This window comes from Mesoplodon bidens (genome assembly GCF_964165515.1).
Source record: "Mesoplodon bidens genome assembly, contig: HAP1_SCAFFOLD_34, whole genome shotgun sequence".
NCBI lineage: Eukaryota > Metazoa > Chordata > Mammalia > Artiodactyla > Ziphiidae > Mesoplodon > Mesoplodon bidens.
Window position 1 is genome coordinate 1,559,795 of NW_027672207.1, and position 288,358 is coordinate 1,848,152.

The 288,358-nt window shown below is 43.3% G+C and overlaps 1 long non-coding RNA gene across 1 annotated transcript; it reads right to left on the reverse strand.

Moving 5' to 3' along the window:
* Positions 1 to 40,119: 40,119 nt before the first annotated feature.
* LOC308610477 lies at positions 40,120 to 179,837 on the reverse strand. Its single transcript, XR_014014558.1, has 3 exons — positions 179,790 to 179,837; positions 170,524 to 170,548; positions 40,120 to 40,296 (listed from the first exon to the last, which is right to left on the reverse strand). It is a non-coding gene; the product is annotated as an uncharacterized lncRNA (long non-coding RNA).
* Positions 179,838 to 288,358: the final 108,521 nt, after the last annotated feature.

Below are 288,358 nucleotides of genomic sequence, written 5' to 3' on the forward strand. Positions count from 1 at the left end.
GCTACTCTCTCATTGGTTCTCCCCCTTCCCTTCAATCCTCTGCCAAATTGGCAAACTGTACGAACCAGGAGGTTAAAGGGGTTGTCTCTCCAAGTTGGGAGATTGATAGTAAAGCAGTTGGAAAGTCAAAGCGGAGCACCAGGAGAGGGACTACTCGTTGAGTTTTAGAAACCTTTTGTATTCAGTGTGTCCATTCTCTAGGTTTCCCGTACATGTTATTGCTGTAGTAATATTCCCTACAACATAGAGAGTTGGGACACATGGAATGGGGGCCATGCATTTTTGCTTTAAAGGGTCTGCATTTGCTCACCCTATCTCACCAATCCTCTCAGTCCCAAGTGTCCAGCCTTATGCCACATCCAGCTGTCATTGTAGATAGGGTCATTCCAGGTTTCATCAGAGACCCTGAAGGAAATATAAAGAATTTCCCTGTTTTTTGGTTTTGTTTTTGAAATTACTTTTTATAGTGGGTTTGAGCTGATTCTCGCTGCCATGTTTATGCCAGTCTAGACACACTTGATTCCCTTACAGAGACATATCAATACATAGGTTTTAAGATTCTTACTAGTCAGATCTATTCCTCTGCGGGAAATATGGGGTTTTGAGTCCCTTTCACTGAGGAAGGTGTAGGTCTTGTCTATTCCACAGTTGGTTTTAGAAATGGTACCTGTACTTATATCAAACTCTGGTTTTATCCATCACCCCACCTCTCCTTTCCCCTTAAGCAGGCACAAGAGTCTTTTCTAAATGTGAGACTCTGTTCTCTTTCCTAACTCAGTTCATGTGTAGCCATGTTTACAGGATCTTCATAAGTGATATCTTATGATAAGTCTCTTTTTCTGTGTGACTTATTTCACTTAGAATCATCGTACCTGAATCCACTCACTTTGCTGCTCCTGGTCTTATGACATTGATTTCATGGCTGAGGGATATTCCACCGTACATAAATACCACAATTTTTTGAACCATTTTTATATTTCCTGGGATATTTAAGGTGTACTCAAGTTGAGGTTCTTGTAAGCAGTGCAGCCCTAAATTTGGGGGTGGCTCTGTCTTATTGATTTTCAGTTTTCCCAAGGTATATTGCCTAGACTGGAAGTGCCCTTGGCTCTGTAGCTCTGTTGTTTACTAGTTTTAGAGAACGCAATGCACTCCTCCAGTGAGGCAGTTGGCAATTTACATCCCGCCCATCAGCATAACAAGTCTCCCTGTTCCACAGGGCCTGTCTTGCCTTTCTAGTTTTTACACATTTTCTGGATGTCCCTTTTCACCGGAGGGAAGTGATACTTCTTTGTAGTGCAGATTTGCATTGACCGCTTGCTTGCTTGGCCAAAAAGGGCGTATGCATTTTCTCCTGAATATATTCAGGAGAAAACGCATACGCCATTTTTGCCAAGTGCATCATTGTCGAAGTTGTGCCCCTCTTCCTGTGCTTTAAAGGCGATTCCAATGTACCTCTTGAAATCTGTTTCCTGCTATTCTGCCTCGCTTTCAAGTCCGACTCGTTGCCTTCCCTCAACAGATTTTTGGACGATAGTTGTCCTTTATTACTCTGCCAGTTTGTGAATTGCTGTGCCTCTGAGCTCCATTTTTCAACTCGCTTTTTGTGAGCTGTACGCAAGTCCAAAATTTTGGTTCAGGACCTATACTGGTTCCCGGTGGGTGGCTGAGACTCTGGTTAATTCTTCTTCCTGCCGGGAAATTAGAGTGACATGTGCCCGTCCAAATGCCTAACAGCTACTCTCTCATTGGTTCTCCCTCTTCCCTTCCATCCTCTGCCAAATTGGCAAACTGTGCGAACCAGGAGGTTAAAGGGGTTGTGTCTGCAAGTTGGGAGATTGATAGTAAAGCTGTTGGAAAGTCAAACCGTAGCACCGGGAGAGGGACTAATGGTTGAGTTTTAGAAACCTTTTGTATTCACAGTGTGTCCATTCTCTAGGTTTCCTGTACATGTTATAGCTGTAGTAATATTCCCTTCAACCTGGAGAGTTGGGACCAATGGAATGGGGACCATGCATTTTTGCTTTAAAGGGTCTGCATTTGCTCACCCAATCTCACCAATCCTCTCAGTCCCAAGTGTCCAGCCTTATGCCACATCCAGCTGTCATTGTAGATAGGGTCATTCCAGGTTTCATCAGAGACCCTGAAGGAAATGTAAAGATTTTCCCTGTTTTTTGGTTTTGTTTTTGAAATTCCTTTTTATAGTGGGTTTGAGCTGATTCTCGCTGCCATGTTTATGTCAGTCTAGACACACTTGATTCCCTTACAGAGACATATCAATACATAGGTTTTAAGATTCTTACTAGTAAATCAATTCCTCTGCGGGAAATATGGGGTTTTGAGTCCCTTACACTGAGGAAGGTGTAGGTCTTGTCTATTCCACAGTTGGTTATAGAAACGGTACCTGTGCTTATATCAAACTCTGGTTTTATGCATAACCCCACCTCTCCTTTCCCCTTAAGCAGGCATAAGAGTGTTTTCTAAATGTGAGACTCTGTTCTGTTTCCTAACTCAGTTCATGTGTAGCCATGTTTACAGGATCTTCATAAGTGATATCTTATGATAATTTTCTTTTTCTGTGTGACTTATTTCACTTAGAATCATCGTACCTGAATCCACTCACTTTGCTTCTCCTGGACTTATGACATTGATTTCATGGCTGAGGGATATTCCATCGTACATAAATACCACAGATTTTTGATCAATTTTAATATTTCCTGTTATATTTAAGGTGTACCCAAGTTGAGGCTCTTGTAAGCAGTGCAGCCCTAAATTTGGGGGTGGCTCTGTCTTACTGATTTTCAGTTTTCCCAAGGTATATTCCCTAGACTGGAAGTGCCCTTGGCTCTGTAGCTCTGTTGTTTACTTGTTTTAGGGAACGCAATGCACTCCTCCAGTGAGGCAATTGGCAATTTACATTCCGCCCATCAGCATAACAAGGCTCCCTGTTCTCCAGGGCCTGTCTTGCCTTTCTGGTTTTTACACATTTTGTGGATGTCCCTTTTGACCAGTGGGAAGTGATACTTCTTTGTAGTGCAGATTTGCATTGCCCGCTTGCTTGCTTGGCCAAAAAGGGCGTATGCGTTTTCTCCTGAATATATTCAGGTGTAAACGCATACGCCCTTTTTGGCCAAGTGCGTCATTGTCGAAGTGGTGCCAATCTTCCTGTGCTTTAAAGGCAATTCCAACGTACCTCTTGAAATCTGTTTCCTGCTATTCTGTCTCGCTTTCAAGTCCACCTCGCTGCCTTCCCTCAACAGATTTTTGGACGATAGTTGTCCTTTATTACTCTGCCAGTTTGTGCATTGCTGTGCCCCTGAGCTCCATTTTTCAACTAGTTTTTTGTGAGCTGTACGCAAGTCCAAAATTTTGGTTCAGTATCTATACTGGTTCCCGATAAGTGGCTGAGACTCTGGTTAATTCTTCTTCCTGACAGGAAATTAGAGTGACATGTTCCCGTCCAAATGCCTAACAGCTACTCTCTCATTGGTTCTCCCCCTTCCCTTCCATCCTCTGCCAAATTGGAAACCTGTGCGAACCAGGAGGTTAAAGGGGTTGTCTCTCCAAGTTGGGAGATTGATAGTAAAGCAGTTGGAAAGTCAAACCGGAGCACCAGGAGAGGGACTACTCGTTGAGTTTTAGAAACATTTTGTATTAACAGTGTGTCCATTCTCTAGGTTTCCCGTACATGTTATAGCTGTAGTAATATTCCCTTCAACATAGAGAGTTGGGACCCATGGAATGGGGGCCATTCATTTTTGCTTTAAAGGGTCTGCATTTGCTCACCCAATCTCACCAATCCTCTCATTCCCAAGTGTCCAGCCTTATGCCACATCCAGCTGTGATTGTATATAGGGTCTTTCCAGGTTTCATCAGAGACCCTGAAGGAAATATAAAAGAATTTCCCTGTTTTTTGGATTTGTTTTTGAAATTCCTTTTTATAGTGGGTTTGAGCTGATTCTCGCTGCCATGTTTATGCCAGTCTAGACACACTTGATTCCCTTACAGAGACATATCAATACATAGGTTTCAAGATTCTTACTAGTCAGATCTATTCCTCTGTGGGAAATATGGGGTTTTGAGTCCCTTTCACTGAGGAAGGTGTAGGTCTTGTCTATTCCAGAGTTGGTTTTAGAAATGGTACCTGTACTTATATCAAACTCTGGTTTTATGCATCACCCCACCTCTCCTTTCCCCTTAAGCAGGCATAAGAGTGTTTTCTAAATGTGAGACTCTGTTCTCTTTCCTAACTCAGTTCATGTGTAGCCATGTTTACAGGATCTTCATACATGATATCTTATGATAAGTTTCTTTTTCTGTGTGACTTATTTCACTTAGAATCATCGTACCTGAATCCACTCAATTTGCTGCTCCTGGTGTTATGACATTGATTTCATGGCTGAGGGATATTCCATCGTACATAAATACCACAGTTTTTTGAACCATTTTTATATTCCCTGGGATATTTAAAGTGTACCCAAGTTGAGGTCCTTGAAAGCAGTGCAGCCCTAAATTAGAGGGTGGCTCTGTCTTATTGATTTTCAGTTTTCCCAAGGTATATTCCCTAGACTGGAAGTGCCCTTGGCTCTGTAGCTCTGTTGTTTACTTGTTTTAGCGAACGCAATGCACTCCTCCAGTGAGGCAGTTGGCAATTTACATCCCGCCCATCAGCATAACAAGGCTCCCTTTTCTCCAGGGCCTGTCTTGCCTTTCTGGTTTTTACACATTTTGTGGATGTCCCTTTTGACTGGTGGGAAGAGATACTTCTTTGTAGTGCTGATTTGCATTGCCCGCTTGCTTGCTTGTCCAAAAAGGGCGTATGCGTTTTCTCCTGAATATATTCAGGAGAAAATGCATTCGCCCTTTTTGGACAAGTGCGTCATTGTCGAAGTTGTGCCCCTCTTCCTGTGCTTTAAAGGCGATTCCTTCGTACCTCTTGAAATCTGTTTCCTGCTATTCTGCCTCGCTTTCAAGTCCGCCTCGTTGCCTTCCCTCAACAGATTTTTCGACGATAGTTGTCCTTTATTACTCTGCCAGTTTGTGAATTGCTGCTCCTGTGGTCCATTTTTCAACTCATTTTTTGTGAGCTGTACGCAAGTCCAAATTTTTGGTTCAGGATCTATACTGGTTCCCGGTGGGTGGCTGAGACTCTGGTTAATTCTTCTTCCTACCAGGAAATTAGAGTGACATGTGCCCGTCCAAATGCCTAACAGCTACTCTCTCATTGGTTCTCCCTCTTCCCTTCCATCCTCTGCCAAATTGGCAACCTGTGCGAACCAGGAAGTTAAAGGGATTGTCTCTCCATTTTGGAAGATTGATAGTAAAACAGTTGGAAAGTCAAACCGGAGCACCAGGAGAGGGAATACTCGTTGAGTTTTAGAAACATTTTGTATTCACAGTGTGTCCATTCTCTTGGTTTCCCGTACATGTTATAGCTGTAGTAATATTCCCTTCAACATGGAGATTTGCGACCCATGGAATGGGGGCCATGCATTTTTGCTTTAAAGGGTCTGCATTTGCTCACCCAATCTCACCAATCCTCTCAGTCCCAAGTGTCCAGCCTTATGCCACTTCCAGCTGTCATTGTAGATAGGGTCATTCCAGGTTTCATCAGAGACCCTGAAGGAAATGTAAAGAATTTCCCTGTTTTTAGGTTTTGTTTTTGAAATTAATTTTTATAGTGGGTTTGAGCTGATTCTCGCTGCCATGTTTATGCCAGACTAGACACACTTGATTCACTTACAGAGACATATCAATACATAGGTTTTAAGATTCTTACTAGTCAGATCTATTCCTCTGCGGGAAATATGGGATTTTGAGTCCCTTTCACTGAGGAAGGTGTAGGTCTTGTCTATTCCACAGTTGGTTATACAAATGGTACCTGTGCTTATATCAAACTCTGGTTTTATGCATCACCCCACCTCTCCTTTCCCCTTAAGCAGGCATAAGAGTGTTTTCTAAATGTTAGACTCTGTTCTCTTTCCTAACTCAGTTCATGTGTAGCCATGTTTACAGGATCTTCATACGTGATATCTTATGATAAGTTTCTTTTTCTGTGTGACTTATTTCACTTAGAATCATCGTACCTGAATCCACTCAATTTGCTGCTCCTGGTGTTATGACATTGATTTCATGCCTGAGGGATATTCCATTGTACATAAATACCACAGTTTTTTGAACCATTTTTATATTTCCTGGGATATTTAAAGTGTAACCAAGTTGAGGTCCTTGAAAGCAGTGCAGCCCTAAATTAGAGGGTGGATCTGTCTTATTGATTTTCAGTTTTCCCAAGGTATATTCCCTAGACTGGAAGTGCCCTTGGCTCTGTAGCTCTGTTGTTTACTTGTTTTAGCGAACGCAATGCACTCCTCCAGTGAGGCAGTTGGCAATGTACATCCCGCCCATCAGCATAAAAAGGCTCCCTATTCTCCAAAGCCTGTCTTGCCTTTCTGTTTTTTACACATTTTGTGGATGTCCCTTTTGACTGGTGGGAAGAGATACTTCTTTGTAGTGCAGATTTGCATTGCCCGCTTGCTTGCTTGGCCAAAAAGCGCATATGCGTTTTCTCCTGAATATATTCAGGAGAAAACACATACGCACTTTTTGCCAAGTGCATCATTGTCGAAGTTGTGCCCCTCTTCCTGTGCTTTAAAGGCGATTCCAACGTACCTCTTGAAATCTGTTTCCTGCTATTCTGCCTCGCTTTCACGTCCGCCTCGTTGCCTTCCCTCAACAGATTTTTGGACGATAGTTGTCCTTTATTACTCTGCCAGTTTGTGAATTGCTGTGCCCCTGAGCTCCATTTTTCAACTCGTTTTTTGTGAGCTGCACGCAAGTCCAAAATTTTGGTTCAGGAACTATACTGGTTCCAGGTGGGTGGCTGAAACTCTGGTTAATTATTCTTCCTTCCGGGAAATTAGAGTGACATGTTCCCGTCCAAATGCCTAACAGCTACTCTCTCATTGGTTCTCCCCCTTTCCTTCCATCCTCTGCCAAATTGGAAACCTGTGCGAACCAGGAGGTTAAAGGGGTTGTCTCTGCAAGTTGGGAGATTGATAGTAAAGCAGTTGGAAAGTCAAACCGGAGCACCAGGAGAGGGACTACTCGTTGAGTTTTAGAAACATTTTGTAATAACAGTGTGTCCATTCTCTAGGTTTCCCGTACATGTTATAGCTGTAGTAATAATCCCTTCAACATAGAGAGTTGGGACCCATGGAATGGGGGCCATTCATTTTTGCTTTAAAGGGTCTGCATTTGCTCACCCTATCTCACCAATCCTCTCATTCCCAAGTGTCCAGCCTTATGCCACATCCAGCTGTGATTGTAGATAGGGTCTTTCCAGGATTCATCAGAGACCCTGAAGGAAATATAAAGAATTTCCCTGTTTTTTGGTTTTGTTTTTGAAATTCCTTTTTATAGTGGGTTTGAGCTGATTCTCGCTGCCATGTTTATGCCAGTCTAGACACACTTGATTCCCTTACAGAGACATATCAATACATAGGTTTTAAGAGTCTTACTAGTCATATCTATTCCTCTGTGGGAAATATGGGGTTTTGAGTCCCTTTCACTGAGGAAGGTGTAGGTCTTGTCTATTCCAGAGTTGGTTTTAGAAATGGTACCTGTACTTATATGAAACACTGGTTTTATCCATCACCCCACCTCTCCTTTCCCCTTAAGCAGGCACAAGAGTGTTTTCTAAATGTGAGACTCTGTTCTCTTTCCTAACTCAGTTCATGTGTAGCCATGTTTACAGGATCCTCATAAGTGATATCTTATGATAAGTTTCTTTTTCTGTGTGACTTATTTCACTTAGAATCATCGTACCTGAATCCACTCACTTTGCTGCTCCTTGTCTTATGACATTGATTTCATGGCTGAGGGATATTCCATCGTACATAAATACCACAGTATTTTTTTTTTTTTTCTTTTTGCGGTATGCGGGCCTCTCACTGTTGTGGCCTCTCCCGTTGCGGAGCACAGGCTCCGGACGCGCAGGCCCAGCGGCCATGGCTCACGGGCCCAGCCGCTCCGCGGCATATGGGATCCTCCCAGACCGGGGCACGAACCCGTATCCCCTGCATCGGCAGGCGGACTCTCAACCACTGCGCCACCAGGGAGGCCCTACCACAGTATTTTGAACCATTTTTATATTTCCTGGGATATTTAAGGTGTACCCAAGTTGAGGTTCTTGTAAGCAGTGCAGCCCTAAATTTGGGGGTGGCTCCGTCTTATTGATTTTCAGTTTTCCCAAGGTATATTCCCTAGACTGGAAGGGCCATTGGCTCTGTAGCTCTGTTGTTTACTTGATTTAGGGAACGCAATGCACTCCTCCAGTGAGGCAGGTGGCAATTTACATTCCGCCCATCAGCATAACAAGGCTCCCTGTTCTCCAGGGCCTGTCTTGCCTTTCTGGTTTTTACACATTTTGTGGATGTCCCTTTTGACCAGTGGGAAGTGATACTTCTTTGTAGTGCAGATTTGCATTGCCCTTTTGCTTGCTTGTCCAAAAAGGGTGTATGCGTTTTCTCCTGAATATATTCAGGAGAAAACGCATTCGCCCTTTTTGGACAAGTGAGTCATTGTCGAAGTTGTGGCCCTCTTCCTGTGCTTTAAAGGCGATTCCTTCGTACCTCTTGAAATCTGTTTCCTGCTATTCTGCCTCGCTTTCAAGTCCGCCTCGTTGCCTTCCCTCAACAGATTTTTCGACGATAGTTGTCCTTTATTACTCTGCCAGTTTGTGTATTGCTGTGCCCCTGAGGTCCATTTTTCAACTCGTTTTTTGTGAGCTGTACGCAAGTCCAAATTTTTGGTTCAAGACCTATACTGGTTCCCGGTGGGTGGCTGAGACTCTGGTTAATTCTTCTTCCTACCAGGAAATTAGAGTGACATGTGCCCGTCCAAATGCCTAACAGCTACTCTCTCATTGGTTCTCCCTCTTCCCTTCCATCCTCTGCCAAATTGGCAACCTGTGCGAACCAGGAAGTTAAAGGGATTGTCTCTCCATTTTGGAAGATTGATAGTAAAGTTGTTGGAAAGTCAAACCGGAGCACCAGGAGAGGGAATACTCGTTGAGTTTTAGAAACATTTTGTATTCACAGTGTGTCCATTCTCTTGGTTTCCCGTACATGTTATAGCTGTAGTAATATTCCCTTCAGCATGGAGATTTGCGACCCATGGAATGGGGGCCATGCATTTTTGCTTTAAAGGGTCTGCATTTGCTCACCCAATCTCACCAATCCTCTCAGTCCCAAGTGTCCAGCCTTATGCCACTTCCAGCTGTCATTGTAGATAGGGTCATTCCAGGTTTCATCAGAGACCCTGAAGGAAATGTAAAGAATTTCCCTGTTTTTAGGTTTTGTTTTTGAAATTACTTTTTATAGTGGGATTGAGCTGATTCTCGCTGCCATGTTTATGCCAGACTAGACACACTTGATTCACTTACAGAGACATATCAATACATAGGTTTTAAGATTCTTACTAGTCAGATCTATTCCTCTGCGGGAAATATGGGGTTTTGAGTCCCTTTCACTGAGGAAGGTGTAGGTCTTGTCTATTCCACAGTTGGTTATAGAAATGGTACCTGTGCTTATATCAAACTCTGGTTTTATGCATCACCCCACCTCTCCTTTCCCCTTAAGCAGGCATAAGAGTGTTTTCTAAATGTGAGACTCTCTTCTCTTTCCTAACTCAGTTCATGTGTAGCCATGTTTACAGGATCTTCATACGTGATATCTTATGATAAGTTTCTTTTTCTGTGTGACTTATTTCACTTAGAATCATCGTACCTGGATCCACTCAATTTGCTGCTCCTGGTGTTATGACATTGATTTCATGGCTGAGGGATATTCCATCGTACATAAATACCACAGTTTTTTGAACCATTTTTATATTACCTGGGATATTTAAAGTGTACCCAAGTTGAGGTCCTTGAAAGCAGTGCAGCCCTAAATTAGAGGGTGGCTCTGTCTTATTGATTTTCAGTTTTCCCAAGGTATATTCCCTAGACTGGAAGTGCCCTTGGCTCTGTAGCTCTGTTGTTTACTTGTTTTAGCGAACGCAATGTACTCCTCCAGTGAGGCAGTTGGCAATGTACATCCCGCCCATCAGCATAAAAAGGCTCCCTGTTCTCCAGGGCCTGTCTTGCCTTTCTGGTTTTTACACATTTTGTGGATGTACCTTTTGACCGGTGGGAAGTGATACTTCTTTGTAGTGCAGATTTGCATTGCCCGCTTGCTTGCTTGGCCAAAAAGGGCGTATGCGTTTTCTCCTGAATATATTCAGGAGAAAAGGCATACGCCCTTTTTGGCCAAGTGCGTCATTGTCGAAGTGGTGCCCCTCTTCCTGTGCTTTAAAGGCAATTCCAGCGTACCTCTTGAAATCTGTTTCCTGATATTCTGTCTCGCTTTCAAGTCCACCTCGCTGCCTTCCCTCAACATATTTTTGGACGATAGTTGTCCTTTATTACTCTGCCAGTTTGTGAATTGCTGTGCCCCTGAGCTCCATTTTTCAACTAGTTTTTTGTGAGCTGTACGCAAGTCCAAAATTTTGATTCAGTATCTATACTGGTTCCCGGTGGGTGGCTGAGACTCTGGGTAATTCTTCTTCCTGCCGGGAAATTAGAGTGACATATGCCGGTCCAAATGCCTAACAGCTACTCTCTCATTGGATTTCCCTCTTCCCTTCCATCCTCTGCGAAATTGGCAAACTGTGCGAACCAGGTGGTTAAAGGGGTTGTCTCTCCAAGTTGGGAGATTGATAGTAAAGCAGTTGGAAAGTCAAACCGGAGCACCAGGAGAGGGACTACTCGTTGAGTTTTAGAAACCATTTGTATTCACAGTGTGTCCATTCTCCAGGTTTCCTGTACATGTTATAGCTGTAGTAATATTCCCTTCAACTTGGAGAGTTGGGACCCATGGAATGGGGGCCATGCATTTTTGCTTTAAAGGGTCTGCATTTGCTCACCCAATCTCACCAATCCTCTCAGTCCCAAGTGTCCAGCCTTATGCCACATCCAGCTGTCATTGTAGATAGGGTCATTCCAGGGTTCATCAGAGACCCTGAACGAAATGTAAAGAATTACCCTGTTTTTTGGATTTGTTTTTGAAATTCCTTTTTATAGTGCGTTTGAGCTGATTCTCGCTGCCATGTTTATGCCAGTCTAGACACACTTGATTCCCTTACAGAGACATATCAACACATAGGTTTAAAGATTCTTACTAGTCAGATCTTTTCCTCTGCGGGAAATATGGGGTTTTGAGTGCCTTTCACTGAGAAAGGTGTAGGACTTGTCTATTCCACAGTTGGTTTTAGAAATGGTACCTGTGCTTATATCAAACTCTGGTTTTATGCATCACCCCACCTCTCCTTTCCCCTTAAGCAGGCATAAGAGTGTTTTCTAAATGTGAGACTCTGTTCCCTTTCCTAACTCAGTTCATGTGTAGCCATGTTTACAGGATCTTCATAAGTGATATCTTATGATAAGTTTCTTTTTCTGTGTGACTTATTTCACTTAGAATCATCGTACCTGAATCCACTCACTTTGCTGCTCCTGGTCTTATGACATTGATTTCATGGCTGAGGGATATTCCATCGTACATAAATACCACAGTTTTTTGAACCATTTTTATATTTCCTGGGATATTTAAGGTGTACCCAATTTGAGGTTCTTGTAAGCAGTGCAGCCCTAAATTTGGGGGTGGCAGTGTCTTATTGATTTTCAGTTTTCCCAAGGTATATTCCCTAGACTGGAAGTGCCCTTGGCTCTGTAGCTCTGTTGTTTACTTGTTTTAGCGAACGCAATGCAGTCCTCCAGTGAGGCAGTTGGCAATTTACATCCCGCCCATCAGCATAACAAGGCTCCCTGTTCTCCAGGGCCTGTCTGGCCTTTCTGGTTTTTACACATTTTGTGGATGTCCCTTTTGACCGGTGGGAAGTGATACTTCTTTGTAGTGCAGATTTGTAACTGCTCGCTTGCTTGCTTGGCCAAAAAGGGCGTATGCATTTTCTCTTGAATATATTCAGGAGAGAACGCATACGCCCTTTTTGGCCAAGTGCGTCATTGTCGAAATTGTGCCCCTCTTCCTGTCCTTTAAAGGCGATTCCAACGTACCTCTTGAAATCTGTTTCCTGCCATTCTGCCTGGCTTTCAAGTCCACCTCGTTGCCTTCCCTCAACAGATTTTTGGACGATAGTTGTCCTTTATTACTCTGCCAGTTTGTGAATTGCTTTGCCTCTGAGCTCCATTTTTCAACTCGTATTTTGTGAGCTGTACGCAAGTCCAAAATTTTGGTTCAGGAACTATACTGGTTCCCGGTGGGTGGCTGAGACTCTGGTTAATCTTCTTCCTGCCGGGAAATTAGAGTGACATGTGCCCATCCAAATGCCTAACAGCTACTCTCTCATTGGTTCTCGCTCTTCCCTTCCATCCTCTGCCAAATTGGCAACCTGTGCGAACCAGGAGGTTAAAGGGGTTGTCTCTCCAAGTTGGGAGATTGATAGTAAAGCAGTTAGAAAGTCAAACCGTAGCACCAGGAGAGGGACTACTCGTTGAGTTTTAGAAACTTTTTGTATTCACAGTGTGTCCATTCTCTAGGTTTCCCGTACATGTTATAGCTGTAGTAATATTCCCTTCAACCTGGAGAGTTGGGACCCATGGAATGGGGACCATGCATTTTTGCTTTAAAGGGTCTGCATTTGCTCACCCAATCTCACCAATCCTCTCAGTACCAAGTGTCCAGCCTTATGCCACATCCAGCTGTCATTGTAGATAGGGTCATTCCAGGTTTCATCAGAGACCCTGAAGGAAATGTAAAAAATTTCCCTGTTTTTCGGTTTTGTTTTTGAAATTCCTTTTTATAGTGGGTTTGAGCTGATTCTCGCTGCCATGTTTATGCCAGTCTAGACACACTTGATTCCCTTACAGAGACATATCAATAAATAGGTTTTAAGATTCTTACTAGTAAGATCTATTCCTCTGCGGGAAATATGGGGTTTTGAGTCCCTTTCACTGAGGAAGGTGTAGGTCTTGTCTATTCCACAGTTGGTTATACAAATGGTAACTGTGCTTATATCAAACTCTGGTTTTATGCATCACCCCACCTATCATTTCCCCTTAAGCAGGAATAAGAGTGTTTTCTAAATGTGAGACTCTGTTCTCTTTCCTAACTCAGTTCATGTGTAGCCATGTTTACAGGATCTTCATACGTGATATCTTATGATAAGATTCTTTTTCTGTGTGACTTATTTCACTTAGAATCATCGTACCTGAATCCACTCACTTTGCTGCTACTGGTCTTATGACATTGATTTCATGGCTGAGGGATATTCCATCGTACATAAATACCACAGTTTTTTGAACCATTTTTATATTTCCTTGGATATTTAAGGTGCACCCATGTTGAGGTTCTTGTAAGCAGTGCAGCCCTAAATTTGGGGGAGGCTCTGTCTTATTGATTTTCAGTTTTCCCAAGGTATATTCCCTAGACTGGATGTGCCCTTGGCTCTGTAGCTCTGTTATTTACTTGTTTTAGGGAACGCAATGCACTCCTCCAGTGAGGCAGTTGGCATTTACATCCCGCCCATCAGCATAACAAGGCTCCCTGTTCTACAGGGCCTGTCTTGCCTTTCTGGTCTTTACACATTTTGTGGATGTCCCTTTTGACTGGTGGGAAGTGATACTTCTTTGTAGTGCAGATTTGCATTGACCGCTTGCTTGCTTGGCCATAAGGGGCGTATGTGTTTTCTCCTGAATATATTCAGGGGAAAACGCATATGCCCCTTTTGGCCAAGTGCATCATTTTCGAAGTTGTGCCCCTCTTCCTGTGCTTTAAAGGCGATTTCAACGTACCTCTTGAAATCTGTTTCCTGCTATTCTGTCTCGCTTTCAAGTCCGCCTCGCTGCCTTCCCTCAAAAGATTTTTGGACGATAGTTGTCCTTTATTACTCTGCCAGTTTGTGAATTGCTGTGCCCCTGAGCTCCATTTTTCAACTCGTTTTTTGTGTGCTGTACCCAAGTCCAAAATTTTGGATCAGGAACTATACTGGTTCCCGGTGGGTGGCTGAGACTCTGGTTAATTCTTCTTCCTGCCGGGAAATTAGAGTGACATGTGCCCATCCAAATGCCTAACAGCTACTCTCTCATTGGTTCTCCCTCTTCCCTTCCATCCTCTGCCAAATTGGCAACCTGTGCGAACCAGGAGGTTAAAGGGGTTGTCTCTCCAAGTTGGGAGATTGATAGTAAAGCAGTTGGAAAGTCAAACCGTAGCACCAGGAGAGGGACTACTCGTTGAGTTTTAGAAACTTTTTGTATTCACAGTGTGTCCATTCTCTAGGTTTCCCGTACATGTTATAGCTGTAGTAATATTCCCTTCAACCTGGAGAGTTGGGACCCACGGAATGGGGACCATGCATTTTTGCTTTAAAGGGTCTGCATTTGCTCACCCAATCTCACCAATCCTCTCAGTCCCAAGTGTCCAGCCTTATGCCACATCCAGCTGTCATTGTAGATAGGGTCATTCCAGGTTTCATCAGAGACCCTGAAGGAAATGTAAAGAATTTCCCTGTTTTTTCGTTTTGTTTTTGAAATTCCTTTTTATAGTGGGTTTGAGCTGATTCTCACTGCCATGTTTATGCCAGTCTAGACACACTTGATTCCCTTACAGAGACATATCAATAAATAGGTTTTAAGATTCTTACTAGTAAGATCTATTCCTCTGCGGGAAATATGGCGTTTTGAGTCCCTTTCACTGAGGAAGGTGTAGGTCTTGTCTATTCCACAGTTGGTTATACAAATGGTACCTGTGCTTATATCAAACTCTGGTTTTATGCATCACCCCACCTATCCTTTCCCCTTAAGCAGGCATAAGAGTGTTTTCTAAATGTGAGACTCTGTTCTCTTTCCTAACTCAGTTCATGTGTAGCCATGTCTACAGGATCTTCATAAGTGATATCTTATGATAAGTTTCTTTTTCTGTGTGACTTATTTCACTTAGAATCATCGTACCTGAATCCACTCACTTTGCTGCTCCTGGTCTTATGACATTGATTTCATGGCTGAGGGATATTCCATTGTACATAAATACCACAGTTTTTTGAACCATTTTTATATTTCCTGGGATATTTAAGGTGTACCCAAGTTGAGGTTCTTGTAAGCAGTGCAGCCCTAAATTTGGGGGTGGCTCTGTCTTATTGATTTTCAGTTTTCCCAAGGTATATTCACTAGACTGGCAGTGCCCTTGGCTCTGTAGCTCTGTTGTTTACTTGTTTTAGGGAACGCAATGCAGTCCTCCAGTGAGGCAGTTGGCAATTAACATCCCGCCCATCAGCATAACAAGGCTCCCTGTTCTCCAGGGCCTGTCTTGCCTTTCTGGTTTTTACACATTGTGTGGATGTCCCTTTTGACTGGTGGGAAGTGATACTCCTTTGTAGTGCAGATTTGCATTGACCGCTTGCTTGCATGTCCAAAAGGGGCGTATGTGTTTTCTCCTGAGTATATTCAGGGGAAAACGCATACGCCATTTTTGGCCAAGTGCATCATTGTCGAAGTTGTGCCCCTCTTCCTGTGCTTTAAAGGCGATTCCAACGTACCACTTAAAATCTGTTTCCTGCTATTCTGCCTCGCTTTCAAGTCCGACTCGTTGCCTTCCCTCAACAGATTTCTGGACGATAGTTGTCCTTTATTACTCTGCCAGTTTGTGAATTGCTGTGCCCCTGAGCTCCATTTTTCAACTCGTTTTTTGTGAGCTGTACGCAAGTCCAAAATTTTGGATCAGGACCTATACTGGTTCCCGGTGGGTGGCTGAGACTCTGTTTAATTCTTCTTCCTGCCTGGAAATTAGAGTGACATGTGCCCGTCCAAATGCCTAACAGCTACTCTCTCATTGGTTCTCCCTCTTCCCTTCCATCCTCTGCAAAATTGGCAACCTGTGCGAACCAGGAGGTTAAAGGGGCTGTCTCTCCAAGTTGGGAGATTGTTAGTAAAGAAGTTGGAAAGTCAAACCGGAGCACCAGGAGAGGGACTACTCGTTGAGTTTTAGAAACCATTTGTATTCACAGTGTGTCCATTCTCTAGGTTTCCCGTACATGTTATAGCTGTAGTAATATTCCCTTCAACCTGGAGAGTTGGGACCTATGGAATGGGGGCCATGCATTTTTGCTTTAAAGGGTCTGCATTTGCTCACCCAATCTCACCAATCCTCTCTTTCCCACGTGTCCAGCCTTATGCCACATGCAGCTGTCATTGTAGATAGGATCATTCCAGGTGTCATCAGAGACCCTGAACGAAATGTAAATAATTTCCCTGATATTTGGTTTTATTTTTAAAATTCCTTTTTTTAGTGGGTTTGAGCTGATTCTCACTGCCATGTTTATGCCAGACTAGGCACACTTGATTAGCTTACAGAGACATATCAATACATAGGTTTTAAGATCCTTATTAGTCAGATCTATTCCTCTGCGGGAAATATGGGGTTTTGAGTCCCTTTCAATGAGGAAGGTGTAGGTCTTGTCTATTCCACAGTTGGTTTTAGAATTGGTACCTGTACTTATATCAAACTCTGGTTTTATGCATCACCCCACCTCTCCTTTCCCCTTAAGCAGGCATAAGAGTGTTTTCTAAATGTGAGACTCTGTTCTCTTTCCTAACTCAGTTCATGTGTAGCCATGTTTACAGGATCTTCATAAGTGATATCTTATGATAAGTTTCTTTTTCTGTGTGACTTATTTCACTTAGAATCATCGTACCTGAATCCACTCACTTTGCTGCTCCTGGTCTTATGACATTGATTTCATGGCTGAGGGATATTCCATGGTACATAAATACCACAGTTTTTTGAACCATTTTTATATTTCCTGGGATATTTAAGGTGTTCCCAAGTTGAGGTTCTTGTAAGCTGTGCAGCCCTAAATTTGGTGGTGGCTCTGTCTTATTGATTTTCAGTTTTCCCAAGGTATATTCCCTAGACTGGAAGTGCCCTTGGCTCTGTAGCTCTGTTGTTTACTTGTTTTAGGGAACGCAATGCACTCCTCCAGTGAGGCAGTTGGCAATTTACATCCCGCCCTTCAGCATAACAAGGCTCCCTGTCCTCCAGGGCCTGTCTTGCCTTTCTGGTTTTTACATATTTTGTGGATGTCCCTTTTGACCGGTGGGAAGTGATACTTCTTTGTAGTGCAGATTTGCATTGCCCGCTTGCTTGCTTGGCCAAATACGCGTATGCGTTTTCTCCTGAATATATTCAGGAGAAAACGCATACGCCCTTTTTGGCCAAGTGCATCATTGTCGAAGTTGTGCCCCTCTTCCTGTGCATTAAAGGCGATTCCAATATACCTCTTGAAATCTGTTTCCTGCTATTCTGCCTCGCTTTCAAGTCCACCTCATTGCCTTCCCTCAACAGATTTTTGGACGATAGTTGTCCTTTATTACTCTGCCAGTTTGTGAATTGCTGTGCCCCTTAGCACCATTTTTCAACTCGTTTTTTGTGAGCTGTACGCAAGTCCAAAATTTTGGTTCAGTATCTATACTGGTTCCAGATGGGTGGCTGAGACTCTTGTTAATTCTTCTTCCTGACAGGAAATTAGAGTGACATGTGCCCGTCCAAATGCCTAACAGCTACTCTCTCATTGGTTCTCCCCCTTCCCTTCCATCCTCTGTCAAATTGGCAACCTGTGCGAACCAGGAGGTTAAAGGGGTTGTCTCTCCAAGTTGGGAGATTGATAGTAAAGCAGTTGGAAAGTCAAACCGGAGCACCAGGAGAGGGACTATTCGTTGAGTTTTAGACACCTTTTGTATTCACAGTGTGTCCATTCTCTAAGTTTCCCGTACATGTTATAGCTGTAGTAATATTCCCTTCAACCTTGAGATTTGGGACCCATGGAATGGGGGCCATGCATTATTGCTTTAAACGGTCTGCCTTTGCTCACCCAATCTCACCAATCGTTTCAGTCCCAAGTGTCCAGCCTTATGCCTCATCCAGTTGTCATTGTAGACAGGGTCATTCCAGGTTTCATCAGAGACCCTCAAGGAATTGTAAAGAATTTCCCTGGTTTTTTCTTTTGTTTTTGAAATTCCTTTTTTATAGTGGGTTTTAGCTGATTCTCGCTGCCATTTTCATGCCAGTCTAGAGACACTTGTTTCCCTTACGGAGACATATCAATACATAGGTTTTAAGATAATTAATAGTCAGATCTATTCCTTTGCGGGAAATATGGGGTTTTGAGTCCCTTTCACTGAGTAAGGTGTAGGTCTTGTCTATTCCAAAGTTGGTTTTAGAAACGGTACACGTGCTTATATCAATCTCTGGTTTTATGCATCACCCCACCTCTCCTTCACCCTTAAGCAGGCATAAGAGTTTTTTCTAAATGTTAGACACTGTTCTCTTTCCTAACTCAGTTAATGTGTAGCCATGTTTACAGGACATTCATAAGTGATATCTTTTGATAAGTTTCTTTTTCTGCGTGACTTATTTCACTTAGAATCATCGTACCAGAATCCACTCATTTTGCGGCTACTGGTCTTATGACATTGATTTCATGGCTGAGGGATATTCCATCATACATAAGTACCACAATGTTTTGTACCATTTTTATATTTCCTGGGATATTTAAGGTATACCCAAGTTGAGGTTCTTGTAAGCACTGCAGTCCTAAATTTGGGAGTGGCTCTGTCTTATTGATTCTCAGGTTTCCCAAGGTATATTCCCTAGACTGGAAGTGCCCTTGGCTCTGTAGCTCTGTTGTTTATTGTTTTAGGGAACACGTTGCACTCCTCCTCTGAGGCAGTTGGCAATTTACTTTCCGCCCATCAGCATAACAAGGCTCCCTGTTCTCCAGGGCCTGTCTTGCCTTTCTGGTTTTTACACATTTTGTGGATGTCCATTTTGACCATTGTGAAGAGATACTTCTTTGTAGTGCAGATTTGCATTGCCCGCTTGCTTTCTTGGCCAAAAAGGGCGTATGCGTTTTCTCCTGAATATATTCAGGAGAAAATGCATACGCCCTTTTTGGCCAAGTGCATCATTGTCGAAGTTGTGCCCTTCTTCCTGTGCTTTACAGGCGATGTCAGCGTACCTATTGAAATCTGTTTCCCGTTAATCTGCTCGCTTTCAATCCACCTCGTTGCCTTCCCTCAACAGATTTTTGGACGATATTGGTCCATTATTACTCTGCCAGTTTGTGAATTGTTGTGCCCCTGAGCTCCATGTTTCCACTCGTTTTATGTGAACTGAACGCAAGTCCAAAATTTTGGTTCAGGACCTATACGGGTTCGCGGGGATGGCTGAGACTTTGGTTAATTCTTCTTCCTTCCGGGAAATTAGATTGACATGTGCCCATCCAAATTCCTAAAAACTACTCTCTCTTTGGTTCTCCCTCTTCCCTTCTTTCCTCTGCCAAATTGGCAACCTGTGTGAACCAGGAGCTTAAAGGGGCTGTCTCTCCACGGTGGGAGATTGATAGTAAAGCAGTTGGAAAGTCAAACCGGAGCAGCAGGAGAGGGATTATTCGTTGAGATTTAGAAACATTTTGTATTCACAGTTTGTCCATTCTCTAGGTTTCCCGTACATGTTATATCTGTAGTAATATTCCCTTCAACCTGGAGAGTTGGGACCCATGGAATGGGTGCCATGCATTATTGCTTTAAAGGGTCTGCATTTGCTCACCCAGTCTCACCAATCCTCTCAGTCCCAAGTGTCCAGCCTTATGCCACATCCAGCTGTCATTGTAGATAGGGTCATTCAATGTTTGTCAGAAACCCTGAAGGAATTGTAAAGAATTTTCCTGTTTTTTTTTTTTATTTTGTTTTTGAAATTCCTTTTTATAGTGGGTTTGAGCTGATTCTCGCTGCCGTGTTTATGCCAGTCTAGACACACTTGATTCCCTTACGGAGACCCATCAATACATAGGTTTTAAGATTCTTACTAGTCAGATATATTTATCTGTGGGAAATATGGGGTTTTGAGTCCCTTTCACTTAGGAAGGTGTAGGACTTGTCTATTCCATAGTTGGTTTTTGGAACGGTAGCTGTGCTTGTATCAAACTCTGGTTTTATGCATCACCCCATCTCTCCTTCCCCTTTAAGCAGGCATAAGAGTGTTTTCTAAATGTGAGACTCTGTTCTGTTTCCTAACTCAGTTCATGTGTAGCCGTGTTTACAGGATCTTCATATGTGACATCTTATGATAAGTTTCTTTTTCTGTGTGACTTATTTCACTTAGAGTCATTGTGCCTGAATCCACTCATTTTGCTGCTACTTGTCTTATGACATTGATTTCATGGCTGAGGGATATTCCATCGTACGTTAGTACCGCAATTTTTTGAACCATTTTTATATTTCCTGGGACATTTAACGTGTACCCAAGTTGAGGTTCTTGTAAGCAGTGCAGCTCAGACTTTGGGGATGGCTTTGTCTTATTGATTATCAGAATTCCCAAGGTATATTCCCTAGACTGGAAGTGCTTTTGGCTCTGTAGCTGTGTTATTTACTTGTTTTAGGGAACACAATGCACTCCTCCAGAGAGGCAGTTGGCAATTTACATCCCGCCCATCAGCATAACAATGCTCCCTGTTCTCCAGGGCATGTCTTGCGTTTCTGGTTTTTACACATTTGTGGATATCCGTTTGAATGGTGGGAAGTGATACTTCTTTGTAGTGCAGATTTACATTGCCTACTTGCTTGCTTGGCCAAAAAGTGCATATGCATCTTCTCCTGAATATATTCACGTGACAACCCATATGCTCATTATGGCCCTTTCCATAAATTTCGAAGTTGGTGTCCTTTTCCTGTGTATAAAGGTGATTCCAATGTACCTCTTGAAATCTGTTTCATGCCATTCTGCCTCATTTTCAGTTCTGCCTCGTGGCTTTCCCTCAACAGATTTTTGGAAGAGAGTAGTCCTTTTTAACTCTGCAGGTTTGTTAATTGCTGTGGCCCTGAGCTCCATTTTTCAACTCGCGTGTTTGTGAGCCGACCGCAAATCCACCATTTTGCTTCACGACCTATACTTGTTCTGGGGGGGCAGGATGAGACTTTTGTTAATTCCTCTTCATGACGGGAAATTAGAGTGACATGTGGCTGTCCAAATGCCTACAGCTACTATCTCATTGGTTCTCTCTCTTCCCTTATATCCTTTGCACAATTTGCCCACTGTGCGCATCAGGAGGTTATAGGGGCTGTCTCTCCAAGTTGGGAGATTGATAGTAAAGCAGTTGGAATGTCAAACTGGAGCACAAGGAGAGAAAAAAGTAGTGGAGTTTTAGAAACCTTTCACCATCAGAGTGTTTCCATTCTCTACGTTCCCATACATGTTATAACTCTAGTGATATTCCCCTCTACCTGGAGAGTTGGGAACCATGGAATGGGTTGCAGGCATTATTTCTTTAAACGGTCTGCATTTTTTCACCCAGTCTCACCAGTCCTCTCAGTCCCAAGTGACCAGCCTTATGCCACATCCAGCTGTCATTGTAGATAGGATCATTCCAGGTTTCATCAGTACCCCTAAAGGAATTGTGTAATAATTTTATTGTTTTTATGTTTTGTTTTGAAATTCATTTTTATAGTGGGTTTGAGCTGATTCTCACTGCCATGTTTATGTCGTTCTAGACACACTTGTTTCCCTTATGGAGACATATCAATACATAGGTTTTAAAATTCTTACTAGTCAAATATATTTCTCTCCGGGCAATAGCGGTGTTGAGTTCCGTTCACTGAGGAAGGAGTAGGGCTTCTCTCTTCAGTTTTAGGATTATTGAACGGTTCCTGTGCTAATATCAAACTTTTGTTTTGTGCATCTCCCCACCTCTCTTTCCCCTTAAGCAAGCATAAGTGAGTTTTCTAAATCTGAGAATCTGTTATCTTCCCTAATTCAGTTCATATGTAGCCATGTTTACATTCTCTTCATAAGTGATATCTTTTGTCAGAATGCACCATGGCCCTTGTCATAATAATGCTCCATGACCCCTGTCATCACAATGCTCCATCCCCTGGTTATGTCAATGCTCCATGTCCCTTGTCATCACAATTCTCCACGTCCTTGTCATCACAATGCTACATGACACTTCTCATCACAATGTTACATGCTCTTGTCATCACAGTTCTCCATGCACTTGTCATTGCAATGTTCCATGCATTTGTCATCACAATGCTCCATGCACTTGTCATCACAATGCTTCATGCACTTGTCATCACAATGTTCTATGACCCCTCTCATCACAATGCTCCCTGACACCTGTCATCACAGTGCTTCATGCCACTTGTCCTTACAGTGCTCCATGATGCTCGACATCACAATTCCCCAAGGTCTTCTCATCACAATGCTCCACGGTTTTGCCGTCACCATGCTCCATGCCTTGTCATCTCAAAGGTCAATGTCCCTTGTCCTCACAATTCTCCACGTCCTTGTCATTACAATGCTCCATGGCACTTCACATCACAATGTTATATGCTCTTGTCATCACAATACACCTTGCACTTGTCATCGCGATGCTCCATGACCCATATCATAGGAAGCTCCATGCGCTTGTCATCACAATGTTTCACAACCTGGACATTAAAATTATCAATGGCCCTTGATATCACAATGCACCATGCCCTTGTCATCACAATTCTCCTTTACTTTGTCACAACAATCCTCCAGGACACTTGGCATCACAATGCTCAAAGATATTGTCATCAAACTGGAACATGACATATTTCATCACAATGCTCCCTGACACCTTTCTTCACAATAATCCATGACATTGTCATCACAGTGCTCCATGCCCTTGTCATCACAATGTGCCATGCCCACTCTTATCACAATAATCCATGAAACTTGTCAGAACAATGCTCCATGCCACTTTTCATCACAATGCTCCATGAACGCTGTCATCACAATGCACCATGCCCATCATCGTAATGCTTCATGCTATTGTCATCACAATGAAATCAAAATGCTCCATGACCTCTGTCATCACAATGCTCCAAACCCTTGTGATCACAATGTTCCATAACACTTGTCATCACAATGCCCCATGATGCTGCTCATCACAAATATCCATGGTCTTCTCATCACAATGCACGATGATTTTTGTCATCACAATGCTCAATACACTTGTCAGCACAATGCTCCCTGACTATTGCCATCAGTATGCACCTTGAACTCTTTCATGACAAGGCTCCATGCCTTTTTCATCACAATGATCCATGCCCTTTTCATCACAATGCTCCAAGACCACTGTGATCACAATGCTCCTTGCACTTGTCATCACAAAGCTCCATGACGCATGTCATCAGAATGCTCCATGGCCTTCTCATCATAATGTTCCATGCCCTTGTCATCACAATACTCCAAGACACCTGTAATCACAATTTTCCCTGTGCCTTTTCATCAGAATGGTCCATGAGACTAGTCATTACAAGGTTCCATGGTCTTCACATCACAGTGCTCCATGCCCTTGTCATCACAGTGCTCCATTCCCTTGTCATCACAATGCTCCATGACCCCTGTCATCAAAATGCTCCATGAACATTTTCAGCCCAATGCTCCATGACCCTTCTCATCACAATGATGCCTGCCCATGTCATCCCAATGCTCCATGACACCTGTATTCACATTGCTCCGAGACGCTTGTCCTCACATTGCTCCATGATACCTGTCATCAAAATACTCCATGCCTTTCTCAGCAAAATGCCACATGACTTTATCATTACAATGCAATATGCGCTTGTCATCACCATACTCCATTACCATTGCCACCACAATCCTCCATGAAACTTGGGATCACATTGCTTCCTGCCCCTCTCATCAAAATTCTCCATGATCCTTGAAATCAAAATGAGCCAAGACCTCTGTCATCACAATGCTCCAATCCCTTGTGATCACAATGTTCCATATCACTTGTCATCACAACGCTCCATGATGCCTGTCATCACAATACTCCATGCCCTTTTCATCACAGTGCTCCATGACTTTGTCATCACAATTCTCAATACACTTGTCATCACAGTGCTCCCAGACACTTGTCGTCAGAATGCTCCTTGAACCCTGTCACGAAAAGGCTCCATGCCTTTTTCATCACAATTCCCCATACAGTTTTCATCACAATGCTCCATGACATTGTCAACAACATACTCAATAAGCTTGTCATCAGAATGCTCTATGACCCTTGTCATCACCATACCCCATGCACTTGTCAACACAATGCTCCTTGACCCTTGTCATCACAATGCTCCAAGCCATTGTCATCACAATGCTCCATTCCCTTTGTCATCAGAATCGTCCATGACACTTGGCATAACAAGGCTCCATGCCATTGTCATCACAATGGGCCATTACATATGTCATCACAATGCTCCCTGACACTTGTGTTCACAATAATGCATGAACTGGTAATCACAATGCTCCATGCACTAGTCATCACAATGCGCCATTCCAACTGTCATCGCAATAATCCATGAAACTTATTAGACTAATGTTCCATGCCCTTGTCATCACAATGCTCCATGCCCATGTTATCAAAATGCTCCATGACCCCTGTCATCACCATGCTCCGTGACTCCACTCATCACAGTGCTTCATGATCTTTGTCAACAAAATTGTCCATGCCCTCATCATCAACAGTCTTTGTGACCTTTTTAACCATAATGCTCCTTGAACTTTTCATCACAATGCTCTTTGACACTTGTCATCAAAATGCTCTATGCCTTTCTCAGCACAATGCTCCATGACCCTTGTCATCACAATGCTCCATGCGCTTGTCAGCACAGTGCTCCATGACACATGCCATCACAATGTGCCATGCGCTTGTCATCACAGTGCTCCACAATCTTGTCATCAAAATCCTCCATAAACCTTGTCATCACAATGCTCCATGCACTTCTCATCAAAATGCTCTCTCGCCACTGATATCCCAATGTTACATCACTATTCCTCACAATACTCCCTCACCTCTGTCATCACAATGTTCTATGACACCTGTCATCACAGTGCTACATGCACTTATCATCACAATGTTCGATGACCCCAGACATCACAGTGTTCCATAACACCTGTCATCAAAATGCTCCATGACCCTTTTCATCAAATTGCTCCATGACCCCTGTCATTACAATTTTCCATAACCCCTGTCATCAAGATGTTCCATGATCCATTTCATCAAATTTCTCCATGACCCTGTCATCACAATGCTCCCTGCCCTTCTCATCACAATGCTCCATGCCCATGTTATCAAAATGCTCCATGACCCCTGTCATCACCATGCTCCGTGACTCCATTCATCACAGTGCTTCATGATCTTTGTCAACAAAATTGTCCATGCCCTCATCATCAACAGTCTTTGTGACCTTTTTAACCATAATGCTCCTTGAACTTTTCATCACAATGCTCTTTGACACTTGTCATCAAAATGCTCTATGCCTTTCTCAGCACAATGCTCCATGACCCTTGTCATCACAATGCTCCATGCGCTTGTCAGCACAGTGCTCCATGACACATGCCATCACAATGTGCCATGCGCTTGTCATCACAGTGCTCCACAATCTTGTCATCAAAATCCTCCATAAACCTTGTCATCACAATGCTCCATGCACTTCTCATCAAAATGCTCTCTCGCCACTGATATCCCAATGTTACATCACTATTCCTCACAATACTCCCTCACCTCTGTCATCACAATGTTCTATGACACCTGTCATCACAGTGCTACATGCACTTATCATCACAATGTTCGATGACCCCAGACATCACAGTGTTCCATAACACCTGTCATCAAAATGCTCCATGACCCTTTTCATCAAATTGCTCCATGACCCCTGTCATTACAATTTTCCATAACCCCTGTCATCAAGATGTTCCATGATCCATTTCATCAAATTTCTCCATGACCCTGTCATCACAATGCTCCCTGCCCTTCTCATCACAATGCACAATGCCCTTGACTTCAAAATGCTCCATGAACTTTGTCATCAAAAATATACATGACCCTTGGCACCACAATGCTCCATGTCATTGTCATCACAAGGCTCCATGAACGCTCTCATCACATTGCTCCATTATCTTGTCATCACAAAGCTCCATGACACATGTCATCAGAATGCTCCATGGCCTTCTCATCACAATGTTCCATGCCCTTGCCATCACAATGTTCCATTACTCCTGTCATAACAATGCTCCATGACCCCTGCCATCACGATGTTCCATGGACTTGTCAACACATGGCTCCATGACCCTTCATATTACAATGCTCCAAGACTCCTGTAATCACAGTGCTCCATGCCCATTTTAACCTCAAAGATCCATGAACCCTGTCATCATAATGCACCATGCCCATCATCATAATTCTTCATGCTATTGTCATCACAATGAAATCATAATGCTCCATGACCTTTGTCATAACAATACTCCCAACACTTGTGATCGCAATATTCCATGACACTTGTCATCACAATGCCCCATGACGCTTGTGATTACAGTTTTCCATGGTCTTCTCATCACAATGCTCCATGACCTTTGTCATCACAATGCTCAATACACTTGTCATCAAAATGTTCCCTGACTCTTGTTGTCTGTATGCTACTTGAACCCTGTCATGACAAGGCTCCATGCCATTTTCATCACAATGATCCATGCCCATTTCATCACAATGCTCCAAGAACCCTGTACTCACAATGCCCCATGCCCTTCTCGTCACAGAGCTCAACGACGCATGTCATCAGAATTCTCCTTGGTCTTCTCCTCACAATGCTCCATGCCCTTGTCATCACAATGTTCCAAGACCCCTGTAATCACAATGCTCCATGCCACTTTTCATCAGTATGCTCCATGAGACTTGTCATCAGAAGGCTCCATGGTTTTCTCATCACAATGCTCCGTGACTCCAATCATCACAATGATTCATAACGTTTATCATCACAATGGTCCATGCCTGCATCATCACAAGGCTCTGTGACATTTGTAACCAAAATGCTCCATGAACATTTCATCACAATTCTCTGTGATCCTTGTCATCACAATGCTCCATGTCTTTGTCAGAACAGTGCTCCATGACCATTGTCATCACAATGTGCCAAACGCATTTCATCACAACGGCCCACAACCTTGTTATTGAAATGCTCCATAAACCTTGTAATCACAATGCTCCATGCACTTCTCATCAAAATGCTCTCTCACCAGAGATATCACAGTGTTCCATCACTAGTCATCACAATACCCCATCACGCCTCTAATCACAATATCCCATGACACTTGTCATCACAATGCTACATCCCCTTATCATCACAATGTTCCATGACCCCTGACATCCCAAAGTTCCATAAACCCTGTCATCAAAATGCTCCATGACCCTTATCATCCCAAAGCTCCATGACCCCTGACATCACAATGTTCTCTATCCCCTGCCATCAAAATATTCCATAACACTTTTTATCAAATTGCTGCATGACCCGGTCATCAAAATGCTCCCTGCCTTTCTCATCACATTGCAACATTCCCTGGGCATCAAAAAGCTCCAAGACTTGTCATCACAAAGCTCCATGACCCTTGGCATCACAATGCTCCATGTCATTGTCATCACAATGCTCCCAGACCCTTCTAATCACAATGCTCCATGACCCTTTTCCTCTCAATGCTCCATGAAACCTGGCATCACAATGCACCATGACCATCATCATAATGCTTCATTCGATTGTCATCACAATGAAATCAAAATGCTCCATAACCTCTGTCATAACAATGCTCCAAACCGTTGTGATTATAATATTCCATAACACTTGTCATCACAATGCCCCATGACGCTCCTCATCACAGTTATCCATGGTCTTCTCATCGCAGTGCTCCGTGAACTTTGTCATCATAATGCTCAATACAGTTGTCATCAAAATGTACCCTGACACTTGTTCTCTGTATGCTCCTTGAACCCTGTCATGACAAGGCTCAATGCCTTTTTCATCACAATGATCCATGCCCTTTTCATCACAATGCTCCAAGACCACTGTAATCACAATGCTCCATGCCCTTGTCATCACAAAATTTCTATGACGCATATCATAAGAATGCTCCTTGGCCTTCTCCTCACAATGCTCCATGACCTTGTCATCACAATGTTCCAAGACCCCTGTAATCACAGTGGTCCCTGCCCCATTTCATCAGTATGCTCCATGAGATTTGTCAGCACAAGGCTCCATGGTTTTCTTATCACAATGCTCCAGGACATTGTCATCACAATGCTTCATGACCTTGTCATGAAAATTTTCAATGGCCCTTCTCATCATAATGCTCCAAGCCCTAGTTATCACACTGCTCCATTATATTTGTCATCAAAATCCTCCATTAAAATTTTCATCACAATGCTCCCTGCCATTGTCATCGCAATGGACCATGACATATGTCATCACAATGCTCAATGACACCTTTCTTCAAAATACTCCATGAAGTTCTCATCACAATGTTCCATGCTCCTGTCATCAAAATGCTCCATGCCCTTGTCATCACAATGCTCCATGACACCAGGCATCACATTGCTCCATGACTCCAGTCATCACAATGTTTCATAGCATTAGTCATAACAATGATCCATTCTCCAGTCATCACAAGGCTCTGTGACCTTTGTAACCACAGTGCTCCATGAACTTTTCATCACAATGCTCCGTGACCCATGTCATCACAATGCTCCAAGCCTTTGTCAGAAAAATACTCCATGACCCTTGTCACCACAATGTGCATCGCACATTTCATCACAACGGTCCACAAATTTGTCATCGCAATGCTCCATAAGCCTTGTAATCACAATGCTCCTTGCCCTTCTAATCACAATGCTCCATTACCCCTCTCATAACAATGCTTGATGAGCCATGCAATCACAATGTTCCACGGTCTTTTCATTACAAGACTCCCTGACACTTGTAATCACAATGCTCCAAGACCCCTGTAATCACAATGCTCCATGCCCTTCTCATCACAAAGCTCCATGACACATGTCATCAGAATGTTCCATGGTCTTGTCATCAAAATGCTCCATGCCCTTGTCATCACAGTGCTCCAAGACCCCCGTAATCACAATGCTCCAAGACCCTTTTCATCAGTATGCTCCATGAGATTTGTCATCACAAGGCTCCATGGTTTTCTCATCACAATGCTCTAGGACCTTGTCATCACAATGCTTCACGACCTTGTCATGAAAATTCTGAATGGCCCTTGTCACCATAATGCTCCAAGCCCTATTCATCACAATGGTCCATTATATTTGTCATCACAATCCTGCATTTCATTTGGCATCACAATGCTCCCTGCCATTGTCATCGCAATGGACCATGACATATGTCATCACAATGCTCCCTGACACCTGTCTTCACAATAATCCATGACATTCTCATCACAATGATACATGCACTTGTTATCACAATGCACCAGGTCCACTGTCATCACAACAATCTATGAAAATTGTCAGACCAATGCTCCATGCCCCTGACACCACAATGCTCCATGCCCTTGTCATCACAATGCTCCATTACCCATGTCATCACAGTGCTCCGTGACTCCAGCCATCACAATGCTTCATAACATTGGTCATCACAATGGTCCATGCCTGCGTCATCACAAGGCTCTGTGACCTTTGTAACCACAATGCTCCATGAAATTTTCATCACAATGCTCCGTGACCCTTGTCATCACAATGCTCCAAGCCTTTGTCAGAAAAATGCTCTATGACCCTTGTCATCACAATGTGCCACGCGCTTTTCATCACAACGGTCCACAAATTTGTCATCGCAATGCTCCATAAACTTTGTAATCACAATGCTCCATGCCCTTCTCATCACAATGCTCCATTACCCCTGTCATAACAATGCTCCATGACCCCTGCCATCACAAAGTTCCAAGGCCTTGTCATCACAAGGTTCCATGACACATGTCATCACAATGCTCCAAGACCCCTCCAATCACAATGTTCCATGCCCTTGTCTTCACAAAGCTCCATGACACATGCCATGATAATATTCCATGGCCTTCTCACCAAAAGGCTCCATGACCTATTCATCACAATTCTCCCAGAACCCTATAATCACAATGCTCCATGCCCCTTGTCATCTCAATGCTCCATGAACACTGTCATCACAATGCACCATGCCCACCATCATAATGCTTCATGCAATTGTCATCACAATGGAATCATAATGCTCCATGACCTCTGTCATCACAATGCTCTTGTCCCCTGTCATCACAATACTCCATGAACATTTTCAGCCCAATGCTCCATGACCCTTGTCATCACAATGATCCATGCCCTTGTCATCCCAAAGCTCCATGACCCCTGTATTCAAATGCTCCGTGACGATTTTCATCACAGTGCTCCATGACACCTGTCATCACCATGCTCCATGCCTTTGTCAGCAAAATGCTACATGACATTGTCATTACAATGCTCTATGCGCTTGTCATCACAATACTTCATTACCATTGTCATCACAATTCTCCATGAACCTTGGGATCACATTGCTTCATGCCCTTGTCATCACAATGCTCCAAGCTCCTTGATATCAAAATGATCCATGACCTCTGTCATCACAATGCTCCAAACCCTTGTGATCACAATGTCCCATAGCACTTGTCATCACAATGCTCCATGATGCCTGTCATAACAATACTCCATGTCCTTTTCATCACAATGCTCCATGAACATTGTCATCACAATTCTCAATACACTTGTCATAACAATGCTCCCTGACACTTGTCGTCAGAATGCTCCTTGAACACTGTCAGGAAAAGGCTCCATACCTTTTTCATCACAATGCCCCATTCCTTTTTCATCACAATGCTTCATGCCATTGTCATCAAAATACACCACAAGCTTGTCATCAGAATGCTCCATGACCCTTGTCATCACAATTCTCCATGCACTTTTCAGCACAATGCTCCCTGACCCTTGTCATCACAATGGCCCAAGACATTGTAATCAAAATGATCCATTACATTTGTCTTCAGAATCCTTCATGACACTTGGCATCACAATGCTCCATGTCCTTGTCATCACAATGCGCCATTCCACCTGTCATCACAATAATCCATGAAACTTATTAGACCAATGCTCCATGCCCTTTTCATCAAAATGTGCCATTCCAATTGTCATCGCAATAATCCATGAAACTTATTAGACGAATGCTCCATGCCCTTGTCATCACAATGCTCCATGCACTTGTTATCACAATGGTCCATGAGCCCTGTCATCACAATGCTCCATGACTCCAGTCACCACAATTCTTCATGACCTTTGTCATCACAATGGTCCATGCCCTCGTCATCAACAGTCTCTGTGACCTTTTTAACCTCAATGCTCCATGAACTTTTCATCACAATGCTCTTTGACCCTTCTCATCACACTGCTCTATGCCTTTCTCAGCACAATGCTCCATGACCCTTGTCATCACAATGCTCCATGCGCTTGTCAGCACAATGCTCTATGACACATGTCATCACAATGCACCATGCGCTTGTCTTCACAGTGCTCCAAAATCTTGTCATCACAATGCTCCATAAAGGTTGTCATCACAATGCTCCATTCACGTCTCATCAAAATGCTCTCTCACCACTGATATCACAATGTTACATCACTATTCGTCACAATACTCCCTCTCCCCTGTCATCATAATGTTCCATGATTCCTGTCATTACAATGGTATATGCACTTATCATCACAATGTTCGATGACCCCTGACATCACAATGTTCCATAACCGCTGTCATCAAAATGCTCCATGACTCTTTTCATCAACATGCTCCATGACCACTGACATCACAATGTTCCATATCCCCTGTCATCAAAATGTTCCCTGATCCTTTTCATCAAATTGCTCCATGACCCTGTCATCACAATGCTCTCTGCCCTTCTCATCACAACGCACAACCCCCTTGTCATCAAAATGCTCCATGACCATTGTCATCACAAAGATCCATGACCCTTGGCATCACAATGCTCCATGTCATTGTCATCACAGTGCTCCATGAACGCTCTCATCACCTTGCTCCATGCCCTTGTCATCACAAAGCTAAATGACACATGTCATCAGAATGCTCCATGGCCTTCTCATCACAATGCTCCATGCCCTTGCCATCACATTGCTCCATTACACCTCTCATAACAATGCTCCATGAACCCTGCCATCACGATGTTCCTTGGCCTTGTCATCACAATGCTCCATGACCCTTCTTATCACAAGGCTCTAAGACCCCTGTAATCACAATGCTCCATGCCTCTTTTCATCTCAATGATCCATGAACCTTGTCATCACAATGCACCATGCCCATCATCATAATGTTTCATGGTATTGCCATCACAAAGAAATTAAAATGCTCCATGAATCCTGTCATAACAATGCTCCAAACCCTTTTGATCACAATATTCCATAACACTTGTCATCACAATGCCCCATGACACTCGTCATCACAATTATCCATGGTCTTCTCATCACAATGCTCCATGACTTTTGTCATCACAATGCTCAATACACTTGTCATCAAAATGCTCCCTGACACTTATTGTCTGTATGCTCCTTGAAACCTGTCATGACAAGGCTCCATGCCATTTTCATAACAATGATCCATGCCCATTTCATCACAATGCTCCAAGACCCCAGTAATCACAATGCTCCATGCCCTTGTCATCACAAAGCTCTATGTTGCATATCATTAGAATGCTCCTTGGACTTCTCCTCACAATGCTCCATTCCCTTGTTATCACAATGTTCCAAGACCGGTGTACTCACAGTGGTCCATGCCCCTTTTCATCAGTATGCTCCATGAGATTTGTCATCCCAAGGCTCCGTGGTTTTCTTATCACAATGATCCAGGACCTTGTCATCACAATGCTTCATGACGTTGTCATGAAAATTCTCAATGGCTCTTCTCATCATAATGCTCCAAGCCCTAGTCATCACAATGCTTCATTATATTTTTCATCACAATCCTCCATTACATTTGGCATCACAATGCTCCCTGCCATTGTCATCACAATGGACCATGACATATGTCATCACAATGCTCCCTGACACCTTTCTTCAAAATACTCCATGAACTTCTCATCACAATGCTCCATGCCCCTGTCATCACAATGCTCCGTGACTCCAGTCATCACAATGGTCCATGCACGCGTCATCACAAGGCTCTGTGACCTTTGTAACCACAATGATCCATGAACATTTCATCACAATGCTCCGTGACACTAGTCATCACAAAGCTCCATGCCTTTGTCAGAAAAATGCTCCATGACCCTTGTCATCACAATGTGCCACACGCTTTTCATCACAACGGTCCACAAATTTGTCATCGCAATGCTCCATAAAACTTGTAATCACAATGCTCCTTGCCCTTCTCATCACAATGCTCCATTACCCCTCTCATAACAATGCTCCATGACCCCTGCCATCACAGTGATCCACGGCCTTTTCATCACAAGACTCCATGACCCTTGTCATGACAATGCTCCAAAACCCCTGTAATCACAATTCTCCATGCCCTTGTCATCACTAATATCCATGACACATGTCATCAGAATGTTCCATGGCATTTTCATCATAATGCTCCATGCCCTTCTCATCACAGTGCTCCAAGACCCCTGTAATCACAATGCTCCATGCCCCTTTTCATCAGTATGCTTCATGAGATTTGTCATCACAATGCTCCATGGTTTTCTCATCAGAATGCTCCAGGAGCTTGTCATCACAATTCTTCACGACCTTGTCATGAAAATTCTCAATGGTCCTTCTCATCATAATGCTCCAAGCGCTAGTCATCACAATGCTCCATTATATTTGTCATCACAATCCTCCATTTCATTTGGCATTACAATGCTCCCTGCCATTGTCATTGCAGTGGACCATGACATATGTCATCACAATGCTCCCTGACACCAGTCTTCACAATACTCCATGACTTTTTCATCACAGTGATCCATGCCCTTGTCAGCACAATGCACCATGTCCACTGTCATCACAATAATCTATGAAACTTGTCAGACCAATACTCCATGCGCCTGATATCACAATGCTCAATGCCATTGTCATCAAAATGCTCCATGACCGCTGTCATCACAATGCTTCGTGACTCCAGGCATCTCAATGCTTCATAACATTTATCATCACAATGGTCCATGCCTGTATCATCACAAGGCTCTGTGACCTTTGTAACGACAATGCTCCATGAAATTTCCATCACAATGCTCCATGACCCTTGTCATCACAATGCTCCATGCATTTGTCAGAAAAACGTTCCATGACTCTTGTCATCACAATACACCACGCTCCTTTCATCACAACGCTCCACAATTTTGTCATGGCAATGCTCCATAAACTTTGTAATCAAAATGCTCCATGCCCTTTTCATCACAATGCTCCATTACCCCTGTCATAAAAATGATCCATGACCCTTGCAATCACAATGTTCCACGGCCTTGTCATCACAAGGCTCCAAGACACCTGTAATCACAATGCTCCATGCCCCTTTTCATGTCAATGTTCCATGAAACCTGTCATCACAATGCATCATGCGCATCATCATAATGCTTCTGGCTATTGTCAGCGCAATGACATCAAAATTCTATATGACCTCTGTCATCACAATACTCCATGACCACTGTCATCAAAATACTATATGAACATTTTCATCCCAATGCTCCATGACCTTTGTCATCACAAAGATCCATGCACTTGTCATCCCAATGCCCCATGACCCCTGTATTCACTATGCTCCGTGAGGCTTGTCATCACAGTGCTCCATGACACCTGTCATCAAAATGCTCCATGCTTTGTCAGCAAATTGCTACATGACCTTTTCATTATAATGCTCTATGTGCTTGTCCTCACAATACTCCATTACCATTGTCATCACAATCCTCCATGAACCTTGGGATGACATTGCTTCATGTCCTTTTCATCACAATGCTCCATGGTCCTTGAAATCAAAATGATCCATGACCTCTGTCATCACAATTCTCCAAACCCTTGTGAACACAAAGTTCCATAACACTTCTCATCACAACGCTCCATGATGCCTGTCGTCACAATACTCCATGACCTTTTCATCTCAATGCTCCATGACCTTTGTCATCACAATTCTCAATACACTTGTCATCACAATGCTCCCTGACTCTTGTCGTCAGAATGCTCCTTAAACTCTGTCAGGAAAAGGCTCCATGCCTTTTTCATCACAATGCCCCATGCCGTTTTCATCACAATGCTCCTTGCCATTGTCATCAAAATACTCCACAGGCTTGTCATCAGAATGCTCCATGACCCTTGTCATCACAATTCTCCATGTACTTGTCAGCACAATCCTCCCTGACCATTGTCATCTCAATGCCCCAATCCATTGTCATCACAATGCTCCGTTACTTTTGTCATCAGCATCCTCCATGACACTTGGCATCACAATGCTCCATGCCATTGTCATCACAATGGGCCATTACATATGTCATCACAATGCTCCCTGACACATGTCTTCACAATAATGCATGATCTGGTTATCACAATGCTCCATGCCCTTGTCATCACAATGTGCCATTCCAACTGTCATCACAATAATCCATGAAACCTATTAGACCAATGCTCCATGCACTTGTCATCATAATGCTCCATGCCCTTGTTATCACACTGCTCCATGACCCCTGTCATCACAATGCTCCGTGACTCCAGTCATCACAATGCTTCATGACCTTTGTCATCACAATGGTCCATGCCCTCGTCAGCAACAGTCTTTGTGACCTTTTTAACCACAATGCTCCATGAACTTTTCATCACAATGCTCTTTGACCCTTGTCACCAAAATGTTCTATTCCTTTCTCAACACAATGCTCCATGAGCCCTGTCATCACAATGATCCATGCGCATGTCCGCACAATGCTCCATGACACATGTCATCACAATGCACGATGCACTTGTCATCACAGTGCTCCACAATCTTGTCATCACAGTGCTCCATAAACCTTGTCATCACAATGCTCCATGCACTTCTCATCAATATGCTCTCTCACCACTGATATCACAATGTTACATCTCTATTCATGGCAATACTCCCTCACCCCTGTCATCATAATGTTCCATGACTCCGGTCATCACAATGGTACATGCAATTATCATCACAATGTTTGATGACTCCGGACATCACAATGTTCCATAACCCCTGTCATCAAAATGCTCCATGACCCTTTTCATCAAAATGCTCCATGACCCATGACATCACAATGTTCCATATCCCCTGTCATCAAAATGTTACATGACCTTTTTCATCAAATTGCTCCATGACCCTGTCATCACATTGTTCCCTGCCCTTCTCTTCACAATGCACAACGCCCTTGTCATCAAAATGCTCCATGACCTTTGTTATCACAAAGATCCATGACCCTTGTCATCACAATGCTCCATGTCATTGTCATCACAATGCTCCATGAATGATCTCATCACATTGCTCCATGCCCTTGTCATCACAAAGCTCCATGACACATGTCATCAGAATGCTCCATGGCCTTCTCATCACAATGCTCCATGCCCTTGCCATCACAATGCTCCATTACCCCTGTCATAACAATGCTCCAGGACCCATGCCATCACGATGATCCTTGGCCTTGTCATCACAAGGCTCCATGACTCTTCTCATCACAATGCTCCAAGACCCCTGTAATCACAATGCTCCATGCCCCTTTTCATCTCAGTGATCCATGAACACTGTCATCACATTGTACCATGCCAATCATCATAATGCTTCATGCTATTGTCATCATAAAAAAATCAAAATGCTCCATGAACTCTGTCATAACAATGCTCCAAACCCTTGTGATCACAATATTCCATAACACTTGTCATCACAATGCCCCATGACACACGTCAGCACAATTATCCATTTTCTTCTCATCACAATGCTCCATGACTGTTATCATCACAATGCACAATACACATGTCATCAAAATGCTCCCTGACACTTGTTGTCTGTATGCTCCTTGAACCCTGTAATGACAAGGCTCCATGCCTTTTTCATCACAATGATCCATGCCGTTTCCATCACAATGCTCTAAGACCACTGTTATCAAAATGCTCCATGCCCTTGTCATCACAAAGCTCTATGACGGATATCATTAGAATGCTCCTTAAACTTCCTCTTACAGTGCTCCATGCCCTTGTTATCACAATGTTCCAAGACCCCTGTAATCACAGTGGTCCATGCCCCTTTTCATCAGTATGCTCCATGAGATTTGTCAACACAAGTCTCCATGGTTTTCTTATCACAATGCTCCAGGACCTAGTCATCAGAATGTTTCATGATGTTGTCCTGAACATTCTCAATGGCCCTTCTCATCATAATGCTCCAAGCCCTAGTCATCACAATGCTCCATTATATTTTTCATCACAATCCTCCATTACATTTGGCATCACAATGCTCCCTGCCATTGTCATCGCAATGGACCATGACATATGTCATCACAATGCTCCCTGACACCTGTCTTTACAATACTCCATGACCTTCTCATCACTGTGATCCATGCCCTTGTCAGCACAATGCACCATGTCCACTGTCATCACAATAATCTATGAAACTGGTCAGACCAATGCTCCATGCCCTTGACATCACAATGCTCCATGCCGTTGTCATCAAAATGCTCCATGACCCCTGTCATCACAATGCTCAGTGACTCCAGGCATCACAATGCTTCATAACATTTGTCATCACAATGGTCCATGCCCGCGTCATCACAAGGCTCTGTGACCTTTGTAACCACAATGCTCCATGAAATTTCCATCACAATGCTCCGTCACCATTGTCATCACAATGCTCCATGCCTTTGTCAGAAAAATGCTCCATGACCTTTGTCATCACAATATGCCACACTCTTTTCATCACAAAGGTCCACAATTTTGTCATAGGAATGCTCCATAAACCTAGTAATCAAAATGCTCCATGCCCTTCTCATCACAATGCTCCATTACCCCTGTCATAACAATGATCCATGACCCTTGCAATCACAATGTTCCACGGCCTTGTCATCACAAGGCTCCATGACACTTGTCATCACAATGCTCCAAGACCCCTGTAATCACTATGATCCATGCCCTTGTCATCACAATGTCCATGACACATGTCATCACAAAGTTCCATGGCCTTCTCATGAAAATGCTCCATGCCCTTGTCATCACAATGCTCCAAGACACCTGTAATCACAATGCTCCATGCCCCTTTTCATGTCAACGCTACACGAACCCTGTCATCACAATGCATCATGCGTATCATCATAATGCTTCTGGCTATTGTCAGCGCAATGAAATTAAAATTCTCTATGACCTCTGTCATCACAATGCTCCATGACGACTGTCATCAAAATACTACATGAACATTTTCAGCCCAGTTCTGCATGACACTTGTCATCACAATGATCCATGCCATTGTCATCCCAATGCTCCATGACCCCTGTATTCACAGTGCTCCGTGAGGCTTGTGATCACAGTGCTCCATGACACCTGTCATCACAATGCTCCATGCCTTTGTCAGCAAATTGCTACATGAACTTTTCATTATAATGCTCTATGCGCTTGTCCTCACAATACTCCATTACCATTGCATCACAATTCTCCATGAACCTTGGGATCACATTGCTTCATGCCCTTGTCATCACAATGCTCCAAGCTCCTTGAAATCAAAATGATCCATGACCTCTGTCATCACAATGCTCCAAACCCTTGTGATCACAAAGTTCCATAACACTTGTCATCACAACGTTCCATGATGCCTGTCATCACAATACTCCATGCCCTTTTCATCTCAATGCTCCATGACCTTTGTCATCACAATTCTCAATACACTTGTCATCACAATGCTCCCTGACACTTGTCGTCAGAATGCTCCTTAAACTCTGTCAGGAAAAGGCTCCATGCCTTTTTCATCACAATGCCCCATGCCGTTTTCATCACAATGCTCCTTGCCATTGTCATCAAAATACTCCACAAGCTTGTCATCAGAATGCTCCATGACCCTTGTCATCAAAATTCTCCATGCACTTGCCAGCACAATGCTCCCTGACCCTTGTCATCACAATGCTCCAAGCCATTATCATCAAAATGCTCCATTACCTTTGTCATCAGAATCCTCCATGACACTTGGCATCACAATGCTCCATGCCATTGTCATCACAGTGCGCCATTACATATGTCATGACAATGATCCCTGACACCTGTCTTCACAATACTGCATGACCTGGTCATCACAATGCTCCATGCCATTGTCATTACAATGCGCAATTCCAACTGTCATTGCAATAATCCATGAAACTTATTAGACCAATGTTCCATGCCCTTGTCATCACAATGTTCCATGACCTTTTTATCACATTGCTCCATTGACCCTGTCATCACAATGCTCCGTGACTCCAGTCTTTACAATGCTTCATGACCTTTGACATCACAATGGTCCATTCCCTCGTCATCAACAGACTCTGTGACCTTTTTAACCACAATGCTCCAGGAACTTTTCATCACAATGCTCTTTGACCCTTGTCATCACAGTGCTCTATGCTTTTCTCAGCACAGTGCTCCATGACTCATGTCATCAGAATGCTCCATGGCCTTCTCATCAAAATGCTCCATGCCCTAGTCATCACAATGCTCCAAGACCCCTGTAATCACAATGCTCCATGCCCCTTTTCATCAGAATGCTCCATGAGACTTGTCATCACAAGTCTCCATGGTCTTCACATCACAATGTTCCAGGACCTTTTCATATACATGCACCATTCCCTTGTAATCACAATGCTCCATGATCCCTGTCATCACAATAATCCATGAATATTTTCAGCCCAATGCTCCACGACCTACTCATCACAATGCTCCATGGCCAATATCATCACAATGCTCCAAGACCACACTCATCACAACACTCCATGACACCTGAAAACACAATGATCCGGGACTCTTGTCATCACAATGCTCCATTCCCTAGTCATCACAATGCTCCATGAACGCTGTCATCACAAAACTCCATGAACATTTTCAGCCCAGTGCTCCAGGAAACTTGTCATCAAAATGATCCATGCCCTTGTCATCCCAATCCTCCATGACCCCTGTATTCACAATGCTCTGTGACGCTTGTCATCACCGTGCTCCATGACACATGTCATCACAATGCTCCATGCCTTTGTCAACAAAATGCTACATGACCTTGTCATTACAATGCTCTATACGCTTGTCATCAAAAAACTCCATTTCCATTGTCATCACAATCCTCCGTGAGCCTTGGGATCACATTGCTTCATGCCCTTGTCTTCACAATGCTCCATGCTCCTTGAAATCCAAATGATCCATAACCTGTATCATCACAATTCTCCAAACCCTTGTAATCAGAATATTCCATAACAGTTGTCATCACAACACTATATGACGCCTGCCATCACAATACTCCATGCCCTTTTCATCACAATGCTCCATGCCCTTGTCATCACAAAGCTCAATGACACATGTAATTACAGTGCTCCTTGGGCTACTCCTCACAATGCTCCATGCCCTTGTCATCACAATGCTCCAAGACCCATGTAATCACAATGCTCTATGCGACTTTTCATCTCAATGCTCCATGAACCCTGTCATCACAATGCACCATGTCCATCATCATAATGCTTCAGGCTATTGTCATCACAATGAAATCAATATTCTCCATGACCTCTGTTATCATAAGGCTCCAAATCCTTGTTATCACAATGTTCCATAACACTTATCATCACAACACCCCATGATGCTCCTCATCACAATAATCCATGGTCTTCTCATCACAATGTCCATGATCTTTGTCATCACAATGCTCAATACACTTGTCATCACAATGCCCCCTGACACTTGTCATCAGTATGCTCCTTGAACCCTGTCATGAAAAGGCTCCATGCCTTTTTCATCACAATGATCCGTGCCCTTTTCATCACAGTGCTCCAAGATCCCTGTAATCACAATGCTCCATGCACTTGTCATCACAAAGCTCCATGACGCATGTCATCAGAATGCTCCATGGCCTTCTCATCACAATGCTCCATGTCCTAGTCATCACAATGTTCCAAGACCCCTGTAATCACAATGCTCCATGCCCCTTTTCATCAGAATGCTCCATGAGACTTGCCATCACATGTCTCCATGGTCTTCACATCACAATGCTCCAGGAACTTGTCATCACCATGCTCCATTCCCTTGTCATCACAATGCTCCATGATACCTGTCATTACAATAATCCATGAATATTTTCAGCCCAGTGCTCCATGACCTACTCATCACAATGCTCCATGGCCAATATCATCACAATGCTCCATGACCACTGTCATCACAACACTCCATGACACCTGAAAACACAATGATCTGGGACTCTTGTCATCACAATGATCCATTGCCTACTCATCACAATGCTCCATAACCCCTGTCATCAAAACACTCCATGAACATTTTCAGAGCAGTGCTCCAGGAAACTTGTCAGCACACTGTTCCATGCCCTTGTCACCCAATGGTCCATGACCCCTGTATTCGCAATGCTCCGTGACGCTTGTCATCACAGTGCTCCATGACACATGCCATTACAATGCTCCATGCCTTTGTCAGTAAAATGCTACATGACTTTGTCATTACAATGCTCTATGCGCTTGTTATTACAATACTTCATTTCCATTGTCATCACAATCCTCCATGAACCTTGGGATCACATTGCTTCATGCCCTTGTCATCACAATGCTCCAGGCTCCTTGAAATCAAAATGATCCATGACCTCTGTCATCACAATGCTCCAAAACCTTGTGATCACAGTGTGCCATAACACTTGTCATCACAACGCTCCATGATGCCTGTCATCAAAGTACTCCATGCCCTTTTCATCACAATGCTCCATGACCATTGTCATCACAATTCTCAATACACTTGTCATCACAATGCTCCCTGACACTTCTCATCAGAATGCTCCTTGAACCCTGTCACGAAAAGGCCCCATGCCTTTTTCATCACAATGCCCCATGCCATTTTCATCACAATGCTCCATGCCACTGTCATCAAAATACTCCACAAGGTTGTCATCAGAATGCTCCATGACCCTTGTCATCACAATTCTCCATGCACTTGTCGGCACAATGCTCCCTGAAACTTGTCAGCACAATGCTCCAAGCTATTGTCATCACAATGCTCCATTAACTTGTCATCAGAATCCTCCATGACACTTGGCATCACAATGTTCCATGCCATTGTCATCACAATGGGCCATTACATATGTCATCATAATACTCCCTGACACCTGTCTTCACAATACTGCATGACCTGGCCATCACAATGCTCCATGACCTTGTCATCACAATGCGCCATTCCAACTCTCATTGCAATAATCCATGAAACGTATTAGACCAATGTTCCATGCCCTTGTCATCACAATGCTCCATGCCCATGTTATCACAATGCTCCATGACCCCAGTCATCACAATGCTCTGTGACTCCAGTCATCACAATGCTTCATGACGTTTGCATCACAATGGTCCATGCCCTCGTCATCAATAGTCTCTGTGATGTTTTTAACCACAATTCTCCATGAACATTTCATCACAATGCTCTTTGACCCTTGTTATCACAATGCACTATGCCTTTCTCAGCATAAAGCTCCAAAACCCTTGTCATCACAATGCTCCGTGCGCTTGTCAGCACAATGCTCCATGACACATGTCATCACAATGCACCATGCGCTTGTCATCACAGTGCTCCACAATCTTGTCTTCACAATGCTCCATATAATTTGACATCACAATGCTCCATGCACTTCTCATCAAAATGCTCTCTCACCACTGATATCACAATGCTACATGCATTTATCATCACAATGTTCGATGACCCCTGACATCACAATGTTCCATAACAGCTGTCATCAAAATGTTCCCTGACACTTTTCATCAAATTGTGCCGTGACCCTGTAATCACAATGCTCCCTGCCCTTCTCATCAAAATGCACATCACCCTTGCCTTCAGAATGCTCCATGACTTTTGTCATCAGAAAGTTCCATGACCCTGGCATCACAAAGCTCCATGTCATTGTCATCACAATGCTCCATGAACATTCTCATCACATTGTTCCATGCCCTTGTCTTCACAAAGCTCCATGACACATGTCATCAGAATGCTCCATGAACTTCTCATCACAAGGCTCCATGACCCTTCTCATCACAATGCTCCATGCCTCTTTTAATCTCAATGATCCATGAACCGTGTCATCACAATGCACCATGCCCATCATCATAATGCTTCATGCTGTTGTCATCACAATGAAATCAAAATGCTCCATGACCTCTGTCATAACAATGCTCCAAACCCTTTTGATCACAATATAGTATAACACTTGTCATCACAATGTCCCATGACGCTCGTCATCACAGTTTTCCATGGTCTTCTCATGACAGTGCTGCATGACCTTTGTCATCACAATGCTCAATACATTTGTCATCAAAAAGCTCCCTGACACTTTTTGTCTCTATGCTCCTTGAACCATGTCTTGACAAGGCTCCATGCCTTTTTCATCACAATGATCCATGCCCTTTTCATCACAATGCTCCAAGACACATGTAATCACAATGCTCCATGCCCCTGTCATCACAAAGCTCAATGACGCATGCCATTAGTATGCTCCTTGGTATTCTCCTCACAATGCTCCATGCCCTTGTCATCACAATGTTGCAAGACACCTGTAATCACAGTGTTCCATGCCCCTTTTCATCAGTATGCTCCATGAGACTTGTCATCACAAGGCTCCATGGTTTTCTCATCACAATGCTCCAGGATCTTGTCATCACAATCCTTCACGACCTTGTCATGAATATTTTCAATGGCCCTTGTCATCATAATGCTCCAAGCCCTAGTCATCACAATGTTCCTTTATATTTGTCATCACAATCCTCCATTACATTTGGCATCACAATTCTCCATGCCATTGTCGTCACAATGGACCATGACACATGTCATCACAATGCTCCCTTACACCTGTCTTCACAGTATTCAATGACCTTCTCATCACAATGCTCCATGCCCTTGTCATCACAATGCACCATGCCCAATGTCATCACAATAATCTATGAAACTTCTCAGACCAATGCTCCATCCCCATGTCATCACAATGCTCCATGAACCCTGTCATCACATTGCTCCTTTACTCCAGTCATCACAGTGCTTTATAATGTTTGTCATAACAATGGTCCATGCCCGCATCATCACAAGGCTCTGTGACCTTTGTAACCACAATGCTCCATGACCTTTTCATCACAATGCTCTGTGACCCTTGTCATCACAATGCTCCATGTCTTTGTCAGAACAATGCTCCATGACCATTGTCATCACAACGTGTCACGCGCATTTCATCACAAAGGTCCACAACCTTGTCATTGCAATGCTCCATAAACTTTGTAATCACAATGCTCTATGCACTTCTCATCAAAATGCTCTCTCACGAGAGATATCACAGTGTCCATCATTAGTCATCACAATACTCCCTCAACCCTTTAATCACAATTTCCATGACCCTGTCAGCACACTGCTACATCCCCTTATCATCACAATGTTCCATGACCCCTGACACCACAATGATCCATAACCCCGGTCATCAAAATGCTCCATGACACATTTCATCCCAAAGCTCCAAGACCACTGACATCACAGTGTTCCATTACACTTTTCATCAAATTGCTGCATGACCCGGTCATCAAAATGCTCCCTCCCCTTCTCATCACAATGCACCATGCCCTTGTCATCAAAATGCTCCATGACTTTACATCACAAAGCTCCTTGACCCTTGACATCACAATGCTCCATGTCATTGTCATCAAAATGCTCCATGAACCCTCTCGTAACATTGCTCAATGCCCTTGTCATCAAAAAGCTCCATGACACTTGCCATCACAATGCTCGATGCCCTTCTCATCACAATGCTCCATGCCCTTGTCATTACAATCCTGCATGACCCATGTATCATAGTGTTCCGTACCCTTTTCATCACAAAGCTCCATGCCCACTCTCATTACAATAATCCATGAAACATTTCAGACCACTGTTCCATGCCCTTCTCATCACAATGCTCCATTACCTCTGTCATAACAATGCACCATGTCCCCTGCCATCACAATGTTCCACGCCCTAGTCATCACAAAGTTCCATGACACATGTCATCAGAATATTCAATGACTTTCTCATCACAATGATCCATACACATGTCATCACAATGCTCTAAGACCCTTGTAATCACAATGCTCCATGATTCTTTTCATCTCAGTGCTCTATGATCACTACCATCACAATGCACCATGCCCATCATCATAATGCCTCCGGCTATTGTCATCACAGTGAAATCAAAATGCTCCATGAACTCTGTCATCACAATTCTCCAAACCCTTGTGATCACTCTGTTCCATAACACTTATCATCACAACCCCCCCTGACGCTCATCATCACAATTATCCATGGATTTCTCATCTCAATGCTCCATAAACTTTGACATTGCAATGATCAATACACTTGTCATCCCAATGCTCCCTGACACTTGTCATCAGTATGCTCCTTGAACACTGTCATGACAAGTTTCCATGCCTTTTTCATCACAATGATCCATGCCCTTTTCATCACAAAGCTCCATGACCCCTGTAATCAAAATGCTCCATGCCCTTGTCATCGCACAGCTCCATAACGCATGTCATCAGAATGCTCCATGGCCTTCTCATCACAATGCTCCATGCCCTTGTCATCACAATGCTCCAAGACCCCTGTAATCACAATGATCCATGCCCCTTTTCATCAGAATGCTCCATGAGACTTGCCATCACAAGTCTCCATGGTCTTCTCAACATAATGCTCCAGGACCTTGTCATCACCATGCTCCATTTCCTTGTCATCAAAGTGCTCCATGACCCCTGTCATCAGAATACTCCATTAACATTTTCAGCCCAATGCTCCATGACCTTCTCATCACAATGCTCCATGACCAATATGATCACAATGCTCCATGACCACTGTCATCACAACACTCCATGACACCTGACAATACAATAATCCGGGACTCTTCTCATCACAATGCCCAATTACCTAGTCATCACTATGCTCCATGAACCCTGTCATCACAATATTCCATGGACATTTTCAGCCCAAAGCTCCATGACCCTTATCATCACAATGATCCATGCCCTAGTCATCCCAATGCTCCATGACGCCTGTATTCACAATGCTCTGTGACGCTTGTCATCACAGTGCTCCATGACACCTGTCATTACAATGCTCCATGTCTTTGTCAGCAAAATGCTACATGACCTTGTCATTACAGTGCTCTATGTGCTTGTCATCACAATACTCCATTACCATTGTCATCACAATCCTCCATGAACCTTGGGATCACATTGCTTCATGCCCTTGTCATCACAATGCTCCATGCTCCTTGAAATCAAAATGATCCATGACCTCTGTCATCACAATGCTCCAAAAACTTGTGATCACAATGTTCCATAACACTTGTCATCACAACGCTCCATGATGCCTGTCATCACAATACTGCATGTCCTTTTCATCACAATGCTCCATAATCTTTGTCATCACAATTCTAAATACACTTGACATCACAATGCTCCCTGACACTTGTCATCAGAATGCTCCTTGAACCCTGTCACGAAAAGGCTCGATGCCTTTTTCATCACAATGCCCCATGCCATTTTCATCACAATGCTCCATTCCATTTTCATCAAAATACTCCACAAGCTTGTCATCAGAATGCTCCATCACCCTTGTCATCACAATTCTCCATGCACTTGTCAACACAATGCTCCTTGACCCTTGTCATCACAATGCTCCAAGCCATTGTCATCACAATGCTCCATTACATTTGTCATCAGAATCCTCCATGACACTTGGCATCACAATACTCCATGCCATTGTCATCACAATGGGCCATTACATATGTCATAACAATGCTCCCTGACACATGTCTTCACAGTACTTCATGACCTGGTCATCACAATGCTCCATGCCCTTGTTATTACAATGCAGCATTACAACTGTCATTGCAATAATACATTACACTGGTTAGAACAATGCTCCATGCCTTTGTCTTCACAATGCTCCATGCCCTTGTTATCACAATGCTCCATGACCCCTGTCATCACAATGCTACGTGGCTCCAGTCATCACAATGCTTCATAACCTTTGTCATAACAATGGTCCATGCCCTCCTCATCAACAGTCTCTGTGACCATTTTAAGCACAATGCTCCATGAACTTTTCATCACAATGCTCTTTGACCCTTGTCATCACAATGCTCTATGCCTTTCTCAGCACAATGCTCCATGACCGTTGTCATCACAATGCTCCATGCTCCTTGAAATCAAAATGATCCATGACCTCTCTCATCACAGTGCTCCAAAACCTTGTGATCACAATGTTCCATAACACTTGTCATCACAACGCTCCATGAGGCCTGTCATCACATTACTCCATGCCCTTTTCATCACAATGCTACATGACCATTGTCATCACAATTCTCAACACACTTGTCATCACAATGCTCCATGCACTTCTCATCAAAATGCTCTCTCACAACTGATATCACAATGTTACATCACTATTCATCACAATATTCCCTCACCCCTCTCATCACAATGTTCCATGACTCCTGTCATCAAAATGCTACATGCACTTATCATCACAATGTTCGATGACCCATGACATCACAATGTTCATTAACATCTGTCATCAAAATGCTCTATGACCCTTTTCATCAAAAGGCTCCATGATCCCTGATATCACAGTGCTCCATGACCCCTGTCATCACAATGCTCCATGCTCCTTGAATTCAAAATGTTCCATGACCTCTCTCATCACAGTGCTCCAAACACTTGTGATCACAATGTTCCATAACACTTGTCATCACAACGCTCCATGATGACTGTTATCACAATAATCTATGCACTTTTCATCACAATGCTCCATGACCTTTGTCATCACAATTCTCAATACACTTGTCATCACAATGCTCCCTGACACTTGTTGTCAGAATGCTCCTTGAACCCTGTCACAAAAATGCTCCATGCCTTTTCCATCACAATGCCACATGCCTTTTTCATCACAATGCTCCATGCCATTGTCATCAAAATACTCCACAAGCTTGTCATCAGAATGCTCCATGTTATTTGTCATCACAATTCTCCATGCACTTGTCGGCATAATGCTCCCTAACCATTGTCATCACAACGCTCGAAGCCATTGTCATCACAATGCTCCATTACCTTTGTTATCAGAATCCCCCATGACACTTTGCATCACAATGCTCCATGCCATTGTCATCACAATGGGCCTTTTCATATGTCATCACAATGCTCCCTGACACCTGTCTTCACAATACTGCATGACCTGGTCATCACAATGCTCCATGCCCTTGTCATCACAATGCACCATTCCATCAGTCATCGCAATAATCCATGAAATTTATTAGACAATGTACCATGCCCTTGTTATCACAATGCTCCATGACCCCTGTCATAAGAATGCTCCGTGACTCCAGTCATCTCAATGCTTCATGACCATTGTTATCACAATTGTCCATGCCCTCGTCAACAACAGTCTCTGTGACCATTTTAACCACAATGCTCCATGAACTTTTCATCACAATGCTTTTTGACCCTTGTCATCCCAATGTTCTATGCCTTTCTCTGCACAATGCTCCATGACCCTTGTCATCACAATGGTCCATGAGGTTGTCAGCACAATGCTCCGTGACACATGTCATCACAATGTGCCATGCGCTTTTCATCACAGTGCTCCACAACCTTGTCATCACAATGCTCCATAACCATTGTCTTCACAATGCTCCATGCATTTCTCATCAAAATGCTCTCTCACCACTGATATCACAATGTTACATCACTATTCACCACAATACTCCCTCCCCCCGTCATCACAATGCTCCATGACTCCTGTCATCACAATGCTACATGCACTTATTATCACAATGTTCGATGACCCCTGACATCACAATGTTCCTTAACACCTCTCGTAAAAATGCTCCATGACCCTTTTCATCAAAATGCTCCATGACTCCTGACATCACAGTGTTCCATAACCCTTGTCATCAAAATATTCCATAACCCTTTTCATCAAATTGCTCCATGACGCTGTCATCACAATGCTCACAGCCCTTCTCATCACATTGCCAACGAACTTGTCATCAAAATGCTCCATGACCTTTGTCATCACAAAGATCCATGACGCTTGGCATCACAATGCTCCATGTCAGTGTTATCACAATGCTCCATGAACGCTCTCATCACACTGCTCCATGCACTTGTCATCACAAAGCTCCATGATGCATGTCATCAGAATACTCCATGGCATTCTCATCACAGTGCTCCATGCAGTTGCCATTACAATGCTCCATTATCCCTGTCATAAAAATTCTCCATGAACACTGCCGTCACGATGTTCCATGTCCTTGTCATGACAATGCTCCATGACCCCTGTAATCACAATGCTCCATGACCCTTTTCATCTCAATGATCCATGAACCCTCTCATCAGAATGCACCATGCCCATCATCATAATGCTTCATGCTATTGTCATCACAATGAAATCAAAATGCTCCATGACCTCTGTCATAACAATGCTCCAAAACCTTGTGATCACAATATTCCATAACACTTGTCATCACAATGCCCCATGACGCTCGTCATCACAATTATCCATGGTCTTCTCATCACAATGCTCCATGACCATTGTCATCACAATGCTCAATACACTTGTCATCAAAATGCTCCCTGACTCTTGTTGTCTGTATGATCCTTGTACCCTGTCATGAAAAGGCTCCATGCATTTTTCATCACAATGATCCATGCCCTTTTCATCACAATGCTCCAAGCTCCAAGACCCCTGTAATCACAATGTTTCATGCCTTTGTCATCAGAAAGCTCAATGACACACGTCATCAGAATGCTCTTTGCCTTCTCCTCACAATGCTCCATGCCCTTGTCATCACAATGTTCCAAGACCCCTGTAATCACAATGTTCCATGCCCCTTGTCATCAGTATGCTCCATGAGACTTGTCATCACAAGGCTCCATGGTTTTCTCATCGCAATGCTCCAGGACCTTGTCATCACAAAGCTTCACGACCTTGTCATGAAAATTCTCAATGGCCCTTGTCTTCATAATTCTCCAAGCCCTAGTCATTACAATGCTCCATTATATTTGTCATCACAATCCTCCATTATATTTGGCATCACAATGCTCCATGCCATTGTCATCGCAATGGACCATGTCATATATCATCACAATGCTCCCTGACACCTGTCTTTACAATACTCCATGACCTTCTCATCACAGTGCTCCATGCGCTTGTCATCACAATGCACCATGCCCACTGTCATCACAATAATCTATGAAACTTGTCAGAACAATGCTCCATGCCCCTGTCATCACAATGCTCTATGCCCTTGTCATCACAAAGCTCCATGACGCATGTCATCCGAATGTTCCATGGCCTTCTCATCACAATGCTCCATGCCCTTGTCATCACAATGCTCCAAGACCCCTGTAATCACAATGCTCCATGCCCCTTTTCATCTCAATGCTCCATGAACCCTGTCATCACAATGCACCATGCCCATCATCATAATGCTTCAGGCTGTTGTCCTCACAATGAAATCAAAATGCTCAATGACCTCTCTCATCATAATGCTCCAAACCGTTGTGATAACAATGTTCCATAACACTTATCATCACAACACCCCTGACGCTCATCATCACGTTTATCCATGGACTTCTCATCACAATGCTCCATGAAATTTGTCATCACAGTGCTCAATACACTTGTCATCACAATGTTCCCTGACACTTGTTGTCTGTATGCTCCTTGAACCCTGTCATGGAAAGGATCCATGCCTTTTTCATCACAATGATCCATGCGCTTTTCATCACAATGCTCCAAGACCCCGTTAATCACAATGCTCCATGCCCTTGTCATCACAAAGCTCCATGACGCCTGTCAGCAGAGTGCTCCATGGCCTTTTCCTCACAATGCTCCAAGCCCTTGTTTTCACAATGCTCCAAGACCCCTGTAATCACAATGCTCCATGCCCCTTTTCATCAGAATGCTCCATGAGACTTTTCATCACAAGTCTCCATGACCTTCTCATCACAATGCTCCATGACCAATATCATCACAATGCTCCATGACCACTCTCGTCACAAAACTCCATGACACCTGACAACACAATGGTCCGAGACTCTTGTCATCACAATGTTCCTTTCCCTAGACATCAGAACGCTCCATGACCCCTCTCATCACAATACACCATAAACATTTTCAACCCTATGCTCCATGACCCTTGTCATCACAATGATCCATGCCCTTGTCATCCCAATGATCCATGAACCCTGTATTCACAATGCTCCTTGACGCTTGTCATCACAGTGGTCCATGACACCTGTCATCACAATGCTCCATGCCTTTGTCCGCAAAATGCTACATGACCTTGTCATTACAATGCTCTATGCGCTTGTCATCACAATATTCCATTACCATTGTCATCACAATCCTCAATGAACCGTGGGATCACATTGTTTCATGTCCTAGACATCACAATGCTCCATGCTCCTTGAAATCAAAATAATCCATGACCTCTGTCATCACAATTCTCCAAACCCTTGTGATTACAATGTTCCCTAACACTTGTCATCACAACGCTCCATGATGCCTGTCATCACAATACTCCATTCCCTTTTCATCACAATGCTCCATGACCTTTGTCATCACAGTACTCAATACACTTGTCACCACAATGCTCCCTGACACTTGTCGTCAGAATGCTCCTTGAACCCTGTCAGGAAAAGGCTCCATGCCTTTTTCATCACAATGTCCCATGCCATTTTCTTCACAATGCTCCATGCCATTGTCTTCAAAATACTCCAAGAGCTTGTCATCAGAATGCTCCATTACCCTTGTCATCACAATTCTCCTTGCACTTGTCAGCACAATGCTCCCTGACACTTGTCATCACAATGATCCAAGCCATTGCCATCACAATGCTCCATTACCTTTGTCATCAGAATCCTCCATGACACTAAGCATCACAATGCTCCATGCCATTATCATCACAATGGGCCATTTCATATGTCATCACAATGCTCCCTGACTCCTGTCTTCACAATACTGCATGACCTGGTCATCACAATGCTCCATGACCACTGCCATCACAATGTTTCACGGCCTTCTCATCACAAGACTCCATGACACTTGTCATTACAATGCCCAAAGACCCCTGTAATCACAATGCTCCATGACCTTGTCATCACAAAGCTCCATGACACATGTCATCAGAATGTTCCATGGCCTTCTCATCAAAATGCTCCATGCCCTTCTCATCACCGTGCTCCAACACGGCTGTAATGACAATGCTCCATGCCCCTTTTCATCAGTATGCTCCATGAGATTTGTCATCACAAGGCTCCATGGTTTTCTCATCACAATGATCCAGGATTTTGTCATCACAGTGCTTCACGACCTTGTCATGAAAATTCTCAATGGCCCTTGTCATCATAATGCTCCAAGCCCTAGTCATCACTATGCTCCATTATATTTGTCATTACAATCCTCCATTACATTTGGCATCACCGTGCTCCCTGCCATTGTCATCACAATGGACCATGACATATGTCATCACAATGCTCCCTGACACCTGTCTTCACAATACTCCATGAACTCCTCATCACAATGATCCATTCCCTTGTCATCACAATGCTCCATGACCCCTGTCATCACAATGCTCCGTGACTCCAGGCATCAAATTGCTTCATAACATTTGTCATCGCAATGGTCCGTGCCCAAGTCATCACAAGGCTCTGTGACCTTTGTAACCACAATGCACCATGAAATTTCCATCACAATGCTCCGTGACCCTTGTCATCACAGTGCTCCATGCCTTTTTCTGAAAAATGCTCCATGACCATTGTCATCACAATGTGCCTCGCGATTTCATCACAACTGTCCACAAATTTGTCAAGGCAATGCTACATAAACCTTTTAATCACAATGCTCCATGCCCTTCTCATCACAATGCTCCATTACCCCTGTCATAACAATGCTCCATGAACCCTGCCATCACAATGTTACACGGTCTTGTCATCACAAGGCTCCATGACACTGGTCATCACTATGCTCCAAGACCACTGTAATCATATTGCTCGCTGCCCTTGTCATCACAAAGCTCCATGACACATGTCTTCAGAATGTTCCATGGCTTTCTCATCAAAATGTTCCATGCCCTTGTCATCACAATGCTCCAAGACACCTGTAATCACAATGCTCCATGACACTTTTCATCTCAAGGCTCCATGAATCCTGTTATCACAATGCATCATGCCCATCATAATAATGCTTCAGACTATTGTCAGCACAATGAAATCAAAATTCTCCATGACCTCTCTCATCACAATGCTCCATGACCCCTATCATCACAATACTTCATGAACATATTCAGCCCAATGCTCCATAACACTTGTCATCACCATGATCTTCGCCCTTGTCATCCCAATGCTCCATGACCCCTGTATTCACAATGCTGCGTGATGCTTGCCATAACAGTGCTCCATGACACCTGTCATCACAATTCTCCATGCCTTTGTCAGCAAAATGCTACATGACCTTGTCATTACAATGCTCTATGCCCTTGTTATCACAATACTCCATTATCATTGTCATCGCAATCCTCCATGAACCGTGGGATCACATTGCTTCATGGCCTTGTCATCACAATGCTCCATGAACCTTGAAAACAAAATGATCCATTACCTCTGTCATCACAATGCTCCAAACCCTTGTGATCACAATGTTCCATAACACTTGTCATCACAACGCTCCATGATGCCTGTCATCACAATACTCCATGCCCTTTTCATCAAAATGCTCCATGACCTTTGTCATCACAATTCTCAATACAATTATCATCACAATGCTCCCTGACACATGTCGTCAGGATGCTCCTTGAACCCTGTCACGAAAAGGCTCCATGCCTTTTTCATCACAATGTCCCATGCCATTTTCTTCACAATGCTCCATGCCATTGTCTTCAAAATACTCCAAGAGCTTGTCATCAGAATGCTCCATGACCCTTGTCATCACAATTCTCCTTGCACTTGTCAGCACAATGCACCCTGACACTTGTCATCACAATGATCCAAGCCGTTGTCATCACAATGCTCCATTACCTTTGTCATCAGAATCCTCCATGACACTAGGCATCACAATGCTCCATGCCATTATCATCACAATGGGCGATTTCATATGTCATCACAATGCTCCAGGACTCCTGTGTTCAAAATACTGCATAACCTGGTCATCACAATGCTCCATCACCTTTATATCACTAATGCGCCATTCCAACTGTCATCGCAATCATCCATGAAACTTATTAGAACAATGCTCCATGCCCTTGTCATAACAATGCTCCATGCACTCATTATCACAATGCTCCATGACCCCTGTCATCACAATGCTCCGTGACTCCAGTCATCACAATGTTTCATGAGCTTTGTCATCACAATGGTCCATGCCTTTTTCAGCACAATGCTCCATGACCATTGTCATCACAATGCTCAATACACTTGTCATCAAAATGCTCCCTGACTCTTGTTGTCTGTTTGCTCCTTGAACCCTGTCATGAAAAGGCTCCATTCCTTTTTCATCACAATGATCCATGGCCTTTTCATCACAATGCTCCAAGACCCCTGTAATCACAATGCTTCATGCCTTTGTCATCAGAAAGCTAAATGACGCACGCCATCACAATGCTCCTTTGCCTTCTCCTCACAATGCTCCATGCCCTTGTCATCACAATGTTCCAAGACCCCTGTAATCACAATGTTCCATGCCCATTGTCATCAGTATGCTCCATGAGACTTGTCATCACAAGGCTCCATGGTTTTCTCATTGCAATGCTCCAGGACTTTGTCATCACAATGCTCCACGACCTTGTCATGAAAATTCTCAATGGCCCTTTTCTTCATAATGCTCCGAGCCCTAGTCATTACAATGCTCCATTATATTTCTCATCACAATCCTTCATTATATTTGGCATCACAATGCTCCATGCCATTGTCATCGCAATGGACCATGACATATATCATCACAATGCTCCCTGACACCTGTCTTTACAATACTCCATGACCTTCTCATCACAATGCTCCATGCGCTTGTCATCACAATGCACCATGCCCACTGTCATCACAATTATCTATGAAACTTGTCAGAACAATGCTCCATTCCCCTGTCATCACAATGCTCCATGCCCTTGTCATCACAAAGCTCCATGACGCATGTCATCCGAATGTTCCATGGCCTTCTCATCACAATGCTCCATGCCCTTGTCATCACAATGCTCCAAGACCCCTGTAATCACAATGCTCCATGCCCCTTTTCATCTCAATGCTCCATGAACCCTGTCATCAAAATGCACCATGCCCATCATCATAATGCTTCAGGCTGTTGTCCTCACAATGAAATCAAAATGCTCAATGACCTCTCTCATCATAATGCTCCAAACCGTTGTGATAACAATGTTCCATAACACTTATCATCACAACACCCCTGACGCTCATCATCACGATTATCCATGGTCTTCTCATCACAATGCTCCATGAAATTTGTCATCACAGTGCTCAATACACTTGTCATCACAATGATCCCTGACACCTGTCTTCACAATACTCCATCACCTCCTCATCACAATGATCCATGCCCTTGTCATCCCAATGATCCATGAACCCTGTATTCACAATGCTCCATGACACCTGTCATCACAATGCTCCATGCCTTTGTCCGCAAAATGCTACATGACCTTGTCATTACAATGCTCTATGCGCTTGTCATCACAATATTCCATTACCATTGTCATCACAATCCTCAATGAACCGTGGGATCACATTGTTTCATGTCCTAGACATCACAATGCTCCATGCTCCTTGGAATCAAAATGATCCATGACCTCTGTCATCACAATGCTCCAAACACTTGTGATCACAATGTTCCCTAACACTTGTCATCACAACGCTCCATGATGCCTGCCATCACAATACTCCATTCCCTTTTCATCACAATGCTCCATGACCTTTGTCATCACAATACTCAATACACTTGTCACCACAATGCTCCCTGACACTTGTCGTCAGAATGCTCCTTGAACACTGTCACGATAAGGCTCCATGCCTTTTTCATCAAAATGCCCCATGCCGTTTCCATCACAATGTGCCATGCCTTTGTCATCAAAATACACCACAAGCTTGTCATCATAATGCTCCATGACGCTTGTCATCACAATTCTCCATGTAATTGTAAGCAGAATGCTCCCTGACCCTTGTCATCACAATGTCCCAAGCCATTGTCATCAAATTGCTCCATTATATTTATCTTCAGAATCCTCAATGACATTTAGATTCACAATGCTCCATGCTATTCTTATCACAATGGGCCATTACATATGTCATCACAATGCTCCCTGACACCTGTCTTCACAATACTGCATGACCTGGTCATCACAATGCTCCATGACCCCGGCCATCACAATGTTTCACGGCCTTCTCATCACAAGACTCCATGACACTTGTCATCACAATGCTCCAAGAAACCTGTAATCACAATGCTCCATGACCTTGTCATCACAAAGCTCCATGACACATGTCATCAGAATGTTCCATGGCCTTCTCATCAAAATACTCCATGCCCTTCTCATCACCGTGCTCTAACCGCTGTAATGACAATGCTCCATGCCCCTTTCCATCAGTATACTCCATGTGATTTGTCATCACAAGGCTCCATGGTTTCTCATCACAATGATCCAGGATTGTGTCATCACAGTGCTTCACGACCTTGTCATGAAATTTCTCAATGGCCCTTGTCATCATAATGCTCTAAGCCCTAGTCATCACTATACTCCATTATATTTGTCATCACAATCCTCCATTACATTTGGCATCACCATGCTCCCTGCCATTGTCATCGCAATGGACCATGACATATGTCATCACAATGCTCCCTGACACCTGTCTTCACAATACTCCATGACCTCCTCATCACAGTGATCCATGCCCTTGTCATCACAATGCTCCAGGACCCCTGTCCTCACAATGCTCCGTGACACCAGGCATCAAATTGCTTCATAACATTTGTCATCACAATGGTCCATGCCAACGTCATCACAAGGCTTTGTGACCTTTGTAACCACAATGCACCATGAAATTTCCATCACAATGGTCCGTGACCCTTGTCATCACAGTGCTCCATGCCTTTTTCAGAAAAATGCTCCATGACCATTGTCATCACAATGTGCCACGCGATTTTGTCACAACTGTCCACAAATTTGTCATGGCAATGCTCCATAAACCTTTTAATCACAATGCTCCATGCCCTTCTCATCACAATGCCCCATTACTCCTGTCATAACAATGCTCCATGAACCCTGCCATCACTATGTTACACGGTCTTGTCATCACAAGGCTCCATGACACTTGTCATCACTATGCTCCAAGACCACTGTAATCATATTGCTCGCTGCCCTTGTCATCACAAAGCTCCATGACACATGTCTTCAGAATGTTCCATGGCTTTCTCATCAAAATGTTCCATGCCCTTGTCATAACAATGCTCCAAGACCCCTGTAATCACAATGTTCCATGACACTTTTCATCTCAAGGCTCCATGAATCCTGTTATCACAATGCATCATGCCCATCATCATAATGCTTCAGACTATTGTCAGCACAATGAAATCATAATTCTCCATGACCTCTCTCATCACAATGCTCCATGACCCCTATCATCACAATACTTCATGAACATATTCAGCCCAATGCTCCATAACACTTGTCATCACCATGATCCTTGCCCTTGTCATCCCAATGTTCCATGACCCCTGTATTCACAATGCTGCATGACGCTTGTCATTACAGTGCTCCATGACACCTGTCATCACAATGCTCCATGCTTCTGTCAGCAAAATGCTACATGACCTTGTCATTACAATGCTCTATGCCCCTGTCATCACAGTACTCCATTACCATTGTCATCGCAATCCTCCATGAACCGTGGGATCACATTGCTTCATGGCCTTGTCATCACAATGCTCCATGTACCTTGAAAACAAAATGATCCATTACCTCTGTCATCACAATGCTCCAAACCCTTGTGATCACAATGTTCCATAACACTTGTCATCACAACGCTCCATGATGCCTGTCATCACAATACTCCATGCCCTTTTCATCAAAATGCTCCATGACCTTTGTCATCACAATTCTCAATACACTTCTCATCACAATGCTCCCTGACACTTGTCGTCAGAATGGTCCTTGAAACCTGTCAGGAAAAGGCTCCATGCCTTTTTCATCACAATGTCCCATGCCATTTTCTTCACAATGCTCCATGCCATTGTCTTCAAAATACTACAAGAGCTTGTCATCAGAATGCTCCATGACCCTTGTCATCACAATTCTCCTTGCACTTGTCAGCACAATGCTCCCTGACACTTGTCATCACAATGATCCAAGCCATTGCCATCACAATGCTCCATTACCTTTGTCATCAGAATCCTCCATGACACTAGGCATCACAATGCTCCATGCCATTATCATCACAATGGGCCATTTCATATGTCATCTCAATGCTCCAGGAAACCTGTGTTCACAATACTGCATGACCTGGTCATCACAATGCTCCATGCCCTTGTTATCACTAATGCACCATTCCAACTGTCATCGCAATAATCCATGAAACTTATTAGACCAATGCTCCATGCCCTTGTCATAACAATGCTCCATGCACTCGTTATCACAATGCTCCATGACCCCTGTTATCACAATGCTCCGTGACTCCAGTCATCACAATGCTTCATGAGCTTTTTCATCACAATGGTCCATGCCCTCTTCATCAACAGTCTCTGTGACATTTTTAACCACAATGCTCCATGAAGTTTTCATCACAATGCTCTTTGACCCTTGTCATCACAATGCTCTATGACTTTTTCAGCACAATGCTCCATTACGCTTGTCATCACAATGTTCCATATGCTTGTCAGCAGAATGCTCCACGACACATGTCATCACAATGCACCATGCGCTTGTCATCACAGTGCTCCAAAATCTTATCATCACAATGCTCCATGCACTTCTCATCAAAATGCTCTCTCACCACTGATATCACAATGTTACATCACTATTCGTCACAATGGTCCCTCACCCCTGTCATCACAATGTTCCATGACTCCAGTCATCACAATGCTACATGCATTATCATCACAATGTTCGATGACCACTGACATCACAATGTTCCATAACCACTGTCATCAAAATATTCCATGACTCTTTTCATCAAAAAAAAGCTCCATGACCCCTGACATCACAATGTTCCACAACCCCTGTCATCAAAATGTTCCATGACACTTTTCATCAAATTGCTCCATGACCCTGTCATCACAATGCTGCCTGCCCTTCTCATCAGAATGCACAACGCACTTGTCATCAAAATGCTCCATGACCTTTGCCATCACAAAGATCCATGACGCTTGGCATCACAAAGCTCCATGTCATTGTCATCATGATGCTCCTTGAACACTCTCATCACATTGCTCCATGCCATTGTCATCACAGAACTCCATGACACATGTCATCAGAATGCACCATGGCCTTCTCATCACAATGCTCCATGCGCTTCTTATCAATATGCTCTCTCACCACTGATATCAAAATGTTCCCTCACTAGTCATCACAATACACCCACTCCCCTGTCATCCCAGTGGTCCATAACCCCATTCATGAAAATGTTCCATGACCCCTGATATCACAATGTTCCATAACCCCTGTCATCAAAATGTTCCATGACATTTTTCATCAAATTGCACCATGACCCTGTCATCACAATGCTCCCTGCCCTTCACAACAGAATGCACCACAGCCTTGTCATCAAAATGCTCCCTGACATTTGTCATCACAAAGCTCCATGACCCTTGGCATCACAATGCTCCATGCCCTTGTCATCATATTGCTCCATGAACCCTCTCATCACATTGTTACATGCCCTTGTCATTACATGCTCCATGATGCTTTTCATCACTATGCTCGATGCCATTCTTCTCACAATGCTCCATGCGCTTGTCATTACAATCCTCCACGACCCATGCATCACAGTGTTCTGTGCCCTTGTCATCACAATGATCCTTGCCCCCTCTCATCACAATAATCCATGAAATATTTCAGACCAATGCTCCATGCCCTTGTCATCACAATGCTCCTATACACCTGTCATAACAATGCTCCATGACCCCTGCCATCACAATATTCCACAGCCATGTCATCACAAGGCTCCATGACCCTTGTTATCACAATGCTCCAAGACCCCTGTAATCACAATGCTCCATGCACTTGTCATCACAAAGCTTCATGACGCATGTCATCAGAATGCTCCATGGCCTTCTCATTCACGATGCTCCATGCCCTTGTCATCACAATGCTCCAAGACTCTTGTAATCACAGTGCTCCATGCCCCTTTTCATCTCAATGCTCCATGAACCCTGTCATCATGATGCACCATGCCCATCATCATAATGCTTCATGCTACTGTCATCAGAATGAAATCAAAATGCTCCATGACCTCTGTCATCACAATGCTCCGAATCCCTGTGATCAAAATGTTCCATAACACTTATCTTCACAACGCCCCATGACGCTCATCATCACAATTATCCATGGTCTTCTCATCACAATGATCCATGATCTTTGTCATCACAATGCTCAATACCCCTGTCAACACAATGCTCCCTGACACATGTCGTCAGTATCCTCCATGAACCCTGTCATGACAAGGCTCCATGCCATTTTTATCACCATGTTCCATGCCCTTTTCCTCACAGTGCTCCAAACCCCCTGTAATCACAATGCTCCATGCCCTTGTCATCACAGAACTCCGTGATGCATGTCATCAGAACGCTCCCTGGCCTTCTCATCCCGTGCGCCATGCCCTTGTCATCACAATGCTCCACGACCCCTGTAATCACAATGTTCCATGCCCCTTTTCATCAGAATGCTCCATGAGACTTGTCATCACAACGCTCCATGGTCTTCTCATCACAATGCTCCAGTAACTTGTCATCACAATGATAAATGACAGCTGTCATCACAATACTCCATGAACATTTTCAGCCCAATGCTCCATGACCTTCTCATCACAATGCTCCATGACCACTGTCATCACAACGCTCCATGAACCCTGACAACACAATGATCCGGGACTCTTGTCATCAAAATGCTCCATGCGCTTGTCATCCCACTGCTCCATGACAGCTTTAATCACAATGTTCGTGACGCTTGTCATCAGAGTGTTCCATGAGAGTTGTCATCACAATGCTCCATGCCTTTGTCAGCAAAATGCTACATAATCTTGTCATCACAATGCTCCATGAGCTGGTCATCACAATCCTCCTTGACCATTGGGATCACATTGCTTCATGTCCTTGTCATATCTCTCTTGCCTTTCTGGTTTCTACAGATTTTCGGATGTCCCATTTGACCGCTGGGTAGTGACAATACTTTGTAGTGTGGATTTGCATTGCATGCTTGCTTGATTGGCCAAAAAGCGTGTATGCGTTTACTCCTGAATATATTCAGGAGAAAAGCCATACGCCGTTTTTGGCCAAGTGCATCACTGTCGAAGTTGTGATGCTTTTCCTGTGCTTTAAAAGTGATTCCAATTTACCTCATGAAATATGTTTTGTGCAATTCTGCCTCATTTTAAAGTCCGCTTCGTTCCCTTCTCCCAACAGATTTTTGGAAGAGAGTAGTCCTTTATAACTCTGCAGGTTTGTGAATTGCTGTGCCCCTGAGCTCCAATTTTCAAATCCCATTTTTGGGAGCTGACCGCAAATCCACAATTTTGCTTCAGGACCTATACTGGTTCCAGGGGTGGCTATACTGTTCCCTATGGGTGGCTGAGGCTTTGGTTAATTCTTCTTCCTGACGGGAATTTAGAGTGACATGTGCCTGTACAAATGCCTACATCTACTCTCTGATTGGTTCTCCTTCTTCCCTTTCATCCTCTGCACAATTAGCAAACTGTGCGAACCAGGAGGTTATAGGGATTAACTCTCCTAAGTTGGGCGACTGATAGTAAGGCAGTTGGAATGCCAACCTGGAGCACAAGGAGAGGAAAAATTAGGAGACTTTTAGAAACCTTTCGCCATCACAGTGTGTCCATTCTCTAGGTTTCCCATACGTGTTATAATTGTATTGATATTCCCTTCTACCTGGAGATTTGGGACTCATGGAATGGTGTCATGCATTACTACTTTAAAGGATCTGCATTTTCTCTCCCAATCTCACCACTCCTCTCAGTCCCAAGTATCCAGCCTTATGTCTCATCCAGTTGTCTTTGCAGATAGGGTCATTCCAGGTTTCATCAGAACCCCTGAAGTAATTGAGTAAGAATTTCGCTGTTTTTTGTTTGGTTTTTGAAATTCATTTTTATAATGGGGTTGAGCTGATTTTCACTGACGTGTTTATGCCGGTCTAGACACACTTGATTCCCTTACGGAGACATATCAATACATAGGTTTTAAGATTCTTACTAGTCAGATATATTCCTCTGCGGGGAATAGGGGTTTTGAGTCCCGTTCACTGAGGAAAGTGTAGGTCTTGTCTCTTCTGTATTAGGTTTATGGAATGTTACCTGTGCTAACATCAAACTCTGGTTTTATGCATCACCCCACCTCTCCTTTCCCTTTAAGCAGGCATAAGAGTGTTTTCTAAATGTGAGACTCTGTTCTCTTTCTTAATTCAGTTCATGTGTTGTGATGTTGACATTCCCCCTGTAAGTGCTATCTTATGATAAGTTTCTTTTTTTCTGTGTGACTAATTTCACTTAGAATCATCATATCTAAATCCACTCATTATGCTGCTACTGGCCTTATGACATTGATTTCACGTTTGAGTGATATTCTGTTGTACAAAATTACCACAAGTTCTTTATGCATTTCTCTTTTTCCTGGGATAATTTAGGTGTACCGAAGTAGAGGTTCTTGTATGCAGAGCAGCCCTAAACTTTGGGGTGCCTGTGTCTTGTCGATATTTAGTCTTCCCAAGTTATATGCCCATGAGTTGAAGTCTCCTTTGCTCAGGGGCTTTGTATTTTAAATGCTTTAGGAAACAGCATACACTTCTTCAGAGTGGCTCCTGGATATTTATACCCCACCCATCAGCGTGACTAGGCTCCCTGTTCTCCCTGGCCTCTCCTGCATTTCTGGTTTGTACACATTTTTTGGATGGCCTTTCTAAGCAGTGCATATTGAGACTTCTTTGTTGTGCGGATTTGCATTTCCCGCTTGCTTGGTTGGCCAAAAACTCTGTATGTGTTTTATTTTCCTGAAGATTTCACAAAAAAAAAAACACATACACCCTTTTGCCCAACTGCATCATTTTAGAAATTCTGCTGCTTTTCATATGTTTTAAATGTGAGTACATTCTACCTTTTGAAATCTGTTTCCTGCAATTCTGCCTCTCATTCAGATCCTCTTCGTTGCCTTACCTGAATATATTTTTGGACGTTGGTTATCATTTATATCTTTGCAGGTCTTTGAATTGTCTGCTCCTGAGCTCCATTTTGCAACTCGCTTTTTTTGTGAGCTGGCCGCCAAACCATTGGATTGCTTCAGGCCCTATTCTGGTTCTGAGGAGGCAGGCTGAGCCTTTGGTTAATTCTTGTTCCTAATGGGAAATTAGAGTGGCATGTTCCTGTCCGAACACCTAAGACTTGTCTCTAAATTTTTCTCATCCTTCCGCTTCTTCCTCTGGACAAATTCCAAACTGTGTACAAGAGGTTGTTGACGGTGCTGATATCCCCAAGTGAGGAGATTGTTAGGAAAGATGCTGGAGGTTTGAACCTGAGCACCAGGCGATGAGGAGATGAGGTGCCTTTTCCAAACTCTTTCCGATCAAACGGTGTACCATCCTCTAGGTGTGAGAGGCATGTTTTAGCTGTAGGAAGGGTCCCGTGCATGTAAGGAGAACACCAGGGATTTTTCCAAATCAGTGCCTCCCTGAACCCCAAACGGGAATTTTTAAGCTACGGCTACACATATGTCCATTAAGGGCCTTGGGAAATAGGCAGAGCCCAAACTTTAGATGATTGAAATCTTCAGGGTCAGAAGCGCTCACCATCGGCCTTGCTTAGGTTACATTTTATCTGTCATTGATAGATGATGTCAATAAAAATATCGATTCTTTTTCAGATTATTTCCCCTTACATAACCCTTTGACCGGTTATGTAAAGGTCAATGGGTTTAGCTAAATTAGGAAGTTCAGGGGAAAGGGTCTGAATTGACTGCTCTTTCCATTCTTGAGAGGCTTCTTCTGGATTCTATTCAATAGGTTATTGCAAAATATTCAGTGTAGTTCCCTGTGCTATACAGTAGTTCCTTGTTGATGATCTATTTTATACATAGCAGTGTTTATGTGTTAATCCCAAACTGTTAATTTATCCCTTCTCCTACCTTTCCTCTTTGGTAATAATAAATTGTAAGATTTTATACTTCTCAGAAATGGGGGAACTGAAAGAGAGGTATCATTTTCAATGGAAAAGCATTCAAAACAAGATTGAAGCTTCAGCCAAGAGTATTCAAGGTACATCCATGGAAATAAATCACTTCATTTCTCTAATGTTGACCTGATAATTAAGACAGACATGTTCACTGAACTTGCTGATAGTAAAGTGATGGAAATATCAAATGTAAGTCTTAGAAACATCTTATTTTACCCGAGCATTATACACTGCTCTATGTTAACTACAGTTTGGCTCACACATCTGTTCATTGAAGTTACGATGTTCTCAATTTCTGTTACTGATCCTCCAGAGTGGACCCCAACAGGAGTCCCCGTGCCCAGTGTCATTGGAGCCAACAGATCAAGACTGAGTTTGGTTCAGAAGCAAAGGAAACATTATTTTGAAAACAGAATGGAGAGGTGAGAGCGTGCACTCCCCCACCGGCTGTGGGCTGGGCTGCTGTGTAGGTATCCCGGTAGCGTCAGTGGTAGGGAGCGGATGGAGCTCTCGAGGGCTGGGTTGGCTGCAGCTCAGGCTCTATGCCACGGAGTCTGCATGGGACCCCGCTAGCAGAGGTGTTGACCCAGCCATTCTGTTCTAGGAAATCGGGTCTGAAGTTCCAGCTGTGGGACCTCTGCATGCGGAACCCTAGGAGCACGTGAAATTAGACAAAGCACAAAGGAAAAACAGGTTAGACTTTATTTTATTGCCCAGATTCTCTTTTTATATCCCAGGAATTTTTAATGAACGTTGCCAGAGACAAACACCTCCTCTGCTTTTTGTTCTGTTCCACATTCTTGGGGTGTTGAGGGTGCAGACCCCTCTTTTGTAACTGCTTCATGCTATGGTGGGAGCCCTGATACCTGGGGTGAGGGGCAAAACGTCTCCCTACCAGCCTCCAGGTGAGGTTGATTGTCCCAAGGCCTCCTGCCTCACTTCTCGTCCGCCTGAGCACCAGCATTGGAAGTGTTATAGATTCTAATGACCTTTAAGGGTCCAGGAAAGAGATGTGCAGAGATGCTGAGGTGGCAGGTTTCACCGCACACCACATTTGTTCGGCGACCGTAGGATGATGGTTTTTGCCAGCCTAGATGCTCTGACCAGTAGTCTGTGCTTTCTTTAATTAGGTACCTGAATTAATGTACAAACAGCACCATGTGTCAGAGCCTTGCCCGCGCAACTCCCAGACAGTCCAGGGTCAGTGGTGATCCAGGACCATGATGTCCACTGAGTCAACGGCCTTTAGAAGTAGCCAGCAGTCCAGCCGGTCATATTGGCCACCATCACCGTGTTGTCTGTAGGGTTTTCTATGGTGAAAGCGTGATATACATTTCCCCCTCCAAGCTTATTAGCTCCCCTGTGGGTGCAGTAAGTCCTGCAAGCAGTAGTCTGCTCTTTCGGGGCACAGTCTTGTTGTTTTCTGAGAGAAACTCCAGGTCAAGTGATGGTCACACAAGTCATCTTGGGGGCCCGTTGCCCCCGTTTGTCTCTCTGGAGGTTGGAGTTGGAGGACCTCCTCACTCGAGGTCAGTGTGCCCACAGAGAGAACCCTGCAACTTCAGGGCATGATGGCTGGTTAGGATCACCAAGTGGGGTCCTTTTCCCTTAGGAGGGAGCTGGCCTTGTGGGCTGTTGATTTACAGCTTTTTAGATACCCCAGTATCCTGGCCTGATGAGTCGGTGGCAAAGCCCTTGGTGACTATAGTTTTTCATACCTGAAGGGAATTCTTGTGTTGCTCCATTTCAAGTGGTCCCAGTTTTTGCACTAAGGCTCCAAGGGCTATTAACCTTTGACCGGTTATGTAAAGGTCAATGGGTTTAGCTAAATTAGGAAGTTCAGGGGAAAGGGTCTGAATTGACTGCTCTTTCCATTCTTGAGAGGCTTCTTCTGGATTCTATTCAAAAGGATCATCATCTTTTCGTGTCAGTGTTTCATGTAGAGGCCCAGCTATTAGACTGTAGTTAGGGATCCAGATGCAGAAAACCTTGGCCTCCCATGAAACCCCTAAGCTGTCTTCTAATTTTAGAAGAGGTAAGGCTGCAAATGGCTTCTTCCCTATCCTGGGATGCGTTTCTCTGAATATCTGTGAGAATGAAGCCCAGGCATGTCACCTGAGCCTGGGATATTTGAGCCTTTTTCTTGGACACCTTCTATCCTTTCTTGGCTAGGTAGTTCAGAGGTGTCTTTAGTAGGCCTGGCGATCAGAATGTCATCTTCATATTGAAGGAGGGTTCCCTTTTACAGAGGTAGAACTTTTAGGTCTTTAGAGGACATTTCCCCAATGATGGTGTGGGGATTTTTGAACCATTGGTGCAGGACGGCCCAGCATTATTGCTTTTGTTGCATGTTGTGTCCTGCCACTCACAAGCCAAAAATTCTTGTGACTCTGAGATGAATGGAATACAGAAGAAGGCATCATTGAAGTCTAATACAGAATGCCATGGCCTGGTGGATGGTAGAATGACCAGCAGGGTGTAGGTAAAAGGAGCTACTGGATATATATCCTCGGTGGCTTAACTGACTGTCCTGATATCCTTTACCAGGTCTCCAGCAGCCAATGGGGCTCTCGTGGTCAGGCCAATCCCACGAAATGGAGCTCACCTGGGCTGAACCCCCCACCCCACAGCCCACGGGGCTCTCGTGGTCAAGTCCCTCCCAGGGTATGGAGCTCACCTGTGCAGTTACCCATCAGCCCATGGGGCTCTCATAGGCAGGCCCTTCCCAGGATACGGAACTCCCCTGGGCAGGTACCCCAGCAGGGCTGGACACATAGGAACTGTGCACATAGCCCACCTTGCAGAGAACCCCCAGCTCACCTGTCACTCACAGCTGACACAGAACACCTCAGAGCAGGACTTGAACTAACAAACAGCAGCTATGACAGGTCTGTGACCCTGGCTATCACTCTGTGCAGCCTCTCTCTTCCTGGTCTTCCAGACACTTCCACTGCAGCCAGGGCACCAGGCCTCTGTCTCCACCCACCATCACTCCTCTCCCTGACTCCTGGGTTCTTCTCATTAGGATAGGGTCTTCTTGAAGTTGTTTTCCACTCATGGAACAGATAAAATTGTAAGAAAACCAGCCTCAGCTGCAGCCCCTTGTCTATCCTAACTCTCAAGAGCCCCCACCTGTTCCTTGGGCCTGGCCCGTTTAGCAAGGTTCATTTTCTGCAACTGTGAGCCCCTGAGGGATGAGGATTGGCTGATTTGGGCAGCCTGACACTTCCTGCCAGCCCTCCCCAGGTGTGCCTGGGTTGAGGTCAATATAAACACCTCTCCAGTCAGCAAGAGCCCCTGTAGCTGTGTCTGACGCCATATTCTCTGCCCCGTCAGCAGTGTCGGGGCTGGGGTGGTGGGAGGGAGTGAGGGGCCGTGGCTTTGTGTGTGGCCCAGTGTGAGTGGGGCTCTGCTGGACTTTCTGCAGGAGTTGCCAGGCTGCCACCTGCTAAAGAAGAGGATGTGTCACCCATACCTGCCGCTGGAATTTCTCCCCAGGCAGAGGTGAGGAAGTAAAAAAGCAGTGGGGGCCGTGGCAGGAGGGGTATCTCAGGCAGGGAAATGGAAAGCTTCCAAAAGAGCATCTGGGGCCAGGACCATCCTGGCTGGCCTGCAGGCACCAAGTCAGCCTGTGTGCTGTCGCTTGTGTGGCTCCACAGCCCTTCTTCTAGGCTTGCAATTGCTTGTACATATTCAGGTGTTTTACCTGGAAAGGGTGGGAAGAGTTCAGCTGCAGCAGGACTGGGGCTCAGCTCACATTTACTCACAGATGCCTCGACCCAGTCCCCCAGCTTTGCAATGAGGATGTTCCTTGTGGGGGGGAGCGCTGCTGACTGCATGGGAGACGATTTCCCACCTCTCACGAACTTAAGAATTTTTTACCACTGGAGCAAGTGCCCTAATACGATTTTCCTCTGTATAAATGGTGGTTTCTGTTTTTTTTTTTTCTTTTTGGTTCAAGATAGATTTTATTTATTCCTCTTTTGTTTTAATTTGGTGATATAAACATGGAAATAATGCATTAATATAAAGACGTCTATGTGAAGGGAAATACTTTTTTTCTGTTTTATTTTATTAAATGTTATTTATTTATTTTTAATTTTTTTAAAATTTATGTATTTCTTTTATACAGCAGGTTCTTATTGGATATCTATTTTATACATATAAGTGTGCACATGTGAAACCCATTCTCCCAATTCATCCCACCACCACCCTCACATGGCGATCCCCCCTTGGTGTCCATATGTTTGTTCTCTACATCTGAGTCTCTATCTCTGCCCTGCAAACTGGTTCATCTGTACCATTTTTCTAGGTTCCACATATATGCATTAACATACAATATTGGTTTTTCTCTTTCTGACTTACTTCACTCTGTATGACAGTCTCTCGATCCTTCAAGGTCTCTACAAATGACCCAATTTCATTCCTTTGTATGGCTGAGTAATATTCCATTGTATATATGTACCACATCTTTATCCATGCGTCTGTCTGTGGGCACTTAGGTTGCATTAATTACCTGGCTATTGTAAATAGTGCTGCAATGAACATTGTGGTGAATGTGCCTTTTTTTTTTTTTTTTTTTTTTTTTTTTCTTTTTGCGGTATGTGGGCCTCTCACTGTCGTGGCCTCTCCCGTTGCGGAGCACAGGCTCCGGACGCACAGGCCCAGTGGCCATGGCTCACGGGCCCAGCCGCTCCGCGGCATATGGGATCCTCCCAGACCGGGGCACGAACCCGTATCCCCTGCATCCGCAGGCGGACTCTCAACCACTGCGCCACCAGGGAGGCCCTAAATGTGTCTTTTTGATTTATGGTTTTCTCTGTGTATATGCCCAGTAGTGGGATTGCTGGATTATATGGTAATTGTATTTTTAGTTTTTTAAGGAACCTCCATACTGTTCCCCATAGAGACTGTATCAATTTACATTCCCAACAATAGTGGAAGAAAGTTCCTTTTCTTCACACCCGCTCCAGCATTTGTTGTTTGTAGATTTTCTGATGATGCCCATTCTAACAGGTGTGACGTGATACCTCATTGTAGATTCCATTTCCATTTCTCTAATAATGAGAAATGTTGAGCAGATTTTCATGTGCGTACTGGCCATCTCTATGTCTTCTTCGAAGAAATGTCTATTTAGATCTTCTTCCATTTTTGTATTGGGTTGTTTGTTTTATTAATATTGAGCTGCATGAGCTGTTTATATATACTGGAGATTAATCATTTGTCCATCGATTCGTTTGCAAATATTTTCTGCCATTCTGAGGGTTGTCTTTTTATCCTGTTTGTAGGAGAAAACGCATACGCCCCTTTTGGCCAAGTGCATCATTGTCGAAGTTGTGCCCCTTTTCCTGTGCTTTAAAGGCGATTCCAACGTACCCCTTGAAATCTGTTTCCTGCTATTCGGCCTCGCTTCCAAGTCCGCCTCGTTGCCTTCCCTCAAAAGATATTTGGACGATAGTTGTTCTTTATTACTCTGCCAGTTTGTGAATTGCTGTGCCCCTGAGCTCCATTTTTCAACTCGTTTTGTGTGAGCTGAAAGCAAGTCCAAAATTTTGATTCAGGACGTATACTGGTTCCAGGTGGGTGGCTGAGATTTTGGTTAATTCTTTTCCTGCCGGGAATTTAGAGTAACATGTGCAAGTCCAAATGCCTAATAGCTAGTCTCTCATTGGTTCTCCCTCTTCCCTTCCATCCTCTGCCAAATTGGCAACCTGTGCGAACCAGGAGGTTAAATGGGCTGTCTCTCCAAGTTGGGGGATTGATAGTAAAGCAATTGGAAAGTCAAACCGGAGCAACAGGAGAGGGAATATTCGTTGAGTTTTAGAAACCTTTCATATTCACAGTGTGTCGATTTTCTAGGTTTCCCGTACATGATATAGCTGTAGTAATATTCCCTTCAACCTGGAGAGCTGGGACCCATGGAATGGGGGCCATGCATTATTGCTTTAAAAGGTGTGCATTCGCTCACCCAATCTCACCAATCCTCTCAGGCCCAAGTGTCCAGCCTTATGCCACATCCAGCTGTCATTGTAGATAGGGTCATTCCAGGTTTCATCAGAGACCCTGAAGGAATTGCAAAGAATTTCCCTGTTTTTTTGTTTTGTTTTTGAAATTCCTTTTTATATTTGGTTTCAGCTGATTCTCGCTAACATGTTTATGCCAGTCTAGACACACTTGATTCCCTTATGGAGACATATCAATACATAGGTTTTAAGATTCTTACTAGTCAGATCTATTCCTCTGTGGGAAATATGGGGTTTTGAGTCCCTTTCACTGGGGAAGGGTTAGGTTTTGTCTATTCCAAAGTTTGTTTTAGAAACGGTACATGTGCTTATATCAAACTCTGGTTTTATGCATCACCCCACCTCTCCTTCCCCCTTAATCAGGCATAAGAGTGTTTTCTAAATGTGAGACTCTGTTCTCTTTCCTAGCTCAGTTCATGTGTAGCCATGTTTACAGGATCTTCATAAGTGATATCTTATGATAAATTTCTTTTTCTGTGTGACTTATTTCACTAAGAATCATCGTACCTGAATCCACTCACTTTGCTGCTACTGGTCTTATGACATTGATTTCATGGTTGAGGGATATTCCATCATACGTAAGTACCACAATTTTTTGAACCATTTTTATATTTCCTGGGATATTTAAGGTGTACCCAAGTTGAGGTTCTTCTAAGCAGTGCAGCCCTAAATTTTGGGGTGGCTCTGACTTATTGATTTTCAGTTATCCCAAGGTATATTCCGTACACTGGAAGTGCCCTTGGCTCTGTAGCTCTGTTGTTTACTTGTTTTACGGAACACAATGCACTCCTCCAGTGAAGCAGTTGGCAATTTACATCCCGCCCATCAGCATAACAAGGCTCCCTGTTCTCCAGGGCCTGTCTTGCCTTTCTGGTTTTTACACATTTTGTGGATGTCCCTTTTGACCGGTGGGAAGTGATACTTCTTTGTAGTGCAGATTTGCATTGCCCGCTTGCTTGCTTGGCCAAAAAGGGCGTATGTGTTTTCTCCTGAAAATATTCAGGAGAAAACGCATACGCCCTTTTTGGCCAAGTGCATCACTCTCGAAGTTGTGCCCCTCTTCCTTTGCTTTAAAGGCGATTCCAACGTACCTCTTGAAATCTGTTTCCTGCTACTCTGCCTCGTTTTCAAGTCCGCCTCGTTGCCATCCCTCAACAGATTTTTGGACGAAAGTTGTCCTTTATTACTCTGCTAGTTTGGGAAGTGCTGTGCCCCTGAGCTCCATTTTTTAACATGTTTTTTGTGAGCTGAAAACAAGTCCAAAATTTTGGTTCAGGACCTATACTGGTTCCCAGTGGGGGCCTGAGACTTTGATTAATTGTTCTTCCTGCCGGAAAATTAGAGTGACATGTGCCCGTCCAAATGCCTAACAACTACTCTCTCATTGGTTCTCCCTATTCCCTACAATCCTCTGCCAAATTGGCAACCTGTGCGAACCAGGAGGTTAAAGGGGCTGTCTCTACACGTTCGGAGATTGATGGTAATGCTGTTGGAAAGTCAAACCGGAGCACCAGGAGAAGGATTATTCATTGAGTTTTAGAAACCTTTCGTATTCACAGTGTGTCCATTCTCTAGGTTTCCCATACATGTTATAGCTGTAGTAATTTTCCCTTCAACCTGGAGAGTTGGGACCCATGGAATGGGTGCCATGCATTATTGCCTTAAAGTGTCTGCATTTGCTCAACCAATCTCACCAATCTTCTCAGTCCCAAGTGTCCAGCCTTATGCCACATCCAGTTGCATTGTAGATAGGGTCATTCCAGGTTTCATTAGAGACCCTGTAGGAATTGTAAAGAATTTCCCTGTTTTATTTGTTTGTTTTTGAAATTCCTTTTTATAGTGGGTTTGAGCTGATTCTCGCTGCCATGTTTATGCCAGTCTAGACACACTTGATTCCCTTACAGAGACATATCAATACATAGGTTTTAAGTTTTTTACTAGTCAGATCTATTCCTCTGTGGGAAATATGGGGTTTTGAGTCCCTTTCACTGGGGAAGGGGTAGGTCTTGTCTATTCCAAAGTTGGTTTTAGAAACGGTACCTGTGCTTATTTCAAACTGTGGTTTTATGCATCACCCCACCTCTCCTTCCCCCTTAAGCAGGCATTAGAGTGTTTTCTATATGTGAGACTCTGTTCTCTTTCCTAACTCAGTTCATGTGTAGCCATGTTTACAGGATCTTCATAAGTGATATCTAATGATAAGTTTCTTTTTCTGTGTGACTTATTTCACTTAGAATCATCGTACATGAATCCACTCACTTTGCTGCTCCTGGTCTTATGACACTGATTTCATGGCTGAGGGATATTCCATCATACATAAGTACCACAATTTTTTGAACCATTTTTATATTTCCTGGGATATTTAAGGTGTACCCAAGTTGAGGTTCTTGTAAGCAGTGCAGCCCTAAATTTGGGTGTGGCTCTGTGTTATTGATTTTCAGTTTCCCATGGTATATTCCCTAGACTACAAGTGACCATGGCTCTGTAGCTCTGTTGTTTACTTGTTTTAGGCAACACAGTGCACTCCTCCAGAGAGGCAGTTGGCAATTTACATCTCGCCCATCAGCATAACAAGCCTCCCTGTACTCCAGAGCCTGTCTTGCCTTTCTGGTTTTTACACATTTTGTGGATGTCCCTTTTGACAGGTGGTAAGAGATACTTCAATGTAATGCAGATTAGCATTGACCGCTTGCTTCTTGGCCAAAAAGGGCCTATGCGTTTTCAAGTGAATATATTCAGGAGAAAACGCTTACGCACTTTTGGCCTACTGCCTCATTGTCGAGGTTTTGCCCCTCTTCCTGTGCTTTAAAGGTGATTCCAACGTACCTCTTGAAATCTGTTTCGTGCTATTCTGCCTCTCTTTCAAGTCTGCCTTGATGCCTTCCGTCAACAGATTTTTGGATGATAGTTGTCCTTTATTACTCTGCCAGTTTGTGAATAGCAGTGCCCCTGAGCTCCATTTGTCAACACGTTTTTGTGAGCTGACCGCAAGTCCAAAATTTTGCTTCGGGACCTCTACTGGCTCCCGGCAGGTGGCTGAGACTTTGGTTAATTCTGCTTACTGCCAGGCAATTAGAGTGACATATTCCCGTCCAAATGCCTAACAGCAACTGTCTCATTGGTTCTCGCTCTTCCCTTTCATAGTCTGCCAAATTGGCAACCTGTGCGAACCAGGAGTTTAAAGGGCCTGTCTCTCCAAGTTGGCAGATTGATAGTAAAGCAGTTGGAAAGACAAAACGGAGCACCAGGAGAGGGACTATTACTTGAGTTTTAGAAAACTTTCGTATTCACAGTGTGTCCATTCTCTAGGTTTCCCATACATGTTATAGCTGAGTAATATTCACTTCAACATGGAGAGTTGGGACCCATGGAATGGATGCCACACATTATTGCTTTCAAGGGTCTGCATTTGCTTACCCAATCTCACCAATCCTCTCAGTCCCAAGTGTACAGCCTTATGCCACATCCAGCTGTCGTTGTAGATAGGGTCATTCCAGGTTTCATCAGAAACCCTGAAGGAATTGTAAAGAATTTCCCTTGTTTTTTTGTTTAGTTTTGTTGTTGTAATTCCTTTTTATAGTGGGTTTGAGCTGATTCTCACTGCCATGTATATGGCAGTCTAGACACACTTGATTCCCTTATCGAGACATATCAAGACATAGGTTTTAAGATTCTTACAAGTCAGTTTTATTCCTCTGCGGGAAATACGGGGTTTTGAGTCCCTTTCACGGAGGAAGGTGTAGGTCTTATCTGTTCCATAGTTGGTTTTTGGAACGGTACCTGTGCTTATATCAAACTCTGGTTTTATGCATCAACCCACCTCTCCTTCCCCCTTAAGGAGGCAAAAGAGTGTTTTCTAAATGTGAGACTCTCTTCTCTTTCCTAACTCAGTTCATGTGTAGCCATGTTTACAGGATCTTCATAAGTGCTATTTTATGAAAAGTTTCTTTTTCTGTGTGACTTATTTCACTTAGAATCATTGTACCTGAATCCACTCATTTTGCTGCTACTGGTCTTATGACGTTGAGTTCATGGCTGAGGGATATTCCATCGTACGTAAGTACCACAATTTTTTGAACCATTTTTATATTTCCTGGGATATTTAAGGTGTACCCAAGATGAGGTTCTTTTAAGCAGTGAAGTCCTAAATTGTGGGGTGGCTGAGTTTTATTAATTTTCAGTTTTCCCAAGGTATATTCCCTAGACTGGAAGTGCCCTTGGCTCTGTAGCTCTGTTGTTTACTTGTCTTAGGGAACACAATGCACTCCTACAGATAGGCAGTTGGCAATGTACATCCCGCCGTTCAGCATAACAAGGCTCCCTCTTCTCCTAGGCCTGTCTTGCCATTCTGCTTTTTACACATATTATGGTTGTCCCATTTGACCAGTGGAATGTGATACTTCTTTGTAGTGCAGATTTGCATTGCCCGCTTGCTTGCTTGGCCAAAATGGGCGTATGCGTTTTCTCCTGAATATATTCACGATAAAACGCATACCCCCTTTTTGGAAAAGTGCATCAATGTTGAAGTTGTGCCCCTCTACCTGTGCTTTAAAGGCGATTCCAACATACCTTTTGAAATCTGTTTCCTGCTATTCTGACTCGCTTTCAACTCTGACTCGTTGCCTTCCCTCATCAGATTTTTGGACGATAGTAGTCCTTTTTTACTCTGCCAGTCTGTGAACTGATGAGTCCCTGAGCTCCATTTTTCAACTCGTTTTTTTTGTGAGATTAACGCAAGTCCAAAATTTTGGTGCAGGATTTATACTGGGTCCCGGTGAGAGGCTGAGACTCTGGTTAATTTTTCTTCCTGCCTGGAAATTAGAGCGACATGTGCCCATCTAAATGCCTAACAGCTACTCTCTCATTGGTTCTCCCTCATCCCTTTCATCCTCTGCCAAATTGGCAACTTGTACGAACCAGGAGGTTAAAGGGGCTGTCTCTCCAAGTTGGGAGATTGATAGTAAAGCACTTGGAAAGTCAAACCAGAGGAACCAGGAGACGGAGTATTCCTTGAGTTTTAGAAACCTTTCTTATTCAGAGTGTGTCCATTCTCTAGGTTTCCCGTACATGTTATAGCTGTAGTAATATTCCATTCAACCTGGAGAGTTGGGACACATGGAATGGGTGCCATGCATTATTGCTTTAAAGGGTATGCATTTGCTCACCCTTTCTCACCAATCCTCTCAGTCCCAACAGTCCAGCCTTACGCCACATCCAGCTTTCATTTTAGATACGGTCATTCCAGGTTTCATCAGAGACCCTGAATGAATTGTAAACAATTTCCCTGCTTTTTTGTTTTCTTTTTGAAATTCCTTTTTATAGTGGGTTTGAGCTGATTCTCGCTGCCATGTTTATGCCAGTATAGAAACACTTGATTCCCTTACAGAGACATGTCAATACATAGGTTTTCAGATTGTTACTAGTCAGATATATTCCTCTGCGGGAAATATGGGGTTTTGAGTCCCTTTCACTGAGGAAGGTGTAGGTCTTGTCTATTCCATAGTTGATCTTTGGAACGGTACCTCTGCTTCTATCAAACTCTGGTTTTATGCATCACCCCACCTCTCCTTCCCCCTTAAGCAGGCATAAGAGTGTGTTCTAAATGTTAGACTCTGTTCTCTTTCCTAACTCAGTTCATGTGTAGCCATGTTTACAGGATCTTCATAAGTGGTATCTTATGATAAGTTTATTTTTCTGTGTGACTTATTTCCCTTAGAATCATCGTACCTAAATCCACTCATTTTGCTGCTACTGGTCTTATGACATTGATTTCATGGCTGAAGGATATTCCATCGTATGTAAGTACCACAATTTTTTGAACCATTTTTATATTTCCTGTGATAATTAAGGTGTACCCAAGTTGAAGTTCTTGTAAGCAGTACAGCCCTAAATTTGCGGGTGACTCAGTCTTATTAATTTTCAGTTTTCCCAAGTATATTCCCTAGACTGGAAGTTCCTTTGGCTCTGTAGCCCTGTTGTTTACTTCTTTTAGGGAACACAGTGCACTCCTCCAGAGAGGTAGTTGTCAATACACATCCTGCCCATCAGCATAACAAGGCTCCCTGTTCTCCAAGGCCTCTCTTGCCATTCTTCTGTTTACACATTTTGTGGATGTCCATTTGACCGGTGGGAAGTGATACTTCTTTGTAGTGCAGATTTGCATTGCCCTCTTGCTTGCTTGGCCAAAATGGGCGTATGCGTTTTCTCCTGAATAAATTCAGGAGAAAACACATACGCCCTTTTTGGAAAAGTGCATCAATGTTGAAGTTGTGCCCCTCCTCCTGTGCGTTAAAGGCGATTCCAACATACCTGTTGAAACCTGTTTCCTGCTATTCTGCCTCGCTTTCAAGTCTGCCTCGATGCCTTCCCTCAACAGATTTTTGGAGGATAGTTGTCCTTTATTACTCTGACAGTGTGTGAATTGCTGAGTCCCTGAGCTCTATTTTTCAACTCGTTTTTTTCTGGGATGAACGCAAGTCCAAAATTTTCGTTCAGGACATATACTGGTCCATGGTGGGTGGCTGAAACTGTGGTTAATTCTTATTCCTGCCGGGAAACTAGAGTGACATGTGCCCATCCAAATGCCTAACAGCTACTCTCTCATTGGTTCTCCCTCTTCCCTTTCATCCTCTGCCAAATTGGCAACCAGTGGGTACCCAGATCTTTTAAGATTCTTACTGGTCAGATATATTCCTCTGCAGGAAATATTGGGTTTCAGTCCCTTTCACTGAGGAAGGTGTAGGTCTTGTCTATTCTATAGTTGGTTTTTGGAATAGTACCTGTGCTTATATCAAACTGTGTTTTTATGCGTCACCCCACCTCTCCTTCCACCTTAAGCAGGCATAAGGGTGTTTTCTAAATGTGAGACTCTGTTCTCTTTCCTAACTCAGTTCATGTGTAGCCATATTTACAGGATCTTCATAAGTGATATCTTATGATAAGTTTCTTTTGCTATGTGACTTATTTCACTTAGAATCATCGTGCCTGAATCCACTCAATTTGCTGCTTCTGGTCTTATGACATTGATTTCATGGCTGAGGGATATTCCATCATACGTAAGTACCACAGTTTTTTGAACCATTTTTATATTTCCTGGGATATTTAAGGTGTACCCAAGTTTAGGTTCTTGGAAGCAGTGCAGCCCTAAATTACGGTGTGGCTCTGTCTTATTGATATTCAGTTTTCCCAAGGTATATTCCCTAGACTGGAAGTGCCCTTGGCTCTGTAGCTCTGTTGTTTACTTGTTTTAGGGAACACAATGCACTCCTACAGAGAGGCAGTTGGCAATTTACATCCCGCCGATCAGCATAACAAAGCTCCCTCTTCTCCAGAGCCTGTCTTGCCATTTGGCTTTTTACACATTTTGTGCACATCCCTTTTGACTGGTGGGAAGTGATACTACTTTGTAGTGCAGATTTACATTGCCCGCTTGCTTGCTTGGCCTAAAAGGGCGTATGCGTTTTCTCCTGAATATATTCAGGAGAAAACGCATACACCTTTTTTGGAAAAGTGCATCAATGTTGAAGTTGTGCCCCTCTTCCTGTGCTTTAAAGGTGATTCGAACATACGTTTTGAAATCTGTTTTCTGCTATTCTGCCTCGCTTTCAAGTCCGCCTGGTTGCCTTCCCTCAACAGATATTTGGACAATAGTTGTCCTTTATTACTCTGGCAGTCTGTGAATTGCTGAACCCCTGAGCTACATTTTTCAACTCATTTTTTTGTGAGGTGATCGCAAATGCAAAATTTTGGTTCAGGACCTATACTTGTTCCAGGTGCCTGTCTTAGTCTGTGGTTAATTCTTCTTCCTGCCTGGAAATTAGAGTGACATATGCCCGTCCAAATGCGTAACAGCTACTCTCTCCTTGGTTCTCCATCTTTCATTTCATCCTGTGCCAAATTTGCAACTTGAGCGAACCAGGAGGTTAAAGGGGCTGTCTCTCCAAGTTCGGAGATGGATAGTAAAGCAGGTGGAAAGTCAAACCGGAGCAACCAGGAGAGAGAGTATTCGTTGAGTTTTAGAAACCTTTCGTATTCACAGTGTGTCCATTCTCTAGGTTACCCGTACATTTTATAGCTGTAGTAATATTCCCTTCAACCTGGAGAGTTGGGACCCATGGAATGGTTGCCATGCATAATTGATTTTAAGGGAATGCATTTGCTCAACCTATCTCACCAATCCTCTCAGTCACAAGAGTCCAGCCATATGCCATATCCAGCTGTCATTGTAGATAGGGTCATTACAGGTTTCATCAGAGACTCTGAAGGAATTGTAAAGAAGTTCCCTGTATTTTTGTTTTTTTTTTTCTTTTTGCGGTATGTGGGCCTCTCACTGTTGTGGCCTCTCCTGTTGTGGAACACAGGCTCCGGATGCGCAGGCCAAGTGGCCATGGCTCACGGGCCCAGCTGCTCCGCCGCATATGGGATCCTCCCAGACCGGGGCACAAACCTGTATCCCCTGCATCGGCAGGCGGACTCTCAACCACTGTGCCACCGGGGAGGCCCTTTTCTTTTATTTTTGAAATACCTCTTTATACTGGGTTTAAGCTGATTCACGCTGCCATGTTTATGCCAGTCTAGAAACACTTGATTCCCTTACAGAGACATATCAGTACATAGGTTTTAAGATTCTTACTAGTCAGATATATTCCTCTGCGGGAAATATGGGTTTTTTGAATCCCTTTCACTGAGGAAGGTGTAGGTCTTGTCTATTACATAGGTGGTTTTTGGAATGGTACCTGTTCTTATATCAAACTCTGGTTTTATGTGTCACACCACCTCTCCTTCTCCCTTAAGCAGGCATAGGAGTGTTTTCTAAATGTGAGTCTCTGTTCTTTTTCCTAACTCAGTTCATGTGTAGCCATGTTTACAGGTTCTCCATAAGTGCTATCTTATGATAAGTTTCTTTTCCTGTGTGACTTATTTCACTTAGAATCATCGTACCTGGATCCACTCATTTTGCTGCTACTGGTCTTATGACATTCAGTTCATGGCTGAGGGATATTCCATCGTTCATAAGTACCACAATTTTTTGAACCATTTTTATATTTCCTGGGATATTTAAGGTGTACCCAAGTTGAGGTTCTTGTAAGCAGTGCAGCCATAAATTTGGGGGTGGCTCTGTCTTATTGATTTTCAGTTTTCCCAAGGTATATTCCCCAGGCTGCAAGTGCCCTTTGCTCTGTAGCTCTGTTGTTTCTTTCTTTTAGGGAACACAATGCACTCCTCCAGAGATGCAGTTGGCAATATACATCCCACCCAACAGCATAACAAGGCTCCCTGTTCTCCAGGGCCTGTCTTGCCATTCTGCTTTTAAACATTTTTTGGATGTCCCTTTTGAACAGTGGGAAGTGATACTTCTTTGTAGTGCAGATTTCAATTGCCTGCCTGCTGGCTTGGCCAAAAAGTGCGTATGTGTTTTCTCCTGAATATATTCAGGAGAAAAAAACATACACCCAATTTGCCAAGTGAATCATTGTCGATGTTGGGCACCTCTTCCTGTGCTTCAAAGGTGATTCCAGCGTACCTCTTGAAATCTGTTTCCTGTTATTCTGCCTCGCTTTCAGGTCTGCATCGTTGCCTTCCCTCAATAGATTTTTGGATGATAGTTGTCCATTATTACTCTGACAGTTTGTGAATTGGTGTGCCCCTGAGCTCAATATTTCAACTCGTTTTTTGTGAGCTGAACGCAAGTCCAAAATTTTGGTTCAGGACCGATACTGTTCCCGGTGTGTGGCTGAGACTTTGGTTAATTCTTCTTCTTGCCGGGAAATTTGAGTGACATGTGCCCGTCCAAATGGCTAACAGCTATTCTCTCATTAGTTCTCCCTCTTCCCTTTCATCCTCTGCCAAATTGGCAACCTGTGCAAACCAGGAGGTTAAAGGGGCTTTCTCTCCAACTTGGCAGATTGACAGTAAAGCAGTTGCAATGCCAAACCGGAGCACCAGGAGAGGGCCTATTGGTTGAGTTTTAGAAACCTTTTGTATTCACAGTGTGTCCATTCTCTAGGGTTTCTGTACATGTTATAACTGTAGTTATATTCCCTTCAACCTGGAGAGTTGAGAACCATGGAATGGGTGCCATGCATTATTGCTTTAAAGCGTCTGCATTTGCTCACCAAATCTCACCAATCCTCTCAGTCCCAAGTGTCCAGCATTTTTCCACATCCAGCTGTCGTTGTAGACACGGTCATTCCAGGTTTCATCAGAGACCCTGAAGGAATTCTAAAGAATTTCCCTGTTTTTTTGTTTTGTTTTTGAAATTCCTTTCTATAGTGGGTTTCTGCTGATTCTCGCTGCCATGTTTATGCCAGTCTGGACACACTTGATTCCCTTATGGAGACATATCAATACAGAGGTTTTAAGATCCTTACTAGTCAGATCTATTCCTCTGTGGGAAATATGGGGTTTTGAGTCCCTTTCACTGAGGAAAGTGTAGATCTTGTCTATTCCATAGTTGGTTTTTGGAACGGTACCTGTGCTTATATCAAACTGTGGTTTTATGCGTCACCCCAACTCTCTATCCCCCTTAAGCAGGCAAAAGAGTGTTTTCTAAATGCGAGAATCTCTTCTCTTTCCTAACTCAGTTCATGTGTAGCCAAGTTCACAGGACCTTCATAAGTGATATCTTATGATAAGTTTATTTTTCTGTGTGACTTATTTCACTTAGAATCATCGTACCTGAATCCACTCATTTTGCTGCTGCTGGTCTTATGTCATTGAGTTCATGGCTGAGTGATATTCCATCGCATGTAAGTACCACAATTTTTTGAACCTTTTTTATATTTCCTGGGATATTTAAGGTGTACCCAAGTTGAGGTTCTTGTAAGCAGTGCAGCCCTAAATTTTGGTGTGGCTTTGTCTTATTGATTTTCAGTTTTCCCAAGGTATATTCCCTAGACTGGAAGTGGCCTTGGTTCTGTAGCTCTGTTGTTTACTTGTTTTAGGTAATACAATGCACTCCTCCAGAGAAGTGGTTGGCTATTTACATCCCGCCCATCAGCATAAAAATGCACCCTGTTCTCCAGGGCCTGTCTTGCCATTCTGCTCTTTATACATTTTGTGGATGTCCCTTTTGACCGGTGGGAAGTGATACTTCCTTGTAGTGCAGATTTGCGTTGCCCGCTTGCTTGCTTGGCCAAAATGGCGTATGGGTTTTCTCCTGAAAATATTCAGGAGAAAATGCATACGCCCTTTTTGGCCAAGTGCATCATCGTCTAAGTTGTGCCCCTCTTCCTGTGTTTTACAGGCGATTCCAAAGTACCTCTTGAAATCTGTTTCCTGCTATTCTGCCTTGCTTTCAAGTCCGCCTCGTTTCCTTTCCTCAACAGATTTTTGGATGATAGTTGTCCTTTATTATTCTGCCAGTTTGTGAATTGCTTTGCCCCTGAGCTCCATTATTCAACTCGTTTCTTGTGAGCTACACGCAAGTTCAAAATTTTGGTTCAGGAGTTATACTGGTTCCCGGTGGGTGGCTGAGACTTTGGTTAATTCTTCTTCTTGCCGGGAAATTAGTGTGACATGTGCCCGTCCAAATGCCTAACAGCTACTCTCTCATTGGTTCTCCCTCTTCCCTTTCATTCTCTGCCAAATTGGCAACCAGTGGGAAACAGGATGTTAAAGGGGCTGTCTCTCTAAGTTGGTAGATTGACAGTAAAGCAGTTGGAATGTCAAACTGGAGCACCTGGAGAGGGAATTTTCGTAGAGTTTTAGAAAACTTTCCTATTCACAGTGTGTCCATTCTCTAGGTTTCCCATACATGTTAAAGCTGTATTAATATTCCCTTTAACCTGCAGAGTTGTGACCCATGGAATGGGTGCCATGCATTATTGCTTTAAAGGGTCTGCATTTGCTCACCCAATCTCACCTATTCTCTCAGTCCCTAGTGTCCAGCCTTATGACACATCCACCTGTCGTTGTAGATAGGGTCATTGCAGGTTTCATCAGAGACCCTGAAGTAATTGTATAGGATTTCCTTGTTTTTTTTTGTTTTGTTTTTTTAATTCCTTTTTATAGTGTATTTGAGCTGATTCTCTCTGCCATGTATATGGCAGTCTATCTTCACTTGATTCCCTTATGCAGACATATCAATACATAGGTTTTAAGATCCTTAGTTGTCAGATATATTCCTCTGCGGGATATATGGGGTTTTGAGTCCCTTTCACTTAGGAAGGGGTAGGTCTTGTCTATTCCATAGTTGGTTTTCAGAACGGTACCTGTGCTTATAACAAACTCTGGTTTTATGCGTCACCCCACCTCTCCTTCCCCCTTAAGCAGGCATAAGAGTGTTTTCTAAATGTGAGACTCTGTTCTCTTTCCTAACTCAGTTCATGTGTAGGCATGTTTACAGGATCTTAAAAAGTTATATCTTACGATAAGTTTCTTTTTCTGCATGTCTTATTTCACTTAGAATCATCGTACCTGAATCCACTCATTTTGCTGCTACTGGTCTTATGACATTTTGTTCATGGCTGAGGGATACTCCATCTTATGTAAGGGCCACAATTTTTTGAACCATTTTTATAGTTCCTGGGATATTTAAGTTGTACAGAAGTTGAGGTTCTTGTAAGCAGTGCAGCCCTAAATTTTGGGGTGGCTCTGTCTTATTGGTTTTCAGTTTCCCAAACTATATTCCGTAGACTGCAAGTGCCCTTCGCTCTGTAGCTCTGTTGTTTACTTCTTTTAGAGAACACAATGCACTCCTCCTGTGTGGCAGTTGGCAATATACATCCCGCCCGTCAGCATAACAAGGCTCCCTGTTCTCCAGGGCCTGTCTTGCCTTTCTGATCTTTACACATTTTGTGGATGTCCCTTTTGACGGGTGGGAAGTGACACTTCCTTGTAGTGCAGATTTGCGTTGCCCACTTGTTTGCTTGGCCAAAATGGGCGTATGCGTTTTCTCCTGAAAATATTCAGGAGAAAACGCATACGCCATTTTTGGCCAAGTGCATCATCGTCGAAGTTTTGCCCCTCTTCCTGTGCTTTACAGGCGATTCCAAAGTACCTCTTGAAATCTGTTTCCTGCTATTCTGCCTCGCATTCAAGTCCACCTCGTTTCCTTCCCTCAACAGTATTTTGGACGATAGTCGTCCTTTATTACTCTGCCAGTTTGTGAATTGCTTTGCCCCTTAGCTCCATGTTTCAACTCGTTATTTTTGAGCTGAACGGAAGTCCAAAATTTTGGTTCAGGATCTATTCTGATTTCCGGTTGGTGGCTGAGACTTTGGTTAATTCTTCTTCCTGCCGGAACATTAGAGTGACATGTGCCCTTCCAAATGCTTAACTGCTAATCTCTCATTGGTTCTCCATCTTCCCTTTAATCCTGTGACAAATTGGCAACCTGTGCTAACCAGGAGGTTAAAGGGGCTGTCTCTGCAAGTTGGGAGATTGACAGTAAAGCAGTTGGATTATCAAACCGGAGCAGGCGGAGAGGGACTATTCGTTGAGTTTTAGAAGCGTTTTGTATTCATATTGTGACCATTCTCTAGGTTCCCCGTACATGTTATATCTATAGTAATATTCCCTTCAACCTGTAGAGTTGAGGCCCATGGAATGGGTGCCATGCATTATTGCTTTAAAGCGTGTACATTTGCTCACCTAATCTCACCAATCCTCTCAGTCCCAAAGGTCCAGCCTTATGCCACATCCAGCTGTCATTGTGGACAATGTCATTCCAGCTTTCATCAGAGACCCTGAAGGATTTGTAAAGAATTTCCCTCCTCTTTTGTTTGCTTTTTGAAATTCCTTTTTATAGTGTGTTTGAGCTGATTCTCACTGCCATGTTTATGCCAGTCTGGACACACTTGATTCCCTTAGGGAGACATATCAATAAATAGGTTTTAACATTCTTACTAGTCAGATATAATCCTCGGCGGGAAATATGGGGTTTTGAGTCCCTTTCACTGAGGAAGGTGTATGTCTTGTCTATTCCAGAGTTGGTTTTCGGAACGGTACCTGTGCTTATATCAAACTCTGGTTTTATGCATCACCCCACCTCTCCTTCCCCCTTAAGCAGGCATAACAGTGTTTTCTAAATGTGAGACTCTGTTCTCTTTCCTAACACAGTTCATGTGTAGCCATGTTTACAGGATCTTCATAAGTGATATCTTATGATAAGTTTCTTTTTCTGCGTGTCTTATTGCACTTAGAATCATCGTACCTGAATCCACTCATTTTGCTGCTACTGGTCTTATGACATTGAGATCATGGCTGAGGGATATTCCATCGTATGTAAGTACCAAAATTTTTTGAACCATTTTTCTATTTCCTGGGATATTTACGGTGTACCCACGTTGAGTTTCTTGTAAGCATTGCAGCCCTAAATTTTGGGGTGGCTCTGTCTTATTGATATTCAGTTTTCCCAAGGTATATTCCCTAGGCTGGAAGTGCCCTTGGCTCTGTAGCTTTGTTGTTTACTTCTTTTAGGGAACACAATGCACTCCTCCAGAGAGGCAGTTGGCAATTTACATCCCACCCATCAGCATAACAACGGTCCCTGTTCTCCAGGGCCTGTCTTTCCTTTCTGATTTTTACACATTTTGGGAATGTCCCTTCTGAGGGTGGGAAGTGACACTTCCTTGTAGTGCCGATTCGCGTTGCTCGCTTGCTTGCTTGGCCAAAAAGGGAATAAGCATTTTCTCCTGAAATATTCAGGAAAAAATGCATACGCCCTTTTTGGCCAAGTGCATTATTTTTGAAGTTGTGCCCCTCTTCCTGTTCTTTACAGGCGATTCCAAAATACCTCTTGAAATTTGTTTCCTGCTATTCTGCCTTGCTTTCAAGTCCGCCTCATTTTCTTTCCTCAACATATTTTTGGACGATAGTTGTCCTTTATTAGTCTGCCAATTTGTGAATTGCTGTGCCCCAGAGCTCCATTATTCAACTCGTTTCTTGTGAGCTGAGTGCAAGTCCAAAATTTGGTTCAGGACCTATACTGGTTCCCAGTGGGTGGCTGAGACTTTGGTTAATTCTTCTTCTTGCCGGGAAATTAGAGTGACATGTGCCCTTCCAAATGCCTAACAGCTACTCTCTCATTGGTTCTCCCTCTTCCCTTTCATCCTCTGCCAAATTGGCAACCAGTGGGAACTAGGAGGTTAAAGGGGCTGTCTGTCCAAGTTGGTAGATTGACAGTAAAGCAGTTGGAACGTCAAACCGGAGCACCAGGAGAGGGAATATTCGTTGAGTTTTAGAAACAATTCCTATTCACAGTGTGTCCATTCTCTAGGTTTCCCGTACATGTTATAGCTGTATTAATATTCCATTTAACCAGGAGAGTTGGGACGCATGGAATGGGTTCCATGCATTATTGCTTTAAAGGGTATGCATTTGCTCACCCAATCTCACAAATTTTCTCAGTCCCTAGTGTCCAGCCTTATGACACATCCACCTGTCGTTGTAGATAGGGTCATTCCAGGTTTCATAAGAGACCCTGAAGTAATTGTAAATGATTTCTTTGTTTTTTGTTTTGTTTTTGAAATTCCTTTTTATAGTGTGTTTGTGCTGATTCTCGCTGCCATGTTTATGCCAGTCTATACACACTTGATTCCCTTATGCAGACATATCAATACATAAGTTTTAAGATCCTTACTACTCAGATATATTCCTCTGCGGGAAATACGGGGTTTTGAGTCCGTTTCACTGAGGAAGGTGTAGGTCTTGTCTATTCCATAGTTGGTTTTTGGAACGGTAGCTGTGCTTGTATCAAACTCTGGTTTTATGCATCACCCCACCTCTCCTTCCACCTTAGGCAGGCGTAAGAGTGTTTTCTAAATGTGAGACTGTGTTCTCTTTCCTAATTCAGTTCATGTGTTGTGATATTGACATTCCCTCTATAAGTGATATCTTATGATAAGATTCTTTTTCTGTGTGACTAATTTTCCTTAGAATCATCATACTTAAATCCACTCATTATGCTGCTACTGGCCTTATATACATTGATTTCATGTCTGAGTGATAATCCGTTGTAAAAAATTACCACAAGTTCTTTATGCATTTCTCTTTTTCCTGGGATATTTTAGGTGTACCAAAGTTGAGGTTTTTGTATGCAGAGCAGCCCTAAACATTGGGGTGCCTGTGTCTTATTGATATTTACTCTTCCCAAGTTATATGCCCATGAGTTGAAGTCCCCTTTGCTCGGGGTTTTTGTATTTTAGATGTTTTAGGAAACAACATACACTTCTTTAGAGTGGCTCTTGGATATTTATACCCCACCCATCAGTGTGACTAGGCTCCCTGTTCTCCATGGCCTCTCCTGCATTTCTGGTTTGTACACATTTTTTGGATGGCCTTTCTGAGCAGTGGAAATTGAGACTTCTTTGTTGTGCGGATATGCATTTCCCTCTTGCTTGGTTGGCCAAAAACACTGTATGTGTTTTTTTACTGAAGATATTCATGAAAAAAACGCATACACCCTTTTGCCCAACTGCATCATTTTAGAAATTCTGCTGTTTTCATATGCTTTAAATGTGAGTACAACCTACCTTTTGAAATCTGTTTCCTGCAATTCTGCCTCTCATTCAGATCCTCTTCGTTGCCTTACCTGAATATATTTTTGGACGTTGGTTATCATTTATATCTTTGCAGGTCTTTGAATTGTCTGCTCCTGAGCTGCATTTTGCAACTCGCTTTTTTTGTGTCCTGTATGCCAAACCATTGGATTGCTTCCGGCACTATTCTGGTTCTGGGGAGGCAGGCTGAGCCTTTGGTTAATTCTTCTTCTACTGGGAAATTAGAGTGGCATGTGCCTGTCAAAACTCCTACAGCTAATCTCTCATTGGTTCCCTCTCTTCCCATTTATCATCTGCACAAATTGAAAACTGTGTAAAACAGGAGGTTAAAGGTGCTGATTCTCCAAGTGGGGAGATTGTTAGTAATGTGGCTGGAATGGCGAAGCCCAGCACCAGGAGATCAAAAATGAGTTGCATTTTAGACACCTTTCCTGAGCACACGGTGTACATTCGTCTCGGTTTCCCAGGCATGTTTTCGCTGTCAGAAGATTCCCTTGAACCTGCAGATTTGGGACCCATGGAATGGGGACCAGGCAGTAATACTTTAAAAGGTCTGCATTTTCTCAACCAGCCTCTCTAACATTTCTTAGCGTGCATAGCTTCCAGCCTTATATATCATCCTGCTGTGGGTCTACATGTGTTCAATCCATGTTACATCGTAGCCCTTCAACAAAAGTTGTAAGAAATTGTGTCTGTCTCACTGTTTTTATAAATATTTTAAAATTTATTTTTATATTGGTTACAGCTGATTTTCAAAGCTCTGTTTTTTGCTGCTGTATATCCACTTGATTCATGTACTGTGAGACAACAATAAATTATTTTTCAGATGCTTACCAGTCATATGTATTATTTTCCAGTGACTTGAGTGGGCTGAATGCAGTTCTTTGAGGTACCGTGTAGGCCTTGTCAGTTATTCAACTTGGTACTTGGAATGGTATCTTTGCTAATTTCAACCTCATGGATAATACCTCACCATTCCCCATCTTTCCCATTTAGCAGCCTTATGTCTATTTTCTACATATTTGACTATGTTTCTGTTTTGTAGTTTATTTCATGTGTAGCCATTTTTGATTCCAACTTTAAGTGACATCTTATGATATGTGTCTTTTTCTTTCTGACATATGTCACTTAGAATGATCGTATGTAACTCCTCCAGAGTTGTTCCAACTGGCCTTATTTCATTGATTTCTGGATGAGTAATATTCCACTCTACATAAGTACCCCATCTCTTTTATCCATTTTATCCTTCCAGGGACATTTAGGTTATATCCAAGTTGAGGCCCTTTTTAACAGAGAGGTGGTAAACGTTGGGGTGCCTATTTTCTGCCGATTTTTGTTTTTCCCAAGGTATACGCCCATGAGTTCAAGTGCCCTATGCTCTGAAGCTCATTTTTTAGATGTTTTAGCAAACACAATACACTTCTCCAGAGTGGGCATTGGCAAATTACATTTCCACTATCAGCCTCACAGGGCTCCCTTTTCTCCTCGCCCTGTCCTGCATTTCTGGTGTTTACACTTAATGTGGATGGCCCTTCTGACTGATGTGAAGTGTTACATTTTGTAGTATTGATTTCCAGTGCCCACATGTTTGGTTGGATCAAAAGTGTGTATGGCCTTTACTTGAATATATTCAGAAAAAAATGCATACGCCCTTTTGGGCCAACTGCATCATTGGCGATGTTCAGCGCCTTTTCTTGTGCTTTAATGGGGAGTCCTTTCTACCTCTTCAAATCTGTTTCCTGCCATTCTCCCTTGCTTACAAGTCCGTTTCTGTGACTTACCTCAAGACATTTTTCGATGACAGATATTTTCAACTCTGCAGTTTCATGAATTTTAGTGCCCCTGAGTTTCAGTTTTCAACTTGTGTTTTTGGAAACTGGACACAAAACAGCGGGATTTCCTCTAGCCCTATTCTGTTTCTGTGGGCAATTCTAGTCTTTGATGAATTTGTCTTCCGGATTGGAAATGAGAGTGGCATGTGCCTGTCCGAACACCTAAGACTTCTCTCTAAATTTTTCTCATCCTTCCGCTTCATCCTCTGGACAAATTCCAAACTGTGTGTAAGAGGATGTTCACGGTGCTGATATCCCCAAGTGAGGAGATTGTTAGGAAAGATGCTGGGGGTTGTACCAGAGCACCAGGTGATGAGGAGATGAGGTGCCTTTTCCAAACTCTTTCCGATCAAACGGTGTATCATCCTCTAGGTGTGGCAGGCATGTTTTAGCTGTAGGAAGGGTCCCGTGCATGTAAGGAGAACACCAGGGATTTTTCCAAATCAGTGCCTCCCCGAACCCCAAACTGGGGAATTTTTAAGCTACGGCTACACGTATGTCCATTATGGGCCTTGGGAAATAGGCAGAGCCCAAACTTTAGATGACTGAAATCTTCAGGGTCAGAAGCGCTCACCATCGGCCTTGCTTAGGTTCGATTTTATCTTTCATTGATAGATGATGTCAATAAAAATATCGATTCTTTTCAGATTATTTCCCCTTATATGTTATTGCAAAATATTCAGTGTAGTTCCCTGTGCTATACAGTAGTTCCTTGTTGATGATCTATTTTATACATAACAGTGTGTATGTGTTAATCCCAAACTGTTAATTTATCCCTTCTCCTACCTTTCGCCTTTGGTAATAATAAATTATAAGATTTTATAATTCTCATAAATCGGGGAGCTGAAGGAGAGGTATCATTTTCAATGGAAAAGCATTCAAAACACGATTGAAGCTTCAGCCAAGAGTATTCGATGTACATACATGGAAATAAATCACTTCATTTCTCTAATGTTGACCTGATAAATGAGACAAACGTCTTCAATGAACTTGCTTATAGGAAAGTGATGCAAATATCAAATGTAAGTCTTAGAAACATCTTATTTTACCCGAGCGTTATACACTGCTCTATGTTAACTACACTTTGGCTCACACATCTGTTCATTGAAGTTACGATGTTCTCAATTTCTGTTACTGATCCTCCAGAGTGGACCCCAACAGGAGTCCCCGTGCCCAGTGTCATTGGATCCAACAGATCAAGACTGAGTTTGGTTCAGAAGCAATGGAAACATTATTTTGAAAACAGAAAGGAGAGGTGAGAGCATGCACTCCCCCACGGGCTTTGGGCTGCGCTGCTGTGTAGGGATCCCAGCAGCGTCAGTGGGAGGGAGGGGATGGAGCTCTCGAGGGCTGAGTTGGCTGTAGCTCAGGCTCTATGCCACGGAGTCTGCATGGGACCCCGCTAGCTGAGGTGTCGACCCAGCCGTTCTGCACTAGGAAATCGGATCTGAAGTGCCGAGTGTGGGACCTCTGCATGCGGAACCCTAGGAGCACGTGAAATTAGACAAAGCACAAAGGAAAAACAGGTTAGACTTTATTTTATTGCCCAGATTATCTTTTTATCTCCCAGGATTTTTTAATGAACGTTGCCAGAGACGAACACCTCCTCTGCTTTTTGTTCCTTTCTTCATTCTTGTGGTGTTGAGGGTGCAGACCCCTCTTTTGTAACTGCTTCATGCTGTGGTGGGAGGCCTGATACATGGGGGGTGCGTCAAAACGTCTCCCCACCAGCCTCCATGTGAGGTTGATTGTCCCAAGGCTTCCTGCCTCACTTCTCGTCCACCTGAGCACCAGCATTGGAAGTGTTATAGATTCTAATGACCTTTAAGGGTACAGGAAAGAGAGGCACAGAGATGCTGCGGTGGCAGGTTTCACCCCACCCCACATTTGTTCGGCGACCTTAGGCTGACGGTTTTTGCCAGCCTAGATGCTCTGACCAGTAGTCTGTGCTTTCTTTAATTAGGTTCCTGAATTAATGTACAAACAGCACCATGTGTCAGAGCCCTGCCCGCGCAAGTCCCAGACAGTCCAGGGTCAGTGGTGATCCAGGACCATGACGTCCACTGAGTCAACGGCCTTTAGAAGTAGCCAGCAGTCCAGCCGGTCATATTGGCCACCATCACCAGGGTGTTTGTAGTGCTTTCTATGGTGAAAGCGTGATATACGTTTCCACCGCCAAGCTTATTAGCTCCCCTGTGGGTGCAGTAAGTCCTGAAAGCAGTAGTCTGCTCTTTCGGGGCACAGTCTTATTGTTTTCTGAGAGAAACTCCAGGTCAAGTGATGGTCACACGAGACATCTTGGGGGCCCGTTGCCCCCGTTTGTCTCTCTGGAGGTTGGAGTTGGAGGGCCTCCTCACTCGAGGTGAGTATGTCCACAGAGCTACCCCTGCAACTTCAGGGCATGATGGGTGGTTAGGATCACCACGTGGGGTCCTTTTCACTTAGGAGGGAGCTGGGCTTGTGGGCTGCTGATTTCCAGCTTTTTAGATACCCCAGTATCCTGGCCTGATGAGTCGGTGGGCAAAGCCCTTGGTGACCATAGTTTATCATACCTGAAGGGCATTCTTGTGTTGCTCCATTTCAAGTGGTCCCAGTTTTTGCACTAAGGCTCCAAGGGTGATTACCCTTTGACCGGGTATGTAAAGGTCAAAGGGTTTAGCTAAATTAGGAAGTTCCTGGGCAAGAGTCTGAATTAACTGCTCTTTCCATTCTTTAAAGTCTGCTTCTGGATTCTACTCAAAAGTATCATCAAATTTTCGTGTCAGTGTTTCATGTAGAGGCCCAGCTATTAGACTGTAGTTAGGGATCCAGATGAAGAAAACCTTGTCCTCCCCAGGAACCCCTAAGCTGTCTTCTAGTTTTAGAAGAGGTAAGGCTGCAAATGGCTTCTTTCCTATCCTGGGATGCGTTTCTCCGAATATCTGTGAGAATGAAGCCCAGGCATGACACCTTAGCCTGGGATATTTGAGCCTTTTTCTTGGACACCTTCTATCCTTTCTTGGCTAGGTAGTTCAGAGGCGTCTTTAGTAGGCCTGGCGATCAGAATGTCATCTTCATATTGAATGAGGGTTCCCTTTTACAGAGGTAGAACTTTTAGGTCTTTAGAGGACATTTCCCCAATGATGGTGTGGGGATTTTTGAACCATTGGGGCAGGACGGCCCAGCATTATTGCTTTTGTTGCATGTTGTGTTCTGCCACTCACAAGCCAAAAATTCTTGTGACTCTGAGATGAATGGAATACAGAAGAAGGCATCATTGAAGTCTAATACAGAATGCCATGGTCTGGTGGATGGTAGAATGACCAGCAGGGTGTAGGAAATAGGAGCTACTGGATGTATATCCTCGGTGGCTTCACTGACTGTCCTGATATCCTTTACCAGGTCTCCAGGAGCCCATGGGACTCTCGTGGTCAGGCCAATCCCAGGATATGGAGCTCACCTGGGCTGCACACCCCACCCCACAGCCCACGGGGCTCTCGTGATCAAGTCTCTCCCAGGGTATGGAGATCACCTGTGCAGCTACCCAGCAGCCCATGGGGCTCTCATAGTCAGGCCCTTCCCAGGATACAGAGCTCCCCTGGGCAGGTACCCCAGCAGGGCTGGACACACAGGAACTGTGCACATAGCCCACCTTGCAGAGAACCCCAATCTCACGTGTCACTCACAGCTGACACAGATCACCTCAGAGCAGGACTTGAGCTAACAAACAGCAGCCCTGACAGGTCTGTGACCCTGGCTATCACTCTGTGCAGCCTCTCTCTGCCTTGTCTTCCAGACACTTCCACTGCAGCCAGTGCACCAGGCCTCTGTCTCCACCCGACATCACTCCTCTCCCTGACTCCTGGGTTCCTCTCATTAGGATAGGGTCTTCTAGAAGTTGTTTTCCACTCATGGACCAGATAAAATGATGAGAAAACAAGCTGCAGCTGCAGTCCCTTGTCTATCCTGACTCTCAAGAGCCCACACCTGATCCTTGGGCCTGGCCCGTTTAGCAAGGTTCATTTTCTCCAACTGTGAGCCCCTGAGGGGTGAGGATTGGCTGATTTGGTCAGCCTGACACTGCCTGCCAGCCCTCCCCAGGTGTGCCTGGGTTGAGGTCAATATAAACACCTCTCCAGTCAGCAAGAACCCCTGTAGCTGTGCCTGACACCATATTCTCTGCCCCGTAAGCAGTGTCGGGGCTGGGGTGGTGTGAGGGAGTGAGGGGCCGTGGCATTGTGGGTGGCCCAGTGTGGGTGGGGCTCTGCTTGACTTTCCGCAAGAGTTGCCAGGCTGCCACCTGCTAAAAAGAGGATGTGTCACCCATACCTGCTGCTGGAATTTCTCCCCTGGCAGAGGTGAGGAAGTAAAAAAGCAGTGGGTGCCGTGGCAGGATGGGTATCTCAGGTAGGGAAATGAAAGCTTCCAGAAGAGCATCTGGGGAGAGGACCATCCTGGCTGGCCTGCAGGCACCAAGTCGGCCTGCGTGCTATCGCTGATGTGGCTCCACAGCCCTTCCTGTATGCTTGCAAGTTCTTGTACATATTCAGGTGTTTTACCTGGAAAGGGTGGGAAGAGTTCAGCTGCAGCAGGACTGGGGCTCAGCTCACATTACTCACAGACGCCTCGACACAGTCCCCCAGCTTTGCAATGAGGATGCTCCTTGGGGGGTGGAGCGCTGCTCACTTCATGGGAGACGATTTCCCACCTCTGACCAACTTAAGAATTTTTTACCACTGGAGCAAGTGCCCTGATACGATTTTCCTCTGTATAACTGGTGGGTTCTGTTTTTTTTTTTTTTTTTTTTTTTCTTTTTTTCTTTTTTTCTTTTTGGTTCAATGTTGATTTTATTTATTCCTCTTTTTTAAATTTGGAGATATAAACATGGAAATAATTCATTAATATAAAGAGGTCTATGTGAAGGGAAAATACTTTTTTGGTTTATTTTATTAAATGTTATTTATTTATTTTTATTTTTTTTAAAAAAATATTTATTTCTTTTATACAGCAGGTTCTTACTGGATATCTATTTTATACATATAAGTGTGCACATGTGAATCCCAGTCTCCCAATTCATCCCACCACCACCCTCACATGGCATTCACCCCGTGGTGTCCATATGTTTGTTCTCTACATCTTTGTCTCTATCTCTGCCCTGCAAACCGGTTCATCTGTACCATTTTTCTAGGTTCCACATATATGCATTAACATACAATATTTGTTTTTCTCTTTCTGACTTACTTCACTCACTATGACAGTCTCTAGATCCATCAAGGTCTCTACCAATGACCCAATTTCAGTCCTATGTATGGCTGAGTAATATTCCATTGTATATATGTAACACATCTTTATCCATTCATCTGTCTGTGGGCACTTAGGTTGCTTTCATTACCAGGCTCTTGTAAATAGTGCTGCAATGAACATTGTGGTGAATGTGTCTTTTTGATTTATGGTTTTCTCTGGGTATATGCCCGGTAGTGGGATTGCTGGATTATATGGTAATTCTATTTTTAGTTTTTTAAGAACCTCCATACTGTTCTCCATAGAGACTATATCGATTTACATTCCCAACAATAGTGGAAGAAGGTTCCTTTTCTCCAGCCCTCTCCAGCATTTGTTGTTTGTAGATTTTCTGATGATGCCCATTCTAACAGGTGTGACGTGATACCTCATTGTAGTTTCCATTTCCATTTCTCTAATAATTAGTGATGTTGAGCAGATTTTCATGTGCGTACTGGCCATCTCTATGTCTTCTTGGAAGAAATATCTATTTAGATCTTCTTCCATTTTTGTATTGGGTTGTTTGTTTTATTAATATTGAGCTGCATGAGCTGTTTATATATATTGGAGATTAATCATTTGTCCATTGATTCATTTGCAAATATTTTCTGCCATTCTGAGGGTTGTCTTTTCATCTTGTTTGTACTTTCCATTGCTTTGCAAAAGCTTTTACATTTCATTAGATCCCATCTGTATAGATTTCTTTTTTATTTCATTACTATAGGAGGTGGATCAAAAAAGATCTTACTGTGACTTACGTCAGAGAATCCTTCGTAAGTTTTCCTCTCAGAGTTTTATACTGTCCCATCTTACATTATGGTCTCTAATCCATTTTGAATATATTTTTATGTATGGTGTTGGGGAGTGTTCTAATTTCATTCTTTTACATGTAGCTGTCCATATTTCCCAGCACCAATGATTGAAGAGACTGTCTTATCTCCATTGTATAGTCTTGCCTCCTTTGTCATAGATTAGTTGACCATAGGTGTGTAGGTTTATCCCTGGGCTTTCTTTTTTTTTTTGCTTTTACACGTTTATTGGAGTATAATTGTTTTACAATGGTTTGTTAGTTTCTGCTGTATAACAAAGTGAATCAGCTATACATATACAAATATCACCGGATCCCCTCCCTCTTGCATCTACCTCCCACACTCCATATCCCACCCCTTTATGTGGTCACAAATCACCGAGCTGATCTCCCTGTTCTATGTGGCTGATTCTCAGTAGCTATCGGTGTTACATTTGGTAATGTATTTATGTCCATGCCACTGTCTCACTTCGTCTCAGCTTATGCATCCGCCTTCCGGTGTCCTCAAGTCCTTTCTCTACGACTGTGTCCTTAATCCTGTCCTGCCACTAGGTTATTCAAAATCTTTTTTTTTTTTCTTCATTAGGTTCTGTATATCTCTGTTAACATACAGTATTTGTTTTTCCCTTTCTGACTTACTTCACTGTGTAGGACAGATTCTAACTCCATCCACCTCAGTACAAATAACTCAGTTTTGCTTCTTTTATGGCTGAGTAATATTCCATTGTATATATGTGCCAGATCGTCTTTATCCATTCATCTGTCGATGGACACTTAGATTGCTTCCATGTCCTGGTTATTGTAAATAGAGCTGCAATGAACATTTTTGTACATAACTTTTTTGAATTATGGTTTTCGCAAGGCAAATGCTCAGTAGTTGGATTGTTGTGTCGTATGGTACCTCTATTGTTAGTTATTTAGAGGAACCTCCGTACTGTTCTCCCTAGTGCCCATATCAATTTTCATTCACACCCACAGTACAAGTGTGTTTTTTTCTCCAATAAAGGCCTCTCCAGCATTTATTGTTTTGCAGATTTTTTTGATGATTGCCACTCTGACTGCTGTGTGGTGATACCTCACGGTAGTTTTGATTTGCATTTCTCTAATGATTAGTGATGTTCAGCATCCTTTCATGTGTTTCTTGGTTATCTGTATATCTTCCTTGGAGAAATGTCTATTTAGGTCTTCTGCCCGTTTTTGGATTGGGTTGTTTGTTTTTGTGATATTGAGCTACATGAGGTGCTTGTAAAGTTTGGAGATTAATCCTTTGTCAATTGCTTCATTTGAAAATATTTTCTCCCATTCTGAGGGTTGTTTTTGCATCTTGTTTATGTTTTCCTGTACTGTGTAAAAGCTTTTAAGTTTCATTAGGTCCCATTTGTTGATTTCTGTTTTATTTCCATGTCTCTAGGAGGTGAGTCAAAAAGGATCTTGCTGGGCTTCCCTGGTGGCGCAGTGGTTGAGAGTCCACCTGCCGATGCAGGGGACACGGGTTCGTGCCCCTATCCCGGAAGATCCCACATGCCGCGCAGCGGCTGGGCCCGCGAGCCATGGCCACGGAGCCTGTGTGTCCGGAGCCTGTGCTCCGCAACGGGAGAGGCCACAGCAGTGAGAGGCCCGCGTACAGCAAAAAAAAAAAAAAAAAAAAAAAAAAAAAAAAAAAAAAGGATCTTGCTGTGATTTATGTCATAGAGTGTTCTGCCTATGGTTTCCTCTAACTGTTTTATAGTGTCTGGTCTTATATTTAGATCTCTAATCCATTTAGAGTTTATTTTTGTGTATGGTGTTATGGAGTGTTCTAATTTCATTCTTTTATGTGTAGGGGTCCAGTTTTCCCAGCACCAATTACTGAAGAGACTGTCTTTTATCCATTGTATATCCTTAGCTCCTTTGTCATAGATGAGATAGCCATAGGTATGTACGTTTATCTCTGGGCTTTCTGTCCTGTTCCATTGATCTGTGTTTATGCCAATCTACATACACTTGAATCCAATATGGATACACATAAATACATAGGATTCAAGATTATTACCAGTCAGATATATTCCTCTTCAGTGAATAGGGTGTTTTGTGTCCAGTTCATTGAGAAAGGAGTAGGTCTTGTCTCTTACATATTTGGTATATGGAATGGTATCTGTGCTAATTTCAAACTCTACTTTTACACATCACCCCACGTCACCTTTCCCCTTAAGGAGGAATAAGTGTGTTTTCTAAACGTGTAACTCTGTTCTCTTTTGAAATTCAGTTCATGGGTAGCCATGTTTACATTCTCTCTATAAGTGATATATTACAATATGTTTCTTTTTCTTTGTGGCTCATTTCACTTAGCATCATCGTACCTAAAGCCACTCATTATGCTGCTATTGGCCTTATGACATTGATTTTATGTCTGAGTGACATTCCATTGTATATAAGTACCACAACATCTATATCCATTTTTTTCCTTTCCTGGGATATTTAAAGTGTACCGAAGTCGAGGTTCTTGTAAACAGAGCAGCCCTAAACTTTGGGCTGGCTGTGTGTTGTGGATTTTTAGTTTTCCCAAAATACACGCCCATGAGTGGAAGTGTGCTATGCTCTGTAGCTGTTTTAGAAAACAACATACTGTTCTCCAGAGAGGCTGTTGGCAATTTACATCCTGTCCATCGGTGTAACCAGGCTCCCTTTTCTCCATGGCCTGTCCTGCATTTGTGGTTTTTACACTATTTGTGGATGGCCCTTTTGACTGGAGGTAAGGGACACTTCTATGTAGTGTGGATTTGCAATGCCTGATGGTTTGCTTGGCCAAAAAGGGCGTATTCATTTCTTTCCCGAATATAATCAAGAAAATACACATAGTCCCTTTTCGGCCAAGGGCAACATTGTCGAAGTTTTGTCACTTTTCATGTGCTTTAAATATGACTCCAATCTACCTCTTGAAATCTGTTTCCTTCAATTCTGCCTTACATTCAAATCCTCTTCACTGCCTTACCTCAATATATTTCTGGATGATAGTTGTCCTTTATAACTCTGCAAGTTTGTGAATTGCTGTGCCCCTGATTTCCATTTTTCAACTCGCCTATTTGCGAGCTGGCTGCAATACCGCAGGATGGCTTTAGGCCTTATTCTGGTTCCGGGGCTTCAGGCTGAGCCTTTGGTTAATTCTTCTTCCTGATTGGAAACTAGAGTGATATGTGCCCATCCAAACACGTACAGCTAATCTCTCATTTGTTTACCCTCTTCCTGTTCATCCTCTGCACAATTTGAAAACTGTGCATAACAGGAGGGTAAAGGCGCTGACACTCCAAGTGGGGAGATTTTTAGTAATGCAGATGGAAAGGTGAAGCTGAGCATGATGAAAGGAAAAATGAGGTACCTTTTAGAAAACTTTCCCAATTACACAGTGTACCATCCACTGGGTTTCCCATGCATGTTTTAACTATAGGAAGATTCCCTTAAACCTGGAGAGTTGGGACCACTAGAATGGGTAGCACACAGTATTGCTCTAAGTGGTGTTCTTCTGCTCACACAACCTCTGCAATCTTTTCAGCCCCAAGTATCCAGTCTTATGTTTCATCCATCTGTGGGTGTAAAGGTAGTCAATCCTGGTTGGACCACAGGCCCTGAACGTATTTTTTAAGATTTCTCTCTGTTTCGCTGTTTTTGCATTTTGCTTTTGAAACTTATTTTTATAAGGTGGTTTAGCTGAATTTCAGTGCTGTGTTCATGCCATTATACACACATATGATTCCTTTATGGAGACATGAGAATACATATGATTTAAAATGATTAGAGTCAGATATATTCCTCTGCAATGAATAGGGGGTGTTGGTCCAGTTGATTGTGCTGGGTGTAGGTGTTGTCTATTACATACTTAGTTTATGTAATGGTATCTGTGCTAATTTAAAACTGTGGTTTTATGCATCACCCCACCTCGCCTTTCCCCTTAAGCAGGCAGAAGATTGTTTTCTAAATGTGTGACTCTGTTGTGTTTGTAATTCAGTTCCCGTGTAGCCATGTGTACATTCACCCTATGAGTGATATCTTATGATAAGATTCCTTACTCTGTTATCTTTCCTAACTCAGTTCATGTGTAGCCATGGTAACAGGAACTTCAAAAGTGATATCTTATGATAAGCTTCTTTTTCAGTGTGACTTATTTCACTTAGAATCATCGTACCTGAAGCCACTCCTTTTGCTGCTACTGGCCTTATGACATTGATTTCATGGCTAAGGGATATTCCATCGTACGTAAGTACCACAGTTTCTTGAACCATTTTTTCTTTCCTGGGACATTTAAGGTGTACCCAAGTTGAGGTCCTTGTAAGCAGTGCAGCCGTAAATATTGGTATGGGTCTGTCTTACTGATTTTCAGTTTTCCCAAGGTATATTCCCTAGACTGGAAGTGCTCTTGGCTCTGTAGCTCTGTTGTTTACTTGTTTTAGGGTACACAAGGCCCTCCTCCAGTGAGGCAGTTGGCAATTTACATTCTGTCCATGAGAATAAAAAGGCTCCCTGTTCTCCAGGGCCTGTCTTGTCTTTCTGGTTTTTACACATTTTTCGGATTTCCCTTTTGACCAGTGGGAAGTGATTGTTCTTGTAGTACAGATTTGCATTGCCTGTTAGCTTGCTTGGCCAAAAAGGGTGTATGCATTTTTTCTTGAATATATTCAGGAGAAAACACATACACCGTTTTGGCCAAGTGCATCATTGTTGAATAAGTGACCCTCTTCCTGTGCTTTAAAGGCGATTCCAATGTACCTCTTCAAATCTGTTTCTTGCTATTCTGCCTCGCTTTCAATTCCGCTACGTTGCGTTCCCTTAAAAGATTTTTGGACGATAGTTGTCCTTTATTACTCTGCCAGGTTGTGAATTGCTGTGCCCATGAGCTCCATTTTTCAACTCGTTTTGTGTGAGCAGAACGCAAGTCCAAAATTTTGGTTCAGGACCTATACTGGATCCTGGTGGGTGGCTGAGACTTTGGTTAATTCTTCTTCCCACCGGGAAATTAGAGTCACATGTGCCCGTCGAAATGCCTAACAGCTACTCTCTCATTGGTTCTCCCTCTTCCCTTCCATCGTCTGCCAGATTGGCAACATGTGCGATCCAAGAGTTTAAAGGGGCTGTCTCTCCAAGTTGGGAGATTGATAGTAAAGCAGTTGGAAAGTCAAACTGGAGCACCAAGAGAGGGACTATTCGTTGAGTTTTACAAACCATTTGTATTCACAGTGTTTCCATTCTCTAGGTTTCCCATAAATGTTATAGCTGTAGTAATATTCCCTTCAACCTGGAGAGTTGGGACCCATGGAATGGGGGCCATGCATTATTGCTTTAAAGGGTCTGCATTTGCTCACCCAATCTCACCAATCGTCTCAGTCCCAAGTGTCCAGCCTTATGCGAGATCCAGCTGTCATTGTAGATAGTGTTATTCCAGGGTTCATCAGAGACCCTGAAGGAATTGTAAAGAATTTCCCTGTTTTTTGTCTTGTTTTTATAATTCCTTTTTATAGTGAGTTTGAGCTGATTCTCGCTGCCATGTTTATGCAAGTCTAGACACACTTGATTTCCTTACCCAGACATATCAGTACATAGGTTTTAAGATCCTTACTAGTCAGATATATTCCTCTGCGGGAAATATTGCGTTTTGAGTCCCTTTCACTGAGGATGGAGTAGGTCTTGTCTATTCCATAGATGGTTTTTGTAAAGGTACCTGCACTTATATCAAACTCCGGTTTTATGCATCACCCCATCTCTCCTTCCTCCTTAAGTAGGCATAAGAGTCTTTTCTAAATGTGAGAATCTGTTTTTTTTCCTAACTCAGTTCATGTGTAGCCATGTTGACAGGATCTTCATAAGTGACATCTTATGATAAGTTTCTTTTTCAGTGTGTCTCATTTCACTTAGAATCATCGTACCTGAATCCACTCATTTTGCTGCAACTGGTCTTACGACATTGATTTCATGGCTGAGGGATATTCTTTCGTACATAAGTACCACAAATCTTTGAACCATTTTTATATTTCCTGGGATATTTAAGGTGTACCCAAGTTGAGTTTCTTGTAAGCAGTGCAGACCTAAATTTGGGGGTGGCTCTGACATTGATTTTCAGTTTTCCCAAGGTATATTCCTTAGACAGGAAGTGCCCTTGGCTCTGTAGCTCTGTTGTTTACTTGTTTTAGGGAACAGAGTGCACTCCTCCAGTGAGGCAGTTGGCAATTTACATCCCGCCCATCAGCATAACAAGGCTCGCTGTTCTCCAGCTCTTGTCTTGACTTACTGGTTTTTACACATTTTGTGGATGTCCCTTTTGACCGGTGGGAAGAGATACTTCTTTGTAGTGCAGAAGTGCATTGCCCGTTTGCTTGCTTGGCCAAAAAGGGTGCATGCGTTTTCTCCTGAATATATTCAGGAGAAAATGCATACACCCTTTTGGTCCAAGTGCATCATTTTGGAAGTTGTGCCCCCCTTTCTGTGCTTTACAGGCGACTCCTACGTAACTCTTGAAATATGTATCCTGCTATTCTGCCTCACATTCAAGTCCGCCTCGGTGCCTTCCCTCAACAGATTTTTGGAAGAGAGTTGTCCTTTATTACTCTGCTAGTTTGTGAATTGCTGTGCCCCTGAGCTCCATGTTTCAACTCGTTTTTTTGTGAGCTGAACGCATGTCCAAAATTTTGGTTCAGCACCTATACTGGTTCCTGGTGGGTGGCTGTGACTTTGGTTAATTCTTCTTCCTGCCGGGAAATTAGAGTGACATGTGCCCGTCCAAATGCCTAACTACTACTCTCTCATTAGTTCTCCCTATTCCCTACCATCCTCTGCCAAATTGGTAAACTGTGCGAACCAGGAGGTTAAAGGGGCTGTCTCTCCAACTTGGGAGATTGATAGTAACGCAGTTGGAAAGTCAAACCGGATCACCAGGAGAGCGAATATTCGTTGAGATTTACAAACCTTTCGTATTCACAGTGTGTCCATTCTCTAGGTATCCCGTACATGTTATAGCTGTAGTAATATTCCCATCAACCTGGAGAGTTGGGACCCATGGAATGGTTGTCATGCATTATTGCTTTAAAAGGTCTACATTTGCTCACCCAATCTCACCAATCCTCTCAGTGCCAAGTGTCCCGCCTTATGCAACATCCAGCTGTCATTGTAGATAGGGTCATTCCAGGTTTCCTCAGAGACCCTGAAGGAATTGCAAAGAATTTCCCTGTGTTTGGTTTTGTTTTTAAAATTCCTTTTTATGTGGGATTGTGCTGATTCTCGCTGCCATGTTTATGCCAGTCTAGACACACTTAATTACCTTACCCAGTCATATCAGAACATAGGTTTTAAGATTCTTACTAGTCAGATATATTCCTCTGCGGGAAATACGGGGTTTTGAGTCCCTTTCACTGAGGAAGGTGTACGTCTGGTCTATTCCATAGTTGGTTTTTGGAACGGTACCTGTGCTTATATCAAACTCTGGTTTTATGCATCACCCCACCTCTCCTTCCCCCTTAAGGAGGCATAAGACTGTTTTCTAAATGTGAGCCTCTGTTCTCTTTCCTAGCTCAGTTCATGTGTAGCCATGTTTACAGGATCTTCATAAGTGATATCTTATGATAAGTTTCTTTTTCTGTTTGACTTATTCCACTTAGAATCATCGTACCTGAATCCACTCATTTTGCTGCTACTGGTCTTATCACATTGATTTCATGGCTGAGGGATATTCCATCGTACAGAAGTACCACAATTTTTTGAACCATGTTTTATATTTCCTGGGATATTTAAGGTGTACCCAAGTTGAGTTTCTTATAAGCAGTGCAGCCATAAATTTGGGGGTGGCTCTGTCTTATTGATTTTCAGTTTTCTAAAGGTATATTCCCTAGACTGGAAATGTCCTTGGCTCTGTAGCTCTGTTTTTTACTTGTTTTAGGGAACACAGTGCACTTCTCCAGTGAGGCAGTTGGCAATTTACATCCCGCCCATTACCATAACAATGCTCCCAGTTCTCCAGGGCCTGTCTTGCCTTTCTGGTTTTTACACATTTTGTGGATGTCCCTTTTGAACGGTGGGAAGTGATACTTCTTTGTAGTGCAAATTTGCATTGCCCGCTTGCTTGCTTGGATAAAAAGGTCGTATGCGTTTTCACCTGAATATATTCAGGCGAAAACACATACGCCCTTTCTGGCCAAGTGCATCATTGTCGAAGTTGTGCCCCTCTTTCTGTGCTTTACAGGCGATTCCAAGGTACCTCGTGAAATCTGTTTCCTGTTATTCTGCCTCGCTTTCAATTCTCCCTCGTTGCCTTCCCTCAACAGATTTTTGGATGATAGTGGTCCTTTATTACTCTGCCAGTTTGTGAATTGCTGTGCCCCTGAGCTCCGTTTTTCAACTCGTTATTTGTGACCTGAACGCAAGTCCAAAATTTTGGTTGAGGAACTATACTGGTTCCCGGTGGATGGCTGAGACTTTGGGTAATTCTTCTTCCTGCCGGGAAATTACAGTGACATGTGCTTGTCGAAATACCTAACAACTACTCTCTCTTTGGTTCTCGCTCTTCCCTTCCATCCTCCGCCAAATTGGCAACCTGTGCGAACTAGGAGGTTAAAGGGGCTGTCTCTCCAAGTTGGGAGATTGCTGGTAAAGCCATTGGAAAGTCAAACCGGCGCACCAGGAGAGGGACTATTCGTTCAGATTTAGAAACCTTACGTATTCACAGTGTGTCCATTCTCTATGTTTCCCGTACATGTTATAGCTGTAGTAATATTCCCTTCAACCTGGAGAGTTGGGACCCATGGAATGGGTGCCATGCATTATTGCTTTAAAGGGTCTGCATTTGCTCACCCAATCTCACCAATCCTCTCAGTCCCAAGTTTCCAGCCTTATGCCTCATCCAGCTGTCATGGTAGATAGGGTCATTCCATGTTTCGTCAGAGACCCTTAAATAATTGTACAGAATTTCTATGTATTTTTGTTTTGTTTTTGAAATTCCTTTTTATAGTGGGTTTGAGCTGATTTTCGCTGCCATGTTTAAGCCAATCTAGACACACTTGATTTCCTTATGGAGGCATATCAACACATAGGATTTAAGATTCTTACTAGTCAGATATATTCCTCTGCGGGAAATATGGGGTTTTGAGTCCCTTTCAGTGAGGAAGGTGTAGGTCTTGTCTATTCCATAGTTGGTTTTTGGAACGGTACCAGTGCTTATATCAAACTCTGGTTTTATGCATCACCCCACCTCTCCTTTCCCCTTAAGCAGGCATAAGAGTGTTTTCTAAATGTGAGACTCTGTTCTCTTTCCTAACTCAGTTCATGTGTAGCCATGTTTACAGGATCTTCATAAGTGATATGATAAGTTTCTTTTTCTGTGTGACTTCTTTCACTTAGTATCATCGTACCTGAATCCACTCATTTTGCTGCTCCTGGTCTTATGACATTGATTTCATGGCTGAGGGATATTCCAGAGTACAAATGTACCACAATTTTTGAAACATTTTTATATTTCCTGGGATATTTAAGTTGTACCCAAGTTGAGGTCCTTGTAAGCAGTGCAGCCATAAATTTGGGGGTAGCTCTGTCTTATTGATTTTCAGTTTTCAAAGGTATATTCCCTAGACTGGAAGTGCCCTTGGCTCGGTAGCTCTGTTGTTTATTAGTTTTAGGGAACACAATGCACTCCTCCAGTGAGGAAGTTGGCAATTTACATCCCGCCCATCAGCATAAAAAGACTCCCTGATCTCCAGGGCCTGTCTTGCCTTTCTGGTTTTTACACATTTTCTGGATGTCCCTTTTGACCAGTGGGAAGTGATACTTCTTTGTAGTGCAGATATGCATTGCCCACTTGCATGCTTGGCCAAATAGGGCATATGCGTTTTCTCCTGAATATATTCAGGAGAAAATGCATACGACCTTTTAGGCCAAGTGCATCATTGTAGATGTTGTGCCCATCTTCCTGTGCTTTACAGGCAACTCCTGCGTACCTCTTGAAATCTGTTTCCTGCTATTCTGCCTCGCTTTCAATTCTGCCTCATTGTCTTCCCTCAACAGATTTTTGGACGATAGTTGTCCTTTATTACTCTGCTAGTTTGTGAATTATTGTGCACCTGACCTCCATTTTTCAACTCGTATTTTGTGAGCTGAACGCAAGTCCAATATTTTGTTTCAGGACCTATACTGGTTCCCGGTGGGTGGCTGACACATTGATTAATACTTCTTCCTGCCAGGTAATTACAGTGACATGTGCCCGTCGAAATGCCTAAAAGCTACTCTCTCATTGGTTCTCCCTCTTCCCTTCCATCATCTGCCAGATTGGCAACCTGTGCGATCCAAGAGTTTAAAGGGGCTGTCTCTCCAAGTTGGGAGATTGATAGTAAAGCAGTTGGAAAGTCAAACTGGAGCACCAAGAGAGGGACTATTCGTTGAGTTTTACAAACCATTCGTATTCACAGTGTGTCCATTCTCTAGGTATCCCGTACATGTTATAGCTGTAGTAATATTCCCTTCAACCTGGAGAGTTGGGAGCCATGGAATGGGGGCAATGCATTATTGCTTTAAAGGGTCTGCATTTGCTCACCCAATCTCACCAATCGTCTCAGTCCCAAGTGTCCAGCCTTATGCCACATCCAGCTGTCATTGTAGATAGGGTCATTCCAGGTTTCATCAGAGACCCTGAAGGAATTACAAAGAATTTCCCTGTTTTTTTGTTTCGTATTTGAAATTCCTTTTTATAGTGGGTTTGAGCTGATTCTCTCTGCCATGTTTATGCCAGTCTAGACACACTTAATTCCCTTACCCTGACATATGAGTACATACGATTTAAGATCCTTACTATTCAGATATATTCCTCTGCGGGAAATATGGGGTTTTGAGTCCCTTTCACAGAGGAAGGTGTACGTCTTGTCTATTCCATAGTTGGTTTTTGGAACGTAACCTGTGCTTATATCAAACTCTGGTTTTATGCATCACCCCACCTCTCCTTCCCCATTAAGGAGGCATAAGAATGTTTTCTAAATGTGAGCCTCTGTTCTCTTTCCTAACTCAGTTCATGTGTAGCCATGTTTACAGGATCTTCATAAGTGATATCTTATGATAAGTTTCTTTTACTGTGTGACTTATTTCACTTAGAATCATCATACCTGAATCCACTCCCTTTGCTGCTACTGGTCTTATGACATCATTTCATGGCTGAGGGATATTCCATCGTATGGAAGTACCACAATTTTTTGAACCATGTTTTATATTTCCTGGGATAATTAAGGTGTACCCAAGTTGAGGTTCTTGTAAACAGTGCAGCCCTAAATTTGGGGGTGGCTCTGTCTTATTGATTTTCAGTTTTCCACAGGTATATTCCCTGGACTGGAAATGCCCTTGGCTCTGTAGCTCTGTTTTTTACTTGTTTTAGGGAACACAGTGCACTCCTCCAGTGAGGCAGTTCGCAATTTACATCCCGCCCATCAGCATAACAATGCTCCCTGTTCTCCAGGGCCTGTCTTGCCTTTCTGGTTTTTACACATTTTGTGGAGGTCCCTTTTGAACGGTGGGAAGTGATACTTCTTTGTAGTGCAAATTTGCATTGCCCGCTTGCTTGCTTGGATAAAAAGGTCGTATGCGTTTTCACCTGAATATATTCATGTGAAAACGCATACGCCCATTTTTTGCCAAGTTTATCATTGTCGAAGTTGTGCCCCTCTTCCTGTGCTTTACAGGCGATTCCAAGGTACCTCTTGAAATCTGTTTCCTGTTATGCTGCCTCGCTTTCAATTCTCCCTCGTTTCTTCCCTCAACAGATTTTTCGACGATAGTGGTCCTTTATTACTCTGCCAGTTTGTGAATTGCTGTGCCTCTGAGCTCCATTATTCAACTCGTTATTTGTGAGCTGAACGCAAGTCCAAAATTTTGGTTGAGGAACTATACTGGTTCCCGGTGGATGGCTGAGACTTTGGGTAATTCTTCTTCCTGCCGGGAAATTACAGTGACGTGTGCCCGTTGAAATACCTAACAACTACTCTCTCATTGGTTCTCGCTCTTCCCTTCCATCCTCTGCCAAATTGGCAACCTGTGCGAACTAGGAGGTTAAAGGGGCTGTCTCTCCAAGTTGGGACATTGATAGTAAAGCCGTTGGAAATTCAAACCGGCGCACCAGGAGAGAGACTATTCGTTCAGATTTAGAAACCTTACGTATTCACAGTGTGTCCATTCTCTAGGTTTCCCGTACATGTTATAGCTGTAGTAATATTCCCTTCAACCTGTAGAGTTGGGACCCATGGAATGTGTGCCATGCATTATTGCTTTAAAGGGTCTGCATTTGCTCACCCAATCTCACCAATCCTCTCAGTCCCAAGTTTCCAGCCTTATGCCACATCCAGCTGTCATGGTAGATAGGGTCATTCCATGTTTCGTCAGAGACCCTGAAGGAATTGTACAGAATTTCTATGTATTTCTGTTTTGTTTTTGAAATTCCTTTTTATAGTGGGTTTGAGCTGATTCTCGCTGCCATGTTTATGCCAATCTAGACACACTTGATTTCCTTATGGAGACATATCAATACATAGGATTTAAGATTCTTACTAGTCAGATATATTCCTCTGCGGGAAATATGGTGTTTTGAGTCCCTTTCACTGTGGAAGGTGTAGGTCTTGACTATTCCATAGTTGGTTTTTGGAAGGGTACCAGTGCTTATTTCAAACTGTGGTTTTATGCATCACCCCACCTCTCCTTCCCCCTTAAGCAGGCATAAGATTGTTTTCTAAATGTGAGGCTCTGTTCTCTTTCCTAACTCAGTTCATGTGTAGCCATGTTTACGGCATCATCATAAGTGATATCTTATGATAAGTTTCTTTTTCTGTGTGACTTATTTCACTTCGAATCATCGTACCTGAAACCACTCACTTTGCTGCTACTGGTCTTATGACATTCATTTCATGGCTGAGGGATATTCCATCATATGGAAGTACCACAATTTTTTGAACCATTTTTATATTTCCTGGGATACTTAAGGTGTACCCAAATTGAGGTTCTTGTAAGCAGTGCAGCCATAAATTTGGGGGTGGCTCTGTCTTATTGATTTTCTTTTTTCCCAAGGTATATTCCCTAGACTGGAAGTGCCCTTGGCTCTGTAGCTCTGTTGTTTACTTGTTTATGGGACACAATGCACTCCTCCAGTGAGGCAGTTGGCAATTTACATCCCACCCATCAGCATATCAGTGCTCCCTGTACTCCAGGGCCTGTCTTGCCTTTCTGGTTTTTACACAGTTTGTGGATGTCCCGTTTGAGAAGTGGTAAGAGATACAACTGTGTAGTGCAGATTTGCATTGCCCGCTTGCTTGCTTGGCCAAAAAGGGCGTATGCGTTTTCTCCTGAATATATTCAGGAGAAAACGCATACGCCCTTTTTGGCCAAGTGCATCATTGTCGAATTTGTGGCCCTCTTCTTTTGATTTACAGGCGATTCCAACGTACCTCTTGAAATCTGTTTCCTGCTATTCTTCCTCGATTTCAAGTCCGCCTCGTTGCCTTCCCTCAACAGATTTTTGGACGATAGTTATCCTTTATTTCTCTGACAGTTTCAGAATTGCTGTGCCCCAGAGCTGCGTGTTTCAACTCCGTTTTGTGAGCTGAACGCAAGTGCAAAGTTTTGGTTCAGGACCTATACTGGTTCCCGGTGGGTGGCTGTGACTTTGGTTAATTCTTCTTCCTGCCGGGAAATTAGAGTGACATGTGCCCTTCCAAAAGCCTAACAGCTACTCTCTCATTGGTTCTCCATTTTCCCTTCCATCCTCTGCCAAATTGGCAACCTGTGTGAACCAGGAGGTTAAAGGGGCTGTCTCTCCAAGTTGGGAGGTTGATAGGAAAGCAGATGGAAAGTCAAACCGGAGCACCAGGAGAGGGACTATTCGTTGAGTTTTAGAAACATTTCGTATTCACAGTGTGTCCATTCTCTAGGTTTCCCATACATGTTATAGCTGTAGTAATATCCCCATCAACCTGGAGAGTTGGGACCCATGGAATGGGGGCCATGCATTATTGCTTTAAAGGATCTGCATGTGCTCACCCAATCTCACCAATCCTCTCAGTCCCAAGGGTCCAGCCTTATGCCACATCCAGCTGTCATTGTAGATAGTGTCATTCCAGGTTTCGTCAGAGACCCTGAAGGAATTGTAAAGAAGTTCCCTGGTTTTTTTGTTTTGTTTTTAAAATTACTTTTATAGTGGGTTTGAGCTGATTCTCGCTGCTATGTTTATGCCAGTCTAGACACACTTGATTCCCTTACGGAGACATATCAATACATAGGTTTTAAGATTCTAACTAGTCAGATATAATCCTCTGCGGGAAATATGGGGTTTTGAGTCCCTTTCACTGAGGAAGGTGTAGGTCTTGTCTATTCCATAGTTGGTTTTTGAAGCGGTACCTGTGCTTATATCAAACTCTGGTTTTATACATCACCCCACCTCTCCTTCCCCCTTAAGCAGGCATAAGTGTGTTTTCTAAATGTGAGACTCTGTTCTCTTTCCTAACTCTCTTCATGTGTAGCCATGTTTACAGGATCTTCATAAGTGATATCTTATGATAAGTTTCTTTTTCTGTGTGACTTATTTCACTTAGAATCATCGTACCTGAATCCACTCATTTTGCTGCTACTGGTCTTAGGACATTGATTTCATGGCTGAGGGATATTCCATCATACGTAAGTTCCACAATTTTTTGAACCATTTTTATATTTCCTGGGATATTTAAGGTGTACCCAAGATAAGGTTCTAGTAAGCAGTGCAGCCCTAAATTTGGGGGTGGCTCTGTCTTATTGATTTTCAGTTTACCCAAGGTATATTCCCTAGACTAGAACTGCCCTTGGCTCTGTAGCTCTGTTGTTTACTTGTTTTAGGGAACACAATGCACTATTCTAGTGAGGCAGTTGGCAATTTACATCCCGCCTATCAGCATAACAATGCTCCCTGTTCTCCAGGGCCTGTCTTGCCTTTCTTGTTTTTATATATTTTGTGGATGTCCCTCTTGACCGGTGGGAAGATACACTGCTTTGTAGTGCAGATTTACATTGCCCGCTTGCTTGCTTGGCCAAAAAGGGCGTATGCGTTCTGTCCGGAATATATTCAGGATAAAATGCATACGCCCTTTTTGGCCAAGTGCATCATTGTCGACGTTGTGCCCCTCTTCCTGTTCTTTACAGGCAACTCCTGCGTACCTCTTGAAATCTGTTTCCTGCTATTCTGCCTCACTTTCAAGTCCGCCTCGATGCATTCCCTCAACAGATTTTTGGACGATAGTTGTCCTTTATTACTCTGCCAGTTTGTGAATTGCTGTGCCCCTGAGCTCCATTTTTCAACTCGTTTTTTGTGAGCTGAACGCAAGTCCAAAATTTTGGTTCAGGACCTATACTGGTTCCCGGTGGGTGGCTGAGACTTTGGTTAATACTTCTTCCCACCGGGAAATTAGAGTCATATGTGCCTGTCGAAATACCTAACAGCTACTCTCTCATTGGTTCTCCCTCTTCCCTTCCATCATCTGTCAGATTGGCAACCTGTGCGATCCAAGAGTTTAAAGGGGCTGTCTCTCCAAGTTGGGAGATTGATAGTAAAGCAGTTGGAAAGTCAAACTGGAGCACCAAGGGAGGGACTATTCGTTGAGTTTTACAAACCATTCGTATTCACAGTGTTTCCATTCTCTAGGTATCCCGTACATGTTATAGCTGTAGTAATATTCCCTTCAACATGGAGAGTTGGGAGCCATGGAATGGGGGCAATGCATTATTGCTTTAAAGGGTCTGCATTTGCTCACCCAATCTCACCAATCGTCTCAGTCCCAAGTGTCCAGCCTTATGCCACATCCAGCTGTCATTGTAGAAAGGGTCATTCCAGGTTTCATCAGAGACCCTGAAGGAATTACAAAGAATTTCCCTGTTTTTTTGTTTCGTATTTGAAATTCCTTTTTATAGTGGGTTTGAGCTGATTCTCTCTGCCATGTTTATGCCAGTCTAGACACACTTAATTCCCTTACCCAGACATATGAGTACATACGATTTAAGATCCTTACTATTCAGATATATTCCTCTGCGGGAAATACGGGGTTTTGAGTCCCTTTCACTGAGGAAGGTGTACGTCTTGTCTATTCCATAGTTGGTTTTGGAACGGTACCTGTGCTTATATCAAACTCTGGTTTTATGCATCACCCCACCTCTCCTTCCCCCGTAAGGAGGCATAAGAATGTTTTCTAAATGTGAGCCTCTGTTCTCTTTCCTAACTCAGTTCATGTGTAGCCATGTTTACAGAATCTTCATAAGTGATATCTTATGATAAGTTTCGTTTTCTGTTTGACTTATTCCACTTAGAATCATCGTACCTGAATCCACTCATTTCACTGCTACTGGTCTTATGACACTGATTTCATGGCTCAGGGATATTCCATCGTATGTAAGTACCTAAATTTTTTGAAACATTTTTATATTTCCTGGGATATTTAAGGTGTACCCAAGTTGAGGTTCTTGTAAGCAGTGCAGCCCTAAATTTGGTGGTGGCTCTGTCTTATTGATTTTCAGTTTTCCAAAGGTATATTCCCTAGACTGGAGATGCCCTTGGCTCTGTAGCTCTGTTTTTTACTTGTTTTAGGGAACACAGTGCACTCCTCCAGTGAGGCAGTTGGCAATTTACATCCCGCCCATCAGCATAACAATGCTCCCTGTTCTCCAGGGCCTGTCTTGCCTTTCTGGTTTTTACACATTTTGTGGATGTCCCTTTTGAACGGTGGGAAGTGATACTTCTTTGTAGTGCAAATTTGCATTGCCCGCTTGCTTGCTTGGATAAAAAGGTCGTATGCGTTTTCACCTGAATATATTCAGGCGAAAACACATACGCCCTTTCTGGCCAAGTGCATCATTGTCGAAGTTGTGCCCCTCTTTCTGTGCTTTACAGGCGATTCCAAGGTACCTCTTGAAATCTGTTTCCTGTTATTCTGCCTCGCTTTCAATTCTCCCTCGTTGCCTTCCCTCAACAGATTTTTGGATGATAGTGGTCCTTTATTACTCTGCCAGTTTGTGAATTGCTGTGCCCCTGAGCTCCGTTTTTCAACTCGTTATTTGTGAGCTGAACGCAAGTCCAAAATTTTGGTTGAGGAACTATACTGGTTCCCGGTGGATGGCTGAGACTTTGGGTAATTCTTCTTCCTGCCGGGAAATTACAGTGGCATGTGCTTGTCGAAATACCTAACAACTACTCTCTCTTTGGTTCTCGCTCTTCCATTCCATCCTCTGCCAAATTGGCAACCTGTGCGAACTAGGAGGTTAAAGGGGCTGTCTCTCCAAGTTGGGAGATTGCTGGTAAAGCCATTGGAAAGTCAAACCGGCGCACCAGGAGAGGGACTATTCGTTCAGATTTAGAAACCTTACGTATTCACAGTGTGTCCATTCTCTATGTTTCCCGTACATGTTATAGCTGTAGTAATATTCCCTTCAACCTGGAGAGTTGGGACCCATGGAATGGGTGCCATGCATTATTGCTTTAAAGGGTCTGCATTTGCTCACCCAATCTCACCAATCCTCTCAGTCCCAAGTTTCCAGCCTTATGCCTCATCCAGCTGTCATGGTAGATAGGGTCATTCCATGTTTCGTCAGAGACCCTTAAATAATTGTACAGAATTTCTATGTATTTTTATTTTGTTTTTGAAATTCCTTTTTATAGTGGGTTTGAGCTGATTTTCGCTGCCATGTTTAAGCCAATCTAGACACGCTTGATTTCCTTATGGAGACATATCAACACATAGGATTTAAGATTCTTACTAGTCAGATATATTCCTCTGCGGGAAATATGGGGTTTTGAGTCCCTTTCAGTGAGGAAGGTGTAGGTCTTGTCTATTCCATAGTTGGTTTTTGGAACGGTACCAGTGCTTATATCAAACTCTGGTTTTATGCATCACCCCACCTCTCCTTTCCCCTTAAGCAGGCATAAGAGTGTTTTCTAAATGTGAGACTCTGTTCTCTTTCCTAACTCAGTTCATGTGTAGCCATGTTTACAGGATCTTCATAAGTGATATGATAAGTTTCTTTTTCTGTGTGACTTATTTCACTTAGAATCATCGTATCTGAATCCACTCATTTTGCTGCTCCTGGTCTTATGACATTGATTTCATGGCTGAGGGATATTCCAGAGTACAAAAGTACCACAATTTTTGAAACATTTTTATATTTCCTGGGATATTTAAGTTGTACCCAAGTTGAGGTCCTTGTAAGCAGTGCAGCCATAAATTTGGGGGTAGCTCTGTCTTATTGATTTTCAGTTTTCAAAGGTATATTCCCTAGACTGGAAGTGCCCTTGGCTCGGTAGCTCTGTTGTTTATTAGTTTTAGGGAACACAATGCACTCCTCCAGTGAGGAAGTTGGCAATTTACATCCCGCCCATCAGCATAAAAAGACTCCCTGATCTCCAGGGCCTGTCTTGCCTTTCTGGTTTTTACACATTTTCTGGATGTCCCTTTTGACCAGTGGGAAGTGATACTTCTTTGTAGTGCAGATATGCATTGCCCACTTGCATGCTTGGCCAAATAGGGCATATGCGTTTTCTCCTGAATATATTCAGGAGAAAATGCATACGACCTTTTAGGCCAAGTGCATCATTGTAGATGTTGTGCCCATCTTCCTGTGCTTTACAGGCAACTCCTGCGTACCTCTTGAAATCTGTTTCCTGCTATTCTGCCTCGCTTTCAATTCTGCCTCATTGTCTTCCCTCAACAGATTTTTGGACGATAGTTGTCCTTTATTACTCTGCTAGTTTGTGAATTATTGTGCACCTGACCTCCATTTTTCAACTCGTATTTTGTGAGCTGAACGCAAGTCCAATATTTTGTTTCAGGACCTATACTGGTTCCCGGTGGGTGGCTGACACATTGATTAATACTTCTTCCTGCCAGGTAATTACAGTGACATGTGCCCGTCGAAATGCCTAAAAGCTACTCTCTCATTGGTTCTCCCTCGTCCCTTCCATCATCTGCCAGATTGGCAACCTGTGCGATCCAAGAGTTTAAAGGGGCTGTCTCTCCAAGTTGGGAGATTGATAGTAAAGCAGTTGGAAAGTCAAACTGGAGCACCAAGAGAGGGACTATTCGTTGAGTTTTACAAACCATTCGTATTCACAGTGTGTACATTCTCTAGGTATCCCGTACATGTTATAGCTGTAGTAATATTCCCTTCAACCTGGAGAGTTGGGAGCCATGGAATGGGGGCCATGCATTATTGCTTTAAAGGGTCTGCATTTGCTCACCCAATCTCACCAATCGTCTCAGTCCCAAGTGTCCAGCCTTATGCCACATCCAGCTGTCATTGTAGATAGGGTCATTCCAGGTTTCATCAGAGACCCTGAAGGAATTACAAAGAATTTCCCTGTTTTTTTGTTTCGTATTTGAAATTCCTTTTTATAGTGGGTTTGAGCTGATTCTCTCTGCCATGTTTATGCCAGTCTAGACACACTTAATTCCCTTACCCTGACATATGAGTACATACGATTTAAGATCCTTACTATTCAGATATATTCCTCTGCGGGAAATACGGGGTTTTGAGTCCCTTTCACTGAGGAAGGTGTACGTCTGGTCTATTCCATAGTTGGTTTTTGGAACGGTACCTGTGCTTATATCAAACTCTGGTTTTATGCATCACCCCACCTCTCCTTCCCCCTTAAGGAGGCATAAGACTGTTTTCTAAATGTGAGACTCTGTTCTCTTTCCTAACTCAGTTCATGTGTAGCCATGTTTACAGGATCTTCATAAGTGATATCTTATGATAAGTTTCTTTTTCTGTTTGACTTATTCCACTTAGAATCATCGTATCTGAATCCACTCATTTTGCTGCTACTGGTCTTATCACATTGATTTCATGGCTGAGGGATATTCCATCGTACAGAAGTACCACAATTTTTTGAACCATATTTTATATTTCCTGGGATATTTAATGTGTACCCAAGTTGAGTTTCTTATAAGCAGTGCAGCCATAAATTTGGGGGTGGCTCTGTCTTATTGATTTTCAGTTTTCCAAAGGTATATTCCCTAGACTGGAAATGTCCTTGGCTCTGTAGCTCTGTTTTTTACTTGTTTTAGGGAACACAGTGCACTTCTCCAGTGAGGCAGTTGGCAATTTACATCCCGCCCATTACCATAACAATGCTCCCAGTTCTCCAGGGCCTGTCTTGCCTTTCTGGTTTTTACACATTTTGTGGATGTCCCTTTTGAACGGTGGGAAGTGATACTTCTTTGTAGTGCAAATTTGCATTGCCCGCTTGCTTGCTTGGATAAAAAGGTCATATGCGTTTTCACCTGAATATATTCAGGCGAAAACACATACGCCCTTTCTGGCCAAGTGCATCATTGTCGAAGTTGTGCCCCTCTTTCTGTGCTTTACAGGCGATTCCAAGGTACCTCGTGAAATCTGTTTCCTGTTATTCTGCCTCGCTTTCAATTCTCCCTCGTTGCCTTCCCTCAACAGATTTTTGGACGATAGTGGTCCTTTAATACTCTGCCAGTTTGTGAATTGCTGTGCCCCTTAGCTCCATTTTTCAACTCGTTATTTGTAAGCTGAACGCAAGTCCAAAATTTTGGTTGAGGAACTATACTGGTTCCCAGTGGATGGTTGAGACTTTGGGTAATTCTTCTTCCTGTCGGGAAATTACAGTGACATGTGCTTGTCGAAATACCTAACAACTACTCTCTCATTGTTTCTCGCTCTTCCCTTCCATCCTCTGCCAAATTGGCAACCTGTGCGAACTAGGAGGTTAAAGGGGCTGTCTCTCCAAGTTGGGACATTGATAGTAAAGCCGTTGGAAAGTCAAACCGGCACACCAGGAGAGGGACTATTCGTTCATATTTAGCAACATTACGTATTCACAGTGTGTCCATTCTCTAGGTTTCCCGTACATGTTATAGCTGTAGTAATATTCACTTCAACCTGGAGAGCTGGGACCCATGGAATGTGTGCCATGCATTATTGCTTTAAAGGGTCTGCATTTGCTCACCCAATCTCACCAATCCTCTCAGTCCCAAGTTTCCAGCCTTATGCCACATCCAGCTGTCATGGTAGATAGGGTCATTCCATGTTTCGTCAGAGACCCTGAAGGAATTGTACAGAATTTCTAGGTATTTTTGTTTTGTTTTTGAAATTCCTTTTTATAGTGGGTTTGAGCTGATTCTCGCTGCCATGTTTATGCCAATCTAGACACACTTGATTTCCTTATGGAGACATATCAATACATAGGTTTTAAGATTCTTACTAGTCAGATATATTCCTCTGCGGGAAATATGGGGTTTTGTGTCCCTTTCACTGTGGAAGGTGTAGGTCTTGTCTATTCCATAGTTAGTTTTTGGAATGGTACCAGTGCTTATTTCAAACTGTGGTTTTATGCATCACCCCACCTCTCCTTCCCCCTTAAGCAGGCATAAGATTGTTTTCTAAATGTGAGACTCTGTTCTCTTTCCTAACTCAGTTCATGTGTAGCCATGTTTACATGATCTTCATAAGTGATATCTTATGATAAGTTTCTTTTTCTGTGTGACTTATTTCACTTAGAATCATCGTACCTGAATCCACTCACTTTGCTGCTACTGGTCTTATGACATCATTTCATGGCTGAGGGATATTCCATCGTACGGAAGAACCACAATTTTTTGAACCATGTTTTATATTTCCTGGGATATTTAAGGTGTACCCAAGTTGAGGTTCTTGTAAGCAGTGCAGCCATAAATTTTGGGGTGGCTCTGTCTTATTGATTTTCAGTTTTTCCAAGGTATATTCCCTAGACTAGAAGTGCCCTTGGCTCTGTAGCTCTGTTGTTTACTTGTTTATGGAACACAATGCACTCCTCCAGTGAGGCAGTTGGCAATTTACATCCCACCCATCAGCATATCATTGCTCCCTGTACTCCAGGGCCTGACTTGCCATTCTGGTTTTTACACATTTTGTGGATGTCCCGTTTGAGAGGTGGTAAGAGACACATCTGTGTAGTGCAGATTTGCATTGCCCGCTTGCTTGCTTGGCCAAAAAGTGTGTATACGTCTTCTCCTGAATATATTCAGGAGAAAACGCATACGACCTTTTTGGCCATGTGCATCATTGTCGAATTTGTGGCCCTCTTCTTGTGATTTACAGGCGATTCCAACGTACCTCTTGAAATCTGTTTCCTGCTATTCTTCCTCGATTTCAAGTCCGCCTCGTTGCCTTCCCTCAACAGATTTTTGGACGATAGTTATCCTTTATTTCTCTGCCAGTTTCTGAATTGCTGTGCCCCGGAGGTGCATGTTTTAACTCCTTTTTTGTGAGCTGAAAGCAAGTGCAAAATTTTGGTTCAGGACCTATACTGGTTCCCGGTGGGTGGCTGTGACTTTGGTTAATTCTTCTTCCTGCCGGGAAATTAGAGTGACATGTGCCCTTCCGAAGGTATAACAGCTACTCTCTCATTGGTTCTCCCTTTTCCCTTCAAACCTCTGCTCAATTGGCAACCTGTGTGAACCAGGAGGTTAAAGGGGCTGTCTCTCCAAGTTGGGAGGTTGATAGTAAAGGAGTTGGAAAGTCAAAGCGGAGCACCAGGAGTCGGACTATTCGTTGAGTTTTAGAAACATTTCGTATTCACAGTGTGTCCATTCTCTAGGTTTCCCATACATGTTATAGCTGTAGTAATATCCCCTTCAACCTGGAGAGTTGGGACCCATGGAATGGTTGCCATGCATTTTTGCTTTAAAGGATCTGCATTTGCTCACCCAATCTCACCCATCCTCTCAGTCCCAAGGGTCCAGCCTTCTGCCACATCCAGCTGTCATTGTAGTTAGGGTCATTCCAGGTTTCGTCAGAGACCCTGAAGGAATTGTAAAGAAGTTCCCTGTTTTTTTTTTTGTTTTGTTTTTAAAATGCCTTTATATAGTGGGTTTGAGCTGATTCTCGCTGCCAAGTTTATGCAAGTCTAGACACACTTGATTCCCTTACGGAGACATATCAATACATAGGTTTTAAGATTCTTACTAGTCAGATATATTCCTCTGCGGGAAATATGGGGTTTTGAGTCCCTTTCACTGAGGAAGGTGTAGGTCTTGTCAATTCCATAGTTGGTTTTTGAAGCGGTACCTGTGCTTATATCAAACTCTGGTTTTATGTATCACCCCACCTCTCCTTCCCCCTTAAGCAGGCATAAGTGTGTTTTCTAAATGTGAGACTCTGTTCTCTTTCCTAACTCTCTTCATGTGTAGCCATGTTTACAGGATCTTCATAAGTGATATCTTATGATAAGTTTCTTTTTCTGTGTGACTTATTTCACTTAGAATCATCGTACCTGAATCCACTCATTTTGCTGCTACTGGTCTTAGGACATTGATTTCATGGCTGAGGGATATTCCATCATACGTAAGTTCCACAATTTTTTGAACCATTTTTATATTTCCTGGGATATTTAAGGTGTACCCAAGATAAGGTTCTAGTAAGCAGTGCAGCCCTAAATTTGGGGGTGGCTCTGTCTTATTGATTTTCAGTTTACCCAAGGTATATTCCCTAGACTAGAACTGCCCTTGGCTCTGTAGCTCTGTTGTTTACTTGTTTTAGGGAACACAATGCACTATTCTAGTGAGGCAGTTGGCAATTTACATCCCGCCCATCAGCATAAATATGCTCCCTGTTCTCCAGGGCCTGTCTTGCCTTTCTGGTTTTTATACATTTTGTGGATGTCCCTCTTGACCGGTGGGAAGAGATACTGCTTTGTAGTGCAGATTTACATTGCCCGCTTGCTTGCTTGGCCAAAAAGGGCCTATGCGTTCTGTCCGGAATATATTCAGGATAAAATGCATACGCCCTTTTTGGCCAAGTGCATCATTGTTGACGTTGTGCCCCTCTTCCTTTTCTTTACAGGCAACTCCTGCGTACCTCTTGAAATCTGTTTTCTGCTATTCTGCCTCACATTCAAGTCCGCCTCGATGCATTCCCTCAACTGATTTTTGGACGATAGTTGTCCTTTATTACTCTGCCAGTTTGTGAATTGCTGTGCCCCTGAGCTCCATTTTTCAACTCGTTTTTTGTGAGCTGAACGCAAGTCCAAAATTTTGGTTCAGGACCTATACTGGTTCCCGGAGGGTGGCTGAGACTTTGGATAATACTTCTTCCCACCGGGAAATTAGAGTCACATGTGCCTGTCGAAATGCCTAACAGCTACTCTCTCATTGGTTCTCCCTCTTCCCTTCCATCATCTGTCAGATTGGCAACCTGTGCGATCCAAGAGTTTAAAGGGGCTGTCTCTCCAAGTTGGGAGATTGATAGTAAAGCAGTTGGAAAGTCAAACTGGAGCACCAAGGGAGGGACTATTCGTTGAGTTTTACAAACCATTCGTATTCACAGTGTGTCCATTCTCTAGGTATCCCGTACATGTTATAGCTGTAGAAATATTGCCTTCAACATGGAGAGTTGGGAGCCATGGAATGGGGGCCATGCATTATTGCTTTAAAGGGTCTGCATTTGCTCACCCAATCTCACCAATCGTCTCAGTCCCAAGTGTCCAGCCTTATGCCACATCCAGCTGTCATTGTAGAAAGGGTCATTCCAGGTTTCATCAGAGACCCTGAAGGAATTACAAAGAATTTCCCTGTTTTTTTGTTTCGTATTTGAAATTCCTTTTTATAGTGGGTTTGAGCTGATTCTCTCTGCCATGTTTATGCCAGTCTAGACACACTTAATTCCCTTACCCTGACATATGAGTACATACGATTTAAGATCCTTACTATTCAGATATATTCCTCTGCGGGAAATATGGGGTTTTGAGTCCCTTTCACTGAGGAAGGTGTACGTCTTGTCTATTCCATAGTTGGTTTTGGAACGGTACCTGTGCTTATATCAAACTCTGGTTTTATGCATCACCCCACCTCTCCTTCCCCCGTAAGGAGGCATAAGAATGTTTTCTAAATGTGAGCCTCTGTTCTCTTTCCTAACTCAGTTCATGTGTAGCCATGTTTACAGAATATTCATAAGTGATATCTTATGATAAGTTTCGTTTTCTGTTTGACTTATTCCACTTAGAATCATCGTACCTGAATCCACTCATTTCACTGCTACTGGTCTTATGACATTGATTTCATGGCACAGGGATATTCCATCGTATGTATGTACCTAAATTTTTGGAAACATTTTTATATTTCCTGGGATATTTAAGGTGTACCCAAGTTGAGGTTCATGTAAGCAGTGCAGCCCTAAATTTGGGGGTGGCTCTGTCTTATTGATTTTCAGTTTTCCCAAGGTATATTCCCTAGACTGGAAGTGCCCTTGGCTCTGTAGCTCTGTTGTTTACTTGTTTTAGGGAACGCAATGCACTCCTCCAGTGAGGTAGTTGGCAATTTACATCCCTCCCATCAGCATAAAAAGGCTCCCTGTTCTACAGGGCCTGTCTTGCCTTTCTGGTTTTTACATATTTTGTGGATGTCCCTTTTGACTGGTGGGAAGTGATACTTCTTTGTAGTGCAGATTTGCATTGCCCGCTTGCTTGCTTGGCCAAAAGGGGCGTATGTGTTTTCTCCTGAATATATTCAGGGGAAAACGCATACGCCCTTTTTGGCCAAGTGCATCATTGTCGAAGTTGTGCCCCTCTTCCTCTGCTTTAAATGCGATTCCAACGTACCTCTTAAAATTTGTTTCCTGCTATTCTGCCTCGCTTTCAAGTCTGACTCGTTGCCTTCCCTCAACAGATTTTTGGACGATAATTGTCCTTTATTACTCTGCCAGTTTGTGAATTGCTGTGCCCCTGAGCTCCATTTTTCAACTCGTTATTTGTGAGCTGAACGCAAGTCCAAAATTTTGGTTGAGGAACTACACTGGTTCCCGGTGGATGGTTGAGACTTTGGGTAATTCTTCTTCCTGTCGGGAAATTACAGTGACATGTGCTTGTCGAAATACCTAACAACTACTCTCTCATTGGTTCTCGCTCTTCCCTTCCATCCTCTGCCAAATTGACAACCTGTGCGAACTAGGAGGTTAAAGGGGCTGTCTCTCCAAGTTTGGAGATTGATAGTAAAGCCGTTGGAAAGTCAAACCGGCACACCAGGAGAGGGACTATTCGTTCAGATTTAGAAACCTTACGTATTCACAGTGTGTCCATTCTCTAGGTTTCCCGTACATGTTATAGCTGTAGTAACATTCCCTTCAACCTGGAGAGTGGGGACCCATGGAATGTGTGCCATGGATTATTGCTTTAAAGGGTCTGCATTTGCTCACCCAATCTCACCAATCCTCTCAGTCCCAAGTTTCCAGCCTTATGCCACATCCAGCTGTCATGGTAGATAGGGTCTTTCCATGTTTCGTCAGAGACCCTGAAGGAATTGTACAGAATTTCTGTGTATTTTTGTTTTGTTTTTGAAATTCCTTTTTATAGTGGGTTTGAGCTGATTCTCGCTGCCATGTTTATGCCAATGTAGACACACTTGATTTCCTTATGGAGACATATCAATACATAGGTTTTAAGATTCTTACTAGTCAGATATATTCCCCTGCGGGAAATATGGGGATTTGAGTCCCTTTCACTGTGGAAGGTGTAGGTCTTGTCTATTCCATAGTTAGTTTTTGGAACGGTACCAGTGCTTATTTCAAACTGTGGTTTTATGCATCACCCCACCTCTCCTTCTCCCTTAAGCAGGCATAAGATTGTTTTCTAAATGTGAGACTCTGTTCTCTTTCCTAACTCAGTTCATGTGTAGCCATGTTTACAGGATCTTCATAAGTGATATCTTATGATAAGTATCTTTTTCTGTGTGACTTATTTCACTTAGAATCATCGTACCTGAATCCACTCACTTTGCTGCTACTGGTCTTATGACATCATTTCATGGCTGAGGGATATTCCATCGTACGGAAGAACCACAATTTTTTGAACCATGTTTTATATTTCCTGGGATATTTAAGGTGTACCCAAGTTGAGGTTCTTGTAAGCAGTGCAGCCATAAATTTTGGGGTGGCTCTGTCTTATTGATTTTCAGTTTTTCCAAGGTATATTCCCTAGACTAGAAGTGCCCTATCTCTGTAGCTCTGTTGTTTACTTGTTTATGGAACACAATGCACTCCTCCAGTGAGGCAGTTGGCAATTTACATCCCACCCATCAGCATATCATTGCTCCCTGTACTCCAGGGCCTGTCTTGCCTTTCTGGTTTTTACACATTTTGTGGATGTCCCGTTTGAGAGGTGGTAGGAGACACATCTGTGTAGTGCAGATTTGCATTGCCCGCTTGCTTGCTTGGCCAAAAAGTGTGTATACGTCTTCTCCTGAATATATTCAGGAGAAAACGCATACGACCTTGTTGGCCATGTGCATCATTGTCGAATTTGTGGCCCTCTTCTTGTGATTTACAGGCGATTCCAACGTACCTCTTGAAATCTGTTTCCTGCTATTCTTCCTCGATTTCAAGTCCGCCTCGTTGCCTTCCCTCAACAGATTTTTGGACGATAGTTATCCTTTATTTCTCTGCCAGTTTCTGAATTGCTGTGCCCCGGAGGTGCATGTTTTAACTCCTTTTTTGTGAGCTGAACGCAAGTGCAAAGTTTTGGTTCAGGACATATACTGGTTCCCGGTGGGTGGCTGTGACTTTGGTTAATTCTTCTTCCTGCCGGGAAATTAGAGTGACATGTGCCCTTCCAAAAGCATAACAGCTACTCTCTCATTGGTTCTCCCTTTTCCCTTCCAACCTCTGCTAAATTGGCAACCTGTGCGATCCAAGAGTTTAAAGGGGCTGTCTCTCGAAGTTGGGAGATTGATAGTAAAGCAGTTGGAAAGTCAAACTGGAGCACCAAGAGAGGGACTATTCGTTGAGTTTTACAAACCATTCGTATTCACAGTGTGTCCATTCTCTAGGTATCCCGTACATGTTATAGCTGTTGTAATATTCCCTTCAACCTGGAGAGTTGGGAGCAATGGAATGTGTGCCATGCATTATTGATTTAAAGCGTCTGCATTTGCTCACCCAATCTCACCAATCCTCTCAGTCCCAAGTTTCCAGCCTTATGCCACATCCAGCTGTCATGGTAGATAGCGTTATTCCATGTTTCGTCAGAGACCCTGAAGGAATTGTACAGAATTTCCATGTATTTTTGCTTAGTTTTTGAAATTCCTTTTTATAGTGGGTTTGAGCTGATTCTTGCTGCCATGTTTATGCCAAACTAGACACACTTGATTTCGTTATGGAGACATATCATTACATAGGTTTTAAGATTCTTACTAGTCAGATATATTCCTCTGTGGGAAATATGGGATTTTGAGTCCCTTTCACTGTGGAAGGTGTAGGTCTTGTCTATTCCTTAGTTGGTTTTTGGAACGGTACCAGTGCTTATTTCAAACTGTGGTTTTATGCATCACCCACCTCTCCTTCCCCCTTAAGCAGGCATAAGATTATTTTCTAAATGTGAGACTCTGTTCTCTTTCCTAACTCAGTTCATGTGTAGCCATGTTTACAGGACCTTCATAAGTGATATCTTATGATAAGTTTCTTTTTCTGTGTGACTTATTTCACTTAGAATCATCGTACCTAAATCCACTCACTTTGCTGCTACTGGTCTTATGACATCATTTCATGGCTGAGGGATATTCCATCGTACGGAATTACCACAATTTTTTGAACCATGTTTTATATTTCCTGGGATATTTAAGGTGTACCCAATTTGAGGTTCTTGTAAGCAGTGCAGCCATAAATTTTGGGGTGGCTCTGTCTTATTGATTTTCAGTTTTCCCAAGGTATATTCCCTAGACTGGAAGTGCCCTTGGCTCTGTAGCTCTGTTGTTTACTTGTTTATGAAACACAATGCACTCCTCCAGTGAGGTAGTTGGCAATTTACATCCCACCCATCAGCATATCAATGCTCCCTGTACTCCAGGGCCTGTCTTGCCTTTCTGGTTTTTACACATTTTGTGGATGTCCCGTTTGAGAGTTTGTAAGAGATACATCTGTGTAGTGCAGATTTGCATTGCCCGCTTGCTTGCTTGGCCAAAAAGGGCGTATGCGTTTTCTCCTGAATATATTCAGGAGAAAACGCATACGCCCTTTTTGGCCAAGTGCATCATTGTCGAAGCTGTGCCCCTCTTCCTCTGCTTTACAGGCGATTCCAACTTACCTCTTGAAATCTGTTTCCTGCTATTCTGCCTCGCTTTCAAGTCCCCCTTGTAGCCTTCCCTCTACAGATTTTTGGACGATAGTTGTCCTTTATTACTCTGCCATTTTGTGAATTGCTGTGCCCCTGAGCTCCATTTTTCAACTTGTTTTTTGTGAGCTGAACGCAAGTCCAAAATTTTGGTTCAGGACCTATACTTGTTCCCGGTTGCTGGCTGAGACTTTGGTTAATTATTTTCCCTGCCGGGAAATTACAATGACATGTGCCCGTCCAAATGCCTAACAGCTACTCTCTCATTGGTTCTCCCTATTCCCTTTCACCCTCTGCCAAACTGGCAACTTGTTCGAAACAGTAGGTTAATGGGGCTGTCTCTCCAAGTTGGGAGATTGATAGTAGAGCAGTTGGAAAGGCACTCCAGAGCCCAAGGTGTGGGACTATTCGTTGAGGTTTGGAAACCTTTCGTATTCACAGTGTGTCCATTCTCTAGGTTTCCCTTACATGTTATAGCTGTAATAATATTTCTTTCAATCTGGAGAGTTGGGACTCATGGAATGGGTGCCATGCATTATTGCTTTAAAGGGCCTGCATTTGCTCACACAATCTCACCAATACTCTCAGTCCCAAGTGTCCAGCTTTATGCCATATCCAGCTGTAATTGTAGATAGGGTCATTCCAGGTTTCATCAGAGACACTGAAGGAATTGTAAAAAATTTCCCTGTTTTTTTGTTTGTTTTTGAAATTCCTTTTTATAGTGGGTTTCAGCTGATTCTCGCTGCCATGTTTATGCCAGTGTAGACACACTTGATTTCCTTACACAGACATATCAATGCATAGGTTTTAAGATTCTTACTAATCAGATATATTCCTCTGCGGGAAATATGGGATTTTGAGTCCCTTTCACTGAGGAAGGTCTAGGTCTTGTCTATTCCATAGTTGGTTTTTGGAATGGTACCTCTGCTTATATCAAACTCTGATTTTATGCATCACCCCACCTCTCCTTCCCCCTTAAGCAGGCATAAGAGAGTTTTCTAAATGTGAGACTCTGTTCTCTTCCCTAACTCAGTTCAAGTGTAGCCATGTTTACAAGATCTTCCTAAATGATATCTTATGATGTTTCTTTTTCTGTGTGACTTATTTCTGTTAGAATCATCGTAGCTGAATCCTCTTATTTTGCTGCTACTGGTCTTATGACATTGATTTCATGGTTGAGGGAAAATCCAGTGGACATAAGTACTAAAAATTTTTGAACAATTTTTATCTTTCCCGGGAAATTTAAGGTGGACACAAGTTGAGGTTCTTGTAAGTGGTGCAGCCGTAAATTTTTGAGTGCCTGTGTCTTATTGATTTTCAGTTTTCCCAAGGTATATTCCCTAAACTGGAAGCTCCCTTGGCTCTGTAGCTCTGTTGTTTAATTATTTTAGGGAACACAATGCACTCCTCCTAGAGAGGCAGTTGGGAATTAACATCCCGCCCACCAGCATAACAAGGCTCCCTGTTCTCCAGGGCCTGTCTTGCCTTTCTGGTTTTTACACATTTTGTGGATGTCCCTTTTGACAGGTGGGAAGAGATATTTCTGTGTAGTGCAGATTTGCATTGCCCGCTTGCTTGCTTGGCCAAAAAGGGCATATGCATCTTCTCCTGAATATATTCAGGAGAAAACGCATAGGCCGTTTTTGGACAGGTGCATCATTGTCAGTGATGAGACCCTCTTCCTGTGCTTTCAAGGCGATTCCAACGTACATCTTGTAATCTGTTTCCTGCTATTCTGCCTCGCTTTCAAGTCCACCTCGTAGCCTTCCCTCAACAGATTTTTGGACGAGAGATATCCTTTACTACTCTGCCAGTTGGGGAATTGCTGTGCCCGAGCTCCATTTTTCAATATGTTTTTTGTGACCTGAATACAAGTCCAAATATTGGTTCAGGACCTATACTGGTGTCCGGTGGGTGGCTGAGACTTTGTTTAATTCTTCTTCCGGCCGTGAAATTAGAGTGACATGTGCCCGTCCAAATGCCTCATGGCTACTCTCTCATTGGTTCTCCCTCTTCCCTTTCATCCTCTGCCAATTTGGCAACCTGTTAGAACCAGGAGGTTAAACGGTCTGTCTCTCCAAGTTGGATATTATAGTAAAGCAATTGGAAAGTCAAACCAGAGCACCAGGAGACAGACTATTCGTTGAGTTTTAGAAACCTTTCGTATTCACAGTGGGTCCATTCTCTAGGTTTCCCGTACATGTTATAGCTGTTGTAATATTCCCTTCAACCTGCAGAGTTGGGACCCATGGAATGGGTGCCATGCATTATTGCTTTAAAGAGTCTGCATTTGCCCACCCAATCTCACCAATCCTCTCCGTCCCAAGTGTCCAGCCTTATGACATATCCAGGTGTCATTGTAGATAGGGTCAGTCCAGGTTTCATCAGAGACCCTGAAGGATTTGTAAAGAATATCACTGTTTTTTTGTTTTGTTTCTGAAATTCCTTCTTATATTGGGTTTGAGCAGATTCTCACTGCCATGTTTATGCCTGTCTAGACACACTTGATTCCCTTATGGAGACATATAAATACATAGGTTTTAAGATTCTTACTAGTAAGATATATTACTCTGCGCTGAATATGGGGTTTTGAGTCCCTTTCACTGAGGAAGGTGTAGGTCTTTTCTATTCCGTATTTGGTTTTTGGAACGGTACCTGTACTAATATCAAACTCTGGTTTTATGCATCACCCCACCTCTCCTTCCCCCTTAAGCAGGCATAAGTGTGTTTTATAAATATGAGACTGTCTTCTCTTTCCTAGCTCAGTTCATGTGTAGCCATGTTTACAGGATCTTCATAAGTGATACCTTATGATAAGTTTCTTTTTCTGTATGACTTATTTCACTTAGAATTATCGTACCTAAATCCACTCATTTTGCTGCCACTGGCATTATGACATTGATTTCATGGCTGAGGAATATTCCATTATACGTAAGTACCACAATTTCTTAAAGCATTTTTTTCTATCCTGGGATATTTAAAGTGTACCCAAGTTGAGGTTCTTGTAACCAGTGCATCCCTGAATTTTGGTGTGGGTCTGTCTTATTGATATTCAATTTTTCCAGGGTATATTCCCTAGACTCGAAGTGCCCTTGGCTCTGTAGCTCTGTTGTTTACTTGTTTTAGGGAACAGAATGCACTCCTCCAGAGAGGCAGTTGGCAATTTACATCCCGCCCATCAGCATAACAGTGCTCCCTGCTCTCCAGGGCCTGTCTTGCCTTTTTGGTTTTTACACATTTTGCGGATGTCCCTTTTGACAGGTGTGAAGTGATACTTCTTTGTAGTGCAGATTTGCATTGCCCACTTTCTTTCTTGGCCGAAAAGGCCATATGCGTTTTCTCCTGAATATATTCACGTGAAAACCCATACACTCTTTAAGGCCATTTCCATAATTTCAAAGTTGTAATGCTTTTCCTGTTTTTAAAGTTGATCCCAGTGTACCTGTTGAAATCTGTTTCATGCCATTCTGCCTCATTTTCAATTCCACTTCGTGGCTTTCCCTCAGCAGATTTTTGGAAGAGAGTAGTCCTTTGTAACTCTGCAGGTTAGTGAATTGCTGTGGCCTTGAGCTCCATTTTTCAACTCGCGTTTTTGTGAGCTGACCGCAAATCCACAATTTTGCTTCAGGACCTATACTTGTTCTGGCGGGGCAGGCTGAGACTTTGGTTAATTCCTCTTCGTGATGCAAAATTAGAGTGACATGTGGCCGTCCAAATGCCTACAGCTACTCTCTCATTGGTTCTCTCTCTTCCCTTATATCCTCTGCACAATATGTCCACTGTGCGAATTAGGAAGTTATAGGGGCTGACTCTCCAAGTTGGGAGATTGATAGTAAAGCATTTGGAATGTCAAACTGGAGCACAAGGAGAGAAAAATGTAGTAGAGTTTTAGAAACCTTTCATCATCAGAGTGTTTCCAGTCTCTACATTCCCATACATGTTATAACTGTAGTGATATTTCTTTCTACCTGGAGAGTTGGGAACCATGGAATGGGTGGCAGGCATTATTGCTTTAAAGGATCTGCATTTTTTCACCCAATCTCACCAATCCTCTCAGTCTCAAGTGACCAGCCTTATGCTACATCCAGCTGTCATTGTAGATAGGGTCATTCCAGGTTTCATCAGAACCGCTGAAGGAATTGTGTAAGAATTTTACTGTTTTTATGTTTTGTTTTGAAATTCATTTTTATAGTGGGTTTCAGCTGATTCTCACTGCCATGTTTATGTCGTTCTAGACACACTTGGTTCCCTTACGGAGCCATATGAATACATAGGTTTTAAAATTCTTACTAGTCAGATATATTTCTCTGTGGGGAATAGGGATGTTGAGTTCCGTTCACTAAGGAAGGAGTAGGGCTTGTCTCTTCTGTTTTTGGATTATGGAACGGTTCCTGTTCTAATATCAAACTTTTGTTTTCTGCATTTCCCCACCTCTCTTTCCCCTTAAGCAAGCATAAGAGTTTTTTTCTAAATCTGAGAATCTGTTCTCTTCCCTAATTCAGTTCATATGTAGCCATGTTTACATTCACTTCATAAGTAATATCTTTTGTCAGAATGCCCCATGGCCCTTGTCATAATAATGCTCCATGACCACTGTCATCACAATGCTCCATGCCCTGGTTATCACAATGCTCCATGTCCCTTGTCATCACAATTCTCCACGTCCTTGTCATCACAATGCTACATGACACTTCTCATCACAATGTTACATGCTCTTTTCATCACAATTATCCATGCACTTGTCATTGCAATGCTTCATGCACTTATCATCACAATGCTCCATGCACTTGTCATCACAGTGCTTCATGCCCTTGTCATCACAATGCTACATGACCCCTCTTATCACAGTGCTCCCTGACACCTGTCATCACAATGCTTCATGCCCCTTGTGCTTACAGTGCTCGATGATCCTCGACATCACAATTAACTAAGGACTTCTCATCACAATGCTCCACGGTTTTGCCATCACCATGCTCCATGCCTTGTCATCTCAAAGCTCAATGTCCCTTGTCCTCACAATTCTCCATGTCCTTCTCATTACAATTCTCCATGGCACTTCACATCACAATGTTATATGCACTTGTCATCACAATACTCCATGCACTTGTCATCGCGATGCTCCATGACGCCTGTCATAGGAAGCTCCATGTACTTGTCATCACAATGTTTCACGACCTGGACATTAAAATTATCAATGGCCCTTGATATCACAATGCTCCATGCCCTTGTCATCACAATGCTTCTATAATTTGTCACAAAAATCCTCCATGACACTTGGCATCACAATGCTCCATGATATTGTCATCAAACTGGAACATGACATATTTCATCACAATGTTCCCTGACATCTTTATTCACAATAATCCATGACCTTGTCATCACAGTGCTCCATGCCCTTGTTGTCAAAATGTGCCATGCCCACTCTTATCACAATAATCCATGAAACTTGTCAGAACAATGTTCCATGCCACTTTTCATCCCAATGCTCCATGAAAGCTGTCATCACAATGCACCACGCCCATCATCATAATGCTTCATGCTATTGTCATCACAAAGAAATCAAAATGCTCCATGACCTCTGTCATCACAATGCTCCAAACACTTATGATCACAATGTTCCATAACACTTGTCATCACAATGCCCCATGACGCTGGTCATCAAAATTATCCGTGGTTTTCTCATCACAATGCACCATGATTTTTGTTATCACAATGTTCAGTACACTTGTCGTCACAATGCTCCCTGACTATTGCCATCAGTATGCACCTTGAACTCTTTCATGAAAAGGCTCCAAGCCTTTTTCATCACAATTATCCATACCCTTTTCATCACAATGCTACAAGACCCCTTTGATCACAATGCTCCTTGCACTTGTCATCACAAAGCTCCATGAGGTATGTCATCAGAATGCTGCATGGACTTCTCATCATAATGTTCCATGCCCTTGTCATCACAATTCTCCAAGAACCCTGTGATCACAATGTTCCCTGCACCTTTTCATCAGAATGCTCAATGAGACTAGTCATCACAAGGTTCCATGGTCTTCACATCACAGTGCTCCAAGACGTTGCCATCACAGTACCCCATTCCCTTGTCATCACAATGCTCCATGACACCTGTCATCACAATACTCCATGAACATTTTCAGCCCAATGCTCCATGTACCTCCTCATCGCAATGATGCATGCCCTTGTCATCCCAATGCTCCATGACACCTGTATTCACAATGCTCCGTGATGCTTGTCATCACATTGCTCCATGATACCTGTCATCAAAATACTCAATGCCTTTGTCAGCAAAATGCTACATAACCTTATGATTACAATGCTCTATGCGCTTGTCATCACAATATTCCATTTGAATTGCCATCACAATCCTCCATGAACCTTGGGATCACATTGCTTCATGCCCTTGTCATCACAATGCTCCATGCTCCTTGAAATCAAAATGAACCAAGACCTCTGTCATCACAATGCTCCAAACACTTGTGATCAAAATGTTCCGTAACACTTGTCATCACAGTGCTCCATGATGCGTGTCATCACAATACTCCATGCCCTGTTCATCACAATGAGCCATGACCATTGTCATCACAATTCTCAATACACTTGTCATCACAATGCTCCCTGACACTAGTCGTCAGAATGCTCCTTGAACCCTGTCGCGAAAAGGCTACATGCCATTTTCATCACACTGTCCCATGCCGTTTTCATCACAATGCTCCATGCCATTGTCATCAAAATACTCCATAAGCTTGTCATCAGAATGCTCCATGACCCTTGTCATCACAATTGTCCATGCACTTGTCAGCCCAATGCTCCTTGACCCTTGTCATCACAATGCACCATTACCTTCGTCATCAGAATCCTCCATGACACTTGGCATCACAATGATCCATGCCATTGTCATCACAATGGACCATTACATATGTCATCACAATGCTCCCTGACACCGGAGTTCAAAATACTGCATGAACTCGGCATCAAAATGCTCCATGACCTAGTCATCCCAATGCACCATTCCAACTGTCATCACAGTAATCCATGAAACTTATTAGACAAATGCTCCATGCCCTTGTCATCACAATGCTCCATGCCCATGTTATCACAATGCTCCATGAACCCTGTCATCACAATTCTCCGTGACTCAATTCATCACAATGCTTCATGACCTTTGTCATCACAATTTTCCATGCCCTCATCATCAACAGTCTCTGTGACCTTTTTAACCACAATGCTCCATGAACTTTTCATCACAATTCTCTGTGACCCTTGTCATCACAATGCTCCATGTCTTTGTCAGAACAATGCTCCATGACCATTGTCATCACAATGTGTCACGCGCATTTCATCACAACGGCCCACAATCTTGTCATTGCAGTGCTCCATAAACATTGTAATCACAGTGGTCCATGCACTTCTCATCAAAATGCTCTCTAAACAGAGATATCACAATGTTCCATCACTAGTCATCACAATACTCCCTCACCCCTGTAATCACAATGTTCCATGACCCTGTCATCACAATGCTACATCCCCTTATCATCACAATGTTCCATGACCCCTGACATCACTCTATTCCATAACCCTTGTCATCAGAAAGCTCCATGAACCTTTTCATCCCAAAGCTCCATGACCACTGACGTCACAATGTTCTATAAGCACTGCCATCAACAGGTTCCATTACAGTTTTTATCAAATTGCTGCATGACTCGGTCATCAAAATACTCCCTGTCCTTCTCATCACAATGCACCATGCCCTTGTCATCAAAATGCTCCATGAGTTGTCATCACAAAGCTCCATGACCCTTGGCATCACAATGCTCCATGTCATTGTCATCACAATGCTCCATGAACCCTCTCATCACATTGCTCCATGCCCTTGTCATCACAAAGCTCCATGACACTTGTCATCACAATGGTTGATGCCCTTCTCATCACAATGCTCCATGCCCTTTTCATTACAATCCTGAATGACCCATGTATCATAGTGTTCCGTACCCTTGTCATCACAATGCTCCATGCCCACTCTCATCACACTGATCCATGAAACATTTCACACCAATGTTCCATGCCCTCCTCATCACAATGCTCCATTACCTCTGTCATAACATTGCACCATGACCCCTGCCATCACAATGTTCCACGTCCTAGTCATCACAATGTTCCATGACACTTGTCATCACAGTGATGAAGACCCCTGTAATCACAATGCTCCATGCCCTTGTCATCACAAAGCTCCATGACGCATGTCATCAGAATGTTCCATGGCTTTCTCATCACAATGCTCCATGCCCTTGTCATCAGAATGCTCCAAGACCCTGTAAACACAATGCTCCATGCCCGTATTCATCTCAATTCTCCTTGAACCCTGTCATCACAATGCACCATGCCCATCATCATAATGCTTCATGCGATTGTCATCACAATGAAATCAAAATGCTCCATGACCTCTGTCATAACAATGCTCCAAACCCTTGTGATCACAATATTCCATAACACTTGCCATCACAATGCCCCATGACGCTCGTCATCACCGTTATCCATGGACTTCTCATCATAATGCTCAATGAACTTTGTCATCATTATGCTCAATACATTTGTCATCAAAATGTTCCCTGACACTTGCTGTCTGTATGCTCCTTGAACCCTGTCATGACAAGTCTCCAATCATTTTTCATCACAATGATCCATGCCCTTTTCATCACAATGCTCCAAGACCCCTGTAATCACAATGCTTCATGCCCTTGTCATCACAAAGCTCAATGACGCATGTCATCAGAATGCTCCTTGGCCTTCTCCTCACAATGATCCATGCCCTTGACCTCACAATGTGCCAAGACCCCTGTAATCACAATGCTCCTTGCCCCTTTTCATCACAATGCTCCATGAGACTTGTCAGCACAAGGCTCCATGATTTTCTCATCACAATATTCCAGGACCATTTCATCACAATACTTCACGACATTGTCATGAAAATTCTCAATGGCCCTTGTCATCATAATGCTCCAAACCCTAGTCATCACAATGCTCCATTATATTTATCATCACAATCCTCCATTAAATTTGGCATCACAATACTCCCTGCCATTGTCATCGCAATGGACCATGACATATGTCATCACAATGCTCCCTGACACCTGTCTTCTCCATACTCCATGACGTTCTCTTCACAATGATCCATGCCCTTGTCATGACAATGCTCCATGACTTGTCATCACAAAGCTCCATGACCCATGACCCATGTAACTCACTGTTCTGTGCCCTCATCATCACAATGTTCCATGCCCACTCTCATCACAATAATTCATAAAATATTTCAGAGCAATGCTCCATGCCGTTCTCATCAAAATGCTCCATTACCCCTGTCATAACAATGCTCCATGACCCCTGCCATCACAATGTTACACGGCCTTGTCATCACAAGGCTCCATGACACTTCTCATCTCAATGATCAAGACCCCTGTAATCTCAATGCTCCATGCCCTTGTCATCACAAACCTCAATGACGCATGTCATCAGAATGTTCCATAGACTTCACATCACAATGCTCAATGCCCTTGTCATCACAATGCTCCAAGACCACTGTAATCACAATACTCCTTGCCCCTTTTCATCTCAATGCTCCATGAACACTGTCATCACAATGTATCATGCCCAATATCATAATGCTTCATGCTATTGTCATCACAATGAAATCAAAATGCTCCATGACCTCTGTCATCATAATGCTCCAAACACTTGTGATCACAATGTTCCATAACACTTATCATCACAACACCCCATGATGCTCATCATCACCATTATCCATGGTTTTCTCATCACAATGCTCCATGACCTTTGTCATCACAATGCTCAATACACTTGTCATCACAATGCTCCCTGACACTACTCGTCAGTATGCTCCTTGAACCCTGTCATGACAAGGCTCCATGCCTTTTTCATCACAATGATCCATGCTCTTTTCATCACAATGCTCCAAGACCCCTGTAATCGCAATGCTCCATGTCCTTGTCATCACAAAGCTGCATGACGCATGTCATCAGAATGCTCCATGGCCTTCTCATCACCATGATCCATGCCCTTGTAATCACAATGCTCCAAAACCGCTGTAATCACAATGCTCCATGCCCCTTTTCAACTGAATGCTCCATGAGATTTCTCATCAAAAGTCTCCATGGTCTTCTCATCACAATGCTCCAGGACCTTGTCATCACCATGCTTCATTCCCTTGTCATCGCAATGCTCCATGACAACTGTCATCACAATACTCCATGAATATTTGCAGCCAAATGCTCCATGACCTTATCATCACAATGCTCCATGACCAATATCATCACTATTCTCCATGACCTCAGTCATCACAACAGTCCATGACACATGACAACACAATGATCAGGGATACTTGTTGTCCCAAAGCTTCATTCCCTTGACATCACAATGCTCCATGACCCCTGTCTTCACAATACTCCATGATCATTTTCAGCCCAATGCTCCATGAGCCCTGCCATCACAGTGTTCAACGGCCTTGTCATCAGAAGGTTACATGACACTTGTCATCACAATGCTTAAGACACCTTTAATTGCAATGCTCCATGCCCTTGACATCCCAATGCTCCATGACCCCTGTATTCACAATGCTCCAAGACGCTTGTCATCACAGTGCTCCGTGACACCTGTCATCACAAGGTTCCATGTCTTTGTCAGTAAAATGCTATATGACCTTCTAATTACAATGCTCTATGTTCTTGTCATCAAAATACTCCATTACAATTGTCATCACAATGCTCCATGATGCCTGTCATCACAATACACCATGCCCTTTTCATCACAATGCTCCATGACCATTGTCATCACAATTCTCAATGCACTTATCATCACAGTGCTCCCTGACACTTGTCGTCAGAATGCTTCTTGAACCCTGTCACAAAAAGACTCCATGCCTTTTTCATCACAATGCCCCATGCCGTTTTCATCACAATGCTCCATGCCATTGTCATCAAAATACTCCACAAGCTTTTCATCAGAATGTCCATGACCCTTGTTATCACAAATCTCCATGCACATGTCAGCACAATGCCCCCTGACCCTTGTCATCACAATGCTCAAAGAAATTGTCTTGACAATGCTACATTACATTTGCCATCAGAATTCTCCATGACACTTGGCATCACAATGCTCCATGCCACTGTCATCACAATGGGCCATTACATATGTCATCACAATCCTCCCTGACATCTCTCTTCACAATACTGCATGACCTGTTCATCACTATGCTCCATGCCCTTGTCATCACAATGCGTCATTCATACTGTCATCGCAATAATCCATGAAACTTATTAGACAGTGTTCCATGCCCTTATCATCACAATGCTCCATGCCCCTGTTATCACAATGCTCCATGACCCCTGTCATCACAATGCTCCGTGACTCCAGTCATCACAATGCTTCATGACATTTGTCATCACAAAGATCCATGACCCTTGTCATCACAATGGTCCATATCATTGTCATCAAAATGCTCCATGAACACTCTCATCACATTGCTCCATGCACTTGTCATCACAAAGATCCATGACAAATGTCATCAGAATGCTCCATGGCCTTCTCATCACAGTGCTCCATTACACCTGTCATAAGAATGCTCCATGACCCTTGTCATCACGATGTTCCATGGCCTGGTCATCACAAGGCCCCATGACCCTTCTCATCACAGTGCTCCAAGACCCATGCTATCACAATGCTCCATGCCCCTTTTCATCTAAATGATCCATGAACCCAGTCATCACAAAGTTCCAAAACCTTGTGATCAAAATATTCCATAACACTTGTCATCAAAATACCACATGATGATTGTCATCACAGTTATCCATGGTCTTCTCATCACAATGATCATGACCTTTGTCATCACAGTGCTCAATACACTTGTCATCAAAATGCTCCCTGACACTTGTTGTCTGTATGCTCCTTGAACCCTGTCATGACAAGGCTCCATGACTTTTTCATCACAATGATCCATGTCTTTTTCATCACAATGCTCTAAGACCCCTGTAATCATAATTCTCCATGCCCTTGTCATCACAAAGCTCAATGACACATATCATTAGAATGCTGCTTGGCCTTCTCCTCACAATGCTCCATGCCCTTGTCATCACAATGTTCCAAGACCCCTTTAATCACAATGCTCCGTGACGCTTGTCATCACAGTGCTCCATGACACCTGTCATCACAATGCTCCATGGTTTTCTCATCACAATGCTCCAGGACCTTGTCATCAAAATGCTTCACGACCTTGTCATGAAAATACTCAATGGCCTTTGTCATCATAATGCTTCAAGCCCTAGTCATCAAAATGCTCCATTATATTTGTCATGACAATCCTCCATTACATTTGGCACCACAATGCTCCCTTCCATTGTCATCGCAATGGACCATGACATTTGTCATCACAATGCTCCCTGACACCTCTCTTCACAATACTCCATGACTTTCTCATCACAATGCTCCATGCACTTGTCATCACAATGCTCCATGACCTTGTCATCAGAATGCTCCATGCCCTTGTTATCACAATGCTCCATGAACCCTGTCACCACAATGCTCCGTGACTCCTGTCATCACAATGCTTCATGACCTTTGTCATCACAGTCGTCCATGCCTTCGTCATCAACAGTCTCTGTGACGTTTTTAACCACAATGCTCCATGAACTTTTCATCACAATGCTGCATGACCCTTTTCATCAAAATGCTCTATGCCTTTCTCAACACAATGATCCATGACCCATGTCATCACAATGGTCCCTGCGCTTGTCAGCACAATGCTCCATAACACATGTCATCATAATGCGCCATGTGCTTGTCATCACAGTGCTCCAATATCTTGTCATCACAATGCTCCATACACATTGTCATCACAATTCTCAGTGCACTTCACATCAAAATGCTCTCTCACCACTCATATCAAAATGTTACATCACTATTCATTACAATACTCCCTTACCACTGTCGTCACAATGTTCCGTGACTCCTGTCATCACAATGGTACATGCACTTATCATCACAATGTTCGATGACCCATGACATCACAATGTTCCATAACCACTGTCATCAAAATGCTCCATGACCCCAGACATCACAATGTTCCATAACCACTGTCATCAAAATGTTCCATGACACTTTTCAACAAATTGCTCCATGACCTAGTCATCACAATGTTCCCTGCCCTTCTCATCACAATGCACAACGCCTTTGTCATCAAAATGCTCCATGACATTTGTCATCACAAAGAACCCTTGGCATCACAAGGCTCCATGTCATTGTCATCACAGTGCTCCATGAATGCTCTCATCACATTGCTCCATGCACTTCTCATCACAAAGCTCCATGACACATGTCATCAGAATGCTCCATGGCCTTCTCAACACAGTGCCCCATTACACCTGTCATAAGAATGCTCCATGACCCCTGCCATTACGATGTTCCATGGTCTTGTCATCACAAGGACCAATGTCCCTTCTCATCACAATGCTCCAAAACCCATGTTATCACAATGCTCCATGCCCCTTTTCATCTAAATGATCCATGAACCCTGTCATCATAATGTTCCAAACCCTTGTAATCACAATATTCCATAACTCTTGTCATCACAATTCCCCATGACGCTCGTCATCACAATTATCCATGGTCTTCTCATCACAATGCTCCATGACCTTTGTCATCACAATGCTCAATACACTTGTCATCAAAATGCTCCCTGACCTTTGTTGTCTGTATGCTCCTTGAACCCTGTCATGACAAGGTTCCATGCCTTTTTCATTACAATGTTCCATGCCTTTTTCATCACAATGCTCTAAGACCCCTGTAATCATAATTATCCATGCCCTTGTCATCACAAAACTCAATGACGCATATCATTAGAATGCTCCTTGGTCTTCTCCTCACAATGCTCCATGCCCTTGTCATCCCAATGCTCCATGACCGCTGTATTCACAGTGCTCCGTGACACTTGTCATCACTGTGCTCCATGACACCTGTCATCACAATGCTCCATGCCTTTGTCAGCAAAATGCTACATGACCTTGTGATTACAATGTTCTATGCCCTTGTCATCACAATGCTCCATGACCTTTGTCATCACAATTCTCAATACACTTGTCATCAAAATGCTCCCTGACACTTGTCGTCAAAATGCTCCTTGAACCCTGTCACGAACAGGCTCCATGCCTTTTTCAACACAATGCCCCATGCCATTTTCATCACAATGGTCCATGCCTTTGTCATCAAATTACTCCACAAGCTTGTCATCAGAATGCTCCATGAACCTTGTCATCAAAATTCTCCATGCACTTGTCAGCACAATGCTCACTCACCCTTCTCATCACAATGCCCCAAGCCATTGTCATCACAATGCTCCATTAAATTTCTCATTAGAATGCTCCATGGCATTCTCATTCACGATGCTCCATGCCCTTGGCATCACAATGCTCCAAGACTCTTGTAATCACACTGCTCCATGCCCCTTTTCATCTCAATGTTCCATGAACCCTGTCATCAAAATGCACCATGCCCATCATCAGAATGCTTCATGCTACTATCATCACAATGAAATCAAAATGCTCCATGACCTCTGTCATCACAATGCTCCAAATCCTTGTGATCAAAATGTTCCATAACACTTATCATCACAACGCCCCATGACGCTTGTCATGACAGTTATCCATGGCCTTCTCATCACAATGCTCCATGCCCTTGCCATCACAATGCTCCATTTCACCTGTCATAAAAATGCTCCATGACCCCGGCCATCACGATGTTCCATGGCCCTTCCATCACAAGGCTCCATGACCCTTCTCATCACAATGCTCCAAGACCCCTGTAATCACAATGCTCCATGCCCCTTTTCATCTCAATGATCCATGAACCTGTCATCACAATGCACCATGCCCATCATCATAATGCTTCATGCTATTGTCATCACAATGAAATCAAATTTCTCCATGACCTCTGTCATAACAATGCTCCAAACCCCTGTGATCACAATATTCCATAACACTTGTCCTCACAAAGCCCCATGAGGCTCGTCATCACAATTACCCATCGTCTTCTCATCACAATGCTCGATGACCATTTTCATCACAATGCTCAATACACTTGTCATCAAAATGCTCCCTGACACTTGTTGTCTGTATGCTCCTTGATCCCTGACATGACAAGGCTCCTTGCCATTTTCATCACAATGATATATGCCCCTTTCATCACAATGCTCCAAGACCCCTGTAATCACAATGCTCCATGCCCTTCACATCACTAAGCTCAATGACACATGTCATCAGAATGCTCCTTTGGCTTCTCCTCACAATGATCCATGCCCTTGTCATTAGAATGTTTCAAGACCCCTGTAATCACAATGCACCATGCCCCTTTTCATCAGAATTCTCCATGAGACTTGTCATCACAAGGCTCCATGGACTTCTCATCACAATGCTCCAGGACCTTGTCATCACAATTCTCCATTCCCTTGTCATCACAATGCTCCATGAACTCTGTCATCACAATATTCCATTAACATTTTCAGCCCAATGCTTCATACACTTGTCATCACAATGATCCATGCCCTTGTTATCACAATGCTCCATGACCCCTGTCATCACAATGCACCGTGACTCCAATCACCACTGTGTTTCATGACCTTTGTCATCACAATGTTCCATGCCGTCATCATCAACAGTCTCTGTTACGTTTTTAACCACAATGCTCCGTGAACTTTTCATCACAAAGCTCTTTGACCCTTGTCATCAGAATTCTCTATGCCTTTCTCAGCACAATGCTCCATGACACTTGTCATCACAATGCTCCATGTGCTTGTCAGCACAATGCTCCATGACCTTGTCATCACAATGCTCCATGACCCTTGTCATCACAATGCTCCATGACTCCAGTCATCAGAATGCTTCATAACATTTGTCATCACAGTGTTCCATGCCTGTGTCATCACAAGGCTCTGTGACTTTGTAACCACAATGCTCCATGAACTTTGCATCACAATGCTCCGTGACCCTTGTCAGCACAATGCTCCATGCCTTTGTCAAAACAATGCTCCATGACCCTTGTCATCACAATGTGCCACACGGTTTTCATCACAAAGTTCCACAACCTTGTCATCACAATGCTCCATAAACCTTGTAATCACAATGCTCCATGCACTTCTCATCAGAATGCTCTCTCTCCACTGATATCACAATGTTCCATCACTAGTCATCACAATACTCCCTCACCCCTGTAATCACAATGTTCCATGACCCCTGTCTTCACAATGCTACATACCCTTATCATCACAAAGTTCCTTTACCCCTGTCATCAAAATGCTCCATGACCCTTTTCATCCCAAAGCTCCAGGACCCCTGACATCTCAATGATCTATAACACCTGTCAGCAAAATATTCCATTACACATTTCATCATATTGCTCCGTGACCCTGGCATCAAAATGCTCCCTGCACTTATCATCACAAAGCACCACGCACTTGTCTTCAAAATGCTCCTTGACCCTTGTCATCACATATCTCCATGACCCTTGGCATCACAGTGCTCAATGTCATTGTCATAACAATGCTCCGTGAAACCTCTCATGACATTGCTCCATGCCCTTCTCATCACAAAGCTCCATGCCCTTGTCATCACAAAACTCCATGACCCCTGACATCACAATGTTCCATAACCCTGTCATCAAAATATTCCATGACCCTTTTCATCAAATTGCTCCATGACCCTGTCATCACAATGCTCCCTTCCCTTCTCATCACAATGCACCATGCCCTTGTCATCAAAATGCTCCATGACCTTTGTCATCACAAAGCTCCATGACACTTGGCATCTCAATTCTCCATGCCATTGTCATCACAATGCTCCATGGACCCTCTCATCACATTGTTCCATGCCCTTCTCATCACAAAACTCCATGACGCTTGTCATCACAATGCTCGATCCCATACTAATCAAAATGCTCCATGCCCTTGTCATTACAATCCTCCATGACCCATGTATCACAGTGTTCCGGGTTCTTGTCATCACAATGCTCCACGCTCACTCTCATCACAATAATCCATGAAACATTTCAGACCAATGCTCCATTCCTTTCTCATCACAATGCTTCATTACACCTGTCATAACAATGCTCCATGACCCCTGCCATCACAGTGTTCCACGGCCTTGTCATCACAAGGCTCCATGACCCTTGTCATCACAATGCTTCAAGACCCATATAATCACAATGCTCCATCTCCTTGTCATCACAAAGCTCCATGAAGCATGTCATCAGAAGTTTCCATGGAATTCTCATCACAATGCTCCATGCCATTGTCATCACAATGCTTCAGGACCCCTGTAATCACAATGCTACATGCCTCTTTTCATCTCAATGCTCCATGAACCCTGTCATCAAAATGCACCATGCCCATCATCATAATGCTTCAGGCTATTGTCATCACAATGAAATCAAAATATTCGATGATCTCTCTCATCACAATGCTCCAAATCCTTGTGATCAAAATGTTCCATAACACTTATCATCCCAACGCCCCATGACGCTCATCATCACAATTATCCATGGTCTTCTCATCACAATGCTCCATGACCTTTGTCATCACAATGCTCTATACACTTGTCATCACAATGCTCCCTGACACTTGTCATCAGTATGCTCCTTGAAACCTGTCATGACAAGGCTCCATACCATTTTCATAACAATGATCCATGCCAATTTCATCACAATGCTCCAAGACCCCTGTAATCACAATGCTCCATGCCCTTGTGATCACAATGCTCCAAGACCCCTGTAATCACAATAATCCTTGCCCCTTGTCATCAGAATGCTCCATGAGACTTGTCATTACAAGGCTCCATGGTCTTCTCATCACAATGCTTGAAGACCTTTTCGTCACAGTGCTCCATTCCCTTGTCATCTCAATGCTCCATGAACCCTGTCCACACAATACTTCCGGAACAATTTCAGCCCAATTCTCCAGGAACTTCTCAGCACAATGCTTCATGATCCATATCATCACAATGCTCCATGAGCACTGTCATCACAATGGTCCATGACCCCTGACAACACAATGATCCGGGACAGTTGTCATCACAGTGCTCCATTCCCTTGTCATCACAATGCTCTATGAACATTTTCAGCCCAATGTTCCATGATACTTGTCATCACAATGATCCATGCCCTTGTCATCCCAATGCTCCTTGACCCCTCTAAACACAATGATCCGTGACGCTTGTCATCACAGTGCTCCATGACCCTTATCATCACAATGCTCCATGCCTCTGTCAGCAAAATGCTACATGAGCTTTTCATCACAATTCTCCATTTGCTTCTCATCACAATACTACCTTACCATTGTCATAACAATCCTCCATGAAACTTGGGATCACATTGCTTCATGTCCTTGTCATCACAATGCTCCATGCTCCTTGAAAAAAAAAATAATCCATGACTTCTGTCATCACAATGCTCCAAACACTTGTGATCACATTGTTCCATAACACTTGTCATCACAACGCTCCATGATGCCTGTCATCACAATACTCCATGCCCTTCTCATCAAAATGCTCCATGATATTTGTCATCACAATTCTCAATACACTTGTCATCACAATGCTCCCTGACACTTGTCAGAATGCTCCTTGAATCCTGTCATGAAAAGGCTCCATGCCTTTTTCATCACAATGCTCCATGCCCTTTTCATCACAATGCTCCATGCCATTGTCATCACAATACACCACAAGCTTGTCATCAGAATGCTCCATGACCCGTTTCATCACAATTCTCCATGCACTTTTCAGCACAATGCTCCCTGACCCTTGTGATCACAATGCTCCAAGCCATTGTCATCACAATGCTCCATACCCCTTTTGATTACTGTGCTCCAGGATGCTCGTCATCACAATTATCCATGGTCTTCTCATCAAAATGCTCCACGCCCTTGTCATCAAAATTCTCTATGACCCTTGTCATCACAATGCTCCATGGCCACTGTCATCACAATGCTCCATTCCCCTTGTCATTACAGTGCTCCATGACGCTTGTCATCACAATTATCCATGGTCTTCTCATCACAATGCTCCACGGTCTTGCCATCACAATGCTCCATGCAGTGGTCATCACAATGCTCCATGACCCCTGTCATCACAATACTCCATGAACATTTTCAGCCCAATGCTCCATTACGTTCTCATGACAATGCTCCATGACCACTGTCATCACAGTGCTCCATGAACCCTGACAACACAGTGATCCGGGACTCTTGCCATCAAAGTGCTCCATGCTCTTGTCATCCCAATGCTCCATGAACCCTGTAATCACAATGCTCCATGACGCTTGTCATCACAGTGGTCCATGAACCTTGTCATCACAATGCTTCATGCCTTTGTCAACAATATGCTACATAATCTTGTCATCACAATGCTCAATGCGCTTGTCATCACAATCCTCCATGACCCATGGGATCACATTGCTTCAAGCCCTTGTCATCTCTCTCTTGCCTTTCTGGTTTTTACAGATTTTCGGATGTCCTTTTTGACTGGTCGGAAGTGACAATTCTTTGTAGAGTGGATTTGCATTGCACGGTTGCTTGAATGGCCAAAAAGGGCCTATGCCTTTTCTCCTCAGGAGAAAAGGCATACCCTGTTTTTGGCCAAGTGCATCATTGTCGAAGTTGTGATGCTTTTCTTGTGCTTTAAAGGCGATTCCAATTTACCTCTTGAAATACTTTTTGTGCAAATCTGCCTCATTTTCAAGTCTGCTTCGTTGCCTTCCCTCAACAGATTTTTGGAAGAGAGTAGTCCTTTATAACTCTGCAGGTTTGTGAATTGCTTTGCCCCTGAGCTCCAATTTTCAAATCCCATTTTTGGGAGCTGACCACAAATCCACAATTTTGCTTCAGGACCTATACTGGTTCCAGGGGTGGCTATTCTGGTTCCCTGTGGGTGGCTGAAGCTTTGGTTAATTCTTCTTCCTGACGAGAAATTAGAGTGACATGCGCCTGTCCAAATGCCTAACAACTACCCTCTCCTTGGTTCTCCCTATTCCCTTTCATCCTCTGCACAATTAGCAAACTGTGCGAACCAGGAGGTTTAGGGGCTGACTCTTCTAAGTTGGGAGATTGATAGTAAAGCAGTTGGAATGCCAAACTGCAGCACAAGGAGAGGAAAAATTAGGAGACTTTCAGAAACCTTTCGCCATCACAGGGTGTCCATTCTCTAGGTTTCCCATACATGTTATAACAGTAGTGATCTACCTGGAGATTTAGGACCAATGGAATGGTGGCATGCATTACTACTTTAAAGGGTCTGAATTTTCTCTCCCAATCTCACCAGTCCTCTCAGTCCCACGTGTCCAACCTTATGTCTCATCCAGATGTATTTGCAGGTAGGGTCATTCCAGGTTTCATCAGAACCCCTGAAGGAATTGTGTAAGAATTTCGCTGTTTTTTTGGTTTTTTTTGAAATTCATTTTTATAATGGGGTTGAGCTGATTTTCACTGACGTGTTTATGCCGGTCTAGACACACTTGATTCCCTTACAGAGGCATATCAATACAAAGGTTTTAAGATTCTTACTTATCAGATATATTCCTCTGTGGGGAATAGGGGTTTTGAGCCCCGTTCACTGAGGAAGGCGTAGGTCTTGTCTATTCTGTATTTGGTTTATGGAATGGTACCTGTGCTAATATCAAACTCTGGTTTTATGCATCACCCCACCTCTCCTTTCCCATTAAGCAGGCATAAGAGTGTTTTCTAAATGTGAGACGCTGCTCACTTTCCTAATTCAGTTCATGTGTTGTGATGTTGACATTCCCTCTGTAAGTGATATCTTATGATAAGATTCTTTTTCTGTGTGACTAATTTCCCTTAGAAGCATCATACCTAAATCCACTCATTATGCTGCTACTGGCCTTATGACATTGATTTCCTGTTTGAGTGATATTCCGTTGTACAAATTACCACAAGTTCTTTATGCATTTCTCTTTTTCCTGGGATATTTTAAGTGTACCTAAGTTGAGGTTGTTTTATGCAGAGCAGCCCGAAACTTTGGGGTTGCCTGTGTCTTGTTGATATTTAGTCTTCCCAAGTTATGTGCCCATGAGTTGAAGTCCCCTTTGCTCAGGGTCTTTGTATTTTAGATGTTTTAGGAAACAGCATACACTTCTTCAGAATGGCTCCTGGATATTTATACCCCACCCATCAGTGTGACTAGTCTCCCTGTTTTCCATGGCCTCTCCTGCATTTCTGGTTTGTAGACATTTTTTGGATGGCCTTTCTGAGCAGTGGAAATTGAGACTTCTTTGTTGTGCAGATTTGCATTTCTCTCTTGCTTGGTTCACCAAAAACTCTGTATGTGTTTTTTTCCTGAAGATATTCACGATAAAAACGCATACACTCTTTTGCTCTACTGCGTCATTTTAGAAATTCTGCTGCTTTTCATATGCTTTAAATGTGAGTACAATCTACCTTTTGAAATCTGTTTCCTGCAATTCTGCCTCTCATTCAGATCCTCTTCGTTGCCTTACCTGAATATATTTTTGGACGTTGGTTATCATTTATATCTTTGCAGGTCTTTGAATTGTCTGCTCCTGAGCTCCATTTTGCAACTCACATTTTTTGTGAGCTGGCCGCCAAACCATTGGATTGCTTCCGGCCCTATTCTGATTCTGGGGAGGCAGGCTGAGCCTTTGGTTAATTCTTCTTCCTAATGGGAAATTAGAGTTACATGTGCCTGTCAAAACTCCTACAGCTAATCTCTCATTGGTTCCTCCTCTTCTCATTTATCCTCTGCACAAATTGCAAACTGTGTGAAACAGGAGGTTAAAAGTGCTGATTCTCCAAGTGGGGAGATTGTTAGTAATGTGGCTGGAATGGCAAACCCCAGCACCAGGAGATCAAAAATGAGGTGCATTTTAGACATCTTTCCTGAGCACACGGTGTATATTCATCTCGGTTTCCCAGGCATGTTTTCGCTGTCAGAAGATTCCCTTGAACCTGCAGATTTGGGACCCATGGAATGGGTACCAGGCAGTATTACTTTAAAAGTTCTGCATTTCCTCAACTAACCTCTCTAACATCTCTTAGCATGCATAGCTTCCAGCCTTATATATTATCCTGCTGTTTGTCTACATGTGTTCAATCCATGTTACATTGTACCCCTTCAACAAAAGTTGTAAGAATTTTTGTCTGTCTCACTTTTTTTATAAATATTTTTAAATTTATTTTTATATTGGTTACAGCTGATTTTCAAAGCTCTGTTTTTTGCTTCTGTACATCCACTTGATTCATGTACTGTGAGACAACAATAAATTCTTTTTCAGATGCTTACGAGTCATATGTATTATTGTCCAATGACTTGAGTGGGCTGAGTGCAGTTCTTTGAGGTACCGTGTAGGCCTTGTCAGTTATTCAATTTGGTACTTGGAATGGTATCTTTGCTAATTTCAACATCCTGGATAATACCTCACCATTCCCCACCTTTCCCATTTAGCAGCCTTATGTCTATTTTCTACATATTTGACTATGTTTCTGTTTTGTAGTTTATTTCATGTGTAGCCATTTGTGATTCCACCTTTAAGTGACATCTTATGATATGTGTTTTTTTCTTTCTGACATATGTCACATAGAATGATAGTATGTAACTCCTGCAGAGTTGTTACAACTGGCCTTACTTCATTGATTTCTGGGTGAGTAATAGTCCACTCCACTTAAGTACCCTATCTCTTTTATCTATTTTATCCTTCCAGGGACATTTAGGTTATATCCAAGTGGAGGCCCATTTTAACACAGAGGTGGTAAAAGTTGGGTGCCTGTTTTCTGTCCATTTTTGTTTTTCCCAAGGTATACGCCCATAAGTGCAAGTGCCCTATGCTCTGTAGCTCATATTTTAGATGTTTTAGCAAACACAATACACTTCTCCAGAGTGGCCGTTGGCAAATTACATTTCCACTATCAGCCTCACAGGGCTCCCTTTTCTCCTCGCACTGTCCTGCATTTCTGGTGTTTACACTTTATGTGGATGGCCCTTCTGACAGATGTGAAGTGATACATTTTGTAGTATTGATTTCCAGTGCCCACCTGTTTGGTTGGATCAAAAGTGTGTATGGCCTTTACTTGAATATATTCAGAAAAAATGCATACGCCCTTTTGGGCCAACTGCATAATTGGCGATGTTCAGCCCCTTTTCTTGTGCTTTAATGGGGAGTCCATTCTACCTCTTCAGATCTGTTTCCTGCCTCTCTCCCTTGCTTACAAGTCCTTTTCTTTGACTTACATCAAGTCGTTTTTCGACAATAGATATTTTCATCTCTGCAGTTTCATGAATTTCAGTGACCCTGAGTTCCATTTTTCAACTTGTGTTTTTGGAAACTGGACACAAAACAGCGTGATTTCCTCTAGCCCTATTCTGTTTCTGTGGGCAATTCTAGCCTTTGATGAATTTGTCTTCCGGATTGGAAATGAGAGTGGCATGTGCCTGTCCGAACACCTAAGACTTGTCTCTAAATTTTTCTCATCCTTCCGCTTCATTCTCTGGACAAATTCCAAACTGTGTGCAACATGATGTTGACGGTGCTGATATCCCCAAGTGAGGAGATTGTTAAGAAAGATGCTGGAGGGGTGAACCCGAGCACCAGGCGATGAGGAGATGAGGTGCCTTTTACAAACTCTTTCCGATCAAACGGTGTACCATCCTCTAGGTGTGACAGGCATGTTTTAGCTGTAGGAAGGGTCTCGTGCATGTAAGGAGAACACCAGGGATTATTCCAAATCAGTGCCTCCCCGAACCACAAACTGGGGAATTTTTAAGCTATGGCTACACGTATGTCCGTTAAGGGCTGTGTGAAATAGGCAGAGCCCTAACTTTAGATGATTGAAATCTTCAGGGTCAGAAGTGTTCACCATCGGCCTTGCTTAGGTTACATTTTATCTGTCATTGATAGATGATGTCAATAAAAATATCGATTCTTTTTCAGATTATTTACCCTTATACGTTATTGCAAAATATTCAGTGTAGTTCCCTGTGCTATACAGTAGTTCCTTGTTGATGATCTATTTTATACATAGCAGTGTGTATGTGCTAATCCCAAACTGTTAATTTATCCCTTCTCCTACCTTTCCCCTTTGGTAATAATAAATTATAAGATTTTATACTTCTCAGAAATGGGGGAGCTGAAAGAGAGGTATCATTTTCAATGGAAAAGCATTCAAAACAAGATTGAAGCTTCAGCCAAGAGTATTCGGTGTACATCCATGGAAATAAATCACTTCATTTCTCTAATGTTGACCTGACAAATAAGACAGACATCTTCACTGAACTTGCTTCTAGGAAAGTGATGGAAATATCAAATATAAGACTTAGAAACATCTTTTTTACCAGAGAATTATACACTGCTCTATGTTAACTACAGTTTGGCTCACACATCTGTTCATTGAAGTTACAATGTTCTCAATTTCTGTTACTGATCCTCCAGAGTGGACCCCAACCAGAGTCCCCATGCACAGTATCATTAGAGCCAACAGATCAAGACTGAGTTTGGTTCAGAAGCAAAGGAAACATTATTTTGAAAACAGAATGGAGAGGTGTGAGCGAGCACTCCCCCACAGGCTGTGGGCTGGGCTGCTGTGTAGGGATCTCGGCAGCGTCAGTGGGAGGGAAGGGATGGAGCTCTCGAGGGTTGGGTTGGCTGCAGCTCAGGCTCTATGCCGCGGAGTCTGCATGGGACCCCGCTAGCTGAGGTATCGTCCCAGCCATTCTGCACTAGGAAATCAGGTCTGAAGTGCCGGGTGTGGGACCTCTGCATGCGGAACCCTAGGAGCACGAGAAGTTAGACAAAGCACAAAGGAAAAACAGGTTAGACTTTATTTTATTGCCCAGATTCTCTTTTTATCTCCCAGGAATTTTTAATGAACGTTGCCAGAGACGAACACCTCTTCTGCTTTTTCTTCCGTTCCTCATTCTTGGGGTGTTGAGGGTGCAGACCCCTCTTTTGTAACTGCTTCATGCTGTGGTGGGAGCCCTGATACCTGGGGGGAGGGGCAAAACGTCTCCCCACCAGCCTCCAGGTGAGGTTGATTGTCCCAATGCCTCCTGCCTCACTTCTCGTCCACCTGAGCACCAGCATTGGAAGTGTTATAGATTCTAATGACCTTTAAGGGTCCAGGAAAGAGATGTGCAGAGATGCTGAGGTGTTAGGTTTCACCCCACCCCACATTTGTTCGGTGACCTTAGGCTGACGGTTTTTGCCAGCCTAGATGCTCTGACCAGTAGTCTGTGCTTTCTTTAATTAGGTCCCTGAATTAATGTACAAACAGCACCATGTGTCAGAGCCCTGCCCGCGCAACTCCCAGACAGTCCAGGGTCAGTGGTGATCCAGGACCATGACGTCCACTGAGTCAACGGCCTTTAGAAGTAGCCAGCAGTCCAGCCAGTCATATTGGCACCATCACCGCGGTGTCCGTAGGGTTTTCTATGGTGAAAGCGTGATATAAGTTTTCCCCGCCAAGCTTATTAGCTCCCCTGTGGGTGCAGTAAGTCCTGCAAGCAGTAGTCTGCTCTTTCGGGGCACAGTCTTGTTGTTTTCTGAGAGAAACTCCAGGTCAAGTGATGGTCACATGAGTCATCTTGGGGGCCCGTTGGCCCCGTTTGTCTCTCTGGAGATTGGAGTTGGAGGGCCTCCTCACTCGAGGTGAGTGTGTCCACAGAGCGACCCCTGAAACTTCAGGGCATGATGGGTGGTTAGGATCACCACGTGTGCTCCTTTTCCCTTACGAGGGAGCTGGCCTTGCGGGCTGCTGATTTCCAGCTTTTTAGATACCCCAGTATCCTGGCCTGATGAGTCTGTGGGCAAAGCCCTTGGTGACCATAGTTTATCATACATGAAGGGCATTCTTGTGTTAAACCATTTCAAGTGGTCCCAGTTTTTGCACTAAGGCTCCAAGGGCGATTACCCTTTGGCCGGGTATGTAAAGGTCAAAGGTTTTCGCTAAATTAGCGAGTTCCTGGGCAAGGATCTGAATTTACTGCTCTTTCCATTCTTGAAAGGCTGCTTCTGGATTCTATTTAAAAGGATCATCATCTTTTCGTGTCAGTGTTTCATGTAGAGGCCCAGCTATTAGACTGTAGTTAGGGATCCAGATGCAGAAAACTTTGGCCTCCCCAGGAACCCCTAAGCTGTCTTCTAATTTTAGAAGAGGTAAGGCTGCAAATGGCTTCTTCGCTATTCTGGGATGCGTTTCTCTGAATATCTGTGAGAATGAAGCTCAGGCATTTCACCTTAGCCTGGGATATTTGAGCCTTTTTCTTGGACACCTTCTATCCTTTATTGGCTAGGTAGTTCAGAGGCGTCTTTAGTAGGCCTGGTGATCAGAATGTCATCTGCATATTGAAGGAGGGTTCCCTTTTACAGAGGTAGAACTTTTAGGTCTTTAGAGGACATTTCCCCAATGATGGTGTGGGGATTTCTGAACCATTGGGGCAGGACGGCCCAGCATTATTGATTTTGTTGCATGTTGTGTCCTGCCACTCACAGGCCAAAAATTCTTGTGACTCTGAGATGAATGGAATACAGAAGAAGGCATCATTGAAGTCTAATACAGAATGCCATGGCCTGGCGGATGGTTGAATGAGCAGCAGGGTGTAGGAAATAGGAGCTACTCGATGTATATCCTCGGTGGCTTCACTGACTCTCCTGATATATTTTACCAGTTCTCCAGCAGCCCATGTGGCTCTCATGGTTAGGCCAATCCCAGGATATGGAGCTCACCTGGGCTGCACCCCCAACCCCACAGCCCACGGGGCTCTCGTGGTCAAGTCCCTCCCAGGGTAAGGAGCTCACCTGTGCAGCTACCCAGCAGCCCATGGGGCTCTCATAGTCAGGCCCTTCCCAGGATACATAACTCCCCTGGCCAGGTACCCCAGCAGGGCTGGACACACAGGAACTGTGCACATAGCCCACCTTGAAGAGAACCCCCATCTCACCTGTCGCTCACAGCTGACACAGAACACCTCAGAGCAGGAATGGAACTAACAAACATCAGCTCTGACAGGTCTGTGACACTGGCTATCACTCTCTGCAGCCTCTCTCTGCCTGGTCTTCCAGACACTTCCACTGCAGCCAGGGCACAAGGCCTCTGTCTCCACCCACCATCACTCCTCTCCCTGACACCTGGGTTCCTCTCATTAGGATAGGGTCTTCTTGAAGTTGTCTCCCACTCATGGACAAGATAAAATGGTAAGAAAACAAGCCGCAGCTGCAGCCCCTTGTCTAGCCTGACTCTCAAGAGCCCACACCTGTTCATTAGGCCTGGTCCGTTTAGGAAGTTTCATTTTTTGCAAATGTGAGGCCCTGAGGGGTGAGGATTGGCTGATTTGGGCAGCCTGACACTGCCTGCCAGCTCCCCCCCAGGTGTGCCTGGGTTGAGGTCAATATAAACACCTCTCCAGTCAGCAAGAGCCCCTGTAGCTGTGCCTGACGCCATATTCTCTGCCCCATCAGCAGTGTCGGGGCTGGGGTGGTGGGAGGGAGTGAGGGGCCGTGGCTTTGTGGGTGGCCCAGTGTGAGTGGGGCTCTGCTGGACTTTCTGCAGGAGTTGCCAGGCTGCCACCTGCTAAAGAAGAGGATGTGTCACCCATACCTGCCGCTGAAATTTCTCCCGAGGCAGAGGTGAGGAAGTAAAAAAACAGTAGGGGCCGTGGCAGGAGGGGTATCTCAGGCAGGGAAATGGAAAACTTCCAGAAGAGCATCTGGGGCCAGGACCCTCCTGGGTGGCCTGCAGGCACCAAGTCGGCCTGCGTGCTGTCGCTGGTGTGGCTCCACAGCCCTTCCTCTAGGCTGGCAAGTGCTTGTACATATTCAGGTTTTTTACCTGGAAAGGGTGGGAAGAGTTCAGCTGTAGCAGGACTAGGGCTCAGCTCACATTTACTCACAGACGCCTCGACACAGTCCCCCAGCTTTGCAATGAGGATGCTCCTTGTGGGGGGGGAGCGCTGCTGACTGCATGGAAGATGATTTCCCACCTCTGACCAACTTAAGAATTTTTTACCACTGGAGCAAGTGCCCTGATATGATTTTCCTCTTTATAACTGGTGGGTTCTGTTTTTTTTTTTTTTTTTTTTTTTTTTTTTTTTTTTTTAATTTCTTTTTGGTTCAAGGTAGATTTTATTTATTTCTCTATTTTTTTTAATTTGGAGATATAAACATGGAAATATAGCATTAATATAAAGACGTCTATGTGAAGGGAAAAACATTTTTTCTGTTTTATTTTACTAAATTTTATTTATTTAGTTATTTATTTTTAATTTATTTCTTTTATACAGCAGGATCTTATTGGATATCTATTTTATACATATAAGTGTGCACATGTGAATCCCAGTCTCCCAATTCATCCCACCACCACCCTCACCTGGCGTTCCCACCTTGGTGTCCATATGTTTGTTCTCTACATCTGTGTCTCTATCTCTGCCCTGCAAACCAGTTCATCTGTACCATTTTTCTAGGTTCCACATATATGCATTAATATACAATATTTGTTTTTCTCTTTCTGACTTACTTCACTCTGTATGACAGTCTCTAGATCCATCAAGGTCTCTAAAAATGACCCAATTTCATTCCTATGTATGGCTGAGTATTATTCCGTTGTATATATGTACCACATCTTTATCCATTCGTCTGTCTGTGGGCACTTAGGTTGCTTTCATTACCTGTCTATTGTAAATAGTGCTGCAATGAACATTGTGGTGAATGTGTCTTTTTGATTTAAGGTTTTCTCTGGGTATATGCCCAGTAGTGGGATTGCTGGATTATATGGTAATTCTATTTTTAGTTTTTTAAGGAACCTCCATACTGTTCTCCATAGAGACTGTATCAAATTACATTCCCAACAATAGTGGAAGAAGGTTCCTTTTCTCCACACCCTCTCCAGCATTTGTTGTTTGTAGATTTTCTGATGATGCCCATTCTAACAGGTGTGACGTGATACCTCATTGTTGATTCGATTTCCATTTCTCTAATAATTAGTGATGTTGAGCAGATTTTCATGTGCGTACTGGCGATCTCTATGTCTTCTTGGAAGAAATGTCTATTTAGATCTTCCATATTTGTATTGTGTTGTTTGTTTTATTAATATTGAGCTGCATGAGCTGTTTATGTATATTGGAGATTAATCATTTGTCCATTGATTCATTTGCAAATATTTTCTGCCATTCTGAGGGTTGTCTTTTCATCTTGTTTGTAGTTTCCTTTGCTTTGCAAAAGCTTTTACGTTTCATTAGGTCCCATCTGTTTAGTTTTCTTTTTTATTTCATTACTATAGGAGGTGGAGCAGAAAAGATCTTGCTGTGATTTACGTCAGAGTATCCTTTGTAAGTTTTCCTCTCAGAGTTTTATACTGTCCGGTCTTACATTCAGTTCTCTAATCCATTTTGAATATATTTTTATGTATGGTGTTGGGGAGTGTTCTAATTTCATTCTTTTACATATAGCTGTCCATATTTCCCAGTGCCAATGATTGAAGAGACTGTCTTATCTCCATTGTATAGTGTTGCCTCCTTTGTCATAGATTAGTTGACCATAGGTGAGTGTTTTTATCCTTGTGCTTTCTTTTTTTTTCCTTTTACACGTTTATTGGAGTATAATTGCTTTACAATGGAGTGTTCGTTTCTGCTGTATAAAAAAGTGAATCAGCTATACATATTCAAATATCAACAGATCCCCTCCCTCTTGCATCTCCCTCCCACACTCCATATCCCACCCCTTTATGTGGTCACAAAGCACCGAGCTAATCTCCCTGTTCTATGTGGCTGCTTCCCAGTAGCTATAAATGTTACGTTTGGTAATGTATTTATGTCCGTGCCACTCTCTCACTTCGTCCCAGCTTACCCATCCCGCTTCTGGTGTCCTCAAGTCCTTTCTCTATATCTGTGTCCTTAATACTGTCCTGCCACTAGGTTCTTCAGAATCTTTTTTTTTTTCTTCTTTAGATTCCATATATCTCTGTTAACATACAGTATTTTTTTTTCCCTTTCTGACTTACTTCACTGTGTAGGACAGATTCTAAGTCCATCCACCTCAGTACAAATAACTCAGTTTTGCTTCTTTTTATGGCTGAGTAATATCTCATTGTATATATGTGCCAGATCTTCTTTATCCATTCATCTGTCAATCGACACTTAGGTTGCTTCCATGTCCTGGCTACTGTAAATAGAGCTGCAATGAACATTTTTGTACATAACTCTTTTAGAATTATGGTTTTTGCAAGGCAAATGCCCAGTACTTGGATTGTTGTGTCGTATGGTACTTCTATTGTTAGTTATTTAAAGGAACCTTTGTACTGTTCTCCCTAGTGCCCATATCAATTTATATTCCCACCCACAGTGCAAGTGTGTTCCCTTTTCTCCAATAAAGGCCTCTCCAGCATTTATTGTTTTGTAGATTATTTTGATAATTTCCACTCTGACTGCTGTGAGGTGATACCTCACGGTAGTTTTGATTTGCATTTCTCTAATGATAAGTGATGTTCAGCATCCTTTCATGTGTTTCTTGGTAATCTGTATATCTTCTTTGGAGAAATGTCTATTAGGTCTTCTGCCCGTTTTTGGATTGGGTTGTTTGTTTTTGTGATATTGAGCTACATGAGGTGCTTGTAAACTTTGGAGATTAATCCTTTGTCAATTGCTTTATTTGAAATTATTTTCTCCCTTTCTGAGGGTTGTTTTTGCATCTTGATTATGTTTTCTTGTACTGTGTAAAAGCTTTTAAGTTTCATTAGGTCCCATTTGTTGATTTCTGTTTTTATTTCCATTTCTCTAGGAGGTGGGTCAAAAAGGATCTTGCTGTGATTTATATCATAGAGTGTTCTACCTATGGTTTCCTCTAAGTGTTTTATAGTGTCTGGTCTTATATTTAGATCACTAATCAACTTAGAGTTTATTTTTGTGTATGGTGTTATGGAGTGTTCTAATTTCATTCTTTTATGTGTAGGGGTCCAGTTTTCCCAGCACCAATTACTGAAGAGACTGTCTTTTCTCCATTGTATACCCTTAGCTCCTTTGTCATAGATGAGATAGCCATAGGTATGTACGTTTATCTCTGGGCTTTCTGTCCTGTTCCATTGATCTGTGTTTATGCCAATCTACATACACTTGATTCCATTATGGAGCCATATAAATACATAGGTTTCAAGGTTATTACCAGTCAGATATATTCCTCTTCAGTGAATAGGGTGTTTTGTGTCCAGTTCATTGAGAAAGGAGTAGGTCTTGTCTATTACATATTTGGTATATGGAATGGGATCTGTGCTAATTTCAAACTCTGATTTTACACATCACCCCATGTCACCTTTCCCCTTAAGGAGGCATAAGTGTGTTTTCTGAACGTGTAACTCTGTTCTCTTTTGAAATTCAGTTCATGTGTAGCCATGTTTACATTCCCTCTATAATTGATATATTACAATAAGTCTCTTTTTCTTTGTGGCTCATTTCACTTAGCATCATCGTACCTAAAGCCACTCATTATGCTGCTATTGGCCTTATGACATTGATTTTATGTCTGAGTGACATTCCATTGTATATAAGTACCACAACATCTATATCCATTTTTTTTTCCTTTCCTGGGATATATAAAGTGAACCGAAGTTGAGGTTCTTGTAAACAGGGCAGCCCTAAACTTTGGGCTGGCTGTGTGTTGTGGATTATTAGTTTTCCCAAAATACACGTCCATGAGTGGAAGTGTGCTATGCTCTGTAGCTCTGTTTTAGAAAACAACATACAGTTCTCCAGAGAGGCTGTTGGCAGTTTTCATCCTGTACATCAGTGTAACCAGGCTCCCTTTTCTCCATGGACTGTCCTGCATTTGTGGTTTTTACACTATTTTCGGATGGCCCTTTTGACGGAACTTAAGGGACACTTCTATGTAGTGTGGATTTGCAATGCCTTATGCCTTGCTTGGCCAAAAAGGGCGTATGCATTTTTTCCCGAATATAATCAAGAAAATACACATACTCCCTTTTCGGCCAAGGGCAACATTGTCGTAGTTCTGTCGCTTTTCATGTGCTTTAAAGACGACTCCATTCTACCTCTTGAAATCTGTTTCCTTCAATTCTGCATTGCATTCAAATCCTCTTCACTGCCTTACCTCAATATATTTCTGGATGATAGTTGTCCTTTATAACTCTGCAAGTTTGTGAATTGCTGTGCCCCTGATTTCCATTTTTCAACTCGCCTATTTGTGAGCTGCTTGCAATACCGCAGGATGGCTTTAGGCCTTAGTCTGGTTCCAGGCCTTCAGGCTGAGCCTTTGGTTAATTCTTCTTCTTGATGGGAAACTAGAGTGACATGTGCCCATCCAAACACCTGCAGCTAATCTCTCATTTATTTCCCTTCTTCCTGTTCATCCTCTGCACAATTTGCAAACTGTGCATAACAGGAGGGTAAAGGCGCTGACACTCCAAGTGGGGAGATTTTTAATAATGCAGATGGAATGGTGAAGCTGAGCACGACGAAAGGAAAAATGAGGTACCTTTTAGAAAACTTTCCCGATTACACTGTGTACTATCCACTGGGTTTCCCATGCATGTTTTAACTGTAGGAAGATTCCCTTAAACCTGGAGAGTTGGGATCACTAGAATGGGTAGCACACAGTATTGCTCTAAGTGGTGTTCTTTTGCTCACACAACCTCAGCAATCTTGTCAGCCCCAAGTGTCCAGTCTTATGTCTCATCCAACTGTGGGTGTAAAGGTGGTGAATCTAGGTTTTATCACAGGCCCTGAATGTAAGTTTTAAGACTTTCTCTCTGTTTTTGCATTTTGCTTTTGAAATTTATTTTTATAAGTGAGTTTAACTGAATTTCAGTGCTGTGTTCATGACATTATACACACACATAATTCCTTTATATAGACATGAGAATACATATGTTTTAAAATACTTAGAGTCAGACATATTCCTCAGCAATGAATATGGGGTGTTGAGTCCAGTTCATTGTGCCGGGAGTAGGTGTTGTCTAATACATACATAGTTTATGTAAAGGTATCTGTGCTATTTTAAAACTGTGGTTTGATGCATCACCAGACCTCGCCCTTCCCCTTAAGCAGGCAGAAGCTTGTTTTCTAAATGTGTGACTCTGTTGTGTTTGTAATTCAGTTCATGTGTAGCCAGTGTACATTCCCACTATCAGTTATATCTTATGATAAGATTGTTACTCTGTTATCTTTCGTAACTCAGTTCATGTTTACCTTTGCTGACAGGACCTTCATAAGTGATATGTTATGATAAGTTTCTTTTTCTGTGTGACTTATTTCACTTAGAATCATCGTACCTGAATCCACTCATTTTGCTGCTACTGGCCTCATGACATTGATTTCATGGCTGAGTGATATTCCATCTTACGTAAGTACCAATGTTTCCTGAAACATTTTTGTCTTTCCTGGGATATTTAATGTGTACCCAAGTTGAGGTTCTTGTTTCAGTGCAGTCCTAAATTTTGGGGTGGCTTTGTCTTATTGATTTTAAGTTTTCCCAAGTAATATTCCCTAGACTGGAAGTGTCCTTGACTCTGTAGCTCTGTTGTTTACTTGTTTTAGGGAACACAATGCACTCCTCCAGAGAGGCAGTTGTCAATTTACATCCCGCCCATCAGCATAAAAGGCTCCCAGTTCTCCAGGGCCTGTCTTGCCTTTCTGGTTTTTACCCATTTTGGTGATGTCCCTTTTGACTGATGGGAAGTGATACTTGTTTGTAGTGCAGATATGCATTGCCCGCTTGCTTGCTTGGCCAAAAAGGGCGTATGCGTTTTCTCCTGAATATATTCAGGAGAAAACACATACGCCCTTTATGGCCAATTCCACAATTGTCGAAGTAGTGATGCTTTTCCTGTGTTTAAAGTTGATTCCATTGTACTTCTTGAAATCTGTTTCGTGCAATTCTGCCTCATTTTCAATGCCTCCTCGTGGCTTTCCCTCAACAGATTTTTGGAAGTCAGTAGTCCTTTATAACTCTGCAAGTTAGTGAATTGTTGTGCCTGTGAGCTCTATTTTACAACTCGCATTTTTGTGAGCTGACCTCAAATCCACAGTTTTGCTTCAGGCCCTATACTGTTTCCGGGGTGTGACAGGCTGAGAGGTTGGTTAATTCTTCTTCATGACGGGAAATTTGAGTGCCATGTGTCCATCGAAATGCCTACAGCTCCTCTCCCATTGTTTCTCCCTCTTCTCTTATATCCTCTGCACAATTTGCCAACTGTGCAAAACAGGAGGTTATAGGGGCTGACTCTCCAACTTGGGAGATTGATAGTAAAGCAGTTGGAATGTCAAACTGGAGCATAAGGAGCCAAAGAATTTGTAGAGTTTTAGAAACCTTTCACCATCAGAGGGTGTCCATTCTCTAGGTTCCCCATACAGGTTATAACTCTAGTGATATTCCCTTCTACCTGTAAAGTTGGAAACCGTGGAATGGATGGCAGGCATTATTGTTTTAAAGGGTCTGCATTTTCTCACCCAATCTCACCCATACTCTCAGTCCCAAGTGACCAGCCTTATGCCACATCCAGCTGTCATTGTAGATAGGGTCATTCCTGTTTTCATCAGAAACCCTGAAGGTATTGTGTAAGAATTTCCCCGTTATTTTGTTTTGTTTTGAAATTCATTTTTATAGTGGGTTTGAGCTGATTCTCACTGCCGTGAATATGTCGTTCTAGACACACATCTTTCCCTTACCAAGACATATCAATACATAGGTTTTAAAATTCTTACTAGTCTGATATATTTCTCTGTGGGGAATATGGGTTTTAGTTCCGTTCACTGACTAAGGAGTATGGCTTGTCTCTTCTGTATTTGGATTATGGACGGTACCTGAGCTAATATCAAACTCTGGTTTTGTTCATCTCCCCACCTCTCATTTCCCCTTAAGGAAGCATAAGAGTTTTTTTTTTTTTTTCTAAATCTGAGACCCTATTCTCTTTCCTAATTCAGTTCATATGTAGCCATGTATTCATTCCCATCATAAGTGATATCTTATGTCAGAATGCACCATGGCCCTTGTCATAATAATGCTCCATGACACCTGTCATCACAATGCTCCACACCCTAGTTATCACAATGCTCCATGTCCCTTGTCATCACAATTCACCAAGTCCTTGTCATCACAATGCTACATGACACTTCTCATCACAGTGGTACATGCAGTTGTCATCACAATTCTCCATGCACTTGTCATTGCAATGCTCCATGACCCCGGTCATAGCAAGATCCAAGTGTTTGTCATCACAATGCTACACGGCGTTGTCATCAAAATTCTAAATGGCCTTGTTATCACAATGCTCATTACACTTGTCATCACAATTCTCCATGCCCTTCTCATCACAATGCTCCATGACCCCTGTCATCACAATGCTCCCTGACCCTTGTCATCACAATACTTCACGCCCCTTGTCATTACAGTGCTCCATGATGCTCGTCATCACAATAACCCAAGGTCTTCTCATCACAATGCCACATGACATTTGTCATCACAATTCTCAATACACTTGAGATCACAATGCTCCCTGACTATTGCCATCAATATGCTCCTTGAACACTTTCATGACAATTATCCATGCGTTTTTCATCACAATGATCCAGGCCCTATTCATCACAATGCTCCAGGACCACTGTAATCACAATGCTCCTTGCTCTTGCCATCACAAAGCTCCATAACGCATGTCATTAGAATGCTCCATGGCATTCTCATCACAATGCTCCATGCCCTTGTCATCACAAGCTCCAAGACCACTGTAATTACAATGCTCCATGCCCTTGTCATCACACAGGTCAATGACACATGTCATCAGAATGCTCCTTGGCCTTCTCCTCACAATGTGCCATACCCTTGTCATCACAATGATCCAAGACCCCTGTAATCACAATGCTCCATACCCCTTTTCATCAGTATGCTCCATGAGCCTTGTCATTATAAGGCTCCATGGATTTCTCATCACAGTGCTCCAGGAGCTTGTCATCAAAATGCTTCACGACCTTGTCATTAAAATTCAAAATGGCCCTTTTCATCATAATGCTCCAAGCCCTAGTCATCACAGTGCTCCATTATATTGGTCATCACAATCCTCCATTACATTTGGCATCACAGTGCTCCATGCCATTGTCATCGCAATGGACCATGACAAATGTCATCACAATAATCTATGAAACTTGTCACACCGAAGCTCCATGCCCCTGTCATCACAAATCTCAAAGCCCTTGTCATCACAATACTCCATGACCGCTGTCATCACAATGCTCCGTGACTCCAGTCATCACAATTCTTCATGACCTTTGTCATCACAATGGACCATGCCTTCTTCATCAACAGTCTCTGCGACATTTTAACCACTATGCTCCATGAAACTTTCATCACATTGCTCTTTGACCCTTGTCATCACAATGCTCCATGCCTTTGTCAGCACAATGCTCCATTACACATGTCATCACAATGCACCATGCACTTGTCATCACAGTGCTCCACAATCTTGTCATCACAATGCCCCATAAAACTTGTCATAACAATGCTCCATGCACTTCTCATTAAAATGCTCTCTCACCACTGATATCACAATGTTACATCACTATTCATCACAATACACCCTCACCCCTGTCATCACAATGTTCCATGACACCTCTCATCACAATGCTACATGCACTTATCATCACAATGTTCGATGAGCCTTGACAACACAATATTCCATAAACCCTGTCATTAAAATGCTCCATGACCATTTTCATCAAAATGATCCATGACCCCTGACATCACAATGTTCTATAATCACTGTCATCAATATGTTCCAAGACCCTTTTCATCTAATTGCTCCATGACCCTGTCATCACAATACTCCCTGCCCTTCTCATCACAGTGCACAACGCCCTTGTCATCAAAATTCTCCATGACCTTTGTCATCACAAAGATCCATGACCCTTGGCATCACAAAGCTCCATGACAGCTCTCATCACATTGCTTTGTCCTTGTCATCACAAAGCTCCATGACACATGTCATCAGAATGATCCATGGCTTTCTCATCACAATGCTCCATGCCCTTGCCATTACAATGCTCCATTACCCCTGTCATAACTATGCCTCAAGACCCCTGCCATCACGATGTTCCATGGCCCTTTCATCACAAGGCTCCATGATGCTTAACATCACAATGCTCCAAGACCCCTGTAATCACAATGCTCCAGGCAACTTTTCATCTCAATGATCCATGAACCCTGTCATCACAATGCACCATGCCCATCATCATAATGCTTCATGCTATTGTCATCAGTATGAAAGCAAAATTCTCCATGACCTCTGTCATAACAATGCTCCAAACCCTTGTGATCACAATATTCCATAACACTTGTCATCACAATGCCCATGACGCTCCTCATCACAATTATCCATGGTCTTCTCATCACAATGCTCCATGACCTTTGTCATCACAATGCTCAGTACACTTGTCATCAAAATGCTCCCTGACACATGTTGTCTGTATGCTGCTAGAACCATGTCATGACAAGGCTCCATGCCTTTTTCATCACAATGATCCATGCCCTTTTCATCACAATGATCCAAGACTCCTGTAATCACCATGCTCCATACCCTTGTCATCAGAAACTCAATGACGCATGCCATCAGTATGCTCCTTGGCCTTCTCCTCACAATGTCCCATGCCCTTGTCATCACAATGTTCCAAGACCCCTATAATCAAAATGCTCCATGCACCTTTTCATCAGTATGCTCCATGAGACTTGTCATCACAAGACTCCATGGTTTTCTCATCACAATGCTCCAGGACACCGACATCACAATGCTGCACGAACTTGTCATGAAAATTCTCAATTGCCTTTGTCATCATAATGCTCCAAGCCCTAGTCATCACAATGCTCCATTATATTTGTCATCACAATCCTCCATTACATTTGGCATCACAATGCTCCATTCCATTGTCATCGCAATGGATCATGACATATGTCATAACAGTGCTCCCTGACACCTGTCTACACAACACTCCATGACCTTCTCATCACAATGATCCATGCCCTTGTCATCACTATGAACCATGCCCACTGTCATCACAATAATCTATGAAACTTGTCAGAACAATGCTCCATGCCCCTGTCATCACAATGCGCCATGCCCTTGTCTTCACAGTGCTCCATGACCGCTGTCATCACAAAGCTCCGTGACTCCAGTCATCACAATTTCTTCATAAAGTTTGTCATCACAATGTTCCATGCCCGCGTCATCACAAAGTTCTCTGACCTTTGTAACCACAAAGCTCCATGAAATTTTCATCACAATGCTCCGTGACCCTTCTCATCACAATGCTCCATGCCTTTGTCAGAAAAATGCTCCAGGACCCTTGTCATCACAATGTGCCGCGTGCTTTTCATCACAACGGACCACAAGTTTGTCATTGCTATGCTCCATTATCCTTGTAATCACAATGCTCCATTGCACTTTTCATTTCAATGCTCCATGAACCCTGTCAACACAATGCACCATGCCCATCATCATAATGCTTCACGCTATTATCATCACAATGAAATCAATATTCTCCATGACCACTGTCATCACAACACTTCCTGAAACCTGACAACACAATGAACCGGGACTCTTGTCATTACAATGCTCCATTCCCTAGACATCACAATTGTCCATGACACCTGTCATCACAATAGTCCATGAACATTTTCAACCCAATGCTCCATGACCTTTGTCATCACAATGAGTCATGCCCTTGTCATCCCAATGCTCCATGACCCCTGTATTCACAATTTTCTGTGACACTTGTCATCACAGTGCTCCATGACACCTGTCATCACAATGCTCCATGCCTTTGTCAGCAAAATGCTACATGACCTTTTCATTAGAGTGCTCTATGTGATTGTCATCACAATACTCCATTACTATTGTCATCACAATCCTCTATGAACTTTGGGATCACATTGCTTAATGCCCTTGTCATCACAATGCTCCATGCTCCTTGAAATCATAATGATCCATGACCTCTGTCATAACAATGCTCCAAACACTTGCGATCACAATATTCCATAACACTTGTCATCACAATGCCCCATGACGCTCGTCATCACAATTATCCATGGTCTTCTCATCACAATGATCCATGCCTTTTTCATCACAATGCTCCAAGACACATGTAATCACAATACTCCTTGCACTTGTCTTCACAAATCTCAATGACACATGCCATCAGAATGCTCCTTGGTATTCTCCTCACTATGATCCATGCCCTTGTCATCACAATGTTCCAAGACCCATGTAATCACAATGTTCCATGCCCCTTTTCATCAGTATTCTCCATGAGATTGTCAACACAAGGTTCCATGGTTTCCTCATCACAATGATCCAGGAACTTGTCATCACAATGCTTCCCGACCATGTCATGAAAATTTTCAGTGGCCCTTGTCATCATAATGCTCCAAACCCCAGTCATCACAATGCTCCATTATATTTGTCCTCACAATCCTCCATTACATTTGGCATCACAGTTTTCCCTGCCATTGTCATCGCAATGGACCATGACATATGTCATCACAATGCTCCCTGACACCTGTGTTCACAATAATCCATGACCTTCTCATCACAATTCTCCAGGCCCTTGTTATCACAATGCACCATGAACAATGTCATCAGAATAATCTATGAAACTTGTCAGACCAATGCTCCATGCCACTGTCATCACAATGCTCCATGCCCTTGTCATCACAATACTCCATGAAACCTGTCATCACAATGCACCGTGACTCCACTCATCACAATGCTTCATAACGTTTGTCATCACAATGGTCCATGCCCACATCATCACAAGGCTGTGTGACCTTTATAACTACAATGCTCCATTAACTTTTCATGACAATTCTCTGTGACCCTTGTCATCAGAATGCTCCATGTCTTTGTCAAAACAATCCTCCATGACCATTGTCATCACAATGTGCCACGTGCATTTCATCACAAAGATCCACAACCTTGTCATTGCAGTGCTCCATAAACCTTGTAATCACACTGGTCCATGCACTTCTCATCAAAATGCTTTCTCAACAGAGATATCACAATGTTCCATCACTAGTCATCACAATACCCCCTCACCCCTGTAATCACAATGTTCCATGACCCTGTCATCACAGTGCTACAACCCTTTATCATCAAAATGTTCCATGACCCCTGACATCACAATGTTCCATAAGCCCTGTCATCAAAATGCTCCATGACCCATTTCATCCCAAAGCTCCATGACCCCTGACATCACAATGTTCTATAACGCCTGCCATCAAAATGTTCCATTACACTTTTAATCAAATTGCTGCATGACACGGTCATCAAAATGCTCCCTGCCCTACTCATCACAATGCACCATGACCCTTGGCATCACAATGCTCCATGTCATTGTCACCACAGTGCTCCATGAAACCTGTCATCACATTGCTCCATGCCCTTGTCATCACAAAGCTCCAAGACACTTGTCATCACAATGCTCGATGCCCTTCTCATCACAATGCTCCATGCCATTTCCATTACAATCCTGCATGACCCATGTATCATAGTGTTCCGTACCCTTGTCATCACAATGCTCCATGCCCACTCTCATCACAATAATCCATGAAACATTTCAGACCAATGTTCCATGCCCTTCTCATCACAATGCTCCATTACCTCTGTCATAACAATGCACCATGACCCCTGCCATCACAATGTTCCACGGCCTAGTCATCACAAGGTTCCATGACACTTTTCATCACAATGCTGAAGACCCCTGTAATCACAATGCTCCATGCTCTTGTCATCACAAAGCTCCATGACGCATGTCATCAGAATGTTCCATGGCTTTCTCATCACAATGCTCCATGCCCTTGTCATCACAATGCTCCAAGACCCCTGTAAACCCAGTGCTCCATGCTCCTTTTCATCTCAATGATCCATGAACCCTGTCATCACAATGCACTATACCCATCATCATAATGCTTCATGCTATTGTCATCACAATGAAATCAAAATGCTCCATGACCTCTGTCATAACAATGCTCCAAACCCTTGTGATCACAGTATTCCATAACACTTGTCATCACAATGCCCCATGACGCTCGTCATCAGAGTTATCCATGGTCTTCTCATCACAATGCTCCATGAACTTTGTCATCATAATGCTCAATACACTTGTCACCAAAATGTTCCCTGACACTTGTTGTCTGTATGCTCCTTGAACCCTGTTATGACAAGGCTCCATGCCCTTTTCATCACAAGGCTCCATGCCCTTTTCATCACAATGCTCCAAGACCCTTGTAATCACAATGCTCCATGCCCTTGTCATCACAAAGCTCAATGACACATGTCATCAGGATGCTCCTTGGCCTTCTCCTCACAGAGATCCATGCTCTTGTCCTCACAATGTGTCAAGACCCCTATAATCACAATGCTCTATGCCCCTTTTCTTCAGTGTGCTCCATGAGACTTGTCATCACAAGGCTCCTTGATTTTCTCGTCACAATGCTCCAGGAAATTTTCATCACTGTGCTTCACGACCTTGTCATGAAAATTCTCAGTGGCCCTTGTCATCATAATGCTCCAAGCCCTAGTCATCACAATGCTCCATTATATTTGTCATCACAATCCTCCATTAAATTAGGCATCACAATACTCCCTGCCATGGTCATCGCAATGGACCGTGACATATGTCATCACAATGCTCCCTGACACCTGTATTCTCAATACTCCATGACCTTCTTTTCACAATGATCCATGCCCTTGTCATCACAATGCTCCATGACTTGTCATCACAAAGCTCCATGTCCCATGACCCATGTATCACAGTGTTCCGTGCCCTCATCATCACAATGCTCCATGCCCACTCTCATCACAATAATCCATGAAATATTTCAGACCAATGCTCCATGCCCTTTTCATCAAAATGCTCCATTACCCCTGTCATAACAATGCTCCATCACCCCTGCCATCACAATATTACACGGCCTTGTTATCACAAGGCTCCATGACACTTGTCATCACCATGCTCAAGACCCCTGTAATCTCACTGCTTCATGCCCTTGTCATCACAGAGCTCCATGACGCATGTCATCAGAATGTTCCATGGCCTTCACATCACAATTCTCCATGCCCTTGTCCTCACAATGCTCCAAGACCCTTGTAATCACAGTGCTCCATGCACCTTTTCATCTCCATGCTCCATGAACCCTGTCATCACAATGCACCATGCACATCATCATAATGCTTCACGCTCTTGTCATCACAATTAAATCAATATTCTCCATGACCTCTGTCATCATAATGCTCCAAAACCTTGTTATCACAATGTTCCATAACACTTATCATCACGACACCCCATGACGCTCATCATCACAATTATCCATGGTCTTCTCATCACAATGTTCCATGATCTTTGTCATCACAATGCTCAGTACACTTGTCATCACAATGCTCCCTGACACTTGTCGTCAGTATGCTTCTTGAACCCTGTCATGACAAGGCTCCATGCCTTTTTCATCACAATGATCCATGCCCTTTTCATCACAATTCTCCAGGATCCCTGTAATCACAATGCTCCATACGCTTGTCATCACAAAACTCCATGACACATGTTATCAGAATGCTCCATGGCCTTCTCATCACAATTCTCCATGCCATAGTCATCACAATGATCCAAGACCCCTGTAATCACAATGCTCCATGCCCCTTTTCATCAGAATGCTCCATGAGATTGTCATCACAAGTTTCCATGGTCTTCACATCACAGTGCTCCAGGTCCTTGTCATCACCATGCTCCATTCCCTTGTCATCACAGTGCTCCATGACCACTGTCATCACAATAATCCATGAACATTTTCAGCCCAGTGCTCCACGAACTACTCATCACCATGCTCCATGGCCAACATCATCACAATGCTCCATGACCACTGTCATCACAACACTCCATGACAACTGACAAAACAATGATCCGGGACTCTTGTCATCACAGTTCCATTCAATAGTCAGCTCAATGCTCCTTGACCCCTGTTATCACAATACTCCATGAACATTTTCAGCCCAGTGCTCCAGGAGAATTGTCATCACAATGATCCATGCCCTTCTCATCCCAATGCTCCATGACCCCTGTATTCACAATGTTCCGTGACCCTTGTCATCACAGTGCTCCATGACACCTGTAATCACAATGCTCCTTGACTCCAGTCATCAAAATGCTTCATGAACTTTGTCATCACAATGGTCCATGCCGTAGTCATCAACTGTCGCTGTGACATTTTTAAGCACAATACTCCATGAAATTTTCATCACAATGCTCTTTGACCCTTTTCATCACAATACTGTATGCCTTTCTCAGCACAGTGCTCCATGACAATTGTCATCACAATGCTCCATGACACATGTCATCAGAATTCTCCATGGCCTTCTCATCACAGTGCTCCATTACACCTGTCATAAGAAAGCTCCATGACCCCTGCCATCACGATGTTCCATGGCCTTGTCATCACAAGGCTCCATGACCGTTCTCATCACAATGCTCCAAGACACATGTTATCACAATGGTCCATGCCCCTTTTCATCTAAATGATCCATGAACCCTGTCATCACAATGCACCATGCCCATCATCATAATGCTTCAGGCTATTGTCATCACAATTAAATCAAAATGCTCCATGACCTCTGTCACAACAATGCTCCAAACCCTTGTGATAAAAATATTTCATAACACTTGTCATCACAATGCCCCATGACGATCGCCATCACAATTATCCATGATCTTCTCATCATAGTGCTCCATGACTTTGTCATCACAATGCTCAAGACACTTGTCATCACAATGCTCCCTGACACTTGTCGTCAGTATGCAACTTGAACCCTGTCATGACAAGGCTCCATGCCTTTTTCATCACAATGATCCATGCCCTTTTCATCACAATGCTCCAAGACCCATTTAATCACAATATTCCATGCACTTGTCATCACAAAGCTCAATGATGCATGCCAACAGAATGCTCCTTGGTCTTCTCCTCACAATGCTCCATGCCCTTGTCATCACAATGTTCCAAGACCCCTGTAATCACAATACTCCATGCCCCTTTTCATCAGTATGCTCCATGAGACATGACATCACAAGGATCCATGGTTTTCTTATCACAATGCTCTAGGACATTGTCATCACAATGCTTCACGACCTTGTCATAAAAATTCTCAACAGCCATTGTCATCATAAAGCTCCAAGCCCTAGTAATCATAATGCTCCATTATATTTGCCATCTCAATCATCCATTACATTTGGCATCACAATGCTCTATACCATTGTCATCGCAATGGACCATGACATATGTCAACACAATGTTCCCTGACACTGGTCTTCACAATACTCTATGACATTCTCATCACCATACTCCATGCCCTTGTCATCACAATGCACCATGCCCAATGTCATCACAATAATCTATGAAACTTGTCAGACCAATGTTCCATGCCCCTGTCATCACAATGCTCCATGCCCTTGTAATCAAAATGCTCCATGACCCCAGTCATCACAAAGCTCCGTGACTCCAGTCATCACAATGTTTCATAACGTTTGTCATCACAATGGTCCATGCCCGCATCATCACAAGGTTTTGCGACCTTTGTAACCACAATAATCCATGAACATTTCATCACAATGCTCCGTGACCTTTGTCATCACAATGCTCCATGCCTTTGTCAGAACAATGCTCCATGTCCAATGTCATCACAATGTGCCACGCGATTTTCATCACAACGTTCCACAACTTTGTCATTGCTATGCTCCAAAAACCTTGTAATCACAATGCTCAATGCACTTCTCATCTAAATGCTCTCTCACAAGAGATATCATAATGTTCCGTCACTAGTCTTCAGAATACTCCCTCACCCCTGTAATCACAATGTTCCATGAGCCCTGTCATCTCAATGCTACATCCCATTATCATCACAATGTTCCATGACACCTGACATCACAATATTCCATAACCCCTGTAATCAAAATGCTCCATGACACATTTCATCCCAAATCTCCATGACCCCTGACATCACAAGGTTCTATAACCCCTGTCATCAAAATGTTCCATTACAATTTTCATCAAATTGCTGCATGACCCGGTCATCAAAATGCTCCCTGCCCTTTTCATCACAATACACAACGCACTTGTCATCAAAATGCTCCATAACCTTTGTCATCACAAAGTACCATGACCCTTGGCATCACAATGCTCCATGTCATTGTCATCACAATGCTCCATGAACGCTCTCATCACATTGCTCCTTGCACTTTTTATCACAAAGCTCCATGACACTTGTCATCAAAATGCTCCAGGACCCTTTTCATGAAAATGCTCCATGACACCGGACATCACAATATTCCATAACCTCTGTCATCAAAATGTTCCATGACGGTTTTCATCAAATTGCTCCATGACCCTGTCATCATAATACTCCCTGCCCTTATGATCACAATGCACAACGGCCTTGACATAAAAATGCTCCATGACCTTTGTCATCACAAAGATACATGACCCATGGCATCACAATGCTCCATGTCATTGTCATCGCAATGCTCCATGAACACTCTCATCACATTGCTCCATGCCCTTGTCATCACAAAGCAACATGACACATGTCATCAGAGTGCTCCATGGCCTTCTCATTACAATGTTCCATGCCCTTGCCATCACAATGATCCATTATCCATGTCATAACAATGCTCCATGATCCCTGCCATCACGATGTTCCATGGACTTGTCATCACAAGGCTCCATGACCCTTCTCATCACAATGCTCCAAGACCCCTGTAATCACAATGCTCCATGCCCCTTTTCATCTCAATGATCCATGAACACTGTCATCACAATGCACCATGCCCATCATCATAATGCTTCATGCCATTGTCATCACAATGAAATAAAAATGCTCCATGACCTCTGTCATAACAATGCTCCAAACCCTTGTGATCAGAATATTCCATAACACTTGTCATCACAATGCCCCATGACACTCGTCATCACAGTTATCCATGGATTTCTCATCACAATGCTCCATGACCTTTGTCATCACAGTGCTCACTACACTTGTCATCAAAATGCTCCCTGACACTTGTTGTCTGTATGGTCCTGGAACCCTGTCATGACAAGGCTCCATGCCTTTTTCATCACAATGATCCATGCCCTTTTCATCACAATGCTCCAAAAACCCTGTCATCACAATGCTCCATGCCCTTGTCATCACATTGCGCCATTCCAACTATCATCACAAAAATCCATGAAACTTATTACACAAATGTCCCATGCCCTTGTCATAACAATGTTCCATGCCCTTGTTATCACAATGCTCCATGAACCCTGTCATCACAATGCTCAGTGACTCCAGTCATTACAATGCTCCATGACCTTTGTCATCACAATGGTCCATTCCATCGTCATCAACAGCCTCTGTTACCTATTTAACCACAATGCTCCATGAAATTTTCATCACAATGCTCTTTGACCCTTGTCATCACAATGCTCTATGGCTTTCTCAGCACAATGCTCCATAACACTTGTCATCACAATGCTCCATGCGCTTGTCATCACAGTGCTCCACAATCTTGTCATCACAATGCTCCATAAAACTTGTCATCACAATGCTCCATGCACTTCTCATCAAAATGCTCTCTCACCACTGATATCACAATGTTACATCACTATTCATCACAATACTCCCTCACCCCTGTCATCACAATGTTCCATGACTCCTGTCATCACAATGGTACACGCACTTATCATCACAATGTTCAATGACCCCTGACATTACAATGTTCCACAACCCCTGTCATCAAAATGCTCCATGACCCTTATCATCAAAATGCTCCATGACCCATGACATCACAATATTCCATAACACCTGTCATCAAAATTTTCCATGACTTTTTACATCAAATTGCTCCGTGACCCTGTCATGAAAATGCTCCCTGCCCTTGTCATCACAATGCACCACAACCTCTCATCAAAATGCTCCATGACATTTGCAATCACAAAGGTCCATGACCCTTGGCATCAAATGCTCCATATCATTGTCATCACACTGCTCCTTGAACGCTCTCATCACATTGCTCCATGCTCTTGTCATCACAAAGCTCCATGACACATGTCAACAGAATGCTCCATGGCCTTCTCATCACAGTGCTCCATGTCCTTGCCATCACAATGCTCCATTACCCCTTTCATAACAATGCTCCATGACACCTGCGATCACGATGTTCCACGGACTTGTCATCACAAGGCTCCATAACCCTTCTCATCACAATGCTCCTAGACCCCTCTAATCACAATAGTCCAGGCCCCTTTTCATCTCAATGATCAATGAACCGTGTCATCACAATGCACCATGCCCATCATCATAATGCTTCATGCTATTGTCATCACAATGAAATCAAAATGCGCCATGACCTCTGTCATAACAATGTTCCAAAACCTTGTGATCACAATATTCCATAACACTTGTCATCATAATGCCCCATGACGCTCCTCATCACATTTATCCATGGTCTTCTCATCACAATGCTCCATGACCTTTGTTATCGCAAAGTTCAATACACTAGTCATCAAAATGTTCCCTGACACTTGTAGTCTGTATGCTCCTTGAAACCTGTCATGACAAGGCTCCATGTCTTTTTCATCACAATGATCCATGCCCTTTTCATCACAATGCTCCAAGACCATTGTAATCACAATGCTCCATGCCCTTGTCATCACAAAGCTCAATGACGCATGTCATCAGAATGCTCCCTAGCCTTATCATCACAATGCTCCATGCCCTTGATATCACAATGTACCAAGAATCCTGTTATCACAATGCTCCATGCCCCTTTTCATCATAATGCTCCATGAGACTTGTCATCACAAGGCTCCATGGTTTTCTCATCACAATGCTCGAAGACATTGTCATCATAATGCTTCACGACCTTGTCATGAACATTCTCAATGACCCTTGTCATCATAATGGTCCAAGCCCTAGTCATCACAATGCTCCATCATATTTGTCATCACAATCCTCCATTACTTTTGGCATCACAGTGCTCCCTGCCATTGTCATTTCAATGGACAATAACATATGTCATCACAATGCTCCCTGACACCTGTCTTCACAATACTCCATGCCCTTCTCTTCACAATGGTCCATGCCCTTGTCTTCACAATGCACCATGTCCACTGTCATCACAATAATCTATGAAACTTGTGAGACCAATGCTCCATGCCCCTGTCATCACAATTCTACATGCCATTGTCATCACAAGGCTCCATGACCCCTGTCATCACAATGCTCCGTGACTCCAGTCTTCACAATGCTTCATAAGGTTTGTCATCACACTGGTCCATGCCCGCGTCATCACAAGGCACTGAGACCCTTGTAACCACAATGCTCCATGAAATTTTCATCACAATGTTCTTTGACCCTTTTCATCATAATGATCCATGCCTTTGTCACAAAATTGCTCCATGACCCTTGTCATCACAATGTGCTATGCGCAATTCATCACAACGGTCCATAAATTTGTCATCGCAATGCTCCATAAACCTTGTAATCACAATGCTCCATTCTCTTCTCATCACAATGCTCCATTAAGCCTGTCATAACAAAGCTCCATGACCTCTGCCATCACAATGTTCCACGGCCTTGTCATCACAAGGCTCCATGACACTTGTCATCACAATGCTCCAAGACACCTGTAATCACAATGCTCCATGCCCTTGTCATCACAGTGCTCCATGTCTTTGTCAAAACAATGCTCCATGACCATTGTCATCACAATGTGCATCACGCTTTTCATCACAACGGTCCACACACTTGTCAGTGGCCCTTGTCATCATAATGCTCCAAGCCCTAATCATCACAATGCTCCATTTATTTGTCATCACAATCCTCCATTACATTTGGCATCACAATGCTCCATGCCATTGTCATCGCAATGGACCATGAAATATTTCATCACAATGCTCCCTGACACCTGTCTTCACAATACTCCATGACCTTCTCTTCACAATGCTCCATGCCCTTGTCATCACAATGCACCATGCCCACTCTCATCACAATAATCTATGAAACTTGTCAGACCAATGCTCCATGCCCCTGTCATCACAATGCTCCATGCCCTTGTCATCACAATGCTCCATGACCCCTGTCATCACAATGCTCAATGACTCCAGTCATCACAATGCTTCATAACGTTTGTCATCACAATGGTCCATGCCCTCATCATCAACAGTCTCTGTGACCTTTGTAACCACAATGCTCCATGAAATTTTCATCACAATTCTCTGTGACCCTTGTCATCACAATGATCATGTCTTTGTCAGAACAATGCTCCATGACCATTGTCATCACAATATGCCACGCACATTTTATCACAATGGTACACAACCTTGTCATTGCAATGCTCCATAAACTTTGTAATCACAATGGTCCATGCACTTGTCATCACAATACTCCATGAACATTTTCAGTCCAATACTCCATGACCATTGTCATCACAATGATTCATGCCCTTGTCATCCCAATGCTTCATGACACCTGTATTCACAATGCTCCATGACACTTGTCATCACAGAGCTCCATGACACCTGTCTTCACAATGCTCCAGCCCTTGGTCAGCAAAATTCTACATGACCTTCTCATTACAATGCTCTATGTGCTTGTCATCACAATACTCCAAGACCCCTGTAATCACAATGCTCCATGCCCTTTTCCATCTCAATGCTCCATGAACCCAGTCATCACAATGCACCATGCCCATCATCATAATGCTTCAGGCTATCGTCATTACAGTGAAATCAAAATTCTCCATGACCTCTGTCTTCATAATCCACCAAAACCTTGTGATCACAATGTTCCATAACACTTATCATCACAACACCCCATGACGATCATCATCACGATTATCCATGGTCTTCTCATCACCATGCTCCATGATCTTTGTCATCACAATGCTCAATACACTTGTCATCACAATGCTCCCTGACTCTTGTCGTCAGTATGCTCCTTGAGCACTGTCATGACAAGGCTCCATGCCTTTTTCATCACAATGATCCATGCCCTTTTCATCACAATGCTTCAAGACCCCTGTAACCACAATGCTCCATGCCCTTGTCATCACAAAGCTCCATGATGCATGTCATCAGAATGCTCCATGGCCTTCTCCTCACAATGCTCCATGTCATTCTCATCACAATGCTCAATGAAACCTCTCATCACATTGCTCCATGCCCTTGTCATTACAATCCTCCATTACGCATGTATCACAGTGTTCCGTGCCCTTGTCATCACAATGCTCCATGCCCACTCTCATCACAATATTCCATGAAATATTTCAGACCAATGCTCAATGACCTTCTCATCACAATGCTCCATTACCTCTGTCATAACAAAGGTCCATGACCCCTGCCATCACAATGTTCCACGGCCTTGTCATCACAATGATCAATGTCCCTTGTCAGAACAATGCTCCAAGACACCTGTCATCAAAAAGCTCATTGACTTTGTCATAACAAAGCTCCATGACACATGCCATCAGAAGGTTCCATGGACTTATCATCACAATGCTCCATGCCCTTGTCATCAAAATTCTCCAAGACCCTTGTAATCACAATGGTCCTTGTCCTTTTTCATCTCAATGCTCCATGAACCCTGTCATCCCAATGCACCATGCACATCATCATAATTCTTCAAGCTATTATCATTAAAATGAAATCAAAATTCTCCATGACCTCTGTCATCATAATGCTCCAAACCCTTGTGATCACAATATTCCATAACTCTTATCATCACAACACCCCATGACGCTCATCATCACAATTATCCATGGTCTTCTCATCACAATGCTCCATGATCTTTGTCATCACAGTGCTCAATAAACTTGTCAAAACAATGCTCGCTGACACTTGTCCTCAGTATGCTCCTTGAACCCTGTCATGACAAGGCTCCATGCCTTTTTCATCACAATGATCCATGTCCTTTTCATCACAATGCTCCAAGACCCCTGTAATCAAAATGCTCCATGCCCTTGTCATCACAAAGCTCCATGACGCATGTCATCAGAATGCTCCATGGCCTTGTCATAACAAGGCTCCATGACCCTTCTCATCACAATGCTCCAAGACCCCTGTAATCACAATGTTCCATGCCCCATTTCATCAGAATGCTCCATGAGACTTGTCATCACAATTCTCCATGATCATCTCATCACAATGCTCCAGGACTTTGTCATCACCATGCTCCATTGCCTTGTCATCACAGTGCTCCATGTCACCTGTCATCACAATAATCCATGAACAGTTTCAGCCGAATGCTCGATGACATTCTCATCACAATGCTCCATGTCCAATATCATCACAATGCTCCATGACCTCTGTCATCACAACACTCCATGACACCTGACAACACAATGATCCAGGACTCTTGTCATCACAATGCTCCATTCCCTAGGCATCACAATGCTCCATGACCCCTGTCATCACAATACTCCATGAACATTTTCAGCCCAATTCTCCATGACACTTGTCATCACAATGGTCCATGTCCTTGTCATCCCAATGATCCATGACCCCTGTATTCACATTGCTCCTTGTCGCTTGTCATCACAGAGCTCCATGACACCTGTGATCACAATGCTCCATGCCTTTGTCAGCAAAATGCTATATGACCTTGTCATTACAAAGCTCTATGTGATTGTCATCAAAATACTCTATTACCATTGTCATCACAATCCTCCATGAACCTTGGGATCACATAGCTTCATGCCCTTGTCATCACAATATTCCATGCTTCTTGAAATCAAAATGATCCATGACCTCTGTCATCACAATGCTCCAAAACCTTGTGATCACAATGTTCCATAACACTTGTCATCACAACACTCCATGATGCCTTTCATCACAATAGTCCATGCCCTTTTCATCACAATGTTCCATGACCTTTGTCAACAGAATTCTCAATACACTTGTTATCACAATGCTCCCTGACACTTTTCTTCAGAATGCTCCTTGAAACCTGTCACGAAATGGCTCCATGCATTTTTCATCACAATGCCCCATGTCATTTTCATCACAATGTTCCATGCCATTGTCATCAAAATACTCCACAAGCTTGTCATCCGAATGCTCCATGAACTTGGTACTCACAATTCTCCAAACACTTGTCAGCACAATGCTCCCTGACCTTTGTCATCACAATGCTCCAAGACATTGTCATCACAATGCTCCATTACCTTTGTCATCAGAATCCTCCATGACATTTGGCATCACAATGCTACATGCCAGTGACATCACAATGGGCCATTACATATGTCATCACAATGCTCCCTGACAGCTGTCTTCACAATACTGCATGACCTGTACATCACAATGCTCCAAGCCCTTGTCATTACAGTGTGCCATTCCAACTGTCGTCACAATAATCCATGATACTTATTAGACCAATGCTCCCTGCACTTGTCATCACAATGCTCCATGCCCTTCTTATCACAGTGTTCCAAGACCCCTGCTATCAGAATGCTCCAAGCCCCTTTTCATCAGTATGCTCCATGAGACTTGTCATCACAAGGGCCCATGGTTTTCTCATCACAATGCTCCAGGAACTTGCCATCACATTGCTTCCCGACCTTGTCATGAAAATTCTCAATTTCTCTTGTCATCATAATGCTCCAATCCCTAGTAATCACAATGCTCCATTATATTTCTCATCACAATCCTCCATAACATTTGGCATCACAATGGTCCTTGCCATTGTCATCGCAATGGACCATGACATCTGTCATCACAATGCTCCCTGACACCTGTCTTCACAATACTCCATGACTTTCTCATCACAATGATCCATGCCCTTGTCATCAAAATGCACCATGTCCACTGTCATCACAATAATCTATGAAAATTGTCAGACCAATGCTCCATGCCCTTGTTATCACAATGCTCCATGACCCCTGTCATCACAATGCTCCATGACTCCAGTCATCACAATGCTTCATAACGTTTGTCATCAGAACGGTCCATGTCCACGTCATCACAAGGATCTGAGACCTTTGTAACCACAATGCTCCATGCCTGTGTCAGAACAATGCTCCATGACCCTTGTCATCACAATGTGCCACGTGCTTTTCATCACAATGATCAACAACCTTGTCTTCACTATGCTCCATAAACCCTGTAATCACAATGCTCCATGCACTTCTCATCAAAATGCTCTATCACCAGAGATATCACAATGTTCCATCACTAGTCATCCCAATACTCCTTCAACCCTGTAATCACAATGTTCCATGACCCTGTCATCACAATACTCCATGAATATTTTCAGCCAATTGCTCCATGACTCTTGTCATCACAATGCTCCATGCACTTGTCACCACAAAGCTCACTGACCATTGTCATTACAGTGCCCCAAGCCATTGTCATCAAAATGCTCCATTACCTTTGTCATCAGAATCCTCCATGACAGTTGATATCACAATGCTCCATGCCATTGTCATCACAATGGGCCATTACATATGCCATCACAGTGCTCCCTGACACCTGTCTTCACAATACTGCATGACCTTCTCATCACAATGCTCCATGACCCCTGCCATCACAATGTTCCACGGCCTTGTCATCACAACACTCCATGACACTTGTAATCACAATGCTCCAAGACCCAAGTATTCACAATGCTCCATGCACTTGTCATCACAAAGCTCCATGACACATGTCATCAGAATGTTCCATGGCCTTCTCATCAAAATGCTCCATGCCCTTGTCATCACCGTGCTCCAACACCCCTGTAATGACAACGCTCCATGCCCCTTTTCATCAGTATGCTCCATGCCATTGTCATCACAATGGGCCATTACATATGTAATCACAATGTTCCCTGACACTTGTCATCACAATACTGCATGACCTGGTTATCACAATGCTCGATGCCCTTTTCATCACAATGCGCCATTCCAACTGTCATTGCAATAATCCATGAAAGTTATTAGACCATTACTTCATGTCCTTGTCATCACAATGCTCCATGAGCCCTGTCATCACAATGCTCCATGACCCCTGTCATGACAATGCTCCGTGACTCCAGTCATCACAATGGTTCATGACCTTTGTCATCACTATGGTCCAGGCCCTCGTCATTAACAGTCTCTGTAACCTTTTTAACCACAATGCTCCATGAACTTTTCATCATAATGCTCTTTGACTCATGTCATCACAATGCTCTATGCCTTTCTCAACACAATGCTCCATGACCCTTGTCATCATAATTCTCCATGCGCTTGTCAGCACAATGCTCCACAATCTTGTCATCACAATGCTCCATAAACCTTGTCATCACAATGCTCCATGCCAATGTCAGCACAATGGGCCATTAAATATGCCATCACAATGCTCCCTGACACCTGTCTTCACAATATGGCATGACCTGGTCATCACAATGCACCATGCCCTTGTCATCACAATGCACCATTCCAACTGTCATCACAATAATCCATGAAACATATTAGACCAATGCTGCATGCCCTTTTCATCACAATGTGCCATTCCAACTGTCATTGCAATAATACGTGAAACTTATTAGACCAATGCTCCATGACCTTGTCATCACAATGCTCCATGATGCATGTCATCAGAATGCTCCATAGCCTTCTCTTCACAAAGCTCCAAGCCCTTGTCATAACAATGCTCCAAGACACCTGTAATCACAATGCTCCATGCCCCTTTTCATCAGAATGCTCCATGAGACTTGTCATCACAAGTCTCCATGGTCTTCTAATCACAATGCTACATTTCCTTGTCATCACAAATTTCCATGACCCCTGTCATCACAATACTCCATGAATATTTTCAGCCCAGTGCTCCATGACCTTCTCATCACAATGTTCCATGAACAGTATCATCACAATGGTCCAGGACCCCTGTCATCACAACACACCATGACTCCTGACAACACAGTGATCCGGGATTCTTGTCATCACAATGCACCATTCCCAAGTTATCACAATGGTCCATGACCCCTATCATCAAAATACTCCATGAACATTTTCAGCCCAATGCTCCATGACACTTGCCATCACAATGCTCCTGTCTCTTGTCGTCAGAATGCTCCTTGAACCCTGTCACAAAAAGGCTACATGCAATTTTCATCACAATGCCCCATACCGTTTTCATCACAATGCTCCATGCCATTGTCATCAAAATACTCCACCAGCTTGTCATCAAAATGATCCATGACCCTTGTCATCACAATTATCCATGCAATTGCCAGCAAAATGTTCCCTGACCCTTCTCACCACAATGCTCCAAGCCATTGTCATCACAATGCTCCATTACCTTTGTCATCATAATCCTCCATGACACTTGGCATCACAATGCTCCATGCCATTGTCTTCACAATTGGCCATTACATATGTCATGACAATGCCCCCTGACACCTGTCTTCACAATACTGCATGACCTTGTCCTCACGATGCTCCATGCCCTTGTCATCACAATGCGCCATTCCAACTGTCATTGAAATAATCCATGAAACTTATTAGACCAATGTTCCATGACCTTGTCATCACAATGCTCCATGCCCTTGTTATCACAATGCTCCATGACCCATGTCATCACAATGCTCATTGACTCCAGTCATCACAATGCTTCATGACCTTTGTCAACACAGTGATCCATGCCTTCATCATCAACAGTCTCTGTGACAGTTTTAACCTCAGTGCTCCATGAAATTTTCATCACAATGCTCTTTGACACTTGTCATCACAATGCTCTATGCCTTTCTCAGCACAATGCTCCATGACCGTTGTCATCACAATGCCCCATGTGCTTGTCAGCACAATGCACCATGACACATTTCATCACAATGCACCATGCGTTTGTCATCACAGTGCTCCACAATATTGTCCTCACAATGCTCCATTAACCTTGTCATCGCAATGCTCCATGAACTTCTCATTAATATGCTCTCTCACCATTGATATCACAATGTTCCATCACTATTCATCACAATAATCCTTCATCCCTGTTATCACAATGTTCCATGACTCCAGTCATCACAGTGCTACATGCACTTATCATCACAATGTTCCGTGACATATGACAACACAATGTTCCATAAGCCATGTCATCAAAATGCTCCATGACCCTTTTCATCAAAAGGCTCCATGTCCCCTGACATCACAATGCTCCATAGCCCTTGTCATTACAGTGCTCCATGACGCTCGTCATCACAGTTAGCCATGGTCTTCTCATCACAATGCTCCACGGTGTTGCCATCACAATGCTCAATTCCCTTGTCATCACAATGCTCCATGTTCCCTGTCATCACAATTCTCCACGTCCTTGGCATCACTATGTTCCATGACACTTCTCATCACAGTGTTACATGCTTTTTCAACACAATACTCCACTAGCTTGTAATCAGCATGCCCCATGCCCCTTGTCATCACAATTCTCCACGTGCTTGTCATTACAATGCTCCATGACAGTTCTCATCACAATGTTACATGCTTTTGTCATCACAATTCTCCATGCACATGTCATCTCAATGCCCCATGACCCCTTTCATAGCAAGCTCCATGCCTTTGTCATCACAATGCTTCACGACCTTTCCATCAAAATTCTCAGTTGCCGTTGTCATCACAATGCTCCATGACTCTTGCCATCACAATGCTCCATGCCCTTGTCATCACAAAGCTCAATGACGCATGACATCAGAATGCTCCTTGGTCTTCTCCTCACAATTATCCATGCCTTGTCATCACAATGTTCCAAGACCCCTGTATTCACAATGTTCCATGCCCCTTTTCATCAGTATGCTCCATGAGACTTGTCATCACAAGGCTCCATGGTTTCCTCATCACAATGCTCCAGGACCTTGTCATCACAATGCTTCACGACCATGTCATGAAAATTTTCAATGGCCCTTGTCATCATAATGTTCCAAGCCCAAGTCATCACAATGCTCCATTATATTTGTCATCACAATCCTCCATTACATTTGGAATCACAATTATCCATGCCATTGCCATGGCAGTGGACCATGACATATGTCATCACAATGCTCCCTGACACCTGTCTTCACAGTACTCCATGACCTTCTCATCAAAATGCTTCATACCGTTGTCATCACAATGCAACATGCACACTGTTATCACAGTAATCTATGAAACTTGTCAGACCCATGCACCATGCCCCTGTCATCACAATGATCCATGCCCTTGTCATCATAATGCTCCATGAACCCTGTCATCACAATGTTCCGTGACTCCAATCATCACAATGCTTCATAACGTTTGTCATCACAATGGTCCCTGCCCGCATCATCACAAGGCTCTGTGACCTTTGTAACCACAATGCTCCATGAACATTTCATCACAATTCTCTGTGACACTTGTCATCACAATGCTCCATGTCTTTGTCAAAACAATGCTCCATGACCATTGTCATCACAATGTACCATGCACATTTCATCACAACGGGCAACAACCGTGTCATTGCAGTGCTCCATAAACCTTGTAATCACAATGGTCCATGCACTTCTCATCAAAATGCTCACTTAACAGAGATATCACAATGTTCCATCACTAGTCATCACAATACACGCTCACCCCTGTAATCACAATGTTCCATGACCCTGTCATCACAATGCTACATCCCCTTATCATCACAATGTTCCATGACCCCTGACATCACTCTATTCCATAAGCCCTGTCATCAAAATGCTCCATGACCTTTTTCATCCCAAAGCTCCATGAACCCTGACGTCAAAATGTTCTATAACCCCTGCCATCAAAAGGTTCCATTACAGTTTTTATCAAATTTCTGCATGACTCGGTCATCAAAATGCTCCCTGCCCTTCTCATCACAATGCACCATGCCCTTGTCATCAAAATGCTCCATGAGTTGTCATCACAAAGCTCCATGACCCTTGGCATCACAATGCTCCATGTCATTGTCATCACAATGCTCCATGAACCCTCTAATCATATTGCTCCATGCCCTTGTCATCACAAAGCTCCATGACACTTGTCATCACAATGCTCGATGCCCTTCTCATCACAATGCTCCATGCCCTTTTCATTACAATGCTGCATGACCCATGTATCATACTGTTCCGTACCCTTGTCATCATAATGCTCCATGCCCACTCTCATAACAATAATCCAGGAAACATTTCAGACCAAAGTTCCACGCCCTTCTCATCACAATGCTCCGTTACCTCTGTCATAACAATGCACCATGACCCCTGCCATCACAATTTTCCACGGCCTAGTCATCACAAGTTTCCATGACACTTGTCATCACAATGCTGAAGACCCCTGTAATCACAATGCTCCATGCCCTTGTCATCACAAAGCTACATGACGTATGTCATCAGAATGTTCCATGGCTTTCTCATCACAATGCTCCATGCCTTTGTCATCAGAATGCTCCAAGACCCCTGTGAACGCAATGCTTCATGTCCCTTTTCATCTCACTTCTCCATGAACCCTGTCATCAAAATGCACCATGCCCATCATCATAATGCTTCATGCTATTATCATCAAAATGAAATCAAAATGCTCCATGTCCTCTGTCATAACAATGCTCCAAACCCTTGTGATCACAATATTCCATAGCACTTGCCATCACAATGCCCCATGACGGTCGTCATCACCGTTATCCATGGTCTTCTCATCACAATGCTCCATGAACTTTGTCATCATAATGCTCAATACATTTGTCATCAAAATGTTCCCTGACACTTGTTGTCTGTATGCTCCTTGAACCCTGTCATGACAAGGCTCCATGCCATTTTCATCAAAATGATCCATGCCCTTTTCATCACAATGCTCCAAGACCCCTGTAATCACAATGTTCCATGCTCTTCTCATCACAAAACTCAATGACGCATGTCATCAGAATGCTCCTTGGCCTTCTCCTCACAATGATCCATGCCCTTGTCCTCACAATGTGCCAAGACCCCTGTAATCACAATGCTCCATGCCCCTTTTCATCACTATGCTCCATGAGAATTGTCATAACAAGGCTGCATGACTTTCTCATCACAATGTTCCAGGACATTTTCAGCAAAATGCTTCATGACCTTGTCATGAAAATTCTCAATGGCCCTTGTCATCATAATGCTACAAGCCCTAGTCATCACAATGCTCCATTATACTTGTCATCACAATCCTCCATTAAATTTGGCATCACAATACTCCCTGCCATTGTCATCGCAATGGACCATGACAGATGTCATCACAATGCTCCCTGACACCTGTCTTCTCCATATTCCATGACCTTCTCTTCACAATGATACATGCCCCTGTCATGACAATGCTCCATGACTTGTCATCACAAAGCTCCATGACACATGACCCATGTATCACACTGATCTGTGCCCTCATTGTCCCAATGCTCCATGCCCACTCTCATCACAATACTCCATGAAATATTTCAGAGCAATGCTCCATGCCCTTCTCATCAAAATGCTCCATTAACCCTGTCATAACAATGCTCCATGACCCCTGCCATCACAATGTTACACGGCCTTGTCATCAAAAGGCTCCATGACACTTGTCATCACAATGATCAAGACCCCTGTAATCTCAATGCTCCATGCCCTTGTCATCACAAAGCTGCATGACGCATGTCATCAGAATGCTCCATGGCCTTCTCATCACCATGATCCATGCCTTTGACATCAGAATGCTCCAAAACCGCTGCAATCACAATGCTCCATGCCCCTTTTCAACCAAATTCTCCATGAGATTTCTCATCAAAAGTCTCCATGGTCTTCTCATCACAATGCTCCAGGACCTTGTCATCACCATGCTTCATTCCCTTGTCATAGCAATGCTCCATGACCACTGTCATCTCAATACTCCATGAATATATTCAGCCAAATGCTCCATGACCTTATCATCACAATGCTCCATAACCAATATCATCACTATTCTCCATGACCACAGTCATCACAACAGTCCATGACACCTGACAACACAATGATCAGGGACTCTTGTCAGCCCAAATCTCCATTCCCTTGACATCTCAATGCTCCATGACCCCTGTCTTCACAATACTCCATGAACATTTTCAGCCCAATGCTCCATGACCCCTGCCATCACAATGTTCAACGGCCTTGTCATCACAAGGCTACATGACACTTGTCTACACAATGCTTAAGACACCTGTAATCACATTGCTCCATGCCCTTCTCATCCCTATGCTCCATGACCCCTATATTCACAATGCTCCATGACGCTTGTCATCACAGTGCTCCGTGACACCTGTCATCACAATATTCAATGCCTTTGTCAGCAAAATGCTATATGACGTTGTCATTACAATGCTCTATGTGCTTGTCATCACAATCCTCCATGAACCTTGGGATCACATTGATTCATGCCCTTGTCATCACAATGCTCCATGCTCCTTGAAATCAAAATGATCAATGACCTCTGTCATCACAATGCTCCAAACCCTTGTGATCACAGTGTTCCATAACAATTGTCATCACAACGCTCCATGATGCCTGTCATCACAATACTCCATGCCCTTTTCATCACAATGCTCCATGACTTTGTCATCACAATTCTCAATACACTTGTCATCACAATGCTCCCTGACACTTGTCGTCAGAATGCTCCTTGAAACTTGTCACAAAAAGGCTCCATGCCTTTTTCATCACAATGCCCCATGCCGTTTTCATCACAATGCTCCATGCCATTGCCATCAAAATACTCCACAAGCTTTTCATCAGAAGGTTCCATGACCCTTGTCATCACAAATCTCCATGCACATATCAGCACAATGCACCCTGACCCTTGTCATCACAATGCTCCTAGCCATTGTCATGACAATGCTACATTAACTTTGTCATCAGAATCCTCCATGACACTTGGCATCACAATGGTCCATGCTATTGTCATCACAATGGGCCATTACATATGCAATCACAATGCTCCCTGACACCTCTCTTCACAATACTGCATGACCTGGTCATCAAAATGCTCCATGCCCTTGTCATCACAATGCGTCATTCAAACTGTCATCACAATAATCCATGAAACTTATTAGACAATGTTCCATGCCCTTGTTATCACAATGCTCCATGACCCCTGTCATCACAATGCTTCGTGACTCCAGTCATAACAATTCTTCATGACCTTTGTCATCACAATGGTCCATGTCCTCGTCATCAACAGTCTCTGTGACCTTTTTAACCACAATGCTCCATGAAATTTTCATCACAATGCTCTTTGACCCTTGTCATCAAAATATTCTATGCCTTTCTCAGCCAAATGCTCCAAGACCCTTGTCATCACAATGCACCATGCGCTTGTCATCACCATGCTCCACAATCTTGTCATCACAATGCTCCATAAAACTTGTCATCACAATTCTCCATGCACTACTCATCAAAATGCTCTCTCACAACTGATATCACAATGCTACATCAATATTTGTCACAATTTTCCCTCAACCCTGTCATCACAATGTTCCATGACTCCTGTCATCACAATGCTACATGCACATATTATCACAATGTTTGATGACCCCTGACATCACAATGTTCCATAACCCCTGTCATCAATGTGCTGCATGACACTTTTCATCAAAATGCTCCATGAACCCTGACATCACAATGTTCCATAACACCTGTCATCAAAGTGTTCCAGGACACTTTTCATCAAATTGTTCCATGACCCTGTCATCACAATGCTCCATGCCCTTCCCATCATAATGCACAACGCCCTTGTCATTAAAATGCTCCATGACCTTTGTCATCACAAAGATCCATGACCCTTGGCATCACAATGCTGCATGTCATTGTCATCAAAATGCTCCATGAACGCTCTCATCACATTGCTCCATGCCCTTGTCATCACAAAGCTCCATGACACATGTCATCAGAATGCTCCATGGCCTTCTCATCACAATGCTCCTTGCCCTTGACATCACAATGCTCCATTACCCCTGTCATAACAATGTTCCATGACCCCTGACATCACGATGTTCCATGCCCTTGTCATCACAAGGCTCCATGACCCTTCTCATCACAGTGCTCCAAGTCCCCTGTAATCACAATGCTCCATGCCACTTTTCATCTCAATTATCCATGAACCCTGTCATCACAATGAACATGCCCATCAACATAGTGCTTCATGCTATTGTCATCACAATGAAATCAAAATGCTCCATGACCTCTCTCATAATAATGCTCCAAGCCCTTGTGATCACAGTATTCCATAACACTACTCATCACAATGCCCCATGATACTCATCATCACAATTATCCATGGACTTCTCATCACAATGCTCCATGACCTTTGTCATCACAATGTTCAATACACTTGTCATCAAAATGCTCCCTGACACTTGTTGTCTGTATGCTCCTTGAACCCTGTCATGACAAGGTTCCATGCCTTTTTCTTCACAATGATCCATGCCCTTTTCATCACAATGCTCCAAGACCTTTGTAATCACAATGCTCCATGCCCTTGTTATCACAAAGCTCAATGATGCATGTTTTAGAATGCTCCTTGGCATTCTACTCACAAGGCTCCATGGCTTTGTCATCACAATGTCCCAAGACAACTGTAATCACAGTGGTCCTTGACCAATTTCATCAGTATGCTCCATGAGATTTGTCATCACAAGTCTCCATGGTTTTTTCATCACAATGCTCCATGCCCTTCTTATCACAATGCTCCATTACCCCTGTCATAACAATGCTCCATGACCCTTCAATCACAATGTTCCACGGTCTTGTCATCCCAAGGCTCCATGACCCTTGTCATCACAATGTTCCAAGACTCCTGTAATCACAATGCTCCATGCCCTTGTTATCACAAATCTCCATGACACATGTCATCAGAATGTTCCCTGGACTTCTCATGAAAATGCTCCATGCCCTTGTCATCAGAGTGCTCCCAGACCCTTGTAGTCACAGTGCTCCATGCCCCTTTTCATCTCAATGCTCCATGAACCCTGTCATCACAATGCATCATGCCCATCATTATAATGCTTCCGTCTATTGTCAGTGCAATGAAATCAAAATTCTCCATGACCTCTCTCATCACAATACTCCATGAATATTTTCAGCCCAATGCTCCATGACCTTTGTCATCACAAAGATCCATGCCTTTGTCATCCAAATGCTCCATGACCCCTGTATTCACAATGCTCCTTGATGCTTGTCATCACAATGCTCCATGGATTTGTCAGCAAAAAGCTACATGACCTTCTCATTACAGTGCTCTATGCGCTATTCATCACAATACTCCATTACCATTCTCATCACAATTCTCCATGAATCTTGGGATCACATTTCTTCATGCTCTTGTCATCAGAATGTTCCATGCTCCTTGAAATCAAAATGATCCATGACCCCTGTCATCACAATTCTCCAAACACTTGTGATCACAATGATCCAAAACATTGTCATCACAACGCTCCATGGTGCATGTCAGCACAGTGCTCCATGCCCTTTTCATTCCAATGCTCCATGACCTTTGTCATCAAAATTCTCAATACACTTGTCATCCCAATGCTCCCTGACACTTGTCGTCAGAATGCTCCTTGAACACTGTCACGAAAAGGCTCCATGCCTTTTTCATCACAATGCCCCATGCATTTTTCATCACAGTGTCTCATGCCGTTTTCATCACAATGCTCAATGCCATTGTCATCAAAATACTCTACAAGCTTATCATCAGAATGCTCCATGACCCTTGTCATCACAATTCTCCATGCACTTGTCAGCACAATGCTCCCTGACCCCTGACATCAAAATGCTCCATTTCCTTTGTCATCAGAATCCTCCATGACACTTGGCATCACAATGCTCCATGCCATTGTCATCAAAATGGGCCATTACATATGTCATCACAATGCTCCCTGACAACTGTCCTCACAATACTGCATAACCTGGTCATCACAATGCTCCATGCCCTTGTCATCACAATGCGCCATTCCAACTGTCATCGCAATAATCCATGAAACTTTTTAGACCAATGCTCCATGCCCTTGACATCACAATGCTCCATGCCCTTGTTATCACAGTGCTCCATGACCTCTGTCATCACAATGCTCCGTGACTCCAGTCATCACAATGCTTCATGACCTTTGTCATCACAATGGTCCATAGCCTCATCATCAACAGTCTCTGTGACCTTTTTAACCACAATGCTCCATGAACTTTTCATCATAATGCTCTTTGACCCTTGTCACCACAATGCTCTATGCCTTTCTCAGCACAATGCTCCATGACCCTTGTCATCACAATGCTCCATGCGCTTGTCAGCACAATGCTCCATGACACATGTCATCACAATACACCATGTGCTTGTCATCAGAGTGCTCCACAATCTTGTCATCAAAATGCTCCATAAAGCTTGTCATAACAATGCTCCATGCACTTCTCATCAAAAGGCTCTCTCACCACTGATATCACAATGTTACATCTCTATTCGTCACAATACTCCCTCACCCCTGTCGTCACAATGTTCCATGACTCCTGTTCTCACAGTGCTACATGCATTATCATCACAATGTTTGATGACACCTGACATCACAATGTTCCAAAACCACTGTCATCAAAATGCTCCATGACCCTTTTCATCAAAATGCTCCATGACCCCTGACATCACAATGATCCATAACCCCAGTCATCAAAATGTTCAATGACTCTTTTAATCAAATTGCTCCATGACCATGTCATCACAATGCGCCCGGCCCTTCTCATCACAATGAATAACACACTTCTCATCAAAATGCTCCATGACCTTCGTCATCACAAAGATCCATGACTCTTGGCATCACAAAGCTCCATGTCATTTTCTTCACGATGTTACATGAACACGCTCATCACATTTCTCCTTGCCCTTTTCATCACAAAGCACCATGACACATGTCATCAGAATGTTCCATGGCTTTCTTATCAAAATATTCCATGCCCTTGTCATCAAAATGCTCCAAGACTCCTGTAATCACAATGCTCCATAACCCTTTCCATCTCAATGCTCCATGAACCCTGTCATCACAATGCATTATGCCCATCATGCTAATGCTTCAGGCTATTGCCAGCACAATGAAATCAAAATACTCCATGACCTCTCTCATCACAATGCTCCATGACACCTATCATCACAATACTCTATGAATATTTTCAGCCCAATGCTCCATGACCCTTCTCATCACAATGCTCCATGACCCTTGTATTCACAATGCTCCGTGACGCTTGTCATCACAGTGCTCCATGACACCTGTCATCACATTGCTCCATGGCTTTGTCAGCAAAATGCTACATGACATTGTCATTACAATGCTCTATGCCCTTGTCATCACAATACTCCATTACCATTGTCATCGCAATCCTCCATGAACCGTGGGATCACATTGCTTCATGCCCTTTTCATCACAATGTACCATGCTCCTTGAAATTAAAATGATCCATGACCTCTGTCATCACAATGCTCCAAAACCTTGTGATCACAACGTTCCATAACTCTTGTCATCAAATCGCTCCATGATTCCTATCATCACAATACTCCATGCACTTTTTATCACAAGGCTCCTGATCTTTGTCATCACAATTCTCAATACACTTGTCATAAGAATGCTCCCTGACACTTGTCGTCAGAATGCTCCTTGCAACCTGTCACGAAAAGGCTCCATGCCTTTTTCATCACAATGCCCCATGCCATTTTCATCACAATTCTCCATGCAAACGTCATCAAAGTACTCCAAAAGCTTGTCATCAGAATGCTCCATGACCCTTTTCATCACAATTCTCCATGCACTTGTCAGCACAAAGCTCCTTGACCCTTGTCATCACAATGCCTCAAGCTATTGTCATCAAAATGCTCCATGACCTTTGTCATTAGAATCCTCCATGACACTTGATATCACAATGCTCCATGCTATTGTCATCACAATGGGCCATTACATAAGTCATCACAATGCTCCCTGACACCTGTCTTCACAATACTGCATGACCTTGTCATCACAATGCTCCATGACCCCTGCCATCACAATGTTCCACGGCCTTGTCATCACAAGACTCCATGACACTTGTAATCACAATGCTCCAAGACCACAGTATTCAAAATGCTCCATGCCCTTGTCATCACAAAGCTCCATGACACATGTCATCAGAATATTCCTTGGCCTTCTCATCAAAATGCTCCATGCCCTTGTCATCACAGTGCTCCAACACCCCTGTAATGACAATGCTCCATGCCCCTTTTCATCAGTATGCTCCATGAGATTTGTCATCACAAGTCTCCATGGGTCTCTCATCACAATGCTCCAGGACATTGTCATCACAATGCTTCACGACCTTGTCATGAAAATTCTCAATGTCCCTTGTCATCATAATGCTCCAAGCCCTAGTTATCACAATGCTCCATTATATTTGTCATCACAATCCTCCATTACATTTGGCATTACCGTGCTCCCTGACATTTTAATCGCTATGGACCAAGACATATGTCATCACAATGCTCCCTGACAACTGTCTTCACAATACTCCATGACCTTATCATCACAATGATCCATGCCCTTGTCATCACAATGCACCATGCCAAATGTCATCACAATAATCTATGAAACTTGACATACCAATATTCCATGCCCCTGACATCACAATGCTCCATGCCCTTGTCATCACAATGCTCCATGACCCCTTTCATCACAATGCTCCGTGAATCCAGGCATCACAATGCTTCATAACAGTTGTCATCACAGTAGTCCATGCCCGCATCATCAGAAGGCTCTGTTACATTTGTAACCACAATGCTCCATGTAATTTCAATCACAATGCTCCGTGACCCTTGTCATCACAATGCTCCATGCCTTTGTCAGAAAAATACTCCATGACCCTTGTAATCACAATGTGGCACGCATTTTCATCAAAACGGTCCATAAATTTATCATGGCTATGTTCCATAAACATTTTAATCACAATGCTCCATGCCTTTCTCATCACAATGCTCCATTACCCCTGTCATAACTATGCTCCATGACCCCTGCCATCACAATGTTCCACAGTCTTGTCATCACAAGGCTCCATGACACTTTTCATCTCCATGCTCCAAGACCACTGTAATCAAAATGCATGCTGACCTTGTCATCACAAGGCTCCATGACACATGTAATCAGAATGTTCCATGGCTTTCTCATCAAAATGTTCCATGACATTGTCATCACAATGCTCCAAGACCCCTGAAATCACAATGCTCCACGCCCTTGTCATCACAAAGCTCAATGACGCATGTCATTAGAATGCTCCTTAGCCTTCTCCTCACAATGCTCCTTGCCCTTGTAATCACAAAATTCAATGACGCATGTCATTAGGATGCTCCTTAATCTTCTCCTCACAATGCTCCTTGCCCTTGTCATCACAATGTTCCAAGACCCCTGTAATCACAATGGTCCATGCCCCTTTTCATTAGTATGCTCCATGAGAAATTTTCATCACAATGCTCCATGGTTTTCTCATCACAATGCTCCAGGAACTTGTCATCACAATGCTTCATGACCTTGTCATGAAAATTCTCAATGGCCCTTCTCATCATAATGCTCCAATCCCTAGTCATCACAATGCTCCATTATATTTGTCATCACAATTCTCCATTACATTTGGCATCACAATGCTCCCTGCCATTGTCATCGCAATGGACCATGACATATGTCATCACAATGCTCCCTGATAACTTTCTTCAAAATACACCATGAACTTCTAATCACAATGTTCCATGCCTCTGTCATCACAATGCTCCATGACCCCTGTCATCAAAATGCTTCATAACATTTTTCATCACAATGTTCCATGCCCGCGTCATCACAAGGCTCTGTGACATTTGTAACCACAATGCTCCATGAACTTGTCATCACAATGCTCCGTGACCCTTGTCATCACAATGCTCCATGCCTTTGTCAGAAAAATGCTCCATGACCCTTGTCATCACAATATGCCATGCGCATTTCATCACAACGGTCCACAAATTTGTCATCGCAGTGCTCCATAAAACTTGTAATCACAATGCACCTTGCCCTTCTCATCACAATGCTCCATTACCCCTCTCATAACAATGCTCCATGACACCTGACATCACAATGTTCCACGGCCTTATCATCACAAGGCTCCATGACACTTGTCATCACAATGCTCCAAGACCCCTGTAATCACAATGCTCGATGTCTGTGTCATGACAAAGCTCCATGACACATGTTATCAGAATGTTCCATGGCCTTCTCATCAAAATGCTCCATGCCCTTGTCATCACAGTGCTCCAAGACCCCTCTAATGAAAATGCTCCATGCCTCTTTTCATCAGTATGGTCCATGACATTTGCCATCACAAGGCTCCATGGTTTCCTCATCACAATGCTCCATGCCCTTGTCATCACAATGCGCCATTCCAAGTGTCATCGCAATAATCCATGAAACTTATTAGACCAATGCTTCATGCCCTTTCATCACAATGCTCTATGAACCCTGTCATCACAATGCTACGTGACTCCAGTCATCACAATTCTTCATGACCTTTGTCATCACAATGGTCCATGCCCTCATTATCAACAGTCTCTGTGATCTTTTTAACCACAATGCTCCATGAACTTTTCAGCACAATGCCCTTTGACCCTTGTCATCACAATGCTCTATGCCTTTCTCAGCACAATGCTCCATGACCCTTGTCATCAGAATGCTCCATGTGCTTGTCAGCACAATGCTCCATGACACATGTCATCAAGATGCACCATGCGCTTGTCATCACAATGCGCCATTCCAAATGTCATCGCAATAATCCATGAAACTTATTAGACCAATGCTCCATGCCCTTGTCATCACAATGCTCCATGCAATTGTTATCACAATGCTCCATGACCACTGTCATCACAATGCTCCGTGACTCCAGTCATCACAATGCTTCATGAACTTTGTCATCACAATGGTCCATGCCCTCGTCATCAACAGTCTCTGTGACCTTTTAAAGCACAATGCTCCATGAACTTTTCACCACAATGCTCTTTGACCCTTGTCATCACTATGCTCCATGCGCTTTTCAGCACAATGCTCCATGACACATGTCATCACAATGCACCATTAGCTTGTCATCACAGTGCTCCAAAATCTTGTCATCACAATGCTCCATAAACATTGTCATCAGAATGCTCCATGCAATTATCATCAAAATGCTCTCTCAACACTGATATCACAATGTTACATCACAATTCGTCACAATACTCCCTCACACCTGGCATCGCAATGTTCCATGACTCCTGTCTTCACCATGCTACATGCATTTTCATCACAATGTTCGATGAACCCTGACATCACAATGTTCCATCACACCTGTCATCAAAATGCTCCATGAAGCTTTTCATCAAATTGCTCCATGACCCTGTCATCAAAATGCTCCAGGCCCTTGTCATCACAATGCACAACACACTTGTCATCAAAATGCTCCATGACATTTGTCATCACAAAGATCCATGACACTTGGCATCACAATGCTCCATGTCATTGTCATCACGATGCTCCATGAACGCTCTCATCACATTGCTCCATGCCCTTGTCATTACAAAGCTCCATGACACATGCCATCAGAATGCCCCATGGCCTTCTCATCACAATGCACCACGCCCTTGCCATCACAATGCTCCATTACACCTGTCATAAAAATGCTCCATGACACCGGCCATCACGATGATCCATGGTCTTCTCATCACAAGGTTCCATGACCGTTCTCATCACAATGCTCCAAGACCCCTGTAATCACAATGCTCCATGCCCATTTTCATCTCAGTGATCCATGAACACTGTCATCACAATGCACCATGCCCATCATCATAATACTTCATGCTATTGTCATCAAAATGAAATCAGGGCTTCCCTGGTGGCACAGTGGTTGAGAGTCCGCCTGCCGATGCAGGGGACACGGGTTCGTGCCCCGGTCTGGGAAGATCCCACATGCCGCAGAGCGGCTAGGCCCGTGAGCCATGGCTGCTGAGCCTGCGCATCCGGAGCCTGTGCTCTGCAAGGGGAGAGGCCACAACAGTGAGAGGCCCGCCTACCGCAAAAAAAAAAAAAAAAAAAAAAAAAAAAAAAATGAAATCAAAATTCTCCATGACCTCTGTCATAACAATGCTCCAAACCCTTGTGATCACAATATTTCATAACTCTTGTCATCACAATGCCCCATGACTCTCGTTATCACAATTATCCATGGTCTTCTCATCACAATGCTCCATGACATTTGTCATCACAATGCTCAATACACTTGTCATCAAAATGCTCCCTGACACTTATTGTCTGTATGATCCTTGAAACCTCTCATTACAAGGCTCCATGCCATTTTCATCTCAGTGATCCATGTCCTTTTCATCACAATGTTCCAAGACCCCTGTAATCACAATGCTCCATTCCCTTGTCATCACAAAGCTCAATGACGTATGTCATTAGAATGCTCCTTGGCCTTCACCTCACAATGCTCCATGCCCATGTCATCACAAAGTTCCAAGACCACTGTAATCACAATGGTCCATGTCCCTTTTCTTCAGTATGCTCCATGAGATTTGTCATCACAAGGCTCCATGGTATTCTTATCACAATGCTCCAGGAACTTGTCATCACAATGCTACATGACTTGTCATAAAAATTCTCAATGGTCCTTTTCATCATAATGCTGAAAGCCCTAGTCATCACAATGCTTCATTATGTTTGTCATCACAATCCTACATTACATTTGGCATCACAATGCTCCCTGTCATTGTCATCGCAATGGACCATGACATATGTCATCACAATGCTACCTGACACCTTTCTTCAAAATACTCCATGAACTTCTCATCACAATGCTCCATGCCCCTATCATCACAATGCTCCATGCCCTTGTCATCACAATGCTCCATGACCCCTGTCATCACATTGCTCCGTGACTCCAGTCTTCACAGTGCTTCATAACATTTGTCATCACCATGGTCAATGCCCGCATCATCACCAGAATCTGTGACAACCATTGTAACCACAGTGCTCCATGAACTTTTCATCACAATGCTCCATGCCTTTGTCAGAAAAATGCTCCATTACACTTGTCATCACAATGTGCAACGCGCTTTTTATCACAACGGTCCACAAATTTGTCATCACAATTCTCCATAAACATTGAAAACACAATGCTCCTTTCCCTTCTCATCACAATGCTCCATTAACCCATCATAACAATGATCCATGACCTCTGCCATCACAATGTTCCACGGCATTTTCATCACAAGTCTCCATACACTTGTCATCACAATGCTCCAAGACCCCTGTCATCACAATGCTCCATGCCCTTGTCATCACAAAGCTCCATGACACATGTCATCAGAATGTTCCATGTCCTGATCATCAAAATGATCCATGCCTTCTCATCACAGTGCTCCAAAACCCCTGTAATCACAATGCTCCATGCCCCTTTTCATCAGTATGCTCCATGAGGTTTGTCATCACAAGGCTCCATGGTTTTCTCATCACAATTCTCCAGGACCTTGTCATCACAATGCTTCACGACCTTGTCATGAAAATTCTCAATGGCCCTTGTCATCAAAATGCTCCAATCCCTAGTCATCACAATACTCCATTATATTTGTCATCACAATCCTCCATTACATTTGTCATCACAATGCTCCCTGCCATTGTCATCACAATGGACCATGACATATGTCATCACAATGCTCCCTGACACATGTCTTCACAATACTCCATGACCTTCTCATCACAATGCTCCATGCCCTTGTCATCACAATGCTCCATGACCCCTGTCATCACAATGTTCCGTGACTCCTGGCATCACAATGCTTCATAACATTTGACATCACAATGGTCGATGCCCGCGTCATCATAAGGCTCTGTGACTTTTGTAACCACAATGCTCCATGAGCATTTCATCACAATGCTCCGTGACCCTTGTCATCACAATGCTCCATGCCTTTGTAAGAAAAATTCTCTATGACCCTTGCATGACCCTTGTCATCCCAACAGTCCACAAATTATTCATCGCAATGCTCCATAAACCTTGTAATCACAATGTTCCATGCCCTTCTCATCACAATGCTCCATTACCCCTCTCATAACAATGCTCCATGACACCCGCCATCAAAATGTTCCACGGCCTTATCATCACAAGTCTCCATTACACTTGTCATCACAATGCTCCAAGACCCCTGTAATCACAATGCTCCATGCCCCTTTTCATCTCAATGCTCCATGAACCCTCTCATCACAATGCATCATGCCCATCATCATGATGCTTCCGGCTATTGTCACCACAATGAAATCAAAATTCTCCATGACCTCTGTCATCACAATGTTCCATGACCACTGTCATCACAATGCTCCGTGACTTCAGTCACCACAATGCTTCATGAACTTTGTCATCACAATGGTCCATGCCCTCGTCATCAACAGTCTCTGTTACCTTTTTAACCACAATGCTCCATGAACTTTTCCTCACAATGCTCTTTGACCCTTGTCATCACAATGCTCCATGCACTTTTCAGCACAATGCTCCATGACACATGTCATCACAATGCACCTTTAACTTGTCATCACAGTGCTCCAAAATCTTGTCATCACAATGCTCCATAAAACTTGTCATCACAGTGCTCCATGCAATTTTCATCAAAATGCTCTCTCAACACTGATATCACAATGTTACATCACAATTCGTCACAATACTCCCTCACACCTGGCATCGCAATGTTCCATGACTCCTGTCTTCACCATGCTAAATGCATTTTCATCACAGTGTTCGATGACCCCTGACATCACAATGTTCCATGACCCCTGTCATCAAAATGCTCCATGACGATTTTCATCATATTGCTCCATGACCCTGTCATCAAAATGCTCCCTGCCCTTCTCATCACAATGCAAAACACCCTTGTCATCAAAATGCTCCATGACATTTGTCATCACAAAAATCCATGACACTTGGCATCACAATGCTCCATGTCATTGTCATCACGATGCTCCATGAACACTCTCATCACATTGCTCCATGCCCTTCTCATTACAAAGCTCCATGACACATGTCATCAGAATGCTCCATGGCCTACTCCTCACAATGCACCACGCACTTGCCATCAAAATGCTCCATTACACCTGTCATAAAAATGCCCCATGACACCTGCCATCACGATGTTCCATGGTCTTCTCATCACAAGGCTCCATGACCGTTCTCATCCCAATGCTCCAAGACCCCTGTAATCACAATGTTCCATGCCCCTTTTCATCTCAATGATACATGAAAACTGTGATCACATTGCACCATTCCCATCATCATAATGCTTCATGCTATTGTCATCAAAATGAAATCAAAATGCTCCATGACCTGTATCATAACAATGCTCCAAACCTTTGTGATCACAATATTCCATAACTCTTGTCATCACAATGCCCCATGACTCTCGTTATCACAATTATCCATGGTCTTCTCATCACAATGCTCCATGCCCTTGTCATCACAATGCTCCATGCCCTTGTTATCACAATGCCCCATGACCGCTGTCATCACAATGCTCCGTGAATCTAGGCATCACAATTCTTCATGAACTTTGTCATCACAATGGTACATGCCCTCGTCATCAACGTTCTCTGTGACCTTTTATACCACAATGCTCCATGAACTTTTCATCACAATGCTCTTTGACCCTTGTCATCACACTTCTCCATGTGCTTTTCAGCACAATGCTCCATGAAACATGTCATCACAATGCACCATTAGCTTGTCATCACAGTGCTCCATTCAATTATCATCCAATGCTCTCTCAACACTGATATCACAATGTTACATCACAATTCGTCACAATACTCCCTCACACCTGGCATCACAATGTTCCATGACTCCTGTCTTCACCATGCTACATGCATTTCAATCACAATGTTCGATGACCCCTGACATCACAATGTTCCATGGCCCCTTTCATCAAAATGCTCCATGACGCTTTTCATCAAATTGCTCCATGACCCTGTCATCAAAATGCTCCCTGCCCTTCTCATCACAATGCACAACACCCTTGTCATCAAAATGCTCCATGACATTTGTCACCACAAAGATCCATGACACTTGGCATCACAATGCTCCATGTCATTGTCATCACGATGCTCCATGAACGCTCTCATCACATTGCTCCATGCCCTTGTCATTACAAAGCTCCATGACACATGTCATCAGAATGCTCCATGGCCTTCTCATCACAATGGACCACGCCCTTGCCATCACAATGCTCCATTACACCTGTCAAAAAAATGCTCCGAGACACCTGCCATCACGATGTTCCATGGTCTTCTCATCACAAGGCTCCATGACCGTTCTCATCACAATGCTCCAAGACCCCTGTAATCACAATGATCCATGCCCCTTTTCATCTCTATGATCCATGAACCCTGTCATCACAATGCACCATTCCCATCATCATAATGCTTCATGCTATTGTCATCAAAATGAAATCAAAATGCTCCATGACCTCTGTCATAACAATGCTCCAAACCCTTGTGATCACAATATTTCATAACTCTTGTCATCACAATGCCCCATGACTCTCGTTATCACAATTATCCATGGTCTTCTCATCACAATGCTCCATGACCTTTGTCATCACAATGCTCAATACACTTGTCATCAAAATGCTCCCTGACACGTATTGTCTGTATGATCCTTGAAACTTGTCATTACAAGGCTCCATGCCATTTTCATCACAATGATCCATGTCCTTTTCATCACAATGTTCCAAGACCCCTGTAATCACAATGCTCCATTCCCTTGTCATCACAAAGCTCAATGACGTATGTCATTAGAATGCTCCTTGGCCTTCACCTCACAATGCTCCATGCCCATGTCATCACAAAGTTCCAAGACCCCTGTAATCACAATGGTCCATGTCCCTTTTCTTCAGTATGCTCCATGAGATTTGTCATCACAAGGCTCCATGGTATTCTCATCACAATGCTCCAGGAAGTTGTCATCACAATGGTACATGACTTGTCATAAAAATTCTCAATGGCCCTTTTCATCATAATGCTCCAAGCCCTAGTCATCACAATGCTTCATTATGTTTGTCATCACAATCCTACACTAAATTTGGCATCACAATGCTCCCTGTCATTGTCATCGCAATGGACCATGACATATGTCATCAAAATGCTCCCTGACACCTTTCTTCAAAATACTCCATGAACTTCTCATCACAATGCTCCATGACCCCTGTCATCACATTGCTCCGTGACTCCAGTCATCACAATGCTTCATAACAATTATCATCACAATGGTCCATGCCCGCATCATCACAAGAATCTGTGAGGACCGTTGTAACCACAGTGCTCCATGAACTTTTCATCACAATGCTCCGTGACCCTTGTCATCACAATGCTCCATGCCTTTGTCAGAAAAATGCTCCATTACACTTGTCATCACAATGTGCCACGCGCTTTTTATCACAACGGTCCACAAATTTGTCATCACAATGCTCCATAAAGATTGAAAACACAATGCTCCTTTCCCTTCTCATCACAATGCTCCATTAACCCATCATAACAATGATCCATGACCTCTGCCATCACAATGTTCCACGGCATTGTCATCACAAGTCTCCAAGACACTCGTCATCACAATGCTCCAAGACCCCTGTAGTCACAATGCTCCATGCCCTTGTCATCACAAAGTTCCATGACACATGTCATCAGAATGTTCCATGTCCTTCTCATCAAAATGATCCATGCCTTGTCATCACAGTGCTCCAAGACCCCTGTAATCACAATGCTCCATGCCCCTTTTCATCAGTATGCTCCATGAGGTTTGTCATCACAAGGCTCCATGGTTTTCTCATCACAATGCTCCAGGACTTTGTCATCACAATGCTTCACGACCTTGTCATGAAAATTCTCAATGGCCCTTGTCATCATAATGCTCCAATCCCTAGTCATCACAATGCTCCATTATATTTGTCATCACAATCCTCCATTACATTTGTCATCACAATGCTCCCTGCCATTGTCATCACAATGGACCATGACATATGTCATCACAATGCTCCCTGACACATGTCTTCACAATATTCCACGACCTTCTCATAACAATGCTCCATGCCCTTGTCATCACAAGGCTCCATGACCCCTGTCATCACAATGTTCCGTGACTCCAGGCATCACAATGCTTCATAACATTTGTCATCACAGTGGTCGATGCCCGTGTCATCATAAGGCTCTGTTACCTTTGTAACCACAATGCTCCATGAATATTTCATCACAATGCTCCGTGACACTTGTCATCACAATGCTCCATGCCTTTGTAAGATAAATTCTCTATGACCCTTGCATGACACTTGTCATCCCAACGCTCCACAAATTATTCATCGCAATGATCCATAAACCTTGTAATCACAATGTTCCATGCCCTTCTCATCACCATGCTCCATGATCCCTCTCATAACAATGCTCCATGACACCCGCCATCACAATGTTCCACGGCCTTATCATCACAAGTCTCCATAACACTTGTCATCACAATGCTCCAAGACCCCTGTAATCACAATGCTCCATGCCCCTTTTCATCTCAATGATCCATGAACCCTGTCATCACAATGCATCAAGCCCATCATCATGATGCTTCCGGCTATTGTCACCACAATGAAATCAAAATTCTCCATGACCTCTGTCATCACAATGCTCCATGACCCTGTCATCACAATACTCCATGAACATTTTCAGCCCAATGCTCCATGACCCTTGTCATCACAATGATCCATGCCCTTGTTATCACAATGCTCCATTACCACTGTCATCACAATGCTCCGTGACTCCTGTCATCACAATGCTTCATGAACTTTGTCATCACAAAGGTCCATGCCCTCGTCATCAACAGTCTCTGTGACCCATTTAACCACAATGCTCCATGAACTTTTCATCACAATGCTCTTTGACCCTTGTCATCACAATGCTCCATGCGCTTTTCAGCACAATGCTCCATGACACATGTCATCACAATGCACCATTAGCTTGTCATCACAGTGCTCCAAAATCTTGTCATCACAGTGCTCCATGCAATTATCATCAAAATGCTCTCTCAACTTTGATATCACAATGTTACATCACAATTCATCACAATACTCCCTCACACCTGGCATCGCAATGTTCCATGACTCGTGTCTTCACCATGCTACATGCATTTTCATCACAATGTTCGATGACCCCTGACATCACAATGTTCCATCACCACTGTCATCAAAATGCTCCATGACGCTTTTCATCAAATTGCTCCATGACCCTGTCATCAAAATGCTCTAGGCCCTTGTCATCACAATTCACAACACCCTTGTCATCAAAATGCTCCATGACATTTGTCATCACAAAGATCCATGACACTTGGCATCACAATGCTCCATGTCATTGTCATCACGATGCTCCATGAACACTCTCATCACATTGCTCCATGCCCTTGTCATTACAAAGCTCCATGACACATGTCATCAGAATGCTCCATGGCCTTCTCATCACAATGCACCACGCCCTTGCCATCACAATGCTCCTTTACACCTGTCAAAAAAATGCTCCATGACACCTGCCATCACGATGATCCATGGTCTTCTCATCACAAGGCTCCATGACCGTTCTCATCACAATGCTCCAAGACCCCTGTAATCACCATACTCCATGCCACTTTTCATCTCTATGATCCATGAACCCTGTCATCACAGTGCACCATGCCCATCATCATAATGCTTCATGCTATTGTCAACAAAATGAAATCAAAATGCTCCATGACCTCTGTCATAACAATGCTCCAAACCCTTGTGATCACAATATTTCATAATTCTTGTCATCACAATGCCCCATGACTCTCGTTATCACAATTATCCATGGTCTTCTCATCACAATGCTCTATGAACTTTGTCATCACAATGCTCAATACACTTGTCATCAAAATGCTCCCTGACACTGATTGTCTGTATGATCCTTGAAACCTGTCATTACAAGGCTCCATGCCATTTTCATCACAATGATCCATGTCCTTTTCATCACAATGTTCCAAGACCGCTGTAATCACAATGCTCCATGCCCTTGTCATCACAAGAATCTGTGACGAACGTTGTAACCACTGTGCTCCATGAACTTTTCATCACAATGCTCCGTGACCCTTGTCACCACAATGCTCCATGCCTTTGTCAGAAAAATGCTCCATTACATTTGCCATCAAAATGTGCCATGCACTTTTTATCACAACGGTCCACAAATTTGTCATCACAATACTCCATAAACATTGAAAACACAATGCTCCTTTCCCTTCTCATCACAATGCTCCATTAACCCATCATAACAATGTTCCATGACCTCTGCCATCACAATGTTCCACGGCATTGTCATCACAAGTCTCCAAGACACTTGTCATCACAATGCTCCAAGACCCCTGTAATCACAATGCTCCATGCCCTTGTCATCACAAAGCTCCATGACACATGCCATCAGAATGTTCCATGGCCTTCTCATCAAAATGATCCATGCCTTGTCATCACAGTGCTCCAAGACCCCGGTAATCAAAATGCTCCATGCCCCTTTTCATCAGTATGCTCCATGAGGTTTGACATCACAAGTCTCCATGGTTTTCTCATCACAATGCTCCAGGACCTTTTCATCACAATGCTTCACGACCTTGTCATGATAATTCTCAATGTCCCTTGTCATCATAATGCTCCAGTCCCTAGTCATCACAATGCTCCATTATATTTGTCATCACAATCCTCCATTACATTTGTCATCACAATGCTCCCTGCCATTGTCATCACAATTGACCATGACATATGTCATCACAATGCTCCCTGACACATGTCTTCACAATATTCCACGACCTTCTCATAACAATGCTCCATGCCGTTGTCATCACAATGCTCCATGACCCCTGTCATCACAATGTTCCGTGACTCCAGGCATCACAATGCTTCATAACATTTGTCATCACAGTGGTCGATGCCCGTGTCATCATAAGGCTCTGTGACCTTTGTAACCACAATGCTCCATGAACATTTAATCACAATGCTCCGTGACCCTTTTCATCACAATGCTCCATGCCTTTGTAAGAAAAATTCTCAATGACACTTGCATGACCATTGTCATCCCAACGGTCCACAAATTATTCATCACAATGCTCCATATACCTTGTAATCACAATGTTCCATGCCCTTCTCATCACAATTCTCCATTACCCCTCTCATAACAATGCTCCATGACACCCGCCATCACAATGTTCCACGGCCTTATCATCACAAGTCTCCATGACACTTGTCATCACAATGCTCCAAGACCCCTGTAATCACAATTCTCCATGCCCCTTTTCATCTCAATGCTCCATGAACCCTGTCATCACAATGCATCATGCCCATCATCATAATGCTTCCGGCTATTGTCACCAAAATGAAATCAAAATTCTCCATGACCTCTGTCATCACAATGCTCCATGACCCCTGTCATCACAATACTCCATGAACATTTTCAGCCCAATGCTCCATGACCCTTGTCATCAAAATGATCCATGCCCTTGTCATCCCAGTGCTCCATGACACCTGTATACACAATGCTCCGTGATGCTTGTCATCACAGTGCTCCATGCCTTTGTCAGCAAAATGATACATGACCTTGTCATTACAATGCTCTCTGCGCTTTTCATCACAACACTCCATTTCTATTGTCATCACAATCCTCCATGAACCTTGGGATCAGATTGCTTCATGCTCTTGTCATCATATTGCTCCATGCTCCTGAAATCAAAATGATCCATGACCTCTGTCATCACAATGCTCCAAACCCTTGTGATCACAAAGTTCAATAACCTTTGTCATCACAACGCTCCATGATGCCTGTCATCACAATACTCCATGCCCTTTTCATCAAAATGCTCCTTGAACTTGGTCATCACAATTCTCAATACACTTGTCATTACAATGCTCCCTGACACTTGTCGTCCGAAGGCTCCTTGAACACTGTCACGAAAAGGCTCCATGACTTTTTCATCACAAAGTCCCATGCCATTTTCATCACAATGCTCCATGCCATTGTCATCAAAATACTCCACAAGCTTGTCATCAGAATGCTCCATGACCGTTGTCATCACAATTCTCCATGCACTTGTCAGCACAATGCTCCCTGACCCTTGTCATCACAATGCTCCAAGCCATTGTCATCGCAATGCTCCATTACCTTCGTCATCAGAATCCTCCATGACACTTGGCAAAACAATGCTCCATGCCATTGTCATCACAATGGGCCATTACATATGTCATCACAATGCTCCCTGACACCTGTCTTCACAATACTGCATGACCTGGTCATCACAATGCTCCATGCCATTGCCATCACAATGCGCCATTCCAAGTGTCATCGCAATAATCCATTAAACTTATTAGACCAATGCTTAATGCCCTTTCATCACAATGCTCTATGAACCCTGTCATCACAATGCTACGTGACTCCAGTCATCACAATTCTTCATGACCTTTGTCATCACAATGGTCCATGCCCTCGTCATCAACAGTCTCTGTGATCTTTTTAACCACAATGCTCCATGAACTTTTCAGCACAATGCCCTTTGACCATTGTCATCACAATGCTCTATGCCTTTCTGAGCACAATGCTCCATGACCCTTGTCATCAGAATGCTCCATGTGCTTGTTCAGCACAATGCTCCATGACACATGTCATCAAGATGCACCATTCGCTTGTCATCACAAAGCGCCATTCCAGTTGTCATCGCAATAATCCATGAAACTTATTAGACCAATGCTCCATGCCCTTGTCATCACAATGCTCCATGCCCTTGTTATCACAATGATCCATGACCACTGTCATCACAATGCTCCGTGACTCCAGTCATCACAATGCTTCATGAACTTTGTCATCACAATGGTCCATGCCCTCGTCATCAACAGTCTCTGTGACCTTTTTAACCACAATGCTCCATGAACTTTTCATCACAATGCTCTTTGACCCTTGTCATCACAATGCTCCATGCGCTTTTCAGCACAATGCTCCATGACTTATGTCATCACAATGCACCATTAGCTTGTCATCACAGTGCTCCAAAATCTTGTCATCACAATGCTCCCTAAACCTTGTCACCACAGTGCTCCATGCAATTATCATCAAAATGCTCTCTCAACACAGATATCACAATGTTACATCACAATTCGTCACAATACTCCCTCACACCTGGCATCGCAATGTTCCATGACTCCTGTCTTCACCATGCTACATGCATTTTCATCACAATGTTCGATGACCCCTGACATCACAATGTTCCATGACCCCTGTCATCAAAATGCTCCATGACACTTTTTATCAAATTGCTCCATGACGCTCTCATCAAAATGCTGTAGGCCCTTGTCATCACAATGCACAACACCCTTGTCATCAAAATGCTCCAAGACATTTTCATCACAAAGATCCATGACACTTGGCATCACAATGGTCCATGTCATTGTCATCACGATGCTCCATGAATGCTCTCATCACATTGCTCCATGCCCTTGTCATTACAAAGCTCCATGAAACATGTCATCAGAATGCTCCATGGCCTTCTCATCACAATCCACCACGCCCTTGTCATCACAATGCTCCATTACACCTGTCAAAAAAATGCTCCATGACACCTGCCATCACGATGATCCATGGACTTCTCATCACAAGGCTCCATGACCGTTCTCATCACAATGCTCCAAGACCCCTGTAATCACAATACTCCATGCCCCTTTTCATCTCTATGATCCATGAACCCTGTCATCACAATGCACCATGCCCATCATCATAATGCTTCATGCTATTGTCAACAAAATGAAATCAAAATGCTCCATGACCTCTGTCATAACAATGCTCCAAATCCTTGTGATTACAATATTTCATAACTCTTGTCATCACAATGCCCCATGACTCTCATTATCACAATTATCCATGGTCTTCTCATCACAATGCTCTATGAACTTTGTCATCACAATGCTCAATACACTTGTCATCAAAATGCTCCCTGACACTGATTGTCTGTATGATCCTTGAAACCTGTCATTACAAGGCTCCATGCCATTTTCATCACAATGATCCATGTCCTTTTCATCACAATGTTCCAAGACCCCTGTAATCAAAATGCTCCATTCCCTTGTCATCACAAAGCTCAATGATGTATGTCATTAGAATGCTCCTTGGCCTTCACCTCACAATGCTCCATGCCCATGTCATCACAAAGTTCCCAGACCCCTGTAATCACAATGGTCCATGTCCCTTTTCTTCAGTATGCTCCATGAGATTTGTCATCACAAGTCTCCATGGTATTCTCATCACAATGCTCCAGGAACTTGTCATCACAATGCTACATGACTTGTCATAAAAATTCTCAATGGCCCTTTTCATCAAAATGCTCCAAGCCCTAGTCATCACAATGCTTCATTATGTTTGTCATCACAATCCTACATTACTTTTGGCATCACAATGCTCCCTGTCATTGTCATCGCAATGGACCATGACATATGTCATCACAATGCTCCCTGACACCTTTCTTCAAAATACTCCATGAACTTCTCATCACAATGCTCCATGCCCCTATCATCACAATGCTCCATGCCCTTGTCTTCATAATGCTGCATGACCCCTGTCATCACATTTCTCCGTGACTCCAGTCATCACAATGCTTCATAACATTTGTCATCACAATGGTCCATGCCCGCATCATCACAAGAATCTGTGACGACCGTTGTAACCACAGTGCTCCATGAACTTTTCATCACAATGCTCCGTGACCCTTGTCATCACAATGCTCCATGCCTTTGTCAGAAAAATGCGTCATTACACTTGCCATCACAATGTGCCACGCGCTTTTTATCACAACGGTCCACAAATTTGTCATCACAATGCTCCATAAACATTGAAAACACAATGCTCCTTTCCCTTCTCATCACAATGCTCCATTAACCCATCGTAACAATGATCCATGACATCTGCCATCACAATGTTCCACGGCATTGTCATCACAAGTCTCCAGGACACTTGTCATCACAATGATCCAAGACCCCTGTAATCACAATGCTCCATGACCTTGTCATCACAAAGCTTCATGACACATGTCATCAGAATGTTCCATGGCCTTCTAATCAAAATGATCCATGCCTTGTCATCACAGTGCTCCAAGACCCCTGGAATCACAATGCTCCATGCCCCTTTTCATCAGTATGCTCCATGTGGTTTGTCATCACAAGGCTCCATGGTTTTCTCATCACAATGCTCCAGGACCTTGTCATCACAATGCTTCACAACCTTGTCATGAAAATTCTCAATGGCCCTTGTCATCATAATGCTCCAATCCCTAGTCACCACAATGCTCCATTATATTTTTCATCACAATCCTCCATTACATTTGTCATCACAATGCTCCCTGCCATTGTCATCACAATGGACCATGACATATGTCATCACAATGCTCCCTGACACGTCTTCACAATATTCCACGACCTTCTCATCACAATGCTCCATGCCCTTGTCATCAAAATGCTCCATGACCCCTGTCATCACAATGTTCCATGACTCCAGGCATCACAATGCTTTACAACATTTGTCATCACAGTGGTCGATGCCCGCGTCATCATAAGGCTCTGTGACCTTTGTAACCACAATGCTCCATGAACATTTCATCACAATGCTCCCTGACCCTTGTCATCACAATGCTCCATGCCTTTGTAAGAAAAATTCTCTATGACCCTTGCATGACCCTTGTCATCCCAACGGTCCACAAATTATTCATCGCAATGCTCCATAAACCTTGTAATCACAATGTTCCATGCCCTTCTCATCACAATGCTCCATTACCCCTCTCATAACAATGCTCCATGACACCCGCCATCACAATGTTCCACGGCCTTATCATCACAAGTCTCCATGACACTTGTCATCACAATGCTCCAAGACCCCTGTAATCACAATGCTCCATGCCCCTTTTCATCCCAATGCTCCATGAACCCTGTCATCACAATGCATCATGCCCATCATCATAATGCTACCGGCTATTGTCACCACAATGAAATCAAAATTCTCCATGACCTTTGTCATCACAATTCTCCATGACCCCTGTCATCACAATACTCCATGAACATTTTCAGCCCAATGCTCCATGACCCTTGTCATCAAAATGATCCATGTCCTTGTCATCCCAATGCTCCATGACCCCTCTATTCACAATGCTCCGTGATGCTTGTCATCACAGTGCTCCATGACACCATTCATCACAATGTTCCATGCCTTTGTCAGCAAAATGCTACATGACTTTGTCATTACAATGCTCTATGCGCTTTTCTTCACAATACTCCATTACTATTGTAATCACAATCCTCCATGAACCTTGGGATCAGATTGCTTCATGCTCTTGTCATCACAATGCTCCATGCTCCTGAAATCAAAATGATCCATGACCTCTGTCATCACAATGCTCCTAACCCTTGTGATCACAAAGTTCAATAACCTTTGTCATCACAACGCTCCATGATGCCTGTCATCACAATACTCCATGCCCTTTTCATCAAAATGCTCCTTGAACTTTGTCATCACAATTCTCAATACACTTGTCATTACAATGCTCCCTGACACTTGTCGTCATAATGCTCCTTGAACACTGTCACAAAAAGCCTCCATGACTTTTTCATCACAATGTCCCATGCCATTGTCATCAAAATACACCACAAGCTTGTCATCAGAATGCTCCATGACCGTTGTCATCACAATTCTCCATGCACTTGTCAGCACAATGCTCCCTGACCCTTGTCATCACAATGCTCCAAGCCATTGTCATTGCAATGCTCCATTACCCTTGTCATCAGAATCCTCCATGACACTTGGCATCACAATGCTCCATGCCATTGTCATCACAATGGGCCATTACATATGTCATCACAATGCTCCCTGACACCTGTCTTCACAATACTGCATGACCTGGTCATCACAATGCTCCATGCCATTGCCATCACAATGCGCCATTCCAAGTGTCATCGCAATAATCCATGAAACTTATTAGACCAATGCTTCATGCCCTTTCATCACAATGCTCTATGAACCCTGTCATCACAAAGCTACGTGACTCCAGTCATCACAATTCTTCATGACCTTTGTCATCACAATGGTCCATGCCCTCGTCATCAACAGTCTCTGTGATCTTTTTAACCACAATGCTCCATGAACTTTTCAGCACAATGCCCTTTGACCCTTGTCATCACAATGCTCTATGCCTTTCTCAGCACAATGCTCCATGACCCTTGTCATCAGAATGCTCCATGTGCTTGTCAGCACAATGCTACATGACACATGTCATCAAGATGCACCATGCGCTTGTCATCACAATGTGGCATTCCAAATGTCATCGCAATAATCCATTAAAATTGTTAGACAAATGCTCCATGCCCTTGTCATCACAATGCTCCATGCCCTTGTTTTCACAATGGTCCATGACCACAGTCATCACAATGCTCCGTGACTCAAGTCATCACAATGCTTCATGAATTTTGTCATCACAATGGTCCATGCCCTCGTCATCAACAGTCTCTGTGACCTTTTTAACCATAATGCTCCATGAACATTTCATCACAATGCTCTTTGACCCTTGTCATCACAATGCTCCAAGCGCTTTTCAGCACTATGCTCCATGACACATGTCATCACAATGCACCATTAGCTTGTCATCACAGTGCTCCAAAATCTTTCATCACAATGCTCCATAAAATTTGTCATCACAATGCTCCATGCAATTATCATCAAAATGCTCTCTCAACACTGATATCACAAAGTTACATCACATTTCGTCACAATACTCCCTCACCCCTGGCATCGCAATGTTCCATGACTCCTGTCTTCACCGTGCTACATGCATTTTCATCACCACGTTCGATGACCCCTGACATCACAATGTTCCATCACCCCTGTCATCAAAATGCTCCATTACACTTTTCATCAAATTGCTCCATGACCCTGTCATCAAAATGCTCCAGGCCCTTGTCATCACAATGCACAACATCCTTGTCATCAAAATGCTCCATGACATTTGTCATCACAAAATCCATGACACTTGGCATCACAATGCTCCATGTCATTGTCATCACGATGCTCCATGAACGCTCTCATCACATTGCTCCATGCCCTTGTCATTACAAAGCTCCATGACACATGTCATCAGAATGCTCCATGGCCTTCTCATCACAATGCACCACGCCCTTGCAATCACAATGCTCCATTACACCTGTCAAAAAAATGCTCCATGACACCTGCCATCACGATGTTCCATGGTCTTCTCATCACAAGGCTCCATGACCGTTCTCATCACAATGCTCCAAGACCCCTGTAATCACAATGCTCCATGCCCCTTTTCATCTCAATCATCCATGAACCCTGTCATCACAATGCACCATGCCCATCATCATAATGCTTCATGCTATTGTCATCACAATGAAATCAAAATGCTCCATGACCTCTGTCATAACAATGCTCCAAATCCTTGTGATCACAATATTTCATAACTCTTGTCATCACAATGCCCCTTGACTCTCGTTATCACAGTTATACATGGTCTTCTCATCACAATGCTCCATGACCTTTGTCATCACAATGCTCAATACACTTGTCATCAAAATGCTCCCTGACACTTATTGTCTGGATGATCCTTGAAACCTGTCATTACAAGGCTCCATGCTAATTTCATCACAATGATCCATGTCCTTTTTTTCACAATGTTCCAAGACCCCTCTAATCACAATGCTCCATGCCCTAGTCATCATAAAGCTCAATGACGTATGTCATTAGAATGCTTCTTGGCCTTCACCTCACAATGCTCCATGCCCATGTCATCACAAAGTTCCAAGACCCCTGTAATCACAATGGTCCATGTCCCTTTTCTTCAGTATGCTCCATGAGATTTGTCATCACAAGGCTCCATGGTATTCTCATCACAATGCTCCAGGAACTTGTCATCACAATGCTACATGACTTGTCATAAAAATTCTCAATGGCCCTTTTCATCATAATGCTCCAAGCCCTAGTCATCACAATGCTTCATTATGTTTGTCATCACAATCCTACATTACATTTGGCATCACAATGCTCCCTGTCATTGTCATCGCAATGGACCATGACATATGTCATCACAATGCTCCCTGACACCTTTCTTCAAAATACTCCATGAAATTCTCATCACAATGCTCCATGCCCCTATCATCACAATGCTCCATGCCCTTGTCATCACAATGCTTCATGACCCCTGTCATCACATTGCTCCGTGAATCCAGTCATCACAGTGCTTCATAACATTTGTCATCACAATGGTCAATGCCCGCATCATCACAAGAATCTGTGAGGACCGTTGTAACCACAGTGCTCCATGAACTTTTCATCACAATGCTCCGTGACCCTTGTCATCACAATGCTCCATGCCTTTGTCAGATAAATGCTCCATGACCCTTGTCATCACAAAGTGCCACGCGCTTTTTATCACAGCGGTCCACAAATTTGTCATCACAATGCTCCATAAACATTGAAAACGCAATGCTCCTTTCCCTTCTCATCACAGTGCTCCATTAACCCATCATAACAATGATCCATGACCTCTGCCATCACAATGTTCCACGGCAATGTCATCACAAGGCTCCAAGACACTTGTCATCACAATGCTCCAAGACCCCTGTAATCACAGTGCTCCATGCCCTTGTCATCACAAAGCTCCATGACACATGTCATCAGAATGTTCCATGGCTTTCTCATCACAGTGCTCCAAGACCCCTGTAATCACAGTGCTCCATGCCACTTTTCATAAGTATGCTCCATGAGGTTTGTCATCACAAGGCTCCATGGTTTTCTCATCACAATGCTCCAGGACCTGGTCATCACAATGCTTCATGACATTGTCATAAAAATTCTCAATGGCCCTTGTCATCATAATGCTCCAATCCCTAGTCATCACAATGCTCCATTATATTTGTCATCACAATCCTCCATTACATTTGTCATCACAATGCTCCCTGCCATTGTCATCACAATGGACCATGACATATGTCATCACAATGCTCCCTGACACTTGTCTTCACAATATTCCATGACCTTCTCATCACAATGCTCCATGCCCTTGTCATCACAATGCTCCATGACCCCTGTCATCACAATGTTCCATGACTCCAGGCATCACAATGCTTCATAACATTTGTCATCACAGTGGTCGATGCCCTTGTCATCATAAGGCTCAGTGACATTTGTAACCACAATGCTCCATGAACATTTCATCACAATGCTCCGTGACCCTTTTCATCACAATGCTCCATGCCTTTGTAAGAAAAATTCTCTATGACCCTTGCAAGACCCTTGTCATCACAACGGTCCACAAATTATTCATCGCAATGATCCATAAACCTTGTAATCACAATGTTCCATGACCTTCTCATCACAATGCTCCATTACCCCTCTCATAACAATGCTCCATGACACCCTCCATCACAATGTTCCACGGCCTTATCATCACAAGTCTCCATGACACTTGTCATCACAATGCTCTAAGACCCCTGTAATCACAATGCTCCATGCCCCTTTTCATCTCAATGGTCCATGAACCCTGTCATCACAATGCATCATGCCCATCATCATGATGCTTCCGGCTATTGTCACCACAATGAAATCAAAATTTGTCATGACCTCTGTCATCACAATGCTCCATGACCCCTGTCATCACAATACTCCATGAACATTTTCAGCCCAATGCTCCATGACACTTGTCATCACAATGATCCATGCCATTGTTATCACAATGCTCCATGACCACTGTCATCACAATGCTCCATGACTCCAGTCATCACAATGCTTCATGAACTTTGTCATCACAATGGTCCATGCCCTCGTCATCAACAGTCTCTGTTAACTTTTTAACCAGAATGCTCCATGAACTTTTCATCACAATGCTCTTTGACCCTTGTCATCACAATGCTCCATGCGGTTTTCAGCACAATGCTCCATGACACATGTCATCACAATGCACCATTAGCTTGTCATCACAGTGCTCCAAAATCTTGTCATCACAGTGCTCCATGCAATTATCATCAAAATGCTCTCTTAACACTGATATCACAATATTACATCACAATTTGTCACAATACTCCCTCACACCTGGCATGGCAATGTTCCATTACTCCTGTCTTCAACATGCTACATGCATTTTCATCACAAAGTTCGATGACCCCTGACATCACAATGTTCCATCACCCCTGTCATCAAAATGCTCCATGACGATTTTCATCAAATTGCTCCATGACCCTGTCATCAAAATGCTCCCTGCCCTTCTCATCACAATGCACAACACCCTTGTCATCAAAATGCTCCATGACATTTGTCATCACAAAGATCCATGACACTTGGCATCACAATGCTCCATGTCATTGTTATCACGATGCTCCATGAACGCTCTCATCACATTGCTCCATGTCCTTGTCATTACAAAGCTCCATGACACATGTCATCAGAATGCTCCATGGCCTTCTCCTCACAATGCACCACGCCCTTGCCATCACAATGCTCCATTACACCTGTCATAAAAATGCCCCATGACACCTGCCATCACGATGTTCCATGGTCTTGTCATCACAAGGCTCCATGACCGTTCTCATCACAATGCTCCAAGACCCCTGTAATCACAATGCTCCATGCCCCTTTTCATCTCAATGATCCACGAACCCTGTCATCACATTGCACCATGCCCATCATCATAATGCTTCATGTTATTGTCATCATAATGAAATAAAAATGCTCCATGACCTCTGTCATAACAATGCTACAAACCCTTGTGATCACAATATTCCATAACTCTTGTCATCACAATGCCCCATGACTCTCGTTATCACAATTATCCATGGTCTTCTCATCACAATGCTCCATGCCCTTGTTATCACAATGCCCCATGACCACTGTCATCACAATACTCCGTGACTCCAGGCATCACAATTCTTCATGAACTTTGTCATCACAATGGTCCATGCCCTCTTCATCAACGGTCTCTGTGACCTTTTTAACCACAATGCTCCATGAACTTTTCATCACAATGCTCTTTGACCCTTGTCATCACAATTCTCCATGCGCTTTTCAGCACAATGCTCTATGACACATGTCATCACAATGCACCATTAGCTTGTCATCACAGTGCTCCAAAATCTTGTCATCACAATGCTCAATAAACCTTGTCATCACAATGCTCCATGCAATTATCATCAAAATGCTCTCTCAACACTGATATCACAATGTTACATCACAGTTCGTCACAATACTCCCTCACACCTGGCATCGCAATGTTCCATGACTCCTGTCTTCACCATGCTACATGCATTTTCATCACAATGTTCGATGACCCCTGACATCACAATGTTCCATCACCCCTGTCATCAAAATGCTCCATGACGCTTTTCATCAAATTGCTCCATGACCCTGTCATCAAAATGCTGTAGGCCCTTGTCATCACAATGCACAACACCCTTGTCATCAAAATGCTCCATGACATTTGTCATCACAAAGATCCATGACACTTGGCATCACAATGCTCCATGTCATTGTCATCACGATGCTCCTTGAACGCTCTCATCACATTGCTCCATGCCCTTGTCATTACAAAGCTCCATGACACATGTCATCAGAATGCTCCATGGCCTTCTCATCACAATGCACCACGCCCTTGCCATCACAATGCTCCATTACACCTGTCAAAAAAATGCTCCATGACACCTGCCATCACGATGTTCCATGGTCTTCTCATCACAAGGCTCCATGACCGTACTCATCACAATGCTCCAAGACCACTGTAATCACAATGCTCCATGCCCCTTTTCATCTCAATGATACATGAACCCTGTCATCACAATGCACCATGCCCATCATCATAATGCTTCATGCTATTGTCAACAAAATGAAATAAAAATGCTCCATGACCTCTGTTATAACAATGCTACAAATCCTTGTGATCACAATATTTCATAACTCTTGTCATCACAATGCCCCATGACTCTCGTTATCACAATTATCCATGGTCTTCTCATCACAATGCTCCAAGACCTTTGTCATCACAATGCTCAATACACTTGTCATCAAAATGCTCCCTGACACTTATTGTCTGTATGATCCTTGAAACCTGTCATTACAAGGCTCCATGCCATTTTCGTCACAATGATCCATGTCCTTTTCATCACAATGTTCCAAGACCGCTGTAATCACAATGCTCCATGCCCTTGTCATCACAAAGCTCAGTGACTTATGTCATTAGAATGCTCCTTGGCCTTCACCTCACAATGCTCCATGCCCATGTCATCACAAAGTTCCAAGACCCCTGTAATCACAATGGTCCATGTCCCTTTTCTTCAGTATGCTCCATGAGATTTGTCATCACAAGGCTCCATGGTATTCTCATCACAATGCTCCAGGAACTAGTCATCACAATGGTACATGACTTGTCATAAAAATTCTCAATGGCCCTTTTCATCATAATGCTCCAAGCCCTAGTCATCACAATGCTTCATTATGTTTGTCATCACAATCCTACACTAAATTTGGCATCACAATGCTCCCTGTCATTGTCATCGCAATGGACCATGACATATGTCATCACAATGCTCCCTGACACCTTTCTTCAAAATACTCCATGAACATCTCATCACAATGCTCCATGCCCCTATCATCACAATGCTCCATGCCCTTGTCATCACAATGCTCCATGACCCCTGTCATCACATTGCTCCGTGACTCCAGTCATCACAATGCTTCATAACATTTGTCATCACAATGGTCCATGCCCGCATCATCACAAGAATCTGTGACGACCGTTGTAACCAGAGTGCTCCATGAACTTTTCATCACAATGCTCCGTGACCCTTGTCATCACAATGCTCCATGCCTTTGTCAGAAAAATGCTCCATGACCCTTGTCATCACAATGAGCCACGCGCTTTTTATCACAACGGTCCACAAATTTGTCATCACCATGCTCCATAAACATTGAAAACACAATGCTCCTTTCCCTTCTCATCACAATGCTCCATTAACCCATCATAACAATGATCCATGACCTCTGCCATCACAATGTTCCACGGCATTGTCATCACAAGGCTCCAGACACTTGTCATCACAATGCTCCAAGACACCTGTAATCACAATGCTCCATGCACTTGTCATCACAAAGCTCCATGACACATGTCATCAGAATGTTCCATGTCCTACTCATCAAAATGATCCATGCCTTGTCATCACAGTGCTCCAAGACCCCTGTAATCACAATGCTCCATGCCCCTTTTCATCAGTATGCTCCATGAGGTTTGTCATCACAAGGCTCCATGGTTTTCTCATCACAATGCTCCAGGACCTTGTCAACACAATGCTTCCCGACCTTGTCATGAAAATTCTCAAAGGCACTTGTCATCATAATGCTCCAATCCCTAGTCATCACAATGTTCCATTATATTTGTCATCACAATCCTCCATTACATTTGTCATCACAATGCTCCCTGCCATTGTCATCACAATGGACCATGACATATGTCATCACAATGCTCCCTGACACATGTCTTCACAATATTCCACGACCTTCTCATCACAATGCTCCATGCCCTTGTCATCACAAAGCTCCATGACCCCTGTCATCACAATGTTCCGTGACTCCAGGCATCACAATGCTTCATAACATTTGTCATCATAGTGGTCGATGCCCGCGTCTTCATAAGGCTCTGTGACCTTTGTAACCACAATGCTCCATGAACATTTCATCACAATGCTCCCTGACACTTGTCATCACAATGCTCCATGCCTTTGTAAGAAAAACTCTCTATGACCCTTGCATGACCCTTGTCATCCCAACGGTCCACAAATTATTCATCGCAATGCTCCATAAACCTTGTAATCACAATGTTCCATGCCCTTCTCATCACAATGCTCCATTACCCCTCTCATAACAATGCTCCATGACACCCGCCATCACAATGTTCCACGGCCTTATCATCACAAGTCTCCATGACACTTGTCATCACAATGCTCCAAGACCCCTGTAATCACAATGCTCCATGTCCCTTTTCATCTGAATGCTCCTTGAACCCTGTCATCACAATGCATCATGCCCATCATCATGATGCTTCCGGCTATTGTCACCACAATGAAATCAAAATTCTCCATGACCTCTGTCATCACAATGCTCCATGACCCCTGTCATCACAATACTCCATGAACATTTTCAGCCCAGTGCTCCATGACCCTTGTCATCACAATGATCCATGCCCTTGTCATCCCAATGCTCCTTGACCCCTGTATTCACAATGCTCCATGATGCTTGTCATCACAGTGCTCCATGACACCAGTCATCACAATGCTCCATGCCTTTGTCAGCAAAATGCTACATGACCTTGTCATTACAATGCTCTATGCGATTTTCATCACAATACTCCATTACTATTGTCATCACAATCCTCCATGAACCTTGGGATAAGATTGCTTCATGCTCTTGTCATCACAATGCTCCATGCTCCTGAAATCAAAATGATCCATGACCTGTGTCATCACAATGCTCCAAACCCTTGTGATCACAAAGTTCAATAACCTTTGTCATCACAACGCTCCATGATGCCTGTCATCACAATAATCCATGCCCTTTTCATCAAAATGCTCCTTGAACTTGGTCATCACAATTCTCAATACACTTGTCATTAAAATGCTCCCTGACACTTGTCGTCAGAATGCTCCTTGAACACTGTCACGAAAAAGCTCCATGAATTTTTATCACAATGTCCCATGCCATTTTCATCACAATGCTCCATGCCATTGTCATCAAAATACTCCACAAGCTTGTCATCAGAATGCTCCATGACCGTTGTCATCACAATTCCCCATGCACTTGTCAGCACAATGCTCCCTGACCCTTGTCATCACAATGCTCCAGGCCATTGTCATCGCAATGCTCCATTACCTTCGTCATCAGAATCCTCCATGACACTTGGCATCACAATGCTCCATGCCTTTGTCATCACAATGGGCCATTACATATGTCATCACAATGCTAACTGACACCTGTCTTCACAATACTGCGTGATCTGGTCATCACAATGCTCCATGACAGTGTCCATCACAATGCGCCATTCCAAGTGTCATCGCAATAATCCATGAAACTTATTAGACCAATGTTTCATGCCCTTTCATCACAAAGCTCTATGAACCCTGTCATCACAAAGCTACGTGACTCCAGTCATCACAATTATTCATGACCTTTGTCATCACAATGGTCCATGCCCTCGTCATCAACAGTCTCTGTGATCTTTTTAACCACAATGCTCCATGAACTTTTCAGCACAATGCCCTTTTACCCTTGTCATCACAATGCTCTATGCCTTTCTCAGCACAATGCTCCATGACCCTTGTCATCAGAATGCTCCATGTGCTTGTCAGCACAATGCTACATGACACATGTCATCAAGATGCACCATGCGCTTGTCATCACAATGTGGCATTCCAAATGTCATCGCAATAATCCATGAAAATTGTTAGACAAATGCTCCATGCCCTTGTCATCACAATGCTCCATGCCCTTGTTTTCACAATGGTCCATGACCACAGTCATCACAATGCTCCGTGACTCAAGTCATCACAATGCTTCATGAATTTTGTCATCACAATGGTCCATGCCCTCGTCATCAACAGTCTCTGTGACCTTTTTAACCATAATGCTCCATGAACATTTCATCACAATGCTCTTTGACCCTTGTCATCACAATGCTCCAAGCGCTTTTCAGCACTATGCTCCATGACACATGTCATCACAATGCACCATTAGCTTGTCATCACAGTGCTCCAAAATCTTTCATCACAATGCTCCATAAAATTTGTCATCACAATGCTCCATGCAATTATCATCAAAATGCTCTCTCAACACTGATATCACAAAGTTACATCACATTTCGTCACAATACTCCCTCACCCCTGGCATCGCAATGTTCCATGACTCCTGTCTTCACCGTGCTACATGCATTTTCATCACCACGTTCGATGACCCCTGACATCACAATGTTCCATCACCCCTGTCATCAAAATGCTCCATTACACTTTTCATCAAATTGCTCCATGACCCTGTCATCAAAATGCTCCAGGCCCTTTTCATCACAATGCACAACATCCTTGCCATCAAAATGCTCCATGACATTTGTCATCACAAAATCCATGACACTTGGCATCACAATGCTCCATGTCATTGTCATCACGATGCTCCATGAACGCTCTCATCACATTGCTCCATGCCCTTGTCATTACAAAGCTCCATGACACATGTCATCAGAATGCTCCATGGCCTTCTCATCACAATGCACCACGCCCTTGCAATCACAATGCTCCATTACACCTGTCAAAAAAATGCTCCATGACACCTGCCATCACGATGTTCCATGGTCTTCTCATCACAAGGCTCCATGACCGTTCTCATCACAATGCTCCAAGACCCCTGTAATCACAATGCTCCATGCCCCTTTTCATCTCAATCATCCATGAACCCTGTCATCACAATGCACCATGCCCATCAGCATAATGCTTCATGCTATTGTCATCACAATGAAATCAAAATGCTCCATGACCTCTGTCATAACAATGCTCCAAATCCTTGTGATCACAATATTTCATAACTCTTGTCATCACAATGCCCCTTGACTCTCGTTATCACAGTTATACATGGTCTTCTCATCACAATGCTCCATGACCTTTGTCATCACAATGCTCAATACACTTGTCATCAAAATGCTCCCTGACACTTATTGTCTGGATGATCCTTGAAACCTGTCATTACAAGGCTCCATGCTAATTTCATCACAATGATCCATGTCCTTTTTTTCACAATGTTCCAAGACCCCTCTAATCACAATGCTCCATGCCCTAGTCATCATAAAGCTCAATGACGTATGTCATTAGAATGCTTCTTGGCCTTCACCTCACAATGCTCCATGCCCATGTCATCACAAAGTTCCAAGACCCCTGTAATCACAATGGTCCATGTCCCTTTTCTTCAGTATGCTCCATGAGATTTGTCATCACAAGGCTCCATGGTATTCTCATCACAATGCTCCAGGAACTTGTCATCACAATGCTACATGACTTGTCATAAAAATTCTCAATGGCCCTTTTCATCATAATGCTCCAAGCCCTAGTCATCACAATGCTTCATTATGTTTGTCATCACAATCCTACATTACATTTGGCATCACAATGCTCCCTGTCATTGTCATCGCAATGGACCATGACATATGTCATCACAATGCTCCCTGACACCTTTCTTCAAAATACTCCATGAAATTCTCATCACAATGCTCCATGCCCCTATCATCACAATGCTCCATGCCCTTGTCATCACAATGCTTCATGACCCCTGTCATCACATTGCTCCGTGAATCCAGTCATCACAGTGCTTCATAACATTTGTCATCACAATGGTCAATGCCCGCATCATCACAAGAATCTGTGAGGACCGTTGTAACCACAGTGCTCCATGAACTTTTCATCACAATGCTCCGTGACCCTTGTCATCACAATGCTCCATGCCTTTGTCAGATAAATGCTCCATGACCCTTGTCATCACAAAGTGCCACGCGCTTTTTATCACAGCGGTCCACAAATTTGTCATCACAATGCTCCATAAACATTGAAAACGCAATGCTCCTTTCCCTTCTCATCACAGTGCTCCATTAACCCATCATAACAATGATCCATGACCTCTGCCATCACAATGTTCCACGGCATTGTCATCACAAGGCTCCAAGACACTTGTCATCACAATGCTCCAAGACCCCTGTAATCACAGTGCTCCATGCCCTTGTCATCACAAAGCTCCATGACACATGTCATCAGAATGTTCCATGGCTTTCTCATCACAGTGCTCCAAGACCCCTGTAATCACAGTGCTCCATGCCACTTTTCATAAGTATGCTCCATGAGGTTTGTCATCACAAGGCTCCATGGTTTTCTCATCACAATGCTCCAGGACCTGGTCATCACAATGCTTCATGACATTGTCATAAAAATTCTCAATGGCCCTTGTCATCATAATGCTCCAATCCCTAGTCATCACAATGCTCCATTATATTTGTCATCACAATACTCCATTACATTTGTCATCACAATGCTCCCTGCCATTGTCATCACAATGGACCATGACATATGTCATCACAATGCTCCCTGACACATGTCTTCACAATATTCCATGACCTTCTCATCACAATGCTCCATGCCCTTGTCATCACAATGCTCCATGACCCCTGTCATCACAATGTTCCATGACTCCAGGCATCACAATGCTTCATAACATTTGTCATCACAGTGGTCGATGCCCTTGTCATCATAAGGCTCAGTGACATTTGTAACCACAATGCTCCATGAACATTTCATCACAATGCTCCGTGACCCTTTTCATCACAATGCTCCATGCCTTTGTAAGAAAAATTCTCTATGACCCTTGCAAGACCCTTGTCATCACAACGGTCCACAAATTATTCATCGCAATGATCCATAAACCTTGTAATCACAATGTTCCATGACCTTCTCATCACAATGCTCCATTACCCCTCTCATAACAATGCTCCATGACACCCGCCATCACAATGTTCCACGGCCTTATCATCACAAGTCTCCATGACACTTGTCATCACAATGCTCCAAGACCCCTGTAATCACAATGCTCCATGCCCCTTTTCATCTCAATGGTCCATGAACCCTGTCATCACAATGCATCATGCCCATCATCATGATGCTTCCGGCTATTGTCACCACAATGAAATCAAAATTTGTCATGACCTCTGTCATCACAATGCTCCATGACCCCTGTCATCACAATACTCCATGAACATTTTCAGCCCAATGCTCCATGACACTTGTCATCACAATGATCCATGCCATTGTTATCACAATGCTCCATGACCACTGTCATCACAATGCTCCATGACTCCAGTCATCACAATGCTTCATGAACTTTGTCATCACAATGGTCCATGCCCTCGTCATCAACAGTCTCTGTTAACTTTTTAACCAGAATGCTCCATGAACTTTTCATCACAATGCTCTTTGACCCTTGTCATCACAATGCTCCATGCGGTTTTCAGCACAATGCTCCATGACACGTCATCACAATGCACCATTAGCTTGTCATCACAGTGCTCCAAAATCTTGTCATCACAGTGCTCCATGCAATTATCATCAAAATGCTCTCTTAACACTGATATCACAATATTACATCACAATTTGTCACAATACTCCCTCACACCTGGCATGGCAATGTTCCATTACTCCTGTCTTCAACATGCTACATGCATTTTCATCACAAAGTTCGATGACCCCTGACATCACAATGTTCCATCACCCCTGTCATCAAAATGCTCCATGACGATTTTCATCAAATTGCTCCATGACCCTGTCATCAAAATGCTCCCTGCCCTTCTCATCACAATGCACAACACCCTTGTCATCAAAATGCTCCATGACATTTGTCATCACAAAGATCCATGACACTTGGCATCACAATGCTCCATGTCATTGTTATCACGATGCTCCATGAACGCTCTCATCACATTGCTCCATGTCCTTGTCATTACAAAGCTCCATGACACATGTCATCAGAATGCTCCATGGCCTTCTCCTCACAATGCACCACGCCCTTGCCATCACAATGCTCCATTACACCTGTCATAAAAATGCCCCATGACACCTGCCATCACGATGTTCCATGGTCTTGTCATCACAAGGCTCCATGACCGTTCTCATCACAATGCTCCAAGACCCCTGTAATCACAATGCTCCATGCCCCTTTTCATCTCAATGATCCACGAACCCTGTCATCACATTGCACCATGCCCATCATCATAATGCTTCATGTTATTGTCATCATAATGAAATAAAAATGCTCCATGACCTCTGTCATAACAATGCTACAAACCCTTGTGATCACAATATTCCATAACTCTTGTCATCACAATGCCCCATGACTCTCGTTATCACAATTATCCATGGTCTTCTCATCACAATGCTCCATGCCCTTGTTATCACAATGCCCCATGACCACTGTCATCACAATACTCCGTGACTCCAGGCATCACAATTCTTCATGAACTTTGTCATCACAATGGTCCATGCCCTCTTCATCAACGGTCTCTGTGACCTTTTTAACCACAATGCTCCATGAACTTTTCATCACAATGCTCTTTGACCCTTGTCATCACAATTCTCCATGCGCTTTTCAGCACAATGCTCTATGACACATGTCATCACAATGCACCATTAGCTTGTCATCACAGTGCTCCAAAATCTTGTCATCACAATGCTCAATAAACCTTGTCATCACAATGCTCCATGCAATTATCATCAAAATGCTCTCTCAACACTGATATCACAATGTTACATCACAGTTCGTCACAATACTCCCTCACACCTGGCATCGCAATGTTCCATGACTCCTGTCTTCACCATGCTACATGCATTTTCATCACAATGTTCGATGACCCCTGACATCACAATGTTCCATCACCCCTGTCATCAAAATGCTCCATGACGCTTTTCATCAAATTGCTCCATGACCCTGTCATCAAAATGCTGTAGGCCCTTGTCATCACAATGCACAACACCCTTGTCATCAAAATGCTCCATGACATTTGTCATCACAAAGATCCATGACACTTGGCATCACAATGCTCCATGTCATTGTCATCACGATGCTCCTTGAACGCTCTCATCACATTGCTCCATGCCCTTGTCATTACAAAGCTCCATGACACATGTCATCAGAATGCTCCATGGCCTTCTCATCACAATGCACCACGCCCTTGCCATCACAATGCTCCATTACACCTGTCAAAAAAATGCTCCATGACACCTGCCATCACGATGTTCCATGGTCTTCTCATCACAAGGCTCCATGACCGTACTCATCACAATGCTCCAAGACCACTGTAATCACAATGCTCCATGCCCCTTTTCATCTCAATGATACATGAACCCTGTCATCACAATGCACCATGCCCATCATCATAATGCTTCATGCTATTGTCAACAAAATGAAATAAAAATGCTCCATGACCTCTGTTATAACAATGCTACAAATCCTTGTGATCACAATATTTCATAACTCTTGTCATCACAATGCCCCATGACTCTCGTTATCACAATTATCCATGGTCTTCTCATCACAATGCTCCAAGACCTTTGTCATCACAATGCTCAATACACTTGTCATCAAAATGCTCCCTGACACTTATTGTCTGTATGATCCTTGAAACCTGTCATTACAAGGCTCCATGCCATTTTCGTCACAATGATCCATGTCCTTTTCATCACAATGTTCCAAGACCGCTGTAATCACAATGCTCCATGCCCTTGTCATCACAAAGCTCAGTGACTTATGTCATTAGAATGCTCCTTGGCCTTCACCTCACAATGCTCCATGCCCATGTCATCACAAAGTTCCAAGACCCCTGTAATCACAATGGTCCATGTCCCTTTTCTTCAGTATGCTCCATGAGATTTGTCATCACAAGGCTCCATGGTATTCTCATCACAATGCTCCAGGAACTAGTCATCACAATGGTACATGACTTGTCATAAAAATTCTCAATGGCCCTTTTCATCATAATGCTCCAAGCCGTAGTCATCACAATGCTTCATTATGTTTGTCATCACAATCCTACACTAAATTTGGCATCACAATGCTCCCTGTCATTGTCATCGCAATGGACCATGACATATGTCATCACAATGCTCCCTGACACCTTTCTTCAAAATACTCCATGAACATCTCATCACAATGCTCCATGCCCCTATCATCACAATGCTCCATGCCCTTGTCATGACAATGCTCCATGACCCCTGTCATCACATTGCTCCGTGACTCCAGTCATCACAATGCTTCATAACATTTGTCATCACAATGGTCCATGCCCGCATCATCACAAGAATCTGTGACGACCGTTGTAACCAGAGTGCTCCATGAACTTTTCATCACAATGCTCCGTGACCCTTGTCATCACAATGCTCCATGCCTTTGTCAGAAAAATGCTCCATGACCCTTGTCATCACAATGAGCCACGCGCTTTTTATCACAACGGTCCACAAATTTGTCATCACAATGCTCCATAAACATTGAAAACACAATGCTCCTTTCCCTTCTCATCACAATGCTCCATTAACCCATCATAACAATGATCCATGACCTCTGCCATCACAATGTTCCACGGCATTGTCATCACAAGGCTCCAGACACTTGTCATCACAATGCTCCAAGACACCTGTAATCACAATGCTCCATGCACTTGTCATCACAAAGCTCCATGACACATGTCATCAGAATGTTCCATGTCCTACTCATCAAAATGATCCATGCCTTGTCATCACAGTGCTCCAAGACCCCTGTAATCACAATGCTCCATGCCCCTTTTCATCAGTATGCTCCATGAGGTTTGTCATCACAAGGCTCCATGGTTTTCTCATCACAATGCTCCAGGACCTTGTCAACACAATGCTTCCCGACCTTGTCATGAAAATTCTCAAAGGCACTTGTCATCATAATGCTCCAATCCCTAGTCATCACAATGTTCCATTATATTTGTCATCACAATCCTCCATTACATTTGTCATCACAATGCTCCCTGCCATTGTCATCACAATGGACCATGACATATGTCATCACAATGCTCCCTGACACATGTCTTCACAATATTCCACGACCTTCTCATCACAATGCTCCATGCCCTTGTCATCACAAAGCTCCATGACCCCTGTCATCACAATGTTCCGTGACTCCAGGCATCACAATGCTTCATAACATTTGTCATCACAGTGGTCGATGCCCGCGTCTTCATAAGGCTCTGTGACCTTTGTAACCACAATGCTCCATGAACATTTCATCACAATGCTCCCTGACACTTGTCATCACAATGCTCCATGCCTTTGTAAGAAAAACTCTCTATGACCCTTGCATGACCCTTGTCATCCCAACGGTCCACAAATTATTCATCGCAATGCTCCATAAACCTTGTAATCACAATGTTCCATGCCCTTCTCATCACAATGCTCCATTACCCCTCTCATAACAATGCTCCATGACACCCGCCATCACAATGTTCCACGGCCTTATCATCACAAGTCTCCATGACACTTGTCATCACAATGCTCCAAGACCCCTGTAATCACAATGCTCCATGTCCCTTTTCATCTGAATGCTCCTTGAACCCTGTCATCACAATGCATCATGCCCATCATCATGATGCTTCCGGCTATTGTCACCACAATGAAATCAAAATTCTCCATGACCTCTGTCATCACAATGCTCCATGACCCCTGTCATCACAATACACCATGAACATTTTCAGCCCAGTGCTCCATGACCCTTGTCATCACAATGATCCATGCCCTTGTCATCCCAATGCTCCTTGACCCCTGTATTCACAATGCTCCATGATGCTTGTCATCACAGTGCTCCATGACACCAGTCATCACAATGCTCCATGCCTTTGTCAGCAAAATGCTACATGACCTTGTCATTACAATGCTCTATGCGATTTTCATCACAATACTCCATTACTATTGTCATCACAATCCTCCATGAACCTTGGGATAAGATTGCTTCATGCTCTTGTCATCACAATGCTCCATGCTCCTGAAATCAAAATGATCCATGACCTGTGTCATCACAATGCTCCAAACCCTTGTGATCACAAAGTTCAATAACCTTTGTCATCACAACGCTCCATGATGCCTGTCATCACAATAATCCATGCCCTTTTCATCAAAATGCTCCTTGAACATGGTCATCACAATTCTCAATACACTTGTCATTAATATGCTCCCTGACACTTGTCGTCAGAATGCTCCTTGAACACTGTCACGAAAAAGCTCCATGAATTTTTATCACAATGTCCCATGCCATTTTCATCACAATGCTCCATGCCATTGTCATCAAAATACTCCACAAGCTTGTCATCAGAATGCTCCATGACCGTTGTCATCACAATTCCCCATGCACTTGTCAGCACAATGCTCCCTGACCCTTGTCATCACAATGCTCCAGGCCATTGTCATCGCAATGCTCCATTACCTTCGTCATCAGAATCCTCCATGACACTTGGCATCACAATGCTCCATGCCTTTGTCATCACAATGGGCCATTACATATGTCATCACAATGCTAACTGACACCTGTCTTCACAATACTGCGTGATCTGGTCATCACAATGCTCCATGACAGTGTCCATCACAATGCGCCATTCCAAGTGTCATCGCAATAATCCATGAAACTTATTAGACCAATGCTTCATGCCCTTTCATCACAAAGCTCTATGAACCCTGTCATCACAATGCTACGTGACTCCAGTCATCACAATTATTCATGACCTTTGTCATCACAATGGTCCATGCCCTCGTCAGCAACAGTCTCTGTGATCTTTTTAACCACAATGCTCCATGAACTTTTCAGCACAATGCCCTTTGACTCTTGTCATCACAATGCTCTATGCCTTTCTCAGCACAATGCTCCAAGACCCTTGTCATCAGAATGCTCCATGTGCTTGTCAGCACAATGCTCCATGACACATGTCATCAAGATGCACCATGCGCTTGTCATCACAATGTGCCATTCCAAATGTCATCGCAATAATCCATGAAACTTATTAGACCAATGCTCCATGCACTTGTCATCTCAATGCTCCATGCCCTTGTTATCACAATGCTCCATGACCACTGTCATCACAATGCTCCGTGACTCCAGGCATCACAATGCTTCATGAACTTTGTCATCACAATGGTCTATGCCCTCGTCATCAACAGTCTCTGTGACCTTTTAACCACAATGCTCCATGAACTTTTCATCACAATGCTCTTTAACCTTTGTCATCACAATGCTCCATGTGCTTTTCAGCAAAATGCTCCATGACACATATCATCAAAATGCTCCATTAGCTTGTCATCACAGTGCTCCATAATTTTGTCATCACAATGCTCCATAAACCATGTCATCACAGTGCTCCATGCAATTATCATCAAAATGCTCTCTCAACACTCTTATCACAATGTTACATCACAATTCGTCACAATACTCCTTCACACATGGCATCGCAATGTTCCATGACTCCTGTCTTCACCATGCTACATGCATTTTCATCACCATGTTCGATGACCCCTGACATCACAATGTTCCATGACCCCTGTCATCAAAATGCTCCATGACGCTTTTCATCAAATTGCTCCATGAACCTGTCATCAAAATGCTCCCTGCCCTTCTCATCACAATGCACAACACCCTTGACATCAAAATGCTCCATGACATTTGTCATCACAAATATCCATGACACTGGGCATCACAATGCTCCATGTCATTGTCATCACGATGCTCCATGAACACTCTCATCACATTGCTCCATGCCCTTCTCATTACAAAGCTCCATGACACATGTCATCAGAATGCTCCATGGCCTTCTCCTCACAATGCACCACGCCCTTGCCATCACAATGCTCCGTTACACCTGTCATAAAAATGCCCCATGACACCTGCCATCACGATGTTCCATGGTCTTGTCATCACAAGGCTCCATGGCCGTTCTCATCACAATGCTCCAAGACCCCTGTAATCACAATGCTCCATGCCCCTTTTCATCTCAATGGTCCATGAACCCTGTCATCACATTGCACCATGCCCATCATCATAATGCTTCATGCTATTGTCATCAAAATGAAATCAAAATGCTCCATGACCTCTGTCATAACAATGCTCCAAACCCTTGTGATCACAATATTCCATAATTATTGTCATCACAATGCCCCATGACTCTCGTTATCACAAATATCCATGGTCTTCTCATCACAATGCTCCATGCCCTTGTCATCACAATGCTTCATGCGCTTTTCAGCACAATGCTCCATGACACATGTCATCACAATGCACCATTAGCTTGTCATCACAGTGCTCCAAAATCTTGTCATCACAATGCTCCATAAACGTTGTCATCACAGTTCTCCATATAATTATCATCAAAATGCTCTCTCAAAACTGATATCACAATGTTACATCACAATTCGTCACAATACTCCCTCACACCTGGCATCACAATGTTCCATGACTCCTGTCTTCACCATGCTACATGCATTTTCATCACAATGTTCGATGACCCCTGACATCACAATGTTCCATCACCCCTGTCATCAAAATGCTCCATGACACTTTTCATCAAATTGCTCCATGACCCTGTCATCAAAATGCTCCAGGCCCTTGTCATCACAATGCACAACATCCTTGTCATCAAAATGCTCCATGACATTTGTCATCACAAAGATCCATGACACTTGGCATCACAATGCTCCATGTCATTGTCATCACGATGCTCCATGAACGCTCTCATCACATTGCTCCATGCCCTTGTCATTACAAAGCTCCATGACACATGTCATCAGAATGCTCAATGGCCTTCTCATCACAATGCACCACGCCCTTGCCATCACAATGCTCCATTACACCTGTCGAAAAAATGCTCAATGACACCTGCTATCACGATGTTCCATGGTCTTCTCATCACAAGGCTCCATGACCGTTCTCATCACAATGCTCCAAGACCCCTGTAATCACAATGCTCCATGCCCCTTTTCATCTCAATCATCCATGAACCCTGTCATCACAATGCACCATGCCCATCATCATAATGATTCATGCTATTGTCATCAAAATGAAATCAAAATGCTCCATGACATCTGTCATAACAATGCTCCAAATCCTTGTGATCACAATATTTCATAACTCTTGTCATCACAATGCCCCATGACTCTCGTTATCACAATTATCCATGGTCTTCTCATCACAATGCTCCATGACCTTTGTCATCACAATGCTCAATACACTTGTCATCAAAATGCTCCCTGACACTTATTGTCTGGATGATCCTTGAAACCTGTCATTACAAGGCTCCATGCCATTTTCATCACAATGATCCATGTCTTTTTCATCACAATGCTCCAAGACCCCTGTAATCACAATGCTCCATGCCCTTCTCATCACAAAGCTCAATGACGTATGTAATTAGAATGCTCCTTGGCCTTCACCTCACAGTGCTCCATGCCCATGTCATCACAAAGTTCCAAGACCCCTGTAATCACAATGGTCCATGTCCCTTTTCTTCAGTATGCTCCATGAGATTTGTCATCACAAGGCTCCATGGTATTCTTATCACAATGCTCCAGGAACTTGTCATCACAATGCTACATGACTTGTCATAAAAATTCTTAATGGCCATTTTCATCATAATGCTCCAAGCCCTAGTCATCACAATGCTTCATTATGTTTGTCATCACAATCCTACATTACATTTGGCATCACAATGCTCCCTGTCATTGTCTTCGCAATGGACCATGACATATGTCATCACAATGCTCCCTGACAACTTTCTTCAAAATACTCCATGAACTTCTCATCACAATGCTCCATGCCCCTATCATCACAATGCTCCATGCCCTTGTCATCACAATGCTCCATGACCCCTGTCATCACATTGCTCCGTGACTCCAGTCATCACAATGCTTCATAACATTTGTCATCACACTGGTCCATCCCCGCATCATCACAAGAATCTGTGACGACCGTTGTAACCACAGTGCTCCATGAACTTTTCATCACAATGCTCCGTGACTCTTGTCATGAAAATGCTCCATGCCTTTGTCAGAAAAATGTTCCATGACCCTTGTCATCTCAATGTGCCACGCGCTTTTTATCACAACGGTCCACAAATTTGTCATCACCATGCTCCATAAACATTGAAAACACAATGCTCCTTTCCCTTCTCATCACAATGCTCCATTAACCCATCATAACAATGATCCATGACCTCTGCATTCACAATGTTCCACGGCATTGTCATCACAAGTCTCCAAGACACTTGTCATCACAATGATCCAAGACCCCTGTAATCACAATGCTCCATGCCCTTGTCATCACAAAGCTCCATGACACATGTCATCAGAATGTTCCATGTCCTTCTCATCAAAATGATCCCTGCCTTGTCATCACAGTGCTCCAAGACACCTGTAATCACAATGCTCCATGCCCTTTTTCATCAGTATGCTCCATGAGGTTTGTCATCACAAGGCTCCATGGTTTTCTCATCACAATGCTCCAGGACATTTTCATCACAATGCTTCACGAACTTGTCATGAAAATTCTCAATGGCCCTTGTCATCATAATGCTCCAATCCCTAGTCATCACAATGCTCCATTATATTTGTCATCACAATCCTCCATTACATTTGTCATCACAATGCTCCCTGCCATTGTCATCACAATGGACCATGACATATGTCATCACAATTCTCCCTGACACATGTCTTCACAATATTCCATGACCTTCTCATCACAATGCTCCATGCCCTTGTCATCACAATGCTCCATGACCCTGTCATCACAATGTTCCGTGACTCCAGGCATCACAATGCTTCATAACATTTGTCATCACAGTGGTCGATGCCCGCCTCATCATAAGGCTCTGTGACCTTTGTAACCACAATGCTCCATGAACATTTCATCACAATGCTCCGTGACCCTTGTCATAACGATGCTCCATGCCTTTGTAAGAAAAATTCTCTATGACCCTTGCATGACCCTTGTCATCCCAACGGTCCACAAATTATTCATCGCAAAGCTCTATAAGCCTTGTAATCACAATGTTCCATGCCCTTCTCATCACAATGCTCCATTACCCCTCTCATAACAATGCTCCATGACACCCGACATCACAATGTTCCACGGCCTTATCATCACAAGTCTCCATGACACTTGTCATCACAATGCTCCAAGACCCCTGTAATCACAATGCTCCTTGCCCCTTTTCATCTCAATGCTCCGTGAACACTGTCATCATAATGCATCATTCCCATCATCATAATGCTTCCGGCTATTGTCACCACAATGAAATTAAAATTCTCCATGACCTCTGTCATCACAATGCTCCATGACCCCTGTCATCACAATAATCCATGAATATTTTCAGCCCAATGCTCCATGACACTTGTCATCAAAATGATCCATGCCCTTGTCATCCCAATGCTCCATGACCCCTGTATTCACAATGCTCCGTGATGCTTGTCATCACAGTGCTCCATGACACCAGTCATCAGAATGCTCCATGCCTTTGTCAGAAAATGCTACATGACCTTGTCATTACAATGCTCTATGCGCCTTTCATCACAATACTCCATTACTATTGTCATCACAATCCTCCGTGAACCTTGGGATCAGATTGCTTCATGCTCTTGTCATCACAATGCTCCATGCTCCTGAAATCAAAATGATCAATTACCTGTGTCATCACAATGCTCCAAACCCTTGTGATCACAAAGTTCAATAACCTTTGTCATCCCAACGCTCCATGATGCCTGTCATCACAATACTCCATGCACTTTTCATCAAAATGCTCCATGAAATTTGTCATCACAATTCTCAATACACTTGTCATTACAATGCTCCCTGACACTTGTTGTCAGAATGCTCCTTGAACACTGTCACGAAAAGGCTCCATGCCTTTTTCATCACAATGTCCCATGCCATTTTCATCACAATGCTCCATGCCATTGTCATAAAAATACTCCACAAGCTTGTCATCAGAATGCTCCATGACCGTTGTCATCACAATTCTCCATGCACTTGTCAGCACAATGCTCCATTATATTTGTCATCACAATCCTCCATTACATTTGTCATCACAATGCTCCCTGCCATTGTCATCACAATGGGCCATTACATATGTCATCACAATGCTCCCTGACACATCTCTTCACAATACTGCATGACCTGGTCATCACAATGCTCCATGTCATTGCCATCACAATGCGCCATTCCAAGTGTCATCGCAATAATCCATGAAACTTATTAGACCAATGCTTCATGCCCTTTCATCACAATGCTCTATGAACCCTGTCATCACAATGCTCCGTGACACCAGTCATCACTATTCTTCATGACCTTTGTCATCACAATCGTCCATGCTCTCGTCATCAACAGTCTCTGTGATCATTTTAACCACAATGCTCCATGAACTTTTCAGCACAATGCCCTTTGACCCTTGTCATCACAATGCTCTATGCCTTTCTCAGCACAATGCTCCATGACCCTTGTCATCACAATGCTCCATGCGCTTGTCAGCACAATGACACATGTCATCAAGATGCACCATGCGCTTGTCATCACAATGCGCCATTCCAAATGTCATCGCAATAATCCATGAAACTTATTAGACCAATGCTCCACGCCCTTGTCATCACAATGCTCCATGCCCTTGTTATCACAATGCTCCTTGACCACTGTCATCACAATGCTCCGTGACTCCAGTCATCACAATTCTTCATGACCTTTGTCATTCCAATGGTCCATGCCCTCGTCATCAACAGTCTCTGTGATTTTTTAACCACAATGCTCCATGAAATTTTCAGCACAATGCCCTTTGACCATTGTCATCACAATGCTCTATGCCTTTCTCAGCACAATGCTCCATGACCCTTGTCATCAGAATGCTCCATGTGCTTGTCAGCACAATGCTCCATGACACATGTCATCAAGATGCACCATGCGCTTGTCATCACAATGCGCCATTCCAAATGTCATCGCAATAATCCATGAAACTTATTAGACCAATGCTCCATGCCCTTGTCATCACAATGCTCCATGTCCTTGTTATCACAATGCTCCATGACCACTGTCATCACAATGCTCCGTGACTCCAGTCATCACAATGCTTCATGAACTTTGTCATCACAATGGTCCATGCCCTCGTCATCAACAGTCTCTGTGACCTTTTTAACCACAATGCTCCATGAACTTTTCATCACAATGCTCTTTGACCCTTGTCATTACAATGCTCCATGCACTTTTCAGCACAATGCTCCATGACACATGTCATCACAGTGCACCATTAGCTTGTAATCACAGTGCTCCAAAATCTTGTCATCACAATGCTCCATAAAACTTCTCATCACAATGCTCCATGCAATTATCATCAAAACTCTCTCTACACTGATATCACAATGTTACATCACAATTCGTCACAATACTCCCTCACACCTGGCATCGCAATGTTCCATGACTCCTATCTTCACCATGCTACATGCATTTTCATCACAATGTTCGATGACCCCTGACATCACAATGTTCCATCACCCCTGTCATCAAAATGCTCCATGACACTTTTCATCAAATTGCTCCATGACCCTGTCATCAAAATGCTCCAGGCCCTTGTCATCACAATGCACAACATCCTTGTCATCAAAATGCTCCATGACATTTGTTATCACAAAGATCCATGAGACTTGGCATCACAATGCTCCATGTCATTGTCATCACGATGCTCCATGAACGCTCTCATCACATTGCTCCATGCCCTTGTCATTACAAAACTCCATGTCACATGTCATCAGAATGCTCAATGGCCTTCTCATCACAATGCACCACGCCCTTGCCATCACAATGCTCCATTACACCTGTCGAAAAAATGCTCAATGACACCTGCTATCACGATGATCCATGGTCTTCTCATCACAAGGCTCCATGACCGTTCTCATCACAATGCTCCAAGACCCCTGTAATCACAATGCTCCATGCCCCTTTTCATCTCAATCATCCATGAACCCTGTCATCACAATGCACCATGCCCATCATGATAATGATTCATGCTATTGTCATCAAAATGAAATCAAAATGCTCCATGACATCTGTCATAACAATGCTCCAAATCCTTGTGATCACAATATTACATAACTCTTGTCATCACAATGCCCCATGACTCTCGTTATCACAATTATCCATGGTCTTCTCATCACAATGCTCCATGACCTTTGTCATCACAATGCTCAATACACTTGTCATCAAAATGCTCCCTGACACTTATTGTCTGGATGATCCTTGAAACCTGTCATTACAAGGCTCCATGCCATTTTCATCACAATGATCCATGTCTTTTTCATCACAATGCTCCAAGACCCCTGTAATCACAATGCTCCATGCCCTTGTCATCACAAAGCTCAATGACGTATGTCATTAGAATGCTCCTTGGCCTTCACCTCACAGTGCTCCATGCCCATGTCATCACAAAGTTCCAAGACCCCTGTAATCACAATGGTCCATGTCCCTTTTCTTCAGTATGCTCCATGAGATTTGTCATCACAAGGCTCCATGGTATTCTTATCACAATGCTCCAGGAACTTGTCATCACAATGCTACATGACTTGTCATAAAAATTCTCAATGGCCATTTTCATCATAATGCTCCAAGCCCTAGTCATCACAATGCTTCATTATGTTTGTCATCACAATCCTACATTTCATTTGGCATCACAATGCTCCCTGTCATTGTCTTCGCAATGGACCATGACATATGTCATCACAATGCTCCCTGACACCTTTCTTCAAAATACTCCATGAACTTCTCATCACAATGCTCCATGCCCCTATCATCACAATGCTCCATGCCCTTGTCATCACAATGCTCCATGACCCCTGTCATCACATTGCTCCGTGACTCCAGTCATCACAATGCTTCATAACATTTGTCATCACACTGGTCCATCCCCGCATCATCACAAGAATCTGTGACGACCGTTGTAACCACAGTGCTCCATGAACTTTTCATCACAATGCTCCGTGACTCTTGTCATGAAAATGCTCCATGCCTTTGTCAGAAAAATGTTCAATGACCCTTGTCATCACAATGTGCCACGCGCTTTTTATCACAACGGTCCACAAATTTGTCATCACCATGCTCCATAAACATTGAAAACACAATGCTCCTTTCCCTTCTCATCACAATGCTCCATTAACCCATCATAACAATGATCCATGACCTCTGCATTCACAATGTTCCACGGAATTGTCATCACAAGTCTCCAAGACACTTGTCATCACAATGATCCAAGACCCCTGTAATCACAATGCTCCATGCCCTTGTCATCACAAAGCTCCATGACATATGTCATCAGAATGTTCCATGTCCTTCTCATCAAAATGATCCCTGCCTTGTCATCACAGTGCTCCAAGACACCTGTAATCACAATGCTCCATGCCCCTTTTCATCAGTATGCTCCATGAGGTTTGTCATCACAAGGCTCCATGGTTTTCTCATCACTATGCTCCAGGACCTTGTCATCACAATGCTTCACGAACTTGTCATGAAAATTCTCAATGGCCCTTGTCATCATAATGCTCCAATCCCTAGTCATCACAATGCTCCATTATATTTGTCATCACAATCATCCATTACATTTGTCATCACAATGCTCCCTGCCATTGTCATCACAATGGACCATGACATATGTCATCACAATTCTCCCTGACACATGTCTTCACAATATTCCATGACCTTCTCATCACAATGCTCCATGCCCTTGTCATCACAATGCTCCATGACCCCTGTCATCACAATGTTCCGTGACTCCAGGCATCACAATGCTTCATAACATTTGTCATCACAGTGGTCGATGCCCGCGTCATCATAAGGCTCTGTGACCTTTGTAACCACAATGCTCCATGAACATTTCATCACAATGCTCCGTGACCCTTGTCATAACGATGCTCCATGCCTTTGTAAGAAAAATTCTCTGTGACCCTTGCATGACCCTTGTCATCCCAACGGTCCACAAATTATTCATCGCAATGCTCTATAAACCTTGTAATCACAATGTTCCATGCCCTTCTCATCACAATGCTCCATTACCCCTCTCATAACAATGCTCCATGACACCCGACATCACAATGTTCCACGTCCTTGTCATCACAAGTCTCCATGACACTTGTCATCACAATGCTCCAAGACCCCTGTAATCACAATGCTCCTTGCCCCTTTTCATCTCAATGCTCCGTGAACACTGTCATCACAATGCATCATTCCCATCATCATAATGCTTCCGGCTATTGTCACCACAATGAAATTAAAATTCTCCATGACCTCTGTCATCACAATGCTCCATGACCCCTGTCATCACAATAATCCATGAATATTTTCAGCCCAATGCTCCATGACACTTGTCATCAAAATGATCCATGCCCTTGTCATCCCAATGCTCCATGACCCCTGTATTCACAATGCTCCGTGATGCTTGTCATCACAGTGCTCCATGACACCAGTCATCAGAATGCTCCATGCCTTTGTCAGAAAATGCTACATGACCTTGTCGTTACAATGCTCTATGCGCCTTTCATCACAATACTCCATTACTATTGTCATCACAATCCTCCGTGAACCTTGGGATCAGATTGCTTCATGCTCTTGTCATCACAATGCTCCATGCTCCTGAAATCAAAATGATCCATGACCTGTGTCATCACAATGCTCAAAACACTTGTGATAACAAAGTTCAATAACCTTTGTCATCCCAACGCTCCATGATGCCTGTCATCACAATACTCCATGCACTTTTCATCAAAATGATCCATGAAATTTGTCATCACAATTCTCAATACACTTGTCATTACAATGCTCCCTGACACTTGTCGTCAGAATGCTCCTTGAACACTGTCACGAAAAGGCTCCATGCCTTTTTCATCACAATGTCCCATGCCATTTTCATCACAATGCTCCATGCCATTGTCATCAAAATACTCCACAAGCTTGTCATCAGAATGCTCCATGACCGTTGTCATCACAATTCTCCATGCACTTGTCAGCACAATGCTCCATTATATTTGTCATCACATTCCTCCATTACATTTGTCATCACAATGCTCCCTGCCATTGTCATCACAATGGGCCATTACATATGTCATCACAATGCTCCCTGACACATCTCTTCACAATACTGCATGACCTGGTCATCACAATGCTCCATGCCATTGCCATCACAATGTGCCATTCCAAGTGTCATCGCAATAATCCATGAAACTTATTAGACCAATGCTTCATGCCCTTTCATCACAATGCTCTATGACCCCTGTCATCACAATGCTACGTGACACCAGTCATCACTATTCTTCATGACCTTTGTCATCACAATGGTCCATGCCCTCGTCATCAACAGTCTCTGTGATCATTTTAACCACAATGCTCCATGAACATTTCAGCACAATGCCCTTTGACCCTTGTCATCACAATGCTCTATGCCTTTCTCAGCACAATGCTCCATGACCCTTGTCATCACAATGCTCCATGCGCTTGTCAGCACAATGACACATGTCATCAAGATGCACCATGCGCTTGTCATCACAATGCGCCATTCCAAATGTCATCGCAATAATCCACGAAACTTATTAGACCAATGCTCCATGCCCTTGTCATCACAATGCTCCATGCCCTTGTTATCACAATGCTCCATGACCACTGTCATCACAATGCTCCGTGACTCCAGTCATCACAATGCTTCATGAACTTTGTCATCACAATGGTCCATGCCCTCGTCATCAACAGTCTCTGTGACCTTTTTAACCACAATGCTCCATGAACTTTTCATCACAATGCTCTTTGACCCTTGTCATTACAATGCTCCATGCGCTTTTCAGCACAATGCTCCATGACACATGTCATCACAGTGCACCATTAGCTTGTAATCACAGTGCTCCAAAATCTTGTCATCACAATGCTCCATAAAACTTCTCATCACAATGCTCCATGCAATTATCATCAAAATTCTCTCTCAACACTGATATCACAGTGTTACATCACAATTCGTCACAATACTCCCTCACCCCTGGCATCGCAATGTTCCATGACTCCTATCTTCACCATGCTACATGCATTTTCATCACAATGTTCGATGACCCCTGACATCACAATGTTCCATCACCCCTGTCATCAAAATGCTCCATGACACTTTTCATCAAATTGCTCCATGACCCTGTCATCAAAATGCTCCAGGCCCTTGTCATCACAATGCACAACATCCTTGTCATCAAAATGCTCCATGACATGTGTCATCACAAAGATCCATGACACTTGGCATCACAATGCTCCATGTCATTGTCATCACGATGCTCCATGTACGCTCTCATCACATTGCTCCATGCCCTTGTCATTACAAAGCTCCATGACACATGTCATCAGAATGCTCCATGGCCTTCTCATCACAATGCACCACGCCCTTGCCATCACAATGCTCCATTACACCTGTCGAAAAAATGCTCAATGACACCTGCCATCACGATGTTCCATGGTCTTCTCATCACAAGGCTCCATGACCGTTCTCATCACAATGCTCCAAGACCCTTGTGATCACAATGCTCCATGCCCCTTTTCATCTCAATGATCCATGAACCCTGTCATCACAATGCACCATGCCCATCATCATAATGATTCATGCTATTGTCATCAAAATGAAATCAAAATGCTCCGTGACCTCTGTCATAACAATGCTCCAAATCCTTGTGATCACAATATTTCATAACTCTTGTCATCACAATGCCCCATGACTCTCGTTATCACAATTATCCATGGTCTTCTCATCACAATGCTCCATGACCTTTGTCATCACAATGCTCAATACACTTGTCATCAAAATGCTCCCTGACACTTATTGTCTGTATGATCCTTGAAACCTGTCATTACAAGGCTCCATGCCATTTTCATCACAATGATCCATGTCCTTTTCATCACAATGTTCCAAGACCCCTGTAATCACAATGCTCCATGCCCTTTTCATCATAAATCTCAATGACGTATGTCATTAGAATGCTCCTTGTCCTTCACCTCACAATGCTCCATGCCCATGTCATCACATAGTTCCAAGACCCCTGTAATCACAGTGGTCCATGTCCCTTTTCTTCAGTATGCTCCATGAGATTTGTCATCACAAGGCTCCATGGTATTCTCATCACAATGCTCCAGGAGCTAGTCATCACAATGCTACATGACTTGTCATAAAAATTCTTAATGGCCCTTTTCATCATAATGCTCCAAGCCGTAGTCATCACAATGCTTCATTATGTTTGTCATCACAATCCTACATTAAATTTGGCATCACAATGCTCCCTGTCATTGTCATCGCAATGGACCATGACATATGTCATCACAATGCTCCCTGACACCTTTCTTCAAAATACTCCATGAACTTCTCATCACAATGCTCCATGCCCCTATCATCACAATGCTCCATGCCCTTGTCATCACAATGCTCCATGACCCCTGTCATCCCATTGCTCCGTGACTCCAGTCATCACAATGCTTCATAACATTTGTCATCACAATGGTCCATTCCCGCATCATCACAAGAATCTGTGACGAGCGTTGTAACCACAGTGCTCCATGAACTTTTCATCACACTGCTCCGTGACCCTTGTCATCACAATGCTCCATGCATTTGTCAGAAAAATGCTCCATGACCCTTGTCATCACAATGTGCCATGCGCTTTTTATAACAACGGTCCACAAATTTGTCATCACAATGCTCCATAAACATTGAAAACACAATGCTCCTTTCCCTTCTCATCACAATGCTCCATTAACCCATCATAACAATGATCCATGACCTCTGCCATCACAATGTTCCACGGCATTGTCATCACAAGGCTCCAAGACACTTGTCATCACAATGCTCCAAGACCCCTGTAATCACAATGCTCCATGCCCTTGTCATCACAAACCTCCATGACACATGTCATCAGAATGTTCCATGTCCTTGTCATCACAGTGCTCCAAGTCCCCTGTAATCACTATGCTCCATGCCCCTTTTCATAAGTATGCTCCATGAGGTTTGTCATCACAAGGCTCCATGGTTTTCTCATCACAATGCTCCATGCCCTTGTCATCACAATGCTCCATGACCCCTGTCATCACAATGCTCCGTGACTCCAGTCATCACAATGCTTCATGAACTTTGTCATCACAAAGTTCCATGCCCTCGTCATCAACAGTCTCTGTGACCCTTTTAACCACAATGCTCCATGAACTTTTCATCACAATGCTCTTTGACCCTTGTCATCACAATGCTCCATGCGCTTTTCAGCACAATGCTCCATGACACATGTCATCACAATGCACCATAAGCTTGTCATCACAGTGCTCCAAAATCTTGTCATCACTGTGCTCCATGCAATTATCATCAAAATGCTCTCTCAAATTTGATATCACAATGTTACATCACAATTCGTCACAATACTCCCTCACACCTGGCATCGCAATGTTCCATGACTCCTGTCTTCACCATGCTACATGCATTTTCATCACAATGTTCGATGAACCCTGACATCACAATGTTCCATCACCACTGTCATCAAAATGCTCCATGACGCTTTTCATCAAATTGCTCCATGAGCGTGTCATCAAAATGCTCTAGGCCCTTGTCATCACAATGCCCAACACCCTTGTCATCAAAATGCTCCATGACATTTGTCATCACAAAGATCCATGACACTTGGCATCACAATGCTCCATGTCATTGTCATCACGATGCTCCATAAACACTCTCATCACATTGCTCCATGCCCTTGTCATTACAAAGCTCCATAACACATGTCATCAGAATGCTCCATTGCCTTCTCATCACAATGCACCACGCCCTTGCCATCACAGTGCTCCTTTACACCTGTCAAAAAAATGCTCCATGACACCTGCCATCACGATGATCCATGGTCTTCTCATCACAAGGCTCCATGACCGTTCTCATCACAATGCTCCAAGACCCCTGTAATCACAATACTCCATGCCCCTTTTCATCTCTGTGAACCATGAACCCTGTCATCACAGTGCACCATGCCCATCATCATAATGCTTCATGCTATTGTCAACAAAATGAAATCAAAATGCTCCATGACCTCTGTCATAACAATGCTCCAAACCCTTGTGATCACAATATTTCATAACTCTTGTCATCACAATGCCCCATGACTCTCGTTATCACAATTATCCATGGTCTTCTCATCACAATGCTCTATGAACTTTGTCATCACAATGCTCAATACACTTGTCATCAAAATGCTCCCTGACACTTATTGTCTGTATGATCCTTGAAACCTGTCATTACAAGGCTCCATGCCATTTTCATCACAATGATCCATGTCCTTTCCATCACAATGTTCCAAGACTGCTGTAATCACAATGCTCCATGCCCTTGTCATCACAAAGCTCAGTGATGTATGTCATTAGAATGCTCCTTGGCCTTCACCTCACAATGCCCCATGCCCATGTCATCACAAAGTTCCAAGACCCCTGTAATCACAATGGTCCATGTCCCTTTTCTTCAGTATGCTCCATGAAATTTGTCATCACAAGGCTCCATGGTATTCTCATCACAATGCTCCAGGAACTTGTCATCACAATGCTACATGACTTGTCATAAAAATTCTCAATGGCCCTTTTCATCATAATGCTCCAAGCCCTAGTCATCACAGTGCTTCATTATGTTTGTCATCACAATCCTACATTACATTTGGCATCACAATGCTCCCTGTCATTGTCATCGCAATGGACCATGACATATGTCATCACAATGCTACCTGACACCTTTCTTCAAAATACTCCATGAACTTCTCATCACAATGCTCCATGCCCCTATCATCACAATGTTCCATGCCCTTGTCATCACAATGCTCCATGAACCCTGTCATCACATTGCTCCGTGACTCCAGTCATCACAATGCTTCATAACATTTGTCATCACAATGGTCCTTGCCCAAATCATCACAAGAATCTGTGACGAGCGTTGTAACCACAGTGCTCCATGAACTTTTCATCACAATGCTCCGTGACCCTTGTCATCACAATGCTCCATGCCTTTGTCAGAAAAATGCTCCATTACACTTGCCATCACAATGTGCCACACACTTTTTATCACAACGGTCCACAAATTTGTCATCACAATGCTCCATAAACATTGAAAACACAATGCTCCTTTCCCTTCTCATCACAATGCTACATTAACCCATCATAACAATGTTCCATGACCTCTGCCATCACAATGTTCCACGGCATTGTCATCACAAGGCTCCAAGACACTTGTCATCACAATGCTTCAAGACCCCTCTAATCACAATGCTCCATGCCCTTGTCATCACAAAGCTCCATGACACATGTCATCAGAATGTTCCATGGCCTTCTCATCATAATGATCCATGCCTTGTCATCACAGTGCTCCAAGACCCCTCTAATCAAAATGCTCCATGCCCCTTTTCATCAGTATGCTCCATGAGGTTTGTCATCACAAGTCTCCATGGTTTTCTCATCACAATGCTCCAGGACCTTGTCATCACAATGCTTCACGACCTTGCCATGATAATTCTCAATGGCCCTTGTCATCATAATGCTCCAATCCCTAGTCATCACAATGCTCCATTATATTTGTCATCACAATCCTCCATTATATTTGTCATCACAATGCTCCCTGCCATTGTCATCACAATGGACCATGACATATGTCATCACAATGCTCCCTGACACATGTCTTCACAATATTCCACGACCTTCTCGTAACAATGCTCCATGCCGTTGTCATCACAATGCTCCATGACCCCTGTCATCACAATGTTCCGTGACTCCAGGCATCACAATGCTTCATAACATTTGTCATCACAGTGGTCGATGCCCGCGTCATCATAAGGCTCTGTGACCTTTGTAACCACAATGCTCCATGAACATTTAATCACAATGGTCCGTGACCCTTGTCATCACAATGCTCCATGCCTTTGTAAGAAAAATTCTCTATGACACTTGCATGACCCTTGTCATCCCAACGGTCCACAAATTATTCATCGCAATGCTCCATATACCTTGTAATCACAATGTTCCATGCCCTTTTCATCACAATGCTCCATTACCCCTCTCATAACAATGCTCCATGACACCCGCCATCACAATGTTCCACGGCCTTATCATCACAAGTCTCCATGACACTTGTCATCACCATGCTCCAAGACCCCTGTAATCACAATGCTCCATGCCCCTTTTCATCTCAATGCTCCATGAACCCTGTCATCACAATGCATCATGCCCATCATCATAATGCTTCCGGCTATTGTCACCAAAATGAAATCAAAATTCTCCATGACCTCTGTCATCACAATGCTCCATGACCCCTGTCATCACAATACTCCATGAACATTTTCAGCCCAATGCTCCATGACACTTGTCATCAAAATGATCCATGCCCTTGTCATCCCAGTGCTCCATGACCACTGTATTCACAATGCTCCGTGATGCTTGTCATCACAGTGCTCCATGACACCAGTCATCACAATGCTCCATGCCTTTGTCAGCAAAATGATACATGACCTTGTCATTACAATGCTCTCTGCGCTTTTCATCACAACACTCCATTACTATTGTCATCACAATCCTCCATGAACCTTGGGATCAGATTGCTTCATGCTCTTGTCATCACAATGCTCCATGCTCGTGAAATCAAAATGATCCATGACCTGTGTCATCACAATGCTCCAAACCCTTGTGATCACAAAGTTCAATAACCTTTGTCATCACAACGCTGCATGATGACTGTCATCACAATACTCCATGCCCTTTGCATCAAAATGCTCCTTGAACTTTGTCATCACAATTCTCAATACACTTGTCATTACAATGCTCCCTGACACTTGTCGTCAGAATGCTCCTTGAACACTGTCACAAAAAGTTTCCATGACTTTTTCATCACAAAGTCCCATGCCATTTTCGTCACAATGCTCCATGCCATTGTCATCAAAATACTCCACAATCTTGTCATCAGAATGGTCCATGACCGTTGTCATCACAATTCTCCATGCACTTGTCAGCACAATGCACCCTGACCCTTGTCATCACAATGCTCCAAGCCATTGTCATCGCAAAGCTCCATTTCCTTCGTCATCAGAATCCTCCATGACACTTGGCATCACAATGCTCCATGCCATTGTCATCACAATGGTCCATTACATATGTCATCACAATGCTCCCTGACACCTGTCTTCACAATACTGCATGACCTGGTCATCACAATGCTCCATGCCATTGCCATCACAATGCGCCATTCCAAGTGTCATCGCAATAATCCATGAAACTTATTAGACCAATGCTTCATGCCCTTTCATCACAATGCTCTATGAACCCTGTCATCACAATGCTACGTGACTCCAGTCATCAAAATTCTTCATGACCTTTGTCATCACAATGGTCCATGCCCTCGTCATCAACAGTCTCTGTGATCTTTTTAACCACAATGCTCCATGAACTTTTCAGCACAATGCCCTTTGACCCTTGTCATCACAATGCTCTATGCCTTTCTCAGCACAATGCTCCATGACCCTTGTCATCAGAATGCTCCATGTGCTTGTCAGCACAATGCTCCATGACACATGTCATCAAGATGCACCATTCGCTTGTCATCACAAAGCGCCATTCCAGATGTCATCGCAATAATCCATGAAACTTATTAGACCAATGCTCCATGCCCTTGTCATCACAATGCTCCATGCCCTTGTTATCAAAATGCTCCATGACCACGGTCATCACAATGCTCCGTGACTCCAGTCATCACAATGCTTCATGAACTTTGTCATCACAATGGTCCATGCCCTCGTCATCAACAGTCTCTGTGACATTTTTAACCACGATGCTCCATGAACTTTTCATCACAATGCTCTTTGACCCTTGTCATCACAATGCTCCATGCGCTTTTCAGCACAAAGCTCCATGACTTATGTCATCACAATGCACCATTAGCTTGTCATCACAGTGCTCCAAAATCTTGTCATCACAATGCTCCCTAAACCTTGTCACCACAGTGCTCCATGCAATTATTATCAAAATGCTCTCTCAACACTGATATCACAATGTTACATCACAATTCGTCACAATACTCCCTCACACCTGGCATCGCAATGATCCATGACTCCTGTCTTCACCATGCTACATGCATTTTCATCACAATGTTCGATGACCACTGACATCACAATGTTCCATGACCCCTGTCATCCAAATGCTCCATGACACTTTTTATCAAATTGCTCCATGACCCTGTCATCAAAATGCTGTAGGCCCTTGTCATCACAATGCACAACACCCTTGTCATCAAAATGCTCCATGACATTTTCATCAAAAAGATCCATGACACTTGGCATCACAATGCTCCATGTCATTGTCATCACGATGCTCCATGAACGCTCTCATCACATTGCTCCATGCCCTTGTCATTACAAAGCTCCATGAAACATGTCATCAGAATGCTCCATGGCCTTCTCATCACAAAGCATCACGCCCTTGCCATCACAATGCTCCATTACACCTGTCAAAAAAATGCTCCATGACACCTGCCATCACGATGATCCATGGTCTTCTCATCACAAGGCTCCATGACCGTTCTCATCACAATGCTCCAAGACCCCTGTAATCACAATACTCCATGCCCCTTTTCATCTCTATGATCCATGAACCCTGTCATCACAATGCACCATGCCCATCATCATAATGCTTCATGCTATTGTCAACAAAAGGAAATCAAAATGCTCCATGACCTCTGTCATAACAATGCTCCAAACCCTTGTGATCACAATATTTCATAACTCTTGTCATCACAATGCCCCATGACTCTCGTTATCACAATTATCCATGGTCTTCTCATCACAATGCTCGATGAACTTTGTCATCACAATGCTCAATACACTTGTCATCAAAATGCTCCCTGACACTTATTGTCTGTATGATCCTTGAAACCTGTCATTACAAGGCTCCATGCCATTTTCATCACAATGATCCATGTCCTTTTCATCACAATGTTCCAAGACCCCTGTAATCACAATGCTCCATTCCCTTGTCATCACAAAGCTCAATGATGTATGTCATTAGAATGCTCCTTGGCCTTCACCTCACAATGCTCCATGCCCATGTCATCACAAAGTTCCAAGACCCCTGTAATCACAATGGTCCATGTCCCTTTTCTTCAGTATGCTCCATGAGATTTGTCATCACAAGGCTCCATGGTATTCTCATCACAATGCTCCAGGAACTTGTCATCACAATGCTACATGACTTGTCATAAAAATACTCAATGGCCCTTTTCATCATAATGCTCCAAGCCCTAGTCATCACAATGCTTCATTATGTTTGTCATCACAATCCTACATTACATTTGGCATCACAATGCTCCCTGTCATTGTCATCGCAATGGACCATGACATATGTCATCACAATGCTCCCTGAAACCTTTCTTCAAAATACTCCATGAAATTCTCATCACAATGCTCCATGCCCTTGTCATCACGATGCTCCATGAACACTCTCATCACATTGCTCCATGCTCTTCTCATTACAAAGCTCCATGACACATGTCATCAGAATGCTCCATGGCCTTCTCCTCACAATGCACCACGCCCTTGCCATCACAATGCTCCGTTACACCTGTCATAAAAATGCCCCATGACACCTGCCATCACGATGTTCCATGGACTTGTCATCACAAGGCTCCATGACCGTTCTCATCACAATGCTCCAAGACCCCTGTAATCACAATGCTCCATGCCCCTTTTCATCTCAATGGTCCATGAACCCTGTCATCACATTGCACCATGCCCATCATCATAATGCTTCATGCTATTGTCATCAAAATGAAATCAAAATGCTCCATGACCTCTGTCATAACAATGCTCCAAACCCTTGTGATCACAATATTCCATAATTATTGTCATCACAATGCCCCATGACTCTCGTTATCACAAATATCCATGGTCTTCTCATCACAATGCTCCATGCCCTTGTCATCACAATGCTTCATGCGCTTTTCAGCACAATGCTCCTTGACACATGTCATCACAATGCACCATTAGCTTGTCATCACAGTGCTCCAAAATCTTGTCATCACAATGCTCCATAAACGTTGTCATCACAGTTCTCCATATAATTATCATCAAAATGCTCTCTCAAAACTGATATCACAATGTTACATCACAATTCGTCACAATACTCCCTCACACCTGGCATCACAATGTTCCATGACTCCTGTATTCACCATGCTACATGCATTTTCATCACAATGTTCGATGACCCCTGACATCACAATGTTCCATCACCCCTGTCATCAAAATGCTCCATGACACTTTTCATCAAATTGCTCCATGACCCTGTCATCAAAATGCTCCAGGCCCTTGTCATCACAATGCACAACATCCTTGTCATCAAAATGCTCCATGACATTTGTCATCACAAAGATCCATGACACTTGGCATCACAATGCTCCATGTCATTGTCATCACGATGCTCCATGAACGCTCTCATCACATTGCTCCATGCCCTTGTCATTACAAAGCTCCATGACACATGTCATCAGAATGCTCAATGGCCTTCTCATCACAATGCACCACGCCCTTGCCATCACAATGCTCCATTACACCTGTCGAAAAAATGCTCAATGACACCTGCTATCACGATGTTCCATGGTCTTCTCATCACAAGGCTCCATGACCGTTCTCATCACAATGCTCCAAGACCCCTGTAATCACAATGCTCCATGCCCCTTTTCATCTCAATCATCCATGAACCCTGTCATCACAATGCACCATGCCCATCATCATAATGATTCATGCTATTGTCATCAAAATGAAATCAAAATGCTCCATGACATCTGTCATAACAATGCTCCAAATCCTTGTGATCACAATATTTCATAACTCTTGTCATCACAATGCCCCATGACTCTCGTTATCACAATTATCCATGGTCTTCTCATCACAATGCTCCATGACCTTTGTCATCACAATGCTCAATACACTTGTCATCAAAATGCTCCCTGACACTTATTGTCTGGATGATCCTTGAAACCTGTCATTACAAGGCTCCATGCCATTTTCATCACAATGATCCATGTCTTTTTCATCACAATGCTCCAAGACCCCTGTAATCACAATGCTCCATGCCCTTCTCATCACAAAGCTCAATGACGTATGTCATTAGAATGCTCCTTGGCCTTCACCTCACAGTGCTCCATGCCCATGTCATCACAAAGTTCCAAGACCCCTGTAATCACAATGGTCCATGTCCCTTTTCTTAAGTATGCTCCATGAGATTTGTCATCACAAGGCTCCATGGTATTCTTATCACAATGCTCCAGGAACTTGTCATCACAATGCTACATGACTTGTCATAAAAATTCTCAATGGCCATTTTCATCATAATGCTCCAAGCCCTAGTCATCACAATGCTTCATTATGTTTGTCATCACAATCCTACATTTCATTTGGCATCACAATGCTCCCTGTCATTGTCTTCGCAATGGACCATGACATATGTCATCACAATGCTCCCTGACACCTTTCTTCAAAATACTCCATGAACTTCTCATCACAATGCTCCATGCCCCTATCATCACAATTCTCCATGCCCTTGTCATCACAATGCTCCATGACCCCTGTCATCACATTGCTCCGTGACTCCAGTCATCACAATGCTTCATAACATTTGTCATCACACTGGTCCATCCCCGCATCATCACAAGAATCTGTGACGACCGTTGTAACCACAGTGCTCCATGAACTTTTCATCACAATGCTCCGTGACTCTTGTCATGAAAATGCTCCATGCCTTTGTCAGAAAAATGTTCAATGACCCTTGTCATCACAATGTGCCACGCGCTTTTTATCACAACGGTCCACAAATTTGTCATCACCATGCTCCATAAACATTGAAAACACAATGCTCCTTTCCCTTCTCATCACAATGCTCCATTAACCCATCATAACAATGATCCATGACCTCTGCATTCACAATGTTCCACGGCATTGTCATCACAAGTCTCCAAGACACTTGTCATCACAATGATCCAAGACCCCTGTAATCACAATGCTCCATGCCCTTGTCATCACAAAGCTCCATGACACATGTCATCAGAATGTTCCATGTCCTTCTCATCAAAATGATCCCTGCCTTGTCATCACAGTGCTCCAAGACACCTGTAATCACAATGCTCCATGCCCCTTTTCATCAGTATGCTCCATGAGGTTTGTCATCACAAGGCTCCATGGTTTTCTCATCACTATGCTCCAGGACCTTGTCATCACAATGCTTCACGACCTTGTCATGATAATTCTCAATGGCCCTTGTCATCATAATGCTCCAATCCCTAGTCATCACAATGCTCCATTATATTTGTCATCACAATCCTCCATTACATTTGTCATCACAATGCTCCCTGCCATTGTCATCACAATGGACCATGACATATGTCATCACAATTCTCCCTGACACATGTCTTCACAATATTCCATGATCTTCTCATCACAATGCTCCATGCCCTTGTCATCACAATGCTCCATGACCCCTGTCATCACAATGTTCCGTGACTCCAGGCATCACAATGCTTCATAACATTTGTCATCACAGTGGTCGATGCCCGCGTCATCATAAGGCTCTGTGACCTTTGTAACCACAATGCTCCATGAACATTTCATCACAATGCTCCGTGACCCTTGCCATAACGATGCTCCATGCCTTTGTAAGAAAAATTCACTGTGACCCTTGCATGACCCTTGTCATCCCAACGGTCCACAAATTATTCATCGCAATGCTCTATAAACCTTGTAATCACAATGTTCCATGCCCTTCTCATCACAATGCTCCATTACCCCTCTCATAACAATGCTCCATGACACCCGACATCACAATGTTCCACGGCCTTGTCATCACAAGTCTCCATGACACTTGTCATCACAATGCTCCAAGACCCCTGTAATCACAATGCTCCTTGCCCCTTTTCATCTCAATGCTCCGTGAACACTGTCATCACAATGCATCATTCCCATCATCATAATGCTTCCGGCTATTGTCACCACAATGAAATTAAAATTCTCCATGACCTCTGTCATCACAATGCTCCATGACCCCTGTCATCACAATAATCCATGAATATTTTCAACCCAATGCTCCATGACACTTGTCATCAAAATGATCCATGCCCTTGTCATCCCAATGCTCCATGACCCCTGTATTCACAATGCTCCGTGATGCTTGTCATCACAGTGCTCCATGACACCAGTCATCAGAATGCTCCATGCCTTTGTCAGAAAATGCTACATGACCTTGTCGTTACAATGCTCTATGCGCCTTTCATCACAATACTCCATTACTATTGTCATCACAATCCTCCGTGAACCTTGGGATCAGATTGCTTCATGCTCTTGTCATCACAATGCTCCATGCTCCTGAAATCAAAATGATCCATGACCTGTGTCATCACAATGCTCCAAACCCTTGTGATCCCAAAGTTCAATAACCTTTGTCATCCCAACGCTCCATGATGCCTGTCATCACAATACTCCATGCACTTTTCATCAAAATGATCCATGAAATTTGTCATCACAATTCTCAATACACTTGTCATTACAATGCTCCCTGACACTTGTCGTCAGAATGCTCCTTGAACACTGTCACGAAAAGGCTCCATGCCTTTTTCATCACAATGTCCCATGCCATTTTCATCACAATGCTCCATGCCATTGTCATCAAAATACTCCACAAGCTTGTCATCAGAATGCTCCATGACCGTTGTCATCACAATTCTCCATGCACTTGTCAGCACAATGCTCCATTATATTTGTCATCACATTCCTCCATTACATTTGTCATCACCATGCTCCCTGCCATTGTCATCACAATGGGCCATTACATATGTCATCACAATGCTCCCTGACACATCTCTTCACAATACTGCATGACCTGGTCATCACAATGCTCCATGCCATTGCCATCACAATGCGCCATTCCAAGTGTCATCGCAATAATCCATGAAACTTATTAGACCAATGCTTCATGCCCTTTCATCACAATGCTCTATGACCCCTGTCATCACAATGCTACGTGACACCAGTCATCACTATTCTTCATGACCTTTGTCATCACAATGGTCCATGCCCTCGTCATCAACAGTCTCTGTGATCATTTTAACCACAATGCTCCATGAACATTTCAGCACAATGCCCTTTGACCCTTGTCATCACAATGCTCTATGCCTTTCTCAGCACAATGCTCCATGACCCTTGTCATCACAATGCTCCATGCGCTTGTCAGCACAATGACACATGTCATCAAGATGCACCATGCGCTTGTCATCACAATGCGCCATTCCAAATGTCATCGCAATAATCCATGAAACTTATTAGACCAATGCTCCATGCCCTTGTCATCACAATGCTCCATGCCCTTGTTATCACAATGCTCCATGACCACTGTCATCACAATGCTCCGTGACTCCAGTCATCACAATGCTTCATGAACTTTGTCATCACAATGGTCCATGCCCTCGTCATCAACAGTCTCTGTGACCTTTTTAACCACAATGCTCCATGAACTTTTCATCACAATGCTCTTTGACCCTTGTCATTACAATGCTCCATGCGCTTTTCAGCACAATGCTCCATGACACATGTCATCACAGTGCACCATTAGCTTGTAATCACAGTGCTCCAAAATCTTGTCATCACAATGCTCCATAAAACTTCTCATCACAATGCTCCATGCAATTATCATCAAAATTCTCTCTCAACACTGATATCACAGTGTTACATCACAATTCGTCACAATACTCCCTCACCCCTGGCATCGCAATGTTCCATGACTCCTATCTTCACCATGCTACATGCATTTTCATCACAATGTTCGATGACCCCTGACATCACAATGTTCCATCACCCCTGTCATCAAAATGCTCCATGACACTTTTCATCAAATTGCTCCATGACCCTGTCATCAAAATGCTCCAGGCCCTTGTCATCACAATGCACAACATCCTTGTCATCAAAATGCTCCATGACATGTGTCATCACAAAGATCCATGACACTTGGCATCACAATGCTCCATGTCATTGTCATCACGATGCTCCATGTACGCTCTCATCACATTGCTCCATGCCCTTGTCATTACAAAGCTCCATGACACATGTCATCAGAATGCTCCATGGCCTTCTCATCACAATGCACCACGCCCTTGCCATCACAATGCTCCATTACACCTGTCAAAAAAATGCTCCATGACACCTGCCATCACGATGTTCCATGGTCTTCTCATCACAAGGCTCCATGACCGTTCTCATCACAATGCTCCAAGACCCTTGTGATCACAATGCTCCATGCCCCTTTTCATCTCAATGATCCATGAACCCTGTCATCACAATGCACCATGCCCATCATCATAATGATTCATGCTATTGTCATCAAAATGAAATCAAAATGCTCCGTGACCTCTGTCATAACAATGCTCCAAATCCTTGTGATCACAATATTTCATAACTCTTGTCATCACAATGCCCCATGACTCTCGTTATCACAATTATCCATGGTCTTCTCATCACAATGCTCCATGACCTTTGTCATCACAATGCTCAATACACTTGTCATCAAAATGCTCCCTGACACTTATTGTCTGTATGATCCTTGAAACCTGTCATTACAAGGCTCCATGCCATTTTCATCACAATGATCCATGTCCTTTTCATCACAATGTTCCAAGACCCCTGTAATCACAATGCTCCATGCCCTTTTCATCATAAATCTCAATGACGTATGTCATTAGAATGCTCCTTGTCCTTCACCTCACAATGCTCCATGCCCATGTCATCACATAGTTCCAAGACCCCTGTAATCACAGTGGTCCATGTCCCTTTTCTTCAGTATGCTCCATGAGATTTGTCATCACAAGGCTCCATGGTATTCTCATCACAATGCTCCAGGAGCTAGTCATCACAATGCTACATGACTTGTCATAAAAATTCTTAATGGCCCTTTTCATCATAATGCTCCAAGCCGTAGTCATCACAATGCTTCATTATGTTTGTCATCACAATCCTACATTAAATTTGGCATCACAATGCTCCCTGTCATTGTCATCGCAATGGACCATGACATATGTCATCACAATGCTCCCTGACACCTTTCTTCAAAATACTCCATGAACTTCTCATCACAATGCTCCATGACCCTATCATCACAATGCTCCATGCCCTTGTCATCACAATGCTCCATGACCCCTGTCATCCCATTGCTCCGTGACTCCAGTCATCACAATGCTTCATAACATTTGTCATCACAATGGTCCATTCCCGCATCATCACAAGAATCTGTGACGAGCGTTGTAACCACAGTGCTCCATGAACTTTTCATCACACTGCTCCGTGACCCTTGTCATCACAATGCTCCATGCATTTGTCAGAAAAATGCTCCATGACCCTTGTCATCACAATGTGCCATGCGCTTTTTATCACAACGGTCCACAAATTTGTCATCACAATGCTCCATAAACATTGAAAACACAATGCTCCTTTCCCTTCTCATCACAATGCTCCATTAACCCATCATAACAATGATCCATGACCTCTGCCATCACAATGTTCCACGGCATTGTCATCACAAGGCTCCAAGACACTTGTCATCACAATGCTCCAAGACGCCTGTAATCACAATGCTCCATGCCCTTGTCATCACAAACCTCCATGACACATGTCATCAGAATGTTCCATGTCCTTGTCATCACAGTGCTCCAAGTCCCCTGTAATCACTATGCTCCATGCCCCTTTTCATAAGTATGCTCCATGAGGTTTGTCATCACAAGGCTCCATGGTTTTCTCATCACAATGCTCCATGCCCTTGTCATCACAATGCTCCATGACCCCTGTCATCACCATGTTCCGTGACTCCAGGCATCACAATGCTTCATAACATTTGTCATCACAGTGGTCGATGCCCGTGTCATCATAAGGCTCTGTGACCTTTGTAACCACAATGCTCCATGAGTATTTCATCACAATGCTCCGTGACCCTTGTCATCACAATGCTCCATGCCTTTCTAAGATAAATTCTCTATGACCCTTGCATGACCCTTGTCATCCCAACGGTCCACAAATTATTCATCACAATGCTCCATAAACCTTGTAATCACAATGTTCCATGCCCTTCTCATCACATGCTCCATGATCCCTCTCATCACAATGCTCCATGACACCCGACATCACAATGTTCCACGGCCTTATCATCACAAGTCTCCATAACACTTGTCATCACAATGCTCCAAGTCCCCTGTAATCACAATGCTCCATGCCCCTTTTCATCTCAATGCTCCATGAACCCTGTCATCACAATGCATCATGCCCATCATCATGATGCTTCCGGCTATTGTCACCACAATGAAATCAAAATTCTCCATGACCTCTGTCATCACAATGCTCAATGACCCCTGTCATCACAATACTCCATGAACATTTTCAGCCCAATGCTCCATGACCCTTGTCATCACAATGATCCATGCCCTTGTTATCACAATGCTCCATTACCACTGTCATCACAATGCTCCGTGACTCCAGTCATCACAATGCTTCATGAACTTTGTCATCACAAAGTTCCATGCCCTCGTCATCAACAGTCTCTGTGACCCTTTTAACCACAATGCTCCATGAACTTTTCATCACAATGCTCTTTGACCCTTGTCATCACAATGCTCCATGCGCTTTTCAGCACAATGCTCCATGACACATGTCATCACAATGCACCATAAGCTTGTCATCACAGTGCTCCAAAATCTTGTCATCACTGTGCTCCATGCAATTATCATCAAAATGCTCTCTCAAATTTGATATCACAATGTTACATCACAATTCGTCACAATACTCCCTCACACCTGGCATCGCAATGTTCCATGACTCCTGTCTTCACCATGCTACATGCATTTTCATCACAATGTTCGATGAACCCTGACATCACAATGTTCCATCACCACTGTCATCAAAATGCTCCATGACGCTTTTCATCAAATTGCTCCATGAGCGTGTCATCAAAATGCTCTAGGCCCTTGTCATCACAATGCACAACACCCTTGTCATCAAAATGCTCCATGACATTTGTCATCACAAAGATCCATGACACTTGGCATCACAATGCTCCATGTCATTGTCATCACGATGCTCCATGAACACTCTCATCACATTGCTCCATGCCCTTGTCATTACAAAGCTCCATGACACATGTCATCAGAATGCTCCATTGCCTTCTCATCACAATGCACCACGCCCTTGCCATCACAGTGCTCCTTTACACCTGTCAAAAAAATGCTCCATGACACCTGCCATCACGATGATCCATGGTCTTCTCATCACAAGGCTCCATGACCGTTCTCATCACAATGCTCCAAGACCCCTGTAATCACAATACTCCATGCCCCTTTTCATCTCTGTGAACCATGAACCCTGTCATCACAGTGCACCATGCCCATCATCATAATGCTTCATGCTATTGTCAACAAAATGAAATCAAAATGCTCCATGACCTCTGTCATAACAATGCTCCAAGCCCTTGTGATCACAATATTTCATAACTCTTGTCATCACAATGCCCCATGACTCTCGTTATCACAATTATCCATGGTCTTCTCATCACAATGCTCTATGAACTTTGTCATCACAATGCTCAATACACTTGTCATCAAAATGCTCCCTGACACTTATTGTCTGTATGATCCTTGAAACCTGTCATTACAAGGCTCCATGCCATTTTCATCACAATGATCCATGTCCTTTCCATCACAATGTTCCAAGACCGCTGTAATCACAATGCTCCATGCCCTTGTCATCACAAAGCTCAGTGATGTATGTCATTAGAATGCTCCTTGGCCTTCACCTCACAATGCCCCATGCCCATGTCATCACAAAGTTCCAAGACCCCTGTAATCACAATGGTCCATGTCCCTTTTCTTCAGTATGCTCCATGAAATTTGTCATCACAAGGCTCCATCGTATTCTCATCACAATGCTCCAGGAACTTGTCATCACAATGCTACATGACTTGTCATAAAAATTCTCAATGGCCCTTTTCATCATAATGCTCCAAGCCCTAGTCATCACAATGCTTCATTATGTTTGTCATCACAATCCTACATTACATTTGGCATCACAATGCTCCCTGTCATTGTCATCGCAATGGACCATGACATATGTCATCACAATGCTACCTGACACCTTTCTTCAAAATACTCCATGAACTTCTCATCACAATGCTCCATGCCCCTATCATCACAATGTTCCATGCCCTTGTCATCACAATGCTCCAAGAACCCTGTCATCACATTGCTCCGTGACTCCAGTCATCACAATGCTTCATAACATTTGTCATCACAATGGTCCATGCCCAAATCATCACAAGAATCTGTGACGAGCGTTGTAACCACAGTGCTCCATGAACTTTTCATCACAATGCTCCGTGACCCTTGTCATCACAATGCTCCATGCCTTTGTCAGAAAAATGCTCCATTACACTTGCCATCACAATGTGCCACACACTTTTTATCACAACGGTCCACAAATTTGTCATCACAATGCTCCATAAACATTGAAAACACAATGCTCCTTTCCCTTCTCATCACAATGCTACATTAACCCATCATAACAATGTTCCATGACCTCTGCCATCACAATGTTCCACGGCATTGTCATCACAAGGCTCCAAGACACTTGTCATCACAATGCTTCAAGACCCCTCTAATCACAATGCTCCATGCCCTTGTCATCACAAAGCTCCATGACACATGTCATCAGAATGTTCCATGGCCTTCTCATCAAAATGATCCATGCCTTGTCATCACAGTGCTCCAAGACCCCTCTAATCACAATGCTCCATGCCCCTTTTCATCAGTATGCTCCATGAGGTTTGTCATCACAAGTCTCCATGGTTTTCTCATCACAATGCTCCAGGACCTTGTCATCACAATGCTTCACGACCTTGTCATGATAATTCTCAATGGCCCTTGTCATCATAATGCTCCAATCCCTAGTCATCACAATGCTCCATTATATTTGTCATCACAATCCTCCATTACATTTGTCATCACAATGCTCCCTGCCATTGTCATCACAATGGACCATGACATATGTCATCACAATGCTCCCTGACACATGTCTTCACAATATTCCACGACCTTCTCATAACAATGCTCCATGCCGTTGTCATCACAATGCTCCATGACCCCTGTCATCACAATGTTCCGTGACTCCAGGCATCACAATGCTTCATAACATTTGTCATCACAGTGGTCGATGCCCGCGTCATCATAAGGCTCTGTGACCTTTGTAACCACAATGCTCCATGAACATTTAATCACAATGGTCCGTGACCCTTGTCATCACAATGCTCCATGCCTTTGTAAGAAAAATTCTCTATGACACTTGCATGACCCTTGTCATCCCAACGGTCCACAAATTATTCATCGCAATGCTCCATATACCTTGTAATCACAATGTTCCATGCCCTTCTCATCACAATGCTCCATTACCCCTCTCATAACAATGCTCCATGACACCCGCCATCACAATGTTCCACCGCCTTATCATCACAAGTCTCCATGACACTTGTCATCACAATGCTCCAAGTCCCCTGTAATCACAATGCTCCATGCCCCTTTTCATCTCAATGCTCCATGAACCCTGTCATCACAATGCATCATGCCCATCATCATAATGCTTCCGGCTATTGTCACCAAAATGAAATCAAAATTCTCCATGACCTCTGTCATCACAATGCTCCATGACCCCTGTCATCACAATACTCCATGAACATTTTCAGCCCAATGCTCCATGACACTTGTCATCAAAATGATCCATGCCCTTGTCATCCCAGTGCTCCATGACCACTGTATTCACAATGCTCCGTGATGCTTGTCATCACAGTGCTCCATGACACCAGTCATCACAATGCTCCATGCCTTTGTCAGCAAAATGATACATGACCTTGTCATTACAATGCTCTCTGCGCTTTTCATCACAACACTCCATTACTAATGTCATCACAATCCTCCATGAACCTTGGGATCAGATTGCTTCATGCTCTTGTCATCACAATGCTCCATGCTCGTGAAATCAAAATGATCCATGACCTCTGTCATCACAATGCTCCAAACCCTTGTGATCACTAAGTTCAATAACCTTTGTCATATCAACGCTGCATGATGACTGTCATCACAATACTCCATGCCCTTTGCATCAAAATGCTCCTTGAACTTTGTCATCACAATTCTCAATACACTTGTTATTACAATGCTCCCTGACACTTGTCGTCAGAATGCTCCTTGAACACTGTCACAAAAAGTTTCCATGACTTTTTCATCACAAAGTCCCATGCCATTTTCGTCACAATGCTCCATGCCATTGTCATCAAAATACTCCACAATCTTGTCATCAGAATGGTCCATGACCGTTGTCATCACAATTCTCCATGCACTTGTCAGCACAATGCTCCCTGACCCTTGTCATCACAATGCTCCAAGCCATTGTCATCGCAAAGCTCCATTTCCTTCGTCATCAGAATCCTCCATGACACTTGGCAACACAATGCTCCATGCCATTGTCATCACAATGGTCCATTACATATGTCATCACAATGCTCCCTGACACCTGTCTTCACAATACTGCATGACCTGGTCATCACAATGCTCCATGCCATTGCCATCACAATGCGCCATTCCAAGTGTCATTGCAATAATCCATGAAACTTATTAGACCAATGCTTCATGCCCTTTCATCACAATGCTCTATGAACCCTGTCATCACAATGCTACGTGACTCCAGTCATCAAAATTCTTCATGACCTTTGTCATCACAATGGTCCATGCCCTTGTCATCAACAGTCTCTGTGATCTTTTTAACCACAATGGTCCATGAACTTTTCAGCACAATGCCCTTTGACCCTTGTCATCACAATGCTCTATGCCTTTCTCAGCACAATGCTCCATGACCCTTGTCATCAGAATGCTCCATGTGCTTGTCAGCACAATGCTCCATGACACATGTCATCAAGATGCACCATTCGCTTGTCATCACAAAGCGCCATTCCAGATGTCATCGCAATAATCCATGAAACTTATTAGACCAATGCTCCATGCCCTTGTCATCACAATGCTCCATGCCCTTGTTATCACAATGCTCCATGACCACTGTCATCACAATGCTCCGTGACTCCAGTCATCACAATGCTTCATGAACTTTGTCATCACAATTGTCCATGCCCTCGTCATCAACAGTCTCTGTGACATTTTTAACCACAATGCTCCATGAACTTTTCATCACAATGCTCTTTGACCCTTGTCATCACAATGCTCCATGCGCTTTTCAGCACAATGCTCCATGACTTATGTCATCACAATGCACCATTAGCTTGTCATCACAGTGCTCCAAAATCTTGTCATCACAATGCTCCCTAAACCTTGTCACCACAGTGCTCCATGCAATTATTATCAAAATGCTCTCTCAACACTGATATCACAATGTTACATCACAATTCGTCACAATACTCCCTCACACCTGGCATCGCAATGATCCATGACTCCTGTCTTCACCATGCTACATGCATTTTCATCACAATGTTCGATGACCACTGACATCACAATGTTCCATGACCCCTGTCATCCAAATGCTCCATGACACTTTTTATCAAATTGCTCCATGACCCTGTCATCAAAATGCTGTAGGCCCTTGTCATCACAATGCACAACACCCTTGTCATCAAAATGCTCCATGACATTTTCATCAAAAAGATCCATGACACTTGGCATCACAATGCTCCATGTCATTGTCATCACGATGCTCCATGAACGCTCTCATCACATTGCTCCATGTCCTTGTCATTACAAAGCTCCATGACACATGTCATTAGAATGCTCCATGGCCTTCTCATCACAATGCACCACGCCCTTGCCATCACAATGCTCCATTACACCTGTCAAAAAAATGCTCCATGACACCTGCCATCACGATGATCCATGGTCTTCTCATCACAAGGCTCCATGACCGTTCTCATCACAATGCTCCAAGACCACTGTAATCACAATACTCCATGCCCCTTTTCATCTCTATGATCCATGAACCCTGTCATCACAATGCACCATGCCCATCATCATAATTCTTCATGCTATTGTCAACAAAAGGAAATCAAAATGCTCCATGACCTCTGTCATAACAATGCTCCAAATCCTTGTGGTCACAATATTTCATAACTCTTGTCATCACAATGCCCATTGACTCTCGTTATCACAATTATCCATGGTCTTCTCATCACAATGCTCCATGACCTTTGTCATCACAATGCTCAATACACTTGTCATCAAAATGCTCCCTGACACTTATTGTCTGGATGATCCTTGAAACCTGTCATTACAAGGCTCCATGCCATTTTCATCACAATGATCCATGTCCTTTTTATCACAATGTTCCAAGACCCCTGTAATCACAATGCTCCATGCCCTAGTCATCACAAAGCTCAATGACGTATGTCATTAGAATGCTCCTTGGCCTTCACCTCACAATTCTCCATGCCCATGTCATCACAAAGTTCCAAGACCCCTGTAATCACAATGGTCCATGTCCCTTTTCTTCAGTATGCTCCATGAGATTTGTCATCACAAGGCTCCATGGTATTCTCATCACAATGCTCCAGGAACTTGTCAACACAATGCTACATGACTTGTCATAAAAATTCTCAATGGCCCTTTTCATCATAATGCTCCAAGCCCTAGTCATCACAATGCTTCATTATGTTTGTCATCACAATCCTACATTAAATTTGGCATCACAATGCTCCCTGTCATTGTCATCGCAATGGACCATGACATATGTCATCACAATGCTCCCTGACACCTTTCTTCAAAATACTCCATGAATTTCTCATCACAATGCTCCATGCCCCTATCATCACAATGCTCCATGCCCTTGTCATCACAATGCTTCATGACCCCTGTCATCACATTGCTCTGTGACTCCAGTCATCACAATGCTTCATAACATTTGTCATCACAATGGTCAATGCCCTCATCATCACAAGAATCTGTGAGGATCGTTGTAACCACAGTGCTCCATGAACTTTTCATCACAATGCTCCGTGACCCTTGTCATCACAATGCTCCATGCCTTTGTCAGAAAAATGTTCCATGACCCTTGTCATCACAAAGTGCCATTCGCTTTTTATCACAACGGTCAACAAATTTGTCATCAAAATGCTCCATAAACATTGAAAACGCAATGCTCCTTTCCCTTCTCATCACAATGCTCCATTAACCCATCATAACAATGATCCATGACCTCTGCCATCACAATGTTGCACGGCATTGTCATCCCAAGGCTCCAAGACACTTGTCATCACAATGCTCCAAGACCCCTGTAATCACAATGCTCCATGCCCTTGTCATCACAAAGCTCCATGACACATGTCATCGGAATGTTCCATGGCCTTCTCATCACAGTGCTCCTAGACCCCTGTAATCACAATGCTCCAAGCCCCTTTTCATAAGTATGCTCCATGAGGTTTGTCATCACAAGGCTCAATGGTTTTCTCATCACAATGCTCCAGGACCTGGTCATCACAATGCTTCACGACCTTGTCATGAAAATTCTCAATGGCCCTTGTCATCATAATGCTCCAATCCCTAGTCATCACAATGCTCCATTATAATTGTCATCACAATCCTCCATTACATTTGTCATCACAATGCTCCCTGCCATTGTCATCACAATGGACCATGACATATGTCATCACAATGCTCCCTGACACATGTCTTCACAATATTCCATGACCTTCTCATCACAATGCTCCATGCCCTTGTCATCACAATGCTCCCTGACACCTGTCATCACAATGTTCCGTGACTCTAGGCATCACAATGCTTTATAACATTTGTCATCACAGTGGTCGATGCCCGTGTCATCATAAGGCTCAGTGACATTTGTAACCACAATGCTCCATGAACATTTCATCACAATGCTCCGTGACCCTTGTCATCACAATGCTCCATGCCTTTGTAAGAAAAACTCTCTATGACCCTTGCATGACCCTTGTCATCCCAACGGTCCACAAATTATTCATCGCAATGCTCTATAAACCTTGTAATCACAATGTTCCATGCCCTTCTCATCACAATGCTCCATTACCCCTCTCATAACAATGCTCCATGACACCCGCCATCACAATGTTCCACGGCCTTATCATCACAAGTCTCCATGACTCTTGTCATCACAATGCTCCAAGACCCCTGTAATCACAATGCTCCATGCCCATTTTCATCTCAATGCTCCATGAACGCTGTCATCACAATGCATCATGCCCATCATCATGATGCTTCCGGCTATTGTCACCACAATGAAATCAAAATTCTCCATGACCTCTGTCATCACAATGCTCCATGACCACTGTCATCACAATACTCCATGAACATTTTCATCCCAATGCTCCATGACACTTGTCATCACAATGATCCATGCCCTTGTTATCACAATGCTCCATGACCACTGTCATCACAATGCTCCATGAGTCCAGTCATCACAATGCTTCATGAACTTTGTCATCAAAATGGTCCATGCCCTCGTCATCAACAGTCTCTGTTAACTTTTTAACGAGAATGCTCCATGAACTTTTCATCACAATGCTCTTTGACCGTTGTCATCACAATGCTCCATGCGCTTTTCAGCACAATGCTCCATGACACATGTCATCACAATGCACCATTAGGTTGTCATCACAGTGCTCCAAAACCTTGTCATCACAGTGCTCCATGCAATTATCATCAAAATGCTCTCTCAACACTGATATCACAATATTACATCACAGTTCGTCACAATACACCCTCACACCTGGCATCGCAATGTTCCATTACACCTGTCTTCAACATGCTACATGCATTTTCATCACAGTGTTCGATGACCCCTGACATCACAATGTTCCATGACCCCTGTCATCAAAATGCTCCATGACGCTTTTCATCAAATTGCTCCATGACCCTGTCATCAAAATGCTCCCTGCCCTTCTCATCACAATGCACAACACCCTTGTCATCAAAATGCTCCATGACATTTGTCATCACAAAGATCCATGACACTTGGCATCACAATGCTCCATGTCATTGTCATCACGATGCTCCATGAACGCTCTCATCACATTGCTCCATTCCCTTGTCATTACAAAGATCCATTACACATGTCATCAGAATGCTCCATGGCCTTCTAGTCACAATGCACCACGCCCTTGCCATCACAATGCTCCATTACACCTGTCATAAAAATGCCCCATGACACCTGGCATCACGGTGTTCCATGGTCTTGTCATCACAAGGCTCCATGACCGTTCTCATCACAATGCTCCAAGACCCCTGTAATCACAATGCTCCATGCCCCTTTTCATCTCAATGATCCACGAACCCTGTCATCACATTGCACCATGCCCATCATCATAATGCTTCATGTTATTGTCATCAAAATGAAATAAAAATGTTCCATGACCTCTGTCATAACAATGCTCCAAACCCTTGTGATCACAATATTCCATAACTCTTGTCATCACAATGCCCCATGACTCTCGTTATCACAATTATCCATGGTCTTCTCATCACAATGCTCCATGCCCTTGTTATCACAATGCCCCATGACCACTGTCATCGCAATGCTCCGTGATTCAAGGCATCACAATTCTTCATGAACTTTGTCATCACCATGGTCCATGCCCTCGTCATCAACGGTCTCTGTGACCTTTTTAAACACAATGCTCCATGAACTTTTCATCACAATGCTCTTTGACCCTTGTCATCACAATTCTCCATGCGCTTTTCAGCACAATGCTCCATGACACATGTCATCACAATGCACCATTAGCTTGTCATCACAGTGCTCCAAAATCTTGTCATCACAATGCTCAATAAACCTTGTCATCACAATGCTCCATGCAATTATCATCAAAATGCTCTCTCAACACTGATATCACAATGTTACATCACAGTTCGTCACAATACTCCCTCACCCCTGGCATCGCAATGTTCCATGACTCCTGTCTTCACCATGCTACATGCATTTTCATCACAATGTTCGATGACCCCTGACATCACAATGTTCCATCACCCCTGTCATCAAAATGCTCCATGACACTTTTCATCAAATTGCTCCATGACCCTATCATCAAAATGCTCCAGGCCCTTGTCATCACAATGCACAACATCCTTGTCATCAAAATGCTCCATGACATGTGTCATCACAAAGATCCATGACACTTGGCATCACAATGCTCCATGTCATTGTCATCACGATGCTCCATGAACGCTCTCATCACATTGCTCCATGCCCTTGTCATTACAAAGCTCCATGACACATGTCATCAGAATGCTCCATGGCCTTCTCATCACAAAGCATCACGCCCTTGCCATCACAATGCTCCATTACACCTGTCAAAAAATGCTCAATGACACCTGCTATCACGATGTTCCATGGTCTTCTCATCACAAGGCTCCATGACCGTACTCATCACAATGCTCCAAGACCCCTGTAATCACAATGCTACATGCCCCTTTTCATCTCAATGATCCATGAACCCTGTCATCATAATGCACCATGCCCATCATCATAATGATTCATGCTATTGTCATCAAAATGAAATCAAAATGCTCCATGACCTCTGTCATAACAATGCTCGAAATCCTTGTGATCACAATATTTCATAACTCTTGACATTACAATGCCCCATGACTCTCGTTATCACAATTATCCATGGTCTTCTCATCACAATGCTCCATGACCTTTGTCATCACAATGCTCAATACACTTGTCATCAAAATGCTCCCTGACACTTATTGTCTGGATGATCCTTGAAACCTGTCATTACAAGGCTCCATGCCATTTTCATCACAATGATCCATGTCTTTTTCATCACAATGCTCCAACACCCCTGTAATCACAATGCTCCATGCCCTTGTCATCACAAAGCTCAATGACGTATGTCATTAGAATGCTCCTTGGCCTTCACCTCACTGTGCTCCATGCCCATGTCATCACAAAGTTCCAAGACCCCTGTAATCACAATGGTCCATGTCCCTTTTCTTCAGTATGCTCCATGAGATTTGTCATCACAAGGCTCCATGGTATTCTTATCACAATGCTCCAGGAACTTGTCATCACAATGCTACATGACTTGTCATAAAAATTCTCAATGGCCATTTTCATCATAATGCTCCAAGCCCTAGTCATCACAATGCTTCATTATGTTTGTCATCACAATCCTACATTACAGTTGGCATCACAATGCTCCCTATCATTGTCATCGCAATGGACCATGACATATGTCATCACAATGCTCCCTGACACCTTTCTTCAAAATACTGCATGAACTTCTCATCACAATGCTCCATGCCCCTATCATCACAATGCTCCATGCCCTTGTCATCACAATGCTCCATGACCCCTGTCATCACATTGTTCCGTGACTCCAGTCATCACAATGCTTCATAACATTTGTCATCACAATGGTCCTTCCCCACATCATCACAAGAATCTGTGACGACCGTTGTAACCACAGTGCTCCATGAACTTTTCATCACAATGCTCCGTGACCCTTGTCATCTCAATGCTCCATGCCTTTGTCAGAAAAATGCTCCATGACCCTTGTCATCACAATGTGCCACGCGCTTTTTATCACAACGGTCCACAAAATTATCATCACAATGTTCCATAAACATTGAATACACAATGCTCCTTTCCCTTCTCATCACAATGCTCCATTAACCCATCATAACAATGATCCATGACCTCTGCCATCACAATGTTCCACGGCATTGTCATCACAAGGCTCCAAGACACTTGTCATCACAATGCTCCAAGACCCCTGTAATCACAATGCTCCATGCCCTTGTCATCACAAAGCTCCATGACACATGCCATCAGAATGTTCCATGTCCTTCTCATCAAAATGATCCATGCCTTGTCATCACAGTGCTCCAAGACCCCTGTAATCACAATGCTCCTTGCCCCTTTTCATAAGTATGCTCCATGAGGTTTGTCATCACAAGGCTCCATGGTTTTCTCATCACAATGCTCCAGGACATTGTCATCACAATGCTTCACGAACTTGTCATGAAAATTCTCAATGGCCCTTGTCATCATAATGCTCCAATCCCTAGTCATCACAATGCTCCATTATATTTGTCATCACAATCCTCCATTACATTTGTCATCACAATGCTCCCTGCCATTGTCATCACAATGGACCATGACATATGTCATCACAATGCTCCCTGTCACATGTCTTCACAATATTCCATGACCATCTCATCACAATGCTCCATGCCCTTGTCATCACAATGCTCCATGACCCCTGTCATCACAATGTTCCGTGACTCCAGGCATCACAATGCTTCATAACATTTGTCATCACAGTGGTCGATGCACACGTCATCATAAGGCTCTGTGACCTTTGTAACCACAATGATCCATGAACATTTCATCACAATGCTCCGTGACCCTTGTCATCACAATGCTCCATGCCTTTGTAAGAAAAATTCTCTATGACCCTTGCATGACCCTTGTCATCCCAACGGTCCACAAATTATTCATCGCAATGCTCCATAAACCTTGTAATCACAATGTTCCATGCCCTTCTTATCACAATGCTCCATTACCTTTCTCATAACAATGCTCCATGACACCCGCCATCACAATGTTCCACGGCCTTATCATCACAAGTCTCCATGACACTTGTCATCACAATGCTCCAAGACCCCTGTAATCACAATGCTCCATGCCCCTTTTCATCTCAATGCTCCATGAACCCTGTCATCAAAATGCATCATGCCCATCATCATAATGCTTCCGGCTATTGTCACCACAATGAAATCAAAATTCTCCATGACCTCTGTCATCACAATGCTCCATGACCACTGTCATCACAATACTCCATGAATATTTTCAGCCCAATGCTCCATGACCCTTGTCATCACAATGATCCATGCCCTTGTCATCCCAATGCTCCATGACCCCTGTATTCACAATGCTCCGTGATGCTTGTCATCACAGTGCTCCATGACACCAGTCATCACAATGCTCCATGCCTTTGTCAGCAAAATGCTACATGATCTTGTCATTACAATGCTCTATGCGCTTTTCATCACAATACTCCATTAATATTGTCATCACAATCCTCCATGAACCTTGGGATCAGATTGATTCATGCTCTTGTCATCACAATGCTCCATGCGCCTGAAATCAAAATGATCCATGACCTCTGTAATCACAATGCTCCAAACACTTGTGATCACAAAGTTCAATAACCTTTGTCATCCCAACGCTCCTTGATGCCTGTCATCACAATACTCCTTGCACTTTTCATAAAAACGCTTCTTGAACTTTGTCATCACAATTCTCAATACACTTGTCATTACAATGCTCCCTGACACTTGTCGTCAGAATGCTCCTTGAACACTGTCACGAAAAGGCTCCATGCCTTTTTCATCACAATGTCCCATGCTATTTTCATCACAATGCTCCATGCCATTGTCATCAAAATACTCCACAAGCTTGTCATCAGAATGCTCCATGACCGTTGTCATCACAATTCTCCATGCACTTGTCAGCACAATGCTCCCTGACCCTTGTCATCACAATGCTCCAAGCCATTGTCATCGCAATTCTCCATACCTTTGTCATCAGAATCCTCCATGACACTTGGCATCACAATGCTCCATGCCATTGTCATCACAATGGACCATTACATATGTCATCACAATGCTCCCTAACATCTGTCTTCACAATACTGCATGACCTGGTCATCACAATGCTCCATGCCATTGCCATCACAATGCGCCATTCCAACTGTCATCGCAATAATCCATGAAACTTATTAGACCAATGCTTCATGCCCTTTCATCACAATGCTCTATGAACCCTGTCATCACAATGCTACGTGACTCCAGTCATCACAATTCTTCATGACCTTTGTCATCACAATGGTCCATGCCCTCGTCATCAACAGTCTCTGTGATCTTTTTAACCACAATGCTCCATGAACTTTTCAGCACAATGCCCTTTGACCCTTGTCATCACAATGCTCTATGCCTTTCTCAGCACAATGCTCCATGACCCTTGTCATCACAATGCTCCAAGCGCTTGTCAGCACAATGACACATGTCATCAAGATGCACCATGCGCTTGTCATCACAATGCGCCATTCCAAATGGCATCGCAATAATCCATGAAACTTATTAGAACATAGCTCCATGCGCTTGTCATCACAATGCTCCATGCCCTTGTTATCACAATGCTCCATGACCAGTGTCATCACAATGCTCCGTGACTCCAGTCATCACAATTCTTCATGAACTTTGTCATCACAATGGACCATGCCCTCGTCATCAACAGTCTCTGTGACCATTTTAACCACAATGCTCCATGAACTTTTCATCACAATGCTCTTTGACCCTTGTCATCACAATGCTCCATGCGCTTTCCAGCACAATGCTCCATGTCACATGTCATCACAATGCACCATTAGCTTGTCATCACAGTGCTCCAAAATCTTGTCATCACAATGCTCCATAAACCTTGTCATCACAGTGCTCCATGCATTTATCATCAAAATGCTCTCTCAACACTGATATCACAATGTTACATCACAATTTGTCGCAATACTCCCTCACACCTGGCATCGCAATGTTCCATGACTCCTGTCTTCACCATGCTACATGCATTTTCATCACAATATTCGATGACCCCTGACATCACAATGTTCCATGACCCCTGTCATCAAAATGCTCCATGAAGCTTTTCATCAAATTGCTCCATGACCCTGTCATGAAAATGCTCCAGGCCTTTGTCATCACAATGCACAACACACTTGTCATCAAAATGCTCCATGACATTTGTCATTACAAAGATCCATGACACTTGGCATCACAGTGCTCTATGTCATTGTCATCACGATGCTCCATGAACGCTCTCATCACATTGCTCCATGCCCTTGTCATAACAAAGCTCCATGACACATGTCATCAGAATGCTCCATGGCCTTCTCATCACAATGCACCACGCCCTTGCCATCACAATGCTCCATTACACCTGTCAAAAAAAATGATCCATGACACCTGCCATCACGATGTTCCATGGTCTTCTCATCACAAGGCTCCATGACCGTTCTCATCACAATGCTCCAAGACCCCTGTAATCACAATGCTCCATGCCCCTTTTCATCTCAATGATCCATGAACTCTGTCATCACAATGCACCATGCCCATCATCATAATGATTCATGCTATTGTCATCAAAATGAAATCAAAATGCTCCATGACCTCTGTCATAACAATGCTCCAAATCCTTGTGATCACAATATTTCATAACTCTTGTCATCACAATGCCCCATGACTCTCGTTATCACAATTATTCATGGTCTTCTCATCACAATGCTCCATGACATTTGTCATCACAATGCTCAATACACTTGTCATCAAAATGCTCCCTGACACTTATTGTCTGGATGATCCTTGAAACCTGTCATTACAAGGCTCCATGCCATTTTCATCACAATGATCCATGTCTTTTTCATCACAATGCTCCAAGACCCCTGTAATCACAATGCTCCATGCCCTTGTCATCACAAAGCTCAATGACGTATGTCATTAGAATGCTCCTTGGCTTTCACCTCACAATGCTCCATGCCCTTGTCATCACAATGTTCCAAGACCCCTGTAATCACAATGGTCCATGTCCCTTTTCTTCAGTATGCTCCATGAGATTTGTCATCACAAGGCTCCATGGTATTCTCATCACAATGCTCCAGGAACTTGTCATCACAATGCTACATGACTTGTCATAAAAATTCTCAATGGACCTTTTCATCATAATGCTCCAAGCCCTAGTCATCACAATGCTTCATTATGTTTGTCATCACTATCCTACATTAAATTTGGCGTCACAATGCTCCCTGTCATGGTCATCGCAATGGACCATGGCATATGTCATCACAATACTCCCTGACACCTTTCTTCAAAATACTCCATGATCTTCTCATCACAATGCTCCATGCCCCTATCATCACAATGTTCCATGCCCTTGTCATCACAATGCTCCATGAACCCTGTCATCACATTGCTCCGTGACACCAGTCATCACAATGCTTCATAACATTTGTCATCACAATGGTCCATGCCCGCATCATCACAAGAATCTGTGACGACCGTTGTAACCACAGTGCTCCATGAACTTTTCATCACAATGCTCCGTGACCCTTGTCATCACAATGCTCCATGCCTTTGTCAGAAAAATGCTCCATGACCCTTGTCATCACAATATGCCATGCCCTTTTTATCACATCGGTCCACAAATTTGTCATCACAATGCTACATAAACATTGAAACACAATGCTCCTTTCCCTTCTCATCACAATGCTCCATTAACTCATCATAACAATGATCCTTGACCTCTGCCATCACAATGTTCCACGGCATTGTCATAACAGGGCTCCAAGACACTTGTCATCACAATGCTCCAAGACCCCTGTAATCACAATGCTCCATGCCCTTGTCATCACAAAGCTCCATGACACATGTCATCAGAATGTTCCATGGACTTCTCATCAAAATGATCCATGCCTTGTTATCACAGTGCTCCAAGACCCCTGTTATCAAAATGCTCCATGCCCCTTTTCATCAGTATGCTCCATGAGGTTTGTCATCACAAGGCTCCATGGTTTTCTCATCACAATGCTCCAGGACCTTGTCATCACAGTGCTTCACGACCTTGTCACGAAAACTCTCAATGGCCCTTGTCATCATAATGCTCCAATCCCTAGTCATCACAATGCTCCATTATATTTGTCATCACAATTCTCCATTACATTTCTCATCACAATGCTCCCTGCCATTGTCATCACAATGGACCATGACATGTGTCATCACAATGCTCCCTGACACATGTCTTCACAATATTCCATGACTTTCTCATCACAGTGCTCCATGCCCTTGTCATCACAATGCTCCATGACCCCTGTCATCACAATGTTCCGTGACTCCAGGCATCTCAATGCTTCATAACATTTGTCATCACAGTGGTTGATGCCTGCGTCATCATAAGGCTCTGTGACCTTTGTAACCACAATGCTCCATGAACATTTCATCACAATGCTCCGTGACCCTTGTCATCACAATGCTCCATGCCTTTGTAAGAAAAATTCTCTGTGACGCTTGCATGACACTTTTCATCCCAACGGTCCACAAATTATTCATCGCAATGCTCCATAAACCTTGTAATCACAATGTTTCATGCCCTTCTCATCACAATGCTTCATTACCCCTCCATTAACAATGCTCCATGACACCCGCCATCACAATGTTCCACGGCCTTATCATCACAAGTCTCCATGACACTTGTCATCACAATGCTCCAAGACCCCTGTAATCACAATGCTCCATGCCCCTTTTCATCTCAATGCTCCATGAACCCTGTCATCAAAATGCATCATGCCCATCATCATGAGGCTTCCGGCTATTGTCACCACAATGAAATCAAAATTCTCCATGACCTCTGTCATCACAATGCTCCATGACCCCTGTCATCACAATACTCCATGTACATTTTTAGCCCAATGCTCCATGACCCTTGTCATCACAATGATCCATGCCCTTGTTATCACAATGTTCCATGACCACTGTCATCACAATGCTCCGTGACTCCAGTCATCACAATGCTTCATGAACATTGTCATCACAATGGTCCATGCCCTCGTCATCAACAGTCTCTGTTACCTTTTTAACCACAATGCTCCATGAACGTTTCATCACAATGCTCTTTGACCCTTGTCATCACAAAGCTCCATGTGCTTTTCAGCACAATGCTCCATGACACATATCATCACAATGCACCATTAGCTTGTCATCACAGTGCTCCAAAATCTTGTCATCACAATGCTCCATAAACCTTGTCATCACAATGCTCCATGCAATTATCATCAAAATGCTCTCTCAACACTCTTATCACAATGTTACATCACAATTCGTCCCAATACTCCTTCACACCTGGCATCGCAATGTTCCATGACTCCTGTCTTCACCATGCTACATGCATTTTCATCACAATGTTCGATGACCCCTGACATCACAATGTTACATGACCCCTGTCATCAAAATGCTCCATGACGCTTTTCATCAAATTGCTCCATGACCCTGTCATCAAAATGCTCTAGGCCCTTGTCATCACAATGCACAACACCCTTGTCATCAAAATGCTCCATGACATTTGTCATCACAAAGATCCATGACACTGGGCATCACAATGCTCCATGTCATTGTCATCACGATGCTCCATGAACACTCTCATCACATTGCTCCATGCCCTTGTCATTACAAAGCTCCATGACACATGTCATCAGAATGCTCCATGGCCTTCTCCTCACAATGCACCACGCCCTTGCCATCACAATGCTCCATTACACCTGTCATAAAAATGCCCCATGACACCTGCCATCACGATGTTCCATGGACTTGTCATCACAAGGCTCCATGACCGTTCTCATCACTATGCTCCAAGACCCCTCTAATGACAATGGCCATGACCCTGTTAATCTCAATGATCCATGAACGCTGTCATCACATTGCACCATGCCCATCATCATAATGCTTCATGTTATTGTCATCAAAATGAAATAAAAATGCTCCATGACCTCTGTCATAACAATGCTCCAAACCCTTGTGATCACAATATTCCATAACTCTTGTCATCACAATGCCCCATGACTCTCGTTATCACAATTATCCATGGTCTTCTCATCACAATGCTCCATGCCCTTGTTATCACAATGCCCCATGACCACTGTCATCGCAATGCTCCGTGACTCAAGGCATCACAATTCTTCATGAATTTTGTCATCACCATGGTCCATGCCCTCGTCATCAACGGTCTCTGTGACCTTATTAAACACAATGCTCCATGAAATTTTCATCACAATGCTCTTTGACCCTTGTCATCACAATTCTCCATGCGCTTTTCAGCACAATGCTCCATGACACATATCATCACAATGCACCATTAGCTTGTCATCACAGTGCTCCAAAATCTTGTCATCACAATGCTCAATAAACCTTGTCATCACAATGCTCCATGCAATTATCATCAAAATGCTCTCTCAACACTGATATCACAATGTTACATCACAGTTCGTCACAATACTCCCTCACCCCTGGCATCGCAATGTTCCATGACTCCTGTCTTCACCATGCTACATGCATTTTCATCACAATGTTCGATGACCCCTGACATCACAATGTTCCATCACCCCTGTCATCAAAATGCTCCATGACACTTTTCATCAAATTGCTCCATGACCCTGTCATCAAAATGCTCCAGGCCCTTGTCATCACAATGCACAACATCCTTGTCATCAAAATGCTCCATGACATTTGTCATCACAAAGATCCATGACACTTGGCATCACAATGCTCCATGTCATTGTCATCACGATGCTCCATGAACGCTCTCATCACATTGCTCCATGCCCTTGTCATTACAAAGCTCCATGACACATGTCATCAGAATGCTCCATGGCCTTCTCATCACAAAGCATCACGCCCTTGCCATCACAATGCTCCATTACACCTGTCAAAAAAATGCTCAATGACACCTGCTATCACGATGTTCCATGGTCTTCTCATCACAAGGCTCCATGACCGTACTCATCACAATGCTCCAAGACCCCTGTAATCACAATGCTACATGCCCCTTTTCATCTCAATGATCCATGAACCCTGTCATCACAATGCACCATGCCCATCATCATAATGATTCATGCTATTGTCATCAAAATGAAATCAAAATGCTCCATGACCTCTGTCATAACAATGCTCGAAATCCTTGTGATCACAATATTTCATAACTCTTGTCATCACAATGCCCCATGACTCTCGTTATCACAATTATCCATGGTCTTCTCATCACAATGCTCCATGACCTTTGTCATCACAATGCTCAATACACTTGTCATCAAAATGCTCCCTGACACTTATTGTGTGGATGATCCTTGAAACCTGTCATTACAAGGCTCCATGCCATTTTCATCACAAAGATCCATGTCTTTTTCATCACAATGCTCCAACACCCCTGTAATCACAATGCTCCATGCCCTTGTCATCACAAAGCTCAATGACGTATGTCATTAGAATGCTCCTTGGCCTTCACCTCACTGGGCTCCATGCCCATGTCATCACAAAGTTCCAAGACACCTGTAATCACAATGGTCCATGTCCCTTTTCTTCAGTATGCTCCATGAGATTTGTCATCACAAGGCTCCATGGTATTCTTATCACAATTCTCCAGGAACTTATCATCACAATGTTACATGACTTGTCATAAAAATTCTCAATGGCCATTTTCATCATAATGCTCCAAGCCCTAGTCATCACAATGCTTCATTATGTTTGTCATCACAATCCTACATTACATTTGGCATCACAATGCTCCCTATCATTGTCATCGCAATGGACCATGACATATGTCATCACAATGCTCCCTGACAGCTTTCTTCAAAATACTGCATGAACTTCTCATCACAATGCTCCATGCCCCTATCATCACAATGCTCCATGCCCTTGTCATCACAATGCTCCATGACCCCTGTCATCACATTGTCCCGTGACTCCAGTCATCACAATGCTTCATAACATTTGTCATCACAATGGTCCATCCCCGCATCATCACAAGAATCTGTGACGACCGTTGTAACCACAGTGCTCCATGAACTTTTCATCACAATGCTCCGTGACCCTTGTCATCTCAATGCTCCATGCCTTTGTCAGAAAAATGCTCCATGACCCTTGACATCACAATGTGCCACGCGCTTTTTATCACAACGGTCCACAAAATTATTATCACAATGTTCCATAAACATTGAATACACAATGCTCCTTTCCCTTCTCATCACAATGCTCCATTAACCCATCATAACAATGATCCATGACCTCTGCCATCACAATGTTCCACGGCATTGTCATCACAAGGCTCCAAGACACTTGTCATCACAATGCTCCAAGACCCCTGTAATCACAATGCTCCATGCCCTTGTCATCACAAAGCTCCATGACACATGCCATCAGAATGTTCCATGTCCTTCTCATCAAAATGATCCATGCCTTGTCATCACAGTGCTCCAAGAACCCTGTAATCACAATGCTCCATGCCACTTTTCATAAGTATGCTCCATGAGGTTTGTCATCACAAGGCTCCATGGATTTCTCATCACAATGCTCCAGGACATTGTCATCACAATGCTTAACGAACTTGTCATGAAAATTCTCAATGGCCCTTGTCATCATAATGCTCCAATCCCTAGTCATCACAATGCTCCATTATATTTGTCATCACAATCCTCCATTACATTTGTCATCACAATGCTCCCTGCCATTGTCATCACAATGGACCATGACATATGTCATCACAATGCTCCCTGTCACATGTCTTCACAATATTCCATGACCTTCTCATCACAATGCTCCATTACCTTTCTCATCACAATGCTCCATGACACCCGCCATCACAATGTTCCACGGCCTTATCATCACAAGTCTCCATGACACTTGTCATCACAATGCTCCAAGACCCCTGTAATCACAATGCTCCATGCCCCTTTTCATCTCAATGCTCCATGAACCCTGTCATCACAATGCATCATGCCCATCATCATAATGCTTCCGGCTATTGTCACCACAATGAAATCAATATGCTCCATGACCTCTGTCATCACAATGCTCCATGACCCCTGTCATCACAATACTCCATGAACATTTTCAGCCCAATGCTCCATGACATTTGTCATCACAATGATCCATGCCCTTGTCATCCCAATGCTCCATGACCCCTGTATTCACAATGCTCCGTGATGCTTGTCATCACAGTGCTCCATGACTCCAGTCATCACAATGCTCCATGCCTTTGTCAGCAAAATGCTACATGATCTTTTCATTACAATGCTCTATGCGCTTTTCATCACAATACTCCATTAATATTGTCATCACAATCCTCCATGAAACTTGGGATCAGATTGCTTCATGCTCTTGTCATCACAATGCTCCATGCGCCTGAAATCAAAATGATCCATGACCTCTGTCATCACAATGCTCCAAACCCTTGTGATCACTAAGTTCAATAACCTTTGTCATCCCAACGCTCCTTGATGCCTGTCATCACAATACTCCTTGCACTTTTCATAAAAATGCTTCTTGAACTTTGTCATCACAATTCTCAATACACTTGTCATTACAATGCTCCCTGACACTTGTCGTCAGAATGCTCCTTGAACACTGTAACGAAAAGGCTCCATGCCTTTTTCATCACAAAGTCCCATGCTATTTTCATCACAATGCTCCATGCCATTGTCATCAAAATACTCCACAAGCTTGTCATCAGAATGCTCCATGACCGTTGTCATCACAATTCTCCATGCACTTGTCAGCACAATGCTCCCTGACCCTTGTCATCAGAATGCTCCAAGCCATTGTCATCGCAATTCTCCATTACCTTTGTCATCAGAATCCTCCATGACACTTGGCATCACAATGCTCCATGCCATTGTCATCACAATGGACCATTACATATGTCATCACAATGCTCCCTGACATCTGTCTTCACAATACTGCATGACCTGGTCATCACAATGCTCCATGCCATTGCCATCACAATGCGCCATTCCAACTGTCATCGCAATAATCCATGAAACTTATTAGACCAATGCTTCATGCCTTTTCATCACAATGCTCTATTAACCCTGCCATCACAATGCTACGTGACTCCAGTCATCACAATTCTTCATGACCTTTGTCATCACAATGTTCCATGCCCTCGTCATCAACAGTCTCTGTGATCTTTTTAACCACAATGCTCCATGAACTTTTCAGCACAATGCCCTTTGACCCTTGTCATCACAATGCTCTATGCCTTTCTCAGCACAATGCTCCATGACCCTTGTCATCACAATGCTCCAAGCGCTTGTCAGCACAATGACACATGTCATCAAGATGCACCATGCGCTTGTCATCACAATGCGCCATTCCAAATGGCATCGCAATAATCCATGAAACTTATTAGAACATAGCTCCATGCGCTTGTCATCACAATGCTCCATGCCCTTGTTATCACAATGCTCCATGACCAGTGTCATCACAATGCTCCGTGGCTCCAGTCATCACAATGCTTCATGAACTTTGTCATCACAATGGACCATGCCCTCGTCATCAACAGTCTCTGTGACCTTTTTAACCACAATGATCCATGAACTTTTCATCACAATGCTCTTTGACCCTTGTCATCACAATGCTCCATGCGCTTTTCAGCACAATGCTCCATGTCACATGTCATCACAATGCACCATTAGCTTGTCATCACAGTGCTCCAAAATCTTGTCATCACAATGCTCCATAAACCTTGTCATCACAGTGCTCCATGCATTTATCATCAAAATGCTCTCTCAACACTGATATCACAATGTTACACCACAATTTGTCGCAATACTCCCTCACACCTGGCATCGCAATGTTCCATGACTCCTGTCTTCACCATGCTACATGCATTTTCATCACAATATTCGATGACCCCTGACATCACAATGTTCCATGACCCCTGTCATCAAAATGCTCCATGAAGCTTTTCATCAAATTGCTCCATGACCCTGTCATGAAAATGCTCCAGGCCCTTGTCATCACAATGCACAACACACTTGTCATCAAAATGCTCCATGACATTTGTCATTACAAAGATCCATGACACTTGGCATCACAATGCTCTATGTCATTGTCATCACGATGCTCCATGAACGCTCTCATCACATTGCTCCATGCCCTTGTCATAACAAAGCTCCATGACACATGTCATCAGAATGCTCCATGGCCTTCTCATCACAATGCACCACGCCCTTGCCATCACAATGCTCCATTACACCTGTCAAAAAAAAAGATCCATGACACCTGCCATCACGATGTTCCATGGTCTTCTCATCACAAGGCTCCATGACCGTTCTCATCACAATGCTCCAAGACCCCTGTAATCACAATGCTCCATGCCCCTTTTCATCTCAATGATCCATGAACCCTGTCATCACAATGCACCATGCCCATCATCATAATGATTCATGCTATTGTCATCAAAATGAAATCAAAATGCTCCATGACCTCTGTCATAACAATGCTCCAAATCCTTGTGATCACAATATTTCATAACTCTTGTCATCACAATGCCCCATGACTCTCGTTATCACAATTATTCATGGTCTTCTCATCACAATGCTCCATGACCTTTGTCATCACAATGCTCAATACACTTGTCATCAAAATGCTCCCTGTCACTTATTGTCTGGATGATCCTTGAAACCTGTCATTACAAGGCTCCATGCCATTTTCATCACAATGATCCATGTCTTTTTCATCACAGTGCTCCAAGACCCCTGTAATCACAATGCTCCATGCCCTTGTCATCACAAAGCTCAATGACGTATGTCATTAGAATGCTCCTTGGCTTTCACCTCACAATGCTCCATGCCCATGTCATCACAATGTTCCAAGACCCCTGTAATCACAATGGTCCATGTCCCTTTTCTTCAGTATGCTCCATGAGATTTGTCATCACAAGGCTCCATGGTATTCTCATCACAATGCTCCAGGAACTTGTCATCACAATGCTACATGACTTGTCATAAAAATTCTCAATTTCCCTTTTCATCATAATGCTCCAAGCCCTAGTCATCACAATGCTTCATTATGTTTGTCATCACAATCCTACATTAAATTTGGCATCACAATGCTCCCTGTCAAGGTCATCGCAATGGTCCATGGCATATGTCATCACAATACTCCCTGACACCTTTCTTCAAAATACTCCATGATCTTCTCATCACAATGCTCCATGCCCCTATCATCACAATGTTCCATGCCCTTGTCATCACAATGCTCCATGACCCCTGTCATCACATTGCTCCGTGACACCAGTCATCACAATGCTTCATAACATTTGTCATCACAATGGTCCATGCCCGCATCATCACAAGAATCTGTGACGACCGTTGTAACCACAGTGCTCCATGAACTTTTCATCACAATGCTCCGTGACCCTTGTCATCACAATGCTCCATGCCTTTGTCAGAAAAATGCTCCATGGCCCTTGTCATCACAATATGCCATGCCCTTTTTATCACATCGGTCCACAAATTTGTCATCACAATGCTCCATAAACATTGAAACACAATGCTCCTTTCCCTTCTCATCACAATGCTCCATTAACTCATCATAACAATGATCCTTGACCTCTGCCATCACAATGTTCCACGGCATTGTCATAACAGGGCTCCAAGACACTTGTCATCACAATGCTCCAAGACCCCTGTAATCACAATGCTCCATGCCCTTGTCATCACAAAGCTCCATGACACATGTCATCAGAATGTTCCATGGACTTCTCATCAAAATGATCCATGCCTTGTTATCACAGTGCTCCAAGACCCCTGTAATCAAAATGCTCCATGCCCCTTTTCATCAGTATGCTCCATGAGGTTTGTCATCACAAGGCTCCATGGTTTTCTCATCACAATGCTCCAGGACCTTGTCATCACAGTGCTTCACGACCTTGTCACGAAAACTCTCAATGGCCCTTGTCATCATAATGCTCCAATCCCTAGTCATCACAATGCTCCATTATATTTGTCATCACAATTCTCCATTACATTTCTCATCACAATGCTCCCTGCCATTGTCATCACAATGGACCATGATATGTGTCATCACAATGCTCCCTGACACATGTCTTCACAATATTCCATGACCTTCTCATCACAGTGCTCCATGCCCTTGTCATCACAATGCTCCATGATCCCTGTCATCACAATGTTCCGTGACTCCAGGCATCACAATGCTTCATATCATTTGTCATCACAGTGGTCGATGCCCGCGTCATCATAAGGCTCTGTGACCTTTGTAACCACAATGCTCCATGAACATTTCATCACAATGCTCCGTGACCCTTGTCATCACAATGCTCCATGCCTTTGTAAGAAAAATTCTCTGTGACGCTTGCATGACTCTTGTCATCCCAACGGTCCACAAATTATTCATCGCAATGCTCCATAAACCTTGTAATCACAATGTTTCACGCCCTTCTCATCACAATGCTTCATTACCCCTCCATTAACAATGCTCCATGACACCCGACATCACAATGTTCCACGGCCTTATCATCACAAGTCTCCATGACACTTGTCATCACAATGCTCCAAGACCCCTGTAATCACAATGCTCCATGCCCCTTTTCATCTCAATGCTCCATGAACCCTGTCATCAAAATGCATCATGCCCATCATCATGATGCTTCCGGCTATTGTCACCACAATGAAATCAAAATTCTCCATGACCTCTGTCATCACAATGCTCCATGACCCCTGTCATCACAATACTCCATGTACATTTTCAGCCCAATGCTCCATGACCCTTGTCATCACAATGATCCATGCCCTTGTTATCACAATGCTCCATGACCACTGTCATCACAATGCTCCGTGACTCCAGTCATCACAATGCTTCATGAACTTTGTCATCACAATGGTCCATGCCCTCGTCATCAACAGTCTCTGTTACCTTTTTAACCACAATGCTCCATGAACGTTTCATCACAATGCTCTTTGACCCTTGTCATCACAATGCTCCATGTGCTTTTCAGCACAATGCTCCATGACACATATCATCACAATGCACCATTAGCTTGTCATCACAGTGCTCCAAAATCTTGTCATCACAATGCTCCATAAACCTTGTCATCACAATGCTCCATGCAATTATCATCAAAATGCTCTCTCAACACTGATATCACAATGTTACATCACAATTCGTCCCAATACTCCTTCACACCTGGCATCGCAATGTTCCATGACTCCTGTCTTCACCATGCTACATGCATTTTCATCACAATGTTCGATGACCCCTGACATCACAATGTTACATGACCCCGGTCATCAAAATGCTCCATGACGCTTTTCATCAAATTGCTCCATGACCCTGTCATCAAAATGCTCTAGGCCCTTGTCATCACAATGCACAACACCCTTGTCATCAAAATGCTCCATGACATTTGTCATCACAAAGATCCATGACACTGGGCATCACAATGCTCCATGTCATTGTCATCACGATGCTCCATGAACACTCTCATCACATTGCTCCATGCCCTTGTCATTACAAAGCTCCATGACACATGTCATCAGAATGCTCCATGGCCTTCTCCTCACAATGCACCACGCACTTGCCATCACAATGCTCCATTACACCTGTCATAAAAATGCCCCATGACACCTGCCATCACGATGTTCCATGGACTTGTCATCACAAGGCTCCATGACCGTTCTCATCACTATGCTGCAAGACACCTGTAATCACAATGGCCATGACCCTGTTAATCTCAATGATCCATGAACCCTGTTATCACATTGCACAATGCCCATCATCATAATGCTTCATGCTATTGTCATCAAAATGAAATCAAATTGCTCCATGACCTCTGTCATAACAATGCTCCAAACCCTTGTGATCACAATATTCCATAACTCTTGTCATCACAATGCCCCATGACTCTCGTTATCACAATAATGCATGGTCTTCTCATCACAATGCTCCATGCCCTTGTCATCACAATGCGCCATTCCAAATGTCATCGCAATAATTCATGAAACTTATTAGACCAATGCTCCATGCCCTTGTCATCACAATGCTCCATGCCCTTGTTATCACAATGCCCCATGACCACTGTCATCACAATGCTCCGTGACTCCAGGCATCACAATGCTTCATGAACATTGTCATCACAATGGTCCATGCCCTCTTCATCAACCGTCTCTGTGACCTTTTTAACCACAATGCTCCATGAACTTTTCATCACAATGCTCTTTGAACCTTGTCATCACAAATCTCCATGCGATTTTCAGCATAATGCTCCATGACTCATGTCATCACAATGCACCATTAGCTTGTCAGCACAGTGCTCCAAAATCTTGTCATCACAATGCTCCATAAGCCTTGTCATCACAATGCTCCATGCAATTATCATCAAAATGTTCTCTCAACACTGATATCACCATGTTACATCACAGTTCGTCACAATACTCCCTCACCCATTGCATCGCAATGTTCCATGACTCCTGTCTTCACCATGCTGCATGCATTTTCATCACAATGTTCCATGACCCCTGACATCAAAATGTTCCATGACCCCTGTCATCAAAATGCTCCATGAAGCTTTTCTTCAAATTGCTCCATGACCCTGTCATCAAAATGCTCCCTGCACTTCTCATCACAATGGACAACACCCTTGTCATCAAAATGCTCCATGACATTTGTCATCACAAAGGTCCATGACACTTGGCATCACAATGCTCCATGTCATTGTCATCACGATGCTCCATGAATGCTCTCATCACATTGCTCCATGCCCTTGTCATTACAAAGCTCCATGACACATGTCATCAGAATGCTACACGGCCTTCTCATCACAATGCACCACGCCCTTGCCATCACAATGCTCCATTACACCTGTCAAAAAAATGCTCCATAACACCTGCCATCACGATGTTCCATGGTCTTCTCATCACAAGGCTCCATGGCCGTTCTCATCACAATGCTCCAAGACCCCTGTAATCACAATGCACCATGCCCTTTTTCATCTCAATGATCCATGAACCCTGTCATCACAATGCACCATGCCCATCATCATAATGATTCATGCTATTGTCATCAAAATGAAATCAAAATGCTCCATGACCTCTGTCATAACAATGCTCCAAATCCTTGTGATCACAATATTTCATAACTCTTGTCATCACAATGCCCCATGACTCTCGTTATCACAATTATCCATGGTCTTCTCATCACAATGCTCTATGACCTTTGTCATCACAATGCTCAATACACTTGTCATCAAAATGCTCCCTGACACTTATTGTCTGTATGATCCTTGAAACCTGTCATTAAAAGGCTCCATGCCATTTTCATCACAATGATCCATGTCCTTTTCATCACAATGTTTTAAGACCCCTGTAATCACATTGCTCCATGCCCTTGTCATCACAAAGCTCAATGACGTATGTCATTAGAATGCTCCTTGGCCTTCACCTCACAATGCTCCATGCCCATGTCATCACAAAGTTCCAAGACCCCTGTAATCACAATGGTCCATGTCCATTTTCTTCAGTATGCTCCATGAGATTTGTCATCACAAGGCTCCATGGTATTCTCATCACAATGCTCCAGGAACTTGTCATCACAATGCTACATGACTTGTAATAAAAATTCTCAATGGCCCTTTTCATCATAATGCTCCAAGCCCTAGTCATCAAAATGCTTCATTATGTATGTCATCACAGTCCTACCTTACATTTGGCATCACAATGCTCCCTGTCATTGTCATCGCAATGGACCATGACATATGTCATCACAATGCTCCCTGACATCTTTCTTCAAAATACTCCATGAACTTCTCATCACAATGCTCCATGCCCCTATCATCACAATGTTTCATGCCCTTGTCATAACAATGCTCCATGACCCCTGTCATCACATTGCTCCGTGACTCCAGTCATCACAATGCTTCATAACATTTGTCATCACAATGGTCCATGCCCGCATCATCACAAGAATCTGTGACGACCGTTGTAACCACAGTGCTCCATGAACTTTTCATCACAATGCTCCGTGACCCTTGTCATCACAATGCTCCATGCCTTTGTCAGAAAAATGCTCCATGACCCTTGTCATCACAATGTGCCACGTGCTTTTTATCACAACGGTCCACAAAATTGTCATCACAATGCTCCATAAACATTGAAAACACAATGCTCCTTTCCCTTCTCATCACAATGCTCCATTAACCCATCATAACAATTGTCCATGACCTCTGCCATCACAATGTTACACGGCATTGTCATCACAAGTCTCCAAGACACTTGTCATCACAATGCTCCAAGACCCCTGTAATCACAATGCTCCATGCCCTTGTCATCACAAAGCTCCATGACACATGTCATCAGAATGTTCCATGTCCTTCTCATCAAAATGATCCCTGCCTTGTCATCACAGTGCTCCAAGACACCTGTAATCACAATGCTCCATGCCCCTTTTCATCAGTATGCTCCATGAGGTTTGTCATCACAAGGCTCCATGGTTTTCTCATCACAATGCTCCAGGACCTTGTCATCACAATGCTTCACGAACTTGTCATGAAAATTCTCAATGGCCCTTGTCATCATAATGCTCCAATCCCTAGTCATCACAATGCTCCATTATATTTGTCATCACAATCCTCCATTACATTTGTCATCACAATGCTCCCTGCCATTGTCATCACAATGGACCATGACATATGTCATCACAATGCTCCCTGACACATGTCTTCACAATATTCCACGACCTTCTCAGCACAATGCTCCATGCCCTTGTCATCACAATGCTCCATGACCCCTGTCATCACAATGTTCCGTGACTCCAGGCATCACAATGCTTCATAACATTTGTCATCACAGTGGTCGATGCCCGAGTCATCATAAGGCTCTGTGACCTTTGTAACCACAATGCTCCATGAACATTTCATCACAATGCTCCGTGACCCTTGTCATAACGATGCTCCATGCCTTTGTAAGTAAAATTCTCTATGACCGTTGCATGACCCTTGTCATCCCAACGGTCCACAAATTATTCATCGCAATGCTCCATAAACCTTGTAATCACAATGTTCCATGCCCTTCTCATCACAATGCTCCATTACCCCTCTCATAACAATGCTCCATGACACCCGACATCACAATGTTCCACGGCCTTATCATCACAAGTCTCCATGACACTTGTCATCACAATGCTCCAAGACCCCTGTAATCACAATGCTCCATGCCCCTTTTCATCTCAATGCTCCATGAACCCTGTCATCACAATGCATCATGCACATCATCATAATGCTTCCGGCTATTGTCACCACAATGAAATCAAAATTCTCCATGACCTCTGTCATCACAATGCTCCATGACTCCTGTCATCACAATACTCCATGAACATTTTCAGCCCAATGCTCCATGACACTTGTCATCACAATGATCCATGCCCTTGTCATCCCAATGCTCCATGACCCCTGTATTCACAATGCTCCGTGATGCTTGTCATCACAGTGCTCCATGACACCAGTCATCACAATGCTCCATGCCTTTGTCAGAAAATGCTACATGACCTTGTCATTACAATGCTGTATGCGCCTTTCATCACAATACTCCATTACTATTGTCATCACAATCCTCCGTGAACCTTGGGATCAGATTGCTTCATGCTCTTGTCATCAAAATGCTCCATGCTCCTGAAATCAAAATGATCCATGACCTCTGTCATCACAATGCTCCAAACACTTGTGATCACAAAGTTCAATAACCTTTGTCATACCAATGCTCCATGATGCCTGTCATCACAATACTCCATGCACTTTTCATCAAAATGCTCCATGAACTTTGTCATCACAATTCTCAATACACTTGTCATTACAATGCTCCCTGACACTTGTCGTCAGAATGCTCCTTGAACACTGTCACGAAAAGGCTCCATGCCTTTTTCATCACAATGTCCCATGCCATTTTCATCACAATGCTCCATGCCATTGTCATCAAAATACTCCACAAGCTTGTCATCAGAATGCTCCATGACCGTTGTCATCACAATTCTCCATGCACTTGTCAGCACAATGCTCCATTATATTTGTCATCACAATCCTCCATTACATTTGTCATCACAATGCTCCCTGCCATTGTCATCACAAAGGGCCAGTACATATGTCATCACAATGCTCCCTGACACATCTCTTCACAATACTGAATGACCTGGTCATCACAATGCTCCATGCCATTGCCATCACAATGCACCATTCCAAGTGTCATCGCAATAATCCATGAAACTTATTAGACCAATGCTTCATGCCCTTTCATCACAATGCTCTATGAACCCTGTCATCACAATGCTACGTGACACCAGTCATCACAATTCTTCATGACATTTGTCATCACAATGGTCCATGCCCTCGTCATCAACAGTCTCTGTGATCTTTTTAACCACAATGCTCCATGAACTTTTCAGCATAATGCCCTTTGACCCTTGTCATCACAATGCTCTATGCCTTTCTCAGCACAATGCTCCATGACCCTTGTCATCACAATGCTCCATGCGCCTGTCAGCACAATGACACATGTCATCAAGATGCACCATGCGCTTGTCATCACAATGCGCCATTCCAAATGTCATCGCAATAATCCATGAAACTTATTAGACCAATGCTCCATGCCCTTGTCATCACAATGATCCATGCCCTTGTTATCACAATGCTCCATGACCACTGTCATCACAATGCTCTGTGACTCCAGTCATCAAATTTCTTCATGACCTTTGTCATTCCAATGGTCCATGCCCTCGTCATCAACAGTCTCTGTGATCTTTTTAACCACAATGCTCCATGAACTTTTCAGCACAATGCCCTTTGACCATTGTCATCACAATGCTCTATGCCTTTCTCAGCACAATTCTCCATGACCCTTGTCATCAGAATGCTCCATGTGCTTGTCAGCACAATGCTCCATGACACATGTCATCAAGATGCACCATGCACTTGTCATCACAATGCGCCATTCCAAATGTCATCGCAATAATCCATGAAAATTATTAGACCAATGCTCCATGCCCTTGTCATCACAATGCTCCATGCCCTTGTTATCACAATGCTCCATGACCACTGTCATCACAATGCTCCGTGACTCCAGTCATCACAATGCTTCATGAACTTTGTCATCACAATGGTCCATGCCCTCGTCATCAACTGTCTCTGTGACCTTTTTAACCACAATGCTCCATGAACATTTCATCACAATGTTCTTTGACCCTTGTCATTACAATGCTCCATGCGCTTTTCACCACAATGCTCCATGACACATGTCATCACAATGCACCATTAGCTTGTAATCACAGTGCTCCAAAATCTTGTCATCACAATGCTCCATAAAACTTGTCATCACAGTGCTCCATGCAATTATCATCAAAATGCTCTTTCAACACTGATATCACAATGTTCCATCACAATTCGTCACAATACTCCCTCACCCCTGGCATCGCAATGTTCCATGACTCCTGTCTTCACCATGCTACATGCATTTTCATCACAATGTTCGATGACCCCTGACATCACAATGTTCCATCACCCCTGTCATCAAAATGCTCCATGACACTTTTCATCAAATTGCTCCATGACCCTCTCATCAAAATGCTCCAGGCCCTTGTCATCACAATGCACAACATCCTTGTCATCAAAATGCTCCATGACATTTGTCATCACAAAGATCAATGACACTTGGCATCACAATGCTCCATGTCATTGTCATCACGATGCTCCATGAACGCTCTCATCACAT